A 231,279-nucleotide genomic window follows, 5' to 3' on the forward strand; every position below is an offset into this window, starting at 1 on the left:
GAGCCTAAATGCAGCATACAGAGGTGAAACTCAAATTTGTACTTTTTTCCCCCAGTAAGCCTATAAAGTCACCAATTTTATTAATAGAATCAGGCAGGAAGATAGAAAGCCAGAGACAGAATTCTTGTGGAGTTGGAGTTTGGCTCCCTATGAAAGTGCTATCCCAGACAGCTCGAATGGTGTCTTCATGGCAACTAATTGGTATGTGTAGCTCTAGAATCCCATCAGATCTTTGTTCTGGATTACCTGTGGGCTATTCAGTGACTTTTCCATCCTCTTCTATGCTCTCCTCTGTATCACAGGGGTTGGAAACCTGGGAACTACATTTCCAGGTTAATTCCACCAGTGAGAGGCACTCCTGGGAGATTTGAAAGACAGTTTAGAAGTTATAGTATTCAATGAGAAACTCATATCACTTATTCATATAACTTATTTCTGTGCTGGCAGAGGCAGACAGGAGGTCCTGTTGTGGCCCTTGGCACCAAAGTACCCTCTATGGTGGGGCTCCCTAAAACTCACCCATCACTCAGTGCTCCAGCCTGTGGTGGCCACCAGCAGAGCTTTCCTGTTGCTCCTCCAAAATCCTAATTCTGAAGAGTTGGCAGGAGCCCAAGGGGCTGCGATGGCATTCTCTGACCTTCCTCCTGCCCTTCTCACAAATTAACAAGGGTGTAAGTCCTGTTGGAAATGCCTGCTCTGGTTTCTGTCTTCCTGACCAAACAATGACCAATACAACTTCTGAGGTTAGGAGACTACAAACTAGCCAGAACATTTTTATCTGAACAAGAACCAGAAAAATGTATTTCATCCTTAACACCTGAGAGGTGATGACCATCCTGACTGCTGTGCTCATTGTTCCCTTGCTTTTCTTTATAGTTCTACCTGTGTATCTACCCCATACAATAATACTCAAACAATAATACTGCCTAGTCTTGAAATCGGAGGGCAAGCACACACCAGCCATGCCAGGAGCAGGCAGCGCTGTCCCCGCTGGGCAGAGGCTCCAGGAGGAGGTGAGTGGAGCAGTCTTCGGTCATGGTCTGACTTCCGCTTCTCTGGGAGGTGACAAGGCCCTTTCTGGGGGACTCATGAGCAAGGTCACGAGTGAGTCTTGGGAAACACTGGGCTCTCCACAGTCGGGTGCCTGGCAAGACTGAAGTGTAGACCAGGAGCTGGACATGTGGCAGAAGTCTGGTCAGTGAGAGTGGGCTGCTCTGTCCTTTCTATATCTGAGCCCACCGTGGTCTACCTCCTGCTCTCAGGGAAAAGCTGGAAACTTCTGTGAGTGACATGCGTGTCCTCAGCAGAGCCTGAGGGGAGAGACCCTCATCAGCACATGGTCCAGACAAGCCAAGTACTGATGAGAATCTGGGCCAAGTTCTCCTGGGCTTTCTGTCCTCGGGTTAAGAAGATGGCCTGATGGAAGGGGGGTCTTGGTGATGACAGTCTATGTGCCGGGTCACACTGCTGCAGTGTGGCTCAGTTGCCCTCCACAGCTGCTGCAGAGCTGCCACCTTGGGATCACCTTTCACCATCCTCCAGGGGATTCTCTCCTCATCTCTCATGTCTCTTGCTTCCTGTCTCTGTGTCTTCCTTCTTCTGAGTTTCCTTTTTTGTTTTGGTGGAGCACATACTTTTTGAGTAAAGATGCTGGGAGATAAATGTTTTGAGACCTTGCATGTCTGGAAATGACTTTATGACTCACACTTGATTGAGGGTTTAGCTAATTATAGAATTCTAGGTCAGATAAAAATGTTTCTTTCAGAATCATAAAGGTAATGCTCCCTTACCTTGTTCCCAGTATTGCAGTTGAGTCCAAAGTCACTCTGGTGTGCCTTTGTCAGTGACCTCTTTATTTCCTTCTTTTTGTTCCCTGTGTTCTGAAATATCACAACAAGGTGCCTGGGATCTCTTTTCATTTAGTGTTGATTTCAGTCAGGTTACTCATGAACTTCAAGTCTGGGATGTTTTCTTGAGTTACTGTTTTATGGATTTCTTTTTGTTTCTCTAGCCTCTCCGTTATTTGGAGGTGAAGCTGCTGGGGGGTATAGCTCAAGGGTAGAGCATTTGACTGCAGAGGTGAAGCTGCTGGAATGGCCTGTAATTTCTTATCCTTTCTATTGTTCATCTTACCTTTTTTCTCTAATTGGGAGATTTCTTCAATTTTCTCTCCCAACCTGTCTACTACCAAGATTTTTCATTTCTGCCAAATGATTTAATTTCCAAGAGCTCTTTTTTTGGCTCTGAATATATATATATATATTTTTAATACATATAATATTTTTAATTAACTAAAGCCCATAATTTATTCATATCTCCTTAATTTGTATCTAATTCCCTTTTCCTATTCAAGGACATCACATGTCTCCTTGGGCTCCTTTTGGCTGTGCCAGTTTCTCAGACTTTCCTTGTTTTCGATTACCTTGACAGTTTTGAGGACTGTTGCTGGGTATTTTGTATTGATAGAATGTCCTGGGGCTTCCCTGGTGGCGCAGTGGTTGAGAATCTGCCTGCCAATGCAGGGGACACGGGTTCGAGTCCTGGTCTGGGAAGATCCCACATGCCGCAGAGCAACTAGGTCCGTGAGCCACAACTACTGAGCCTGCACGTCTGGGAGCCTGTGCCCCGCAACAAGAGAGGCCACGACGGTGAAAGGCCTGCGCACCACGATGAAGAGTGGCCCCCGCTTGCCGCAACTAGAGAAAGCCCTCGCACAGAAATGAAGACCCAACACAGCCAAAATAAATAAACTAATGAAAAAAAAAATGTCCTACATTTGGATTTGCCTGGTGCTATTCTTGTGGTTAGACTGGCGCTCTGTGTTTTGGGGAGGAAGACCCCAGAAGTAAAATGCCATTCTCATCACTTCATATCAAGGGTACATACTATCAACATGTCTTATCACTGTTATGTCAGGTGACCCCTGACTGAGGTAGTGTTTGTCGGGTACTCTATTTTTCCCCCCTTTCCATACTGAATTTTTTGGAAGGAAGCCATCATGCCTATCCCACACTTAAAGAGTAGGGAGTTATGCTTCACCTGCGTGAGGGAAGTATCTACATAAATTATTTGGAACTCAGTACAGATTTGTCTGTTCTCCATTTTTTTGTTAAATCATTTATTTCTGTTACTGTGAAACTCATGGATATTTATTTTACACTTTGAGTCATAACCCAGTGCTATGTTACTTATTTTGTTGTTCGAATTGTTCCAGCTATGGCTATTGGGAGCTCTTTCAGTTGGCTCTTGTGACATGCCCCCTCGTTTGTGTGTGTACTTTGTAAGCACTTCCTTTCTTGCACTACAACTTGCTCTAGGCTCATCTTGTATATTCCCTTCCCCTGCCCTAGAATCAGCAATTGCTCCAAGGACCCCTGGTTTCCTTTATTTGAGAATGGCATTAGAAAACAAGACCTGGGCTCTGGCTGTGTTTTCACCTCTGGGATGTCATTGCTTCTAGGCCATCTCAGCTGAGAGAGCAAGACATAACTTGTGTGCTGAATTTTTTTAATGGTGGCTCTTGTTACAAGGATGCAATATTTTTTCATATTCTTTGAAGCCTGCAATGATTTTTTTTTTTCCTTTGGAATTTTCTTCTCTACATAGTCTCTGTTTCTTTCAAGATGCAGTTTTCTGTTTGATTGTCTTAATTTTCTTTGCCATGTGACCTTGGGCTGTCCAGTCAGATTCAAGGTAAGTGGAAAGTCCTGAGCACACAGTGGGGCTTATTTTGATGCCGAGATTCACTGCCGGTCAATCTGGAAGGGGGCTTGTGGGGGGATGGAGGTCAAGCCTTTACTTTAGGCTTCAGGGCTGGTCAGACTTCCAGGGAAGAGCTTTCCAGTCCCTTGCCTTTGAGCAAGGGTCCAATGGCTGGTGCTCTGGGAGATACCTGGAAGAGGAGGGCTGAGGGTCACCGCATTCAGCATTCAGTCATACAGTCATGGGTCAACCCCATTTTTGTACAGCCCCATGCCTTCAGCTGTGCCCCCAGCTCAGACATGCTTTTTTTTTTTTTAACATCTTTATTGGAGAATAATTGCTTTACATTGTTGTGTTAGTTGCTGCTGTATAACAAAGTGAATCAGCTATATGTATACATATATCCCCATATCCCCTCCCTCTTGTGTCTCCCTCCCACCCTCCCTATCCCACCCCTCTAGGTGGTCAGAAAGCATGAGCTGATCTCCCTGTGCTATGTGGCTGCTTCCCACTAGCTATCTGTTTTACATTTGGTAGTGTATATAAGACACCCTGTTTCTTATTACCAGAGAATAAAACCCAGACTTCTGTCTTTCCCAACTGTTTTCTGCCCTTTTGCCTGTCACATCCTCACATGAGCCTGACTGACCAGCAAAGGGTGGGAGCCGTGCAAGGGGGAGCCATCAGAGTCCTCCTGTGGGGGTTTTCAAACTTGACTTGAGACAGAGGGTCACCCCCCTTGGGTGGTGGAAGAGCAGAAGGTGACATGGGGAGAAGGAAGCTGACACAGAGGAATGGGATGGGTAGAGAGCCTGCCTCTGGCTTTCAAGGCCTCAGCCTGGCTCTCAAGCCTGCAGTACTGAAGCCAGCTCTACCCCTGCTCTCCCTCAGGTGCAACAATGCAGGAAACTCCCCCAAATTGTCCCCATTGGTTTAAGTGCAGTGTGGCTTTCTATAACACACAACTAAAACAGTCCTAACTTGAATCCTTTGGCAGATCTCTGGCCCTGGTAAGGGCTGGGGAGAAGAGAGAGGAGGGGTTAATGGACTGGGGGGAGAGCAGGCAAAGTCGAGGGAGGGGGCCAAAAGCGGCCAGCATGAGAACACTCACATACCCCGTGTGTAAGGTCAGCACCCCGCGTTTGGTACTTTGCTCCTTGAGTCCTCGCAGCACCCCCATCAGGTTGGGGTCACCACCGATGCCCACTCCCCATGGAACTGAGGCTCTCTGAGCCTAATCCCTTGCCCAGAGGAGCACAACTAAGTGGAGAGCCTGACTGGAACCCAGGTGAAGAGGCCCACATGGGGTGGGGAGGTGGGCAGTGTCTGCCAGCAGCAGCATCAAGGGCAGGGAAGGGCAGCCAGAAACGCTCTAATGAGCCTTGGCAGAAGCATGAGCAGGCCAAGGGCAGAAGTCCCCAGCCAAGAACCAAGCCAGGTTTTTCTCTCTGACTACTCCTCCCCTCTCACCCCTACATCCTACCTGTAAGACCTGACAATTCCATCTCTTGAACAGTTTTTTTTTTCCTTTACATCAAGTTTGTTTTGTATAATTTACACACATTAAAAGTCATCCTTTCTTAGGTGCACAATTCTGAGTTTTGACACATATATAGTCATATGAGGACCACCATAATTAAAATACAACAGAGTATGCCCATCACCCCAAAAAATTCACTCGTGGCCCCTGGGAGTCATTCCCCTCCCCACACTTGACCTTTGGCAACCACCGATGTGACTCTGCTTCTTCCAGAAGGTCATATAAATGGAATCATGTATAGTTTTATGTTTGGCTTCTTTCACTTACCATGTTTTTAGTACTTATCCATGCTGTGCTGTGCACTTGCCACCAGGCCAGTCCTTTCTGTGTCAGGTAATATCCTACTGCATGGATGTACCACAGTTTGTCTTTCCATTCACTGAATTATGGACACATGGGTTGTTTCTAGTTTTTAACTGTTTTGAGTAAAGCTGCTATGAACATTCATGTAAGCTCTTTGTGTGAACATGTTTTTATTTCTCTAGGGTATATATCGAGGAATGGGATTGCTGGGTGGTATGACAGGTATGTGTTTAATGTTATCTGAAACTATCAAACTGTTTCCAAAGTGGATAAACCATTTTGCTTTTCCACCAGCAGTGTATGGGAGTTCCATTTGTTCCACATCACCATCAACACTTGCTATTGTCTTTTTTCATACAGCCATCCTAGTGGGGTGTGTAGTGATAGTGGGTTGTAATTTAATTTGAATTTCCCTAAAGTCTTGAAACAGTTTTAAAATCAGATCCTTCCTTTTGACACCTGCTGCCTTGGCCCCAGACCAGACCTCATCTTCTCTTACAAGGACCTTTGCAATAGCTCCCTAATTGGTCTTGTGGTGTTAAGCCCCTCATCCCTGAAACTTCATGTGCCCTAGTGATCTTTCCAAAATAAACATCTAATCACACTGCTCACTTCCTTTCTTAATACTCCACAACAACTGCCCTTTACCTCCACAGCCAGGTCTCCACCCTGCGATGCCCCAAGGCCTAGCAGGTAAGGGATGAGTGAAGTTGCAGGCAGATGTGGGTAATAGGGAGTTGTGGAGACTGTGGTGAACTAGGGGTCTCACCTAAAGGGGCAGCTGCCACTCAGTTCCAGCTGACTACTATGCGAATGTGGGCCCCATGTTGCCAGAGCTTTAACTATTCAAGAGAAACCAACAATTGTTTCCAAGGTGAAAGCTCCCAATTTTTAAATGTTGGCAACTAAAAAACTTACAACACAAAGAAACAAACAACTCTCAAGGTTAAACATATCAGTTAGCTGAAGCCAGCCTATGGGCCTCTGGTCAGCTGTGCCAGTCCATGCACCTCAAAGCCCTCAAAACTCTCCAGTCCCCCTTCTCCATCTCCAGCAAGACTAGGTGATACATGGTTCCCTGAATATAGCATGCATGTCCTCACTTCTGAACCTCTGGGTCTGAGTGTGCTTTCTGCCTAAAGCACTGGCCCAGAACATTCCTGCTGGTTTTCCAGCCTCAGCTGGGGCTTCCTCCTGTCCAGGAGGCCTTCCTCAACTGCTCCTCTCCACCTGGCAGGCTAGATCAGCTGTCAGTGCTCATGTGTTCCCCCTTCCCCCACCCCTGCAGTTCTCACCACACTTGTGGCAGGATCTTCTCACTTGTTGGCCTCAACCGAAATCCTGTGCACTCTTCCAAGCACAGACCAGCTCCCTGGCCCCCACCCTGTCCCCTCAGCTCTGTGTTCTTAAATGTTCGTTGTACTTCATAAGCCAGAAAAAAGCAGAATCCTTCCAGAAAACTCAGCAGGAAATGCATATAGGTGTGTATGTGTGTACAGTGATTTTTGGTACTCACTTTCCATGGGGTGAGTGCTGCCAAGTCAGGGCTGGAGTGTGTGTGAGAACGGGTGTTCCTTCCTAATCTGAGGAGAAGCACCCATGAGTGCTCCACTGTAAAACCACAGCTCCGACAGTTTCCCATAATCCTTGACGGTGGCAATTTTTGCTCCCTGTTTTCTGTTGTGCACCTGGGGCAGGTGGCAGTAAGGTTGAGTGTGGGCAGGAGCCTATCAGGTGGGCCCTCCTCAATCAGGCAACACTCAGGAGTTACAATTTCAAGCAGGGATGGGCCATACTCAGTTTTAGAAAACTTGTTCTGGTAGCCAAGGTGGGGGTGGCCTAAGGGGGACGCCGTACCTGGATCCCTTCCTCTACCCTACCTCTCTTCTGAGGTCCTGGTGCCCCCAGCCTGGCCACGGGTCACAGGCTTGCCACCTTCCCCCAGTTCTGCCACCCTGCTCCATGCCCCTCAGCCCCTTAACCTCCCCCCCTGCTGCAGAGTCCTGCTCCTTCCCCCAAGTTTGGCCCCTGCCCTGGCCACCCTGTGGTCCTGGCCACCCTGTGAGGGCTGTTCCTCCTTCACAGTCCACCAGTCTCCCCATCCGCAAAGTCCAATTCCCCTCACCCCATCCACGGACCTCTGAGCTTTTCCCCACTGTGTCCAGCCTCCTTGCCTCACTTCCAGCCTTGCTCATCCAAACACAGATCCGACAACACCTCTCCCATAATTTCACACGACTCCAGACATGGTGGAACTAGATCCACAGGCTAGAGGGCTGTGGGAGATGCCTGAAAAGAAGGTCAGTGTCTATATGTCAATGCTACTCTCTCTCTTCGTCCTAGCTTACCCTTCCCCCTCCCCGTGTCCTCAAGTCCATTCTCTACGTCTTCGTGTTTAATCCTGTCCTGCCCCTAGGTTCATCAGAACCATTTTTTTTAAGTTTCCATTCACTTTGTTATACAGCAGAAACTAACACAACATTGTAAAGCAATTATACTCTAATAAAGATGTTTAAAAAATAAATAAATGCCGCGATGAAGAGTGGCCCCCGCTCGCCGCAACTACAGAAAGCCCTCACACAGAAACGAAGACCCAACACAGCCAAAAATAAATAAATTAATTAATTAAAAAAATAATAATAATAAATAAATAAATGAAGTTATCAGGATAAGAGGGGAAAAAAAGGTCAGTGTAAACAAACCCCAGGTCCTAGGGGCCCTCAGCACTGCACTCCCTTCCCTCCATTTACGACTCTGCCATTCTCCTCTGAGACATAAGCTTGAACTCTGCCCCAGGCGCACCATCCTGTCCTCTCCTGCCCTGTCGCTGATCTGCCGAGGATACTTGTCTAAACATGGCCATCTCCTCGCATCTCCGTCCCCGACTTCTGGGAGCACCCCTACAAACTCGTTCACAGTGAGCAGAGGAATCCAAGGTCCTCTCCTCTCGTCCCCACTCCCTCGCCGCCTCCGCCTCCCGGTCCTGGACGCCAAGGCCCCAGCTTCCCCTCGCCCTGGCCCTCGCCCTCACCCCGGGCTCTCCCCCAAATGGGCCGGCTCCGTCTCCCTGCAGGCCGACTCGCCGCTGCCAGTCTGCACCTGCAGCCCAGTGGCCCGGCTTTCGGTCCCGCCAGCCCGCCCTCTCCACCGTCTCCCGGCTCCGTGTTCGGCCGCCGCGCCGTGGGCCCCTGTGGGGGCAACGAGCTCAACTAGCGCGCCGAACCGTGCCTGCGTCAATAAGGCGCGGTTCCGATGTGCCGCGCTGCCGTCGAGCGCCGCTCCCCCGGCTCTGAAGGCCCTGGCTCCGCCCGCCGCCCCGCCCGAGCCGCCCGGCAGTAGTTCGCCCCCACCACCCCACGCGCGATTGGCTGTACCATCCCGGCTTACCGCGCGCTGATTGGTCGGCGCGCGGGTCGGTCAGGCCGGGCGCCGCTGCGGCGGCGGCGGCGGAGGAGAACGGAGCCAGACCGGAAGGGTTCTAAGCGCTCCGGCGCCCCTCACACCCACTGCGGCGGCGGCGGCGGCAGCGGCGACGGCGGCGGGGCGGAGCGGCGCAGAGCGGGGCGGGGCGGCCGGCCGAGCCCCGGGCAGCGGAGCCGCGAGCCGCCAGCGCGCAGCGCCGCCAGTCCGCCCGCCTGCCCTCTCCTCTTGGCGCGGCGGCGGGTAGGTGAGGTGAGCCTGGTGGGCGGGTTAGGCCCAGCGGGGACTCTCGGGCCGAGCCTCGCTGGGGAGGGACGGCGGGAGGGCCGCGCGGCCAGGATCCGCGGAGAAGGGGGGGTTGCGGGGCTGGCGGACCGGGTTCTGTGGGGCCGACCGGGGTCTGCGGGGTGCTGGTGACCCCGGCCGCAGCCCCTCGTCCCCCGGGCTGCCGCAGTCACCCCCGCCCGCCCGGCTGTCAGCACCCCAAAGCTGAGGGCCCGCTCCCTAGTCTGGCCCCGGCAGACCTACCGTAGGGTCTGTGGGCGCCCCCCCTCCCGATTGTTTGGCACACAGCAGCACACCTGCTTCGGGATGCTCAGAAGCCTGGAATTTGGTTCCTGCGACCTTAGCAAAGGCACTGACACTTGATGTTCCTCGGTTTTCCCCTCAGCAAAGTGGGAAAAATGTCTGCCCTTTGGGTCAGTGTTGTTGTCAGTCTATATGAATGTGTGTGAAAGCGCCTGGGCAGGAGCCCAGTGTACATTTGTGAAAAATTGGGCGGCATACTGCTCCTTGCTGGTTTGAGTGTGGCAGGAACCCCCTCCCCATCCGCCCAGAGCCCCCCATACTCACGCTGCTCCAGTGCCTTGTCATTGCACACTCAGTGCCCAGCAACGCCAGAGCGGGCCCTACCCAACCCACCCCGCCAACCCCCCACCACTCCCCCAACCCAGAGCACCGTTCTCCTGTCCCACCCACCTTACTTGCCTTGAACGTTTAGCCCTGTTTACCTCAGGACCTTTGCACTTGCTGTGTCCAGTGATTGGAGTTGTCTCCCGGATCTTTGCACAGCTGGCTCCTTCTGGTTCTTCTGGTCAGATGTCTCACTTTACACAATACCTTCCTTGACCACCCTCTTTCTTCCCTTAGTCATTCTTTCTCATTATGTTGTTTAATTTTCTTCCTAGTATCTGGTTTGAAACTATTCTATTGATTTGCCTGTTTATTTTCTGTCTCTCCCACTAGGATGTAGCTTTATGAAAACAGGTAGTTGTCTGATTTGTCCACTGCTTTATCCCCAGTGCTTAGAAAGCACACAGTAAGTACTCAGTAATATCAGTCGAGTGAATGAATGAATGACCCTGCCCGCCTGTTGCTTCTCCTTTATGTTTGTTTAGTGACTTCTGACTAACTTGTGAAACTAGTATGCAGATGGAAGCTTGCTTTCATTTTGTGAAACATTTTAATGTCCTTGACCCCTTTATTTGGTAACTGTCAGAACAAGCTGTGATATAAAATCTTACATTTTTATAATGTTTTTAGCTGTAACTTTCTTCCACGCATTCAGGAGACATTTACTGAATTCTACATTATCTAGGTCAGGCTTTCTGCTCGGCCCTGGGGACACAAAGGCAATAGCAACAGGGTCCCTTCCTCCAGAGAGCCCAAGAGCCCAGTAGGGAAGGCAGACATGTAGACAGTATTAGGACAGCTGGCTGTAGAGGGGGGGCTGTGCCATGAAACCTTGGAGGAGGTGATGGGTGGTGCTGGAGTTGAGCCTTGAATGATGATGAGAAGCTTGTCAGGTGGGGGAGGCAAGAAGTGGGAAAGGGCAGGGTGAAGGAAGAACTTTAGCCCAATGTGGGGTCAAAATCAGCCTGTTGGGCCAGGTGTAAGAGAGCTTGGAGTAGTGGGGACCCTGGAGAACCAGACCCAGCTCACCCAGCAATTTTTAGAAAGAAGTCAGAACTCGACATTTGTATCTACACTCTCTTGATTTTGAAATGTTGGCAGTAGCTAATTTTAAAATGTTTTAAATGCTGTGAACCAAGCAAAATACAGACCTCATTCAGCTTTGTTGCAGGATTGTCGACCGCCAGTGCAGGTTGTATAGGAAGGAAGAGTTGCAATGAGCTGGAAAGGTAGCCCAAGGCCAGAGGAGCTAGGCCCTATTTGTCCAGGTACTCTCATTTAATTGTCACTGGAGCTCTGTGATAGCAGCTATGAAGCCCATTTCTGCAGAGGAGGAAACAGAGGCTCCCAGAGTTTCAGCAGTCTTGTTTCATAACAAGCAGCTGGAAAGTGAAATTTGAACCCAGGTCTCCCCCAGATCAGCATTCTTTCCTGGGTCCCTCAGCTCTGAGTATTCTCTTTTGGCTCTTCATTTGTTCTGGAAGAACAACATCCAATTTAGATAATGTTTCCCTTCATTTAACCCTTTTTTTTCCCCTTCAAAAGGATCCTGCAGGGTTAAAAATAATACTATTTTGGCATAGTCTTCTCTGAAGAGTTTTGATTCTCCTGAGTCTCCTGAGGCGAATCCACTCCTGAGGATTTAATTTTCAGGATACCACTTTAAATAATTTGTTGACAGATTAAAATGTGTTTATTTGGCCTCTCTAAATAAATGTTAGAGGATACACCTCAATTTGTCTATTTAAAATAAAATTACTTAATTTTCTGTATAGAGAAAAGTGCCAGATGAAGCAATTAACAGCGAGTAAACCAATTTATTTCATGATGCATAAGGTAAAACAAAACCACATTTTTTTCTTAACACAATTGATTTGGCAGTAGGGCAGCTATTTCTAATCTAAATATGTAGTTATACTTGGTTAAGAAGGTGACATTTTTACATAATTTTCCTTAAGAATTAAGGAAAAATTAAATTTGTATTTGGCCTTCTGTGATTGTATGAACTAGTTTCAACATCAGTCTTTATTTTAACTGTTTATTGTGAGGAATTTCAAACATATACGGAAGTAGACAGAGTAGTATCTGGCTTTAACAATTACCAACTCATGGCCAATCTTGTTCGTCCCTAATCCCATCCATACACCTCACCCCACCTATTATTTTCAAGCAAATCCTAACTATGATGTCATTTCATCCATGAATTTTTCAGTTTATGTCTCTAAAAGATAAGGATTCTTTTAAACTTTGAAAAGCAATAATTCCTTAATATCATCAAATAACCAGTCAGCATTCAAATTTCTAGTTGTCTCACAAATTTTATAGTTTCTTTAATAGTTTCTTCATTGGAATCAGGATCCAGATAAGGTCCATACATTGTGATAAGTTGATATGTCTTTTAAATTTAATCTGTAGATCCTTTATTTCTCTTTTTCTTTTCCTTGTAGTTTATTTGTTGAAGCAATAGCTTTTCCATTATTGGGATTTTACTGATTGTACCTCTCCAATGTAATTTCTTGAAAAGTTGTAGTTGGATCTAGGCGAGGTTTGCTCGGATCCAGGGTGCCTTCCTAGGGGGGTGCACGCTTCCTCTAGAGGCAAGTAGTCCTGGTTGGCTCACACTATGATGTTAGCTGCTGTTGATGCTCAGTGCTTGGACCCATTGATTCATTAAGAGGGCATATTATTTCGGGGACAAGTTTGTATATCTTTTGCCCAGCAAGAACTCATTTTTTAGAAAGGACTGTGGATCTTTTCACATTTTATATTGGCCTTTGGATTGCCAGTTAAAGTATTGTTAAAAGGTGCCTCAAATCCTCTTTGGAAAATGTTGGGGTGTAAATTAATAGATATAAAAATAATGAGCAAGAATTGTCTCCATTTTAGCATAGGAATTCCTTACAGCTAAGGAAATTTACTAAACATTTGAAGGTGAAATTCAACAAATTTGATTTTATTTAATGTCATTTGGTTTCTTGGTTCTTTTTTTTTTTTGGATTCTATAAAGTATTCTACTCCTTTTTTCTCCCCAGCTAATTTTACCTTAGAACCTTTCTTAAGCAAGGACTACATACTCTGAAACATTTCAGGAATAGTAAAAACAGATTCTAAGGATATATGGATTACAAATGAAGCAGGTTTTTTTTCCCCTTAAAAGAGAGGCATTAATATTAACTCTCTTTATGTTAAATGGGTTCTTGCCTGTTGTGAAATTGTTATTTGAATATTTCTATAACTGAATTATTTGGCTATTAGGAGACTGAACAGTGTGAAAACCACCTGTTAGTTTCTCTTTCCATAAGCCAGTGTAGGAAAAACTTGGGGATTTGTTTTAAAAACATATTGTTTTTTTAGAACGATTTGTTTAAAAAACATATCTCCACTCCCCTACAATGATTTTAAGAGAAAGAATAATTGAGAATGATTGCTTTTAAAAAACTCCTTTTCCTTAAAAAAGAAAAAAATATATATATACACACACATAAACATACACACACATGTATTTCTACAGAACTGTAAATGATTTAATTTGTTCGACTATTTAAATATTGTATATCTAAACTGATGCTGCTACTAGTTTGATTTCAGCATATCTATGCATGAGGTTGCAACCCAGGTCGTAAATCCCTCAGCTCTGATTCTAGAATCAAATCCATTTTTCCAATTCTTAACTCTCAGAAACATAACTACTATTATATGTTGGAAAGTGGGTGTCTTCTAAAAATTTCCTGAGAAGATGGCAGAGTAGAAGGATGTGTGCTCACTCCCTCTAGCAAGAGCACTGGGATCACAACTAACTGCTGAACAGTCATCGACAGGAAGACAGTGGAACTCACCAAAAAAGATACCCCACATCCAAAGACAAAGGAGAAGCCGCAATGAGATGGTAGGAGGGGTGCAATCACAATAAAATCAAATCCCATAACTGCTGGGTGGGTGACTCACAAACTGGAGAACAATTATACCACAGAAGTCCACCCACGGGAGTGAAGGTTCTGAGCCCAGCATCAGGCTTTCCAACCTGGTGGTCTGGCAACAGGGGGAGGAATTCCCAGAGAATCAGACTTAGAAGGCTAGCGGGATTTGATTGCAGCACTTCGACCGGACTGGGGGAAACAGAGACTCCACTCTTGGAGGACACACACAAAGTAGTGTGCACATCAAGACCCAGGGAGAAGAAGCAATGACCCTATAGCAGACTGAACCAGACCTGCCTGCTAGTGTTGGAGGGTCTCCTGCAGAGGCAGTGAGCAGCTTTGGCTCACCACAGGGACAAGGACACTGGCAGCAGAAGTTCAAGCCTGTAGGCTCCAGTACTGGGTTGCCTCAGGCCAAACAACCAACAGGGAGAGAACTCAGCCCCACCCATCAAGCAGATTAAAGTTTTACTGAGCTCTGCCCACCAGAGCAACAACCAGCTCTACCCACCACCAGTCCCTCCCATCAGGAAGCTTGCACAAGCCTCTTAGATAACCTCATCCACCAGAGGGTAGACAGCAGAAGCAAGAAGAACTACAATCCTGCAGCCTGTGGAACATAAACCACATTCACAGATAGACAAAATGAAAAGGCAGAGGACTGTGTACCAGATGAAGGAACAAGGTAAAACCCCAGAAAAACAAATAAATGAAGTGGAGATAGGCAACCTTCCAGAAAAAGAAATCAGAATAATGATAGTGAAGATGATCCAGGACCTCTGAAAAAGAATGGAGGCAAAGATCAAGAAGATGCAAGAAATGTTTAACAAAGACCTAGAAGAATTAAAGAGCAAACACCTTGAAGAACAAAAAACAAGCAGAGATGAACAATACAATAACTGAAATGAAAAATACCCTAGAAGGAATCAATAGCAGAATAACTAAGGCAGTAGAATGGATCGGTGACCTGAAAGATAGAATGATGGAATTCACTGCCGCAGAACAGAATAAAGAAAAAAGAATGAAAAGAACTGAAGACAACCTAAGAGACCTCTGGGACAACATTAAACGCACCAACATTCGCATTATAGCAGTCCCAGAAGGAGAAGAGAGAGGGAAAGGACCTGAGAAAATATTTGAAGAGATTATAGTCAAAAACTTCCCAAACATGGGAAAGGAAATAGCCATCCAAGTCCAGGAAGTGCAGAGAGTCCCAGGCAGGGTAAACGCAAGGAGAAACACGCCGAGTCACATAGTAATCAAATTGACAAAAATTAAAGACAAAGAAAAATTATTAAAAGCAACAAGGAAAAAATGACAAATAACATACAAGGGAACTCCCATAAGGTTAACAGCTGATTTCTCAGCAGAAACTCGACAAGCCAGAAGGGAGTGGCATGACATATTTAAAGTGATGAAAGGAAAGAACCTACAACCAAGATTACTCTATCTGGCAAGGATCTCATTCAGATTTGATGCAGAAATCAAAAGCTTTACAGATAAGCAAAAGCTAAGAGAATTCAGCACCGCTAAAACAGCTTTACAACAAATGCTAAAGGAACTTCTCTAAGTGGGAAACACAAGATAAAAAAAGGACCTACAAAAACAAACCCAAAACGGTTAAGGAAATGGTAATAGGAGCATACATATTGATAATTACCTTAAATGTGAATGGATTAAATGCTCCAACCAAAAGACACAGGCTCGCTGAATGGATACAAAAACAAGACCCGTACATATGCAGTCTACAAGAGACCCACTTCAGACCTAAGGACATATACAGACTGAAAGTGAGGGGATGGAAAAAGATGTTCCATGCAAATGGAAATCAAAAGAAAGCTAGAGTAGCAATACTCATATCAGAGAAAATAGACTCTAAAATGAAGCATGTTATAAGAGACAAGGAAGGATGCTACATAATGATCAAGGGATCAATCCAAGAAGAAGATATAATAATTATAAATATATATACACCCAACATAGGAGCACCTCAATACATAAGGCAGATGCTAACAGCTATAAAAGAGGAAATCGACAGTAAGACAATAATAGTGGGGGCCTTTAGCACCTCACTTACACCAATGGGCAGATCATCCAGACAGAAAATTAATATGGAAACACAAGCTTTAAATGACACAATAGACCAGATAGATTTAATTGATATTTATAAGACATTCCATCTAAAACAGCAGATTACAGTTCTTCTCAAGTGCACACAGAACATTCTCCAGGATGGATCACATATTGGGTCACAAATTAAGCCTTGGTAAATAAAAAAACTGAAATCATATCAAGCATCTTTTCTGACCACAATGCTATGAGATTAGAAATAAATTACAGGGAAAAAAACGTAAAAAACACAAACACATGGAGGCTAAACAATACGTTACTGAATAACCAAGAGATCACTGAAGAAATCAAAGAGGAAATAAAAAATACCTAGAAACAAATGACAATGAAAGCACGATGATCCAAAACCTATGGGATGCAGCAAAAACAGTTCTAAGAGGGAAGTTAATAACAATACAATCCTACCTCAAGAAACAAGAAACATCTCAAACAACCTAACCTTACACCTAAAGCAATTAGAGAAAGAAGAACAAACGGAACCCAAAGTTAGTAGGAGGAAAGAAATCATAAAAATCAAAGCAGAAATAAATGAAATAGAAAGGAAGTAAACAATTGCAAAAAAATCAATGAAACTAAAAGCTGGTTCTTTGAGAGGATAAACAAAATTGATAAACCTTTAGCCAGATTCATCAAGAAAAAGAGGGAGAGGACTGAAATCAATAAAATGAGAAATGAAAAAGGAGAAATTAACAACAGACATCGCAGAAATACAAAGCATCCTAAGAGACTACTACAAGCAACTCTACGCCAATAAAATGGACAACCTGGAAGAAATGGACAAATTCTTAGAAAGGTATAACCTTCCAAGACTGAACGAGGAAGAAATAGAAAATATGAACAGACCAATCACAAGTAATGAAGTTGAAACTGTGATTAAAAATCTTCCAACAAACAAAAGTCCAGGACCAGAGGGCTTCACAGGTGAATTCTATCAAACATTTAGAGCAGAGCTAACACCCATCCTTCTCAAACTCTTCCAAAAAAATGCAGAGGAAGGAACACTCCCAAACTCATTCTATGAGGCCACCATCATCCTGATACCAAAACCAGACTAAGGTACTACAAAAAAAGAAAATTACAGACCAATATCACTGATGAATATAGATGCAAAAATCCTCAACAAAATACTAGCAAACAGAATCCAATAGCACGTTAAAAGGATCATACACCATGATCAAGTGGGATTTATCCCAGGGATGCAAGGATTCTTCAATATATGCAAATCAATCAATGTGATACACTATATTAACAAAGAATAAAAACCATATGATCATCTCAATAGATGCAGAAAAAGCTTTTGACAAATTCAACACCCATTTATGATAAAATATCTCCAGAAAGTGGGCATAGAGGGAACCTACCTCAACGTAATAAAGGCCATATGGGACAAACCCACAGCAAACATCATTCTCAATGGTGAAAAACTGAAAGCAGTTCCTCTAAGATCAGGAAAAAGACAAGGATATCCACTCTCACCACTTTTATTCAACATAGTTTTGGAAGTCCTAGCCACGGCAATCAGAGAGGAAAAAGAAATAAAAGGAATACAAATTGGAAAAGAAGTCAAACTGTCATTGTTTGCAGATGACATGATACTATATGTAGAGAATCCTAAAGATGCCACCAGAAAACTACTAGAGCTAATCAATGAATTTGGTAAAGTTGCAGGATACAAAATTGATGCACAGAAATCTCTTGCATTCCTATACACTAACAACGAAAGATCAGAAGGAAATTAAGGAAATAGTCCCATTCACCATTGCAACAAAAAGAGTAAAATACCTAGGAATAAACCTACCTAAGGATGTAAAAGACCTGTACTCAGAAAACTGTAAAACACTGATGAAAGAAATCAAAGATGACACAAACAAACAAACAACAAAAAAAGATGACACAAACAAATGGAAAGATATACCATGTTCTTGAATGGGAAAAATCAATATTGTGAAAATGACTATGCTACCCAAAGCAATCTACAGATTCAATGCAATCCCTATCAAACTACCACTGGCATTTTTCACAGAACTAGAACAAAAAATTTCACAGTTTGTATGGAAATACAAAAGACCCCAATCTTGAGAAGGAAAAATGGAGCTGGAGGAATCAGGCTCCCTGACTTCAGACTATACTACAAAGCTACAGTAATCAAGACAGTATGGTACTAGCACAAAAACGGAAATATAGATCAATGGAACAGGATAGAAAGCCCAGAGATAAACCCACGCACATATGGTCACCTTATCTTTGATTAAGGAGGCAAGAATATACAATGGAGAAAAGACAGCCTCTTCAATAAGTGGTGCTGGGAAAACTGGACAGCTACATGTAAAAGAATGAAATTAGAACACTCCCTAACACCATACACAAAAATAAACTTAAAATGGATTAAAGACCTAAATGTAAGACCGGACACTATGAAACTCTTAGAGGAAAACATAGGCAGAATACTCTTTGACTTAAATCACAGCAAGATCTTTTTTGACCAACCTCCTAGATTAATGGAAATAAAAACAAAAATAAACAAATGGGACCAAATGAAATTTAAAAGCTTTTGCACAGCAAAGGAAACTATAAACAAGACAAAAAGACAACCCTCAGAATGGGAGAAAATATTTGCAAACGAATCAACAAAAGATTAATCTCCAAAATATATAAACAGCTCATGCAGCTCAATATTAAAAAAACAACCCAATCAAAAAATTGGCAGAAGACCTAAGTAGACATCTCTCCAAAGAAGATATACAGATTGCCAACAAACACATGAAAGGGTGCTCAACATCACTAATTATTAGAGAAATGCAAATCAATACTACAATGAGGTATCACCTCACACCAGTTAGAATGGGCATCATCAGAAAATTTACAAGCAACAAATGCTGGAGAGGGTGTGGAGAAAAGGGAACCCTCTTGCACTGTTGGTGGGAACGTCAATTGATAACAGCCACTATGGAGAACAGTATGGAGGTTCCTTAACAAACTAAAAATAGAACTACCATATGACCCAGCAATCCCACTACTGGGCATATACCCAGAGAAAACCATAATTCAAAAAGACACATGCATCCCAATGTTCATTGCAGCACTATTTACAATAGCCAGGTCATTGAAGCAACCTAAATGCCCATTGACAGACGAATGGATAAAGAAGATGTGGTACATATATACAATGGAAGGAACGAAATTGGGTCATTTGTAGAGACATGGATGGAGCTAGAGACTGTCGTACAGAGTGAAGTAAGTCAGAAAGAGGAAAACAAATATATATTAACGCATATATGTGGAATGTAGAAAAATGGTACAGGTGAACCCGTTTGCAAGACAGAAATAGAGACACAGATGTAGAGAACAAATATATGGACACCAAGGGGGGTAAGCGGGGAGGGGGTGTGATGGTGGTGGGATGAACTGGGAGATTGGGATTGACATATATACACTAATATATATAAAATAGATAACTAATAAGAACCTGCTGTATAAAAAAAAAATTCAAAAATTTCCTGAAACATCATCTGCCTACCACACCCTTGAATGAAAAGTAAATTCTGTGCATTGCCTCCTGTCTATTGTGTCTTTCACTGAGGTGCTCACCAGCATTAACCATGTCATCAGCTTTTGCACTTACCAGATTTTAATTCACATTTGCAGAATGCAGACATTTGTTGGGATAAGTAGAATGGGTGTCCTAAGGCCAGCTGATGTTTTGAGACCTTGCCCTGTGCTAGGCACTGTGCTAGTTTTCCTCTGAGGTTGATTCTGCAATTATTCCTGTTCTACACATGAGTGTAATTGCTTGCCCAAGTTCACTCACCCAGATAAACGGCAGACCCACTGCCCTCTGACTCCAGAGTCCTAATCTTAACCATTGCACGAAGCTGCCTTACCACATTTACTCTCCCACTTAGTTTTGCCTTAACATATATTTCCTGGGCACTCACTGTGTACTTAGTAGAGGATTGAGAAATAGATCAGACACATTTTCTGCTCTTGAGGAGCTCACAGGGTAGAAGTAGAGATAGACTTGCAATGCAAATGAATACAGGATGTGGTGCCAAAAAAGGGACATGCCCGGCACAGTTTGAAAGGAAAGCCTATAGAGGAAAACTTGCAGGAGAAGCAGGTGCTTGCACTAGACTTTGGAGGATGAAGTTTGTCCAGGAGAGCAAAAGGGGGAGGGAAGTCATTTCAGGCAGATGGGACGGCTCAGGCAGAGACCTGAGGTATGCAGTAGCTGGGGTCTGCTGCTCCCAGGTGGTTTGATAGTGCCGAAGAGTGGGCCAGAGGCCCTGCAGAACTCCTCTGCTGTTCTAAGAATTAGAATTTTACTGTCAAGGCAGTCGGTCACTACTGAAGGAATTTAAACAGGAGAGCAGTATGATCACTGCATGTTTTCAACAAATCTCTTTTAATTCCTTATTTTGAAATAATTATGGATTCACAAGAGGTTGCAAAAATAGAGAGGTCCTGTACACTCTTCACCCAGTTTCCACCAATGGTTGTATATTTATGTAACTATAGTACAATACCAGCATCAGGCAGTTAGCATTGGTACAATGCTTGTACAGTTCTATGTCATTTTATCACATGTGGAGGTTCATATAATCACCACCATCGCCATCAAGATACAGAACTATTTCATCATCCCAAAGATCTCCCTTGTACTACCCCTTTATAACCACACCACCCGCCTTGCCCCCCACCATCCATAACCCCTGGCAATCACTAACCTGTTCTATATCTCTATAATATAGAGAATTTTCATTTCAAGAATGTTGTATAAATGGAATTATGTCCTATGGACCTTCTGAAATTGGCTTTTATCACTAAAAATTGTTACTAAAATTTCATAATACCCTTATGACCCACCCAAGTTGTAAGGTATATCAGTAGTTCGATCATTTTTATTGCTGGGTGATGGTCCATGGTATTGACATACAGCAATTTGTTTAACCACCCACCCACTGAAGGACATCTGGATTGTTTCCATTTTTGAACTATTACAAATATAGCTGCTATAAGCATTCATGTAAAGGTTTTCAAGTGGACAGATCTTTCTTTCTAATGTGGTATGTATACAGTGGTTTGGAGGTATCAGGAATGGAGGCTGGGAGAGCACTTTGGCTATTGATATGTCTGGGGAGCAATGAGGGCTTTACTCACAACACTGGGTATCGGGCATTGGGCCTGGAGATGGGGAGACTTGACGACTACAAGGGGCCAGCAGGAAGAATCCTTGCTGGAGTCACTCACGTCCCTGTGAGTGACATAATAACCAAATTCTGTATCATAGTATGTACTGTAACTTAAGAACTGATGTTCAGAAGAATGGCCCTGAGGTGCTGTGAAGTGTTTGGTTATCCAAGAAAGATTAAGTTGTTGTGCTATGCTATTTTTAATACGAATTGAAGTAGGAAAAAAGAACAATTTGATTAAAACTTTCAGCAGCAAGCATTGAAACAAAAAGGATGATTGTGAAAATCTGCTTTTAATCACAGCAGTCAGTTAATTTAAATATTGAATGTCCTGGGTATTCTGAAACATTAGTGTGATTAAAGGTTTGAGTCTATGGATCACTGAATTATCTTCATTATCAGAAGAAAGTGTCTTAGTGGGGTGAAGACAACAAGATGAGATGTGAAGATCTGCGTTATTCTGGCCTGGTCTTGACCAGCCCTTGGACAGTCACTTTACTTTCTAAGTAAAATTAGAGATATTACAGTAGTATATTGGGAAAAACATGGATATAGTAGTCAAATACACCTCAATTCAAATCCAGGCCGTGCCACTTTCCAGCTGAGAATTTGGGCAAGTTCCTTACTATCTCCAAGTTGTTTCCTCATTTGCAGGGTGAGGAGAGTACTATGCACCTCACAGGCTGTTATGCACCTCACAGGCTGTTAGGAGAACTGTGTACTCAGAGCCTGGCCCACTTGCCTTCCTGCCTCCAGTCTCATCTGCCTCAAATCCATTCTCTGTAAAGGTGTCAGAGTGACCATTTTGCAGCTTTCCATTTAAAAGTGTTTGTTTAGTTTTTAAAATGTGAAATATGTGCATAGTTTTAAAAAAAAAAGAACAAAGTTATAATGGCAAGAATGAAAGTCTCATTTCCCACTGTTTCTCTGCACTTGCTAGCATATTGTGTGTGTGTGTGCATGTGTTTGTGTATTTTCCCATACATTGGCATTTACCGTATGCACTCTTCTTTAACTTGCTTTATTTCCTTATATATCTTAGACATCTTTCCATATCAGTGCATAAAGTCCCTGCATTGTTTTTTGTTTGTTTGTTTTTTTTTTCCCCAATTGAAGTGAAAATTCGTTCACTCAAGCCCATCTAGTAACTTTCTTTTTTTTTTATTTTATTTTATTTTATTTTTTTGGCTGTGTTGGTTGTTCGTTTCTGTGCGAGGGCTTTCTCCAGTTGCGGCAAGTGGGGGCCAGTCCTCATCGCAGTGCGCGGGCCTCTCACCATCGAGGCCTCTCTTGTTGCGGAGCAGAGGCTCCAGACGCTCAGGCTCAGCAGTTGTGGCTCACGGGCCCAGTCGCTCCGCGGCACGTGGGATCTTCCCAGACCAGGGCTCGAACCCGTGTCCCCCGCATTGGCAGGCGGACTCTCAACCACTGCGCCACCAGGGAAGCCCCCCTGCATTGTTTTTAATGGCTTTATTATACTTTTGTGCCATAATTTATTCAGTCATTCCAAGGGTACTTTTTAGGTTATTTCTAGTTTTTTGCCTGTTACAAGCAGTGCTACAAACATCCTTGCACAAATATCTTTGAATATTTGTACACATGTATTTGTCAGATACATTTATAGAATTGTAGTTGCCAGGTTAGGAGTCTTGTGCATTTAAATTTTTCCTTAGGTATTACCTATTTTGCTTCCAAAAAATGTTTTACCGATTTATAGTTCTCACCATCATGTGTGAAAGTACCTGTTTCGTCACACCTAGGTTGATACTTAACTTGCACGCAGGTCTTGTCTCCTCCAGGAAGCCTTCCTTTACATCCATCTCTCATTCACACATTCCACTTGTTCTCTTGCTCTGCCCTCTAGACACTACTCTGCTGGGCTTCTCCCATGCAGCCTGTGCATACCCCTAGGACACTTCCTACGTGGTGTGATAATTATGCAGTTGGTGGTTTGAGGGAAGGGACTGTCCGATTAGTACTCCATTGACAGCCGCTACCTCATGCTTGGCACACAGGAGGCCGTCAGGAGTTTGTTAGGAGAACTCAGTAAATGGTAGCTGTCATCCCCACAAGACTCAGACTGTATGCTCTCCACTGTTCTTTCCCACTTTAAAATTTTATAACTATGTAAAGCTGTAGTTAGAGCTAATTTTTCTATTTAGAAAAATTAATCAGATTTAATATTTATAGTACCTGAATTGCTTATATTTAGAATACTAGAGGTAGGGAAAAAAATCTTTAAAGCATTTCTTACTCTAGGCTCTAAACAGGTAGGAATGTTCCTCCTGCCCAATGTTTATATATAGAGTGGGTAGATTTTACAGGCCTCCAGTCTTGGAGAAATAGAGATTTTCGATTAGAGCGTTTCATTAAACAAGCATTCATCAAAGCAGCATGGTAAGTGGGGAGAGTGTGCACATGAGCCAGATGCCTTTAGCAAAGGCCGTGCCGATTCCTAACCTCGAGGCACCCACTCACCACACTTAGGTCTGTAGGAGCAGTGTGTTCTTCTAGGAGCTTTTTCAGTGGAAAAATGGTGGGCATTGAACAATGTCGTATGAGAGGGAAGACAGGCCCTCCCTGCTTTTGAGGAGCTCCTGACCTGGCGGAGGGAGGCAGAGGCAGACCTGCAGAAGCCAAGTGAGAGTGAACACGGTAGGCACTGGGTCCCACTGCTGGGAACCGAGGTGAGGAACCAGCACCTTCTGGTGAGGGAAGTTAAGGCAGGGACTGCACATTCAGTGTGTTGGTAATGTGGTTGCATGAAGAATTCTTAACACCTCTCAATTTGTAAATTGTCTTCTGAAACCAGGTTGAGGTCCATTTTGTTGAAGTACAATCTCAAGAGAGAGTTGAATTCATTAATAGCTAAATTACATGCTTTCTTAGTTTGGTTTGGGGTTCTTTCTCTTGCTCTCATGAAGCCCATGAAGCCCATGAAGCCCAAGCTTGACAGAGGAGGTGGCTTTGACAGATTCTGTCTTAGGTGATTTTTTTTTCTGCCTAATAAGGGAAACTTATTTTAATTTTAAAATTATTTAAAATCTTGAGATGAAATTATGTTAATTATTGACCTAATGATGTAATGTACTCCCCAAATTCACAAAAGCTAACCTAATACTGTACCAGTCTGAGTACAGGTTACAACAGCTGTAGCAGAGAGAGTTCCAGAGTTGTTCAACAAGGTTGAGATTAATTTGTGCCAATCTCAATGTGGGCAGGTGGACCAGAATGGGGGCCAGCTCAGTGCCACAAGGTCATTCCAGACTCTGGCTGGTGGGTGACTCTAGCATCTTCAGCATGTGACTTCCATCTCTGGGTCTGTGACTGCTGATCCCTCAGCCAACAGCAAGGGAGAAAGATAGATTGAAAGGCAAGCAGCTTTCTGTTTTAAAAAATGATCTGGGAGTAGCATACATCACTTCTGCTCGCATCTCATTAGCTAAAGGTTGGTCATCTGGTCACACCTGGCTGCCAGGAAAGTGGCCATATGTCATCTCTAGTTGGGTAGCCATTTGTCCAGCAGGAACAGGGTGGCTTCTGTTACTAAAATGAAGGGAGGAGTGGATCCTGGAGTAGGTCAGCAGCCTGGGCCTGTCATACTGTCCCTTGGCCACTTCAGACTTAACTTGTCCAAAGCCGAACTCTCCGACTCAGCTATCTCCTGCTTACCTCCAGCTGTTTCACCTTTGTTTCTCCCCATCTCCTGCAGGGCAACAAGTCACGTACATTCTTCTTCCAAGCCATGCATTTCCTTCTTTTCCCCACCTGCCACGATCCTGCCATTTTTGTCAGGTCTGCCTGTTTTGAGTCCTACCCATTCGAATCCAACCCTTTCTCAGCTTCCCGAACGATCTCTCTGAAAAGCAAGTGTGAGCCCATGCCTCTTGTGCTTTGATGGCTCCGCAGCCCTCAGGCCCAGGCCCAGATGGCTCCGAGCGGCTTCCAGGGCCTGGGGTGATCTGGCCTTGTTTTCTCTCCAGTTTTTTCCCCCCGTGACCCAGCAGAATCAAATCTCAAATGATTTGTCATGCTTAGAAGGCACCTCCAGCTCTCTGCACATGCTACTTCTTATCCCCGCACCCTAAACCTCCATCCTTCTGGGTTTAGGGCTCTCCTTGCATCCGATCTCTTCTGAGTTTACCCGCAGTGAACGCTCTCTGTAAGCTCGAAACGCAGAAGGCAGGCATGCTGGCTGTTCTGGCAAGGGACCTGGTCCACAATGGTGCTCAAGAAATGCTTTATGAATGACCAGCATTGCTGGTGCATTACAATATGGCCAAGAAATAGACTTCTCTGAGTCTGTCTCTGATCCTTTGCATTTCTACTCCACTCGTCAAGCTGAGCAATTCACCATGTCTGAGCACAGTCAGTTTGAGTTCTGTGCTTCTACTCTGTCTCTGGCAAAACTATCCAGGGCAAATGCCACCTCCTCCATGAAGCTCTTCTTGTTTTCTGCACCCCTGCTCGTGGGTAGGACCTCTTTTGCCTTTCAGCTTTGTTTCTATTTTGCTTATGGCCCTTACCTCTTTATAAATTATATTACAATGTAGATAATAGACTCATTCCTCACACTTATCCCCCAAATAGTGAAGTAGGTGCTGCTTCAAGACCAATACCTGTTTGATCTTGATATATGTCTTCTATATTATTTATCACTTTCTTGTACAAAGGTACCCTGTAAATGTTGAGATGAATTGTCTCAGCCTCTTAAAAACTATAAATAAATTAAGAAAAGGATGCTCCTTCAGATGTCAGTAAAATAGAGCAGCATCGTGAGGGCATCATTAGCTACAGTGTTATGGGTCAGATCAGCAGAGGTATATTGAATGGTCACTCTGTCCCAGGGGCCAGGCCTTCCCTGTCCTCCTGTCCTGGGAGTACAGGGTGCCACCGTGAACAAAACAGACCTGTCCCTCCCCTCCTAGAGCTTAGGGCCCCCTTCTCACAGCAGTATGGCTTGGCCAGCTCACTAAGCCTTGGGTCACTCCAGTGTAACACAGGGCTGATAATTCCTGTGGGTCGTTGTGAGCAGTGTGTTACTTTATCTAGCGCAACGTTGGCCTCCCAGACGCAATCCCCAGCCAGTGTGCAATGGCTCTTGGTCAGAATGGCAGCTGGTACTACCAGCTGTGCCTCAGCCACTGCCCTGAGAATGGTAAAAAAGCATGAAGCAACAGTCAGTTGGAGAAACTATTCATTTGATTTAAATTCTTTGTTCAGTCTTGTTGTTAATCAATTTCCATGTTTAATGGAAGTCCTAGACATCATTGTGTTGAAACACATATCATCACTCTAAAAAACCCAGTGGGTAGATATTAAATATTAGGTGTTAGAACAAGCAGGCAGGAATTTGGGGAAGCTGTAGAATAAAATTTAAATTCTGTGTTTGTAAACAGTGTAGAATATTTACCTAAATGGTTTTACTGTTGGCTTTTTAATTTTTAAGAAATGACCAATATAAATAGCTTGCAAACTTTTGAATAAACATTATCAGACAGGAGCCAGGGAACGGAGTAAAGGTAGCTGCCTGCCGATTTCTGTTTGCTTTGTTTTCTGTATAAAATCATACAGGCTCCTGCAGTGTAGGAATCTCAGCCTACTGTCTAAACCACAAAAAGGCTGCTCTGGGGCTGCCAGTTTATACTCATACCTTGTGGATAACATAGTGTCCATGTTATTGACTGTAGCTTATGACAGAGTTCTCTGTCTATGGCTGTCTGTATTGAAGCCCACTAGTGATGTAGGGTTTGGGGAATGTAGGCCGGCTCCGGGACCACCTCACAAGGTAGGAACGCACTCACGAGCATCCACGGCACACACAGGTGTCACCAGGCCTCCAACACCCTGTTGTTCTTTAACTTACCACTTTTACAATCACTTTGGCATCGGACTTGCTTTCTGGTTCGTCACTTTAACCTGAATTTGTGGACACAGCAGAAGACTGGTCCATTTGTTTTTCTGCATGAATGAATTGTAGACATGTTCATTTTGCAGCATCTCCAGAGTGCCTCCATCTCTGGTTGAGACAGCACGGTGTAATCTGGTCCCACCGGAAGCAAGCTGATGAGAATCACATAGTGATGTAGTCTTGTCATGGCTAATAAAAATGTACAAATTCTTTTCTGCAAAGGTTGTTATTTCCTAATCCAGTCCCTTAAGATGTGGTCATGCAGGGTCTCAGAATTCCTTCCTTTCATGATAATCTTGTACCATTAAAATGTCTTTGCATTTTTTGCATGTTGCTTAAGTTCAGAACTTGGTCTAACTGAGTTTACCAACTTACAGCCACATTGTCTTATATACCAATAAATCTGAAACACTATTAAGTGAGCTATGCATGTATAATTTCAGTAAGAATGCATGTTCATTCTGTTTCTCTTTCAAGGAATCTGACGACTGTACCAGCTCTTTGGAATATCATATGACACTACATCATGAGTGACAGTAAATGTGATAGTCAGTTTTACAGTGTACAAGTGGCAGACTCAACTTTCACTGTCCTAAAACGTTACCAGCAGTTGAAACCAATTGGCTCTGGAGCCCAAGGAATTGTCTGGTAAGTATGGTCTGTTTCAGTAGTGTAGATTGAGTTTTTGTTGTAATAAAAACTTAATAGATCTAAGTCGTCAGAATTTAGAAACACTGATGATAAAAATACCCTTTTCTTTGCTATAGGTTTATAAGCTAAATTGAATCAACCTCTTGCTTTAGTTACATATAGTCAGATTGTAGGATACAAGCTCAAATTCTTAGAATACTGCGTAAATTTAAATAGGTAGCAATTTTTCTTTTTTCTTTGTTTCTTTTCTCTTTTTTTTTTTCTTTTCCATTCCCCCTGTCATTATGATATTAGAGTAATAGGTATGACAGTGAGTTGTAACAGAAATTTGGAGTTTTATTCATTTCTTCATCCTGGCCACCTTTCCCCCCTCCCCCTTTTATTCCCAATCACTCCTATTCATTTCTAGGCGCCGTCATTGCAGTGCCTTGCCCTTCATTGGCAGGATGAGGCCAGTCAGTGTCATTATCACCCCATGGATTAACCAGGAAGGGATGCCGTATGAGGGGTTGGGCTGGCCGTCTCTTCCTTGGTGTCTCACTTCAACTATGTGTCCAGCCCAGGACGTCAGAACTGTTGGTCTGACCCTGAACCTTAGTCTCTTGCTTGGTAAGACAGTCAGCTGCCGCGACATCACTGGCCAGCTAAAGGTAAAGTTTTTCACATGTTTTCTAGACTACAGTTATCAGCACTTCCCAAGCTTTTTATCCCTTAGTTTTTTGGCAAAATCTTTTCTTCTTTTTTTGGTCAGTAAAAACAAGATTGTCTTTGCATCTAAAAGGAACTGTGGTAAAGCTAAACACCCAATGATTACAGCTTGTAGGTAAAGGGGATTCAAGATAAAAGAGAACTCTTGGATGTGCTGGTAGGAGAGTTTATATTTTTATTAGAGATGTTGAGTTTAGAGAATCTGCATCAGTGGTTAGTTGTAGAGATGTGTGATCAGGGAAGTTAGTTGTTTTCTTTGGCTTAGGTAGTTAGAGGCCCTGGAAGCTGAGAGGAGATGGTAGTTCAGAGATTCCCAGAAAAACTAATGAGGGGGAAGGGGTTGTTTGGAAGGAATGCCTGGCTTGCATCTAAAATAGTGGTGATCTTAACTTCCAATTGATAACATGCTATATTGGTACTTAAATCCAGTGTGCCAGGAAAGTTTTAAAGTGAATGGATGGTTCATATTAGGATACTTTGATGTTAATAAAAAGTTCTAGACAGTAAAATATTCTTTTGATTTATAACCCATCTCTTATTTGGAACTGGATGGTAATTTGACATAGGGAATTAAGCAAGACTGATACAAGGACATTTAATGTAATAACCACATTAAGAGCTTGACTAGAAATTCATGATTAATTGTATAATGGAGAGCTTTACAAGGGTTACGCAGTTAAAATTAATGACTTCATTACAGCATGGTAAATGACAATAAAATTACATGCTACTTTAAAAAATACTGTTTTTCAGAGATTAGTTTTGATTTCCAGTTATCATATACTACTTCTCATCTTTGTTTTTTAAAGAAATGTTTAATAATGAAATTACTCATTATGGATGTATATTTTTCATTAAAAAAATTCTAGTTTTGAAATGAAAGTTCCCAAATAAACAGTTATAAGCTAAACCTCCTCTGGTAAAAGCAGTGGTAGAATTATAGGATGGAAAGTTCTGAATTTTTAAAGACTAAGAGTCCAGAAATAAACCCATACATCTGTGGCCAGTTGATTTTCAAAAAGGGTGCCAAGATTATTCAGTGGGGAAAGAACATTCTCTTCAACAAATGGTGCTGGGACAACTGGATACCCACATGCAAAAGAATGAAGTTGGACTTCTACCTCACATCATGTAAAAGGTTAACTCAAAATTGATCAATGACCTAAATATAAGAGTTAAAACCATAAAACTCTTAGAAGAAAACAAAGGGGGAAGCTTCATGACTTTGAATTCTTAGAAATGACACCAAAAGCATGAGCAACAAAACAAGAAATTGGACTTTATCAAAATTAAAAATTTTTGTGTATCAAAGAACACTATCAAGAGAGTGAAAAAACAGCCCACAAATGGGAAAATATTTGCAAATCGTGTATCTGGTAAGAGTCTAATATTCAGAATATAAAGAACTCCTACAACTTTACAGCAAACAGACAAACAACCCAATTTATTTATTTTTGGGTAAAAGCATCTTTTTTTTTTTTTTTTTAAATTGGAGTATACTTGCTTTACAATGTTGTGTTAGTTTCTGCTGTATAACAAAGTGAATCAGCTATACGTATACATATATGCCCTCCTTTTTGTATTTCCTTCTCATTTAGGTCACCACAGAGCACTGAGTAGAGTTCCCTGTGCTATACAGTAGGTTCTCATCAAACAACCCAATTAAAAAAACAAAAAACAAAAAAACAGGCAAAGGACTTGAATAGACATTTCCCCAAAGAAGATTTATGGCCAATAAACACATGAAAATATGCTCATTGTTAGTCATTTGGGAAATGCAAATCAAAACCACAATGAGGTACTACTTCATACCCACTAGGTGGCCATAATCAACAAAACGGAAAATAACAAAGGTTGGCAGGGATGTGAAATTACAATCCTCATACATTGCCAGTGAGAATGTAAAATGGTACAGCCACTTGTGGAAAACAGTTTGACGGTTCCTCAACAAGTTAAACAGAATTATTATATGACCCACTAAATATGCCTAGATATATTCCCAAAAGAATTAAAAACAGATGTTCAAAAAAGACTTGTATACAAATGTTCATAGCAGCACTATTCTCAATAGCCAAAAGGTGGAAACAGCCCAAATGTCCATCAATAAATGAATGGATACACAAGCTGTGTTATATACATACATGGAATATTATTCATAAAAAAAAATGAAGCACTGATATATGCTACAACATAGATGATCCTCAGAAACATGCTAAGTGAAAGAAGTCAAACATAAAAGGTAGTATTATTATATGAGTCCATTTATGTGAAATATCCAAAGTAGGTAAATCCATAGAGAAAGATGCAGATTGGTGGTAACAAGGAAGGGCAAGGGGGAGAGAGGAATGGGGAGCAACTTCATAATGGGTATGGAGTTTCCTTTTGGAGTGATGAAAATCTTTTGAGGTTACTTAAAGGTGGTGATTGCACAACACTGTGAATGTGCTAAATGCTACTGAATTGTTCACTTTAAAATGGTTCATTTTATGTTTATGTGAATCTCTCCTTATTAAAAATTTTTTTGAAAAAAAAATGTAAACTGAAAGGTGCCTTAACTTAAGGATATTTGTCATTTTTAATGGATATTTAACCCCTAATACTATAGTATTATATGTAATATTTTCATGTTATATTATGCATTAAAATATGTTGTCATTTTCTTGTAACTTAAGTTATATATTGGTATAATTTTAAGTGTACTTTCACTTACTCTTAGTATTTTCATTTAAATAATTTTATGACAATTTTATTAACATTTGTAGGAGCAACTTTCACCTCACATACATGTAGAGGCTAAAAGTTTAACACCATCCTAAATGTCACGTCTTGGAAACCCCGATTTCCATAGCCTGAATTTTGATTTTAAGGAAGGATCAAAAACTGGGTTTCACCCTTTTCTGCTCAAGAAAGAAGTCTTTGAACTGATTAAAATAGCTCTTAACGAGCCTCTTGCACAGCTAACAGTTTAGTTTGTGATCTTTGATGTAATGATTCACTTAACTTTGTAACCCAAGCCAGTTATTCATTACCAAATCAAAACCTTTTAGTTCGGTTAACTTTACTGATGCATGGAAAAGGGGTTAGTTAACTTGATTCAGATTATTGATACTTTTTTTTTTAGAAATGTTTGTGCAATTATGAAAATTATTCTTAGACTTCTGGGATGTTTTCTGGCTTTTAGACGAGGTGCCATCACGCGAGCTGGGCCTAGATGGTTGGAGACCTGGTTTCCATTATTACTTTACCGCTACTTTCTACCAGAGCCTGTGCTGGCTTCCTCTCAGCCGGGAAGGTGGGTGACTGCGCCTCACCTTCCTTCTAGGCTCGAGGCTTCGTGGTCCCATTGAACTGCAGCCGTGGTGGTGCAGGCAGTGGTAGTCCCAGACGGACAAGAGAGAAACTTTTCCCGTGATACTTCCCCCACATGTCTTCAGAGGATTTTTTCTTGGCGTGTAGATAGAGCAAGAAACTATGAACGGTGCCAGTCAGACTCCTTTCTTCCTCATCAGTGATGGAAGGGCTTGAGTATACCCACCATCAAGCCCTAACTTTTAGATAACTTCTTATCTCCAATGGTCCCTTCTCTGCAAATATGGCAGGTTCTTTCCCACGCCCATCACTTTTGTCCCCACTGCATCTCCTGGTTGGAGTCTCCTCCGAAAGCCTGCTCTTCTGTCCCTGTTCTGACACTATCCCTGATCTTTTTTTTAATATATAAATATATTTATTTATTTATTTTATTTATGACTGTGTTGGGTCTTCGTTTCTGTGCAAGGGCTTTCCCTAGTTGTGGCGAGCGGGGGCCACTCTTCATCGCGGTGCGCGGGCCTCTCACTGTCGCGGCCTCTCGTTGCGGAGCACGGGCTCCAGACGCGCAGGCTCAGTAGTTGTGGCTCACAGGCCTAGTTGCTCCGCGGCATGTGGGATCCTCCCAGACCAGGGCTCGAACCCGTGTCCCCTGCATTGGCAGGCAGATTCTCAACCACTGCGCCACCAGGGAAGCGCCTAACCCTCATCTTTTGAGACTTATCTGTGGAACTCCAGATAATCTCAGCTCATGCTTGGAATAGAGCCTTCCCTCTGATCGAACCAAAGAGTGTGTGATTGGTTTGACGCACACGCGTGCACGCGCGCGCACACACACACACACAGTCCAGAACTGTAAAATAATAAATTTGTGTTTTAAATCAGTAAATCTGTGGTAATTTGTTATAGCAACAATAGGAAACTAATATACATGTGTTTTTACATTTTTGAGAAGTAAAATATCATAGTAGCAATAATGCATGGTTTACAAAACTTGTTAATCATCTATTTAAACTAGAGCTTGATAAAGATATAGGGACAGGTGTGCAGGTAAACCAAAGTGCAGGTATTGATACAGGATTAAAATGAGGAGCTGGGATCCAACTAAAATATTCTGACTCCTAATTTTGAATTATTTTTACAGTTGTCTGATTTATTTGTTTCTATGTTTTAGTTCATTAAAACTGTTAATAAAATAATTAGGAAGTAAGTTTTAAAATGTTTATCATTTGAAGTATTTATAAAATTAAGTTATTAGTAGAATTAAATAATTCAAGGTTTTAAAGCTCTACAGGGAAAATGTGTGTACATTTCTTTCATATATATATATATATTCACTTTTTCTCTCTCCTTCTAAAATCTCAAGCTGTTTAACCAAAGTAGTAAGGACTATTTGTTTTACAAAACAGTTCTACAATGTGCTTAACTGTTTTTTTTTTTGCTTTTATTAAAAAAATTTTTAATTGAAATATAGTTGATTTACAAGTTAATTTTTGCTGTACAGCAAAGTGGTTCAGTTATATGTATATATGCATTCTTTTTTTTACATATTCTTTTCCATTATGGTTTATCATAGAATATTGAATATAGTTCCCTGTGCTATACAGTAGGACCTTGTCATTTATCCATTCTAACATATAATAGTTTGCATCTGCTAACCCCAAATTCCCAATCCATCCCTCTCCCACCTCTCTCCCCCTTGGCACCGCAAGTCTGTTCTCTATGTCTGTGAGTCTGTTTCTGTTTCATAAAGGTTCATTTGTGTCATATTTTAGATTCCACATATAAGTGATATCATATGGTATTTGTCTTTCTCTTTTTGACTTACTTCACTTAGTATGGTAATCTCTACTTCCATCCATGTTGCTGCAAATGGCATTATTTCGTTCTTTTTTATGGCTGAGTAGTATTCCATTGTATATATGTCCCACATCTTCTTTATCCTTTCATCTGTAGATGGACATTTACATTGTTTCCATGTCTTGGCTATTGTGAATAGTGCTGCTATGAACATAGGGGTGCATGTATCTTTTTGAATTATAGTTTTGTCTTTATATATACCCAGGAGTGGGATTGCTGGATCATATGGTAGCTCTATTTTTAGTTTTTTGAGGAACCTCCATACTGTTCTCCATAGTGGCTGCACCAGCTTACATTCCCACCAACAGTGTAGGAGGGTTCCCTTTTCTCCACACCCTCTCCAGCATTTGTTATTTGTAGACTTTTTTTTTAATATATAAATTTATTTATTTATTTATTTATTTATGGCTGTGTTGGGTCTTCATTGCTGCGTGCGGACCTTCTCTAGTTGCGGCGAGCAGGGGCTGCTCTTCGTTGTGGTGTGTGGGCTTCTCATTGCGGTGGCTTCTCTTGTTGTGGAGCACGGGCTCTAGGTGGGTGGGCTCAGTAGTTGGAGTTCGCGGGCTCTAGAGCACGGGCTCAGTAGTTGTGGCGCACGGGCTTAGTTGCTCTGCGGCATGTGGGATCTTCCCGGACCAGGGCTCGAACCCATGTCCCCTGCATTGGCAGGCAGATTCCTAACCACTGTGCCACCAGGGAAGTCCCTTGTAGACTTTTGAATGGTGTCCATTCTGACTGGTGTGAGGTGGTACCTCATTGTAGCTTTGATTTGCATTTCTCTAATAATCAGCAATGTGGAGCATCTTTTATGAAGTGTTTAAAAAAGAAGTGTAATATTAGATCTGACAATGCTTAGAAGTGACAGTTACAACCTTAACATGAAATGGTTGGTATAGCTCTTATTCCTTTTTGCTTCCTCTAGTTCTGTACAAGCATGAATGTTGGCCTGTTCTTATACTGTTTTATTTTCTATTAGTATATATAAATAAACATAATGGCCACAGCAAAATTTTTGTGATAAAGAAGATATACGCTATAAGGCATAGGAAGGCTATGATTCAGGAGAATTGAGTTCTAAGTCCAGCTCAGATCCTCATAGCAGTAGTTCTTGGGCAAATCATTGTGTCTTTATAGTTACACCTCTAAAATGTATGGTTTGGAAGTTCTAATTTAAGATGGTGGATCAGACACCTAAACAGAGAGACAGGAGAGCAGTAATCAGTGGATATGGAGCATTTAACAAGTTTCTGCAGAGGAAGTGAGAATAAGTAGATAAGACATTTGCCACAAAGAAGAGAACCTATCTATAGTAGAACTCCAAAGAGATTGTGAGTATACAGATGCCAGATACAAAAAACGAAGATGAAACGGGTGGCTAGAAGTAGGAATGTTAGTTAAAAGTGTGTCTATGAAACAATTTTGCTAGTTGGCTCCCAACATTCCCACCCCCACTCCCATGCTCAGCATTTGCCCTTAGAGAGCGAGTAAGTAAATGAAGAATTATTAGGCCAGTATCTGGGGAAGGAGAAGCCTAGTAAGAGGAGCCCAGGATTTGGGGTGTTCTTTCCCTTGAGGGCATTTGAAAATTCTGGAGTGGGCAGCTGAGAGACTGAGAGTCCTTTGGACTGCTTTGTGGGGCTATAGGAGACAGGGATTGGAGTCCAGGGCCCTCTAAAGGGGCTTAGTGAACTTCCTTTGCTTTAACTGGGTCCAATAAAGGGCTGCATCCTAGAAGTAAGGATGAACCAAAATGAAACAAGCCCTTGCAGGAACTGCCACTTAGCTTCACATCATCTCATTTGCTGAACCCAAAGTGAGGTGAGCCCAAATTGCTAGTGCCCCCAGGTACCCAGCAGAAATAAATGTAAATTCTACCTGGAGGAAGATAGCATCATACTGGATATCAAATTATTTCTAGATAGCAAACAGTTTTGCAAGTTCAAGGTGCAGCACGTAATTAGAAATAACTAGTCACACAAGGAGATTGGACAACATTCACAAAATCCAGCACAAACAACAGAGAAAAGAAACAGATCCACAGGGGTTATTGGCATTATTGGATCCAGACTTCCAAAGAGTTATGATGTTATGTTCGGGATGATAAAAGACAGTATGAAAAATTTTTGGTGGAAAATGAAAACTTAAAAAAACTAAATAGAAATTATAGAACTATAAGACATAGTTATTGAATTATGAAGTTAATAGGTGGGTTTAAAAGCATATTAGATATAACTGAAGAGAGAATCGTGATCTGAAAGATAGGTGAGGAAAAAAGTATCCAGAATGAAGCCTGGGGAGACAAAAGGGTAGAAAAATATGGAAGAGAGGATGTATTTATTTTCTATTGCCACATAACAAATTACCATAAACTTAGTGGTTTAAAGCAAAACAACAACCATTTATAATTTCATAGTTCTGTAGGTCAGAAATCTGGGTGGGCTTCCCTGGGTTCTCTGCTTGGCATTTCACAAGGCTGAAATCAAGGTGTCACTAGACTGGGCTCTTATCTGGAGGCTCTGGGGAAGAATTTGCTTTCAAGTGCATTCAGGTTCTTGGCAGAACCCAGTTCCTTGCAGCTGTAGGTCAGAGGTCTCCATTCCATTCCCTTGCTCTCTATCAGCCAGGTGCCACCCTGCTCCTAGAGGGTCCCACATTCCTTCTCACGTGACCCCCCTTCCATCTTAAAGGCAACAACATGTCTAGCCCTTCTCAGGATTCAGATCTCTCTGACTTTCCCCTCTTCCCACCAGCCAAAACAAACTCTGCTTCTAAAGGGCTCTCGTGATTGGATTAGTGCCCCCCCACCCCTTCCCTTGTGATCTCCCTTTTGTTAAACTTGGCCCTCTTGCAGGACATAGGGTCAATATTACTACAAAAAAATTAAATGCCTAGAAATTGATAGAACAAACCACTTCAGAAAACAGTTTGGCATTATCTACTAAAGTAAACTATATGTAATACCACTTTTAGCTATCTACTCGTCAGAAATGCATGCCCAGAACCATGTACAAGAATGTTTATGACCGTGTTTTTTGCTTGCAAACTGAAAACAACCAATGTATCTATCAACATTATGTCATATAATCATAACAAAGGAATATTATAGCAATGACACAGAATGAGTTATAGCTTCACACAACAACAGATGTACCTCACAAATATAATGTTGAGTGAAAGAAGTCAGACATAGACAATTTCAAAAACCAGGCAAAAATAAATGATGCAGGGGCTTGAAGATACATGTTTAGCTGGTAAAAGCAAGGAAGTGATTATAAAAGTCAGAAGTAGGGGATTTCCCTGGTAGTCCAGTGGCTAAGACTCCGCGCTCCCAATGCAGGGGGCCCAGGTTCGATCCCTGGTCAGGGAACTAGATCCCACATGCCACAACTAAAAGATCCTGCATGCTGCAATGAAGATTGAAGATCCTGCGTGCAGCAGCTAAGACCCGGCACAGCCAAATAAATAAATATATTTTTAAAAATTATAGTATAAAAAAAAAGTCAGAAGTAGTTATCGTCTTTGGGGGGCAGGAAGGATAGTGATTAGTGGGGGGAGCGCTTTGGGGTTGTTGACAAAACATGGTTCTTTGTAATAAATCATTGAGAGGAATAAAAGAAGCAAAGGAATGAATATCAGACAGGCATACGCCTTCTCATCAACAACACTCAACTTTGGAAATCATTGGAGTTCTGAGAGAAAATTGATTTCGAGCTTAGAAGACAAACTATCAATCAAGGATAAAGGAAGAGTAAGATAATTTATCTTCCATGCCCTTTTTTTCTGAGGAAATTCCTTGAGAATGTACTCCAACAAGAAAGAATACAAGAACGTGTAACACCAGAAACAGTGGAAGCCAGAGAAAAGAAATACCAGGGCGATAGCTACACATCAGGCCTTGAAACCCCAAGAAAAATGTCTTCCCCAAAAATGGAATAGATTCCAAACAATAGATAATGTGAGTAAGAAGGTAAGAAGTACTAGTGACAGGCTCTAAAGAGGTATATTTGTCTTCTCTTAATAAGAAAAAAACGTTTATTAGAAACTTGTGGTAGAAAAGTTAGAAAAAGTCATGATCTAAGAATAAAACAAATTTAAAGTGGCATGATGTTTGAGAACTTATGGAATGTTAGAAGAGAATCCATTTAACCTTAATGGAGGAAACAATCACATTCTCTTATGAGTGGCAAGGGTCATGTGATCTTTAGAAATGAAATGTAATCCTCGCTCTGAAATTAGTAATGTTTACATGTGTGCACATACATACATACACTCTGTAAGTTGATTTTCAACTTTTAGACACATCCTAAGGAAGAAACACAGAAGATTTAATTATAGAGATTGAAAGATGTGTTATTAAACTTGACCATTTAAGACAGAAATTGGAGGAAAAGAGATCAGAGAGCTGGAGGAAAAAGGAGATGAAGTGTAATATTCTCATTTTACGTAGTGGGGAGCAAGAGATTCCTTTGAAAGTTGATGCAACAAGTTTAGGCATGTTATTTAAAGTTACAAGGGTGACCAAGGGAAAAGTTAAAAATAACATGAGAACAAAAAACTAGGAGGAGTTGGGGGTTTCAACTAAGTGACTAAATCCTCAGTTTTCATAACGGGGAGTAAATAGCTAATTTCTGAAGTTGATAAATGAGGAAATAGTGATAAAAGTATATTCTTTGGAGTTGAGATATTACTAAAAGAAGTAAAGCCAGGAATAACTGAAGGTAGCTACTCCTGGAGTTGGAACTAGGAATGGGGAAGCATGAGTCCGCTCAGATATTCAGAATTGGTCCATTTGGCTCATTGGACAAAAACTTTTGAGACCAAAAAAGGTGTGTCTGTTTTTAAATTCTCAAGACTGAGAAATATATATATATATAAGTACAAATCACATGTGTATGTATTAATTAATGATTTGTTTCACAAATAGATTTATTTTTAACATTTTATAATCCATATGAATATTACATTTGAATATGGGCATATGATTTTAATTAATTTATTTATTTTCTTTATTATTTTTTTGGCTGCATCAGGTCCTAGTTGTGGCACGCAGGGTCTTCATTGAGGCGTGCGGGATCTTTCCTTGTGGCATGCGGGCTTCTCTCTACTTGTGGCCCATAGGCTCCAGAGCGCGTGGGCTCTGCAGTTTGCGGCACATGAGCTCAGTAGTTGTGGCACACAGGCTTAGTTGCCCCACAGCATGTGGGATCGTAGTTCCCCAACCAGGGATCCAACCCAAGTCCCCTGAATTGGAAGGCTGATTCTTTACCACTGGACCACCAGGGAAGTCCCTGGGCATGTGATTTTACATCTGTGTATACATGAACACATAATGTGAACTGAATTAAAGAAAAAGTAATTCCAAAGTAACATGAAACTTCTAATAATTCTTAACCAAATGCTACAGCAGACAGCCTTCAATTTAAAAAAGTTAAAATTGAATTAAGTTTGGGTTTTTTGGCAAAAAAAAATTAATAGAAGTGAATAAGTGCAAACAGTGTTATAAACTGAATAGAATAAATAAATAGAAACAGTATTTTAAATGGTGCTTAGGTTCTCAGATGGTCTTTAGCAGCTTTTAACCCCTGATAAGGAGCCAAAAGGTAACAGTGACAGCAATCATACTGTTAGTGCTAGCTTGAAACTAGTACAGAAGGTACTCAATTTTTCCTGTCTATTTTCTGGAGGAAAATCAATCATAAATTTCAGCTGGGAACTTGAGATTCTGGAAACACAGCCCCTAGAAGATTTTATTTCTTACCATAGTAGTATGAGGAGGTATTTCTAGCAGAATTTTATATATAGCAATTGCTTATGTTAGGGATTTTGTATCTTGGGGATTTACCATGAGCTGAGATTTTGGCTTCTGTTTTCTTTTTAGATTCTTACATCTGGGAAAAACACAATCAATCAAAACTTAGATTTATTATATCCGTCTCATGAGTTCAAACCATTTTCTCCACTGTGATACTCCAGAATATACTTATATTTTACTCTGTGATACCAGTGACTTTTTTTTCAACTTATTGGCATATTTAAACTGAAGATTTTGTTTCCTGAGCAGTCTTACATGCTCTGTATTAAATTACTTGGTTCTGAACATAATGATCTCAACTAATATAATGAGACGTCCATGTGCAAAGGATTGCTGAATCCCATCCTAGCTTCAGCTGCCGTGGTGGCGCCTCTGCAGAGGAGTCCGTTCGTCCTGCGCTCTCAGCCAGCTCACCTTGCTCTTAATGTGCAGAAGTACCAGAGTGGAAGCAAGCAGATTTTTCCTTATTTGTTATTCATTTAAAAAGATAATACATTGAATGTACACTCTGCATTGCTGTATATTCCAAAATCATCCTAATGGGTTGCCTATTATATTTCTTAATTATAGTGCTGCTTTTGATACAGTTCTTGGGATAAATGTTGCAGTCAAGAAACTAAGCCGTCCTTTTCAGAATCAGACTCATGCAAAGAGAGCTTATCGTGAACTTGTCCTCTTAAAATGTGTCAATCATAAAAATGTAAGTTATGTCTATGTTTCCTCTAATACTTTAATGTTGTCAATGCTGTCATAATCATCTGGGTCTTTGGAGATACAATGAGCTTAGACCTAGGGTAAACTAGTGATAAAAATACTATTTAAATGCTTATATTTTATTGACAGAATTTTTAATCAGCATTGGGGATATTGAAGTCAGCAAGAGGCACCATGGTCCATAGGAATTTAGGTCACTCAACACGGATGGGAATGTCAATTAACCTTGTGACCATTTGGTTTTCACTGTTTCCCTGTGTATAAAATGGCAACAGTATTGACCTGGCAAATTGAGAAATATCTAAATACTTTTTAGAACAACGTTGTTCTATAAGTAGCTTTTACATATTCACATTTATTCAAATAAACGTTATTAGATGATGTTATATTCAAGATAGTTGTACTTGGCATCTCTACAGAAATCAAAGCGTTGTAAATTTTAAGGAAAAACAGTATATCTCTAGAAAATGAGGTACTCAGGCACATTTTATGTTCTACTACTGATGCCTGAGCATTATTTTGAACATGATTTTGATAACCTTGCCATGTTATAAAATTATAAAATGTTAAGTCTGGCAGGGGCTTTGGAGATCCCCTCCCATGTGACCTCTTTTTGTTATGGGGTGGGGGGGATAAGTATTTAAAAGTACACTCAACTCTATATGGCTCCTTTTGTTGTAACATTTATGCTGGATTTTTCTGGGGTAGGGACATTAAACACAAAACTAAGATAGGTTCAATCTTTTGAGTCTGTGGTTTGAGTTTGTTTTTAAATTCTCCAGTGCATGCTTTATTTTACAGGTTTAAAAAAAAAGTAAAAAAGTTTTTTTCTCAGGTTACAAAAAAATATGTTTATTATTTTTTTTAATTCAAACAGTATAAACAAGAAAGAAAAATCCTTGAATCCCACCACCCACAGGTCACTATCATTAACATTTTGGTGAGCATTCTTATGCATATATGTACACACATACATAAATAAGCTCAGTTATGTTATTATGCATCCTGCTTTTTCCCTAGTGGAATGTTGCTAGATCTCATATACATTAATGAACATAGATATAAACCATTTTTTAAATGGCTACATAGTACAGATGCACAGTAATTCATTTAACCAATCACCTATTATCAGATATTTAGATTGTTTCCAGTTTTTTGCTATTATAAGCAGTGCTGCAGTGAACGTCCTTATACATTGCATCTTTGCACACTTGTCCAGGTGAATTCCTTGGCCAAGATTGCTGGGTCAAAGACTATGCACACTTTGGTTTTAATAATATATACTGACAAATTAACCTCAAGGAAGACTGTCAATTTTATACTTTTATTGAGTATCTGAGTATGTCTTTTATTTCAAAATACCCCAGAGCTATATATTGTTGATTTTTTGTTTTACCTTACCAAACTGATAGATGACAAATGATACCTTATTTTTATTTGTGAGGTTGATTTTCTTTCCATATCTCTATTAGCCATTTATTTTTATTTCTTGAGAGTTTGTTTTTCATGGCCTTTGTCCATTTTTCTCTAGGACTGTTGGTTTCTTTCTTACACATTTATAGAAGATCTTCGTATATTAAAGCTGTCAACCCTCACTTCTTTTCCATCTGACCTAATTCAGGTTGTTTTTGTCATACTGATTGTTGTTGTTGTTGTTTAACATAATCAAATCTCCTAGGTTTCCTGCCATGCTTAGAAAAGACTTTTCTACACCAGAATTGTATAAATGTTTATTCATATTTTAATGTTTCATGGTTTCATGTTTTAGATTTAAATTTTTGTTCCATTTTGAGTTTATCTTGGTGTAAAGATTGAAGTATGAATCTAGTTTTTTTTTCCCCTTGGCTAGCCAGCCACTCCAATCCTATATACCGAATAATTCATCTTTCCCTCAGTCATTTGAAATGATTGAGGACGTGTGTTTGATGCTCAAGCAGCAGAATTCATTGTTTAACCATTGGGGTGCCAGGACCAAGGCCTGTGGTGGGGTCAGTTCTTGAATCCTCCTTACGTAAAGGTAATGTAAATAGGTAATGCTATGAGGCATTTCATCTTTATCATACCAAAAATATAAGCTTAGCCTTCACATTTCAACACTTTTTAGAAATTTGCATATTGTATTTAAGTTTTCAGAGTTAACATATTGCTTTATTTAGTGTTTTTCTACTTGTAATTGCTACTTTTTTATGTTCAGAGCTAGAAAGGCATTATGTGTTAAAATTCTATAATAATAAGTTACTGGGGACACATAAACATGATTTGATTAAAAGTGCATATTATTTCCAAGATGAGAATCCTAATCATTTAGGTTTTTTCAAATGCTGTGTAATAGAATGTTTTGGTAAAAGCAATAACAATAATAATAAATACAAAGCTCTGCTGTGATTTTTTTTTGTAGTTTTAATACACTTTAATGTTAAACTTAATTTTTATAATCAAGTAGAGTCATTTGACATGCTGAGATATAATTTTCTCTTTTCAGATAATTAGTTTGTTAAATGTGTTTACACCACAAAAAACTCTAGAAGAATTTCAAGATGTGTAAGTATAATTTTTATTCAGTAATACACTGCTCATCAAAGACTGAAAATTTAGAAAAGAAAGTAACTGCTTTTTTTACTTAGGAAATATAGGTGAGAACACATTTTTAAGTAATATCCTAGCCACTTTTCTCTGTGGAAGAGAATATTAAGGAAAATGAATAATAATATTCAACTATTTGTGCCTAGATGGTTATCATTTCTACAACAGATAAAGGAGGACTGAAAATAATTCTTCAGAGCAGACAGTGCCGTTAATGCTGCTGATGTCCTTTACTGAAATATAAAATATAACATGTTTTTCTCTAGTCCCCTGAAAGCCAAGATTGTAGGGTTTGGGTGTTTATAATTATTATTTGAAATGGGTAAGTCATTAAACTTCCAAAATCTGAAATAGAATTATCTTAGTAATGATGAAATGAAATATTAATTTATTATTGAGATATAATGCACAACTTTATCCTAAATTTATTCATGTATTCATTCATTCATTCAACAAATATTTGATTGCCAGGAATTCCCTGGCAGTCCAGTGGTTAGGACGCCATGCTTTCAGCCCGCAAGCCACACGGTGAGGCCAAAAAAAAAACCAAACAAATATTTGATTGCCAACCGTGTGCTAGGCACTCTCTTGAACTTGACATACTTTAGTGACCAAAACAGCAAAAATCCCTTTCATTTTTTAAGAATTGCAGGTGGTCATATTTCTTCCTAGAGCTTGCAGGAAAGCCAGGGAAGATAGACAGTCAACATAACAAATAAGGAAATGATGTCATTCATTAGGATGTGTGGCAAATGTAGAAGAAATGGAGCTGGGTAAGGGGGATCAGAAGTGCTGGGCGTTAGGAGTCAGGTTGCAACTTTAAGTAGGGTAGTTAGGGAAGGACCTCACTGGATTGGTGACATTTGAAGAAAGCCTTCAAGGAAGTGAGGGGGTTAGTCCTACAGATATTTGGGGGAGGGTAGTATCAAGATAGAAGGAACAGGCAGTGTAAAGGAGCAGAAGGGGGAGTGTGCCTGGTGTGTTCTAAGAACAGCAAGAGCCAGTGTGGCTGGATCAGAGGAAGCAGAGGAAAGTTGAAGAGATGGGCTCAAAGAAGTGACAGGGCCAGACACTGCTGGGCCTCTAGACCATTGTAAGGATTTTCCTTTACAAGTCAGTAAGACTTTCAGCAGGAAGAGTGAGCTTATCTGACTTATGTTTTAAAAGAATAACTTCGGTTTCTGGGTCGAGAACCCACTGTTAGGGGTAGGACACAGAAGACCAGTCAGGAGGCTATTGCAGCAATTCAGGTGAGAGATTATGATGGCTGCATTTAGACCAGAGGGGTGATAGTGATGGTAAAGGCAAGAGATAGGATGCTGATGCTGTTTTGAAGGTAGAACCCCGGTGTTTGCTCCTAGAGAGGATGTGTGGTATGAGAGAAAGAGGAGCTGAGAACAACACTTCGAGTTTTGGCCTGAGCACCAGAAGGATAAAAGTGCTCTCAACTGAGATGTGGAAGGCTACAGGAAGAACAGATTTCGGGGTAGGGTAGAATCCGGAACTCAGTTTTAGTTCAAGATGTCTATTGGACACCCAAGTGGAACTGTGAAATAGGCAGTTAGATAAATGAGCCTGGAGTTCAGCAGGGGGGTCTGGGTTGAAGGTATTAATTTGGTAGTTGTCAGTCTATAGATGGTATTTAAAGTCTTGAGACCAGAGACCAGAGATCACCAAGATTGTAAGTACAGTTAGAGAAAAGAAGACCAAGTACCGAGTGCTGGCACTTCAACAGTAAGAAGCTGGGGATAGGAGAAAGGCACAGTCAGCCAGGATTGTAGGACTGGCCATTGGATTTAGCAGCACGGAAGGCCAACATGGAGCCTTGAGGACAGTTTCAGCAAAGTGGTGGGGGCAAAAGCCTGATTAACGTGGGGTTAAGGAAAAATGGGAGAAAAAACTGGAGATGATAAGTGTAGACACCTCTTTGGGGAGTTTTGCTTGCAGAGGGAGCAAAAATATAGGATGGTAGCTAGTGGGGGAAGTAAGGTCAAAAGTTTTCTTAAGATGAGAGCAGTAACAGCATGGTTTCTATGTTGGTAAGAATGATCCAATAGCAAAAATTTTTAAATATAGGAGAATTTGAATGTTTGAGATTCTATTTACTATGATATAAAAATTGTTTTGTACTTAACTTGAAAGGCATTTTGTTGTTAGTTGTTTTTATTTTTATTTTTTGAAAACTTTTACAAACTTTCATTATACATTTGCTTCTTTTCAAGATACCTTATAAATGTTTAGGGAAAACAAGTTATCTTTTTACTTTAGCCAGTGCAGTGACTAGGTGGTAAGTTATTACTATTTCATAAAAATTCTAGTTCAATAACCATAGAGGAATTTTGGATAATTTTCATGTGTACATGGCTGATCATTTATTTCCTCAGGTATTTGGTTATGGAATTAATGGATGCTAACTTATGTCAGGTTATTCATATGGAGTTGGACCATGAAAGAATGTCCTACCTTCTTTACCAGATGCTCTGTGGTATTAAACATCTACATTCAGCTGGTATAATTCATAGAGTAAGTAGTGATACCATATTGTTTTGTTTTGTTTTTTAATCACAATCATTTCGTTGTCATAATCTCCAGTTACAAAAGAACATAATATTCTTTAAAAATTTGTCAATGTTGACAATCCAAATAAACTATGGGATCATGTTACTCTTCCAAATATAGTTGAGATTAGAAGACATTTGTGGAATGCCTGGTTTGCCTGGGCCCATGTGAGCCACCCTGGATGCAGGCATGAGCCAGCTGTTTAGACTAGTACTGCAGAAGAATACTTCTTTTTTTTTTTAAGTTTTTATTTGAAAGTAACTTAAAACTTAGAGAAAAATTGCAAGAATAGGACAAAGAACCTTACTCTTTACCCAGATTTACCTGGTGTTAATAGTTTTTCCATATTTGAAATCCCATTTTTAGTGAGCAAGGAATTTGGATTTGGGGTGGGGGAAAGTTAGAGCCAAGTAGTATATGATACAGTTGCTTGAGAAGTCTTACGTGAATTATGGCCCAAGTGTTCATTGCTTACATCGTAAAATTCTACCACTCCAGCATCCCAGCCATACTGCTGGGAGCTTTTGGAAAGGCTCCAAGCAGACCTCTTGACTAGGCCAAGGCTGGAATTTGAATGATGGTGTTGCCTGTCAGGGGGTACATATTTAAAACCAGAGAGATATTCTCTAAGCTGGTTTTATGAGTTTTTGTTATTTTCTTCACTTGTACCGCTGTGTGAGCAGATTATGATAGAGTTGTGTTTTTTTGTTTGGTTTTTTGTTTGTTGTTGTTTTTTTTCTACTTTTTTTTTAAATTTAATTTAATTTATTTATTTATGGCTGTGTTGGGTCTTCGTTTCTGTGCGAGGGCTTTCTCCAGTTGCGGCGAGCGGGGGCCACTCTTCATCGCGGTGCGCGGGCCTCTCACTATCGCGGCCTCTCTTGTTGCGGAGCACAGGCTCCAGAGGCGCAGGCTCAGCAATTGTGGCTCACGGGCCTAGTCGCTGCACGGCATGTGGGATCTTCCCAGGCCAGGGCTCGAACCCGTGTCCCCTGCATTGGCAGGCAGACTCTCAACCACTGCGCCACCAGGGAAGCCCTGTTTGTTTGTTTTTTAGCAACTATAATGTTGAGTGAGACTAGAGGCAAAGATAATATAGTTTTATTGAAAACATTCTTAGCATTCCTTAAATTATTACTATACTAATTTTGTTGACAGACTGTCTTTCAATATTATGTTTCAACAGCAAGAAGTTGTATTTTCTCTGAACTGAAATCTGTGGGGGGAAGAAGATAGTGAGACAAAAACAATGAAGCCTTTTCATACAAAAAAGAATAGAGAGATTTTTGATGGTGTAGTAGTAGTAATTCTTTTGGATCTGTTGGGTGCCAGGAAAGGCTGTTTCCATCACAGCCACTGAACAGAGGCCTAACACAGTAGCAGAGCCCACCAATCCAGAGAGGCCCAAACTCTTGCCCCTTGTGAGCATGAGGCCTGAGTGAGGTCTGCAGCCTGAGGCCAGTCCTGGCCCTCCCAGTGCCTGCTGGGGGCCTGGCACAAAAATTCCTGACCAGTCTTCAGTCATTTAAAATACAGCCTTTGCTGCCACCAAGTGTTCAGTTTAAATTATATAAATACTGTTGACAAATTTGCTTTAAAAATAGTAACACTAGTCTTTTTAATTAAAAATAAAGATTTCCCAGCATAACATTCTATTTCTCTTCCTAAAACATTCACAGACCTTTATATAAATTAAGGCACTCTTAATTCCTCTTAAATATATTTTGTACTAAAGTCTTAACTGAGAATAAGTTCCCAGATTATTAGGCTTCATTATGTTAGGCCTTATTAATTTTGTAAAAGGAAACAGTTTGTCTTGCTTGTATCTCCCCTCTTGGGCCCAGACATACATGGGGAAGCAATATCCTCCCGTTTTAGGGGGCCTTGTAAGAGCTGCAGCATGCACGTGCCTTTGTTAGGTGATGGTCCATCCCTGCAGTTTAGGCCCATGCCTGCGGACCAGAAGGTCCAAGGAAGTTTTGGTTTGCCCAGCATGATTCCGCCAACCACCTCTCCATCCCATTTACCTCCCAACTGGGTCTCCCTCCCCTTGTCTTATGCCCTCCTGTTCACACATTTGTGGGTCTGCCAGACTTTGTGTCTGCTGTGAAAGTACCACGTGGTCATTGTGGGAAAGGTAGATAAGGCACCTGTTTGCACACCCACCACCCCTCCAGGTCCCAAGAGGTGATGAACCGCAGTTATCCCTTTAGCCTGTTAACGGTTTTCTGTGAACTTTTCCTGTCCTTTTTTCTGTATACTATACCATAGGCATAAATACAAACATTCGGTTTTGCTTACTAAGATGGTTTCGTTCTAAACATAAAATTTAATTACTTGAAAAATAAAACACCTGTAATCCCACCAGTTTTTACCTTGTATAATTCAAAAAATTGAATGGAAGTCCCCAGCCCTCCATTGTCACCTGGAGGAGGCCAGTGATGGCAGTTGGGTGTGTTTCCTTCCTAACTTTACACTGACACATCTTCTTACTGATGCTAATACCAGCATATCTGTCTATACTTACGTCCTTTTTAACTTACATTTTTCAAAAACAGGATCATCTTGTACATATATTGTTCTGCAACTTGCTGAATAAGTTGGTCGATCTGTTTTGTATTTTTATCAAGGATCAAATAGTTTTACAAATACTTACTAAAAAAGAGCCCCCACCTCCTCCCTCTTATTTCTCTCTCCCCAGAACAAATTCTTTCAGTTTTTTTAGCTGTTATTTTGGTGTTTATCTCCATATCTTGAAATAATATGATGAGATCTCTATTTGTTGATCTTTCTTCAGTTTGGGACATAAGGTACTGATTTAGCCCTCTTTCACCAATCGTGCCCCTCACCTGCCACCTTTCCTGTCCCCCTGTCCTCCCAGTATAGTTACAATGTAATTGGTTTGGATCAGTGTCCATAGTGTGTTTTACGTCATCGTGACCCTATAAACGCTTTTCACAGCTAAGCCTATATTTGCACCATGATTATATTTCTTTTCCTTTCAACTTTTTGTCCCTAGAGTTAACAACACTTGTCTTTTATTTGTTAGAGTTTTGGTCTTTGTTGTTTGTTTGTTTTAGGAGAGAGCAGTTTTCCACGTCCTTACTGCTAATTAAACCCTAAGGTTTCTGCCAGGTATCTAAGTCTTCTCTCACTGCATCCAAATGTCTTAGCTGTTCCATCACCTTGATCGTCTCCTGGCGCCTCAGCCCTGCTCGCATCTGGACTGGCTGCCCCCATACCTGATGCAGAGACCTTATCCTGGACCTCGCCCCAGCGTTTTCCTGGGGATTTCCTTCACCTCTCTCTGGAGTTGGAGCCCTCTTCCTGGTCCCCATCTCTCCTTTGTTTTGGTGGGACATATCCTCCAATAGCTTCCCCAGAAGTGGTGCATGGGAAGTAAAGTTTTTGAGGCCTCAGATATCTGAAACTCTTTATTCTGCCCTATCACATGATTAATAATTCTGTTGGATATAAAATTCTTAGTTACAAATCAGTTCCCCTCTAAGGTGTAAATTCAGTACCCTGTTGTAGTGTAGTGTTGTATGGCTTTTGAACTTTCTAATGCCATTCTTATTACTGATCCTTTGCAAGTGCCCTGGTTTGGGTTTTGTTTTATCTTTGGAAACATTTTTTAAAGTTTCTTTATTTCTTGTATTCTGAAATGTTAGGATGATATGCTTTGATATGGAAATTTTTTTCATTAATTGTGGTGGGCACTTGGTGGGCACTTCAGTCTGGAAGAACATGCCATAGAGTTCTGGAAAATTTTTATTATTTCTTTCAGAATGCCTTCTTTACTGTGTTCTTTATTCTGTCTTTCTCTGAAGTACCAGTTAGTTGGAGCTCTTTTTTATCTTTAAAAGTTCCTTTTTATATCATTTTGTTCTTTTTTTAATTGGAGTATGGTTGATTTACAATATTGTGTTAGTTTCAGGTGTACAGCATAGTGATTCAGTAGTTTTTCAGATTACATTCCATTGCAGGTTATTACAAGGTAATGGGTGTAATTCCCTGTGCTATACAGTATTTCCTTGTTGCTTACCTACTTTATATATGGTAGTTTGTATCTGTTAATCCCATACCCCTAATTTGTATCTGTTAATTTGTATCTGTTAATCCCATACCCCTCTTCCCTCTCCCTTTTGTTAACCACAAATTTGTTTTCTATATCTGTGAGTCTGTTTCTGTTTTGTATATATATTCATTTGTATCATTTTTTAGATTCCAAGTGATATCATATAGTATTTGTCGTTCTCTGACTTATTTCACTAAGCATAATATTCTCTAGATCCATTCATGTTGCTGCAAATGGCAGTATTTCATTCCTTTTTTTATGGCTGAGTAATATTCCATTGTGTGTGTATATACATATACACACACACATACCACATCTTCTTATTCAGTCGTCTGTTGATAGCCGCTTGAGCTGCTTCCATGTCTTGGCTATTGTAAATAGCATTTTGTTCTTCCTGCATGGAGGCACTATCATCTCTACAAGGCTAGAATTTCTTTGAAGTTTGTTTTTTGGGTTTTTTTGTTTGTTTTTAGGCACGCTGTGTGTGGCATGCGGAATCTTAGTCCCCCGACCAGGGATCAAACCCATGCCCCCTGCGTTGGGAGCGTGGAGTCTTAACCACTGGACTGCCAGGGAAGTCCCTTTAAAGTTTTCCTATTGCTGCCTGCAGTGTTTTTCTTTCCCCTGAGGTTGTGTTTTGTTTTGTTTTGTTTGTTTGTTTTAGTGCATTTGGTCTCTCGCTGTCACATGTGAGGTTTTCCTCAAATGTCTGGTGACCTTTTGTCACTGGTCCTATTTAAGACTGAAGCATTAGAAGGCCAAGTGGAAGTGCATGGGTTGGGATTGTTGAATGAGGGGTTTTTCTCTAGAGCAACACATAGCCACAGGTGTCTCTGTTTGCAGGTCTTTTCTCTGGACATCATTTAGTTTCTCTAGAAAAGGCTCCAGTCTCTTGACTGAGGGAGAGCAGTCTGGCTGCTGCTGGTATGAAAGGCTGTGTGGGGTGGGGCTGAGGTTCTCATGTGGCAAAATGCAGACCTTCACTACAGCGCCCTGTCTTCAGGCTGGGCCCCTCACCCATGCCCTTCCTGTGCCTCATACCAGCAGATCTGTTGGTATTGTGCTTGAGGCCTGAGTCTGGAAACTTGGTTTCAGTTTTTCTAGATAATAGGCCAGTAGGAGTGAAGGAGGAACCAACACCTCTGTGTGGATCTGGGAGGTCTACCTTTACCTTTCTGTGAACCTTCCCCCACCCCAGATCCCTCAGTGTCCTGCTCCCTGCCCCATCCTGCCTTCCACAGTACTTGTCATTCAATTCCTAAGCCCTTCCCAGGTGTTGTGGTCCACATTATTTCACTGTGGGCCACTCACTGAGGTTGGAATTTACTCCACTCAGCCAAGTCATTTATTCCTCTCTGCTGCCTTCCCTCCCCATAGAGCGTGTGGGGTTTTTCATTGAAGACATTAGTGTACCACGATGGCATTAGACATGCAAGAGATGCATCGGGAGAAGGCCTGTGAGGAAGAACAGAGGGAGTGAGTCAGAGGAGGTGGGGAAGCTGACAGGGGTCAGCCCAGTCTGACCCCTTGGAGTAGAGAGGGCACGAAGGAGGGTTGGGAGCTGCCCGTCAGAGGAATCTGGTGTCTCATAAGAATGGACCTCCTTCCCCATGCAGTCATTAGCCAAGAGCCACTGTGGGGTGTGTGGCCTTGTCATAAGCAGAGGGGAGAGTCAGGATACCTCAGTGGGGGGTCTGTCAGTTGCACTCCCACAGCAGAGAGCCAGGTAGGCATTTTCGTGGCTACCACCATCCACCCTTGCCCCCCTCAGCTCTGCTTCTCCACACAGGTCAGGAGCAGCCCCCTCAGGCTCCCCGTGGGCCTCCCTTCCTGAGGGGAAGGGACCAACTGTAGCCCCTTTCACTACAGTTGACCTGGGGGCCACAACAGGTACTCATTCTCTCCACTCTCCATTATTCACACCCTCAGCCATCACCTTGGCAGGTCTCTGTGCCTTCCCTGAGTGTGACCCAGACCTTCCTTCCTGAGGGGTCTAAGTCTGGTGGCTCACAATGGGCCACTGGGTCCATGGACCCACCCAAGTCATCTCCCCAGTCCTCGAGTGTGTGATTGGAACTGATAAAGTTGGCAGTTGATACTCTTAGCAGAGTGACCCCTACATTTGTTCTCTGGTCTGTGAGGTAAGAGTTATGATGGGGAAGGCCAAGTGGAAACCTGAAACTGCCCCCCTCAAGACAGTACATCAAAAACATTATTGAACTCTGGGAGGCGGGGGAGAATGGAGAAGATTAATGCTGCCATTAAAACCTAAAGAATGCGAGGATGGTGGTCCCTCATAGCTCAGTTTAATTCACTAGTCCAGCCCTTGAAGAAACTAGATGGATGCTAGACAATGTAGACCATCGAGCCTTAGCTGATCAGTAGGCCTGATTGCAGCTGCTGTGCTGGACACGGTGTCGTTGCTAGAGCAGATTAATAAGGCCTCAGGTGTGGCATGTAGCCTTTGACTGGGCAGATGCATTCTTCCATACTGATTAGAAAAGACGATCAGAAACCATTCATACTCATGTGAGATGAACAGCAATATCCTTTCACAGTTTTGCCCTAGGCCTGTATCATAATATAGCTGGAAGAGATCTGGACCAGTCTCCATTTATTACCTGGCCTCCACAACTCACCCCCTACCACCAGCTAGAGGAGGCATGATGTTGCTTTGAGTCTTTGACTTTCAGTGTCCACTTAGAACTTGTGTCTAATACTTCTCCAAATGTCTGCTGTTCCCAGGTGCAGTCACCTGAGTAAGGGGTCATAGGTACCTGTGGGGAAATCAAGGCAGTGGACGCTTGTTACAATGTGCAGGGTTCTCCCTCTTAGGACACCTCTTCAGTCAGTGGGTTCTAGACCAAGAACTGACCAGGAATAGCAACGGCCTCAACCTTCCACTCCTCTGCTCTTGCCCTTTTTTGGTTGCAGATATTTCGTGCACCCTTATTGGCTGCCCCAGGGATGCCATCCCCGCACTCTGGGTCAAGCCCCCAAATTTAGGTGTCATTTTTATTTTAAAGTGTGTTTCTTGTTTTCCTTGTTCGGGATGGTTTTCAAGATTTGAAGGGGCAGAACTGTCTTTACTCTGCCATCTTCAAACTACAAGTCCAGTTCGTTTGTGGAAAGCTGCTTCTGGTTGTGTGTGGAGACTGATGGGAGAGCAGCTGTGCATGTGGGGAGCCCTCAGGCCCCCTGAGACCTCTTTAAGCACCTTCCCATCGGCAAGCGTTGGGAGGCGGGGCTGCCTCTCCCAGTCCTGCCAGGACAACAATCCACACCTTTGACAGCTTGGTTTGCATTTTGTTATCATAGTTTTCCAGCAGATGGCAGTAAAGTGCATTGTTCCAACAAAATCAGTGCAAGAGGACAATCTTCTGACAGGTGGAGGTGGCTGGAATGGGCATGTTTTCTAATCACGCAGCAGTTCATCAGACTGGCTGGCGGCACTACTCTGATCATCCTTGTTCGTGTGGCTCTGTGTTAGTTCAGGGCCAGGTTGGATTTCAGGGGCTGCTGGTGGTAAAGTATAGACATCTCAAATTTTTTAAAAAATCAGTCTCCTAAAAAGAAAGCACTTATTGACGTCCCCACCAACAGTGTAAGGAAGGGTCTGTTTCTGCTTCTTCCTCCAGCACTGGATATTGCCATTCTTTTCCTCGTTGCCGGAAGAGAGACTAAAAATTGTTCCTCGTCATTTGGGTTTTTAATTTTCATGAAGTTGAGCATTATTTTATGTGTTAGTGATTTGTATTCTGAAATGCCTGTTCTTGCCATATTCTTTGGTTTTAAAAGGGGAACCTAGAAACAGATTGGTTTGTTTTACCTTAGCTGCATTATTGCCTTCTCACAGGAAGGGGTCACTGGTTTGAGCGTGGGGCTGATTCTTCGCTCACTTTCCTTTGTGCAGAATAGCAGCTGTGGGTGAGTTGGCAGTGCTCCCCGCAGCACATCTCCACATCGGGACATGCACAGCGGAAGTGCTCTGGGGCCAGCCAGGGACCAGTGCATCTGCATGGGCTTGGTGGGAATTTTAATTATGTTTTTAAGTGATATATATTTATGTTATATTTTACTGAATTCCGGATGTTTAGAAAGAGAGCGCTTAGCAGTAATGAAACATAATTTTAGCTGATGTAATTTTTAAGTGTTTTTCTGCTTATCCCAATAACACTTGGCAGCCGTCACTCAAGGCACACCTATGCCCGTTGGTGACACATCGATTGGAAAGTTTCAACCAGGTGCTGGGCCTGAAACGTCACTAAAAGTGACGGCCTTACTGTGTGGTGTGACTTGGCAGTTTGACGTTGTAGCTACACGTTGGAAAGCGCTTGTGAAAAGAATAGATGTGGATTGTTTAGAAGTCATAGTTTCTAGGGTGAGTTTGCAGGCTGGAGTCCAAGGCAAGAGTCAAATTCCTGTGGGCTGAGGAAGGGTCTGGGATGTGGGGGATCACCATGGAGAAAGTCCCTAGAGTTATGAAGGAAAAAACTGCAGAAGTGATAGGTTGTGTTGAGAGTGTGGTGGAGTATGATGTGTACACTCAGCAAACATTTTCTGAGAGTTTGCTCTGCCGGACTCTGGGCTGAGAGCTGAGAGCACAGAGAGGCCCTTGAGGCCTCCTCTTACAGAGCCCATGCTCGGAGGGGCAGAGGAGGGACTCTGAGGGTAGTATGTGTGGTGGGGAGTGGTAGGTCCCAGGGAAGGGTGGGAAGTTGGGGTTGGTAATCATGAGATTCTTCTTCCAAGGAAAGAAGAAGCCTTTGGAAGATTCCAGGGTCAGAGGAGTCTAGCTATGTGCTGTCCAGTATTATAGCCACTAGCCACCTGAGGCTATTAAGTACTCAGAATGTGGCTATAATTGTGAATAAACACTGGATTTCAAAGACAGTACCAAAAAAAAAGAATGTAAAATATCTCATTAATAATTTTTATATGTTGGTTACATTTTAAAATGAATACTCTGGAAATATACTGTATTGGAGTAAAGGAAAATATTTAAATTAATTTTACCTTTTCTAGTCACTTTTTTTAAGGTGGCTATTAGAAAATGTAAATTACACATGTGGATTGAGTTATATTTGTATTGGACAGCAGGGAAGAGCCAGAGTGTTGGGAACTGAAGGATGACCAGGCGTGGAGCGAGGGAGGAGAGGGTGTTGTGGAAGCTCTCAGAAGGTTTTAAGCAAAGGAGTGTCATGAAGGTTTCCACACAGGGGTAAGGGCAACCATCTGGCCTCTCTAGGCTGATTTGTATTAGTTTCAATATGAGAGTAGGATTTTCTAAAATGGTTCCAAAATCCCAGGGTTCAATTCTAACTTTCCTCCTTCTCCCAGCACTCTCACATACCTCACAAATCCTTACCAATGTGAGATTGTTTACTTAGCATGCTTTTGGTTCCTTTTATTAATTTAAACCATTTCTGCCCTAGGATTTGAAACCTAGCAACATTGTAGTAAAGTCAGACTGTACCCTTAAGATCCTTGACTTTGGCCTGGCTCGCACAGCATGCACCAACTTTATGATGACCCCCTACGTGGTAACGCGGTATTATCGGGCACCTGAAGTCATCCTGGGCATGGGCTACAAAGAGAACGGTGAGTACAGACAGAACTGGAAGAGGCCGAGATGTGTAAAAATAGTGCTATTGATCATCACTAGTTTTTTTCTCTTTCCTGTGAACTGTATGAAGTATAATGTGGAGACTGTGTTATACATAGATTATCATAGTTCACAGATGAGAAATAATTAATTTTATATTTCCATTGGCGAAAATTATCCACTTTAAAAATTCACTTTTAAAATTAATATTTTTGAACATTTATCAAAGTATAACATACTTACAGAAAAGTATGCAAATCCCGAGTGTGCAGCTCAATGAGAGCACACCCACATAACCAGCAGCACCCAAGGCCTCCCCAGCCCCCCTCTGGGTCTCAACCCCCAAAGGAAGCCATTATCCTGATTTCCAGCAACATAGATTGATTTTGCTTATTTTTGAACTTGATATAAATGGAATAATACAACATGTGCTTTTTGTGTGTAAAATTGGTATTTTTTTCACAGCAAAACTTATTCAAGCAATATCAGATCTCTTTGAAACTTAGCTTTTGAAAAATTTGTCAAAAAGAACTAAATCACATTCACGTGTTAAAAAAAAGAATCTGAAAGTTTGCCTAAGTCATCTGAAATGAGCTGTGCTTCAAGTTTATTCAGATGTTTTATAACCTGTGCTCCCATTCTGAGAGACACAGCTCTGTGGGCTTCCAGTCCTCTGTGGACATGAGAGAAAATTAGGTCCCCTGTTAGCTTCTCTCACCCCACCCCCAGCAGCAAGGGCAATAAATAGCCCTCTGCCTGGGCATCTGAGGCCTGTAATTCAGCTGGGCCCCCACAGAAGACGGCGAACAGCCAGAAGCTGGGGCACCTCTGGCCCTCACCTGGAGCCCAGACAAGCCTGTCCCTGTGAGGCCCTGCTGACTTGACAGTTTAAAAAAGGATCATTCTGGAGGTGTGGTGTTCATATTTTACAAAAGTCCCACTGACAAGCTGGGTTTGTCTTTGTTTGGGAGGGGGTTTGAGAAAGGACGTGTGTGGGGGGATCTCTGGCTGGTTTTAATCACCTGGTGTTTGGTAGTGGACATCTGGTCTGTCGGGTGCATCATGGCAGAAATGGTCCTCCATAAAGTCCTGTTCCCAGGAAGAGACTGTATCCTTCACAGGGAGAGACCCAGCACTGACCACGAAGGCTGGGGGCAGGGGTGGGCATGTGCCTGGAAACAGCTTTGTGGGGACAGGCATTTCTTGTTTCTGGGACTTTGTTTGTTTCTGAAGCTGTAAAGTGTTGGACTCTTTGGCACTAAAAGCCCAGATTGCTGCAAACTGAAGGCCAAAATAGAGGTCAGCAATATTTCATACTGTGTAAAAAAGTTCACCCGTTACTAGCAATTTATTTTCCATGTTTGTGTGTTTAGTACTCTGTTAGAATCCTTTTCCTCACCTTTGTTTTGTTCATGGCACTTCATAATTTTGTCATTTCACTTTATTTTCAGTTGATATCTGGTCAGTGGGTTGCATCATGGGAGAGCTGGTGAAAGGTTGTGTGATATTCCAAGGCACTGATCGTATCCTTCCCGGGGGACCTTCCCGGCCATGTTTTCCATAAATACCAAGGGCAGCAGGAGGTCAAAAGGAAAATGTCATAATTCTAGAGTGTATTCTAAGGGGGTCTTGATTATGTTTGTTAAATTAGTGTCACACACCAAATGGTTCAATTTTATGTTTCTTTTTTACTTGACTACCTGTAACAATTTTATTGAGGCATAGAATTAAGTTAAAACAATTTATATTAGTTCTTAATTTTATTAAAAATAGCTTATAAGAATTGTATTTACTCTTTGACAAATGTATCCTGACATTTAAATGAAAATACTGTTTAGTTAATTCAGTTAATTTAGGTATCTGGAAAGTTGTTGTCTATATTTAATAGGCCAATAATTTGTAATTTGTTTAATTTGTTTAATATACTATTTCATTAGTTACCAGGATGAATTAAAATATTTTCCTCCAAAGTAAGAACTGAAGCACACTACATAAGACCTAAATGAAAAAGATTAAAGTAAAAAGCTTGTGAGGAACAATATTTGCTAAATTTTTTTGTTTTGTTACTCTTCTGACATTTTGTAGAAAATTTTAGAAGATCCACTTAGAAGGTTATTTTGTGACACACTGGGGAAGTTTAACATACATTTAAATAAATATAAAATGTAAAAGGTTAACTTACACTGTGGTCAGCAAATCATATTAATGACATATAGCATAAAGGAGAATAGATATATGATAGTTTCAATAGCTTTCTTTTCTCATATTCCTCATATTCTTCCATCTTCAATATTTTTTGCTCTAACATGGTTCTTTGCATATACCCTTTTTCATTTGTGTTCTAACCACCTAAAATTTTCATTAGTCTTTTGATTTTGTTTTTTGTTATGAAAGTGGTCTCTGTCCGCTGGCAGATTGATGGTTATCTTTAAAAGAAATTAAGTTGTATAGTCATGTTTTATATGTATTTTATTAAAGTAATTTTAATTTTTTATAATTTTATGAGGGTGGTTTATTTGTAATATAAATTCTTCACAACACAAACCTGGAATGAAAAGATTTTATTACTATCATTTTATTTACCTTCCTTGACATTTTTCACATCACAGATTTTATGTGAAGTTAAATACAGCATTTTATTTTGTTCTAATAAATTTTCTAGCAATTTTCCATAGCCTTACCTTAGATTCAGTTGTTTCAAAATGTAAATAAGGAGATCTTTAATTTGCAAATAAATTCATTTAAAAAGGGAAAAGTTGATATACTCTAAAGATTGGTTGATTGATTGATTGATTGATGGCCATGCCACGAGGCTTGTGGGATCTTAGTTCCCCGACCAGGGATTGAACCTGGACCCACAGCAGTGAAAGCACAGAGTCCTAACCACCAGACTGCCAGGGAATGCCCTAAAGATACATAATTAGAAGTATCTACTTAACATTGTTTGTCTCAATTTTTAATTCATTTTGTGACTTTCCTTTCTTTAATTAATTACATGTTTTCTTCAGAAAGTACAGAAATGAAAAGTGTAGGAACTCTTTGGTGCACTATTAAGTAATTTAAAATTCTTAATTTACATGTTAACATCTTGCAATGTCAGTAATAATAATTTTATGTATAAGGTCACCTACTGTCATTCTCAGAACACACAGAGATTACATCATTTTCCAAAGACAATTTTGCTAACTTTTTCCAACATTAGATAGAAAAAGATTCCAGAAACCAGATTGCAGTTCTCAGAGATTTGTTTTAGATTCGTAACCTGAGGTAGAAAAGGAACTCCTGTCCCCACATGGCCTATGAGAAAGAGAAAGCTTTAGGCAGGCACCTCCCAGAGAGCAAGGGACCCCGGAGGCCAGGAAGCAGGTTCCTGAGGGAGGCTCACTGACACTGTCAAAAAGGTGAGGACTGAGAATTGAGGGATGGTCACCTGCAACTTTGATGGGTGCAGTTTTCATGAAGTGATGGGGGAAAAGCCTGATGAGAGGATGTTTAAGAGAGAATGAGAGGCTGGGAGTTAGAGATACAAGTATAGACAACTCTGTTTTGCTGCAAGTGGGAATGGTAGCTAAGCTACAGATGTTCAGCCGAAGGAAAGTGGCTGTTGCTTTAAGATGGGAGAAAAAAAATTTGTTTGATTGGTGATGGAATCCTCCAGTGGATGGTGTACCAGCAAGAAGAAAGACATGACAGGAAGCAAGAGGGCCTCCTCCTTTGTTCTTTAAAGAACATGTGTCTGTTCCCTAGGTTCTTTCACAGTGATGTCATTTTATTTTTCTAAGACATACCTCAATTAGTCACTTTTTAAAGATGCTGTTTATTTGATTCCTCTGGCTTGCGTTCTCTTGTATAATTTTTATGGTTTTATCAATAGACTCCCTTTCCACATTCATCTTGCCAGTTATCTCAAGCCCCAAGTGAAAGAGGCAAAGCTGGTATTGTCTGCATTTTACAAATAGGAAGGTGAGACCCAAGGGGGATTGACTGCCGGACACCTAGTGAGTGTCTAATACACAATGGAGTCTGAAACCCAGGTCATATACTTTGAAAGGAAATAAAACGCACTCCTTTGTATTGCAGTGATGGTCCGGGTCAGTGCCAAGTAAGACAGAATGACCTCTCAAAGCTGTCACTGCTCAATGTAAGCACAGCTACAGTGAGAAAGGACATGGTGAGGGCTCAGAAAGTCCAGAGCCTTGGCTCCTGCCCACCCCCTCATCCACCCCATCCCGCCAGGCCTGCCCCGCAGGGGTGGCTCCCAGCTGTAAATTGAGCAGTCAGATAGGTCTCTCTACTTCAGGGAGCTTTAGATCTAACATAGTTTTATTATGAGAACTGATTTCAATTTGCCTATATAATTACTACCTAATTTCATGTTTAAGCCTTTCAGTCATAGGTATTCTTCAGTTACAAGATAACTTTATTTTGATCTAGAATGGGAAGGCATACAGACTTCATCGTGTTGATTTAATAAACTGTGATCAGAGTTTATAAAGATGCAGAGTTTTTTTTAAATAGTCTTAACTTGGAGCCCAAACCTTTTTTGAATATTATTTCAGAATGCTTCTGCTGACCCAGTGAGGTGGCCTGGTTAATTACTTGTTGATAAGTATAAGTATAATTTAAGTTTTTCCTTGAATGATGCTACTTTACGTAATATGAATATAAGGCATTTCAGTTGTATTTTCCTCAAGCGACTCCTTAGATATTGATCAGTGGAATAAAGTTATTGAGCAGCTAGGAACACCATCTGCAGATTTCATGAAGAAACTTCAGCCAACTGTGAGGAATTACGTAGAAAACAGACCAAAGTATCCTGGAATCAAATTTGAAGAACTCTTTCCAGATTGGATATTTCCATCAGAATCTGAACGAGACAAAATGAAAAGTAAGGTATCTTTTTTCTTATACTGGGTGAAGCTTTCACTTTAGGTTTGCATTCTAAAACCTGTGAACATTGAGAGACAAAATAGTTGAAACCCTCAAAGTCATTTACAGGCTAGAATGAAGGCATTTCAGAAAGAAAGCTTAAAGACCTAGAAATTTTGTCCTCAATAAAGTGACGTAACTGAAGCCTGTGGTCAAAATATTTACATCAGTCTGAAAGACTCATGTTAATTACAGCAAATGGAATTCAAACAGTTTTCAGGTATAAAGAATACTTGAATAAAGATTCTAGCCCAGTTGAAGAGTCAGAAATTTTAAAAGGCTCCTTCTCCCCTTCTCCTGTGCCTATCACTAAGTGTTTTAAGGGAAAGAATAGATTTGTTTCTCTCTACATCAAGATAAACAGTGCCTCATTCAGAAAAGCCCCATCTCTTCTTTGCCTATACTATACATGTGAATTTTAATTTCTGAAGCCTAGGTGAGCCTTGTATTTAACCAAGTTATTGAACTTGTTGGATTTTTTTCTAACTACTAATCTCTAGATTTAAAAAAAGTGTATGTTGCCAACATTGTATACAGGTAGGCAAAGCAGAGGCATCTGTGAAGTGTTGTATACTGTGCAAATATGAAATCATTGTGTGGCTTAGTCTGTTTTAATTTCACTTCGATGTGGCATCAAGAAAAAACACTTGCCTATGCTTCATGCCTGCATTCTTGGCAGTGCCACCCTTAGCTTAGCTCCTGCACCCTCCCTGGACGTGGCTTCTCAGCCTTGTGCCCTGTCCTTCTCCCCTCCCAGATTCAGAGGCTGAAAGCACATTTGAAAGCCTGGTTTGTAGTGGAAGTAGCTGCTTGACTTACTGTTAAAGAAAAAGACTAATAATCTTGAAGCTATCAACAATTTCTCAAAGTTAATATATTTTTGTTCTGTCTGTGCTATCACATTTAGTTCTTTATTGTGTGATTTTCAGGCTAACACTATTGCTTTATAAATCTAATATTTGTTTTTACCCTAGCAAGTCAAGCCAGAGACTTACTATCAAAAATGTTAGTGATAGATCCTGACAAGCGAATCTCTGTAGATGAAGCTTTGCGTCACCCTTATATCACTGTTTGGTATGACCCTGCTGAAGCAGAAGCGGTAAGCATCTATTTTGAAAAGGCTTATGTGTAAAGGCAGGGCATACATTTCCTTGGACCTTCTGTCTGTTAGTCTGGAATGGCTACGTGAAGTCCTAGATTTAAAAGGACTCCTGATTACAACGAGGCCATGTAACATGGGTCACAACCCCTTTTGGGACTCTTGTTACTGGGGCTCTACTCAGAGTACCTCAGGAGTGAACATGCTTATGCTGTGGTGATATAATTATCTTCATTTATGCAGATACTGATGTGTGATCATAATATCACCTTTTTTAGGCATCCATTTGTGTACCTGGCACTGTGCCTTGGGCTTTGCTTTACATCATCTTGTTTAGGCATCCAGTCAGGCTAAGAAACTTGCTGAAAATCACAAGTTTGTTCATCCTTCCCCAGAGGTACCTGCTCGGGGAGTTCCACTTCTGAGTTTAGTGCTCATGTGCGTTTTTCTGTAGCAGCATTGGTAAGGGTGGTCTTTAGCTGGAAGTGAAATAACCACGTAGTGGCATGCTCATTATTATGTCTTGGCCTATGCATTTAACCACCATTTTAAACATTGTTTCATATGAAAAGAATTTGATTTATAAACACCTGATTTTAAGCAAATTTTTGAAGCAGTCCATTTATGAATTGGGGATTGAGTTTGGGAGTTCTAACGGGACGAAATATAAACCTGAAATGTGTTTTGCAGCTTCTGTATTTCATAGCACAGTACCTTGTCCAGGGTGGATCTCTAGAAAGCAGCCTGTGATTACTAATTTTATAATTACATTTGGGCAGATGTCTTTAGAGTGTGATTATTAAGAGGACTATAATAGCTCTATTTTTTTGGTTAATTTTTCCTCAATTATTTTGATTCTGAAACTGATGGAAAATCATACTTATAAAGAAATCTTTAATAAGCCAAGTATTTAATGAAACTACATCCATATTATAAATATTTTAGAAGTCTTACAAAGTGATTCTTTTTCTTCATGCCTCATTATTCTTTTAACTATTGACTTTACCTGTAATTTAATTTTTAGCCACCACCTCAAATTTATGATGCCCAGTTGGAAGAAAGAGAACATGCAATTGAAGAATGGAAAGGTAAAGACGGAACTTATTTTGATTGTTACTGATGACATTTCTTGCAACAGGGCAACATCACTTTTTGACAATAGCCTTTCTAAGAGGGGGCAAGAAACCCTACAGCCCATTTATCCTCTCTCTTCCCACTTCCCAGTAGAAAAAGAACTTGAAGATAACAGAATTAGAGAGGAACGTGTATGAATTGCATATTATTTGCTTCAAAAGAGAAAAATAAAGACTTTTTCACACAATCTTACATTATCAAATCTTGGTTTGTAAACTAAACTCAGTGATTGTATCACACTTACCTTGACAACATGTTGCAAATCGTTGAGTAACCCCAATTCACAGGTCCTTGTAAAGCAGACGTGGGAGACCCCACTGGGGTCATGTGAACTTCTGCTGTATTTGTAAGCCATGTAGTTATATATGTGTTTTAAAATAAGAGTTTAGGGAAAATTGCAGTTCGAAAATATGCAGATAGTTATTATTACCACTATAAGATTAACCAAACAACCCACAGCAAACTAAACCAGTAAAAAAGAGGCTGAACTAAAAATTTTTCATTAAAAAGCAGAATCAGTAGTAATTGAGAACTATGGTCAGCGCAAGTCAAACATGGTGATGTGTCCTTCCCAAGAGCCCCTCCCCGGGATATAGGGATACCAACGACCTGCATGTGCACACACCCATAGGCCTCACTAAGTGCTTGCAATATGCTAATTTTGTTTCATGAATAGCAAAATTTTAGGAAGCTGCTTAGTTAATAGGTAATTAGTTTTTCTTACAAATGAAAATTGAGGAAAACTGAGATTGAAGCCAAGAAAAAACTTAGGTAATTAGATTAATTTCTGACCAATCTGGAGGGGTTATATTTGGAGAACCACAGTAATGATGGAGGAAAACATGTGCAAAAAGATGTGAGAATATCCAGTACTTAAACTGTTCTGTTAGAGCCACTTTGCTAGTACTTTCCCTCCCTCTCTCCCCTCCTCTCTCCCTCTGTGTGTCTCTCTCATTCTCTCTCCCTCACCCCCACTTTGTAAAACCCCCATTGTGGATCCAGAGCTACTGTACATTTTTGGCTGTCTTTTTTTTTTTTTTTTTAATTTATTTTTGGCTGTGTTGGGTCTTGATTGCTGCACACAGGCTTTCTCTAGTTGTGGCGAGTGGGGGCTACTCTTTGTTGCGGTGCGCAGGCGGTGGCTTCTCTTGTGGAGCACAGGCTCTAGGCGTGTGAGCTTCCGTAGTTGTGGCATGCAGGCTCAGTAGTTGTGGCTTGCGGGCTCTAGAGCACAGGCTCAGTAGTTGTGGCACACGGCCTTAGTTGCTCTGCAGCATGTGGGATCTTCCCGGACCAGGGATCGAACCCATGTCCCCTGCATTGGCAGGCGGATTGTTAACCATTGCACCACCAGGGAAGTCCCTGGCTGTCTTAATAGCTGGGTTGAAAAGATATAATGGATCAAATTATATTTTGGTCTAGGTAAACTATATTACTTAATTGTCTATCACAATTAAAAATAGCACATCACAGTGCCCTTGGAGTGGTTCCAATTGATTTGGAAGCAGGATTTTGAGATGCAGAGAAACTGATGAAGCATTTTAACTTGCATTTCTATTTGAAGAGCTAATTTACAAAGAAGTAATGGATTGGGAAGAAAGAAGCAAGAATGGTGTTGTGAAAGATCAACCTTCAGGTTAGTGATTGCTTTAATAGTTTGATTGCATAATATTTTTCTTTCCCTATTCATTTTTTATAAGTGGCAACAGTGTGTTAAGTGCCAGCTTGACCAGCATTGGATTTGAAAACTCTTTATGTGAAATAGTCTTCTTTTTGGTTTATCCTGGTGGTGGCAACTAACATCTTACTGATGTGCCGGGCAGCGAACCAACTATATTATGAACATTCTTGTTTCATCCTTGTAACAGCTGCTGTCAGTTTCGTTAATAGATAAGGAAATTGAATTTAAAGCCTTTTCAATGTGCATGACCCTCTTTATACTGCCCCCAACCAGTTAAAAAAGAAAATTAATGTGAATCTAGATAAAATGGAATTGGGTTTTCTTTTGCGAAAATTGTTCATATAATTCTCTCATCTTTCTACGTGTTCTACTTAGTGGTAGAAGTCTGACTAACAATTAGGTAACTGTATGAGTATTAGAGACATAGTATATATGGTGTCCTGTAGGGTTCTACTTAAACAAAACTCTTCAGTTATATTTATTTTCTCACTCCACTCCCACTGGAAAGCGCATGCACACACACACACGTAAGTACATGTTGGACTGCTTTTTATTCTTGAATTTTATATTCAGCATGACAAATGTGTCACGTGTCTAGAGATTATATAATTTCAATACGAATTTAGGTGCTCGTTGTTAACTCAGCACAAATTTAAGACTTACCTCTGAGAGCCTGGATGTTTTGTTTTTGTTCAAACCAGACTAAAATATAGATAGTAGGAAATAGAATAGTTTCATTTGCCTTAACATGTCAGTTTTGGGGATTTAGAAAGCAAAAATAAAATGAACGAGAGTCCACTAATTTTTTTTTTCCTTTTTTAATTTGTATGCAATCCTTCTTTTACAAGGTATTTTTATTGCAAAAGAATTTTTCAAAGGTTGATGCTTTTTTCCTTGGACTAAGTGTTTATGATTATAATTGAAATGTCTGATGACACTTGAATCCTACTTGGGCTTAAGCCTTTTGTGATACTGATAGTTTTAGGATAAATTCAGCAATTTTCTTTTAATATCTTTTTAAAACCAGCAGGTATTTTTAAAGTAGTTAATAACATGATTATACATGAGTACATATATGATGTTTAGCCACTGGGAAGAAAGAGAATATTGCAGGGAAAGACGGAGGAATAATTGGGATTTTGAGCCTGAAGAAAGACTTCAGGAAAAGTTCAAAATGTACAGTCAACTAACTTCTTGTTTATACTAATAGTATAGGAAACTACAAAAGGACAGAGCTGAGAAATGACCTGAAGTCTCATTGCCTGGATTTGCAGCAGTGTCGTGCCTCAGATTTTATTATATTTGGTTTTCTTAGCACAGATGCAGCAGTAAGTAGCAACGCCACTCCTTCTCAGTCGTCATCTATCAATGACATTTCATCCATGTCCACTGAGCAGACGCTGGCCTCAGACACAGACAGCAGTCTGGATGCCTCAACAGGACCCCTTGAAGGTTGTCGATGATACGTTAGAAATAGCAAGCTTGTCATCAGTGAAGGAACTCTCACTTCCATGGGCCTGAAATACTTGGGAGTTGATGGAACCAAATAGAAAAACTCCATGTTCTGCATGTAAGAAACACGATGCCTTGCCCCTACTCAGTCGTACTAGGCTTGCCTTGCTTAGATTATAAAATGAAGCAGATAATGTCTAAAGAAAAAAAAGTGCAAACCACACTTTTAGAGATTTTGTTCAAGGTCATTTCAGGTGAGCAATTAGAATAGATGAATTTTTTTTTAAAGTTGTACAGTAATAGTGACAATTTCTCATCCTCAGTGACCGTTGGGACTTTTATGCATGTGACCACAAATGCTTGCTCAGACTTGCCCTCTAGCACTTTGGAAATCAGTATTTATAAAGCCAAATAATCTTCAAGGTAGTGCTGCTTCTAGAATTGTCTCTTAATCCTCTTAAGTAATTTGGTGTCTGTCCAGAAAAATAGATTTATGTGTATTAATTGGCCGCCATCATATTATCATATCTTACCTTCCTTTGGGGTATGAGTTATTTTCTTTCGTATTTCAGAAGGAATATAATTCAATCTATATAATAAATTAAAAATGTAACTTTTCTTAACTTTGTCATGTTTTGGGCTGAGAATTACCACTGCTAAGACCAGGACACTTTGTTTTCTCTAAATTGTCTTAGTCTGGGTGACTGTACATTCAGCTTTACTGCATGATAAAATTTTAAGTTTTGTTTTGTGCTGCTTAAAACGTATATACCTTTAAAATCCTATCTTCCCTATCTCTTTTTTCTTGGTCTTCTGGACTTATTAATTTAAAATGCTACCTAGAACTTCACCTTCTTTATTAGCCACCTAATACCTATGTCAATAATATGATGGCAAATAGATTCTTGAACCCATCACCTGCTGTTAGAGTAGAATTTTATGAAGTGATCACTAAAGATGATTGCAGTCACTTACTGAGTGCTTGCTTTGCTTGAGCCTGGACTGGGTCCTTTCTTACCTTCTGTCACTCAAGGTGAGATGCGTGATTTCATAAGGCAGAGTTTCCCTCTTCCAACACAGCATTCTTCCTCGAGTTTCTTTCTTCTCTGAAAGAAACCACGTAAAAATCCCCCTTTGCTCTGTTTTAGGAAGCAGACTGGTTCAGAATGCCTGTTTGTGGTTTGTTTTCCACTTTGTGGAGGCATTTCCTTTTCCTAAGGGAAATCCATGAATGTTCTGGAAAAACTCTTCTGAGGGATATGGAGGAAATATCCTGAAGGGTAATAATTAGCTATTGAACATTTTCTGATTTTAAACTGCTCACCTGAAATTGATACTTTCAGACTGATACGGAAATCATTCAAAGTTCAGTAAAATACTGAGTATTGAAGTGTCATTGCAGAAATGGAGTTACGATGGTCACATACGGCTACCTGTGCTCATAATGCTTTTCCCTTGAGCTTATTCTGTTACAAATTCATATCTTGTGTTTAGTTATTTTGGAAGCTATTGGATCAACATTGTTCACATTCTATAGAATGTGTTCTGAGGAGGAACTTTGATAAGAAAGTTTATTATAAATATTATCTAAAATATATGATTATCTCTACACCAGTTGTATCTTATTGGTCTTATCACTGGAAACTGGAACCCTTGATGAACAAAATTAATATTGAAGTAATAAATAGTTTTATATTGTGAGGTTTAGACACATTCAACTATAAGATGGAAATACTAACTTGAACTGAGGCAGAAACACCTATTACATGGCTTAGGATTGTTTTGGTTTTGGAGGCCTGATGGTATTGTGAAGCAACTTATCACTATACATACATAAACATCTTAAAATGGCCTCCTCTCTAATACACATTCTTTAAAAAGACTGTACTAAATCTATCTTTAAAGAGAAAAAGAAAGGTGAGAGTTTTAAAACTACATGATCTGTCCTAGGCGTATGTCTGTGCAGCACAGGGACGCTGAGTGTGCATCGAGGTTTCACTGGGTGACTGTACGTTCAGCCAGGCGCCATTTGTAAGTGGAGCTGTAGGTGCCGCACAGACGGGCTTTCTGCTCGCTCATTCCTCTGTGTGTTCACGGATGGAGTCTGTGACGGTGTTGACGGGTTTCCTGCCAAGACCACCTTCCATCAGAGACCAGTGAGTGCACCCAGGACAGGCCACAGGGCTGCAGACAGCCCAGCTCCATAGAAATACCTGCCCCCACTTGAGGGTCCTCCCTCCTGAGCCGAGATGTGCCTGGGCCCTGGTGCAGTGCCGATGGTTTCAAACTGCTCTCCATGGATAAATGCTGATGTTGGATAAAGAACTGAAACATTTGCTCAGTTTTTCATGTTTCCTATTTTATTTTTGTAATTTATATTGTACACAACCCTGAAGTAACTATTTTGGACACATATTTTTATAAACCAGGTAATTTATTATTAGCCTGGAATTTGGACTAGGTTCGTTTTGTTTGTTGACTTAGTTTTCTGTTAAAAAGGAAATGACTGCCTCCCCTATGTCGGGTCTTGATTTCAAGTACAGGTTCCAGAGAGCAGACAGAGCCTTGTCAGAGTAGGAGAGCATTCTCGAAACACATCCTGCTCAGTGTTGATCAGCTGTGGAAACAGGAGATGGAAACAGGGCTCTGTGTTTATCTCTGCACCATGAAACTCAGAGCCGCAGTGCTGAAAGGAGAAAACCCTTGGCAGGGCCCCTTACTGACACCCAGAGTCCATAGTTGAAACACTGAATGGGATACTGGTTTAATCCAGATTTGATGCTGTGTAAGTCATGGTAATGATGTATGATGAATTCGTCTGGTTGATTTCTAATGTAACTCCTCCGGTGTTTCACACTGGTAGTAAACACAGGTGTGACCTTTCAGATTGCATATCTCAAAAGTAACATTGCCTAATGTTTTATAATAAAATATATTATGTGTGTTTTGATTGGTGAAAATAATACAAATACATTTTAAAAGAGAAGTGTATATAGCATGTCCAATTTCTGTGGTGTGTTTTTAAGTGACAGTTGACTGTGTATTTCTACATCACCATCTCTGATTACAGATTTAACGTGAACACAGGTAGATATTGGAGTGTCGTCATTTCAATCAATATTAGCATATGTTTTTAAATTGAAAAGCAAAGCAGTTCTGTTAGATCTCTTACTGAAAATATTCTGCAGATTCCTGAATCTGAGTTTTCAAAAACATGCAGTGCAAAATTGAGTATTCGGAGTAATTGTTTTCTCACAAGGTGTGGCCAGAAGAATCCACCAATCAGTCAGTCTCTCCTTGTATTACTTCAGATCCTTAATGGCGGTTGTGTGCCTGTGGTTTTGTGCATGGATGAGCCTCTTTCATTTTGCTTCTGGTTTTGAGGCACTTTAGGATGTTTACTACTTAAAACCATAGGAATAGAAGGGCCCACTATGACTCACTCTCTTCGCTGCTTAAAAGGACTAGAATCATTCCAGATGGATGAGTATCAATCTTAATTTTAAAGGTTTCTAGAAAAGGAAAACATTTCTCTTGATAATGATCTGGGTTCCATTTCTCTATCTTACCCCCTTCCCACTTTCAGTGTAGATAGTACTAAAAATACTTTGAATTTGTTGACTTAAATGGTACATGTAGGTGGCTGGGATTTTTTTTTTTAATGGGAGGAAGGGTAGTATTTCAGAATAACTTAGTATATACTTTACTGAAGATTCTGTAGCTACTTGTGTGAATTTAAGCGTAAGCTTACCTTTGACAATAAGGCGGTTATTTGATATTTTTGGTCTTTAATCGGGAAAGCTGGTAATAAAATCCATAATAACAGTGACGGAGTGGCCAGTGACGTCTCTTTGAAGCCAAATGTGACCATGATTTAAGAGGGATGTGCCTGTCATGGCCATTGGGAACCTGTCATTCGCTGTGTCCTCAGGGCCCAGGGGTCCTTGTGAACAAGGGTGTTTGCTATGCCATTTCTGTGCTGTGGGGCTTTAGTGTTGGAAGGGAAATCCAGAATCAGTTCTCTAACCCCCTGCACAACAGTGAGGAAGCTGCAGCCCCTGACCCACATCAGGAAGGGAGCAGCAGGATTGCCCTCAGAGTGCTGTAACACTCGTGCAGATCTTACTCTTCTTATAGTCATGAACACCTTTGAGAGTCTGATGAAAACTGTGATCCTCTCCTTAGAAAAAGGCCATGAGCACAAAATTTTGCCAAACTTTCTGAGGAATCCTGAACCCTGGTGGATACCGTGTTAAGAGCCCCTTTCTAGAAGCAGCTTCTAGATGCTTCGTGGTCTTAGAGGGAAGCAGAGCCTGAAGGAGGGTCTGCTGGCCTTTTCTGCTCTTAGTGGTTCTGACACTTTTACATACAGATCTTGGGTATAAATAGGGACATTTTTACTCTGAGCCCCAGCACAAGTCAGTGTTCTTGTTCTGTGTCAAAAAGAGCATATAGAGGCTCAGTTCAGTGAAATGGATCGTTTACAGTATTCCTTCCACATGGAACTTAGGTGCAAGGTAGGAACTGTAGGCTTATAATACAGACTTCATAGAAACATAGATGTGATTAAATGCATCTCTTCATTTTAAAGAAGTAGTTCTGTGCTGAGCTTTGAAATAAACTCTTGGCTTTATTTTGTCTATGCACTTAGATTTCATAGAGAGTGGGAATGGACGAAGAGGTTCTGTAGTTCATACTGCCATTCAGGGCAGGAATCAACCTGAAGAGGTTACCCAGCCTCTGCTCAGATGGATTTAATGAAGAGAATGCTCCTCCCACTGAATTTTTTGTAGTTTTGACTGTTAGAAAGTTCTTTCTTTAACTGAACCAAAACCTGGTTCCCACAACTTCCACCCATTGGTCCCCAGGTCTTTCCTTCTGGTGAAATAGAGTGAGTCTGATCCACCTTTATGAGACAGGCTTTAATACATTAGTTGGAAAAGTAAGCTCCGAAACTTCCCTTCTCTAGCTTAAACTCAAAGTTCTCCCAACCCTCTTTCCTATGAAAAAGCCCCCAGAGCCTCACCACCTCAGTGCACCCTAAGAACATGGGCCCAGAAGTGAATGTAGTATTTCAGATACAGCCTGAGTACACGCCCTCCAAACAAGGCCCCACTCATGAACACAGTCTCAGGTGGCCTTAGCTTTAACAGCCACATCACACTCACAGCCTGTAATCCAGCAAAATTACTGGATTTTGTGATGTTGCAGTTAATCCTGATTCTGTCATTCTTCATAAGCATTCTGTCTGCCAGCTTGTGACATCCGTCAGTTTTATGAGCATGAACAGGCCTTCTGAAAATTTATCCACAAGGTGACTAATAACCTTGAGCGGCAGGACGGAGCCTTTAGGCAGACCCAGCAGTCACAGTGACAGAAGCCATGTGGCCAGCACTTTGCCAGCCTCCTCTGTAGGGTTCTCAGCCCAATGGCTTGTCATTCAGCTCATGTGGAGCGTTACCTTGCCATGAGGTCAGGAAGAAGAATCTTAATGGACACCTCAAAGAAATCATGAAGACACTTCAGCAGCTGTCTCTGATCTACTTACTTCAAGGAAAGAAATGAGTTTCGCACTGGGCACTGGTTCTCAGAGTTCATTCTTTTTTTTTTTTTTTAGAATGCAGTTTTAAATTTTATTTATTTATTTATCTATGGCTGTGTTGGGTCCTCGTCCCTGTGCGAGGGCTTTCTCTAGCTGCGGCAAGTGGGGGCCTCTCTTCATGGTGGTGCGCGGGCCTCTCACCATCGCGGCCTCTCCCGTTGCAGAGCACAGGCTCCAGACGCGCAGGCCAGTAATTGTGGCTCACGGGCCCAGCTGCTCCGCGGCATGTGGGATCTTCCCAGACCAGGGCTGGAACCCGTGTCCCCCGCATTGGCAGGCAGATTCTCAACCACTGCGCCACCAGGGAAGCCCCAGAGTTCATTCTTTTATTTTCTCTTGGGAGGAGAAGGTGGTGAGCTCCAGCTTCCCCTTCATGTCTACACCTTTGAGATTTTGTGGCCACTTAGAAATGTGACCAGTTGCTGTCTCAGTGTCCACAAGTGAGTGAGTGGGCAGGGGAGCAGGGTAGAAACAAGTGTTGGCCTTATTTTCTTTCCACGTGAATAAAGAAGTGATGTTTTGAAGTGCACGCAACTGTGATTCCACAAGGGGCCAAGCTGCCCTCCAGTAGCCTGTTGATTACAGAATTGTGTCCATCCAGCACAGCTTATCACCTTGAACATACCGTGCCTTTTTTCAGCTAATAGCAGTCAGGCTACTTTGTTTTTATTTGATTTTAATCTGGGCTAGAGTTGCATACAGAATTTCACTGATAGTTAAGTTTGTCCACCTCTCCACATTAAACTTGATTTCTTGGGTGTTTTTAAGCAGCAAATTATCATACTAAAGATGCTATTTAAAAAAATAACTATTTGACCAGAACACTCAGCTGTACGTGTTTGTTCTCAGGTATTCTCAAAGATGGCTCCCTAACGGTACTTGACAGAGGAATAGAATGCAGCAAGTGAAGGCCTGCCTCTTCCTCCCCTCACCCACCCTCCCTGCTCTCACAGGAGCTGACCCCTGGCCCCTTTCAGGAACTTCACTCCTACAGTCATCTCTGTCCTGTGTCGTCACTCTCCCCACCTCTGCTCCATCATTTCCTACCTTTATGTCACCTGTGTTAAAAAGAAAAAGCTGCTTAACCCTTGAGTTGCTCCCCTTCACAACAGAAATGAAGAGCAGTCTATACTCATTCTCTCCACCTCCTCTTGTCCCATCTGCTCCCTTTTTTAAATAAAAAAAGATATGTGTGAAAACACAATCAAGAACGAGAAACTAAACACAACATATTTCCCCATCCAGAGATGACCACTTGATACTTTATTGTATATCTTTCAGATAGTTTTCTATGGACACATACATATCTAGATGATTTTTTGTTTTGCTTTTTGCCCAAATGAGGTCACACTGTACATGCTTTTTATAACCTACATTTTTCAGTTAATGGTCTCTAGCTGTCCATGTCGGTAAGTTTTCATCTGGTTTAATACCCAGGGCCTTGGGATTTCCCTAGTGTCCCCAAAGTCCTTTTACTAGTGTGTCCTGCCAGGATCTAGTTGAAGCTCTTGCATTCCTGGTGTCTGGTTTCTGGTTGTCATGTTCTTAAGAATCTTTTAATCCTCCATGACACCAGGATTGTCAGGCAGGTTGGCCTGCAGGATGTGCACCCTCTAGCTCTGCGTGGCTGCTTCCACAGGGTTGCATTGACCGTGCTCTCCATCTCCAGTATTTCTTGGATCTGGAATGCATATCCAAAGGTTTGATAGATTCACCCACATCTTTTGGTTATAATACATTTAAGTGATAGTGTGTTCTTCATATGAACTCACACCGGAAGACATTTCATATCTTTTTGACCCACTGTCACCGATGCTAAAATTGACCTCTGGGTTCGGATGATGCCAGTCCAGTCCTCTGTCACACAGTCGTGTTTTTCTCATGACTAGAAAGTCATCCACATGGGCTTACTTTGGCAGGGGGCCCATCTACCACATATCTCGTGCAGTTAACCCCAGGTGATAATCCTTGCCATGAGCAGGAATTTCACAAGGGCTTAGTTCAGCCATCCCACTGACATCATTCGCTGTCACTCTGCTCTCAAGGAGAGCTTCCCGGATCCGCTCTGGCTGAAAGGCAGGCTCCACGTGTTGTTCCTTCCCTTCAGCAACCAGTGCTCAAGAGTAGGGTGTGGGTTCAATCCCTACCTCAAATGGTATCACAAGAAGGTTTATATTTCTGACTTTCTCTTTCTTTGGGTATTTCCAGTCATTCTTTTGGAGACTTAAATTGCTGTAACTGTGGCCAGGGAAGCTCCTTAAAGCTGATTCCTTCCAGTCCTTTCTACTGACTTCATTAAGTTTTTAACTTTTTATTTTGAAATAATTTCAGGCTGACAGAAAAGTTGCAAAAATAGTCCAAAGGATTCTTGTATACCTTTCCTCACCCCAACTCCCCAAAGGTTAACATCTTACCACATGTGCTTGAGCCTTCTCTGCATACATACAGCTATACATGCATGCATGCACATTTGCTTATATAGATGCATGTGTTACTGTATACACACATTTATGCTGGCATATAGTCACGAATTTCCCCCCACTGATTGTTTTTACATGCAACCAGATTTTTTTTTAAACAAATTATTTATTTATTTATTTATTTATTTATGGCTGCATTGGGTCTTCGTTGCTGTGCGTGGCCTTTCCCTAGTTGCGGTGAGTAGGGGCTACTCTTCATTGCGGTGCACAGGCTTCTCACTGCGGTGGCTTCTCTTGTTGCAGAGCACGGGCTGTAGGCGCGCGGGCTCAGTAGTTGTGGCTCGTGGCTCTAGAACACAGGCTCAGTAGTTGTGGCGCATGGACTTAGTGGCTTCGCAGCATGTGGGATCTTCCCGGACCAGGGCTCAAACCTGTGTGCCCTGCATTGGCAGGCGGATTCTTAACCACTGCACCACCAGGGAAGTTCCCCAGACTTTTTTAGTGTCTGTAAATTCGTGTATAATGAGTTATATGCATGTACTTTACAGACAAAGACACAAGTATACATAGACATATACATAAATAAATACTTTATTAAATGTGGATATGTTAGTAGTGTTTATAATAGGCAGCATTCGTGTGGGTAAATGTATCCACATGGCTTCAGAGAAACCTACTAAAGAGTGTGTGTGTGTGTGTAATGACTGATAGTACCATGGGGAGAAATAAATTTTAAAATGTAGTGGAAATTTGAATGCACTCCTCTCAGAAATTGACAGGTCAAGCAAGTGAAAAATTAGCAGAGATCTAGAAGACTGGAATGCCACAGTTATTAAACTTGGACTCATAGAGAATATTATACCCAATAGGCAAATTCCTTTTGATCACACATAGAATTTAAAGGAAATTGACTATATACCAGGCCACAGAGGATGCCTCAATAATTCCAAAGTTAAAAATACACAACTTTTTCTGTGATACTGCAATAAATTTCAAAATAAATTTGAAAAGATCTCATACATCTGGGAACTAAACAGTACTCTAAAAGCAATCTAGGTGAAAGAGGAAATCATAAGAAAAATTATGAAATTCCTAAAAGTGCATGACCTCAGAAAAACACTGCATGCCAAATTTGACCCAGCTAAGACTTAAATACATTTATGAAAAACAGGACAGTTTTTTTTTAATGAGTTCAATGTTCAAGTCAGGAGATTGACAAAAGAGCAACAGAGCAAGCCTAAAGACAGAAAAGGAGTAATAATAAAGATAAGGACAGGGACAAGAAACTAGAAAATAAAAATGAGAGAAAAAAATCAGCAAAACTGAAAGATTAATAAGCTAGATAAACCTCTGGAAATACGATCAAGAAATAATATGCAAGTGACAGACAAAGTGGAAAAGGGAAGTTATTATAGACATAAAAGAAAATATACAGTATTCTAATAAATGTGATAATCTACAAGAAGTAGACAAATTTCTATAGAAATATAAAGCACTGAAATTGTCTCAAGGAATGATGGTACTATGCACATCATACATACGAACTTATTTAATCTTCTGAACAGTTCCATGAGGTCAGTATCATCTCCATCTTAAAGTCGGGGAAATGGAGGCAGGAAGAAAACATAAGGTACCACAGCCAGAGAGCATGCAAAAATGGGGTCTGAGGCCAGAGGAGCGGGTGTGCTCTGGATGGCCTCCAGAAAACTTGAATGGATCAGTGGCTGTCAGAGAAAGTGAAATGGTAATCAAAGGGTACCCTCCCACCCCCAAATACTCTCCAGGAAAAATTAATCTTACAGATCACTTTTCACTAATTTTCAAGAAACAAACTAACTTATCCAAGATTTTCAAAGCCACCCAACTCAGTTTAGGAGGCTGGATTAATCTTGATTCCAAAATTGAATAAAGACAGATCAAGATTATACCCTTTTCATAGATGCTAACTGAATCCAAGATTGTATTGTTTATTCTTTATTCGTGAATGCAAGGGTGTTTATTGAAACTGTTTCAATAAATAACATATTTTTGTTTTGGTTTTAGACTCTCAGAAAACTAAATAGAAAAGAGCTTCCTTTGGGGAGTGGCAGGGCTTATTCTGGGAAGAGCAGGAGGCAGCAAATGTCAAACGCGTGAGGGTGAGCTAGCAGAGAAGTGCATGGTGTGACAGCCGTGAGGGGCCACCTCGGACCCATCAGATCAGGAAAGACTAAGGCGGTGTGGCGGTGGCAGTGAGAGGACTTGGGGCTTGTGTGTGCTGTGGGCCTGTGGAACGAGGCTGAGCCCTGCTGAGCATAGGCAGACAGCCTGGCCGAGGCTCTTCCCAAACCCACTGGTCTAGAAACAGCCCAGCAGCCTAGCTGGAGGCAGAAAGCCCCACTCCCCATGGACACACTGCCGCCTCTGCACAAAATCAAAATGCATCCTTATACAGGACTATGTCGGGACTCCTCAGCTGGACCAGGATGCTTCCCAGGGGTCCGCACTTCCAGGACCCCTCCTGTCCCCTCTTCCCCTCATGCAACTCCTTCATTTTCAACAAACGCCTGCTGAGAGGCTCCCGTGTCCCATTAATAAGACACAAATACTTAATCCAGCTGAGTTGACAACTAAGGACAAGAAGTTGCCTGGGCAAAGGAGGCTCCAATCCTTTTGGCTCCATCTCCAACAGATAGCTCAGCAGTGACTGTGATGGCCTAGAGGGGCTCCTGGCTTCCACTCTTGTCCAGCCACAGCCTGGCCTTTACCCCACACTGGAATGAGCCTGCTACAATGCAGCTGTAACCACACGTCACTGCCTCTGTGGCAGCCTCCGTGGGTCCCACTTGACCACATGGGTGTTAAACCTGGGCTCCACTGCCACATTGCTCACACACACTTTTACATGATCAAGGTTGCCAGCGTCACATTTGGGATATTTGGATGTCCTAAAACCACCTTCTGTGCTTTTTCTGCTGGTAAATTCTAAACAACTGAAGGTCGGTAAACCATTTTGATGCCGTGATGCAGATTCCTGGGCCCCACACAGACGCTCTTAGTCCAGGGTCTTGGGCATCTGTGTTGTAAATGAGCTCCCAGGGAAGGCCCATAACACATCCACTCTGCCCGGTTGTGGGCCCATCGGCGGGCAGCAGCTTGATCCTGACCTGCGTGCCTCCCACCCCGCCCCCAGGGCAGTTAATGGGAAGCATGCAGGGTTTGGGCCACCTCCCTGTTGCGCCACCTGCATAAGTTGCCTGCCTTCTCCATGCCTCTCTCGCGGAATGGTGTCCGAGTTTCCCGTTACCACTATTGCAAATTACCACAAACAGTGGCTCAAAACAATGCAGGTGTATTTTCTTACGGTTCTGTAGGTCAGAAGTCTCCCATGGGTCTCACTGAGCTTAAAGCAGGTGTCAGGCAAGGCCAGTTCCTCCTACAGGTTCTAGGGGAGAATTCGTTTCCTTGCCTTTTCCAGCCTCTAGAGGCCACCCACATTCCTCGGCTCTTGGCCCCTTGCTCCATCTTCAAAACCAGCAGAGTAGCATCTCTCTGACCCTGCTTCCATACTCACATCTTTCTCTGACTCTTCTTCTGTCTCCCTCTTCTGCCTTTAAGCACCCATTGATTATATGGGGCTCACCCTGATAATCCAAGGTAACGTCCCCATCTCAAAGTCCTAACTAAGTCACACCTGCAAAGTTCCTTTCACCGTGTAAGGTCACACATTCACTGGTTCTGGGGATTAGGACTTGGGCATCTGTGGGGGCCATTATTCTGCCCACCACAAATGGAAGGGATCACTGTGTACCCTTTTTAATCAGCATTTCTTGACGTTTGACCCATCTTCTGCCTGCATCAGCATCACCTGGGGCTCTTGTTACAAGCACAGACTGTGGGGCCACCTAGACTCCCAAACCTGAGTCTTGATGGGGGTCTTGGGGCACTGCCTCTCCTCAAGTGCTCCAGGTGATTCCTAAGCACAGTGACATTTGACAGCTTGGATAAGTGAGATCTTAAGTTGTGGCAGGTGCCAAGGGCACTTAGGATGGAAGGGGAGGTTTATGCCATCAGTCCCCTGACAAGAACCTGGTGGGCCCATCATGTCACATACATTCCCCTAAGCTTGGGAGCTGAGGACCCTCAGGAGGTGTTTTCCAGGCCTGCAGATTTAGGCTCTGCTGGACACTGCCCCCAGCACCCAATAATGCCTCCTCTGAAACTCAGTCTCTCCTTTGGGCTCCTCGTGCCACTGAACCAGTAGGCAGTGAAAGGAGTTGGCAGGGGTGGCCACCCCCAGCTATGCCGCCTAGCTGGCAGAAGTGCTGCCTGCAGGCAAGGGGACTCTGGGAGGGGTGGGAAAGGGGGGTGACCTGAGGGAATCTGAGTGTCCCACGGGGGGCCTGTGGCAGGCAATTTTTGCACTCTGAGACTCAATCTCACCTGCTTGCATTCAGCACAGGTGGGTGGATGGCACTGTGCGCGTGTTGGGGTGGCCAGCCTCAAGCTCCTGCTTTTCTGCCTCAGGAATTTTGCTTGAGATGTGGATGTACACTCAGCCTTCATGCAGGAGCAACCTGGAAGTATAGGGGACATGGACAAATTTCTCTGCCCAGCAGGAGAATGCTGAGACACTTCCTGTACAGTTCCTTAAAGGGTCTAGGCCTTTATCAGCCATGACAGTAACCAACTGAACAGTGTACCCTTTATGGGCTGTCCACCCTTCCCTATCTCACCCTCCCTCTTTTCCCCAGCTCCCTGGGATCCTCTCCTACATGAACCACCTGCACCTCATCTCAGGCTCCGCTTCCAGGGACCCCCCCCCATCTGTAATGCCAGCCTTTGTCCTCAGCCAGCCAAGCCTGGAGCTTTGTGATGGGGGACCAGACCCACACTCACCTCCCACACACATGTACCACACGTGCCACACACACTCACATATTACAAGCACACTCACTCTCTCTCTCCTCCCTGATCCCTGCCCAGACTCAGTGGATGGTCAGGGCCCTGGTCTATACACAGTCATTAAATGTGACTGTCTTAGTCCACTCAGGCTGCTGTACAAAGTACCACAGACCAGGGGGCTTATAAATAACAGAAATTTCTCTCTGACAGTTCTGCAGGCTGGAAGTCTGAGATCAGGGTACCAGCATGGTCAGGTTCTGGTGAGAGCCCTCTTTCAGGTTGCAGATGGCCACCTTCTCACTGTGTTCTCACCTGGCAGCGGGAGCAAGGGAGCTCTGTGGGGTCCCTTTTATAAGGGTGATAATCCCATTCATGAGGGCTCCACCTTCATGACCTGTTCACCTCCCAAAGGCCCCACCTCCAAATACCGTCACCTTGGGGCTTAGGATTTCAACACATGAATTGTGTTTTAATTGAGGTATAGTTGATTTACAATATTATATTAGTTTCAGGTGTACAACATAGTGATTCCAAATTTTTATAGATTATACTTCATTTAAAGTTATTATAAAGTATTGGTTATATTCCCTGTGCTGTACAATATATCCTTGCAGTTCATTTATATTATACATAGTAGATTTTTTAATTGAAGTATAGTTGATGTACAATATTATATAAGTTGCAGGTGTACAATATAGAGATTCACAATCAACATATGAATTTGAGTGGGACACGTTCAGTCCATAACGGTTACCCCCCACCAGTGGCTGGCCATGTGATGACTTTCTCCTGGAGATTTGCCCTCATAGTAAGTTTGCAGAGTTTTCACCAGAGCCAGCTCGGCTCAAGGAGCTGCTAGGAGGTGATGACTGCAGCACATGCTGTACCCTCAACACAGATCTGACCTCTGGGGGCAGCGAGAGAGGATGAGTTTTCACCAGACCCAAGAATGGATGAGTTGTGGGTTTCACTAATAAAATGCACTGGCCAGAGGCCAAAATTGTCCTCACTGTTCTCTGATTATTGGTGCCAGTGCTTGGCAGCCCGCTTGGTGTCAGGCTCGTTCCTGAGTCACCTGCTCCAGCTGGGCCAAGAGTTGGAGCAGACATGCTGCAGGGGCCCTCACAGGCTCTGGCCACTGTCTGAGTATCTACAGCAGCTGGGACCACAGGATCTCCTTCCTTCACCTATGAGGGCCTACATCAGACTGCACCCACAGGTCCAGCTGCCTCCAGATGTCCCCTAATAGCTCCCTGGCCCCACAGTCTCAGCAAATCCCCCATCCACCCTGGCCAGACCCCCGCTGCCTCTCATTTCTCATACTTTCTCCTCATCTTCCCATCACCCAGTCCCCCAGCCCCCTGCCCCTGCCCAGGGTCTGTGCTTCTCAGATGTCCCCTGCCTGCCTCCCTCCCTCATGTGCACTTCAGTGCAGCAGCTCCAGCGGTGGCCTCCTCAGTGGACAAGGACCCCAGCCCCGCCATCCCAGTGTTGGGCTGGCGGGACAAATTCAGGTGGTCCCAGAGCCGTATGTGGGTGGGAGGTGCCATCTGGACCACGGGCAACCAAGGCAGCGACTGGGGGAGCTGGGAAAGGTCTCATGGGTGTCACGACCAGTACACCTCCTGCTGGAGGGGCTGCTGACAGAGTTGAGGTGGAGCCCGCCCCTGGGCCACACGCAAAGAACAGAGTCCCAGCTCCTTACCCCCAGGAGGCCCTGACCTGGACCTGGCCCCTTCCACCTGGGCTTCTGTACTCTCCCGCACCCTCTCCTCCTCTCCAGGCACAACTGCCTCCTGTCTTCCTCACAAAAGAGGAGTGCAAGCTGGCCACAGGGTCTTTGCTCCTGCTATCCTCTCTGCCAAGGACAATGTTCCCACAGACCTTGTAGGGCTGACTCCTCCTTTGGGTCTCAGCCCAAACCCCATGTGTCCAGAGGGGCCTTTCCTGAGCCCTTCCATCTAAAGTAGCCCCGGACACACTCAAAGACCTCACCCTGTGTTGGTGACTTCATGGCACTTAGGATTCTCTGAAATGATCATTTTTATTATTCTTTTGTTTGTATGGTTAGTTTTCAGTCTCTTCTCTCTAAACTGTGGGCTCTGAGGTGGCAAGAACCCCAAGTCCAGCTCGCTGCGGTATCCTAGCACCCGGCATGGTGCAGAGCACACATAGGCCCTCAGGAAATATCCACCAGCGGTGTGCCCCAGGGCGGGGCTGGGGCAGAGTAGACTGAGATGATAGCTCTCGGGATTGCTCACCCTCTGCTCCAACACCGGACACTCCGGGGACTAGTCCCTGGGCATATTCTGGAGTGGGAAGTTAGGCTGGGGCAGCGCAGGCCAAAGGGACTTGATGGATGCAGGTAGGCAGGGGAGGGGCCCGGGAAAATGTGGTGCCTGCATGGGGCCAGACCTCTCCCAGGGTCTAGCCACGGCACCTGCAGCCAGTGTCCCCCAAGCTGGGGACAGCTCAGAGCAGAACTCGCTGCTGGCCTCGAGGCTCGGCTGAAGGAGCTGCTGGGAGGTGGTGACTGCAGCACATGCTGTACTCTCAACACATACCTGACCTCCGGGGCAGTGAGACAGGATGCAGGAGACCTCAGGAGACACGGCCTTCTTCCCTGTCACAGGCATAGCCCTGCCTCGCTCAGGCAGCTGGGACATGTGCTGTGGCCACAAGCAAGTCCACAGGTTTCAGTTCCTCCACCAAGCACTGCCCCGACTCCAAGCAGCCCCAGCCCTGCACCCAGCGTGACAACAGTGCCTCAGGGGTCCCCAAGCCTTTGCTCACAGAGAGGGGTGGGGTGGGATAGGGAGAGACTGGCCCTCCTCCTCTGAGCTACAGTCTGCCAGGGGGCCCTGAAGTGCTGCTCGGGCCTCAGCGTGTCACGGGTGAGTGGGCCAGCTCTTCTGAGTCCTCTCATGCAGCCCTCTCTCCCTAGAACCCCAGCTTGTCTCTGAGGCCTGACCTGAGGGTTTGGGGCGTGGGGTGAGAATCAGAGAAGACCCACTGGCCTCAGGACTGGCCTTAGCGCCTAAGCCCCGAGGCGAATCTGCATGCTGGGAACCTCCCCCAACCTGCCTCTGTTTCTTCCTCCCCTTCACCACAGCCTGGTCGTTGGCACTGGTTTCAGGCATGACCCTCACTGGGACCAGCCTCTGGCCCTAGCCTTGTCACAAGGCCCTGCTGCCTCCCTGCCCAGCCCAACCAACCCACCTGCCCTAATACATCTATGAGCCCCAGGCAGATGCCTGCTGTCTCCAGGCCTCAGTTTTGCCAACTGTGCAAGATACCGGCTGGACTCTGTTGTTTTCATTTGTCCAGTCTTCTGGAAACAGCCCTTGGGGCATGCTAGAGCAGAGCCCTACTCCATCCTCAGGCTTAACACAAGGGCTACTTCACCCTCAGCTCCAGGGAGGCAACACCCAGGCCTGTAACCCTCATTCTTCAGGTCTTTGGAAATAGCCAGAGCTGGCCTCCTCAGAGCCTCTGCGGCAGCTCTGGACTCTCTTGGGAATATCAGGCACGTGTGCTCTTTCTGAGGGTGTCAACCCAGGGCTGCTAGGGGCCATTCTGCCATAGAAGGTCTGGGAGATGGGAGAGGTGGATTCCTATTCATAATGTTTAAGCGTCTGCATCTAACTATTCCTGAAAGCAGAATATCTGGACTTTTAATGCTTCATGAGCCAATAAGTTATTTTTGCTAAAGCTAGTTGGGTTGGGTAACCTGCCACATCTCCTCAGGCAGGTCCTGACTAAAGCAGAAGACAGATATCCTGACCTCTACACTGGGACAAACCAGGACACTTTTAATGTCCAGGTGGAGCCAGCTGAGAAAGGTCACCGGATCTTGTTCAGGCGCCCTCCTCCATTCTAAAAGTGAAATAGCACACCGGTTATCCTCTTAGTAGCTCAGTGTCTTCACAGTGGTGACCCACCCTCCCAGTGGGCCAGTTCCCGGGACCACCTCCCCTACAGAAGCCGCTTGGGGGTTGATGAGCACTCTTCCCCACCCTTTGATGCCCACCCTGTGCCCACCAGGCACAGGGGCACAGACAAACCACAGTTCAGTAGCCATCTCAGGAGGAGAGTCCAGAGGGGCGGCCAGAGCCTAGCCTTGAGGAAAACAGGTGAACCAGATTTTAGGGTGCCAGGGGTTTTCCAGGTGAGGGAGTCGGTGGGGGTCAGTTCAGGTGCAGCGTCCAGCAGAAGCCATGCTGGGGCGGAGGGGGTTGGCATCTGATGCTTGTAGTGGGTCCCCCTCCATGGGGGTGGGAGGCGAGTCACAGCTGAGGGTTCTGAATTCAAGGCTGCACGTGTGGCCTTGACCCTGAGGCCTGCAGCAGAGGAGAGGCCTGGTGAGCAGGGACACCTCGGGTATGGGAGGCCTCAGGAGGGAGCGGGAATGGGACCGCCCGGCAGGGGCTCCCGCAGCCCCTCCCCTCGCCCTGCCCGCCCTGCGCTTCCCCATGCTGCCGCGAGGGGGCGCCACGCCGCGCTGCTACAGGGCCGGGCGCCAGCGCACGGCGGGCTGCGTCCAGGAGCCGCGCGCGCGGCAGGCAGCGGGCAGCGGCCCGGCTCCGCAGCGCCGCGGCTGGCAGCGGGCGCGGCGGGCGCTGCCCATGGGTCGGGCTCCGGGGTTGGGCGCACCGGGAGCCGGTGAGTTGGGGCACGGCCGGGCGGGACACGGGCGCTGCGGGCAGGGGCGCTGGGAGGGGCTGCGGCGGCGGCGGGGCGCGAGTGCCTGGTAGGTCGCGACGCGGAGGTGCGGGGCTGCGAGCCTGGCGGGACGGCGGGTGTCCGGGCCGCTCCCCGGGGACGCGCAAGGCTGACCCGGGGCACAGGTGCGCACGCGGGTGACAGTGCGCGTAGCCGGCCTGCTGGCCGGCCGGAAAACCACGGCGCGCGAGAGTGTGCAGCCCTCGCGGCGGGGGTGGTGGGAGGTGGGAGGGGCTGCGAGGCGCGCGGAAGTGTGCCCCAAGGGGCGCGGATGCGTGGGCAGGGGTGGCGACCGGGAGGGGACCGGCGGAGGGCACACCCCCAGCCGCCGTTGCGAGAGACCGGCTGTGCCGCGCGCGCCCCGCCACTTGATTCGGCGCGAGCAGCAAGCTTTCTCAGTTGTTCGGGTGGCAGGAAAAGCCAGCCTGGACCCAAGGCCTTCCCAACACTAGACCTCAGTTTCCCAAGCTGCGAAATGGGAACAGTAAGGCTGACCTGCCGAGTGGTTGCGAAGAAGGGAAAGGGCCTTGTCTGTGGGAGAAGAGGGTGGTGGTGTCTGTGAAGCTGGGATCGGATTGAGGAAAGGATCAATGCTGCCGCCAGAGAGCCTGCAGGGACAGTGGGGTCAGCTCCGGGTTCTGGGTGTGTCCCTCACTCAGTGACGGCAGGCAGGGCCAGGGAACCCGTAGTCCACTCCTCTCTGTGTTTAGGTGGGGAAAGGGAGGCCGGGAGGGGAAGAAGCAAGGGGAGGCTCCCGACCCTCCCCCAGGCTCAGCGTGGGGAGCGATGTTGAAAAGACAGACAAGCCAGCTTGGGGTGGTGGAGGGGCTCACCCCTGCTCCCCCGCCCCTGCCTCCTGGGCCCCTGAGGCAGGTGTTCTGCTGAGCCTCAGGAGTCAGAGAAGTGTCCTGGGAAGATTTTCCTGCAGGGCAGGTGCTGTGTCCCCATCTTAGAGTTGAAGTAACCGAGGCTTAAGAGAGGTGACACGACTTATTCAAGGTCTCAGGACCATGAAGTGGCAAAGCTAGGGTTTCAACGGTGGTAGGACTGGTTCCAAAAGCCATACTCCAGCCACTGAGTCAGGGGAGTGGCTGGAGTTGTTGGCTTACTCGCCTAGAGCATCCATTGAGCTCCTACTGTATGGTATCTGCTCCTGGCCCCAGTGAGTGCTTACAAGCAGGTGTGGGAGAAGGAAGCTGAACAAGTAATCAAAGGAAAAACCAAGGTCATGGCAGAAGATAAGTGGTAGGAAGAAAATAAAACCGGGTAATTAGGGTAGAGACTGGGGGAGGGGGGAGGGGAGCCTTATCCTGGTCAGGGAGTGTGTCTCTGAGCAGTGACCACTGGCTGTGTTGTGAACTCCCACAAAAAGATCTGAGGGTGCAAGGCCCCTGAAGCAGGCACAGGTGGTGGGTGGGAGGAGCTGGAACAGAGCCAGTTATGTGAGCTGTGGAGTTTGAATTTTCCTCTGGGTGCAGTGGGCAGACCCTGGAGGGTTAAGAGTTGTGAGTATTGAAAGGACATCCCTGAGGTGGGTGGAGAGGACTGCAGGGGGCAGGAGAGGGAGCAGGGGTTTTCAAGGATGAGCCAGGGATTTTCAAGGATGAGCCAACTGGCTGCTGGATGTGGAGTCTGCCATCCTGGCAAGGCCAGGGGCATGAGAAGGGCAGGGTCTTCGGCAGGTGGTGGAGTTGTTAGCTGTGGTGGACAAGAGAACCTGGTTTGGTCTCAAGCACTGCCCCACTTCCTGCATCCTTCTGGGTGCCAATCTCAGATCTCCCTGTGCCCGGCAGGGGAAGGAGTGCCTGCCTGCCCCGAATGTGTAGAGAAGAGATGCTGGCTGTTTGGGCTGGGTGTTCAGGTTGGTCTCTGCATCCTCTGACATGTTCCCATAAGTCTTTGAATATTATTCCAACTCTCACTTGTACTTTGACCCAGACCTAGAGTCAGCCATTTCTCAAGAAGCCTTGGTGTCTTTCAGTGGGGGTTGGGAGTGGGGCTAGAAACCAGTATCTGGGCATTAGATGTGCTCATTACTACCTTGGCGTCATTGGCTCTAGGCCTTCTCAGTGGACTGAGCCAAGAGCTCTTTTTTTAAAACTAAAAGTTAATGTCTCCATCTCCTTTCTCCCACAGTAAGAACCTGCTTCCCACAGAATATAAATATATGTAATAATTTGCTTAATCCTAGAATACACCCGGAATAGTTTCAGAATCACTACATCCAAACCACTACCAATCAAAACCTACCAGGTCAAGTTCAGGATTTCTTTGGCTGTAAAGTCATCACTATGTGAGTATGTTCTCAATTTGATATACCATTAGTTTCATCTGTTTGTGTTTGCACACAGTTTGGTGGTTTTTTTCCCTTTAGTCTTTATGATATACTTTTATTTTTTGAATATGTAAAACATTTGTTTTACATGGTCCAAAGGTCAAAACTAAAAAAAAGAAAAAGAAAAAAGAGAAAAGCTGTACTTAGAAGTCTCAGTCCCATCCCTGTCTCTTCCTTCTTGTTCCCATACCATGGGTAATCATTTGAAATCATTTCTGGTTTATTCTTCCTGGGTCTCTTTTGCAAAATAAGCCACTCATGCGTTATTACAAAAGTTAGCATGTATATCTTTTTTGTGCCTTGCTTTTTTCAGTTAAAAATATCTTTTTACCAGTTCACAGAGACTTCCCGCATTCTTTTGTAGAGCCACATAGTACTCCATTCTGAGGCTGTTCCCTACTTATTCAACTGTCTTATGGATGGGCATTTGGTTTTTTTCAGGCCTTTGCTATTAAAAATAGTGGAGTAATGGATAACCTTGCCTATAGATTGCTTGTGTTTGTGGAAGCATATTATTAATTCCAAAAAGGAAGAGTAAATAAATATTTATTTTGTTAACTATTCTCAATTCCCCTCTTCCCAAATTTTGCACTCCTACCAGCAAGGTATCACAGTGTCTATTTCCCCCACACCCTCGTGGATCTAAGAGCCAGAAAATAGTATTTCAGTGCATTTTAATTTACATTCCTATTATTATGAGTGAAATTAGACAGTTTTCATTTGTTTACGAGTCATTTGATTATCTTTTTTCTGCGAATTGCCTGTCCATATATTTTGTCCATTTCCTTTTGCATTTGGGGGGATTCTTTAACTTGGATTTAAAAATTTGTTCAAAATACATATTAGAGATATTTATTTAGTGCTTTATCTTTGTTATATTGCAACTATTTCTCCCAGGTTTTTTTTAACTTGTTTATGGTGGGTTTTGCCATTAAAAGCTTTCTATTTTTAGGTAGTTGATTTAATCATCCTTCATTTATTGCATCTAAATTTTGAATCCTAATTAGAAAGGCTTTTCTCACACTCAGTTGTAATGGAATTCACCTATGTTTTCCAATACTCGTTTGGTTTTGTACTTAGTTTACAGATCCAATTTAATCTTTTTCCAAATGTCTATCCCTCTATCCCAACACGATTTATTTAAAAGGCCATCTTTTCTGCAAGTGATCTGAAATACACCTGTATCATACTAAACATCCAAATGCAGTTGGACCTATTTCTGGGCTTTCTAGTCTGTCTCACACCTCTGTCCGTTCATATGCTGGTCTTACACGTAGGAATTACATTGTGTGTGTGTGTGTGTGTGTGTGTGTGTGTGTGTGTGTGTGTGTGTGTGAACAGCAAGGAAGACTGTATCTACAACTATTGCAACAGGGGAAAGAGATTGAACTCAATACCCATTATTGTGTTTTGATATCTGGTAGGGCTAATCCTCCTTCCACTGCTTTTAATTTCAGGGATTTCCTAGCTATTCCAACAAGTTGCTGGTAGCTCTTGTTAGGATCCTATTAAATTTATGTATAACTTCAGAATAATTGATGTTTTTATGAAGTTGAGTCATCTTATCCAAAAACAAGGAATGTCTTCCTTTGTGTTCAAGACTACTTAACCTTTTACTTGTTCAAGACCTCTTTCAGGAGCATTTTGAAGTTTTCTTCACGTCCTTTGTCAGGTTTATTCATGAGTATTTTACCTTGTTTGTTTATAAAAGTTTTTTTTCCATTATATCTTGTAACTTGTTATTGTCTACGTGTATGTTATTTTATATCTATCTACCTCATTAAATTTATTTTGTTGTTAGACTCTATTAGATAGTTCAGATATTCTGTCATCTGAAAATTGAAATACTTTTACTTCTTTACTGATTTTTATGCATCTAATTGCTTTCTCTTATCTAATTAAATTAGCTAAATACCTCTAATTCAGTATTAAATATTGGATATAATAGGCACCCTTACCTTGCTCCTGACCTTAGTAAAAAGACCTCTAATACTTCTTCCATTAAGAAAGATGCTGACTTTAGGGTAAGAATATATATATATGTACATATATATATATGGAGTATCCATTAATTTCTATTTTATTGGGTGGTTTCTTAAAGTAAGGAGTGGGTATTGATTTTTGTTGAAGACATCTGTGGAGACAATTATGATATTTCTCCTTAGCATAATTAATAAGGTGAATGATATTAATGGATTTCCTAATATCAGGTCTGGGATGAGAGTGAGACAAACAATAAGACACAAAATTTATTAATATGAATAAGCCATCTTTGCATTCATGGAATAGAAACCACTAGGGCATGATATATTTTGATATGGTTGGATTAGCTATCTATTGCTCTATGGCTGTGTAATGAATTACCGTAAATGTAGTGGCGTAAAACAACACACACATATTATCTCATAGTTTCTGTAGATTTGAAGTCCAGGCGTGGCTTAGCTGGGTTCCTGCTGGTGTTGGCCAGGACTGGGTTTTCATCCAGAGGCTTAACTAGGAATGGATTCGCTTTTCCACTCGAATGGTTGTTAGCAGACTTCAGTTCTTTGTGGTTGCAGGACTGACAGCTTAAGTGTTTGCTGGTGGTTGGAGTCTGCTCTCAGCTTCTGGAGGCCACCCACAGTTCCTGGGGACCACCTCTGGTTCTTGCCACATGGGCTTCCCCAGCATGGCGTCTTTATCAGGCCAGCAAAGAGAGTCTCTAAAGTAAATCTGCTAGACAGAGTCCTATGCAGGGGAATCAGAAGGTGATATCCCATCACTTTTGCTATATTCTGTTGGCTAGAGGAAAGTCAAAGGTTCCATCCGCACCCAAGGCATGAACCAGGAGATATAGGGATCATGGTCACCCTAGAGTCTGTCCACCACAATGGTGTTGGATTCTGTTTGCTAATCTTTCTTTTTGCTAAAGTTTCCCCAGTCATCTCTTGGTTTGATAAAGCTTAGCTTCCAATGGGTTTTTCAGCAAGGGCTCATGAGTACAATAGTCCCTGATTTCTTTCATGTTGAATATGTTTTCTATAACCCTGATATTTGAAGGATAGCTTGGCTGGTTATAGGATCCTCACCTACACTTTCTTTCCTTGAGTTTGTTAAAATGCTGCTCTGGATGATATTTCTTACATGTTGTTGACAAGAAGTCTGAAATAAACATGCTTTCCTTGCCTTGTGAGTGACTTGATCGTTTTTCTTAGAGCTCCAAAGGATTATTTTTTTCTTTACCTTTAACGTCTAATCACTTTACTAGGAAAGGTCTTGGAGTTGAGCATTTGAGATGTTTTCTCAAGAATGGGTGGGGACTTTGACTATGCAGATTCAAGTCTTCTTTCATTTCCAGAAAGTTTTCTTGGATAATAATTTTAAATGTTAAAATTTTTTTCTTCCAATAATGTCTGTATGCTAGATCTTTTTTTTTTTTTTTGCCTGTCTTCCATATATATCACTTTCTTTATGGTTCTCTTCACTGCTGTTTTGTGGTTGTTTTCATTCATTTCCTCAATGAGCATTTAAAAAATTTTCAGTCAAATCTATTCTCCCTAAGAGAGCTTCTAATTTAGTGTTCATTTCTGAGTTGATTTTGTCTTTCATTTTCTTTCCTGAGTTTGGGAAACTCCAGTTTCACGCTTACCTATTTTTTGGTCCGTATCAAATTTATACTTCAGATTTTTTTTTCATATCTGAATGTTTTCTTAAGGCAGTTCAAGTTGGGGCAGTGTTAAATTGTTCCCCTGTGAACTGATTTGTGGGGAGAATGCTTGTCATTCTTAAATGGTTGTCAACCTTAAATTGGTTTGTATGGGTATTGTCTGTTACCTTCTGTTAACTTAGAAATGTCTTTAGGTTAGCTGGGACTGGTAATAATAAAATGAATGTAGGCGAGAGTTGGGCATATGGATAACATCATGTTTCTTAGTTCAAGAATTCCCTCTTCTGTTGGTTTAGAGAAGTGCAGTATCCTTACTTGGTGTCTTTAAGGCTTTGGGATGGTTATGTGTCTTCTGTGTTTACTTTTGCTTCTGTAGGTCCTTGAATTTCCATGCTACTTCTTCCTATCTACTACCACCAAGCCTCCAAGGGCCTCTACTTCAGAGCCATGTCTCCTAGAAGCAGGACATTTCCAAGACAGCCGCCTCTGTTCCCACACACTTTGTCCCCTTTCAATTCCCCAGTATTCAGTGCCTTGATCCCCCCTGGTCTCAGACCTGCTCAGAATTTCCCCATGCAGGTGGGACTTTCTCCTTCTGGTGTTATTTTGTCTAAGGTCTTGGACCTAGCTCCCTGCTCCTCTTTCCCACGTGGTGTCTGCCTGACCCTCAATACCAGCGGGCTCTGGAGCAGGCTCTGCAAGTTGGGTCTCTTTCATACCAATTTCAGGTGGGCAGCAGCCTGTCTCCTGATCATGTTCCAGGCCTGGGTGTGGGTGGTTTTATTTGCTCTTTTGGTTCATCTTTATGGAGAGGTTTGGATTTAGCTGACTGCTGTTTTCTATGGGGACCCAGAGATTTCCCCAAACTTTTTACTTGGAAATCTTCATGAAGAATGATGTACTCTTCACCTAAATCCATCACTTGTTAATATCTTGCAGCATGTGCTTTATCTCAGTGCTCATTACTTTTGCTGAACCATTGAAGAGTTAGTTACTGGAATCATGCCCTCTGCCTAAATACATCAGCATCCCCTTAGAACAAGGATGTTCTCCTACAAAACCTCTATTCAGGTATCACACTCAAGAAACTTAACATTAACACGTTTCTCATAAACAGTCCATATTCAGCTTTCAACAGTTGCCCCAGTGATGTTTTATGGGTCTTATTTTTACATCCAGGATCCAGTCAGTGATCAGGCATTGCCCTTTTTTGTCGTGTCTGTTAGAGTCTGTTTAATCCACAATGGTTTCTCCATATTTTTTTGGTTGATGTTTCCTGTGTTGTTTTGAAGGATCTACATGAATTTTCTCCCATAACCTGGATTTATTGGACTCCCTTCTCAAAACTTGATTCAGGTTAACTGTTTTGGGTTGAAATTGCTTTAAAATTACCAACTGGGACGCGTGTCACCTTCGGCCTGTGTGTCCTGTGCCCTCCTGGAGGCCAGGGCATCTGCCAGGAGCGTGAGGGGAAGGGTTTTGGGGAGAGAGGCTAAGGAACCTGGGGCTGAAGGCTTTCGCCAGGCATCCTGTGGAAATGTTAGGCTCTGGCTTCCACTTCCCTTCCCACCCTTCAGGCATCATTCCCAGTCTCCTTCCTGTCACTGTCAATACACCCTTGGCCTTTGGGCCTGGCCCTGGGGGCCTGGCTCTACCTCAGGGGGTTCTCTTTTTCTGCAAAGGTGCCCACCATAGCCCTTTCATGCAGGGCCCCCAAAGATTCTCCAGGGAACCAGAGATAGCACAAGGCACCCAGGTCACAGAGACTGGGGTTTGAACCCGCTGCTTCCTCACTGGGTGACTGCTCTTACACTCCCAGGATCACTTTGGATTTCAAACACCAAATGGGGCCCATAATGCTGGTGCCTGGTGCAAAAGAGGAATCCACTCTGTGCTTATTCCCTTCCCTTCCTGGTGACCCAGCATGCGTCCCTCACTTTTGGTAATGATGACGAAAGGTGGCCTGACCCTCCTTTGCCCTGCAGAGCTCCGTGGGGCCGGGGCCTGTAGAAAGGAGCCCTCTCGTGTGTATCATGTCATCTCCGTGATTTCCTTAGGGTCTTACTACCCCAGGCACCGCCACCAGGGATACCCCAAACTGCCAAACCACATAAACTTAGCCAGGAAGAGTCTTATGGACTAACCTGTGAAAGGTCCATGAACTTGGGGGGGCGGGGTGGTCACCTTCGTTTTATTACTTTTGAGTAAAGCTAACACAGGCTCCAGTGTTGTCAGTTAAAGGCCTTTCAGTCCTGGCACCAGGGGTCATCCTAATTGGTGAATTCCTGCCTTATATGCAAGGGATCTCGCCAAGGACTGCAAGGAATGCAGCCTCTTGGAATCAGCTAAATATTGCCCCTGCAGAGTCATTATGTACTTGGTTAATTTGGTCAGTAAATTGTTCATTTTTTGTTTTTAAATCCAGGCAACATTCAAAAGTACATGAGTCTGGCTAAATAATAGTAATTAAATGGCCACTTCTCTCTTTGATGGTTGAAGCACCTGCACAGTGCCAGCAGCTGTGTACCTGTGACCTCACAGCAACTTCCGTCTACTTTCCTTTCCTCTGAGGAAACAGAGGCTCAGGGATGTAAGTGGACTTTGCAGGGTAATCCAGCCAGTGTGGGCCTTGGCACTTGGTCTATGCTGTTTATGGTCTGAGATGTTTACAGCCTGGGCTATTCTTAAGCAGTGTGGCCTGCCCTCTTTTCTGTCTTTATGAGGTCTCTACTCTCTGCTCAGCCACCTGTCTGTCCATCCATTTGACCACCCACATGCTAAGCAGCTGCCCAGTTTCATGCCTGAGCTGGGCTCAGCCAGGAGTGCCTCTCTGAGTGCTTACTATCTATCAGGCAGGGTGTGTCAGGTTGTTTATAAACATTCTCATGAGAATGGAAATAAGTAAAATAGAAAACTAACAGTAGAGAAAAAAACCTTTTGAAAAGGTTAATAAAATTGATAAATTCCAAGACTAAGTAGGCGAAAATACAATTTATCAATATTCTACAGACATTAAAAGGATAACAAGGGATTTTTATGAAGTACTTTATACCAATACATTTGATAAAAGGAACAAATGCCTTGAAAGATAAAACCATAATTGACACAAGAAGAAGTAGAAAATCTGAACAATTCTATTTCTGTTAAAGAAATTGAATTTATAATTTAAAACTTTCCCAGAAAGAAAATGTCACGTGGCTTTCCTAGTGAATTCTATCAAATATTTAAGAAAGAAACACTATTGCACACTCATTCAATAAGCAGATTTAATATGTGTGGTAATAAATGCTGGAGACAATGTGGATCAATAGAAACAAACCCTTCTGATCTATGTGTGGGAGTGTAAATTGGTTCGCCAGTTTGCAAAACAGCTGAGAATTATCCAGTGAGGTTTGAATATATATACTTGCAGCATATCCTGCAAAGGAGCAGTTCCATTGCTGATGTGTCCCCAAGAGAACTGTGTGTGCATGTACTCCCAGACCCCTGCTCTACGCAGCAATAACTGGAAGCAACCTATGTTCCATTGGCAGGAAAATGGAAAAATAAATTATGGAACACTCATATATGAACAGTCAGAGAGCAGACTCTTAGAAACATTGTATGGAGGTAATCTTCATCCATCATGGTAAGTGCAAAAAATCAAGTCGCTAGTACTGTACAGAATGACGCCATTTTTTTTTTGGTTTTTTTTTTGGCTGCGTTGGGTCTTCATTGCTGCGCACGGGCTTTCTCTAGTTGCAGCAAGCGGGGGCTACTGTTTGTTGTGGTGCACGGGCTTCTCAATGTGGTGGCTTCTCTTGTTGCGGAGCACGGGCTCTAGGCGCACGGGCTTCAGTAGTTGTGGCTCATGACTCTAGAGCGCAGGCCCAGTAGTTGTGGCGCACGGGCTTAGTTGCTCCGTGGCATGTGGGATCTTCCCGGACCAGGGCTCGAACCCGTGTCCCCCTGCATTGGCAGGCGGATTCTTAACCACTGCACCACCAGGGAAGTCCACACACCATTTTTTTATAAAACTTAAAAGCAATTAAATGGTACAGTATATTGTTTAGGGATACGTATTTCTGGGATAAATTTTTTTCTTGTAAGATATATACTCTTAGCAACTTGCAAATATACAATACAGTATTGTTAACTATAGTCGGCATGTACATTACATGCCCAGGACTTATTTATTTTATAACTGGAAGTTTGTCCCTTTGACCCCCTTCACCCATTTCACTCACCCCCACCCCCACCTTGGCAACCACCAATCTGTTCTCTGTATCTATGAGCTCAACTTTTTTGTTCTGTTTTGTTTTGTTTTAGATTCCACATATAAGTGAGATCATACAGTATTTGTCTGTCTCTGTCTGACTTATTTCACTTAACATAATGCCCTCAGGGTCCATCCATGTTGTCACAAATGGTAGGATTTTATTCTTTTTTATGTCTGCATAATATTCCATTGTATATATATAAATATACCACATTTTCTTTATCCATTAATCCATTGATGGACGCTTAGGTTGTTTCCATGTCTTGGCTATTGTGAATAATTCTGCAATGAACAGGAGGGGGCAGATATCTTTTTAAGTCAGTGTTTTTGTTTCCTTCGGGTGAATACCCAGAAGTGGAATTTCTGGATCATATGGTAGTTCTATTTTTAATTTTTTTAGGAACATCCATGCTGTTTTTTAAAGTGGCTGCACCAATTTACATTCCCACCAATAGTGCACAAGGGTTCCCTTTTCTCCACCTCCTCCCCAACACTTGCCACCCTAACAATTGTGAGGTGATATCTCATTGTGAATTTGATTTGCATTTCCCTGACGATTAGCGATGTTGAACATCTTTTCATATAACTATTGACCATCTGTATGTCTTCTTTAGAAGAATATCTATTCAGATATTCTGCCCATTTTTAAATCAAATTGTTTGTTTAAAAAAAAACATTGTTTTTTGCTGTTAAGTTGTATGAGTTGTTAAAAAAAGATTCCAGATAGTGGGAATGATGAAAGTAGGGTGGGTTGGGAGGATAGCACAGGAAGGGTTGACAACATTCCACCGCCCAACTGGGTGGAGAGCCTCCAGGCATCTAATTTGTTATCATGCTTCATAACTTATATGTTACAGATAATCTTTTTATGTAACAAACATTTCATAACAAAATCACTTTAAGTGAATGCTAAAATGTTGAAAGGAGTTCTCACATTTTCTTCCCAAGTTCCTCATGTTGGTCTTTACTCTGGGGACACACTTCCTACTTTGGAGACCACTAAGTTAATCAAACCACCAGATCACCGGGGTACTGCTCTGCAGCAGGCCCTGGTGCGGGGCAGCAGTGTCCCCTACCTCATGCGTGGGTGAGAGAGGGCCATAGTCAGGGTCAACTCAAGAGAGGCTTCCAGGAGGAGGCTCTACCTCAGCTGCTCTGGAAGGTCAAACAGCAGTTAGGCAAAATGTGGTGGTCAGGTAAGCAAGGAAGAAGGAGCCAGGGTCCAGGCCCCTGGCACGAGAGACCCTGGCAGCTCAGTGCCTGCTCTCTATATCTTGGCTGTGAGCAGCTTGAGGACAGGCACTGGCCCACTCTGTCACTGCCATCCTGCACAAGGCTGGAAGCACAGCTCAGGAGGGCTCTCTGGGCCTTCTGAACCAGCCACTGCCCAGTTTCCCTGCCAATCCTCAGCAGGCCCAAAACACTAGAGAGCAAGGCAGAGGAGCCAAGAGGGAGGACCCCAGGCTCCGAGGGGCAGAGCAGGTCACCCTGCACACTCACACACCTAGACACCACCTGGGCAGGCGGATTTGGGTATGTGCCTGGCTCTGATCCTCAGAGAAGGTTATCCATGATCCGGAGCCCTGGTCAGGAGGTGCGATCCACTTGTGACATATTTCCATGAGGATGGTTGAACTCTCCAGTTCCTTCACGTTTAGTGGCAGTATCCATCAGTCATGTGGGAAGGCTCCCCAGCTCAGGAGTTCTGACAACCGGCTGCTCTGACAAACCCCTTAAGAATAAAACATTGCACACTTGGTGGTTTGTGTGAACGTGTGCAAGGGGGATTGTCGAAAGGGTTAAGGAGGCTGAGACGACAGTGTGTGTGACAGCTGCTCCCCTGATGTCAATTGCAGGCCCCCAGTGGCCTATGCTTTGAGAACAGATGTTTCTGCATAAATGCAGCCAAATTCTTTTAGCACTTTGGATGAAGAAAAGGACTTTAAGTGTCTGCATGTTGCAATTCTGAAATGTTTGCCAGGGAAAATGTACTTATAATTTGCAAATAGCATGTAAGAAGAAGGAAGAAGTTAGGTTATTGCACCATACATAACCAATTTCATGAGCAGAGTCATTAACAGATGCACATTGCATATAACAAATATGGTCAGTGGCCACTCACCTTAATGAGGAATGCCCTCATTCCTTCCTATGGCCATTTTCACCCCTGGCTCAGACAGGGAGGGCAGCCCAAGGTCACATGGCATCCAGGCCCCCTGCAACTTTCAGGGGGAAAGTCACAGACTTTCCTTTTTTTTTTTTAATTTTTATTGGAGTATAGTTGATTTACAATGTTGTGTTACTTTCAGGTGTTCAGCAAAATGAATCAGTTATACATATACATGCGTCCACTCTTTTCCCATGTAGGCCATTAGAGTATTGAGTAGAGTTCCCTGTGCTATACAGTAGGTCATTATTAGTTATCTATTTTATACATAGTAGTGAGTATATGTCAGTTCCAGTCTCCGAATTTATCCCTCCCCCCCCCTTACCCCCTAGTAACCATAAGTCTGTTTTCTACATCTGTAACTCTATTTTTGTTTTGTAAATAAGTTCATTTGTACCCTTTTTTTAGATTCCACATATAAGCGATATCATATGATATTTGTCTTTCTCTGTCTGACCTACTTCAGTCAGTATGATAATCTCTAGGTCCATCCATGTTGCTGCAAATGGCATTATTTCATTCTTTTTTACAGCTGAGTAATATTCCATTGTATATATATACCACATCTTCTTTATCCATTGCTCTGTCGATGGACATTTAGGTTGCTTCCATGTCCTGGCTATTGTATAGTGCTGCAATGAACATTGGGGTTCATGTATCTTTTCAAATTATGCTTTTCTCTGGATATTTGCCCAGGACTTGGATTGCTGGGTCATATGGTAGCTCTATTTTTAGTTTTTTAAGGAACCTCCATACTATTCTCCAGAGTGGCTGCACCAATTTACATTTCCACCAACAGTGTAGGAGGGTTCCTTTTCTCCACACCCTCTCCAGCGTTTGTTGTTTGCACATTTTTTTGATGATGGTCATTCTGACCAGTGTGAGGTGACCTCAGTGTAGTTTTGATTTGCATTTCTCTAATAATTAGTGATGTTGAGCATCTTTTCATGCGCTTTTTTGGCCATCTGTATGTCTTCTTTGGAGAAATGTCTATTTAGATCTTCTGCCCATTTTTTGATTGGGTTGTTTGTTTTTTTGACATAGAGCTGCATGAGCTGTTGTATATTTTGGAGATTAATCCCCTGTCGGTTGCTTCATTTGAAAATATTTTATCGCATTCTGTGGGTTGCTTTTTCGTTTTGTTTATGGTTTCCTTTGCTGTGCAAAAGCTTTTAAGTTTAACTAGGTCCCATTTATTTATTTTTGTTTTTATTTCCATTACTCTAGGAGGTGGCTCCAAAAAGATCTTGCTGCGATTTATGTCAAAGAGTGTTCTGCCTATATTTTATTCTAAGAGTTTTATAGTATCCAGCCTTATATTTAGATGTTTAATCCATTTGGAGTTTATTATTGTGTATGGTGTTAGGGAGTGTTCTAATTTCATTCTTTTACAGGTAGCTGTCTAGTCTTCCCAGCACCACTTATTGAAGAGACTGTCTTTTCTCCATTGTATATTCTTGCCTCCTTTGTCATAGATTAGGTGACCATAGGTGTGTGGGTTTATCTCTGGACTTTCTATTCTGTTCCATTGACCTATATTTCTGTTTTTGTGCCAGTACCATACTGTTTTGATTACTGTAGCTTTGTAGTAAAAATTTTTTTTTCTTATGGAAATTCTCAAAAACTTAAACATGTAAAGAATAGGATAAACATGAACCGCATGCATTCATCTCCTGGCTCCCACACTATTAGCTCACAGCCCATCTTCCTTTATTTGTACTTCTGTCCTGTTAGGTGTTTAAAGCAAATCCAAGACACCCTATCATTTCCCCTGTCATAACTATGATATGCATCAAGGAACTGATAGGGATTTTATTTATTAGCATCATGCCATTGACACACCTAATGAAATTAATAATAATTTCTGATTATTGTCTAATAGCCAGTCTATAATCAGATGCCCCAATTAATTCAGAAATATTTTTTTATAGTTGGTTTGTTCAAATCAGGATCCTAGCAAGTTTCACACATTGGACTTGATTTTTATAACTCTTAAGTCTCTTTTATTCTATAAATAGTCCTCCCCCCCCCCACCTTTTGGTTTTTTGGGGGGTTTTTTGGTCTTCATTCCATTGATTTCTTAGAGAAAAGGGGACATTTGTCCTGTAGAGTGTCCCATGTTCTGAATTTGGTCTCCTTCTGATGTCAGTGAACTTGTTTGTCTATCCCCCATACTTCCCTAACCAAGCAGTTTGATCTAGAGCAGCACTGTCCAGTAGAAATATCATGGAGCCCTATGGGTAATTTGAAATTTTCTTGTAGCCACATTAAAAAAGGTGAAATTAAGATTAGTAACACACTTTATTTACCCAAACATATCCAAAGTATTATCATTCCAACATGTAATCAATATAAAAGTTAGCAATGATATATTTTACGTTCCTTTTTCATATGGTCTTTCAAATCAGATGTGCATTTGTGCTCATAGCACATCTCAGTTTGAATATTGTGTCATCGTAAAAAACTAATCTGTATTTCAATTTCATAAAAATTAGTTGAAACGTTGGAAAACATACTTAAATGTTTTCTAACAACTATCAAATATCACATTTTATAAACTTCTTTTTTAAACATGTGTATAACTGACATACAGTAGACCCGCATGACACATGTAAACATGTAAACACTCATGAATCCATCACCACAATCAAAATATCCATCTAGCTACTTTCACTCAGCAAAATTATTTTAAAGTATATCCATGTTGTTGTGTGTATCAACAGTTTCTTCCCTTTCATTGCTGAGCAGGATTCCTGTTGGTTGGATGTACCACAACTTGTTTATGTGGTAGACAGCATTCTAAGATGGCCCCCAGGATTCCCACTCCTTGGGGTACATGTGCTGGATAATCCCCTCCCCTCGACTGTGAGAGGGACTTGTGAATATGAGATTTTAGGCTATTAGGTTACATTATATGCCAGAAGGGATTTTGCAGATGTAATTAAGGTCACTGGCTAGTTGACTTTGAGTTAACAAAAAAGGAGATTATTCTGGGTGGGCCTGACCTAATTGGGTTCTTCTGGAAGTCAGACGGGTTTAAAGCCTCTCCTTTTGGCCATGAAGGTGCAAACTGCCATGTTGTACAGAAGGTGGGTGGCCTCTTAGAGCTGAGGGCCTCAGTCCTGCAACTGCAAGGGATTGAATTCTGCCAGCCAGCAGTGAAGTAGGAAGAGGAACCATAAGGCCTAGATGAGATGGCAGCCCTGCTGGTACCCTGATTTCAACCTGGTGAGTCCTTGAGTGGAGGACCCAACCAAAATGTTCCAGGATCATGACCCAAAGAAACTGAGAGATAATTAATTTGTTTAAGTTTTCAGTAATTGTATTCTAAGTTTATGGTATTTGTTACAAAGTAATAAATATCAAATACATGTATCCATTGCATCTGCTGATGGACATATGGGTTCTTTATGCTTTGGGACTATGATAAATAAAGCTGCTATGAACACTTACATGCAAATCTTTGTATGGATACCTGCTTTCATTTTTCTTAGATAAATACTTGGGAGTGGAATGGCTAGGTAATATGGCAAGTTCATGTTTAACTTTTAAAGAAACTGCCAAATTCTTTTCCAAAATGGTTGAACCCTATAACAATGTATGGAAGTTCCACTTGCTCGACATCCTTGCTACACTTGGTATTGTCAGTCTTTTTCATTTTATCTGTTCTAATAGTTGTAGAGAGGGATCTCATTGTGGTTTCAATTTTCATTCACCTAATGGCTAATTATTTGGACATCTTTCCTTATGCCTATTTGCCATCTGTGTATCTTCTTTGATGAAATGTCTGTTCAGATATTTTGCATATTTAAAAATCAGGTTTGTTTTCTTATTACTTTTTGAGAGTTCCTTACATATTCTGGATACAAGTTCTTTTTTTTTTTAATAAATTTTATTATTTATTTTTATTTTTGGCTGCGTTGGGTCTTCATTGCTGCGCGCAGGCTTTCTCTAGTTGCAGCAAGCGGGGGCTACTCTTTGTTGCAGAGCATGGGCTCTAGGCCTGTGGGCTTCAGTAGTTGTGGTGCACAGGCTTAGTTGCTCTGTGGCATGTGGGATCTTCCTGGACCAGGGCTCGAACCCGTGTTCCTTGCATTGGCAGGAGGATTCTTAACCACTGCGCCACCAGGGAAGCCCTGGATACAAGTTCTTTATCAGTAAGTGATTTATAAATTTTCCCCTTAGTATGTGACTGTCGTTTATTTTCACAGTGTCTTTTGAGGAACAGAGTTTTTAATTTTGACGAAGTCCACTTTATCCATTTTTTCTTTTCAATTATGTTTTGGTGCTTAAGGAATTTTTACCTAACCCAAGGTTACAAAGATTTTTCTCCCATATTTTCTTCTAGAAACTTTATAGTTATAGGTCTTACTCTTAATCTGTGGTCCATTTTGAGTTAATTTTTGCTTATGATGGGAAGAATGTATCATATCCGTTTTTTTGCATCAGATAACCAATTGTTCCAACACCATTTATTGAAGTGACCATCTTTCTTAACTGAATTGCATTTGCATTTTCTTAAAAAATCAATTAACCATAAACTTGTGGGTCTGTTTCTGGCCTCTCTATTGTATTCCAGTGATCACTTGGTCTATCTTGATTTCATCACCCCACACTCTTGATTACTATAGATTTAAAATAAGTCTTGAAGACAGGAAGTGTAAGTACTCCAACTTTGTTCTACTTTTCCAAAGTAGTTTTAGATGTTCTCATTCCCTTGCATTTTGAAATAAATTTGAGAATCAGCTTGCCAATTTCTACCATCTATAGATCAATTTGGGAGAATTGACAAGAATATTGAATTTTCTGATCTATGAACAAACATTTATTTAGATCCTTAATTTCTCTCAGAAATGTTTTATACTTTTCCAGGTACTCTTGCACATCTTTTCTCAACTTTACCCTTCAGTACTTTTTTATCTATTGTAAATCATATTTTTAAATTTCAATTTTCAATGTCTTGTTGCTGGTAAATAGAAATGCAGTTGATATTTGTATATCGATCTTGTACACAGCATCCTTGCCAAACTCATTTATTAGTTACAGTGCTTTTAAAGGAATTTCAATATAGATGATTGCATCATTTACAAATAAAAATAGTTTTATTTCTTCCTTTTCAATCTGGGTGCCTTTTATTTCTTTTTCTTACCTCATTGCACTAGTGAAACCTCCAGTACGGTGTTGAATAGCAGTAATAAGAGTGGACATCTTTGCCTTTTCCTGATCTTAGGGGGAACACATTCAGTTTTTCACTATTTGGTATGATATGAGCTGTAGGTTTCTCACAGATGCCCTTTATCAAGTTGGGAAACTTCCTTTCTATTCCTAGATCGCTGAGAGTTTTTTATCAGGAATGGATTTTGAACTTTGTCCAATACATTTTGGCATCCTTGAGATGATCATATGGTTTTTCTTTTTTAGTCTGTTAATATGGTAAATTACAAAGGTTGTGTAACCACAACCTCATCTAGTTCCAAAACATTTTTATTACTGCAAAATAAAACCCCATGCCCCTTAAGCAGTTGCTCCCAACTCTGCCCTCCCCCAGCCCCTAGCAGCCACTAATCTGTTTCTAGCTCTACAGATGTACCTATTCTGGATATTTCACATAAATGGAATCATACAGTATGTGACCTTTCGTGTCTGGCTCCTTTCACTTAACGTTTTTGAGGTTCATCCATGTTGTAGCATATATCAGTACTTCATTGCTTTTTATGGGTGAATAATATTCCATTGTATGTATATACCACAATTATTTATCCATTCATCTGTTGATGGACTTTTAGGATGTTTCCACCTTTTGGCTATTGTGAATAGTTCTGCTATGATCATTCATGTACAAGTATTTGTTTGAGTACCTGTTTTCACTTCTTTTAGGTATATAACTAGGAGTAGAACTTCTGGGTCTATGATTAACTTACTGAGGAAGCACCAAACTGTTTTCCATAGTAGCTGGCCATTTTACATCCCCACTAGCAATAAACAAGGGTTCCAGTTTCTTCATATCCTCACCAACACTCATTACTTTCCATTTTGTTGATTATGGCCATCCTTGTGGATGTGAAGTGGTATCTCACTGTGGTTTTGATTTGTATTTCCCTAATGACTAATGATGTTAACCACCTTTTCATTTGCTTTTTGGCCATTTGCAGATCTTCCTTGGGGAAATGTCTGTTCAAGTCATTTGCCTGTTTATTTTTTAAATTGGGTTGTTTGTCTTTTTGTTGTTGAATTGTAGGAGTTCTTTATATATTCAGGATACTAGACCTATATCAGACATATGATTTGCAAGTATTTTCTACCATTCTGTAATTTGTCTTTTTAGTATTCTTTATTTTATTATTATTAGTTTTTTGTCTGCATTGGGCCTTTGTTGCTGTGCGCAGACTTTCTCTAGTTGCGGCAAGCAAGGGCTACTCTTTGTTGCAGTGTGTGGGCTTCTCATCGCAGTGGCTTCTCTTGTTGTGGACCACAGGCTCTAGGCACATGGGCTTCAGTAGTTGTGGCTCGCGGGCTCTAGAGCACAGGCTCAGTAGTTGTGGCACATGGGCTTAGTTGCTCCGCGGCATGTGGGATCTTCCCAGAACAGGGATCGGACCCATGTCCCCTGCACTGGCAAGCGGATTCTTAACCACTGTACCACCAGGGAAGCCCTCATATTCTTTATAATGCCATTTGCTGCACTCAAGTTTTTAATTTTGTTTTATCCATTTGTTCTTTTGTTGCTCATACTTTTGGTGTCATATTTACAATTCCACTGCCAAACCTAATGTCATGAAACTTTCCCCTTATGTTTTCTCCTAAGAGTTGCTTACTTTTAGCTTTTATATACAGGTCTCTGATCCATTTTGAGTTAATTTTTGTATATGGTGCAAGGTAAGGGTCCAACTTCTTTTGCATTTGGATATCCAGTTAGTCCAGCACCATTTGTTGAAGAGACTGTTTTTCCCTATTGAATGATCTCAACACCCTTTTCAAAAATCAACGGGCCATACATGTATGGGTTTATTTCTGGACCCTTGATTCTGTTTCATTGATCTGTATGTCTGTCCTTATGCCAGTACTGCACTGTTTTGATTACTGTAGCTTATAGTAAGTTTTGAAATCGGGAAGTGTGAGTTCTCCAGCTTTGTTTTCGCAATTCCATATGAATTTTAAGATGGGTTTTTGATATCTGCAAAAATGGCCATTGGAATTTTGGTTGGGATTGCATTAAATATATAGATCATTTTGAGTAGTATTGCCACTTTTATGATATTAAATCTTCTAATCTATGAACATGAAATATCATTCCTTTTATTTAGGTTTTCTTTCATTTCTTTTCAACAATATTTTATAGTTTGCAGTGTACAAGTATTTCACCTTCTTGGTTAAATTTATTCTCAGATATTTTCTTCTTTTGGAGGCTATTATAAATTGTATTCCCTTACCATCACATCAAAAAGAATAAAATACCTAGGAATAAACCTACCTAAGGAGACAAAGGCCAGTACTCTGAAAACTATAAGACGTTGATGAAAGAAATAGAAGACAACACAAACAAATGGAAAGATACACCATGTTCTTGGATTGGAAGAATCAATATGGTCAAAATGACTATAATACCCAAGGCAATCTACAGATTCAATGCAACCCCTATCAAATTACCAGTGGCATTTTTCACAGAACTAGAACAAAAAAAATTTAAATCTATATGGAAACACAAAAGACCTCAAATAGCCAAAGCAATTCTGAGAAAGAAAAACGGAGCTGGAGGAATCAGATTCCTTGACTTCAGACTGTACTACAAATCTACAGTAATCAAAAGAGTATGGTACTGGCACAAAAACAGAAATATAGGTCAATGGAACAGGATAGAAAGTTCAGAGATAAACCCACGCACCTGTGGTCAATTAATCTATGACAAAGGAGGCAAGAATATACAATGGAGAAAAGACAGTCTCTTCAATAAGTGGTGCTGGGAACACTGGACAGCTACATGTAAAAGAATGAAATTAGAATATTCTCTAACACCATACACAAAAATAAAATCAAAATGGATTAGAGACCTAAATATAAGACCTGATACTATAAAACTCTTAGAGGAAAACTTAGGCAAAACACTCTTTGACATAAATCGGAGCAAGATTTTTTGGAGCCACCTCCTAGAGTAATGGAAATAAAAACAAAAATAAATAAATGGGACCTAGTTAAACTTAAAAGCTTTTGCACAGCAAAGGAAACCATAAACAAGACCAAAAGACAACCCTCAGAATGGGATAAAATATTTTCAAATGAAGCAACCGACAAGGGATTAATCTCCAAAATATACAAACAGCTCATGCAGCTCTATGTCAAAAAAACAAACAACCCAATCAAAAAATGGGCAGAAGATCTAAATAGACATTTCTCCAAAGAAGACATGCAGATGGCCAAAAAGCACATGAAAAGATGCTCAACATCACTATTATTAGAGAAATGCAAATCAAAACTGCAATGAGGTATCGCCACACACCGGTCAGAATAACCATCAAAAAAATCTGCAAACAATAAATGCTGCAGAGGGTGTGGAGAGAAGAGAACCCTCCTACACTGTCGGTGGGAATGTAAATTGGTACAACCACTATGAAGAACAGTAGGGAGATTCCTTAAAAAACTAAAAATAGAGCTACCATATGATCCAGCAATCCCACTCCTGGAGCTATATCGGAGAAAACCATAATTCGAAAAGATACATGAACCCCAGTGTTCATTGCAGCACTATACAATAACCAGGACATGGAAGCAACCTCTGTCCATTGACAGGAATGGATAAAGAAGATGTGGTACATATATACAATGGAATATTACTCAGCCATAAAAAAAGGATAAAATAATGCCATTTGCAGCAACATGGATGGACCTAGAGATTATCACACTGAGTGAAGTAAGACAGACAAAGAAAGACAAATATAGGATATCACTCATATTTGGAATCTAATTTTAAAAAATGATACAAATGAGCTTGTTTACAAAACAGAAATAGAGTTACAGATATCGAAAACAAACTTATGGATACTAAAGGGGAAATGTGGGGGGAGGGATAAATCAGGAGTTAGGGTGAACATACACACAGTACTATATATAACATAGATAACCAACAAGGACCTACTGTATAGCACAGGGAACTCCACTCAATATTCTGTGATAACCTATATGAGAAAAGAATCTAAAAAGTATATGTACATGTATAACTGAATCACTTTGCTGTACACCTGAAACAAACACAATGTTGTAAATCTACTATACTCCAAGAAAAATTTTTTTAATTTAGAAAATAAATAGGGATGTCCCTGGTGGTCCAGTGGTAAAGAATCTGCCTTCCAATGCAGAGGATGTGGGTTCGATCCCTGGTCGGGGAACTAGGTTCCCACATGCAGCGGGGCAGCTAAGCCCACATACCACAACTGCTGAGCTCACATACCTCAACGTGAGAGCCCACATGCCGCAAACTACAGAGCCCACGCACTCTGGAACCCATGCGCCACAACTACAGAGCCCACGTGCCCTGGAGCCTGCACACCACAACTAGAGAAGGGAAAACCCACACGCCACAGCTAGAGAGAAGGCCACATACTGCAATGAAGAGCCTGCGCACCGCAATGAAACATCCCGCATACCTCAACGAAGATCCCACATGCCGCAACTAAGACCTGACACAGCCAAAATAAATAAATAAATAAATAAAAATAAAAAATAAAAGAATAAAGGTAAAAAATAAATTGTTTTCTTAATTTCTTTTTCAGAGTGTTAATTGCTAATATATAGAAAAACAACTGATTTTTGTGTCTTGAGCTTGTACTTTTGCACCTTTACTGAAATTTTGTTTATTAGCTCTAGTAGTTTATTTGTGAATTCTTTGGGATTTTGTATATAGGGGATCATGTCATCTCTGAATAAAGATAGTTCTACTGTTTCCTTTTAATTTAATGCCTTTTATTTCTTTCTCTTGCCTCATTGCAGTGTCTAGCATTTCCAATACAATATTGAATACCAATGGTGAAAGCAGACATCCTTGTCTTACTCCTGATGGGAAGGCTTTTAATAACAGTTTCAATTTCTTTGATAGATATTGGGCTATTCGGGTTATCTATTTCGATTTTCATGAGATTTGGTAGTTTGTATATATTAAGAAAATTTTCCATGTTATCTATTGTCAATTGTCAATTGATTGGCATAAAGTTGTCCATGATATTTCCTTATTATCCTTTTGATATCTTTAGAACTTGTATTAATGTCACCTCTCTCATTTGTGATATTGGTAATTTGTATATTCTCTCTTTTTTCCTGATTAGTCTGACTAGAAGTTTATTAAATTTTTTTATCTTCTCAGAGAACAAGGTTTTTGGTTCATTGTTTTGCTGTATTGTTTTTCTGTTGTGTACCTCATTTATTTTCTGCTCTGAATAGTATCATTTCCTTTCTTCTGCTTACTGTGGGTTTCATTTGCTGTTCTTTTTTCTTAAGGTAGAAGCTGAGATCATCAATGTGAGTATAGATTTGAGATCTACTTTTTCCCAATATAGGCATTTACTGCTATAAAATTTGTTCTAAGTACCACTTTAGCTGCACCCCACATATTTTGATATGTTGTTTTCATTATATTCAAGTCAGAATATGTTTTAATTCCTTTATTATTTTTTCTTTCACCCATAACTTATTTAGAAGTGTATTATTTAGCTTCCAAATAATTGGGGATTTTCCAGATACCTTTGTTAATTATATCTAATTCAATTCCTTTGTGGTCAAAGAACATACTTTCTGTGACTTGAGTCCTTTTTTTTTTTTAATTTTATTTATTTATTTATTTATGGCTGTGTTGGGTCTTCGTTTCCGCGTGAGGGCTTTCTCTAGTTGCGGCATGTGGGGGCCACTCTTCATCACGGTGCGCGGGCCTCTCATTATCGCAGCCTCTCCTGTTGTGGAGCACAGGCTCCAGACGCGAGGTTCAGCAATTGTGGCTCACGGGCCTAGTTGCTCCGCGGCATGTGGGATCCTCCCAGACCAGGGCTCGAACCCGTGCCCCCTGCATTGGCAGGCAGATTCTCAACCACTGCGCCAGCATGGAAGCCCCTTGAGTCCTTTTAAATTTACTAAGACTTGTGTTATAACTAGCCTAGAATATAGTCTATCTTGAATGTGCATTTGAAATGAATGTGTATTCTGCTGTTCTTGAGTGTGCATTTGAAATGAATGTGTATTCCGCTGTTCTTGTATGTTCTTCTATAAACAGCAATCAGTTTAAGTTGCTTGGTATTGTTGTTCAAGTGTTCAATATTCTCCCTGATTTTCTGTCTACTTATTCTATTATTGAGTAGGGGGCGTTAAAATCTCAGCTACAGTTGTCGATTTTCTTCTCACAGTTCTGTTCTTTTTTTTTTAACATCTTTATTGGAGTATAATTGCTTTACAATGTTGTGTTAGTTTCTGCTGTATAACAAAGTGAATCAGCCATATGTATACATATATCCCCATATACCCTCCCTCTTGCGTCTCCCTCCCACCCTCCCTATCCCACCCCTCTAGGTGGTCACAAAGCACCAAGCTGATCCCTCTGTGCTATGTAGCTGCTTCACACTAGCTATCTATTTTACATTTTGCAGTGTATTTATGTCAGTGCTACTCTCTCACTTCATCCCAGCTTACCCTTCCCTTCCCCCCACCATGTCATCAAATCCATTCTCTACATCTGCATCTTTATTCCTGTCCTGCCCCTAGGTTCATCAGAATCATTTTTTTTTTTTTAGATTCCGTATATATGTGTTAGCATACGGTATTTGTTTTTCTCTTTCTGACTTACTTCACTCTGTATGACAAACTTTAGGTCCATCCACCTCACTACAAATAACTCAATTTCGTTTCTTTTTATGGCTGAGTATTATTCCATTGTATATATGTGCCACATCTTCTTTAGCCGTTCATCTGTCGATGGACACTTAGGTTGCTTCCATGTCCTGGCTATTGTAAATAGAGCTGCAATGAACATTGTGGTATATGACTCTTTTTGAATTATGGTTTTCTCAGGGTATAAGCCCAGTAGCAGGATTTCTGGTTCTTATGGTAGTTCTATTTTTAGTTTTTTAAGGAACCTCCCTACTGTTCTCCATAATGGCTGTATCAATTTACATTCCCACCAACAGTGCAAAAGGGTTCCCTTTTCTCCACACCCTCTCTAGCATTTATTGTTTGTAGATTTTTTGGTGATGGCCATTCTGACCGTTGTGAGATGATATCGCATTGTAGTTTTGATTTGCATTTCTCTGATGATTAATGATGTTGAGCATTCTTTCATGTGTTTGTTGGCAATCTGTATATCTTCTTTGGAGAAATGTCTATTTAGGTCTTCTGCCCACTTCTGGATTGGGTTGTTTGTTTTTTTGATATTGAGCTGCATGAGCTGCTTGTAAATTTCGGAGATTAATCCTTTGTCAGTTGCTTCATTTGCAAATATTTTCTCCCATTCTGAGGGTTGTCTTTTGGTCTTGTTTATGGTTTCCTTTGCTGTGCAAAAGCTTTTAAGTTTCATTAGGTCCCATTTATTTATTTTTCTTTTTATTTCCATTTCTCTAGTAGGTGAGTCAAAAAGGATCTTGCTGTGATTTATGTCATAGAGTGTTCTGCCTATGTTTGCCTCTAAGAGTTTGATGGTGTCTGGCCTTACATTTAGGTCTTTAATCCATTTTGAGTTTATTTTTGTGTATGGTGTTAGGGAGTGTTCTAATTTCATTCTTATAGATGTAGCTGTCCAGTTTTCCCAGCACCACTTATTGAACAGGCTGTCTTTTCTCCATTGTATATTCTTGCCTCCTTTATCAAAGATAAGGTAACCATATGTGCATGGGTTTATCTCTGGACTTTCTATCCTGTTCCATTGATCTATGTTTCTGTTTTTGTGCCAGTACCATACTGTCTTGATTACTGTAGCTTTATAGTATAGTCTGAAGTCCAGGAGCCTGATTCCTCCAGCTCCGTTTTTCTTTCTCAAGATTGCTTTGGCTATTCGGGGTCTTTTATGTTTCCATACAAATTGTGAAATTTTTTGTTCTGGCTCTGTGAACAATGCCAGTGGTAGTTTCATAGGGATTGCATTGAATCTGTGGATTGCTTTGGGTAGTAGAGTCATTTTCACAGTGTTGATTCTTCCAATCCAAGAACTTGGTATATCTCTCCATCTATTTGTATCATCTTTAATTTCTTTCATCAGTGTCTTATAATTTTCTGCATACAGGTCTTTTGTCTCCTTAGGTTTATTCCTAGGTATCTTATTCTTTTTGTTGCAGTGGTAAATGGGAGTGTTTTCTTAATTTCACTTTCAGATTTTTCATCATTAGTGTATAGGAATGCAAGAGATTTCTGTGCATTAATTTTGTATCCTGCTACTTTACCAAATTCATTGCTTAGCTCTGGTAGCTTTCTGGTAGCATCTTTAGGATTTTCTATGTATAGTATCATGTCATCTGCAAACAGTGACAGCTTTACTTCTTCTTTTCCAATTTGGATTCTTATTTCTTTTTCTTCTCTGATTGCTGTGGCTAAAACTTCCAAAACTATGTTGAGTAACAGTGGTGAGAGTGGGGAACCTTGTCTTGTTCCTGATCTTAGTGGAAATGGTTTCAGTTTTTCACCATTGAGGACAATGTTGGCTGTGGGTTTGTCATATATGGCGTTTATTATGTTGAAGAAAGTTCCCTCTATGCCTACTTTCTGGAGAGTTTTTATCATAAATGGGTGTTGAATTTTGTTGAAAGCTTTTTCTGCATCTATTGAGGTGATCTTATGGTTTTTCTCCTTCAATTTGTTAATATGGTGTATCACATTGATTGATTTGCATATATTGAAGAATCCTTGCATTCCTGGGCTAAACCCCACTCGGTCATGGTGTGTGATCCTTTTAATGTGCTGTTGGATTCTGTTTGCTAGTATTTTGTTGAGTATTTTTGCATCTATGTTCATCAGTGATGTTGGTCTGTAGTTTTCTTTTTTGTGACATGTTTGTCTGGTTTTGGTATCAAGGTGATGGTGGCCTCATGGAATGATTTTGGGAGTGTTCCTCCCTCTGCTATATTTTGGAAGAGTTTGAGAAGGATAGGTGTTAACTCTTCTCTAAATGTTTGATAGAATTCGCCTGTGAAGCCATCTGGTCCTGGGCTTTTGTTTGTTGGAAGATTTTTAATCACAGTTTCAATTTCAGTGCTTGTGATTGGTCTGTTCATATTTTCTATTTCTTCCTGGTTCAGTCTCGGAAGGTTGTGCATTTCTAGGAATTTGTCCATTTCTTCCATTTTATTGGCATATAGTTGCTTGTAGTAATCTCTCATGACCCTTTGTATTTCTGCAGTGTCAGTTGTTACTTCTCCTTTTTCATTTCTAATTCTATTGATTTGAGTCTTCTCCCTTTTTTTCTTGATGAGTCTGTCTAATGGTTTATCAATTTTGTTTATGTTCTCAAACAACAAGCTTTTAGTTTTATTGAACTTTGCTACTGTTTCCTTCATTTCTTTTTCATTTATTTCTGATCTGATCTTTATGATTTCTTTCCTTCTGCTAACTTTGGGGTGTTTTTGTTCTTCTTTCTCTAATTGCTTTAGGTGTAAGGTTAGGTTGTTTATTTGAGATGTTTCTTGTTTCTTAAGGTAGGATTGTATTGCCATAAACTTCCCTCTTAGAACTGCTTTTGCTGCATCCCATAGGTTTTGGTTCATCGTATTTTCATTGTTATTTGTTTCTCGGTATTTTTTGATTTCCTCTTTGATTTTTTCAGTGATCTCTTGGTTATTAAGTAGTGTATTGTGTAGCCTCCATGTGTTTGTACTTTTACACATTTTTTCCTGTAATTGATATCTAGTCTCATAGCGTTGTGGTCAGAAAAGATACTTGATACAATTTCAATTTTCTTAAATTTACCAAGGGTTGTTTTGTGACCCAAGATATGATCTATCCTGGAGAAAGTTCCATGAGCACTTGAGAAGAAACTGTATTCTGTTGTTTTTGGATGGAATGTCCTATAAATATCCATTAAGTCCATCTTGTTTAATGTGTCATTTAAAGCTTGTGTTTCCTTATTTATTTTCATTTTGGATGATCTGTCCATTGGTGAAAGTGGATTGTTAAAGTCCCCTGCTATTATTGTGTTACTGTCGATTTCCCCTTTTATGGCTGTTAGCGTTTGCCTTATGTATTGTGGTGCTCCTATGTTGGGTGCATAAATATTTACAATTGTTATATCTTCTTCTTGGATTGATCCCTTGATCATTATGTAGTGTCCTTCTTTGTCTCTTGTAATAGTCTTTGTTTTAAAGTCTATTTTTTCTGATATGAGAATTGCTACTCCAGGTTTCTTTTGATTTCCATTTGCATGGAATATCTTTTTCCATCCCCTCACTTTCGGTCTGTATGTGTCCCTAGGTCTGAAGTGGGTCTCTTGTAGACAGCATATATATGGGTCTTGTTTTTGTATCCATTCAGCCAGTCTATGTCTTTTGGTTGGAGCACTTAATCCATTTACATTTAAGGTAATTATCAATATGTATGTTCCTATTACCATTTTCTTAATTGTTTTGGGTTTGTTTTTGTAGGTCTTTTCCTCCTCTTGTGTTTCCTGCCTAGAGAAGTTCCTTTAGCATTTGTTGTAAAGCTGGTTTGGTGGTGCTGAATTCTCTTAGCTTTTGCTTGTCTGTAAATGTTTTAATTTCTCCGTCAAATCTGAATGAGATCCTTGCTGGGTAGAGTAATCTTGGTTGTAGGTTTTGCCCTTTCATCACTTTAAATATGTCCTGCCACTCCCTTCTGGCTTGCAGAGTTTCTGCTGAAAGATCAGCTGTTAACCTTATGGGGATTCCCTTGTATGTTATTTGTTGCTTTTCCCTTACTGCTTTTAATATTTTTTCTTTGTATTTAATTTTTGATAGTTTGATTAATATGTGTCTTGGCATGTTTCTCCTCGATTTATCCTGTATGGGACTCTCTGCACTTCCTGGACTTGATTGAATATTTCGTTTCCTATGTTAGGGAAGTTTTCAACTGTAATCCTTCAAATATTTTCTCCGCCCCTTTCTTTTTCTCTTCTTCTTCTGGGACCCCTATAATTTGAACGTTGGTGCATTTGATGTTGTCCCAGAGATCTCTGAGACTGTCCTCAATTCTTTTCATTCTTTTTCTTTATTCTGCTCTGTGGTAGTTATTTCCACTATTTTATCTTCCAGGTCACTTATTCATTCTTCTGCCTCAGTTATTCTGCTATGTTCTATCTGTTCTTGCTTCATATATTTTGAAACTCTGTTATTAGGTAAGTACGCATTTAGGATGTTTATGTCCTCTTAATAAATGGACCTCTTTGTCATTATGAAATGCCCCTCTTTATCTACTCTGTCTGAGAATAATGTAGGCACACCAACTTTCCTTCCTTTTATTCATCTTTTTACTTTGCCACTGTTTGTGTCTTATATTTAAATAGAGGGTTCTGTGTGGTTCTAGGTTTATATCTAATCTGAACATCTCTGCCTTTTCATTCGGTTGTTTAGAACATTTACATTTAATGTGATTATTGATATTTTTGGATTTATATCTACCACCTTGTTATTTACTTTTTATTTATTTCAGATGTTCTTTATCCTTTTATGTTCTTTTTCTGACTTATTTTGGGTTAATTGGGTATTTTTTAGTGATCCCATTTTATCCCCTTTGTTGATGTATTAGCTATATTCCTGTGTTATGTTATTTTAGGGCTTGATTTAGGTGTAATAATATACATTGTATTACTTTTTTGTTGTTACCTAAAGCATTAAAACACTCTTGGCAACATAAAACAACACACATGTATTATTTTAGAGTTTCCATGAGTCAGTTTCCAGGGGCAGGTTAGCTGGGTCCTTTCCTCAGAGTCTCAGAAGCCTGGGGTTGGAATCTCATCTGAGCCTTAGGATCCCCTTCCAAGCTCATGTAGATGGTGGCAGAATTCATTTCCTTGCAGCTGTTGAACTCATAGTGGCTTAGTTTCTCAAGGACATCAGGAGAGCTTCTGATGCGAGTCTCTGACTTCTAGACCTTTTTTTTAAAGAGCTCACCTGATTAGGTCAGGCTCACCCAGGAGCCTGAACTAATCTAGATTAGCTGTAAGCCAACTGATTAAGGTCCTTAATTAAATTTGCAAAATTCCCTTCACCTTTGCCGTATAACATAACCTAATCATAGGAGTACCATCCATCATATTCATGGGTCTCACCCACACTCAAGGAGAAGGGATTACACAAGACATGTACACCAGGGGCTGGGAATCTGAGGGGCCATCTTAGAATTCTTCCCGCCACATCTTTAACTTAGCACAGTCTACCTTCAAGTGATACTATACTACTTCACATATGGTACGAGGACCTGATGCCAGTGTACTTCCATTCTCTCTCAGCCTTTGTGCTGGTATTTGTTTCTTAGAGTTGTGTAACAAAGTACTACAAACTGGATTGGCTTAAAACAACAGAAATTTATTCTCTCATAGAGTAGAAGTCCAAAATCAAGGCATCAACAGGGCCATGCTTTCTCTAAAACCAATAGGAAAATCCTTCCTTGCCTCTTCCTAGCTTCTGGTGGTTTGCCAGAAATCTTTGACATTACTTGGCTTGCAGCTCCAATCTCCACCTTCATTGTCACATGATTTCCTCTCAGTGTGCCTGTGTCTTCAAATGGCCATCTTCTTTTAAGGATACAAGTCAGATTAGGGGCCCATCTGACTCTAGAATGACCTCATCTTAACTAATTAGATCTACAGTGACCCTATTTCCAAATAATGTTACATTCGGAGATACTAGGGGTTAGAAATTCAACATATCTTTTTTAGGGGGAAACAGTGAAACCCATAACAGTGCTGTTGTCATACATTATATTTCCACATATTTATAAACCCCACACTATGTTATTTTTGCTTTGAACAGTCAATTACATTTTAAAGATATTTAAATGAAAAAAAATGTCTTTGTATCTACCCATATATTTCCCTTGTTTTTGCTTCTTTTATGTAGATCTGGGGTGGGACTGAGGCTGAGCGGGCTTGGTGTATCCCCAAGCAGCGGCCTCCTGACCACCAGTGACGAGAGGGGCAGAGTGGCCCCAAGCTGGGTGTGCAGCCCACCACGGCCAAACAGGCAGGGCACATGGGGCCCCTCCTCATCTCCTGTCTCTGCATTTAGGAGTAGCCCTCTGGGTACTGCACGTCTCAGGCTTTGTCTTAACAGTGATGGTTTCGTACATGGTGATCCCTCTTCATTTTTCTTTCCAGCTGAAATTAAGGGTTAATGAGAGGAAAGGGGCCCAGGCTGGACTTCAGGGAGCTGGAAATGTGCTGTTTCTCCACCTGGGTGCTGGTTGCACAAGTGTGTTCACTTTGGGAGAACTCACCTAGCTGCACACTTCAAATGTGTGTGCATTTCAAGATGTATGCTATACTTCATTAAAAAGTTAAAACACAAACAAGTAACAATAACTAAGGCTGAAAGAGAAGCTAAGGGCCTCAGGGGCTCTGCTTGTGGGAGTGAACTTGGCGGTCCCTTGGGCAGGAGCTGGGTCCTGGGCTGCTTGATAGTGGCCAGCCTGGGGTGGGGGCTTAGCTCCTTGAGTGTATAGGCAGGGACCTAGGACTCAAAGGGAATGACATCTGTGAAAGGACTCTGCCAACTGTAAAGAGCTGTGCACGTGCCAGTGTGAACCCCCAAATGGCAGTTTGTATTCTGAGTATTTGGGTCTTGGAGCTCATCTGAAAGAGCAGTGGTGGCAGCACTGGTTTTAGAAAAGAGTTGGCCTTGCAGCTGTTGGGTGTCTGAAGGCAGCAGCCGGGCCATCCCATATGCTGGCTTCTGCTTTGAGAAACGACTTGGAGTCAATCATCCCTGCTTTTTGTTAAACTAAAATGCGCCCTGCATGCTTCTGTGTGTTAGTACCTCCTCAGACTAACGAGTGGCTGGAGAGAGAGGAATTGGCTGCCTTCCCCAGAGCTGCAGGCCCCAGCAAGCTGCCTCCTCCTGGCGTCTGCTGGGGGACCTGGAGCTACGCTCCTCCTCCATCACCTGTCTGCTCTCTCCTTGTCTTTCCTTTCTTTTTTCCCCAAAATGAAAACTCTCTGATGCCTCTTTGTAAGAGCAATACAAGCCATTGAAGGGGAAAATGTCAGAAATGCAGAAAGTGGTAAAGGAGAAACCAAAACCACTCACTAGCCTATTAAAGTACAAGATAATCCCTCTCATCATTGACTGTGCTGGACTTTTTCTCTGGGTGCATGGAGGTATATTTTTCTTTCGCAAAGCTTCGCTCATTCTAAGCATAGCCTGAATTATAACTGGCTTTTCTCACTCCTTAGCTGGCAGACACTCTCAGCATCTCTTGTGCTCCTCTGACTGCTGCATGGTTTTCTGTTGAAGCGAGGGACCACGCTTCGCTTAACCAGTGCCTGTTGCTGGATGCTGCACATTCTTAGCAGTGTGGTGAGGGTCCTTGCCCTTGGCAGGTGCTATTGATCGTTGCACTCTCCCTGGTTAGGGTCTCAGAGTAATTGCTAAGGCCGAAGGTGAAGATCCACGCTAGCTTCTGCCTTCATGCCACCCATCAGTTGCTCTGGAGCGGGTCCTCAAAACCTTGGGGCGTCCCCTCATGCTCTCCTCTGCTCTCTGTGTGGTTGGCCCACTGATCAGCCCTTCCTTCCTCCACTGTTCCACTCTGGGCTTCCCCCCACCCCTCCCACCTCTTCTCCCTACAGTCTCCCTCATCTCAGTCAAGTCACCCAGATGGCCAAGTGCCAATCTGAGTAGCTGAGTGTCCTTTTCCATCAGCCACCCCCTTGCCATCCAAACATCAGCATGGCCCGTGGGTGTCAACTTCCCAATCTGTCCAGAATGCAGCCACTTCTCCCCACCCTCTGATTCCAGCTCATCCCACAATCATGCCCATTCTTCACCCAGCAGAGACCCACCAGGGCCATCCCACAGCACTTGACCAAACCTACCTCTTCCCCATCCCGTGCCCCATGGTGAGGATTCTCGTCAGCCGCTGTAGCCACAGCGGCCTCGCTCTTCTTGGCTTGCTCCCTCCTCTGGGCCTTGGCACTTGCTGCCCCCCTACACAGCCCTTCCCCAACTCCCAGGATGTCCTTCCCATATCTGGTCCTTCCTGCCGTTGAGTTCCAGGCCAGATGTCACCTTGGCACATCAGCCTGTGAGCTGGGGTCGTGAGGTCCCTTTTACAGAAGAGAATGTGAGAGGGAAAGTGACCTCCCTAGGAACTCACAGCTAAGGACCAAACCCACATCTGCCCTGGTCAGCCTATGTGTAAAGCCAATGCACTTCCCACAGCCCACAGTGGTGGTGTACTCCAAAAACATGCCTGTCTCGAGAGCCTGGGGCATTAAGGTTCTTTCTATTGCATGTGCAGAAACTCAGCTCAAGCAGACGTAAGCACAAAAAGAGAATGTATTTGCATCTGTAAATAAAAAGCCCAGGGGTAGACGTCAGGCATGGCTAGATCTAGGACATGGTCTCAGGCTCTCTGCCTGTTGGCTCTGCTTTCTCCACATGGGCTTCTTTTATAAGAAGGGTCTCAGCAACCTTGCACTTACCTCCTGTCCTTTACTTTCCCTAAGCAGAAGACAGAGTCTCTGCTCCAACAGTTCAAATAAATGTCCCAAGAACATTTATCTGTCTGGTGGCCCACCCAAGTGACATGTCTACCCATGAATCTATCCCAAAGTCTGGAGGTAGAATGCACTGAGTGGCCGGGCCTGAATCGCATGCCCATCCCAAAGCACTGTAGGCCAAGCTAGTTCCTACCCCAAGTAGCCACTAGGGCCACGTGCCTTTAATACCACAGGCAAGAGAGAGAGGACAGAATGGGTTCTGTTGCCAGAAGGAGGAATAGATGCTGGGTAGGCAGAAGCCACAGAGGCCCGTGACCTTGGACAGCTACAGCAGGGCCAAGTCTTGGTGTGGACCAGGAGGCAAGCCGGGGTCTTTCTCTTGCTGACTGCGCCCTAGCCTCACTTGGTCCACGTACTGCTGCAGCCTGGCCAGAGGGATCGTGCAGACACTCATCTGAGGGCCTTTGCTGGGGCTGCTGGAACTGAGAAGAGGCTAAAAATGGAGCCAATTAACAGGCTGCTTCCTTAGGGAAACTGCTAGGTGAGCAGAGCCTAAGCACCCAGTGAGTTCACCTTGAAATAAGTTACTAAGGCAGGCCAGCCCCTGCACCGGGTAGGAGGTGGGCCCGGAGAGGGAAGGGATCAGGGCTGCTGAGCCAGGGGTATTATGTGCAGACAGCCCCAAAGACATCCTTTCCTAGGAGGGATGTTTCTGGAAGTAGCTCCAGTTGCTCTATGGCCCTTAGGCTAGCATCCCCCTCACTGCCCCTTACCTGGCCACTCCTTCTCTCGCTGAGGGTCTCACCCCGCACAACTCGGTCCCCCACATGCTGGCAAAGTCACCGTCCCTGGAAGCCCCTCTTCTCTGTAGCCCCCTCCTCCAGGAGCAGGTTGGGGCCAGGAGGATACTCACGTGGGACTGGCCTCTGCCAGGCCCTGACAGCTGCCATCACCAGAACAGTGTTTTCATAGTGTCTGTGTCTTTTTTTGAAGAAAAGTATTAGTCCCAGAAAGCCACGGCCCCCGTCCCCGGAGCAGCAGGGCCCATCTGCACAAGCAGTGATTCCTCCCTGCCACATCCTGGCAAGTCCTGGAGGTGTGATAGGTGGTGCCTGGGCTGGCCTGGTGACCCGTACAGAACCTGGAAGTCATTGTCCTGATGACAGGATTGACAGCCACCTAGGACAGGTCTTTGCAAGATTAAAGCAGCGCTCAGCATGGCTGGACCATTCACTGCCCTCCCAGGCCCTCCAGGGACTGGAGACCACAGCGAAAGTGTGCTGAGGGGAGGGCGTGGCCTCTGCCTCAAGGGCCACCTGCCGCTGGAGGGTGTAGCCAGCTGAGGCCCAAAGACATGGGTCCCTGTGGGTCTCAGGCATGTCAAGGAGGCAGCTTCGTTCGCCTAAGAGACCCCAAGATTTTAGAGGTCCTAAAATCCACCTCACCCGACAGCCATTGTCCTCAGGGGCCAGCAATGCTGGCTCTTCAGGCTGGGCTGAGGATTGACTACAACAACATTTGTTCACTATTCAGTCACTGTTATGTGTTGACATGTTTATTTTAATGCATTTTAAAAAGCACACAGCCAGCACATTAGACCTATGAGTCCATAGATATTATTGGTAAGAATGATGCTAATTTTAAAATGTGAATTGATGTGAAGAACATGATTAAGTGAATAGCTGTGCAGAGAGTAGTCAGACCCGGAAATATCATGAAAGTGATCCTGGAGTGTGTCGTTCAATGAACGCTGAAATGGAGGGTTTCGTGTCCTGAAGGTCCTGAGCCCAAGCCAGGCTCTTGGAGGGACCCAGGGGGCTGCACAGGGCAGGTGTGCGTGGGGGGGGGGCCCCACCCTTATCACCCTGCTGGTACCTGGCATATCGGTGTCCCTATAGCCCTGTGAAGACTTCTCCTACTGGTGGGTGTCCTCACTTGTCCAGCACTCCCTCTTGGGGATTCCATGCACTGACACATGTGGCCCAGGGCCCAGCATGGAGGAAGTCGGGTGAGCTGGGTTCTTGGTCACATGCCGTGCTGTGGCCTGGCTCCCCCAGCTCCCCACACTGCAGCGGCAAGTCACTCAACCAGGGTCACCTCATGTGGAACAGGGAGGATGAGAGCAACGGCGTGGTGGGGGACAGAGACTGAACGAGGAGTCCACGCAGAGGCTGAGCAGTGAGTCCGGGCTCCTGCTGTCGCTGTGATCCCTCTTACTGCTTCCACCATCACTACTGCTACTACTAGAAGGACTGGTGAATCTGTCGGAGGGAAAACTGGCTGTCCCCTTTCTGCCAGGGCATTGTTGGACTTTCTTAATATTCATGTGTTTATTTTCAAGGATGTGTGTGTTAACCGTCTTTGGGCTGTGAGTTTGGCACGTGGCGGCTGGTTCACACCTGTATCCTCCTGTCCGCAAGTGAGGCGGTGCACTGTATCCACTTTATTAGGAAGCTCTGAGGGGGATGGGACTTGCCCGAGGGCTCCCAGATGGATGGTGGTCTGTGGGTCCCCACATCTGGGACTCCTCTAGGTGAAGGATCTGGCTGGTTGAGCATCTGCATTTTCCAGGAGCAACTCCAGTGACTTCCAGCCTCCCCCAGATGCTGAGGGCAGGGACAGATGTCCAGTGCCCACATCTGACCAAGATGGCCCTACCCCCAGTGTGGGAGGTCTCAGCCTCAGAGGCAGAGGCTCACTGCCTTCTGCAAAGGTGGTCATGGCCAAGTGGCCTCTTACACAGGACTCAAGTTCTAACACCATTACCTCCTTTACTGTCTTTTAGGACAGTGGCTGGGGAGGCACTGATCTGCCTGGGCCCCCGGGGTTGACCATGCACACTGGGGCAGCCTCTAGTGCCTGTGATCCGAGTAGCCCACCATCCAGCCTGGGCCTTTTCCCACACGAGCTGCCTGGGGTCTCTGTGTGGAGACCCTCCCAAGTCAGAATCAGTCCCGGATGTGGGCTACCCCGGACCCATTTCAGAAGTCCATAAAAGCCCAATATCAATTTGCATCCCTGGAAGGGGTGGGGGCCATCTTGGTCCCCCCCCCCCACCTCAATCCATCTGGGTGACCTAGCACAGGTCAGGCCCTCTCTCTGAGCCTCAGTTTCCCCTTCTGTGACAACCACAGGGCCCCTTCTGTGTCCCCTGCAGGTGACAGTCAAACTGCTTTTCAGCAAGCCTGGAGGGAACCAGATTCACAGTTGTGTTTGTGCACATGCTGCACGGCGTTGGCCGTGGACAAGGGCCCCAGTGGTCCAGAGGCTACAGCCCAGGATGGGGAGTGACTCAGAATGCCAAACGGCGCCCCCAGCTACGGGGCTCAGACACACACATACATCCTCCCAGCCTCTCTGACAAGGGCCTTTTCTCTGTCTACTCGACATTCCTGAGAGAAGCCAGAGAAAAACAGTATGTTTCTTTGTTTTAGTATAACACCGATGACTTCATCTTCCCTTGTCTTCCCAGAAAAGACAATGACGAATTTGTTAAAGTTCAGCTGTGAGAGCCTCCTCTTATAGCAAGAATGAGAAGTATTTAGAAGCAGCTTCTCGCTTCTCGGAGTTATTTTCAGATAAGTGGCCCTGCTGGGTGTCACTCAGGCCCTACTTCTCCAGTTCCTACCGTCCGTGGGGGGAGGGGAAGAGGTGGGAAGGCCGCAGTGCCCTCCTAGTCATTCAGCTGCCCGACTCTCTGGGACCATCCCACAGATTTTAACTCCTTCCTCCAGATTTCCAAATTCAGGGGGAAATGAAATGATTTCTCTGTTCATTAAGATTTTCCAGACCCTTAACAGACATCTCTAGCTAGAAGGAAACAGCCCCAGGGAGCGATGTCCATGTGGCTTCCACAAGTACAGTCAGTGTGAGGGTCTGGTCTCCAGTGTGCCCCAGGACAGCAGGACCCCTGCCCCAGGGTCCCCTGAGGTGCCCAAACCCCAGGCGACCACAGAGGATTTAATCAGGCCAGGCAGAGCAGGGGCAGGCGGCTGATGGGGACAGTGAGGTGGTGGCATCCCCGGGTAGAGGGACAGGTGCCAGGCGGGAACACAGGCCTGATGTGACTGGCTCTTCTGAGCTCTTGAGCGAAGGCAGAAATGCTGATTCTTATGAAAGCCCTTGTGTAAATAAGGTCAGCAAATTCACCGTTTAAAAGGGCAGGACACCTGGGCCTCTGCTTGTCAACCTCAGGTGACTCACCTGGAGTGACCATTGAGCATGCACTTGGCCGGTGCCCACCAAGACCAGTACCGGGGACAGAGGGGTGAACTGCACCCTCCCTAGCCATGAACAAGTAGGTGAGAGAGCCAGACAGGGAACACAAGCCCTGCCCAGGGACAAATGTGCCCAGAGGACTGTGCGAAGGGCATGGGAGCCCAGAAAGGGAGCTCTGGCCACCAGCGGAGGGGATTGAGTCAGGATCCCTGGAGGAAAGGACAGCGGGTTGAACTTCAGTCTCTGCCATCCAAGAAGAGGGTACAGCAAGTGCAAAGGCCTGGAGGCAGGAAGGGTCCAGAGAGGTGGGAATGGAATGTTGGTGGGCAGGTGGGAGGGCTATAGGGTGAGAGGCCACACTTGTGGGGAGGAGATCCAAGTGGGCTTCAGCTCCACGGTGGGGCCTGGCAGGGATTCTAGAGAAAGGAGGAGGTGGGCCCAGTTCTTTTCAGGCTGGGGCAGGAAGGCCCTGGCTGGGCTTGGCGGGAGGGTCTGAGAGGAGCCAGTGGGCAGCAGCATCTGGGAGTTGTGCACACCCCAGACCGTCCTGACTGCTGGGGATCCCTGCACCTCCATGCCCCCACTTCCTTAGCCACCTCGTGATTCCTGGGGCCTGACCAGGATGGCATAAGGTGCACTTGGCCAGGCCCTGAGGTCTGAGAGAGGCCAGGATAACACAAGTGGCAGTGGAGGGCCGGGCAGCCTGGGCCAGGGGCAGTTCCTGCCTGAAGGAGGCAGGGGAGCAGGCTGGGGTGGCCTCCCGGCCATCTGAGCACAATAGGATCCTGAGTGCCCCTTGTCAGAGAGTGGGCAGGACCACACCGATAGAGCACTGACTCTGCTCCTGACCCCAGTAGACCCACCTCAGGGTGGCTATTATCATCCCACTTTATAGATGTGGAAACTGAGGCTTATACAGGTGAAGGGACTGTCCCAGTGCCAGACGGTGAGGAAGACCCCACCACCACCACCGCGTAGCCCACAGGTCACGTCCCCAAGCCTCCCAGGCTTGCCTCCCCAGACACTCTGAAACGAATCCCAGAAGCCACAGGGATAAAAAAAACAAAGCCTTTATTTTTGCCAACCATTTCCCATCCTTGAAAACGCCTGAGAGGTGTTTGTCAGGGGGTGCGGGTGACTCATGCAGACACTTGGAGATGCGATTAGCTATTTTTGCCTCAAACTCCAAGGAGACATGGGCAGCGTCCCTGCAGGTGCTCAGGCAGCCGGAGCTGACCCACAGCGGGGAGTCAAGGCAGTGGATGCCGAGCACAGTGGACTAGACATTCCAAATGTTTTCAGCGTTAACAAAGACAAACCCCTCAGCCCCGAAGGCTGGCTCTGGGTTTGCTGGGGTGTTGTCATCTCCAGGGTTATGTTGGGTTCCAGGGCCATGCAGGGTGGGGACCGTGGTCCTTGTTGATGTCCCCTTTCTTCCAGTCTTCAGTGTCTGAACATGAGGCTCCCCCTGCCCTGCCACCTCCAGGTGAGCAGGCCCCAGGGCCCATGACCTCCTAGATGGCTCACACCTTCCAGAGTCACCTGAGGCCTGCCTTTGGAGCTCAGCTGTGGAAGCTGAAAGTCCCAGGCTCTTGCAACTCAGAAGCCACAAAACCTGAGCTGAGAATGGTTTTCCTTCCCTGTAGCCCACCGGGTACTCCCTCCCCAAGGAGGTTAAAGAGGTGAGGATCCCACTCCTGGGCTGGAGGAGGGCCCCAGGATGCCTAGGATGGGGGCCATGGCCTGTGTCTCAAGGTGTGGCCCCTGCACCTGGAACCAGGACCGTGGCCTTCTGACCCGGGCTGTCGCCAACTCTCTGGGACTCAAGGGCCCCAATTTGGAGCGGCTCTACAGTGCTTATGAGAGCCAGTGCTTATGAGTGCTTATGTCCAGGCTCTCGCTGGACAGGGGCCACAGAGGGGTGATCCTGACCCCACCCATTGGAGGGAGACACACACATCACAGCCTGAGGTGAGGCAGGGAGCCAAGATCAGGGGGCCCAGCCTCGGGGCAGCTCCCACAGCTACCACCATGTTCAGGACTCAGCTCTGATGATGCGGGGAGCAAGAGAGGGACATGACCTAGCTGCCAGTGCAGCCCCTTTGGCTGCAGCACAGAGAGGGGCTCAGCTGAGGGCTGGGGCCACAGGAGCCATCAGGAGGTTCAACAGGAGAGAAACCTGGGGACAGCTGACTCTGGTTAGTCACAGGAGGGTGGTGAGCCTGCCTGGGGTGGTGGCCTCCAAGGGGACGAGGTGGCTGGGCCTGGGCAGGGCAGGCAGGGCTGTGCCTCTCAGCTGGTGGGTAGGGGTAGCTAAAAGAATCTCAGCTGAGGAACAGTTAGCGCTTTCATTCCTGGGTCCTTGATTCACACATCTCAGTGACAAATGTGTTTTTCACACAGTCTGATATTCATTGTCTTTGGTAAATAAGGCACTTGTTTTCCCCTCACAAAACAAGCCACACTCTTCCCCGGCAGCTGTCGCCTGGCTGGCCAGCCCCATGAAGAAGCATGGTCACCACTGTCAGCCTCAGCCCCTGGCCAGGCACCACTAAGCACTTTCTCTGCCCTCCTCTGTCTGGTGTTGCATCCAGTCACCGCCTAGTGACTGTTGTTCGTTTGTTCATTCATTCATTCATTCAGCAAGTGCTTGCTGAGCCCTGTTCCAGATGTTGGGGGTGCAGCCATGAGTAGGACTAACAAAGCTGTGCCCCCAAGGAGCTCACGGTCCCATGGGGAGAACAGGAGACAAATAAGACACAAAATAGCTTCATGCCACAGGAATATGAAATGAGGTCCAGGGTGGAGCATGACTGGGCAGTGAACGCCATGTGGACCTGCAGTCAGGGAAGGCTCTGATGGGGGATGAGAGGGAGGCATCCGGGAGGAAGGGTGTTCCCAGTGGGGAACAGCGAGCACAGAGCCCTGAGGCAAGAATGAGTGCAGTGTGTGCAAGGGGAGAATTTAGGACGAGGTTGGAGTGGTGGGCTTGGAGCCCAGTCGGGGGGACCTCATGGGCCATGAGAAGGACTTTAGAGGAGGGCCCAGCCATGTCATGGGATGTAGCCGGGGATGGTTCTGACCAAGTTCCAGTGCTGTCCTGGGCGCAGTTGCTCACAACCTCTCCATGCTTATGTGGGCTTACCATCCCCATTGTTCATGGGGGGAAACTCAGGCTCAGGGAGGAGTCCACACACACCCTTGCAGCTTACGCCCACCTGCCACCCGCTCCCCCTGTCCCAGCCTACCAGCCCTTCCCAAGTCTGTCTCTATAACCCCAGCTGCTCAGAGGACCCTTTCTTTACTCTGTTCCTCTAGTGGCCGCCTCCAAATGCATTTGGCCCCAGCCCCCTATCTACTGCATTTTTGAAGGCTTCTTCCAGGAGGGGACACTGCAGCTGGACCTTCAAGAGGAACAGAAGACGGGTCCTCTAAAATGGAGGAAACAGTTGAAAACCTGACTCAGTGGTGGGAGTGTGGATGCATGTTTGGGGCACAGCAGGCAGGCAGATACTGGTGTAGTCTTGCTTACTATTTTTTATAAAATCAACTCATTTATTAAAATGAAAATATTCTGTAATGAAATTTTACATTCCTATCTAAATCACCAGTATCACTTCCCATCAATTGAAAGTGACCATAAAATTAATGTAATGAAAACAAACATTATTGATTTTTAAAAAGAATAAAACTACAAAATGTAGTATAAGCACCAGCTTTCAGGTTCTAGGATAGTATAAGCATACTCCATTCTATCTCTCCCACTGCAGCTTAAAATCTAACAGTACACATGGAGCAGCTAGAGGACTTTGAAAACTGAATAATAGCAGGCAGATTGGGGAAGAAAATCAGAATTTGAAGTACCACCTAACTGGCAGTGAGTTTACCATTTTTCCTTCACTGGTGTTCACTAGCCTGAACTCAGGGCAGCCTGAAACCTAAAAGGGACATCAACACTGACACAGAGAGCTTCAGGAGACACCCACTGGTTCTGGCTCAAGGAGCAAGTGAGAGGCCTCTTATTTCTGAGAGAGCAGGAAAATCAATTTAAAAAATCTTTCCTGTGCTCTTTTATACTCCAGCTCACAAGCAATCCCACAAGACCATTTCTTAGATCCCGCAAGAACCTAAAACTCTGAGGAAGGGGAACCTTTCTCTCTGAGCAGAGGAGTTGTTGCCCCACTGAAGGCAGGGTGAACTTGCCACTTTTCTATCTCTCTCTGTCCTCCTACCACTTAGCCATGGATGCAGGCATAGTCATAGGAAGTGCATAGCAGAACGGGGTAAGTAAAGCCCTAGCTTTCTGCCTTGAAGACCAAAAAAAGGGAGCCCCAGGACACTGGAAAATACCATAGATTGTAGAAAGGGAGGAGGTCACGAAAGCAACCTCATAAAGTTGTTTATGAACTCCTGGGCTCATACCCAAGCTGCACATGTGGGGATCTGACCCTAAAGAGCACATCATAGGCTTTGATAACCAAAGTACAAAACAGGCTATTGCCCGCATCTCAGATTAGCCACTGCATGACATACAGATTTGAACATCAACTCAATGGCTTTGAAAATAAAACTAACATTAAAACCGCAACCCCATCAGAACAAGCCCAAATTTTGGAACAAGCCCAACTGGATCAATTGCCTGCTAAAACAGAAACATGAATATTCTCCATGGGATTTTTAAAAGAACCAAAATTTGTAAACATAGTATTCAAAATGTCTAGAACACCATCCAAAATTACTTGAGATGTGAAGAACTAGGAAAATCTCAACTCACATGGGAAAAGACAATGAATAGATGCCAATGCTAAGATGAAACTTAGCAAATTCAAATTATCTGACAAAGACTTTAAAGCAGCCATTATAAAAATGCTCCAACAAGTAAGGGCAAACACTCTTGAAACAAATGGAAAGATAGAAAATCTCAGCAAAGAAATAAGAGATATAAAGAACCAAATGGAAATCTTAGAACTGAAAAATGCAATAACCCAAATCTAGAAACTCACTGGAAGGGCTCAGTAACAGAATGGAAATGAGAGAGAATGATCAGTGATACTGAAGGTAGTTCAATAGAAATTATCCAGTCTGAACAACAGAGAGAAATTGAAAGAAAAATTAACAGAGCTTCAGGCATCTATGGAGTAATAATAGCAAAAAGTCTAACAGTTATGTCACTGGAGTTCCAAAAGGGCAGGAGAAAAAGTGTAATGCAGAAAAAGTATTTGAAGAAATAATGGCTGAAAACTTCTCAATTTAATCAAAGATATAAATCCACATATTCAAGAACCCCAAAACAAGGTGAATCCCAAACAGAATAAAACACAAAGAAATTCATGCCCAGACACATCATAATCAAACCACTGAAAACTAAACACAAAGAAAAAAATCTTAAAAGCAGCCAAGAGAAATGATGCTTTACTTAGAAGGGAAGAGTGAGTCAAATGACTGTGGACTTCTCATTAGAAACCATAGAGGTCAAATAATTGGAACAGCATTTTTTAACATGCTGAAAGAAAAGAACTGTCAACCCACAATTCTAGATGCATTGAAAAGATCCTTCAGGAATGAAGATGTTATAAGAAACACTCAGCTGAAAAGAAACTAAGAATTTATTGCCAACAGACCTGCTCTTTTGTATTGCTAAAGGAAGTTGCTCTGGTAGAAGGGAAATGATACCAGAAGGACACTTATAACATCAGGAATGAAGGAATAGTAACAGAAATGATAAATATCTGTATAAATACAACAGACTATTCTCCCTTTGAATTTTTAAAGTATGTTTGGTGGTTGAAAACAAAGATGATAACATTGTCAGATGTTGTTTTCCGTGTATGTAGATGTAACATATAAGATGCTTACAATATAGAGGAGAGAGGATAAAGCACCCTAGTGGTGGCTAAGTTTTCTATATTTCACTTGAAGTGGTGAAAAAATATTGATTCTAAATAGACTATGAAAAGTACCTACAAGCATACCTCATTTTATTGCACTTTGTAGTTACTGCATTTTTCACAAATTGAAGGCTTGTGGCAACTCTGTGTCAAGCAATTTTTCCAACAGCATTTGCTCACTTTGTGTCTCTGCAATGTATTTTGTTAATTCTCACAATATTCCAAACTATTTCATTATTACTATAATTGTTAGGGTGGTCTGTGATCAATGATCTTTGATGTTACTACTGTAATTGTTTTGAGGCACCACGAACAGCACCCATAACGACAACAAATTTAATCAACACATGTGTGTTCCAACTGCTCCACCAACAGGCCATTCCCCTGTCTCTCTCACTCTCCTCTGGCCTCCCTATTCCCTGAAACACAACAATATTGAAATTAGGCCAATTACAACCTTACGAGGGCCTCTAAGTGTTCAATAAAAGGAAGAATCACATGCTTCTCACTTTAAATCAAAAGCTAGAAATGATTACACTTAGTGAGGAAGGTATGTCAAAAGCCAAGATAGGCCGAAATCTAGATCTCTTGTGCCAAACAGGCAAGTAGTGAATGCAAAGGGAAAGTTCCTGAAAGAAACGAAAAGTGCTACTCCAGTGAACACACAAATGATACAAAAGTGAAACAGCCTTATTGCTAATATGGAGAAAGTTTTCATATTCTGGAGAGAAGATCAAACCAGCCACAACATTCCCTTAAGCCAAAGCCTAATCCAGAGAAAGGCCCTAACTCTCTTCAATTATGTGAAGGCTGAGAGAGGTGAGGAAGCTGCAGAAGAAAAGTTTGAAGCTAGCAGAGGTTGGTTTATGAGGTTTAAGGAAAGACGCCGTCTCCCTAACATAAAAGTGCAAGGTAAAGCAGCAAGTGCTGAAGAAGAAGGTCCAGCAAGCTATCCAGGAGATCTAGCTAAGATAATGAATAAAGGTGGCTACACTAAGCAACAGATTTTTAATATAGGTTTATATTGGAAGAAGATGCCATCTAGGACTTTAATAGCTGGAGAGGACAAGTCAGTGCCTGTCTTCAAAGCTTCAAAGAGTAGGAGAAATCTCTCATTAGGGGCTAACGCTAACTTTAAGATAAAGCCAGTGTTCATTTACCACTCCTCAAATCCTTGGGCCCTTAAGAATTATGCAAAATCTACTACAGAAAAGCAGATGCAGAACCACAGATACGGAGTGCTGACTGTAAAGTTAAATGTGGATTTTTGAGTGCATGGAAGGTCAGCACCGCTAACCCCTGCATTGTTCCAGGGTCAACTGTATAGTGACATAGATAGGTTCAAAGAAAAAGAATGGGAAAGGATATACCATGAAAATACTAATCAAAAGAAACCTAGAGTAGCAATATTAATAACAGAATGAGCTCCAGAAAATCACCAAAGATAAAGAGGGATGTTACATGATGATAAGAGGGTCGTTTGCAAAGTGTACATAACAGTCCTAAATGTGTATGCTTCTAACAGCAGAGCACCAAAATACATGAAGCAAAACTGACAGAACTGAAAGGCAAAATAGACAAATCCATAAATATAGTTAGGGACTTCAACACTTCTCTCTCACTAATCATGAGAACTAGTAGACAGAAATCAGCAAGGATACAGAACCAAACAACGCCATCAACCAACTGGATCTAATTGACATTTATACAACACTTTACCCAACAACAGCAGAATACACATTCTTCTCAAATGCACATGGAGTATTTACCAAGATAAACTATGTCGGATCATAAAACACACCTTAACAAATATAAAAACATTGCATTAATACAAAGTATGTCTTCTGACCATAAAGGAATTAGATTGGAAATCAAATATAGAACAATAACAGAAAAATCTCCAAACACTTAGAAATAAAACAACACGTTTCTAAATAATTCGTAGGTAAGAGGGGAAGTCTCAAGGGAAATTAGAAAATATTTTTAGCTGAATGAGAATGAAAATACAGCATATCAAAATTTGTGGGATATGCCTCAAACAGTACTTTAAAAAGAAATTGATAGCATTAAATTCTCACATTAGAAGGGAAGAAAAGTCTTAAATAATAATTAAAACTTTCACCTTAAGAAACTAGAAAAAGAAGAGCAAGATAGACCCAAAGCAGACAGAAGGAAGGAAATAATAAAGATAAATGTAGAAATCAATGACATTAAAAACACACTGTGCTCATGGGTTGGAACACTCAACATAGTAAAGTTACCAGTTCTCCCCAAATTAATCTACAGATTTGCTACAGTTCCAGTCAAAATCTCAGCAGGGTTTTTTGTAGATATAGACAAGGTCATTCTAAAATGTATATGGAAAGGCAAAGGAACCAGAATAGTTTAAAACACCAAAATATTAGTAAAATCATAAATCTATTTATGACAATGCATGCCTGTAAAAAGTTCCTTAATGAGATAAGGGGAGCTGATCATCAAATGTCACTAATGAAATGCTGTTTGGCTTTGAGTTGCTCAGGGTGACACAGAGGAGATCTAAGTCCAGAGGACAGTTCTGTTTTCGGCTCTGAGAATCTGAGACACCCACCTGGGTCTGCTCTGCATGGTGGCATGTGGACTGTGGTCCCTCCATCCACCACCCAGGACTGGGAATCCTCCAGGCTGGCAGCCAGAGCTTGGACCTATAGTGCGAGTGTCCCCTCTCCAGTCCTCAGTTTCTCCATCTCCTGGTCCAGCTGGATTCTCGCCCGGCACTTTGAGACTCAGGGATGAATTTCCAGCCTCTGCGTGGGACATCTGTGGCCCAGGAAGATGGAGGGATCAGGTGTCTAGAGGCACGCAAACATCATCCTGATTTTCAGAAAGAAGGCAGGACCTGTGGGCAGGAAGCTGTTGACTTTGAACAGTCCTCTTGCCCCTGTGCAGACCAGAGCTAGACAAGGTCAGGTACCTTCCCACCCCAGTCCCCTTAGTTCAGTGAGGAAATGAGGCCCAGAGAAGGGAAGCATTCTGTCCCAGGCTATACCACAGGTCAGTGGCCAGATAGGACCAGACTCTAATAGCCATCTATCTGCTCACTCACTTCTTCGTTTAAATGTGTTTTGGGGTAACTACCATGTGCCTAGGCACAGTCCAGGCACTGGGGATGCTGCAGTGGACGTGAGAGACCATGTTCCAGGGCTCTTGATCTTGTGGGGAAACAGAGGAGAAATAAGTAAACAAACAGACATGAGAATTTCAGTAGGTATCAAAGACTGTGAGAAAATAGCCCTGGTGATGCAATGTCTAGGGGCCTCCAAAGGAGGTCTGCATGATGTGATCTGAGATGATCCGGTGCGTGTTTCTCCTTTACTCTCACACTCACGACACCCCCAGCACCAGCTGGGTGTCCTACAATTCAAATTTGTTTCCTAAACACTCTTCTCAAGAAGCTACTGGAGGATGAGCTCCATCGAAATGAAAGAATAAACCAGAAAAGAAGACATGAGCTACAGAAAGCAGGAGACCCAACACAGAAGAAATGACAAGGGAATCATCCTTTGGAGGATGGTGAAAATGATTCCAGGATAGCAGCTCTGCACCACATGTGGAGGGCAACTGAGCCACACTGCATCAGGGAAACCCAAGAGACAAACTGTCATCATTAAGACCCCCCTTCCATCAGGCCATCTTCTTAACCCGAGGACAGAAAGCCCAGGAGAACTTGGCCCAGATTCTCATCAGTACTTGGCTTGTCTGGACCATGTGCTGATGAGGGTCTCTCCCCTCAGGCTCTGCTGAGGACACGCATGTCACTCACAGAAGTTTCCAGCTTTTCCCTGAGAGTGGGAGGTAGACCACGATGGGCTCAAATATAGAAAGGACAGAGCAGCCCACTCTCGCTGACCGGACTTCTGCTGCATGTCCAGCGCCTGGTCTACACCTCAGTCTTGCCAGGCACCCGACTGTGGAGAGCCCAGTGTTTCCCAAGACTCACTCGTGACCTTGCTCATGAGTCCCCCAGAAAGGGCCTTGTCACCTCCCAGAGAAGCGGAAGTCAGACCAAGACCCAAGACTGCTCCACTCACCTCCTCCCGGAGCCTCTGCCCAGCGGGGACAGCGCTGCCTGCTCCTGGCATGGCTGGTGTGTGCTTGCCCTCCGATTTCAAGACTAGGCAGTATTATTGTTTGAGTATTATTGTATGGGGTAGATACACAGGTAGACCTATAAAGAAAAGCAAGGGAACAATGAGCACAAAAGTCAGAATGGTTATTGCCTAGAGGTTAGGGAGTAAGGAGTGGATTCATCAGGGAAAGTATGTAAGGGATTTTAAGGTACTGGTAATTCTCTTTTTCTTAGCCTGGGTAGCAGTTCACAGATGTTCATTCATATTGTTTTAATAATAATAAAAATAATTCTTATTTAAATTATAGATGTGTTCATAGAATCTTTTGTGTTTAGTTTTTTTTTAAGTGAAGAGAGGAAAAAGTATCAAGGGAACATCTCTCTGTGGTGGTCTCCAAGCAAGGCCCCATATGTACTCTGATTGGATAACCTGGGTCCCTCACTCAGGGGTGAGAGGAGGGGATGCTTCATTTTCATTTGCCAGGACCCAGTTTACCACCCGCCCCAAGCCCACCTAATCAGGGTTCCAGCCAGTGGGGAGAAGTGGTTCCTGGAAGTAAGGAAGCATGGCGGTTGGAAGGGTAAAACAAAACCCCTTCACTGTGGTTTGGGGGAGCAACTGGGCAGTATAGTTTGATTCCCTTGTAAGGACTGGCGTCTTTCAGCCCAGTCTTGCTCCTTCTAGAAGTGTGTCCTCAGGAAACAATCAAGGATGTGGAGTAAGGGACTGACTGGATGGATTATGGGGTGAGAGAGAGACCAATTTTCCCTCTTTGAAGAGCTCTATTTTACTTACTGACCTGTGGTGGGTCTTGGTGCTGTCAACCTGCACTTAACAGATTGCCTGCAAGCTGGGCCCTAGGATCTCAGAAACCCGAGCTTCCCAAGATATGGAAGCAGCAGGCTCTGTCAGCAGGAGCTGAGGGCCATATGGAGCACAAAAATAACCCATGCCAGTCCTCCCCTCACAGCCAAGTCTGTTGGATGGCCTCCCAAAGGCAAGGCCAGGCTGCGCATGTGCCACCTCTGCGCTCAGGTCTGAGGGAGACCCTAGCAACCCCACAGTATCCCTTCAGACAGTAGGAAACAGGGAGGAGCCCTTCATGGGACCCAAACTGGAATGAGATGAGTGTCTCAGCTCCAGGCTTTGTTAGGGAGGGAGGGGAGGAGGACCACAGAGTTTTTTGGGCCCTGAACAAATGCTGCCACTGCTCAGAGCAGCCAAGCATGAGATGGCATGGTTCAGGCCCCTACCCTTGGACCCTTTCCTCCTCTGAGGTTCCAGTGAGGGTGGGGGAAGGGCTTGGCCATGGGCTGAAACCTCTTCTTCAGCTGAGTCCATTAGGGGCTGCTCAGGGGGCTTCCTGCCTCCTGGAGGCTGGGCCATGTTGGGATTCCCAGTAATCAGGCTGCCCTCCTCAAGCTCTCAGCCCCTGAGCCCAGCTCCCCTGCTGAATCTCTGGGCCATGTCTGTCTTCCATTCAGCATTTACCAGTTTCCTTCCCAGGGCCAAGGGTAGGAGCTGGGCCTGGAGTCTGTGATCTGGGTAATAGTCAACAGCTAGTAACCTTGTCCACTCCACTTTACCATATAGGACCCAGGTTTGCTCATCTATGAAGTGGGCAATCATTCCCATATGGTCGTTTTAAGGATTAAGTGACATGTGAGAACAAAAGACCCATGAAACATGACACAGAATCTGTTTCTTCTTGAAATGAAACCCCTGGGGGTCAGAACCTGTCTAGGTCAGATGGGGCAAGTACTTCATCCAGGACCCTTGGAAACAGCCCCAAGTTTAGCGCCCCTTCCCCTAAGGGCACAGAGACTGTCCCCATTCCTGCAGAAGCAGTCCCAATCAAAGGTGCCCATTCAACTCTCTCAGTCATGCCTTGGGCCAGCTGAGGCTCCAGATGCCCTACCTGGGGAGCAGGTCTTGCCTGGACCCTGTGAGAAAAGTTTGGAATTTAGGCCTCTTCTCAGAGCTTCTGGTGGCCCTGCACAGATAGAAGTAAAACTGAAACATGGTCTCTGAAGAGGCCATCTAGACAGGCAGCTCTTTCTCATGGCAGGGGAAGGAGGATGCCTGGGTCTTGCAGGACACACACAGATTCAGGAACTGTGTGTGGCCCCAAACCCTCCCAAAAAGCTGCAAGGGGACTAGGAGCATCATCGTAGAAGGGCTCTCATCTCTGTCCCTGATGGAGAGATGGAACAATATAAGATGTTTATTCCCACTAGAATTGTTTTTGCAGGAGTTTTGTCCAGTACACTATGACAAGAAAAAGGAGTGAGGTTTAACCACCAGAAAGGAAGAAATGAAATTACTATTAATTGTAGACATGATTGGTTTCTGGAAAACCCAAGACTATCAGAATTAATGAGATATAAAAATCCATATACAAAACCCCATAGCAGGGACTTACCTGGTGGCACAGTGGTTAGGTATCCACCTGCCAATGCAGGGGACACGAGTTTGAGCCCTGGCCCAGGAAGATTCCACATGCCGCAGAGCAACTAAGCCCATGCACAACAACTACTGAGCCTGCTCTCTAGAGCCTGCGAGTCACAACTACTGAGCCCACGTGCCACTACTACTGAAGCCCACAGGCCTAGAGCCCGTGCTCCGCAACAAGAGAAGCCACCACAATGAGAAGCCTGTGCACCACAACAAAGAGTAGCCCCCACTCACCACAACTAGAGAAAGCCTGTGTGCATCAACAAAGACCCAACACAGCCAAAAATAATCAATAAATAAATTAAATAAATTTATAAAACAAAAAAACTAAACAAACAAACAAAAAAAACCGAAAAGCAATACCCAGTTAAAGATATAATTGGGGGGCATCAGGGAAGATAGTGGCATAGGAAGTACCAGGATTCCATCTCCACCTAGATGACAGTTGAACTGGCAGAATCTGTCTAATGTAATTATTTCAGCACTCTGGAGTCTATTTAAAGGCTTGCAGCTCCCAGAGGAAGGCTTAAGCAGTAAATCTCAGTTAATTTTGGTCAATTTCAGGTCTGAGCATGGTAGCAGCATCCTCCACCCTTCAGCCTCATGGCAGGCAGCAATGCACATATTCCTGGAGCAGCTTGAACACAGTTGATGGGAGCCAAGGTGGGCAATAATGCCCTTGTTCTCCAAATATCAGGGATCTGGGTTCTTATACCTATTGCTTCTGATCATGGAGGCGCAGATACAGAAGCAGGCCGCCATAGTTGCAATTCCTGCTGGCTGAACAGGCTTTAGGGGATTTAAAGGGCCAGAGCCTGGTTCCCCCTCCCTTCTTTTTTCTCTTTTTCCCCTTTTGAGAGCCAAACATTTAAGGATTAGAACTTTCAAAAACAACCACATATAGGGGAGAATTTCTAAAGTTACTGAACATGCCTATGGAAAGGTGCAGGCTCATAAAAGACCCAAAAAGATCTTAATTTTACATGTTAGTCTGATCCCAGCACAAAGGCACCCTGAAGAAATTTTTTTTAAAAATCCTGAGGAAATCTGATTTCCAGATTTTAGTTACTACTTTATAAGAGTCAAACGTCCAATGTTCAACAACAACAAAATATCATAAGGCATACAAAGAAACAGGAAAGTATGGACTATTGAAAGGAGAAAAAAATCAACATAAACCATCCCTGAGAAAGACCAGATGATGGACTTATTAGACAAAGATTAGGTGACCAGTTGAGAAAACTATGCATGAACAAAATAGAAATATCAATAAAGAGATGGAAAACATAAAAAAGAACAAAAAAGGAATTTTGGAGCAGAAAAGTACAATACCTGAAATGAAAAATTCACTAGATATATTCCAAAGCAGATTTGAGCAGATAGAAGAAAGAATCAGTGAACTTAAAGCTAGGATGATTGAAATTATTGAGTCTTAAGAACAAAAAGAAAAAATACTGAAGAAAAGTGAACAGAGCCTAAGGAACCTGTGGGACACTAATAAGAAAACAAACATACATGTTGTGAGACTCCCAGAAGGAGAGGAGACAGAGAAAGGAGCAGAGAGATTGTTTGAAGAAATGATGGTTGAAAACTTCCCAAATTTGATGAAAACCATGAATATAAACATTCAAGAATCTCAACAAACTCCACGTAAAATAAACTCAAAGAGAACCATGATGAAACACATTGTAGTCAAATATCAAAAGATAAAGACAAAAAGAATATGGAAAGCAGCAAGAGAGAAGCAAATTATCACATACAAGAGAACCTCAATAAGATTATCGGCATTTTTCTCATCAGAAACCTTTGAGACCGGAAGGCAATGGGTTGATACAGTCAAAGTTCTGACAGTAAAAACATTGCCAACCAAGAATTCAATATACAGCAAAACTATCCTTCAAAAATGAGGGAGAAATTAAGATATTCTGAGATAAACAAAAGCTGAATGGTTTCATTATACCAGAGCAAGAAATACTCAATGGAGTCCTTCAAGTTGAAACAAAAAGACACTAATCAGTAACTCAAAGCCATATGAAGAAATAAAGATCTCTAGTAAAGATATATACATGGGCAAGTATAAAAGTTAGTATTATTATAACTTTGGTTTGTAACTCCACTTTTTGTTTTCTACATGATTTAAGAGACTAATGGATTTTTAAAAAAAAAATTATTAGCCTATGACACTAACTGCATAAAGATGTGGTTTTGTGACATCAGTAACTGAAACAGTGTAGGGACAGAATGGTATAGGGACAGAGTTTTCGTATGCTATTAAAGTTAAGCTAGTATAAATTCAAATTAGAGTGTTATAACTTTAGGATGGTGAATGTAATCCCCATGGTAACCACAAAGAAAATAACTATGGAATATACACAAAAGGAAACTGGAAAATAATTTAAAGGTTTCACAATAAAAAATTAACTAAATACAAAAGAAGACAGTAATACAGGAAATGAGGGATAAAAAGCTACAAGGCATATAGAAAAAATAGCAAAATGGCAGAAGTAAATTCCCCTTAACAGTTATTATTTTAAATCTAAATGGATTAAACTCTCCAGTCAAAAAGAGATTGGCAGAATAGATTTTAAAAAATGATCGAACTACGTGCTGTCTACAAGAGATTCATTTTAGATTCAAAGACATAAATATGTTAAAAGTGAAAGGATGGAAAAAGATATTCCACTAACCAAAAGAGAGTGGGGTGGCTATACTAATAGGAGAAAATAAACTTTAAATTTAAAAAGGTTACAAGAGATAAGGAAGGACATCATATATTAATAAAAGATTCATTACAGCAAGATATAGCAATTATAAACATTTATATAACTTTAAAACAGACCATCAAAATATATGAAGAAAAAAAATTACAAGAATTAAAGAAGAGATAGTTCTACAGTAACAGTTGGAGACTTTAATACCCCACTCTCAATAATGGATAAAACAATCAGACAAAAGATAAGTAAAGAAATACAGGATTTGAAAAACACAATGAGCCAACTAGATATATGAGACATATACAAAACACTCTATGCAACAACAATAGATTACACGTTCTTCTCAAGTGCACAGGGGACATTTTCCAGGATAGACCATATAATGGGTCACAAATCAAGTCTCAGTATATTAAAAAAGATATCTATCATACAAAGTATCTTCTCCAACCACAACAAGGATGAGTTAGAGGTCAACAATAAAAGGAAAACTAGAAAATTCACAAATTTGTGGAAACTAAACAATGCACTCTTAACCAATGGTTCAAAGAAAAAATCATAAAGGAAATTAGAAAATCCTTAGAGACAAATGAAAATGGAAACACAACATACTAAAACTTATGGGTTGCAGTGAGAACAACGTTAAGAGAGAAGTTTATAGCTATAAACACTTACATTAAAAAAGAAGAAAGAGAGCTTCCCTGGTGGCGCAGTGGTTAAGAATCTGCCTGCCAATGCAGGGGACACGGGTTCGAACCCTGGTCCGGGAAGATCCCACATGCTGCAGAGCAACTAAGCCCATGTGCCACAACTGCTGAGCCTGTGCTCTAGAGCCCGCGAGCCACAACTACTGAGCCCATGTGCCACAACTACTGAAGCCCTCATGCCTAGATCCCATGCTCTGCAATAAGAGAAGCCACTGCAAGGAGAAGCCCATGCACCACAATGAAGAGTAGCCCCCACTAGCCACAACTAGAGAAAGCCTGCATGCAGCAATGAAGACCCAATTCAGCCAAAAATAAATAAATAAATAAATAAATACATTTATTTAAAAAAAAAGAAGAAAGATCTCAAATCAACAAGGAACTAGAAAAAGAAGAACAACCTAAACCCAAATCTAGCAGAATGGAGGAACTGATGAAGATTAGAGAAGAGATAAATAAAATATAGAATAGAAAAAAAATTACAGAAAATGAATGAAACCTAAAGTTGGTACTTCAAAAAGATTAACAGAATTGACAAACTTTTAACTAGATTGACAAAAAAAAGAGAATTACTAAAGTTAGAAATGAAAGTGGGAACATTACTTCCAATTCTACAGAAGGATTATAAGAAAATACTATGAACAGTTGTATGAGAACAAATTAGATAACCTCGATGAAATGTACAATTCCTAGAAACACAAAACCTACCAAGATTGAATCACAAAGAAATAGAAAATCTAAATAGACCTATAACTAGTAAGGAGATTGAATCAGTAATCAAAATCTTCCTGACAAAGAAAAGCCCTGGAGCTGATAGCTTCACTGGTGAATTTCTACCAAACATTTAAAGAAGAATTAACACCAATCCTTCTCACACTTTTCTCAAAAAGTAAAGAGAGAACACTTCCTAACTTATTGTATGAGGCCAGCATTGCCCTGATATGAAAGCCAGACAAAGACACTGCAAGAAAAGAAAACTATAGACCAATACTCCTCATGAACATCGATGCAAAGATCCTCTACAAAATACTAGAAAACTGAATTCAGCAGCATATTAGAAGGAGCAAGTGGGATTTATTCTTAGAATTCAAAGATGACTCAACCTATGAAAATCAATTAATGTAACACATCACATTAACAAAAAGAAGGAAAAAATCGTCTGATCATTTCAATTGACGCAGAAAAAGAATTTGAAAAAATTCAGTACCCTTTAATGATAAAAACACTCAACAAACTAGGAATAGAAGGAAACTACCTCAACATAATAAAAGCCATACATGAAAAACCCACAGCTAACATTATACTCACTGGTGAAAGACTGAAAGCTTTCCCTCTAAAATCAGGGACAAGACAAGGATGCCTGTTTTTGCCACTTCTATTCAACATAGTGCAAAAAGCTCTAGCCAGAGCAAGAAAAAGAAATAAAATGCAACCAAATTAGTAAAGAAGTAAAATTAGCTGTTTGCAAACAAATGACCTTATATATAGAAAACCCTAAAGATTACATACAAAAAAAAAAAAACTGTTACTACTAATTAACAAATTCAGCAAAGTAGCAGGCTACAAAATCAACACCAAAAAAATTAGTTGTGTATCTATATACTAACAATGAACAATCCAAAATGGAAATTAAGAAAACAACTCCAGGGGCTTCCCTGGTGGTGCAGTGGTTGAGAATCTGCCTGCTAATGCAGGAGACACGGGTTCGAGCCCTGGTCTGGGAAGATCCCACATGCCGCGGAGCAACTGAGCCCGTGAGCCACAATTACTGAGCCTGCGCGTCTGGAGCCTGTGCTCCGCAACAAGAGAGGCCACGATAGTGAGAGGCCCGCGCACCGCGATGAAGAGTGGCCCCCACTTGCCGCAGCTGGAGAAAGCCCTCGCACAGAAACGAAGACCCAACACAGCCAAAAATAAATAAATAAATAAATAAAATTAAAAAAAAAAAAAGAAAACAACTCCATCTACAATAGCATCAAAAAGAATAAACTTAGAAACTTACACTTAGGAATCAATTTAGCCCAGGAGGCAAAACACTTATACCCTGAAAACTACAAAACATTAGTGAAAGAAATGAGAGAAGACACCAATAAATGGAGGCAACCTGTGTCATGGATTGGAAGACTTAATATTGTTAAGATGTTAACACTATCCAAAGCAATCTACAGATTTAATGCAATCTCTATCAAAATTACAATTGGGTTTTTGGTCAAGGTAGAAAACTCCATCTAAAGTTTATATGGAATCTCAAGGGACCCTGAATAGCCAAAACAATCTTGAAATAGAAAAACAAAGTTGTAGGATTTGCATTGCACTTCCTGATTCAAATTTTACTACAGAGCTACAGTAATCAAAACAGTGTGGTATTACCATAAAGACAAACATATAGACCAATGGAATAGAATAGAAAGCCCAGAAATAAATGCCAGTGTATAGAATCAAATTATTTTTGACAAGCATGCCAAGACCATTCAGTGGGGAAAGAAAAATCCTTTCCCAAATGGTGCTGGGAAAACTGGATATCCACATGTCAAATAATGAAGTTGGACACTTTCCTAACACCATATACAAAAATTAATGCAAAATGGATCAAAGACCTAAACATAAGAGCTGAAACTATAAAACTCTTTGAAGAAAACATTGGAAAAAAACTTTATGACATTGCATTTGTCAATGATTTCTTATATATGACACCAAAGGCACAGGCAACAAAAGAAAAAAATAGATGAATTGGACTTCACCCAAATGAAAAACTTTGGTGCATCAAAAGACACTATCATCAGAGTAAAAAGGCAACCCACATAATAGAAGAAAATATTTACAAATCACAAAGCTAAGAGGGATTAATATCTGAAATACATGAAGAACTCCTAAAACTCAACAACAATAAAAACAGCTCAATACAAAAATGGGCCAAGGACTTGAACAGACATTTCTCCAAAGAAGATGTATATGAATGGCCAATAAGCACATGAAAAGATGCTCAACATCACTGATCATTAGGGAAATACAAATCAAAACCACAATGAGATACCACTTCATACCCTAATGGTGACTACTATCAAAAATAAAGAAAATCAGTATTAGCATGGATGTGGAGAAATTGGAACCCTTTTACATTGCTGGTAGGAATGTAAAATGGACAACTGCTGTGGAAAGCAGTGTGACAAAGGTGGAAGCAACCCAAATGTCCACTGATGGATGAATGGATAAAGAAAATGTAGTATAAATATACAGTGAAATACAGTATAAATATCCAGCCTTAAAAAGAAAGGAAATTCTGACACATACTACAACATGAATGAACCTTGAAGACCTTATGCTAAGTGAAATAAGCCAGTCTCAAAAGGACAAATACTGCTGTGCAGTGTTGGTGGTATAGTGGTGAACATAGCTGCCTTCCAAAAGGACAAATACTATATGATTCCACTTATACAGGTACCTAGAATTGTCAGATTCTTAAAGAAGAAAATAGAATGGTGATGACCAGGGGCTGAAGGGAAGGGATAATGGGGAGTTATTGCTTACTGGGCATGGAGTTTTATTTGGAGAAGATGGAAAATTTCTGGAGATGGATAGTGGTGATGATTGAGCAACTAAATGGTTAATGCCACTGAAGTGTACACTTAAAAATGGTTAATATGATAAATTTTATGTTAAGCAGATATTACAACAATTTTTGAGAAAGATATAATGGGGGGGGAAGAAATGATGGGATGCAAATATGTAAATGTGTAAACGTATGCTACATAGGAAGGGAAAGGCAGAAGTGGCTCTGATTTAAAGCTGTGGCCAACTACATCCTTCAAGAGTCAATTGGCAGGGATAACCCCCAGCAGCTATTGATAGCTGGTTTCAGAAGCTCCAGCTACAAGGCAGGAGGAGCAGGGTAGAGGGCCATCAGGCCACAGCCAGCTTGGAAACCCTGGTGAAGCACAGGAGTGCTGTTCGGAATTTTGGCACAGAGCTCCATTAGCAGTTGGAATTGCTGCTCATGTTGTGTTCTAAGCCCTTGCAGGTGGTGAGCACCCGTGGGGAGGACTGGCCTTGGTGGTCCTTTCTTCTCCATGGCAGGTATTGTGCTGAGTGCTCTGTGCACTTAATCTCACCGGTTCCTCTTCATAAACTGAAGAGGAGGGATTCTTTTCCCTGTTCTCAGTGCACAAAGGCACTTTTCAGGGCCATTTTCTAGGAGTGTCCTTTCCCTCTGTCCCCTCGGCCAGGCCTGGCCCAGTGCCCACCCAGGAAAGAAGGCTGGAGAGAACATCTCCTCTCCAGTCCCCAAGACATGTTGCACTGACCAGCCACACACATTCCTTCCATAGGGTCTTTGGATTTCCATTTTTGGCAGCTTTTTATGCCAATCACCAGCCCTCTGGGCTGGGCCAGCAGAATGAGGGTTGTAGACTGGCCACCCAGGAGCCAGAGATGTCATTTCTAAATGTGCTTTCATCACACAGTATGGTCCCCACTGTGGCTTTTTTTAAAAAACAAATCTAATTAAAATCAAAATACAAAACAAAAATGTCAGGAATTCTGGCCTCTCTTAAACCTGGAAGGTCTGAGCACGTGGTCAGCCCTCGGGGAGCCCAGCGGAGCTGTGTTTTCTCGTGCCCACAGCTCTGGCCACTCTCTACCAGCCTCACCTGCAGGGTGGCTTGCTGGGGGTCCTCTCCCTGCATCTGCCAGTCTTCCTGCAGATCAGATCCATGCAATGCAGGCTCGCTGCCCACCCCCCATAACTGTCATGGGAGTCCCAGGACCTCCACATGCGGGGCCTGGAGACTTCAACACGAGGATCCATCTATACGCCTGAGGGGCAGGGACTGGGCAGGGGAATAGGAGACATGGGCAGAGAAACTGAGGCAGGAGCGCAAGCCTAGGTTGGGGGGAAACTGTGACTCAGAAGCCAACCCTGCCCCTCCCAGGCCTGGCCTGCAGCAGGTCAGGCCTGCTTAGGTCAGGTCCCCTCCCAACCCAGGTGCATTTTCCAGGGCAGTGGCATCTGATTGGCCCAGGCTGGGCTGGTGCCGCCCCTTGGCCAAGTGAGGGTGGGCCTCCCTGTTAGTCCCACCAGGACTGTTAGTATTCATCAGAGGGTGTGGTTATTCCCCAAAGCAAAACTCCTCTGTTTGTAGCCAGAAGGAAAGGAGATGGAGGCCAAGAAAGCAGACCCAGCCAATGGAGGTGCCAAGAGGGGTGGATTTGATTCTGGAGCTCAGGTCTGGGCTGGGAAGGAGATGTGGCACCTGGGAGAGGAGGTCCTCTGTGCACCTGGGCCCACAGGCCAAAGTTAATACCTGGAAGGGATGGCCTGTTCTCGTAGGGGCCACTGTGACCCTGGGCCAACCAGCATGGGCTTTTTCTCTCCTCGTGTTTTGGGCACTGCTGGTCACACCTCAAGTGTCTGACCGAGTCCCTCTGACACTGTGGCCTGGGGATACCAGCATCAGTGCCCAGGTGGGCTGATGGTCAGGAACAGGGCCTGGGGTTCAGACACACCTGTGCTCAAGTCCCAGCTTTTCCATATACTCAGCATGAGCGCTGGGTACCTTCCTTTCCCACTCTGAGCCTCAGTTTCTTCATCTGTAAGATGGGAGGCCTAAGGGATGAGATGGGGCGTCAGGCAGGGAAGATTGGCCTTCCCAGGTCAGGACCCCAGGCTTCTCCCCAGCCTCCCTCCCACAGACTCTAATACTTGAATGCCTAGTGTGTTGGCCACACCTCACGATCCCTTTTTGCACTGTTCAGTTTCAGGCTTCACTGCCTCTCACCTGCACCACTGAGTCACTTGAATGCCACCTATCTTGACCGAGCACCCACTGTGCGTGTGCGTCAGGGGGCCGGGCCCTAGAGTACAGCAGTGGGCGAGCCAGCCTCCTCCTGGAGAGAACACAATGCCAGGAGACCAAGGCCAGTGTGAAGTCTGGGGGATTGGGGAGGCCCAGGGGTCCCAGGGGTCAGGAGGCATGCCAGGCAAGCAGGTGCAGCGTGTTCGAAGGTGTGATGTGTGGCTAGTCCTGGGGTAAAGGGGCCCTCACCAGGACACATCAGAAAGTGGACTTTGCATTCAAACCATGGCTGGGCCTCTGTTGGTTGCGTCCCCTCAGGGGGTCATGGGGTGAGCATGCCCGCAATCCCACCACCCGCCATAGCGCTGGGATGTGTTCAGGTGTTCCAGGGGCCTTTCGTCTTCTCAGCTATGTTTGATGACTGAGCTCGACCTTCATTCAGCTTGAATGGATAGCACCAAGACAATAACAACATACATCGGGGCAAAGGGGGCATGCACATCAATGAAGCATTTTTTCAGTGTCCCACTGTAATTTTATTCATTGGAATAATATTGCTTGTATCGTGTCATATGTGCAGTTTTCTCTCCTGCCATTTTCACTTCGTTACATCATAACCATTTCTATGTTATCACTGAGTCCTCATAACTGTCATTTCAACGGCAACAGAAACTCCACTAATGGGTATGTGACAGTGTCCTGTCCGTTCTCCTTCTGTTCATCATCTGTGGCGTTCTGCATTTTGTTCACTGCTTATAATTAACACCAAACCAAACTCCTTTCCAAAACTTTTCCTCTTTAGATTATTTTCTTGGGATAAATTTCCAAGGATTTGATTAAGGTGAAAGAACACTCTCAAACATAAGGCTCTTTGCACATCGAGTCAAATCTTGTCCTATTCAAAGGGGCTGTGATGGTGTATAGCCCTGCCCAGCAGTGTTTAAAGGGCTGTTCCAACATGCCAGACAGCACTGGTTGTTTTGTTGTCTTGTTCATTTAGTGGGTATAAAGCAGACACCTACTGGAGTCATACCATGCACTTGTCTATCCACACACACACACACACACACACGCACACACGGAGTCCCAGGCCCCCAGGCAAAGCAAAGAGAGATAACTTGAAACAGCTCTTTAGATGGGGCACAGACAGAGCAGCCCGCCAGCCCGCTCGGGACCTCTATGCCGGCCCTGTACTCCCAGCTGCTGCTCATGTACACCATGCAGGCTGTGTGCTTAGAAGCACACATTGGGGAACTACTGGTGATTTCAAGGATTCTCAAGGGAAATTGTGACAATAAACTATTTTCCCAGCATCATTGGCTTCTTTTAAAATTGTGGTGAAATACACATAACATGAAATTTACTATCTTAACCATTTTTAAGTGTGCAGTTCAATTGCATTAAATACATTCACATTGTTGTGCAACCACCACCAGCATCCATCTCCAGAATTATTTTTAGCTTGCAGAACTGAAGCTCTCTGTGAATAAAAGTAACTCCCCATGCTCCTCCTCCCCTGGGAGCCACCTTCTACTGTCTGTCTCTATGAACTTGACTACTCTAGGAGCTGCATGTAAGAGGAATCATACAGATTTGTCCTTTTGTGTCTGGCTTATTTCACTCAGCATTAGAGTCCTCAAGTTTCACTCGCGTGGTAGCACGTGTCAGAATGTCCTTCCTTTTTAAGGCTGAATAATAGCCCATCGTATGTATACATCACATTTTGTTATCCATTCATCTGTTGATGGACAGTTGAGGTGGCTTTTTAAAATTACCCCGATAGCTAGTGGGAAGCAGCCGCATAGCACAGGGAGATCAGCTCCGTGCTTTGTGACCACATAGAGGGGTGTGATAGGGAGGGTGGGAGGGAGACGCAAGAGGGAGGAGATATGGGGATATATGGATATGTATAGCTGATTCACTTTGTTATAAAGCAGAAACTAACACACCATTGTAAAGCAATTATGCTGCAATAAAGATGTTAAAAAAAAATTAGCACTGGACATCCAAACAATGGATTACTGTGGGACAGTTAAAAAATAAAAGGCATGAGCATGCTCTGTCCTGCCATGGGAAGATTTCCAAAATGTACTGTTAGTGAAAAGAGCACAGGAGACTGTGTGCAATACACTACTTTTTGTGTAATAAAGAAAGAAACGAGGGAATATATATATTTATATTTTCTTGTCCTTGTATACAGAAGGACAGAAAAATAGGTAAGAAATTAATAAAAGCAGTTACTATGGGAGAGGGTGAATGGGGGCCACTTCTGCAGCCCGTCTGTGTTCCCAGCAGGCTGGAGCCCCTGCTCAAGGGAGGAGGATGACACCTTCGGGGAGGGGCGGGAGGAATGTCAGGGCAGTACCGTGGCTCTGACCGCACCCACCCTATCTCAAAGTCATACCCAGATGCAGGAAGTCATCATCCCCTCTCCCCTTGCCCGGGCACACCTTTCAGAGCCTCAGTGGTCCAGTCTCTCTGCATGCCCCAACCCCTTGCCAGCTCTGAGAGGTCCTGTCCGTCTGCAGCCACTCCATGCATGCACGCATGAATGACCGTCAGCAACAGCAGGAGACACCAGAGACTGCAGCAGGGGGACAAGACCATCCATCCACTGATACTCAGGCCAGGGCCCAGCTGGCAACACGATGGGTGCTTGGAGGTGGGAGGGCAACATTGGCCACCCATCTGCTCTCTGGGCATCCCTGTGAGTCATAATGGTTCTGGCCCCCAGCTCCAACGCAACCCCTGACCTCCAGTGTAAACTTGCTGCTTCAGAACAGAGCTGGGTCCAAGCCCTCCCCCCTTCCTCGTGTGTCCGGCCCCCCCCACCCGGCCCCCAGTACCAGGCCAAACCTGAGGTGCTCTAGATGCTTCCCAGCTCATCTCTTGAAGTTGTGGCATCCTGGCTTCCCCAGAAAGGCCCCTCTGCAGCCCCTCTCACATTGTCTGACAGACCACCCTGAGCTACAGAGAGGTTTCCAGAATCACCTCCACCTCCACTACTGGCTCATCTTTCAGAAAACTGGGATCTGGGACAGGCTACAGGGAGGAGGTGCCAGGCGTCTGGCAGGAGAGAGCGGACCTTGCTGGCCTCGAGAGCGTTCTGTCTAGTGGAACTGGGCTCCGGTTCTGGGCTCTGGGTGTGGGGCAGAGGCAGCGCCCACCCCAGAGTTAACCACCATTCCCTGCAGGGCAGGCCCCGTGCGCCCTCATGTGCAGCAGCTTTCCCACTGGGATGGACAGGAGACAATTCTGTGAAATTTTACAGTTTCATCAACTGAAAATTGAACACTTACAACTTTGCTGGAAAGGTGAAATAAAGCTGCGGCTGTCGCTAGGGCTGGGACTGTCCAGGCCGCTGTCCAGACTGGTTCCCGCACCCTCCCTACACCGTAACCCAGTCCCTGCACGCCCTGGGGACGGCCCTCTGCGGGGCTGCTTCTGATCCCCAACATCAGCTTGGACTCTCCAAGTCCCTCTGTCTTTACTTTCAGGGCCAGGTCACCAGGGGGCAGGAGAAGTCAGAAACAGGCTGGGGCCAGGCTCTGCCATGGGGGCAGCAGGGGTGAGGTGAGAGGGGCAGTGGGGAGGCTGCTTCCTGGAAGGCCCCTGTGGTGAGCCTGCAGGACTCCACAGTTAACGCTGCGGGGGCTACTCGAACATCATGTGGGAGATGGTTAAACAGTCACAGGCTTGGCCAGGACTCGTTGCCACGAGTGCCCCAAAGGCTTCGTTCAGGAAGACTGGCCAACAGGCATATGTGCAGAGCCCGAGGGAGGAAGCACTGTCCAGTGCACACTCGTGGACGGGTGCCTGCTGCAGGCCAGGACCTTGACTCAGGGCTGGGTCAGAAGACATGTGTGCTCTGGCCCCACCTGGAGGAGGTCTGGCTGGAGACCTTTCTCTGTACCAGGCACCAGCAGCACCCCAAGCACTCCACAGTGCCAACAGGGAGAATCTGCTGATGCCCACCGGAAGCCAGACCCAGCCTTGAGGGGTTGCTGCAGGGAAACAGGGAAGGTCCCACCTAGGGGGAGTCACTTCAGCCACGTGCAGAGGGATGGAGGATTGAAGATGGTGGGAGAGCCTTCCTGCAGTGGGGGAATAGCTGGACAGGTCAGCGGGTCCTAATCACAAAGAGCCTGGAAGGCCAGGCTATAGAGGACAGTCATTTGGCTGCACCTGAGAGAAACTCAAACAGACTCACGTAATGGAACAGTCCACAGAGCAGCTTCGGGCACAGCACGATCCAGGGCCTCACCCACTGAACTCAGGAATGAGCTCACTTTCCTGGCTCCTTGAGGGACGAGATGGTCCCAACAGTGCCATTCCACTGCTCAGGGACCCAGGGGAAAGAGCTTTCAAGGGCCACAGAAGTTCTAGGATTGCATCTGAGCCCTCTAGCTTGGATCAGGTCCACCCCTGATTCATTCCTGTGGCCAGCGGCAGGGCAAATACATTGATTGTCTAAGCCTGGTCAAAAACAACCTTCACTGCGAGTAGGAGTGGATACGGGAAACAGTCAGCCCCTAAACGCCTAGGACTGGTAATGGAAAAGAGATGATTCCTGGGGATGCAGTGGCTATGGGGTGGGGGGCATCCCTCCCTGGCAGCCCTCCCAGGAGGTGATCACTGGGCACAGGTGGGCACAGAAGAGCCTATGGGAGGCAGGGCCTGCCCAGCCAGGATCCCGGGGGACCAGCAGGTCCAAATGCCCCTTGCCATTGCAGGTAGGCATGCCCCGGACACTGAGCACCTCCGACATGGTCACTCCAGGCAGCCTCGGCCCACCCCCTCCTGAGCCCACGGATGGTGAGCAGGCCGGGCAGCCCCTCCTGGATGGAGCTCCATCCTCAGCCTCCCTGGACGCCCTGATCGAGCAACTGGTGCCCAAAGCTGACTACTACCCTGAGGTGGGTGACCCACCCAGTGGGGAGGAGGGGTAGCAGACTGGGCTGTCTTCCACCAGGCATGTGGGAGACAGCAGAGCTGGGGCTGGCTGGGCCTGGGGGTGGAGTAGGCTGGGAGGCACGTCCTTCCATGCCCTTGTGAGCACATGCTGCCTTTCTCCCGTATCCCCCCCAGAAAGCCTACATCTTTACCTTCCTGCTGAGCTCCCGCCTCTTCATCGAGCCCCGGGAGCTCCTGGCCCGGGTCTGCCACTTGTGCATCGAGCAGCAGCAGCTGGACAAGCCAGTGCTGGACAAGGTGAGAGGCAGGGCAGGGCCGGGGACCCCCGAGTGTACTGGCTCTCCCCTGACATGCACTTGTGAATCAACATCTTGGAGAGGCAGCGATTGCTCCCGTTCTCCTGACAAGGAGCCCACAGGGGTTTCTGACTTGTCTGAAGCCCAGAGCCAGAAGGGACAGAGTCAGAACCTTTAACCCCGGTGCTGTTTTCCAATGCCCTAGGGGAGCCCTTGAGCTCACACAGCCCGGACCTGGGCCCCCAGAGTCCCATGAGTAGATCCCCATCTGTGGCCTGGGATGGCCCTGCAGTGCCTGCTGGTCTCCCTGCCCCCAGCACCCTCTGTTCCACCCTGTCTTCTTCTGCGGGTCCACTGTTGGCTCAGCCTTCCCTCGGTTCCCCGTATCCTTTCCTCTGTCCCTCGCCATATCCCATGGGCTGCAACTGTCCATTTATACATGTATCAGTAGGGTTCCACTGTCCAGTGATAGAAACCCAGTTTCAACTGGCCTAAGGCAAAGGGACTTTACTGGCTCATGTAACTGCAAAGTCTCAAGCTACCACTGGCTTCAGGGGCTCAAACACCATTAAAACGTGGTCTTTCTCCCTAAGACCCCTTGCTTTGTTTTCCTCTGGGCCAGCCTCACTCTTGCTCAGGCAGGTTCTCTGCACGGTGACTGGTGGCTTCCGCGGCTCCAGGGTCATGGTCTACCCTTCCCAATCCTGTGGAAAGAGGATCCCGATAAATAAAAGCCCCGATCTCATTGGCTTAGCTTAGGCCACACGCCCCTCTGTGAGCCAATCACGGTGCATGATGGGGGTGTGCCATGCCCTGATTGGCCAGCACTGATCTGGGACCACTCTTGGAGCCCTGGGTCAGGATCAGCTGAGAAGGATGGAGAGGGGGACCCCACAGGAAAACTGAGATGCTGTCACCACAGAAAGGGAGATGGGATGACTGGCAGTTACAAACAAGAGATGACCCCCATTCCAAACGTGTATCTGTCCCCCTCTGCTCTGCTGTGGTCAGCCCCCATTCCCATGTCCCGTCTCTGTCTCCTGGCGCAAAGAAGGCACGAGACCCACCCCGCCTCGGCCATTGCTGCTGCCCCTCGGACAGCCCAGACGCACAGTGAGTGGCTGAGACAGTGGCTGCTGTGACCCCCACCTCCCAAGCAACCCTCACCAAATGCAGACGACCCTCGGCTTGCCTTACAGGCCCAGGTCCGGAAGTTTGGCCCCAAACTGCTCCAGTTGTTGGCCGAGTGGACAGAGACGTTCCCGCGGGACTTCCAGGAGGAGTCGACCATCAGTCACCTGAAGGACGTGGTGGGCCGTATCGCCCCCTGTGACGAGGTGGGCAAGCCAAGCGGGATTCTCTTCACCTTGTCTACACCCTCACACTCCAGATCTGAGCCTGTTCCTGGTCTGGCCTCAGGGTCCTCATCTCCCCACCAGCACACTGCAGCCCCTCTAAAATCAGCCCCTTTCTGCCCCATCAGAGAATCAGGCACTGCAGAGCTGGCAGGGAGAGCAGGCCTCTGGTTCCAGGCCTGGTCTCTTGACCTTTCTCCTGTCCTGCTCTCATCAGTGGCATCAGATGGCAAGTGAAGGGCTCTTGTGGCTGCGTGGTCGGGCCATTGGTCAATGACCCATTAGGATGGCCTGGCAGAACCCTCTTCCCCAGTAGCTTGGAAGGCAGCCAGTGTACTGGCATCTGGTGCCTCTGCGCCCCACACCCTACCCTGCTCTCCCAGCTGCATTACTCTGGGGAAGGCACTTAAAGGTGAAAGAGGAACAAAACTCCCTACTCCTTACCTCCCAGGATTAGGGTGAGAACACTGAGGGGGAGTGCACGTAGCTTGCCTTGGGAGGAGACTGAATGTGGCAAGCTGAGAGCTAGTGACATGCCCCACAGTGGGTCTGAACACAGAGCCAGCCAGAGCAAAGGAGAACTGCCAAGGCAGGCTGGGCACCAGGAAACTGTAAAGTCCAAGGCCTAACTGAGGCTCAGAAAGGGATGCCCTGCCCTGAGGTCATCTCACACAGCCAGCAAGTTAGTTGTTCTGAGAGCTCGGTGACATGAGGGTCATCTCTTCCTCCTCCTTTGCATCCCCTGATCCATCTGGGGATCATAACACTTGGCTTAGGTTGCAGCAGAAAGGAGGCTCAGGGAAGGCTCAATGACTGGGTGGATCAGGAGGATGAAGCGGGAAGGGGAGATGCTGACTGACTGGCTTGGTACATAGTTGGCTACGTTGATGGATGAGTCGAGGGGGAAAGAAAGATGTTTGGGCAGTTGGGTAGGCAGGGAGATTTATGGGGTAAGTGGATGTGGAGAGATTGATGGAAAGAAGTGGAGGAGAAAGGTAGAAATGATAGCTAGATGAGTGGGTAGATGGATGACTAGATGGATGGGAGGGTGAGTGAATGGGTAGGTGGATGGGTATGTGTGGGTATGGATGGGTGGGTGAGAACATGGATGGGAAGGTGGGTGGGTGGATGGATGGATGGATGGTGGATGGATGGATGGATGGGTGGGTGGATGGATGGATGGTGGGTATATGTATGAAGGGATGGATGGTGGATTGATGGTGGATGGATGGTGGATGGATGTATGAATGGATGGATGAGGGCAAATGTTAGAATGGAGGGAGGAAGGATAGATAAGTGAGTTGATGGATCTGTGGGTGGGTGACTGTATAAAAGGGGAGGTGAGCAATAACAGATGGGTGGGAAATAGATGGTTGCAGGGACAGTAGATGGATGGATGGATGGATGGAGCAGAGGGTATGTAGTGGGATGAGAGCCCAGTCCTCTGCTTTATCTCCCTCCCGCCCCCCCCCAACAGTAGGCCTTCAAGCAGGTGAGGTCTAAGCCATTGACAAGATGGATTATCTGCCCTTATCAGGCCTGCCTCTGCCATTGGCAGAGCAATTTCAGAGGCAGACCCTGCCATTCTGGCCACGGTGGCGTGGGATGGGTGTAAGTCCTGGGCTTGTTTCCTTGAGAAGCAGTGCCTCCTCACTGAGCCCTCAAGAATCTGTCAGGACTGTGCCAGGAAATCTTTTCCAACTACCCAGTGGATGAAAATAAGATACAACCAAGAACTATGAATGGGCTACTGAAAGCAGTCATCCACCAGGTGTGGATTTTCAAAGCAGAAATAACTCATTCAGGGCATTTCTCATTCCTTCCCTTGGAATCCAATTAGGTGTGCTGAGTGGTGTGAACTGGACCTGGGATTCCCTAGTCCCCATGTACCCACCGAGGCTCAGGCCAGGGGTGCCCCATGTGTCTTTGTGATCCCCAAGTTGCCGTACCCCACCGGGCCCACAGGACTCAGAACATGAGGTCTGGGTCAGACCTTCTGAGCCCAGATCCCAGCTCAGAAACCACAGCTGTGTGACTTTGGGCAAGGTGCTTCCCCTCTCTGAACTTCAGTTTCTTCATCAGTCAAACGGAGACGATAACTGCTCCCACCCACACAGGTCTGCGGCAAAGGCCCTGAAGTCACGTGTGCTCGTATTTCAGCACTCGGTAAATGTGAGCTATGATGAGGAACAAATTCTTTCCAAAATTCAGGCACATGGGGATTATTTTCAACTTTTTTGAAACTTTTGTTATGGAACATTTCAAACATAGACAAACATAGATAATAGTAACCATGAACTCCTGTGTGCTCACAGCCTAGCTTCAACAGTTATCAACATTTTGCCAAACTTGTTTCTTCTATCCCCTCACACACTTCCCCTCCCTCCAAATTATGTTTTTAAATCATAAGCATTATATCTTTCGCTCCAAAAACATTTCAGAATCATCTTGTAAAAGATTTCTTACACAGAGATAGGATCAAATGATATAAAGTGTTGTGCATAATACAGTGAGATGAGCCCAAGTGTTTTCAGAACTGCGTGTCTTTGGGCAAGTTACTTAACCTCTCTGGACCTTAAATTAATTTCTGTAAGAGGGAAGATGATAAGCCCTCCCTCAAAGGGCTGTGAGGAGAACAATGTTGCTTGGGAACGTGGAGGAGGTGGTACAGGGCCAGGAAGGAGTGGGGCGTCCCCATCCAAGTGGCTGTGGAAGGTGACACCTTTCTCTTCCTTCCTGCCCCCCTGCCACTTCCTGGAAGCCTCATGTCCTCACTGTGCTCCCCACCACCTCTCAGTAACCGGGAACAAGGGGCTGGAGCGGCTCTGGGAAGGCCATTCTCTATGACTGTCGGTTCTGTGCTGCTCCGTCCACCCTCGGCTCCCGTCCTGGTAGGTTGCGCTCAGCAGTTACAGCTCAGGAAGGCCAATGCCGAGGCTGAGGGAGACTGGGGGATCGCAGGAAGGCCTAGAGGGTCACAGCCCCGGTGGGGGAGACAGGACAGGAGGACAGCAGTGCCTTGGCCACACCCACTGGGCTGGCCAGAGGAGGCTGACTGTACGGGCAGCCCTCCCTCCTCGCTCTGGCCTTGCATTCCCACTCAAATGGCTGAGCTCCCGCCAAGGGCACAGGTGGTGGCCAGCTGACTCAGAGAACGAGCTGGCAGTGGGTGCAGAACTCCTTCCTGTGCAGGTGGGCTAAGCCCGTTGGACATTGGCCGTGGGCTGGCTCAGGTGGGAGCTTTCAGGAACTTCAGAGAACAAGGGCCCGTACTTGTCTGGATGGAAATGGATCCTCATCATGAAATGCTCGGTCCAAGAGAACTTGGAGGCACCTGGAGACCCATGGCCACCACCCAGGCCACCCTTGGACGGCGACCTCTACACTCACACCCGGCTCCGTGCATGCAGCAGGCGGCTCTGTGAGAATGACAGAGAAAACAGCCCAGCCCCCATCCTCCCAGCTCACGGGCGAGCCACTGGGGGGGAGCTGAGCCATGCTGGGTGCACCCTGGCGCTCCGCATGTGGGCTCCTGACAAGGAACACACTGGCGTTCTCAGCGGCAGGTCCCTGGGCCTGCCCGGATTCACTGAGATCTCCCAGACTGTGTCCACAAGGTGTAGAAATCAGTGAGAGAATGAGGGGAGGTCAAAGAGAAGGTCAAATACCTTCCCCACATTCAGAGGGGGAACAGAAGATTCAGGAAAAAACCAACAGATAAGCTTGAGGTTAACACTATTGGAAAATTTTTAAATGAATTAGCACGCAAGCAATGGCAATTGTTTGGAGTGAATATTGGTTCAATAGAAACAAGTCCTGCTAAATTGTCTGCATATTTTTTAAAAATAGGGCCAGTGCCTGGTTCTATCAAACTGTAGCCACAGACGCACTGCATCCTTGACTTCAGTAGGGCTCTGAAGTCTGCCTTGGAGAGGCCGACTGACTAGAAGCAGGTGAAGGCCAGTTTTATCTAATCAGCAAATATGTGTGGGCCCCTCCTGTTCATGCTGGGGACCAGCAAAGAGTGACCCAGTGTTGCCTTCATGGAGCTGGTACTCCAGTGAGAGGCTTGGACAAGGGCTGTGAAGGAAGGGCACAGAGCTCGGAGGGAGAAGGCTGTACAGGTCCTGCCTGGGTCATGGGGCAGGAGGAACAAGGGGTCAAAGGGATGGGGGAGTGGTCTGTGTCTGGAGCACAGAAAAGAGGAGCAAGGGCTACACGGAGGCCATTAAGCATGGCCAGAGCTGACCTCAGGGCCTCCAAGCCGTGTCAGGCTCTTTGTCTTTGCAAAAGCAGGGAGGCAATTTAGGGAAGGAGGGTGCAGTGGTCAAATGTGCATTTTGAACAGAACACTCTTGCTACAGGGTGGAATGGAGAGAGGCTGGCATGAATGCATGGGGTCCACTGAGGAGGCCACTGCAGCCACCAGGGAAACGACTATGGCCTGGACCACATACACTGTGGTGGAAGACAAGCATGGAAATGGAAGAAAGCAAAATCAAGAGGGTTGGTGATGGCCTGGAGGGCCTGAGGGAGAAGGTGGTTTGAGGATGGCTCCACGTTCAGGTGCCTGATGCCACTGCTCCGTTCACCGGACAGGGATGCAGGTGGAAGAGGCAGCCCTGGGGAGGAGAGCATGACTTCTTGCATGCATCAGGTCCAGGTGGCCCCTCGCCCACATGGCTCTGGAGATCAGAGGAGAAGGTTGTCCGCACACGAATACTGAACGACACTCTGCACATGAACCAGAAAACCCAGGAATGAAGTACAGAGGATGGTGAAGAGAGGAATAGACAGAGGCAGGAGGAACCCAGCATGCAATCACAGTGCAGACAGCCAAGCCTGCAAACAGCCCAAGGCAGGAGAAAGTGGGGAGCTGAGGCAGATGCTGCCCGAGAAACAGCCCCTGGCTTTCATGACAGGAGGTCCTTGGTGCCAGTGAGAGTTAGTCTGGCGACAGGAGGGGAGCCAGATGGGGTGGTGGAGGGTTGAGTGGGAAATGCGGGATCTCAACAGCCAATGTAGCCACCCCTGGGCTGGGTAGCAGAGAGAGGTGGGGGGCTGGTGGAGGTGTCGGGGATCACCGGTGACTGTGTCACCGGGGCTGGCTCTGGCTGGACCTAACTCACTATCTTCCTGGCACTCAGATGAAGACCTGGGAGGCCGCATGTGTGCTGACCACACTTTTGGATACAGCAAAGCTGATACGGGTTGTTCCTTCCACTGGCGACAAAGGGAAGAGTTGGACCTCAGTTTACCCACACACTGCCCAGCTAACCCATGGGTGCCTTCTGGGTCTGCCCCCCCACAGCTCTGGGAGTTAGGGTTCGTGTTAGGGTTTGGGTTCGGGTTTGGGTTTCCTGTGTCCTGAGGGCTCTACCACAGCTGCCCTGGCCACTCCACAGAGAAGCACTTTCATAAGGGGCTGGGATGCCACCTCCGTCACCAGAGCTCTGGGCACCAGCAATGCTGGACCTCAGTGCTCCTCTGAGCCCCATCAGAGACTTGAGGAAACACTGAGGTCCCCCAGGCAAGCCCTACGCCCTACGCCCCACCTGAAAAAATGCCTCTGGGTTTGTGTGCATGAAGGATGTGCACTTTTTCTATCTGAAATTACCTGGCAGTACTGACTACCCACAACCTTCTTCTGAGGCCTCTGGGACCAGGCCCTGCTGGGAACCTGTCTGCCTGACACCTTGCTGTTGCCAGGAGTCCAGGCCCCGGATGCCCACTGCCACTCCCAGGCCAGCTCCTGGCTCGAGGGGGTTGAATCCACCTCTGGGGGATCCATTTGCTGACCAGTTGGGGGCCTGTTCTGTTGGCTACTGACCAAACCTTTGGGAATGTGTGGACATCTTGCTCAGTAAACCCAGCTAGTCTGATGCACCTCCCTTGGAAAGAGGGGTCTCTGAGGGGCAATAATCAGTTTCCCCGTAGGGTGGGTGGGTGGTCCCTGCACCAAGCCCAGAGCATCTGAGCTGCATGGTGAGGGGCTCTGTCGGTACAGTAAATGGTTATCAAGTGTCCACTGCATGCCCAGAGCTGTGACGCAGAGAGGTTAACGCGGACTTCCCCGCCCCTGCCGAGCTGTCATTCTGCAGGGGAGTAAACAACCCCAATCATCTCCTGCAGTGGTCCCATAAGGAAGTCACACAGGGTGAGCTGGAGACAGAGTGCCAGGGGCAGAGGATGGACAGCAAGGCTGGTCAGGGAAAGCCTCTCTAAGCTAGGCCTGGGAGACAGGAGGGGACCCCCATTGAAGCCAAGCAAAAGACTAGCGCCCAGGGCAGGGCCCATTCCACATCTCCCTCCTCTCTCCCTCCACTCCCTGGCAGTCCCCACCCCACGCTGCCCCCTCTCCCCAGACAGCTGGTGGGGGGCTTGCACACAACCACCCTCCCTAATGTGTGCTCTTCTCGGCTCCCACTGGTGATCCTGCAGCCTTCTCCCCAGCCAGCCTTGACTGTAGGCCCCAAACCCAGCCTGCCCTGGCTTGGGTCCTGTTTCAGGGTGGGGGAGGTGCAGGCACACCTAGGAGCAGCCCATCCCTGACAGCTGGGGAGCCTGCCTGCCTCAGATATTAGATATGCGGAGACAGGTTTCCAGGCCTGAGCACCCTCTCTCTACCCACCTCCAGGCATACCGAAGGAGGATGCATCAGCTCCTGCAGGCTCTGCACCAGAAGCTGGCGGCTCTGGGCCAGGGGCCGGAAAGCCTGCTGGGCACTGACAAGCCCGTCTCCTACAGGAACAAGCCTCCAGCCTCTATCCACAGGGAGCTCCTCAACATCTGCAGTGACCCCTACACACTGGCTCAGCAGCTGACCCACGTGGAGCTGGTGAGCAGGCCCACACCGCCCTCCACTCAGACCCAGAGCCTGGAACGCTGAAAATAGCCGGCCATCCCCCCACCCCACATCTTGTCCCCCACCTGGTCTCAGCCTAACCCAGGGCCTGAGCCCATCACATCAGGGCCACCCAGGCATCTCCAGAGCACCCTGACTCTGGAGCAGTCTCTCACCACACCTGGGGCGAGGAACAGGAAGGCTGGAGGTACCAGCCCTGCCCAACTTTGACCTCTGGCCTGCCTGAGAGTCCAGGCCTGGGACAGAGGAACTAGGTTCAGATCCTGGCTCTGACACCATCTGATGTGTGATCCTCCCACATCTAGGGCCTTCCCCACCCGGGCCTCGGTTTTCCCCATCCAGGACTCACACAGTCACATGGTACCCACCCCAGCTTTCCAGAGAAGCGCAGACAGGCCTTCCTGTGTGTGAAAGGGATGCCCTGGCCTAACCTCCAGTATATTGGGTTCCTTGTAGATGCAGAGGCCAAAGGGGCCTGCCCAGAGAGAAGGGAAGCTGGGGAGAAGGGTTCTTTTCTTTTAAACCTCCATCATTTATGGCGTCCTTACTGCTTTCCAGGCATTATATTCAAGATTTACATGCACCATCTCATCTTCCCACCACCTTGCCAGATAGGTGCTATTATTATTCTCTTTTCACAGATGAGGAAGCTAAAGCCCAGAGTGTTTAAGTGACTTGCCAGAAGTCACACAGCAGAAGGGACAGAGCCAGGATTCAATTCTGACCCAGACCCCATGCTCTTAGCCACCAGGCCTACCCTGGAGGGAGCAGGTCATTTCAATTACCCGATTTCGAACCTGGTTTCCTAGGTATCACACCCCACAAGCACTCCCTATGGAGACATTGACCCCTGCCCCCATGAAATACAGCAGCCCCTGAGCATGGGAAAGGAGGGGCTGCCCCCTTCAAGATGGTGCTGGGCTCTGTGACAACCCAGAACAGGGCTGTAGAGGCCCGGTGAGAAGGGCAGGTGTGCCCATGCCAGGCCCCCAGGGAGCATCCCTTCCCCATACATTTCCCCTTTTCCCGACTCCTTTTCTGTCTCTGGTGCAGGAACGGCTACGACACATTGGACCTGAGGAGTTTGTCCAGGCTTTTGTGAACAAGGACCCTCTGGCCAGCACAAAGGTAGAAGGCCCTTGGACGGACTGTCCCAGCAATGACCCCTACTCACCGGTCCCTCTGGGGATCCCCGGAGCATCAGATGAGCCAACTTCAGAGGGACCAAGGGCAGATGGGCTTGGAGGGGTCGTGCCCACTCCACCCATGCCCCTAGCCCAAGGCCATCACACCCCAGCAGCCCTGAGTCCCAGGGAAGCCTGGGAGGGCGGGATGAGCCTGGCCGGGTCACCCACCCAGCGAGGGCGGAGTGGCGGTCGAGGAGCAGAAGCCCTGGGTGGGTTAGAGGGTAGAGGTTCGCACGGGGCCCGCTCCAAGACCCCATGTGCCCTCCCGGTGCTTTGCGGTGGGCGCCGATGCCCTCTAGCGTCCACTCGGGGGAACGCGGGCTGGTGCAAGCTGCCCAAGGAAGTTAAGGGCATGCTCTTCCCTCTGAAGGTGGAATTTCAGAGCCTGCCCCTCTCTCCCAGAGCCCAACCAGCAGTTAGCCTGGTGCTTATCAAGGAGTTAAATCCGAACCAGAACTGGAAATATCCTGTCTTCTGCCCTGGCACCTAATAAAAGAAGAGCAAACTAAATATGCAATTGCATTTCACCTCTCGGATAAGCGAAGATTAAACATTATGGGTGTGTATGTGCAGGGAAAGGGACCATCTCATACACGGCTGGTAAGGGGTGAAATTGGCACAGCCACTTTGGAGAGCAGCATGGCAATAGCATCAACACTTGAAATATACACTCCAGATCCCAACTTTCCACACCTAACAATTTACCCTGCCGATATACACACACATGTACACAAAGATGTATGCACAAAGATATTGTGGATAACTTTCTGTGCTTTATGACCAAAGGCTGGAAGCAAACTACCTTACCATCCACAGGGACTCGATTAAACATTATAATACATCCATACATAGAATGCTATGCAACTATTAGAGTAAGAGCGACTGTAAGAATGGAATAATCACCAAAGGTCCATTGTTGAGAGAAGAAAGTAGAGTGAAGAGCAGTGGCAAAGAGTATGTGACCATCTGTGTAACAACAACAGATAGGAGGGTACATGATACATATATCCTTGCACATGCATGTGGACAATCTCTAGGAATACTGGTTACTCTGGGGAGCCCAGCATGGAGCTGGGAGCAAGAGTGGGAAGGAGACTTTGCTACTCTTAGTGAGTTGTTTGTTGTTCTGTTTTGTTTTGTTTGGGGTTTTGGCCATTTCCAAGTATTATTTTTTATTGTGAAATACATCAAGATTGCCCGTGACATTTCTTTACCCACTCTACTGTAGATGAACATTTTTGTGTTATTTCCAGACTCTTGGCTATTGTAGATATTGCTGCTATGAACATTCTTACACATTTCTAATGTACGTGGGTACATTTTTTCTAGGGCATCAGTTCTCAAATGTTTTGGTCTCAAGATGCCTTTTTTACTCTTAAAAATTATGGAGGACCCCAAAGAACTTTTGATTATGTACTAATAATATCTACCGGTATTTATTCTATTAGCCATTAAAGCCAATAACTTTTTAAAATATTTATTTATTCAAAAATCATAACTCATTATATGTTAATGAAGGTTTTATGAAAAATAACTCTATTTTCCAAAATAAAAAAATTAACGAGAAGAGTGATATTGTTTTACAGTATTTTTACAAATCTCTTTAATGACTGACAATAGAAGGCAGTTGAATTCTCTTAATCTACTTCTGCATTCAATCTCTTGACCTAACATTATTTTCATTGAAAATCCATCCTCACACAAATATGTAGTTGGAAAGAGAGGAGTATATTACAGCCTTTTCAGATAATTGTGAATATTCTTCTTTGATAGTACACTAAAACTCAACAAGGGGTAATTTTTTAAGATCAGCTGCAATTTGCAATTTGGAATCTGAAAATAAACCCTATCACTTTAAAATTCATTGGTCCATCTTGCATCTTGAATGGATCTTTTTGCCCATGCAGGATTTTGTGACATATATTGTCCATTTGGAAAATATGGATTCACTGAATCAAGCAGACCTTCTGAATGTTGGCATGCTTCATTATATGATATTTTAAAATGATATTCATTATATATATTCACTACTGATATCACCCAAAAAGTTCTTAAGTATTGGGAAGCTGTCAAGCTCCAGAGGCAGATACATGTTTTATAAGTTCCCAATTTTCTCTTGAAAACTTGAATTTTATCCTTGGCAATGAATACTATCAGTTGTTTTCCTTGAAGTTACAGGCTCATTTTGTTGATTTTCAAGGAAATATCAGCCAAATACTGAAGTCCGAGTAACCATAATGGGTCAGTCCTTCTTTCAGGTAAAAATGGTGCTCCATGAGTAAAGTTCAGCTCACAAGTCAATCACACCAGTGTTTTTCCGCAAGACCACCATCAAAACTCTGTGTGCAGCAGAAGTGCCTATGTCTACAGTCCTCCCTTCATATCTGTAGGTTCTGCAACTGCAGATTCCACCAGCCTCAGGTCAAAAATACTAGAAAAAATTAAAATTCCAGAAAGTTCTAAACAGCAAAACTTGAATTTGCTGCTCACCCAAGCAGCTATTTACATAGTATTTACATTGTATTAGGTATTATAAGTAATCTAGAGATGATTTAAAGTATACAGGAGGATGTGCATGGGTTTATGCAAATACTACGCCATTTTACATACGGAACTTGAGCATCCTCTGATTTTGGTATCTGAGGGGGGTGGTGGAACCACTCCCCCAAGGATACCGAGGGACAACTGCACTCCCATTTTGTCACATAGAATATGAAAAAGACATGTACTCAAGGGTTGAGATTTAATAAAACTGAAAAGTTTTGTGTCCTCAAGGACATTCTTAGTCTCACTCACTTTTTTTCTTTTACTGTGAGTGTGTGGTAGTGAAGAACACAATGGCCACTGGTGTCATTTGGTGCCTCTGTCTCGATTCAGGCTAAGGTGGCAGCAATTTACCCATCATTCTATTATGCATTGGTACAAACGTCAACACGGTGAAAAGGCAATAATCTATGAATATGAAATTAGGTTTGCCCTTGTGGACCCCCTGAAACGGTCTCAGGGACCCCCAGGAGTCCACGGACAACACTTTGAGATGTTGCTCTAATACATACCTATGAAGGGAATCATTGTGTCCGTCACGGGGTGGGCATATGATCAACCTTACCAGGCGATGCCAGGTGAGGCTGTATCCATTTCCGCTGCCAGCAGGGAGTTATTCTTGCTCCACAACCTCACTGCCGCTTGAAATTGTCAGGCTTTTTAATTTTTGTCAAACTGTTAAATAGAGCATCTTTTCATGTGTTTCGGACATTCTTGTTTTCTCGTCTATGAAATGCCTGTCCCTGATTTTTGTTCGGTTTTCTATTGGTGGTTTGTCTTTTTCTTAAGGATTTTTAAGAGTTTTGTGTGAGTTGTTTTTTTTTTTAATTTTTTTATTTATTATTTATTTTTGGCTGTGTTGGGTCTTCGTTTCTGTGCAAGGGCTTTCTCTAGCTGCGGCAAGCAGGGGCCACTCTTCATCGCAATGCGCGGGCCTCTCACTATCGCGGCCTCTCTTGTTGCGGAGCACAGGCTCCAGATGCGCAGGCTCAGTAGTTGTGGCTCACGGGCATAGTTCCTCCGCGGCATGTGGGATCTTCCCAGACCAGGGCTCGAACCCGCGTCCCCTGCATTGGCAGGCAGACTCTCAACCACTGCGCCACCAGGGAAGCCCTGTGTGAGTTTTTAAAATGTGTACTAGTTAATTATCCCTTGTCAGTTAGATGTACTGCAAATTTTCTTCTCCTAGTTGGTTGCTTTGCTTTTCGTTCTCATTACTGTGTCTTTTAACGAACAAGTATTCTTAATTTCCTCCTTATAAGGAATTTACCCTTCTGGATTATTTTTGCCTCCATATTTTGAAGCTATGCTATTAGGTGCAGACAAATTTAGATTCATGACATATTCTCAATAAATCAAAACTTTTATCCTTATGCAGTTACCCTTTAAACTCTCCTAATGCTTCTTGCCTTGGAGTCTTTTTTTGCCTTAAAGTCTATTTTGCCTAATATTAATATAGCTATGTGATGATAAATATCACATAAATATCATGTGTATTTTTCAATTTTTTTACTTATATCCTTGGGTTTGGGGTGTATCTCTTGAAAATAGCAGGAGGCTGGATTTTTTTTAAATTACAGTGACTGGTCTATATCAGGGTAATTACTGCTCTAGATGGATTTGTTTTTACTGTCTTCTGTTGTACCCTGTCTTCTTTACCTCTTGTGCTTCTTTTTCCTTCTTTCTTTACTTCTTTTGGATTCTTTGAAATTGTAGTACACTTATACAGTGGAATAGTCTACATCAATTTTTAAAATTAAGTTTCCAAAGAATATTTTATAGCACATGAAAGGGTTCATGTGGGAAGATGTGGGACTATATATAGAATATAGAGATAGAGATAGAAACATACATACATACATACACACATACGTACATAAATACATATGGTTGGTCCTCATTATTCACCATCATTATATCCTATAGTCGTTGTGAACACTGAATTAGCAAATACTGAGCCATTACTCCTGGGGAAAATATAGGGTTAGGTTCCTTGCAAGCCTTTCATCACAACATTTTCGTCAACCAGTCAATATATAGCCTTGATTTATGTGTGTTTCTGTTTAATGAGACCTTATTTAATATATATTGTTGATTCAATAACATTGAACAGTGCCAACAGCACTGTGACTCACGTCTGAACAAAGTTTATCTAACACATATTTTTTTCCTTAGGACACATCACAGCCTTCATGTGTTTAGGAACACAAGACAGCACAGCAGCGCTGTGCTTGGGACCACTTTAAACAGTGAAATCACCAAGAAAAAGCACAACAATGCAAAAAAAAAAAAAAGACACTAAATAGACTACAAAAAGGACACTTGTTTATAGTATGGGAGCTGAAACCAGAAGTCAGGGCATCAGCTCAACCTCAGCTGGGAACGCACAGGTGCATTGGGTGACTCAAATGTTTTGCCACTCTGCACATGTCCACAAATGACCAAGAAGTGACATGAGTGTTATTTGGGGGGTTACAAATGAAATTTTAGGAAGTAGACAGATTCGCAAACACAAAATCTGTGAATAATGAGGATTAATTGTGTGTGGGGGTATATGATATACATATATCATATTAAGTTACGTCTTTAAGTGTGTAGAAAAAAAGACTAGAAGGATACATGTCAAATCATGTATTTGTGGATGGTTTTGAGGTATCTGTGGATGGTTTTGAGGTTTCGACATTTCCCAGATTGTCTATAATGATCACGGCTGACTTCAAAAAGTTATTCGTGTTCAAAAAGTTATTGACAAAAAGCCTGAGCATGGTCCTTGTGTCTTTCCTAGCCTTGTTTCAGTGACAAGACTAACAACCTGGAAGCTTACGTGAAATGGTTCAACAGATTGTGCTACCTCGTGGCCACTGAGATCTGCATGGTGCGTAGGAAGCCAGGGCCTGACCTGGCATGGCCAAAGGCGGCCAGGGCTTGAAAGGAGGCTTCCTGGGAGGGAACCAGAAGAGCATCATGAGCCTGTCTCCAAGCCCAGGGCCAGGCTGGTCACTCACTGGGACACCGGGTGTCACCCAGCTTGCCTGCAGTGATATCTCCCCTCTGGGTAGAGCCTGGCACACCCCCGTCTTAGCTGCCAGGCCAGTGATGCGGTGGATCCTGGCGTGCCGATGGATCCTGCCTGGCGTGGATCCACCTGCCAGTCACAGAGGGTGTCAGAGAGATGCTTGCAGAGGGAGAGGGGGGCGGGCTCTGCTTCTTCCACCTGTGCCTGGGGCGGACTGGCCTGGCCTGCAGCCGAATTCCATTTGGCTCACTCAGGACTTAGAGGTAGAAATAATCTAACCTTTAAGAAGTGGGAGATTGCACGTTAAAGTCCAGGTCTCTGGCAGCTGGACATGCTCGCCACCGGGTCTCAGCCCCGCCAAGCCAGACCCTGCCCACCCTCCTCCCTTCCTTATGGCAGTGGAACCGTCTTCCAAACCCATTTTCCCACTGTCAGGTGAAGCCCAGGGCCCCCCGTCTCAGGGGAAGATTGGAGGCAACATATGTGCCAGGGTGGGCTCTCTGGAAGCAGACGCTGAGACAGAGCTTGGGGCGTAAGGTGTTTATGAGGGGTCTGCGACCGAGAAAGGAGAAGAGGCTCAGAAGGAGAAGCTCATCTGTGATACCTCAGCCTGAGACAGCGCTTCCTGTCAGAGTGCCCACATCCACCCTAGTAGTTGGCCCTGATCCCCCACCTTGCTCGGTCACCATCCCCATCCCCGTGTGGGCTGTCCCATGAAAGACAGGGCAGGACCTCAGGCGGGCAGCTCTCCGAAGGGGTTTTTGGGTGCACAGCTCCTCAGGCACCACAACAGGCTTCTTGGCAGCAGTAAGGACCACTTCTGCACTTATGGGAGGAGGGCAGTCTACGTGGAAAGAACACTGTAGGGTTCCGTGGGCCTTGCCTGCTTCTGACACCGCATCGCTGGCCTGGCAGCTAAGGCGGGGGTTTGTCTGAGTGAAGCCTGGACAGAGCCCGCCCCAGAGTCAGGCAGCACTTCAGCCTGGGAGAGGACACAGTTTGGTTCTGACCCATCAGAGAGGTCAAAGTCTCACGCACTCAACTCGAGCTGGGGTTGAAATCACAGTCAGTCGACAGAAAGCAGTGGTGGGGCTGCTAGGGGACAGGGCCTCGGGGTCACCGTGTGGCCCCCGCACCCCGTGTGAAGTGAAGAAGTTTGGTGCTGGGAAGAGAGGTGAGGGAGCCGTGTTTTCTGCTTCTAGGTGTAGGGGTGCTGGAGCTAGGCCTGAGAGAGCAGGAGGACATGAGGGGCCCCCAGCACCTCCCATGCTGCAGGTGGCTCTTGTGTGGCCACAGGAGTCCCGCCAGCCCCCATCCGGCCCTCCATGGCAATGGGCTCTGTGCTAGCTCTGCCCGGGGTGCACTGAGAGCCTCAGCCCCTGGGCTGCAAATTGCCTTGGCATCAAGCATCTCAGCTGTGAAATGGGCTTAAAGAAGGTTAATGAGGGACAGGACAGGTAAGCAGGGTGTCTGGTCAGGGTAGGGTGCGGACACCTCATCACTGAGGCTCATATGCCCTGTCCCCAGCCGGCCAAGAAGAAACAGAGGGCCCAGGTGATTGAGTTCTTCATCGACGTAGCCCGTGAGTGCTTCAACATCGGCAACTTCAACTCCCTAATGGCCATCATCTGTGAGTGGGCCGGCCAGGCCTGGGGCCCCCGGTGCAAGTGCTCCCAGAGAGGGTGGAGTGGGCACGCCCAGGCGGGTGGGGTGCAAGCCACCTGAGCAGGGGGTGGGTGCAGGCTGGGCCCATGTTCCCCCCACCCCACCCCAAAGGTCCTGGGGAGGTGTCCCTTTTGAGGCAAGCCCAGCCCTTTCAGGGTGCTTGATGAGAGCTTGGCAGTGTGTCCCCAGAACCAGGGAAAGCAAGGGCCCAAAGCAGGCCCCTGGTCACAGTGTAGGGCCAGTGTGGTGGGGACTGGGACAGGGGCCCTGCACATACAGAAGCCGGGCCTACCTGGACACGGTGTCCATTAGCACCCACCCACTCTCCATCTGGCAGGCCGAGGCTCCACAAACATCAGCCCTGGTCAGGGTGCAGCCTGAGGGGCTAGGCCAGCTGGGGGCCTCACAGAGGAACTGTGCAGCTCAGAACAGCCCTCCCCCCCTGGCCCTGCCCCCAGCTCAGCCTTCCCTCTTTCAGCTGGCATGAACATGAGCCCTGTCTCAAGGCTGAAGAAGACCTGGGCCAAAGTGAAGACAGCCAAGTTTTTCATCCTCGAGGTAAGCAAGGCTGCTGGGCTGCTGAGTGCCACCAGCCATCCCCAGGACACAGTTGCCCAAATGCCTCCCTATCTCCTTCCAGCACCAGATGGACCCAACAGGGAATTTCTGCAACTACAGAACAGCCCTACGCGGGGCAGCCCACCGCTCCCTGACCGCCCACAGCAGCCGGGAGAAGGTAGGTCAGAGGCTTGCCCAGCCCTTAGAGCTCCTCCCTGCTCCAGACCACCTAGGCCCAGGTGGGGTGGTGACTTGAAGGTCACCTGGTCCAATCCCCTGCCCTTCTATAGCATCTACAATAGAGAGTCATGTCACCTTGCTCGCATGCCTCCAATATAGGGAACTCACCACCTCCTCAAACAGATCAACCCACCCCCAAGCAGCTCTAACTGGTAGCAAGTGCTGCCTTGTGGGGTTGTGTCAGCCACCTGGGGCTGTCCTCTCCAGAGGGCCACACAGAGTAAGGCCATTCCCTCTTCCAGCCACCAGTCCTTCAGAGCCCCAGGCCCCGCCTCCCTCTCTCCTCCTGAGTCAGCAGCCCCAGGCCTGCCATGCTGTGGTCTCCAGTTCCCTCCCCTCTTGGGTCCCTTTGTTCTCTGAACAGCTCCATTTGTCAGGGTCCCTCTGTTTCAGATCAAATTGTGGTTCCAGGTACATAGGGTCTTACACCTCCTTATTCTAAAGGCAATACCTTCATTGATGTGGACTCAGATCACATTTATGTTTTTGGAAATGACTAAACCAAGCTTCTTGCCACAGAACTGCATTTTCACAGATCTTGTTCTTATACATTTGCATTTGGAGGACATTTGCTCGTCCTGATCAATTTTGTTTCTCCTCCAAATTCTCCTAGTGGCCTCTGATACAAGAAACCATCCCAGGCCCTGGGATTGCCATGATCCTCTGGCTTAAAACCTGTCACCAGCTTGATGATTAGAGTCGTTTATCTCCATGGGGAGAAAACAGCAAGACTTGCTGTGCCTTTTCAGTCTGGTCTCTTGCAGGAACATTGGTGGAATCAGGGCCCCGCCATAGTTTGTGGAAGTTGCTTCCAGCTTGAGAATAATAGAACCAGGTGCTGTTCTTGAAATTCGAAGTCACTCTGTGATTGTATTGGATGCACATGTGGTCAGGTTTGGGGAGCAGGCTGAGATATGCACACTTGTGCAATCCACCAGGCCTTCCCAGCCTCCTCCCCGCAGAGCACAGATTGTGCGCAGACCCAGGCCACGCTGTTGGCCATGTCCTGTCCAGCTGGCCCTTCCTGTTCAGGCTGTCAGCACTTCAGCAATGCTGGGTCCCGGGGAGCCTGGTGCAGGGGGTGTAGCACTCAGCAAGGCATGTCCTCAAGTCCCGGGGCAGGTGAGCCTGTCCCCCGGGAGCCAGGAAGCTGGAAAACCACAGCAGCAGGGGCTTCACTGAGCACCCACCACACGAGAGCCGCTTGACCATCATTTCCCAATTTAATTCTGACAACTATTTCACGGGGTAGACTTCAGCATTGCCACTTTCTGCATTAGAAGACTAAGTCTCAGAGAGGAGCCCTCACCTGCCCAGTCACTCAGCAAGTAGGCGGCAGAGCCAGGAATCAGACTCTAAGTCTCCCAGTCTTTTCTACCTTCCATCCTCGGGGCACAGGTACCATGTGGCAGTCACAGGGGTACTGGCTTATGGCCCAGGAGTTGGACTGTGGGTGGGGGTGCCTAGAGGAGGCTGCAGCCTTTGGACTGAGGTGTCAGTCACAGCACTGGTGCTCTGCACTGTTTTCCTTCTACCCTGAGGGCAGAGTGAACAGACTGGGACTTTGTGCTCCTGCTCTCTGCACCCCTTCTAGCTCTGGGGTGCTGGGACGCTGTGCATTTAGGTCTGGGGCTATAGGTGGGAGACCTACAGAGCTGTGCACTTAGTTTCACTGCATTTTCCTCTAACTTCCAGGGAGTTATGGACCATGGGCTAGACACACAGAAGCTCCTTCATGAATGGATGGAAGGCTGGAGGACAGATGGACAGATGGATGGATGGATGGAAGAATGGATGGAAGGAAGGATAGATAGATGGACGGAAGGGTGCAAGGAAGGGAGGAAGAAAAGATAGAAGAATGGAAAGCTGGAGGTTGGAAGGAAGAAAAGAGGGAGGGAGGGTGGGAGGGAAGGAAAGAGGGAGGAAATGAAGTAGGGAAGGAGGGAAAGAAGCTTGGAGATGCTCTTGCAGTCTCCCAGTGCCCGCAGCTGAAACTTTGAGGCCAGGAGGTCACTTTGTGTTTTCTTCCTGCCTATGGCTGAATCCTGCCTGCCCCTCCCGCTCCCCTAGTCTCTGTGACAAAGCACCCTCCACACAGGCTTCTCTGGGTTCCCTCCAGGTTGAGCTGGGTTCTGATGGAATTGCTCAGGTCCAGAAAACAAGGGCCCAGGTTTACAGTCATGTGGACAGACAGAAGTGGTGAAAAATTCACACACATGGGAAATGCTGCCACCCAAAGGACCATTTCAATGGCCCTGCCACCAGGAAACCTGCACCAGGCCCCTAAGGAGCCGTCTCTGTCCCCAGAGTCCCACGGCCCTTAATCCCCACCCCTGCCCATCTCAGTGGGTCTCCCAATTCCAACTCAATTCCGCCATCATGCACAAGAACTGGACCAGGGACTCAGCACCAGTGTGGGTGGTGGGAGATGGATGGAGACCACCCTCCCTCCTGGCACAGTGAGGAAGAAGACAGGACAGGGCCTCTGGGGCAGAGTCCTAATCCTGCATCCTCTACTTACTGTTGTGTGAGCTTCTATGAGTTACTTAACCTGTCTGAGTCTCAGCTTCCTCATCTGTGAGGTGGGGTCATAAAAGCCCTATTTCACAGGACAGTGATGAGGATGGAACACGATCTCATGTGAAGCATTCAGCACAGTGAAGCACTCAGGCCCACCACCAATGCCCCGGTGACAAGGGCGTAAGTGGAGACTCTTTGGGAGCACAGAAAGGGACTAAAGCCAGCGTGGGGGAAGCCAAGATGAGGCTTCCTTGTTTTGTAGGTTGTTCCCTTGACTGTCTCCCACTATACTGGGATCAGGAATGAATGTGTGTGACACACTCTCACTGTCCCCCAAGCCCCAGCACCTAGCATAGAGAAGACATGAGCAAATGTTTCTGGAAGTGACATAAATCTAGGGTGACCAGTTCATCCCAGTTTGCCTAGGACTGCCCCAGGTTTAGTACCACAAGTCCTGCATCCCAGGAAACCCCTCAATTGTGGACAAACCCTGCTAAACCTGGCTCTGGTCCTGGCCCTGGTGATCACTAGCTGAATGACCTTGTGCCAGGCCCTGCCACTCTATGGACCTTGGTTTCCCCATCTGCCCTACCCAGCTGAGCCATCCATGCTTCTATGCTGTGCCGAGTGGTCAGTGCCCAGGTCCTCGCATCAAAGCCCTTGTCAGCTTGGATGGGGAATGACCTAGGCAGTCCCTGAGCCAGAAGTGTCAGGGCCTGGTGCCCGGTCCTAAGGGTGATAAGCTGGAAGCTGGCCCTAGATGGCCTGGCCACATGTGCCCAGCTCTGGAGCCTAAGGGCAGAGCAGATGTGTTAGTTTCCTGGGCTGACATAACAAAGCACATAAACTAGGTAGCTTAGAACAGCAGAAATGTATTCTCTCACAGTTCTGGAGGCCAGAGGCCAAAATCAAGGTTGGAAGGGCCATGCTCCCTCCAAAGGCTCTAGGGGAGGATTCTTCTCTGCCTCTTCCAGCTTCCGATGGCCATAAGCACTCCTTGGCTCGTGGCCTCATCACTCCCATCTCTCTCTCCGTTGTCACATGACTACCTTCCCAGTGTGTGTCCAAATTTCCCTCTTTTTATAAAAATACCAGCCCACCTAATCCAGTGTGACCTCATCTCCATTTGATTCCATCCATAGCAAAGACCCTATCTCCAAATAAGTTCCCATTCATAGGTGCTGGGGGGTTTAGGACATGAACATAATTTTTTTTTTCTTTCTATTTTTGGCTGCATTGGGTCTTCGTTGCTGCACACGGGCTTCCTCTAGTTGTGGCGAGTGGGGGATACTCTTCGTTGTGGTGCATGGGCTTCTCGTTGCAGTGGCTTCTCTTGTTGTGGAGCACGGGCTCTAGGCCCACGGTAGTTGTAGCAGTTGGCTTCAGTAGTTGTAGCAGTTGGCTTCAGTAGGCTTCAGCAGTTGTGGCTTGCAGGCTCTAGAGCACAGGCTCAGTAGTTTTGGCACACGGGCTTAGTTGCTCTGCGTCATGTGGGATCTTCCCGGACCAGGGATCGAACCTGTGTCCCCTGCATTGGCAGGCGGATTCTTAACCACTGCACCACCAGGGAAGTCCTTGAACATAACTTTTTGAGGGGCACAGTTCAACCCACAACACAAGGTAGACCCAGCTGGTTCCCTAATAGTAGTCTGAGCTGTCACCAGTTGGACTCCTTTCTCTAGGGGTTAGCAGGTATGGAACAAGGAGGGAGAAACAAGACATCTGACAGTGAAACACAGAGACCCCATCCTTCTCCGGCTGAGCGCATAAGCCTGTCCCTTCAGGAACCAGAGTAGGGATGCTTTCAGCCTTACCATAGTGCAGCAGGATCAGATCTTTAGCATCAAGAAAGACATAGAATGGCAAATTGTTAAATGTATATTTTTAAAAGAGGCCACAGAATTTCACAGCAGATAATTCACATTCCATTAGCATATTTTTTGATTCCTAAAACCAAAACTTTAAAAAAAATTTTTTTTCTATTTCAGTATATTTATTCTTTTCTAAAATTTTTATTTTATATTTAACAGTGTGCTCAGCACACGCCATTCCTCCTGGGGCACATGAGTCAGGAGACTTAAGTCTGTGGACCCCTGGACTCTGGGGAGAAGCTCCCACTGGCCTTTCCCAACAGACGATGGGAGAAACGTTCAAAGGCCACTGAAACTATGCATCTTTCACCCAGCCCCAATAGGAGGGGGAATGGCATTGTATACAGTAGGAGCTCAATCAGCACTGCACTGGGGTCTGATGGGACCTGGGAAGAAACAGTCTGGCCCCAGTTTGTGCCTCCTTTCTTTGTGGTTTCCACATTGCTCCCCATGGTACACACTAAGTAGCCTATGGCCCATGAAGCCCTGAGGCTGGCCAGCCTTGCCCAGGTGGGAAGTCTCTCCCACCTTCTGCATCCTGGTGTTGTATCTGAGGTCCCTGGGGCAGGTGGCTGCTGGCAACGCTGCCTCTCTCCTATGCAGCCACTGTGGGGAGGCCAGCTGAGGGCTGATCTGCACCCTCTCCCTTCCAGATCGTCATCCCCTTCTTCAGCCTGCTCATCAAAGACATCTACTTCCTAAACGAAGGCTGTGCCAACCGCCTCCCCAATGGACACGTCAACTTTGAGGTAGGGTCCAGGGGCCTTGGAGGGCCTGCCACCTAGTTAAGCAGGCTGATAAAAGCTCCCAGAGCAGGAGTTCTGGCCCTGAATGGTTGAATTAAAGGAGGACTCTGAGGCAGAGTGCAGCAGTTTGCAGCCAACATCAGAGTGGGATTATTGGGGTCTCCCCACATCTTCCATAGGAAGAGACTGAGGCTCATGAAGGCATTGACCCCCACTCTGTGCAGGCCTCGTGTCTAGCACAAGTGAAGTGGCATCATTTTCAGTCCTTAAGGAGCACCAGGCTGGCGAGAAAGACAGCCCTGCAGACCCACAGTGACAACTGACGCGGTGCTGTGACAGGAGCTGCACAGGGGCACAGTTCACGGTCAGAAGAGGCCTCCCAAAGGAGGAGCCCTTAGCAACAGGAGGAAGTGTCAGGCAGAGTGGGAAGAAGGAGAGAAAGACTTCCTCTCCCTCTGCAGACACTCATCACTGTCAGCTCAAGTGTTCCCTCCTCCAGGAAGTTCCCCTTGACCTCACAGGAGGAGAGAGGCTGCTTCTATAGCGGGCTACTATCCCTCAGTCACAGCACCCAAGTCCCCAAGCTCTTTAGAAGCAAGGCCAGGCTGAGCCACTCCATGTCTCGACCCCACATACAGGCTTACCCAGCATGTACGTCTTGAAGTGGCTGGTGGGCTAGGCATAGGGAGGGGGAGGAATGGGGCCCAGGAGCCCCAAGGGCACAGGACAGTGACAGCAGATGGTCACTGAGTCAGACAGAGCATGCCATGAGCAGTGGTACCCCCCAATCCACAGGAAAGAAGGGGCTCTTCTCCTGCGAAAGGGCCAGCCCTACCCTAGTGCTTGCCCCACTCAGCATCCACCTCCAAGGAGCAGCAGTCCTGGGCCAGCCGCTCGCTCTGTTCAAGTCTCAGTCTCTCCCTCTGTGAAACAGGGTTGCCACCATGACCACACAGAGTGGCTAGGAGGAGTGGACATGCCGCATGGCCCGCCAAAGGCTCTGCACGTGTCTCCTGCTGACAGGGCCCACAGTGAACGCCTGGGCCCTTTGGCCTGGAGCTGCCTCTGCTGTGGGGCCTCACATGGACACCCCAGCAGACCTTCACATGCTGCCCACAGGCCTGGTTACCCCTAGGGGCCGGCATAGCTGGAGGAAACCCAGTCCAGCAGGTTGCCTGGGCTCTGCATCCCAGGGGGCAGTCCAGGCTGGAGGCGATATGGAAGAGGCTGGGCTTGGGAGAGACTGCAGGGGCCAAGGGGGCCTGCGAGCTCACTCTCCAGGTGATCCCAACGCACAATCTGTCTCTTGCCTTTCTTGAATTGGTCCTCAGAATCAAGGCCTGGGCGGAAGGATGGGCGGGCGAGCAGTGAGGGGCAAGAAGGCAGGGTGTTCATGTGGCCCCAGGCCCCGGGGCATGAGCAGTGGGGACTGGGGGCAGACACCAAGGCTGATCAAAGAATGCCACAGAGTGAGGTTCTCACCCAGTCACAGCTTTGTATTTAAAATCCTGCTTTAAGTTAGCAGTTTTTAAAATCTTAAATAAATGTACTTAAATTTTACTTAATTAAAATTCTACTTAAATGAATTAAATTTTACTTAAATACATTTATTTAAATGTATTTGCCTCATTCTCTACATAAACAAACTTGCTGTAAGTAGGGATATATTGCTTGCCATTAGTTGAGATAACCACAAAAATAAACAGAATGAAACTAAAGTAATAGTCACCTTTAACTAAATGCATGCCTGCTGATGGCATAGCCCAAGGCTGCTCTCTCCCCATGACAAGGGGGACAGGTGAACCCTAGGTGCTGGGCGTGGCAAATTCTTCAGAGAGAGTGAAGAGATGTGACAAACGTCCAGATTTCCTGATGGGTGATTCCGTCACTTTTCTGCCCCATGTCCCACCTTGCCCACCCTAGAGGCAGGCCTCACTGGGGATGACGAGAGACACCAGGCCAGGGCCGGCCCCACTGTCACAGGTGACCTCCAGGCACTCAGGGTGCATCGTTTTGTGTCTCTGTGTCCCTGGCAGAAATTTCTGGAGCTGGCCAAGCAAGTAGGAGAGTTCATCACATGGAAACAAGTGGAGTGTCCCTTCGAGCAAGACCCCAGCATCACCCACTACCTGCACACTGCTCCCATCTTCAGCGAGGATGGTAAGGTGGCCCCATGGCCTCCCTGACCCCCAGCCACAGAACTCGTGGGTGGTCTCTTGGTCACATCACCATTCAGGGCCCCTGCTCTGAGCAGGGATGCACCACATGTGTGCTAGTTCTGCGAGGAAGCAGGGAAGTCTGCATCCCCCAACTGAATAGTTGCTACCCCCAGAGCACAGGACAGGGTCTGAGGAGCTGCAGGTTGGGCCCCAAGGCCAGGCTTCCCCCAGGCACAGTTTGGATGCCGTTGGACATTGTAAATCTGAACGATGTCTGACCCTAATTTCCTCAACAGGAAAGTGGGCATGATGATAAAAACAGCCCTTCCAGGACTCATATGGGGGTGGCAAAGCACTAGGCTGACCGTGGGTCTTTCCACAACTGGTGTGTGCATGCGCATGTTTGCGTGTGTGAGTGTGTACCTGTGTATGTGTGTGTGTTCATGTGTAATACACACCAGCATGAAATGAGGCACCCTTTCTCCAGAGCACTGTTGATGTCTGTCCCCTTAAATAGTCAGTATTTCCATCCGATCATTTGTCAGACACAACAGATTTGCTTATGAATTTGCTAAATGAGCATACTCCTGGAGCTCCCTCCTCCAGAAGAGAAAGTGCTGGAGAAGCAAACAGTCATCTGGCTGAGTTGATGGGCCCTGTGGGGAGCAGAGTGGCCCCATGGTTAGCTGCTCTCTGGATGCAGGATGCCCTGGTACCACCCTGGGAGAACGCTGCTCAGCACACAGGAGGCCCGGCTCCTTGTCATGGCAGGCATTTTACACAGGGACCCACACCCATGCTCAGGAAAACATTTTCTGCCAAAAATAAAAAACTAGGGGGAAGGACTTTTTAGTGACTTGCATCTGAATCGTTAATACTTTCAATTTTGCCGTTTTATTTTTTATATTTTGGAGCCAGTAATTTTGGGGGGGCTCATCCATATCTAGAGTCTCCCCTACCCCACATACATGAGAAGCTCAGCAGCCTGATGGATAAACCAGCCGGGCTGCTCCCACCCCAGAAGCTGTGTTACCCTGGGCAGCTTTCTCACCCTCTCTAAGCCTCACCTACTGCATCTATAAAGGGTAGGTAATGAGGTAATGTGAGAAACTACTTCCCAGGGCCATGGTGAGAATTAATTGACGGGACACAAGCAAAGCCCACAGGACTGCACTCAATCAATACTAGTGGTATTAGTTTCTTATTGGTGCTGTGGCAAATCACCACAAATTTGGTGCCTCAGAACAACATAAATTGATCCTCTTATGATTATAGAAGTTAGCAAGTCTGAAATCAGTTCCACTGGGCTAAAATAGAGGTGTTGGCAGAGCTGGTTATTTCTGGAGGCTCTGGTGGGAGAATCCATTTCCTGGCCTTTTATGACTTCTACTGGCTGCCTGAATTCCTTGGCTTGTGGCCCCTTCTTCCATCTTCAAAGTACATTACTCCAGCCTCTGCTTCCACCATCATATTGCCTTCTGTAGTCGTCTCCCCCTTTCTCTCTTATAAGGACACCTGTGATTGCATTTAGGGCCCACCCAGATAATCTCCTCATCTCCAGATCCTTAACTAAATCACATCTGCGAAGTCCCAAAAGGGCATATTCAGGGGATTAGGACCTAAATATCTCTGGGACCCATTATTCAACCTACTACACTAGTTATTATGATGACTGTTGTCATTACCCAGTGGAACTTGGGCAATAAAATGTGTCAAAGGCACATTAGGAGAGAGGTGGGGAGAGTCTAGAGGAAGGAAGGGCAGAGGTGGGGTGGGGGCATTTCATTCACTCCTTCAGTCAACAATACTTCTAGAGAGTCTGCTGTGTGCCAGTCAGACAGACTGCTATGAACTTGCAAATAAAATCCCGGCCCTTCTGGAATACCCTTAGAGAGAAGCACCTTTGCTTTTGACCCTCTCTTCTTCCTATCCTTCCCTCTACCCCCTCCCAAAGAGCTGAGAAATTCAAGAGAAGGGACCTAAGATGTATTGGGCCCCAACTGGGATGGTAAAAGCCTCTGACAAAAGCCTGGCCCTGCCCTCAGCTCCATCAGACCTCCCCTGACAGGGCATGCTGGCAATCCAGTCAGTCTCAGGCTCCCTGAAACAAGTGAAAATATAGAAAATCTCAGCAGAGAAACAGGAGATATAAGGAAGAACCAAATGGAAATTTTAGAACTGAAAAGTGCAATAACTAAAATAAAAAACTGAACAGATGGGTTCAACAGCATAATGTAGAGGACAGAGGAAAGAATCAGTGAGCTGGAAGATAAAACAATAGAAATTATACAATCTTAACAACAGAGAAAAAAATAGACTGTACCAGAGCCCCAGGGACCAGTGGGACTATAACCAAAGATCTAACACTCATGTCATCAGAGTCTGGGAAGGAGAGGACAAATTGGGTATGGTTGAAAAGTACTTGAAGAAGTAATGCCTGGAAATTCCCCAAATGTGGAAAAGACATAAACCTACAGATTCAAGGAGCTGAGTGAATCCCAAACAGGATAAACCCAAAGAAACCCATACCAAGACTCATCATAGTCAAACTTCTGGCAACTAAAGAAAAAGAAACAAATCTTGTAAACACTGAGAGAGAAATGATACTTTACCTATAGGAGAAAAACAATTCAAATGACATCAGGTTCCCCATCAGAAACCATAGCCAGAGGCAGTGGCACATTTTTCAAGTGCTGAAAGAAAACAACTGCCAACCCATAATTCTATATCCAGTGAAAATATCCTTTAGGAATTTACCGTAGATAAGTCAAAATGGAATTCTAAAAACTGTTCAGGTAACCCACAGAAAGAGAAGAAAAACAAAACACAGAACAAATAGAAAATAATAAATAAGTAAATAAATAAATAGGCAGACTTAAGCTCTAACATATCAATACTTATATTGAATGTAAGTGGTCCAAATACACCAAGTAAAAGACAGAGACTGGCAGAGTAAATTAAAAATGTGACCCAACTATATGCTGCCTACATGAAACTCATTTCAAATATAATGATGTAGACAGGTTAAAAAATAAAAGGATGGGGACACATTAATCAAAAGAAAGCAGAAATGGCAATAATAATATCAGATAAAGTATACTTCAGAGGAAAGAAAATTTCCAGAGGCAGAGAGGGACATTATGTAATGACAAAATTGTCAGTCTCCCAAGAAGATATAGCAATCCTAAATGTGTATCTACCAAACAACAGAGTTGCAATATTTATGAAGCAAAACCCAATAGAACTGAAAGGAGAAATAAATAGATCCACAATTATAGTTGAGAGATTTCAACACCCTCTCTTAACAATTAATATAACAACTAGACAGGAAATCAGCAAAGACATAGCAGAACTCACCAATACCATCAAACAACAGGATCTAATAGACATTTATAGAACATTCCATACAACTACAGCAGAATACACATTTTTTTCATTTGCCCACAGAACATATACCAAGATAGACCGTATCCTAAGTGCAACAAATTAAAGTAATTGAAATCATACAGCATGTGTTCTCTGATCACAGTGGAATCAAGCTAGAAATCAATAACATAAGATAACAGGAAAATCTCCAAACACTTATAATCTAAACAACACAATTCTAAATAATCCATGAGTTAAGAAGTCTCAAGGAAATTTTTTTAAAAATTGAACTAAATGAAAATGCTATCAAAATTTGTAGGGTGCAGCTAAAGCAGGGCTGAGAGGGAATTTTACAACATGTAATGCATACATTAGAAAAAAAGGAAACACCTCAAATCAATCATCTAAGTTCCCACCCCCAGAACCTAGAAAAAGAGGAGCGAAATAAACCAGAAGTCAGCAGAAGGAAGGAAATAAGAGCACAAGAGAGCAGAAATCAATGAAACAGAAAACAGAACAATTTTTAAAAGTTAATTGAAGAGCTGGTTCTTTGAAAAGCACAATAAAATTTCCATCCTCTAGCAAAGAACTTCTTGACAAAGAAAAAGAGAGAGAAGACAGAAACTACTAGTATCAGGAATGAAACAGGGTATCACTACAGACTCTGCCAACATCAAAAGACTTGTAAGAAAATACTATGAACAACTCTATGCATGTAAATTTGACAATTTAGATGAAATGGACCAATTCTTCAAAAAACACAAACTGCCACAACTCAACATAAAATAGATAATTTGAATAGCCCTATAGCTATTAGGGAAATTGAATTTTTCATTTAAAAACATCCCAAAATGAAATGTCTGAGCCCGGATAGTTACACTAGAGAATTCTACCAAATATTTAATGAAGTAACACCAACTCTGCACGATCTCCTTCAGAAAAAAAGAAGAGGAGGGAACTTCCCAGTTTATTTTATGAAGCTAGTATTATCATGATATCAAAACTGGACAAAGACAGTACAGATAATACACTCTACCCAGATAATCCCTCATGAATATAGATGCAAAAAATCCTTAAGAAAATATTAACTAGTATAATTCAGCAAAATATAAAGATAATCATATATCATGACTGAGTGGCCTTATTCCAGAAATGCAAGGCTATTCAATATTTGAAAATCAGCCAATATAATCTACCATATTAACAGGTCAAAGAACAAAAAAATACTAGATTGTGTCAATCAGTGGAGAAAAAGCATTTGACAAATTTCAACACCCGTGCATGGTAAAAACTCCCAGAAAAATAAGAATAGAAGGGAATTTACCAACTTGATAAATTGCATCTACAAAAACCCTTCAGCTAACATCATATTTAATGGTGAAAGATGGAATGCTTTCCCACTAAGATTGGTAACAACTCAAGGATGTCTACTCTCACCACTCTTATTCAACATTGGTGGAAGACCTAGTCAGTGCAATAAGGCAAGAAAAGGAATAAAAGACATACATATCAGAAAAGAATTAACACTGCCCCTATTTGCAGATGTAAAAAATCCCAAGGGATCCATAAAAACTCCTAGAACAAAATGAGTTCAGCAAGCATCACAGAATACAAAATAAACAAGCAAAAATCATTTTATTTCCATGTACTCACAATGAATATGAGTTCACTGAAATTAAAAATACAATACCATTTACAATCAATCAAAAAAGAAATGCTTAGGTATAAATCTAACACAACATGTATAGAATTTGTATGCTAAAAACTACACAATGCTGATGAAAGAAATCAAAGATCTAAATAAATGGAGAGACATGACATTCATAAATTGGAAGACTCCAACATAGCAAAGATATCAGTTCTCCTTTCCAAATTTCAGGACAGATTTAATGCAATTCCTATCAAAATTCCAGGAAGATTTTTTATAGATACAGACAAAATTATTCTAAAGTTTATATGAAAATGCAAAGGAACTAAAATAGCTGAAACAAGTTTGAAAAAGAAGAATGAAACAGGAGGAATCACTCTACCCAATATTAAGGCCAATATAGCTTGAATAGCTACAGTATTCAAGACAGTATGGTGTTTGCAGGACAGACACATAGATCAATATAACAGAATAGAGGACCCCTAAAGAGACCCACACAAATATGTCCAGTGATTCTTGACAAAGGTGCAAAAGCAATTCAGTGGAGGAAAGATAGTCTTTGCAACAAATGGTGCAGGTGCATTTGGACATCCATAGGGCAAAAAATGAACTTCAACCTAAGTCTCACACTTTATACAAAAATAAACTCAAAATAGATCACAGGCTTGAATGTAAAATGTAAAACTATAAAACTTTTAGAAAAAAAGAAGCAAGAGAAAATCTTCAGGATGTAGAACCAGACAAAGAGTTTCTTATAAAATTAAGTATGCAACTACTATGTGACTCAGCAATTACAGTCTTGGGCATATATTTATTCCAGAGAAATGAATTTACATGTTTGCACAAAAACTCATACACCAATGTTTACAGAAGCTTAATTTGTCACAGCCAAACACTGGAAACAATACAGATGTCCTTCAGTGGGTGAATGGTTAAACAAAGTATGGTATGGAATACTATTCAGCAACAAAATGCAATGAACCACACTGACACACACTACAGCATGGATGAATCTCTTGAGAATTACAGTGTGAAAAGAATCAATCCCAAAAGGTTACATACTGTGTGATTCCATTTATATCACATTCTTGAAATGACAAAATATAGACACAGGGAACAGATTAGTAGTGGCCAGGGGTTAAGAGAGGTGTGGGGATGGGAGGGAAGTGTGTGTGGCTATAAAAGGGTAGCATGAGGGATCTTTGTGGTGATGGAATGTTCTATATCTTGACTGTGTCGGCGCCAATATCCTGGTGATGATCCTGTCCTATAGTCTGGCAAGTGGTTACCATTGGGGGAAACTGGGTAAAAGATACACAGATCTCCCTGTATTATTTCTTACAATTGCTTGTGAATCTACAGTTACCTCCCAACAACAATTTAATTTAAAAACAAAAAGCAGGTGAGACTCTGGGTGTAGAAGAGGTTATTGTCATGGCTCATAAATGCATAATATCACTTCATTTTCTGACTAGGTCTTTATTTGGCTTCTTATGAAAGTGAGAGCCCAGAGAACCAAACAGAAAAAGAGAGGTGGAAATCTCTAAGGTGAGTCTCTGTGCCAAGACAAGTGTGGGAGGCAGGTGGAGGGAGCGGGTGGGGCGCTTGGGGCCAAGACAGAGTGGAGGGACTTCATCTACACCCGGTTGTCAGCCTCCTGGGAGCCCCTCCGTGGGGAGGGGCAGGTCAGACCAGGGTCTTAGCGGTGGGGAAGGAACTTAAGTGCTGGGGTAGGGAGAAGAGGCTGGAACCCCGACCCCTCACGACTGGAGGCTGCCCCATGGGCAGCTGAGATGTGTGCCCCAGGGCCTGGAACACCAGTCCATACTCTTATGCCAGAAAGTGAGACACACACCACCTCCTGCTTGTTCGGCCTGTTAGCACAGCCGAGCGGAGGTTGGAAATGATAGGCAGCAGCGGGCTCTAAGGACTGAGCCAAGAGGATTGCACACGCCCCTCTGGGGTGGGGGGCTGGACGAGAGTATAACCACGGGCCGGGCCAGCGGGCTCTCACCACCCTCGCTCGGCATGTTTAAATCTGCAGGTCTTCTATTCTGGGGAAGACGTGAAAAGCACTGAGCTGGAGGAGGATGGGGAGGAGGAGGAGGAGAGGAAGCCAGCAGAAGCCTTCTGCCGCCCTGCCCCAGCCAGCCCAGTGGGAGGAGGAGGCACTGGTGCCTCGCTGCTTTGCAAACCGTGACCCTGTGGCCTGGTGCCCATCACAGTGACCACACAGCACAGGAGACCTTTCTCCACCTTTTGTGGAACCTCAGCCCTGGAAGGGCCCAGAGCCTCCAAACACAGGGGTGGCACGTGCCTCAGGGGCCCTGCCTTCAGGACAGTGGTGCTCACATTGTTGGTCAGTCTGTCTGTCCTCGGCGATGACCCAAGGGGTTGGGTGACTGCAGTGTCACTCTCGGTGGGTGACTCGTGCCATGGAGACAGACACCCAGTCCATCTCCAGGTGGCCTGGGAGCCTCTGTCTCTCCAGCGAGCATCACCATGACGTGAGAAGGGCCAGAGCCCACCAGTGGCCCCTGCCATTCTACTGATGGACCTGACCCTGCCCCTTGAGATGGGCTGGCTTCTGCAGCCCCGTGCACCCCTTTTTTGCATCCTGCTGGTATCGGGATAGCTTTCTGGTGACCGCTATGATGCTGGTCAGCAGGACAAATTTGAGTCATGGACTTGACAGTGTGTACAGTACATTGTAAATTTTAGAGTTGGTATAAACACATTGGTATACCCTGCGTATCCACATTCACTTCATGTCTCTCACCCGCGGGCTTCTGCCAGGATGCAGGGCAGTTTCCCAGCTCAGGCCCAGGAATGCTGTGACCACAGGTCAGGAGGGGGACTTGGTGGCTATTTCCACTCCATAGACCCCATGTCCTGCTAAAAGGAGCTGGTGTGCAGTAGATGCTAGGTAAGCTCCGGTGAATGGGTACCGACAGCCTTGTGTGAGGCCAGATGTCTCTCTTGTTTGGGCAAGGAGTGATGAATCCAGGGAGGACCCTCAGCCCACCATGAAGCTCCTCCCCTGGGGCTCTCACCCAGCCCTTCACACACTGAGCCAAGTTTCTGGGCCAGGAAGTGGAGGGGCTGTGGAGCTGCTGAGCCCCTACCTGGCAAGTGACCAGGTCACCCAGCCAAGAAGTCAGGGAGTGTGATGTACACCCCCATTCCTGGCCAGGGCCTGAGGGCAGAGTGATGTGTTGAAGGTGCACTGATGCATCCTGGCCAGCTCCTGACCATGTCAGGACTCTCAGAGTCTAGGACCCCTTCAGCTAGGACCTGACACCGCTGTCCTGGCAGTGTGGCCTTGGGTCCCACCTGAGGGACAGGTAGAGACAGAGCAACCAGCACCCCAGGTGCCTCCCCCAACTTGAGGAATTCTGCCTGATGAACCCAGGACCTCAGCAAGGCCCCAGAAGGGCCCTGCAGCCTGACAGAGGCATGGGAACACTGCACGTTAGGGTTGAATGGGATCTGCTCTGCACCAGACCAGCCCACCCCTTTTCATCTGAGACCCTAGAGAGGGTGAGTAGTGGAGTGGGTAGCAGAGCAGGAACTGGGCTTCAGCCAAGCCCAGGCTCCCACCCTGCCTCACACCATATCTAGCTCCCCAAAGGGGTGGGGGTGGGGTCCTGGTGCCAAACCCAAGTCCTGGGGGGTTCCAGGAGCTGACTAGAAGCACCTCCTGATCCCCTCGTCCCTACCCAACACACTCCCTTGGTGTCTGGGGCAACATTAGACAAGACCCCTACAAACATCAGCAGGGACTGTCCCTGCGCCCTGGTCACACTGAGCGCTGCCTGTCAGGAGCAGGGGCAAGTGGCACAGAAGGGGTTAGTGGCCTTGGAGACATGGGATGGCCGGTCCAGGGCTGATGCCCATGGAGCTCTGGGAGGCCTGCCCGGGGAGGAGGAGGTTATATTCTTTGCCAGCCACAGGGAGACAGGACACTCTGGAGGGGGTTCCCAGTCTACGCATGGGCCCCGACCTTGCCGGTCACCTGGCTCCAGCTCCCTACTCCTGAGCAACTCAGTGCAGGGACCTACGAGGAAACCCCAGAATGCTGAGCTTCAGGTGAGGTCAAGGGGCTGGGGGCAGCTGGCCACAGTGTCCCCCCTGCCTCATGCAATCCCTCACCCAGGCCCAGGATCCCAGCTCTCTCTTCAAGGCCAGATCCCAAATTCCTCAGCTCAGCCATACCCCTCGCAGTCCTCTCCATCTCATACTGGGAGATTGCAGCAGCCTCCCCCAGGCTGTGGGGAACATGAAGAAAGGATGTTGGAGAAGCAGTACAGGGCCCGCAGCTGAAACTCTGGAGGTTAGGTGAGAGGCAGGTCAAGCATGTCACTGCTGATAGAGGCCCACCCCCAAGGCCTGAGGCTATTTCCTATTTCCTAGTTCTGTGGCCTCGCAATTGCTCTTCCCACTGCCTGGCATGCTGTTCCTGAGCTTGTTGATCTAGTCGGAGCTGCAACCTCAGCTGTAAGTTTCCCCTTCTGGGGAGGGGTTCCTGACATGCAGCGCCCTCACCCACATCTGCTCCCTCTAGCCTGCAAGCCCCTCAGTGGCCCAGTGCAGAATAGGTGTCAGGTGAGGATGGTGGTGTGAGGCCTGGGCTCATCCCCAGCTGGGAGAGGGTCCAGGGAAGGAGGGAAGGAGGCAGCCCATGGCCAGCCCCACAGAGATCACAGGGCCAAGGGGACTCAAGCTGAGTGCATTTGTGCCTTAGATTCATCCCAGGGGCCCTGCTCCCCGCCTCGCTGAGCACCCACTTGGTACCAAGCCCCAGGTGCCCAGGCCAGGAGGAGGGCCTTCTCTCAGTAACTCCGCAGGTGGGGATCTTGGTGCCCTTTCTCCAGGTGCAGCCTCGGAGCCCAGAGAGGGATGGTGCCCTGCTCACAGTCATTTGGATGGTTCCTTAGTCACATCCAGGACTCCAGGCCCTTCCCTGTAGAGGCCCTTTTGTCCTCCTGCCATCCTGGCCTCAGTCCCTATGGCCAGGTCAGATGGCCCACGGGGGATGCAGCAGTTGGAGCCTATTCCTGGGGGGCAGGTGTCAGCCACACAGGTGGTGCCCAAGAGTGATGCCCGTGAGGCCAAGTTTGGTGCCAGGTGACACAGATCCCTGCCACACAGCAGGTTTGGGGCCGCCCAGCTGAGCCACACAGCAGGCACTTGGGCCTCAGGGCTCCGGGGCGACCAGCAGCCCCACTGTGCACAGGAGGTCAGGGAAGGGCCATGGCTATAGTCTCTCTTTTGTTGTCTAGCACTTTTTCTCTGAGCCCTCCAGGGAAGGAACAGGGGTGTTAGGACAGGAAGATGTCCCTGTCTGGGGTTTGTCTCAGAGACCCCTGGGCCTGGCTGGGGTCTCAATTCATCTCATATGGGCGATCTGTGGGTCCTCTGAAGCCCCTGCCCCCTACATTGCTTCCCCACCCACCCTAGTTTCTTGGGGCGGGTGTCTCCATTGTGGCCAGTGACCAGTGACTTATCGCAGGAACTCAGCCACATCCAGGCTTCTGTGGAGGCCTGTCTATCCACCTGACAGCCCTCCAGGGCAGGACCCCAGACAACCCCAGGGTGGTTCTCAAAGGTGTGTCCAAAGTTCTCCCAGAACACCACAGACCCTAACAACTCAGAGACAGACAGCCACCAGTGTGGCCCCTCATCCTTCAGATGCCGCAGGCAGGTATCAGGCCTCAGGGCACTGCATCCCCCACGCTGCAGGGCTCACATGAGGTTCCCAAGGAAGGGGCACCCCACCCACAGCACGCCCAAGCAGTGCCCTCCCCAGTCTCTAACTCTTGACCACTGATACACCCCATCCATGAGTCAAGGGAGCAGGGAGCCAGATAACTCAGTCAAGAGCCACAGTCGGGGTGTGCCTCATCTGGAAGCTCCATTTCACCCCAAAACTGAAATGCTTCCATCATGGGTGCTAAGCCCTAGACCTGGCACTTTATATACAGCCTGACACATCCCACGAGATAGGTGCTATCACCATCCCCCTTGCCAAGTGACAAAACGGAGGCTCAGAAAGGCAAAGCCATTGCCCAAGGACACCCAGCTTGCAGGGACAGAGCCTGGGCCTACCAGGGTCCATTGTCCACCTAGGCTCTGCTGCTCAGGGTGCTGAGGAGCCAAGGCGAGCTCCAAATGGCCTCTGGGTCTTCCTACAAGCACAGACACAATGACACACATCTTTCCTCCGCTCGTGCCCCTTCCTCTTTGGAGGGTTGCTGAGCCCCCTCGTGGCCCCTGGTGTTTCAGGTGTGTCATCTACTGTCTCATGTATGCTCAAGACAACCTCCCCGCTCCCCTATTGCACACACCCCTCTGTGGGCTCTGCTGGGCACAGCTGTGCCTCTTCCCCAGCAGCAGAAGACAGCAGGCCTCACCCCACGCTCCCCATCATGCTACCCTTTGCCACCGGCATCCATGCTGTAAGGTTCACATCCCAATACACAGCGTCTTCAGTGAAAATAGCTCCATTTTTCACTCTCAGGACTCAGATGGGAGCCCTAGATCCCTGGGCCAGGGAACAGATCCAGAGAGATCTTAAAACACACACACCAGATGCTTCTTAGCACAACCAGGCCCTTGCCCTCAGGCTGAGCAGAGAGCCTGACACTGCCTTAGATATCTAATGCTGGGCCTCCAGGCAAGACCAGAAGGGTAGGAAAATTAACTGGGGATGAACAGACCTGAGGCATAAGCTAGAACCCCCACCAATAGACCTCCACCAAGTGGGCAAGGTGGGGAAAAGATCAGCAGAGAGACGGGGGAGACAGGAATCCAGTGTGTCGTGGGCAGAGAGCAACGGCAGGAAAGACTCGCAGAGGCCAGATGGTGAAATACACCCCCCTCACCTGGGGAAGACCAAGGAGCTTGGAGTTTACCCTGGAGCTCTGGGTTGGGGCAGGAGGGACACTAAAGTATTTTGGGAGGTGATGTAATTGTTAATTTTATGTGTCAACCTGACTGGGCCACAGGGTACCCAGATATTTAGTCAAACATTATTCTGGGTGTGTCTGTGAGGGTGTTTCTGGATGAAATTAACATTTGAATCAGTGGACTCAGTAAATCAGATTGTCCTTCTCAATGTGAGGGGACCTCACCCAATCAGTTGGAGGCCTGAAAAGAAGAAAAGGTGAAGTAACGGAGAATTCACTCGCTCTCTGCCTATTTTCCACCTGGGACACGGTTCTTCTGCATTTGGACTGGAATTTACACCATTGGCTGTCCTGACTCTCCACTTTGCATACGGCAGATCTTGGGACTCTCAGCCTCCATAATTACATGAGCCAATACCTTATCATCTATCTATCATCTATCCATCATCTATACCTATCTATCTATCTATCTATCTATCTATCTACCTATCTACCTACCTACCATCTATCTATCTCTCCTATTGGTTTCTCTGGAGAACCCAGACTAATATAAGAGGTAACATGGTCAGTTTTAGAAAGATTTCTTTGATACCTTTTAACTCAATAATTCTACTTTTGTAATTTATCCTAAGGAAAAAAATTTGATTAGCACAGTATTTGCATAATAGGGAAGTAACTAATGGTTACATTATTCCTGTTCCTGTGACAGCAGGTGGATTCTGCTCCCCAGCCCAGCCCAGAACCTAGAGAGCTCCCACCTGCTGAAGAGGCATGCCTAAACTCCTTCTTGGAGCCCAAGTGGGAGACTGGTGCATTCTCCTGGCCTCTGCATGCACACTGGATGGGCTGACAGTGAGGAGCTAAGTCAGCAATAAGATTAGTGCAGCATAGCAATGCAGAAAGCTCTTCAGCCAATTTACTTACTCTTACTGCTTTTGTGGACAGTTACATCTCATTTACTTCAATAATTATTTGCCTTTTTGCATTAAAACATAAATAAAATACATCAGGGTAGAGCACAGTTTGGTTTAAACTAAGATCTCTTAACACTAACATATACAACCTCTCCGTCTAGGTCTGTCTTTATAGTTAATCACTGGATCTCACACACGCAGGCACTTAGCAAGGAGACCCTGCTAGGAGGCGCTAACAGGATGCAGGCGAGAGAAGAAGGTAGCCTGGGCCAGAGTGTAACAGTGGAGGTAGCAAAACATGACCAGGTTTGGGATATAGTTTGAAGGTAAAACCTTCAAAGTATTTGCTGATGGAGTATAAGTCGAATGTGAGAGAAAGGGAAAGGTCAAGACTGACTCCAAGGTTTTGGGGCCTTAGCAAATAGAGGAATGGCACTGCCATTTACTGAGCTGTGGGAGACTGGGAGAGGAGTAGGATTAAAGGGGAAAATCAGGAATTTGATGTGGAGCATGGTCAGTTTGAGATGTTCATTAGGCAGCCCAGTGAAGGTGTTGGGTACGAATTGGAATGACATGACTCTGGGGTTCTGAGGGCAGATCTGGCCTGGGTATATAAATCTGGGGGGCTTCCCTGTGCAGGCTGCTTTACAGCCAGGGGCACAGATAAAGCACCTAGAGAGCAGGGCACAGAGAGAAGATAACTGAGCCCTGGGGCATTCGAATGTTTAGAGGTTGGGGAAATAAAGCAGATCCACCAAAGGACATTGAGAAGGAGTTTCTAGAAGTTAAGAGGAAAACCAAAGAAGAGACAAAAGCTGATAAAGAAAGATTCAAGAAGGAAGGGATGATCAGCTGTGTCCAGTGCTACTGAAAATTCAAATAAGACAAGAACCAAGAGCTGACCTTCACACTGGGCGGCAGAGAGGTAAACAGCAACCTCAAAGGGAGGAGTTCTGGGGAAATTGGGGGGGGGGCGGGAATGTATGACCGAAGACGATTCAAAAGAAAATGGAAAGATTGACTATCCAATAGAAAAATGGGCAGGAGATAAAAAACAGTTTCGTAGAAGAAGAAATGCAAATGACTCAAATGTGTGAAGAGATGCTCATGGATGGCAGAAATGTTCAACCTCACTCAAAAGAGGACCACATTGGTATGCTGTTTTCACCTCTTAGATTGACAGAATAATAATTGCAAAAGTGTGTGGGCAACGATGGGGAAACAGACACTCCCACATTGCTCTTTGGAGTGTAATTGATACAGTCCTATGGAAGTGAATTTGGCAATTTTCACCAGAGTTGCAAATATGTGTATGCTGTGACATAGTTATTCCATCTCTTGCAATTTATCTTACCATCATGCTTGTACACCTCCAAATGAATAAGCCTGCAGACAGCTATTCATCACAGCACTGTTTGACAGAAAAAGATTGGAAACAGCCAAGTGTCAATAAATAGGAAACTTGTTAAATCAATCACTGCACAGCCCTACCACAGAATACCGTGCAGCTGTAATGAGGATGCTCTTTACGTACTGATATAAAAAGGTACCCACTCTATGATACAGGTATAAAAAAGCATGTATAGTATGGTAGCATTTGTGTAAAAACGGATGGGAAGAAATATATATTTATATTTGCTTATATTACATTAAAAGTCTGTAAAATATTTTAAACGTTTTAAAATACACAAAAATCTAATAATAGTTAACTTTTGGGAGGTGTGGACTGGGTGGATAGAAAAAGACTTTCTGCTTCTGAACTATGCAATGTATTACCTATCCAAAAATTAAATTGATTAATTAAAATTTCACACACAGAGAGAACGTATATTTGAGAATCTGAAGAGTGAAGACTTCCAGCTTCTAGCTGTGGGAGATTTCTATGCACGTGGGATTACTGGACAGGATCTATACATTCTTAATTTCACAGAATATTGCAATATTGCTTTCCAGAATATTTGCCAGTCTATATCCCCACCATCAAGATTCAGGGGGCCCCCCAAATCCTTGCCAACACTTAACATCATCAGGATATGTTCCTGCTGCAAGATACGTGTGCCAAATAAGGAAATAAGAAAGGTGATGAGCACCAGCAATCATAGGCTACAACACAAGGAGAGAACAAGGGAAGACCTGGGGAGACAGGGCAGACTGGAGCAAGTAGGGCAGGAACTCCTGGAAAAGCCTGCTCTGAGGGATGGCTGGAAGGTGTGACCATCCTAACCATTACCCCAGAGTGCTCTTGGGGAATGGAAAAAGGAAGGGAAGGGGAGAAAAGGGAAAGCTGACCTTTGTTATAAACCCTTTAACACTATAGATTATTTTCAAGCAGTACTCTGATTTTTTAAATTAATTTTAAAAATAATTTCTAAAGCCATATTATAAAATTCCATTCGAGGATTATACCCAAAAAATTACAGTAAATCACTGTGGGAGGTAGAATGAGGCTCCCAAACCTGAGAGGGCTTGTGTACCCAGAGTAATGAGCAGGGAAATGGGGAAGTGCAGGGACAGCAAAAGATGGATTTATCTCTCAAAGGTTATCTCCTTCCAAAGTAATATGATTCCAAACACTTGGGGCTACCAGAGGAGGAAACACCTGGGAACAGGGGACAGGGAGGGCAGGGCCAGAAAAGTTTCTCAGGGCAGTGATGATGAAGAGTCTCTTTCAAGCATCAGGAGCAGAAATCTCAAAGAGCAGGTGGGAGGAGTTCCACTTCTAGAATGGTCGTGTAAGGAGCTCCAGGGACCCACTCCCCAGTAAAACAAGCATAGGTGGTGAAAATGATTTTTTTTAAGTTTCTGTAAATTGTCTTAAGAGCAGAGAGTAAATGAAGAAAAATTTATTTAAGAAAATCTACTGAAACTCAGTAAGAACAGTGAAAGTTTATGGTGTTTGTACCGTGGCCCACTTCCTCACTCTTCACTCTCAGCTCAGCATGATAGATGCTCCACTCCAGGCAGGTGCAGCCAAGAACATAGGGCTCCCTCTCCCCCCAGATTCCAGTCAAGGGCTACCACATCTCCCCAAGAGGAACACACTGCCAGTATTTCTCATCCCCGCACCCCAGTTACACGTTGTAAAGGTTAAACCCTGAGTTAGTACAGCTGAGAGGTCAGAGGCTCCCTTCCTCCACCAGCTCCCATTCATAGAGTGGAAATTCTATCCCAGGTGCTTTAGTCAGAGAATATTGGAGCCCTGATTACCCTCACCCCAGCTCACTTGTAAGGTGAAGGTTCCACGCTGGGAGAGGCAAGCCAAGGAGACCAGATGCTACAGCCCCCACACAGTGCTCTGCCCATAAAGCAAAGATATCACTCTGAGAAAGTGGGTCACTGTCCCCATTACCCATGATGGAGCAGTGGCTCAGAGACTTTGCCCAGGGAGAGGCAGGCCATAAGAACAGAGAACTCCCAAGCTTTACCCAGAGGAAATTACTTTATTTGAAACATAATGTAGCAAATTTCAAGCCTAAGGGCACTCTCAAAAACAATAGAAATTTCGGTAGTAAGCAATTAGTAGGAGACTAGTAGCTTCATGAGAACTATAAGCTAAACCATAAAACAGCTAGGTTACCAGAAAGAACCATGGAAAAAGGCAGCGATGAAGAACCCAACTGGGGTCAGAACAAAACTCAAAAATTGACCTTTAAAACTACCCCTAAAAAGGGGGCTTGCATTTAATTGGATCAGACTGTGGAACAGTATATGTCCCAGGACATTGTCAAAAGCAATAGAAAAATCATCCAAGAATTAGTGGAGCTTAACAGATGGGTGTGATACCAACAAAGACAGACAGATAACAGAGAGATGAGGGGAAGAGACAGTCAAAAAGAACCCTGCCAGAGCCACTGTCATCTCAGGGTGACTGTGCACATGCCCAAGACTGCACCCTCTGAGGAGCAACATCAAAGGCTTCACACTGCCAGCAAAATAGATTTATTTCACTAGAACAGTCCACCTAAGTCACCAAACAAATAAACAAGCAAACAACAACAACTAGGCTGGGGGTGGGGTGTGGAGATGAAGACCAGTATCCAGATTTGCTAACATATATTTTCTAAAATTTCTGGTTTCCAAAAAAAGTTACAAGATGTGAAAAGAAACAGGAACATCTGCCCATGCATAAGGGAAAAAAAAGCAGACAACACAAACTACCTATGAGAGGACCAAGATGTCAGATGTAACAGAAAAAAACTTCAAAGCAGCCATTGTAAATATGTTCAAAGAACTAAAGGAAACTGTGCTTAAAGAAATAAAGGTTGATATGATGACAATGTCTCATCAAACAGAGAATATAAATAAAGAGATATAAAATTATAAAGAGGAAGAAAATGGAAATCTGGGGTTGAAAGCATAATAACTGAAGTGAAAAAATTACTAAAAGGGCTCAGTAGTATATTTGAACTGGCAGAAGAAAGAAATAGCAAACTGGAAGATATATTGATTCAGATTTTACAACTTGAAGATCAAAGAGAAAAAAAGAATGAAAAAAAGTAAACAGAGCTTCAAAGAAATGTGAGATTCTATTAATCTCACCAACATATGCATAATGGGAAGAATAGAAGGAGAGGAAAGAGAGAAAGGAACAGAAAAAATTGTTTGAAAAATAATAGCTAAAAATTTGTCAAATTTGATGAAAATTATTAATCTATACATCTAAGAAGCTCAGCAAACTCCAACTAGGATAAACTCAAAGACATCTACATACAGACACATCACAGTAAAAATGCTAAAAGACAAAGAGAAAAAAGTTTGAAAATCTTTGAAGCAGCAAAAAAAAAACAGTCCATCATGTACAAGAGAACATCATCAGAAACAATGGTAGGCAGTGAGATGATGCATTCAAAGTGCTGAAAGAAAAAAAATGTGTCAACCAAGAATCTTATACCCAGCATAACTATCTTTCAAAGAGTAGGCTGAGCTCTGGGAAGAGTCTTGTGACTAAATGGCAGGTACAAGAGTGGGGAACGGAAAGCAAAGTAGGTGGCTAATGCACAAAGAGGTGTTTGACTTTTACCCTTTAAGTCCTTGAGATCCAAGGGTCACAGTCCCTGACAGGGTCACATTCCTTTCCAGAAATATGGTCCTATGGTCAGTGTGCTAGGTGAAAAAAAGGGTATAGCTGAGGACAAGGAGGTCAGCAAGGAACTGAGAAAGAGGATAAGAAGTGAAGGAAAGAAACATGGTTGGGTGGATGGCTGGATGGAGGAATGATTGGATGGAGCAGAAGTGATGGTAACAGACAGTGCTAAGGAAGTGGATTGACAGAACTTGGGGACTGACTGATTGTGAGGTGGCAGTGTGGGAGTAGGATGCTGATGACCAGAGCTGGAAGGAAATAATAAAGGTCAGAGCAGAAATAAAGAAAATAGAAACAAGAAAAAAACAGTAGAAAAGATCAATGAAACCAAAAGCTGATTTTTTGGAAAATATAAAATTGATAAGCCTTTAGTCTGGCTCATTAAGAAAAAAAGAGAGAGAACCAAATAAACAAAATAGGAAATAAAAGAGGAGAAATCACAATCAATAATACATAGATACAATCATAAAAGAATACTATGAACAGTTATATGCCAACAAATTGGCAACTTAGAAGAAATGGAAAAATTTCTAGAAACATACAGTTTTCCAAAACTGAATCAGGAAGAAATAGATAACCTGAACAGACCAATTACTAGTATAGAAATCAAATCAGTAATCAAAAAGCTCCCAGCAAACAAAAGGCCAGGATCAGATGTCTTCACAGGGGAATTCTCCCAAACATATGAAGAAGAGTTAATACCAATCCTTCTCAAACTATTCCAAAAAATTTAAGAGGAGGAAACACTCTCAAATTCGTTCTACAAGGCTACCATTGCCCTGATACCAAATCCAGACAGACACTACAAAAAATAAAATAAAATTACAAGCCAATATCTCTGATGAATGTAGATACAAAAATCCTCAACAAAATATCAGCAAACTGAATTCAACAATATAGAAAAAGGATCATACACCATGATCAAGTGGGATTTATTCCAGGGATGCAAGGATGGTTCAATATCTGCAAGTCAATGTGATACACCACATTAACAAACAAAGGATAAAATCACATGATCATCTCAATAGATGCAGAAAAAAAGCATTTGACAAAATTCTATATCCATTTATGATAAAAACTCTAAAAAGTTGGTATAAAGGGAACACATCTCAACATAATAAAAGCCATTTATGGGCTTCCCTGGTGGCGCAGTGGTTGAGAGTCTGCCTGCCAATGCAGGGGACACGGGTTCGAGCCCTGGTCTGGGAAGATCCCACATGCCGTGGAACAGCTGGGCCCGTGAGCCACAACTACTGAGCCTGTGCGTCTGGAGCCTGTGCTCCGCAACAAGAGAGGCTGCAACAGTGAGAGGCCTGCGCACCGCAATGAAGAGTGGCCCCTGCTTGCCACAACTAGAGAAAGCCCTCGCACAGAAACGAAGACCCAACACAGCCAAAAATAAATTAATTAATTAATTAATTTTAAAAAAAAAGAGTGCCTCGTGAATAAGGCAAGTCAGAGAAACCTAAGGAAACTGAGCAGAGGTCACTCACTAGTGAGGTGATAAATTCTGTGACTATCAGGGCCTAGTCACAAGCAATCATTATTGAATTACCTGGTAATAACAACCGGGGGAGAACAAAATACACAGTCTAAGCACAATGCAAATGCAAATTACTAGTTTCCTGGAGAGACGATCAAAGAAAACTTAGGTTTAAAAAAATAAATAAATAAAGGCCATTTATGACAAACCCACAGCTAACATCATACTCAGTAGTGAAAAGTGAAATCTTTTCCTCTAAATTCAGGAACAGAAAAAGGATGCCCACTTTCACCACTTCTATTTAACATTATATTAGAAGTCCTAGCCACAGCAATCAAATAAGTAAAAGAAATAAAAGGCATCCAAATTGGAAGGAAAGTAGTAAAACTGTCACTATTTGCAGATGACATGATACTGTATACAGAAAACTCTAAAATCTCCACCAAAAAGCTATTAGAACTAATAAATGAATTCAGTAATGTTGCAAGGTACAAGATTTATATACAGAAATCGATTGCTTTTCTAGACACGAAAAACAAACTATCAGAAAGAGAAAGCAAGAAAACAATCCCGTTTATAACCACACCAAAAAGAATAAAATACCTAGGAATAAACTTAACCAAGGAGGTGAAAGATCCATACTCTGAGAACTATAATATATTGATGAAGGAAATTGAAGATGTTTCAAATAAACAGAAAGATACCCCATGTTCATGGATTGGAAGAAGTAATATTGTTAAAATGTCCATACTACCCAAAGCAATCTACAGATTTAATGCAATCCCTATGAAAATACTCATGACCTTTTTCACAGAACTAGAACAAATAAGCCTAAAATTTGTATGGAACCACAAAAGAGAAAAAAAAAAAAAAAGAATGGCCAAAGCAATCGGGAAAAAAAGAACAAAGCTGGAGGTATGAGGCTCCTTGACTTCAGACTATATTCCAAAGCTACAGTAATCAAAATAGCATGTTACTGGCACAGAAACAGACATGTAGATCAATGGAACAGAATAGAGAAATTTAATCTATGACAAAGGAGGCAAAAATATACAATAAGGAAAAGAATCTCTTCAATAAGTGGTTCTGGGAAAATCAACAAGGGGACCTAATTAAACTGAAAAGTTTTTGTACAGCATAGGTAACCATCTACAAAACAAAAAGACAACCTACTGAATGGGAGAAAATATTTGTAAATGGTATGTCTGATAAGGGGTTAATATCCAAAATATATAAAGAGCTCATACAACTCAATATCATATCAAAAAACAAACAACCTGATTGCAAAATGGGCAGAAGATCTGAATAGACATTTCTCCAAAGAAGACATACAGATGACCAACAGGCACATGAAAAGATGTTCCACATCGCTAATCATCAGAGAAATGCAAATCAAAACCGCAATGAGATATTACCTCATACCTGTCAGAATGGCTGTCATCAAAAAGACAACAAATAATAAATGTTGGCAAGGATGTGGAGAAAAGGGAACCCAAGTACACAGGTGGTGGAAATGTAAATTTGTATAGCCTCTGTGGAAAACAGTATGGAGGTTCCTCAAAAAACTAAAAATAGAGCTACCATATGATCCAGCAATTCCACTCCTGGGTATACATCCAAGGAAAATGAAACCACAAATTCAAAAAGATAAATGCACCCCAATATTGCAGAATTATTTACAGTAGCCAAGGTATGGAAGCAACCTAAGTGTCCATCAACAGGTGAATAGATAAAGAAGATGTGTTATATACATACAAGGAAGATGTGTTATATACATACAAGGAATACTACTCAGCCATAAAAAAGAATGAAAATTTGCCACTTGCAAAAACATAGATGGACCTGGAGGGTATTATGCTTAGTGAAATAAGTCAGACAGAGAAGACAAGTACTGTATGTTTTCACTTATTATGTGGAATCAAAATATAAAATGAATGAATATAACAAAACAGAAACAGACTCACAGATACAGAGAACAAACTAGTGGTTACCAATGGAAAGAGGAGTGAGGGGAGGGTCAAGATAGGAGAAGGGGACTAAGAGATACAAACTACTATGTATATAATAAATAAGATATAAGGATGTAATGTACATCACAGACACTATAGCCACTCTTTTATAATAACTTTAAATGGAGAATAATCTATAAAAATATTGAATCACTATGTTGTACACTTGAAACTAATATAATATTGTAAATCAACTGTACTTCAATTAAGAAAAATAAATACAAAAAAGAAAGAAAAACAAAACTCTCTAAGAATCAGGAAAAAAACAAGTTAAAACCAAGATGAGGGCTTCCCTGGTGGCACAGTGGTTGAGAATCTGCCTGCTAATGCAGGGGACATGGGTTCGAGCCCTGGTCTGGGAAGATCCCAAATGCCATGGAGCAACTAGGCCCGTGAGCCACAACTGCTGAGCCTGCATGTCTGGAGCCTGTGCTCCACAACAAGAGAGGCCACGATAGTGAGAGGCCCGTGCACCGCGATGAAGAGTGGTCCCCACTTGCCGCAGCTAGAGGAAGCCCTTGCACAGAAACGAAGACCCAACACAGCCCAAAAAATAATTAATTAATTAATTAATTAATTAAAAAAAAAACAGATGAAATACCACTTTTATGCCCAAATATCAAAATTTAGGAAGGTAGGGACTTCCCTGGTGGCACAGTGGTTAAGAATCCAGCCGCCAATGCAGGGGACACGAGTTTGAGCCCTGGTCCAGGAAGATCCCACATGCTGCAGAGCAACTAAGCCCACGAGCCACAACTACTGAGTTCGCATGCAACAACTACTGAAGCCCATGTGCCTAGAGCCCGTGCTCCACAACAAGAGAAGCCACTGCAATGAGAAGCCCGTGTGCCGCAACGAAGAGTAGCCCCCGCTCGCCGCAACTAGAGAAAGCCAGTGCACAGCAGTGAAGACCCAACGCAGCCAAAAAAAAAAGTTAGGAAAGTAGATAATATCAAATATTGATAAGGATGTGAGCGGATGAGGCCTCTCATTTGCTGATGAGGAAGTTTATGTGTGCTGGCCATGCTGGCAAATGCTTTAACAGTATTTTGAATAATTGTGTGCATATTTCCTATAAACAAATGATCCCACTTCTTGGTATAATTCTCCTCTCTCCCTAAAATGATTGCTCAGGGATGTAGAAGATAAATCAATCAGATTCCAGACAAGAGAAATTAAAATCATGCTAAATGGGAGTATTTAATACAGGGACCTGATATAAAAACTTAAATGGATTTTTAAAAATATTTATTTATTTACTTGATTGTGCCAGGTCATAGTTGTGGCTTGTGGGCTCCTTAGTTGCAGCAAGCGGTCTCCTCAGTTGCGGCTGAAGGGCTCCTTAGTTGCGGCTCGACGGCTCCTTAGTTGTGGCACATAGGCTCCTTAGTTGTGGCATGTGAACTCTTAGTTGCAGCGTGCGTGTGAGATCTAGTTGCCCGACCAGGGATCGAACCCAGGCCCCCCACATTGGGAGCATGGAGTCTTATCTACTGCACCACTAGGGAAGTCCCTAAATGGATTTTTTTTTAATGCAATGATAGCTCCAAAGGAGAAGTGGGTTTTAAATTTTAGTAAGTATCGACCAATTACTTTCCAAAAAGGTTGTGTCAATACCCAGTCCTTTCAGTCATGAGGGAAAGAAACGGTCAAAGAGAGCCCTGCTAAAGCCACTGTCATCCCAGGACACCCAAGACACCCCAGGAAGGGCATGAGAGTGCCCTTCTGTGATGCTGTGGCCAGCACCAGGGGCTTTTACTCTCTAATTTTTGCCAAGTTTCCAATAAAACTTTATTTAAAAAACCAAAAACAAAAACATGTGGCCAGTATATAGGCAATAGTTTCCTGATTTAAATTTTTTTACTACTGCATTAAAATATTTATCTTGTTTACTGAGTTTTTTGGCTCTCCTTTGGTTAAATTCTGCACCTGGGTTGCAGCCCTGTTGAGTTGTCTGCTTGGAGTCTCACAAAGGCCAAAGCTGGAGCCAGTGCTGCATGGGGCCAACAGGGAGAGGCCCTTCTTCTGGCACCCCCAACCCGGCTCAGGCATGCATCTGTAGAGCAGGCAGTCCCAGCCAACATGTCCCCAAAGCCATGCTGGGCCTCCTGCACCTCCAATGCCAGGTATCAGATGCCTAACTGGACGGTAAAATTCCTCTGCCAACCTCCCCGCATCAGTTGCTCACAGATCTGCGTCGATTTCTTCTTCACAATGCCCTGGGATCTATTCCCTCCTCTCCATCAAGCAGCCCTCCCTGGGGACTGGCCTCAGTCCCTCTCACCTTGGGTTCTGAAGGGCATCAGGGGAGCCGTGGCCTCACAGCTTGAGAGCTTGCCCTAAATTCAAAGTTGACTGTATACCCCCTGCTCACAAACAATCCTTTTCTTCAGCCAGACGTGAGCTTCCTGAGAGCCTGCTCTGTGTGTTGGAGATGGAGCGCCCATGGTACTCACACCCTGAGGGGACTAGGGCAAAGGAGGCACTTTCCTCCATGCAAAATGTAAAATAGTGCCCCAAAATTCAACCATCAAGATTAATAACATTTTAATACAATATTTAAAAATATCAAAACTAAAGCAAAAAATCCATGGTGACCAAAAGATCAACATTTTAAATAGAGACAGGATTTGATTTTCCCTTTTGCCTCAGGCTCCAGCACTTTGACGGATCCTATCTTTGATTTTTTAAAATATTGCATAAAAATAGTATTTATGCTGATGACTGAGGTTTGGGGCATGCTTCTTATATTTTGGTTACCCTAACCCTGGCCCTGGTAGATACAGTCAATAAATAGTAGGCCCAGTAATAATTTCAGAAAGTGATAAGAGCTCTAAGTGATAAGAACTCTAACGTGACAAGAACTTTCATTTTCAAGAGAGATGAAAATAGACATTCACACAAGAACATGTACGAGAATGTTCATAGCAGCATTATTCATAACAGCCAAAGAGTGAAAACAACCCAAATGTCCATCAACTGATGAATGGATGAACAAAATGTGGTCAGTTCATGCAATGGAATATTATTCAGCCATAAAAAAGATTAAGGTATTGATATACGCTACAACATGAGTGAACCTTGAAAATAATGTCCTAAGTGAAAAAAGTCAAACATGAAAGGCCACAGATTGTATGATTCCATTTATGTGAAATGCCCAAAATAGGCAAATCCATAGAGAAAGTAGATTAGTGGTTGCAGGGTTGGGGGGAGGGAGATGACGAGAGAATGCTAATGAGCATGGGGTTTCCTTTTGGAGTAATGGGTGTTATGGAATTGGAATTGGACAGTGATGGCGGTTGCACAATCTTGTGAATATACTCAAAAGCACTGACTGTATACTTTTAAATGGTGAGTTTTATGTTACATGAAATTTTATATTATGTTAATTATATCTCAAGTTAAAGAAAAATTCAATAAAGCCGGATGACAAATAAAGACTGAGAGGTAGGATATTAGGGAGTCAGGGAAGTCCTCTCTGAGGTGAGGACACTTAATGGGACCTGAGTAACAAGAAGGAGCCAACTGTGTGTTGAGGAGGAAGAAGTTTCCCGACAAAGGCACCAGCCCACGCCAAGGCCCTGAGGTGGAAACAACTTGTAGTGTAGTCCTTCATTCATTCGTTCCACAAGTAGTTATTCAGCACCCACTGTGTGTTAGACACTGCTCTCTGAGGATACAGCTGGGAACAAAACATCCTATAATGTGATGTCAGAATGTGGAAGCAGCTGTGGACTAGGAAGAAAAATTGTTTGGAAGGGAGAGAGTTTGGGGTGGGAAAGACTACATTATACAGGGCGATCAGAGGAAGTCTTACTGAGAAAGTGACATTTGAGCAAAGGGGCAAGTGCAATGGTGGAGAATGACAGCAGAGAGGTGGAGGCCTCCAGGGCCTGAGGCCATGAGATGGCCAAGGACTGGACTATGAATGTATGGGAAGTCGGAGGGTGTGAGCAGACAAGTGGCATGGCTGGACTCGTTTTCAAAATATCAAGCTTGCTCTGCCTGCCTTAGATTCCATGCTCCCACTGCCCACATCAGCAAAGCTAGACAGCAAACTTTATTTAGCAGGTGGGATTGCTTTTTAAAGGAACTCATATGTCACATAAGTCCCAAATATGACACTGACTGGAGCTAAACAGCTCTGGATGTCTGGATTCCTCAGGGCTCCATGATGAACTTTAGCCAGGGTTCTCAAATCCAGAAGTTTTAAAGGAACTATTGCTGTGGCACTTGTGGCAGATGCAGGGTCCTGAGCACTACCCACAGGGCTCAGGCTCAGGGATCCAAAGTGGGCCCAGGAGTCCCACTGGTAACGTGTGTCCCCAGGTGATGCTGACACAGGTGGTCCACAATCCCCATGTTGAGAGAACAGTGGCCTGGGCACCACAGAGCATGGTGTCAAAGACACTAGCCAGGCAGAGGCACAGTCGGAGGCCCACATCCTGGCCCAGACCCCTTGGTCCAGGCCTGCGTGGTGGCTGCAATTTAGTTACTTGGAAGCAAACATTTAGAACTGGAGATTGTATATACCAACCTGGGTCTCAGGCTTCTCTTGAGAAGCTGCTGCACCTCTGCCAGCTCTGGGCCACAGCAATTCCGTACCATCCCAATGGCCTTCTCGTCTCTTCCTGTGGCTTGCCTGGGCTGTAGTCAGTTGTGTTTAGGACCCTGAGGAGGTTGTGAGGCTGGCATCCATTCAAATGAAATCTATCCACAGCTCTCTGTCATCTGGTCTGGGCTTAATTTCCCATTCACTTGAAAATGACACTATTCTTCTTTTCTTTTTTTACACCCAAAAGAGAAGGTTCCAAAACCTGTCAGGTATGCCTGGTGGCCCTTCCTCATAGGTGGGTTCTGAGTGATGGAGTCGGGATTGGTCAAGCTGGGGGAGTAAGTCAGGTTGGCTCCCAGGCAAGGCATATGTCTCCTCTGTCCCCGGAATGGAACTCACCTACAAATCTCAGAGGAGCAGCTGAGCAGTGAAGGAGGCATTGAGGGCACTCTGGTTAGGGACCAGGGAGAAGGGCAGAGGTTCCAATCCAGACCTCCAAGAGGACAGAGGACTTGTTGTGGGCTGTAGCCCGAGTGTGGGCCTAGGGGAACTGCCTCTTCCTCTGTGACTGGCCAGCAGATGCTGTGGAAGCCCGTCCCATGCCGAGCATGGTGTAGGTGCTGAGACAGGCAAGGACATTGAGCAGCGGCCTCTAACCCTAGCTGGAGAGACAGGCATGCATGACAAAATTAATTGAACCTTTTGCCCTGGCCACTGGGAAGCTCACTGGGGCTTGGAGAAGTAGTGAGAGCATAGCATTGCTCATGCAGACACTCAAGAGGAGGTATTTACAGTGGGCCCTCTGAAGAGAAAAAGGCCAGAAGGAGGCACAGGCACTGTAAGCATATTCATGCCAGGGTGACTGCATGAGGCTGAATAATGGCTCCCAAAGATGTCCAGTCCTAATCCCGGGAACCTGTGACTGTTACCTTGCATGGCAAAAGGGACTGCAGATGTGATTAAGGATCTTGAGATGGGAGATTATCCTGAATTATCCAAGTGGGCCCTAAATGAAATCACAAGTATACTTATAAGTGTACTTACAGAAGGAGACTTGACTGCAGAAGAAGGTGATGTGATGGTGGAAGCAGAGATTGGAGAGATGAGCTTTGAGGACGGAGGAAGGGCCCATAAGCCCAAGAATACAGGTGACCACTAGAAACTGAAAAAGTCTGGGAAATGGATTCTCCCCTGAAAGCTCCAGAAGGAACCAACCCTCTCGCCACCTTCACTTTAGCCCAGTGAGACTGATTTAGGACTTCTGACCTCTAGAACTGTGAGAGGATAGAAGTGTGTGATTTTAAGCCGCCAAGTTTGTGGTGATATTTACCACAGCACCAGGAAGGGAATACAGTGACTCTCTCCCAAGGAGAGGGGTCCAATTCCATGAGCAAGAAGAATGTGTGGAGCAGCTTCCGTGGTCTGCAGACGATGCTAGTGGTCATTGGGTGAGTGTATTTGACTCTAGAGCCCCAGAGAAAAATATTACCACAGCTTTGCTGGTGTGGGACCTGAAACGAATAGTCCCAGGCTCTCCCAACCCCCGCACCCCTGCCATCACCAGGAAAGCAAAGCTCACTCCCTCGGTGTCAGCTCCTGAGGACCCACCTGGGGGTCACATCTCCAATACACCCCAGCCTGCCCTACCTGGGGATGCTGACTCAAGGCCTTTGGCAAGAAAATGTCCTAAACCTCTTGGCCAGGGCAGGTGTTGGGGAGGCTTTGCCAAGGAGGTGACATTTGTGCGAGCCTTGCCCGAGTAACAGTTCAGAAGGGAGAAAGCAGGGTGGGAGGGGCTGTGGGCCCAGGGACCCCATGCACAGAACTGACAGGCCTAGCTCCCCATCTCTCCATGGGGCTGATTATGAACAGTGGTGCCTGCAAACAACAGAAGCGGACTCTTTCTGACTCAGCAGAAAAGGGATTTATTGGAAGCGTACCAGGCAGCTGACAAGGTCAAGAGGAAGGTGGGAGGACCAGGCTTGGGCAGGAACCAAGGAGCCAAGGACAGCTGAGACAGGAATTGATGGGGAACCATCCACTCTGGGGCCTCAAAGCCATGCCTCTGAACTCTGCGACATACAGTGGCATCGTGCCCCAGGACACTCCTCGGCACTGCTGTCCCACGAAGGGCCTCTGCTGACCTCAGGCTCCAGGAGGGTAACCACCAGGCTGCATGCCCATACTCTGGCTCCTGGGGACACGAAGGCAAATCTGCTCCCTCAGCTTCCTTTGATCCCAGGAACCAGAGCCTGGGGCATCTGTGAAACCACTGCAGGTAAAGGAGAAGTTGGTCCTGCACTGTCGGACCCGCTGGACTCAGGGCTGTGTGCTCCCTCACTGCTGTGCTCTCTGCCAGGAGAAGCCTGGGCTCAGAGGGAATCCCTCCTTCCCTCCCTTCCTTCCTCCCTCCCTCCCTCCCTCTCTTCCTTCTTCCTTTCCTTTTTTCTTTTCTTTCCTCCATGGTACAAATTGAATATTTGTGCCTCTCCAAATGCACATGTTGAAGCCCACGTGAATAGGATTACTGCCCTTATAAAAGTAGCTCAAGAAAGCTCCCTTGCCCCTTTCACCATATGAGGTTACAGCAAAAAGATATCTAGGAAGCAGGCTCTCACAAGGCACTCAATCTGCTGGCACCTTGATCTTGGACTTCCAGGACCAAGAAATGTGAGAAATAAATTTGTTATTTATAAGCTACTCAGTCTATGGTATTTTTGTTACAGCAGCCCACATGGCCTGAGGCACTCCAAAATCAAATAATTTTCCCTAATCACTTTAATAATAACTTATTATATTACTATTATTAATTTAAATTTAATAATACTTTAAAACATAAAGGAAAAGTAAATATAAACAGAAGTCCATTTTCCAGTGATAACCCCTGTTAACTTTTTAATAAATATATTTCCAGAAATGGTTAAAATTTGTCTTTACATATCTGCCTCCACATAAATAAGTTTATGTGTATGCATTCATGTAATTAGGATTACGTTTCCGGTGTGATTTTTCAACTTTCTTTTTTGCTTGGCCTTTCCCCTTCTCCTTCCCCCTCCACCCAATCTCCATGCTCCAGAGGTAGCCTAATATGCACACTTCCATATTTTATATAATTTTCATCACAAGGGGTTTGGGTCATTTTTAAAATGGGGTTCTATTATAGATGCTTTCCTGCATCTTGCTTTTCTCACCCACCAATACTCCTGGAAATCCCTCCCAATCCACAGAAAAGCTTTAATTCATTATTTTTAATGGCTTTATAATATCCCACTATATAGATGCACCATTATTGATTCAGCCATTCTCTTTTTTTTAATGCATCTTTATTGGAGTATAATTGCTTCACAATGCTATGTTAGTTTCTGTTGTACAACAAAGTGAATCAGCCATATACATACATATATCCCCATATCCCTTCCCTCTTGAGCCTCCCTCCCACCCTCCCTATCCCACCCCTCTGGTCATTGCAAAGCACCGAGCTGGTCTCCATGTGCTATGCTGCTGCTTCCCACTAGCTATCTATTTTACATTTGGTAGTGTATATATGTCGATGCTACTCTCACTTCGCCCCAGCTTCCCCCTCCCCTCTCCGTGACCTCAAGTCCATTCTCTATGTCTACGTCTTTATTCCTTCCCTGCCACTAGGTTCATCAGTAGCTTTTTTTTTTTTTTAGATTCCATATATATGCATTAGCATACGGTATTTGTTTTTCTCTTTCTGACTTACTTCACTCTGTATGACGGACTCTAGGTCCATCCACCTCACTACAAATAACTCAATTTCGTTTCTTTTTATGGCTGAGCAATATTCCATTGTATATATGTGCCACATCTTCTTTATCCATTCATTTGTCAGTGGACATTTAGGTTGCCTCCATGTCCTGGTTATTGTAAACAGTGCAGCAATGAACATTGTGGTACGTCTCTTTTTGAATTATGGTTTTCTCAGGGTATATGCCCAGTAGTGGGATTGCTGGGTCATATGGTAGTTCTATTTTTAGTTTTTAAAGGAAGCTCCATACTGTTCTCCATAGTGGTTGTATCAGTTTACATTCCCACCAACAGTGCAGGAGGGTTCCCTTTTCACCACACCCTTTCCAGCATTTATTGTTTCTAGATTTTTTGATAACGGCCATTCGGACCGGTGTGAGGTGATACCTCATTGTAGTTTTGATTTGCATTTCTCTAATAATTAGTGATGTTGAGCATCTTTTCAGTGCCTCTTGGCCATCTGTATGTCTTCTTTGGTGAAATGTTTATTTAGGTCTTCTGACCATTTTTTTAATTGGTTTTTTTGATATTGAGCTCCACGAGCTGTTTGTATATTTTGGAGATTTATCCTTTGTCCGTTGTTTCATTTGCAAATATTTTCTCCAATTCTCAGTGTTGTCTTTTTGTCTTGTTTATGGTTTCCTTTGCTGTACAAAAGCTTTGAAGTTTAATTAGGTCTCATTTATTTTTGTTTTTATTTTCGTTATTCTAGGAGGTGGATCTTGCTGTGGTTTATGTCAAAGAGTGTTTTTCCTATGTTTTCTTCTAAGAGTTTTATAGTGGTCTTACATTTATGTCTTTAATCCATTTGGAGTTTATTTTTGTGTATGGTCTTAGGGAGTGTTCTAATTTCATTCTTTAACATGTAGCTGTCCACTTCTCCCAGCACCACTTATTGAAGAGGCTGTCTTTTCTCCATTGTATGTTCTTGCCTTCTTTGTCATAAATTAGGTGACTATATATGCGTCGGTTTATCTCTGGGCTTTCTATCCTGTACCATTGAGCTATATTTCTGTTTTTGTGCCAGTACCATACTGTCTTGGTTACTGTAGCTTTATAGTATAGTTTGAAGTCAGGGAGCCTGATTCCTCCAGCTCAGTTTTTCCTTCTCTAGATTGCTTTGGCTATTCGAGGTCTTTTGTGTTTCCATACGAATTGTAAAATTTTTTTATTTAATTCTGTGAAGAATGGCATTGGTAGTTTGAAAGGGATTGCACTGAATCTGTAGATTGCTTTGGGTAGTATAGTCATTTTCACAGTATTGATTCTTCCAATCCAAAAACATGGTATATTTCTCCAACTGTTTATGTCATCTTTGATTTCTTTCATCAGTGTCTTATAGTTTCCTGCATACAGGTGTTTTGCCTCCTTAGGTAGATTTATTCGTAGGTATTTTATTCTTTTTGTTGAGATGGTAAATGGGAGTGTTTCCTTAATTTCTCTTTCTGATTTTTCGTTGTTAGTGTATAGGAATGCCAGGGATTTCTGTGCATTAATTTTGCATCCTACAAAGTTACCAAATTCATTGATTAGTTCTAGTAGTTTTCTGGTGGCATCTTTAGGATTTTCTATGTACAGTATCATGTCATCTGCAAACAGTGACAGTTTTACTTCGTCTTTTCCAATTTGCATTCCTTTTATTTCTTTTTCTTCTCTGGTTGCCGTGGCTAGGACTTCCAAAACTATGTTGAATAAGATTGGCGAGAGTGGACATCCTTGTCTTGTTCCTGATCTTAGTGGAAATGCTTTCAGTTTTTCACCATTGAGTATGATGTTTGCTGTGGGTTTGTCATATACGGCCTTTATTATGTTGAGGTAGGTTCCCTCTATGCCCATTTTCTGGAGAATTTTTATCATAAATGGGTATTGAATTTTGTCAAAAGCTTTTTCTGCATCTATTGAGATGATCATATGGTTTTTATTTCTTAATTTGTTAATATGGTGTATCACATTGATTGATTTGCATATATTGAAGATTCCTTGCAACCCTGGGATAAATCCCACTTGATCATGGTGTATGATCCTTTTAATATGTTGTTGGATTCTGTTTGCTAGCATTTTGTTGAGGATTTTTGCATCTATGTTCATCAGTGATATTGGTCTATAATTTTCTTTTTGTGTGATATCTTTTTCTGGTTTTGGTATCAGGGTGATGGTGGCTTTGTAGAATGAATTTGGGAGTGTTCCTCCCTCTGCAATTTTTTGGAAGAGTTTGAGAAGGATGTTTGATAGAATTCGCCTGTGAAGCCATCTGGTCCTGGACTTTTGTTTGTTGGAAGATTTTTAATTACAGTTTCAATTTCATTACTTGTGAGAGGTCTGTTTATATTTTCTAATTCTTCCTGATTCAGTCTTAAATTGTACTTTTCCGAGAATTTGTCCATTTCTTCATGGTTGTGCATTTTACTGGCATATAGTCATTTGTAGTAGTCTCTTATGATCCTTTGTATTTCTGTGGTGTCAGTTGTGATTTCTCCTTTTTCATTTTCTAATTTTATTGGTTTGTGTCCTCTCCCTTTTTTTCTTGATGAGGCTGGCTCAGGGTTTATCAATTTTGTTTATTTTCTCAAAGAACCAGATTTTAGTTTCATTGATCTTTGCTGTTGTTTTCTTCATTACAATTTCATTTATTTCTGCTCTGATCTTTATGACTTCTTTCCTTCTACTGACTTTGGGTTTTCTTTGTTCTTCTTTCTCTAGTGGTTTTAGGTGTAGGGTTAGATTGTTTATTTGAGATTTTTCTTGTTTCTTGAGGTGAGGTTGAATTGCTATAAACTTCCCTCTTAGAAATGCTTTTGCTGCATCCAAAAGGTTTTGGGTTGTCATGTTTTTGTTGTCATTTGTTTCTGTGTATTTTTTCATTTCTTCTTTGATTTCTTCAGTGATCTCTTGGTTGTTTAGTAGCGCACTGTTTAGCCTCCATGTATTTGTGTTTTTTACAGTTTTTTTCCTGTAATTGATTTCCAATCTCATAGCATTGTGGTCAGAAAAGGTACCTGATACAATTTCAATTTTCTTAAATTTTCCAAGGCTTGATTTGTGACCCAAGATGTGATCTATCCTGGAGACTGTTCTGTGTGCTCTTGAAAAGAAAGTGTATTGTGCCACTTTCGGGTGGAATGTTCTACAAATATCAATTAAATCTATCTGGTCTATTGTGTAATTTAAAGCTTGTGTCATGGACATTGGTGTAAGTGGGGTGTTAAAGTCCCCTACTATTACTGTGTTACTGTTGATTTCCTCTTTTATGGCTGTTAACATTTGCCTTATGTATTGAGGTGCTCCTATGTTGGGTGCATAGATATTTATAATTGTTTTATCTTCTTGGATTGATCCTTTGATCATTATGTAGTGTCCTTCCTTGTCTCTTGTAACATTCTTTATTTTAAAATCTATTTTATCTGATACAAGTATTACTACTCCAGCTTTCTTTTAATTTCTATTTGCATGGAATATCTTTTTCCATCCCTTCACTTTCAGTCTGTATGTGTCCCTAGGTCTGAAGTGGGTCTCTTGTAGACAGCGTATATAAAGGTCTTGTTTTTGTATCCATTCAGCCAGTCTGTGTCTTTTGGTTGCAGCATTTAATCCATTTACCTTCTAGGTGATTATCAGTATGTATGTTCCTATTACCATTTTCTTAATTGTTTTGGGTTTGTTTTGTGGGTCTTTTTCTTCTCTTGTGTTTCCTGCCTAGAGAAGTACCTTTAGCGTTTGTTGTAAAGCTGGTTTGGTGGTGCTGAATTCTCTTAGCTTTTGCTTGTCTGAAAGGCTTTTGATTTTTCCATTGAATCTGAATGAGATCCTTGCTGGGTAGAATAATCTTGGTTGTACGTTTTTCTCTTTCATCACTTTAAGTATGTCCTGCCACTCCCTTCTGGCCTGCAGAGTTTCTGCTGAAAAATCAGCTGATAAACTTATGGGGATTCCTTTGTATGTTATTTTTTGTTTTTCCCTTGCTGCTTTTAACCTTTTTTCTTTGAATTTAAATTTTGTTAATTTGATTAATATGTGTCTTGGTGTGTTTCTCCTAGGGTTTATCCTGTATGGGACTCTCTGCGCTTCCTGGACTTGGTGACTATTTCCTTTCCCATGTTAAGGAAGTTATCTACTACAATCCTTCAAATATTTTCTCAGACCCTTTCTTTTTCTCTTCTTCTTCTGGGACCGCTATAATTTGAATGCTGGTGCATTTAGTGTTGTCCCAGAGGTCTCTGAGATTGTCTTCAATTCTTTTCATTCTTTTTTCTTTATTCTGCTCCTCAGCAGTTATTTCCACCATTCTGTCTTCCAGCTCACCTATTCGTTCTTCTGTCTCAGTTATTCTACTATTGATTCCTTCTAGTGTATTTTTCATTTCAGTTATTGTGTTGTTCACCTCTCTGTTTGTTGTTTAGTTCTTCTAGATCTTGTTCTAGATCTCCTAGATCTTTCTTGTATTTTCTCAATCCGTGCCTCCATTCTATTTCCAAGATTCTGGATCATCTTTACTATCATTACTCTGAATTCTTTTTCAGGTAGATTGCCTATTTCCTCTTCATTTATTTGGTCTTGTAGATTTTTACCTTGCTTCTTCACCTGTGACATATTTTTTTGCCATCTCATTTTCTTTTTCTTTTTCTTGATGGTTTGGATTGTGTTTCTGTCTTACTGGTTGTTTGGACTGAGGCTTCCAACACTGGAGTCTGTAGGCTGTTGGGTATTCTGTAGGCTGTTGGGTAGAGCAGGGTCTTGGTGCCGAGATGAGGACCTCCGGGAGACCTCACTCCTATGAATATATATATGAATATTCACTGGGGTCTGAGGTTCTCTGTTAGTCCAGTGGTTTGGACTCGGAGCTCCCACTGCAGGAGCTTCAGCCCAACCCCCGGCGGTTCACTTGGGGGTTCCTTCCATCTCCTTGGACATTGAGGTCCCCCACCAGCATCCAGCAGGTGCCCTAGTTGTGGGGAGACGCGAACTCTGTGTCTTCCCAGGCTGCCATCTTGACTCCACCTCTCCAGCCATTCTCTTATTGATGAGCATTCATTTTCCTTTTGGATATTTTGGCCCCAAAACAGTCAATGCTGTAATAGCCATACTTATACACAGTAATTACATACCACTGATTTTATTCCTATGAGATAAATTTCCAGGAGTGAGATTGCTGGGTTGAATACTCTATCTTTCAAATTTTAATTGATGTTGTCAGATTTCTCTCAACCAGCCATGTGTGAGAATAAATTGTTCCCCATATTCTTACCAACAAAGGAAGATTTAGCTCTTTTCAATTTTTAGACATTTCGTTTGGGACACACACATACATTAAATGGCACCATAACATAGAGGCTGTTTTAAAACTAGCTATTTTCCATTTAACTTTATGTCATGGACAGATTTCCATATCATTATGGAAATTTTGTACCTCTTAGCATCCCTGATCCTTCTTTTGGTAACTCCACTTCCTTTTGGGATGTGAAATCTGCCCCATTGTATCCACTTTCAGTGGAACTTTAAATGAGAGTCTTTCCTCTCAGGCCAAGGAGAGAAATTGTGAACCAAACTGGACCAGACAGACTCTCTCAAAAGGAAGACGCACAGCAGTTCCTACTCCATAACAATTCTGAATTCCAGTTTGGAATTTGTTGCCAATTCCTTGACTTGGGTTCTTCTCCCTGGGAATGAGTCTCCATGAGAATCATTGGGTTTGCCTTCTGAGTCATTCTTTTTTTTAAAAAAAAAAAAAAACCCTGTGTTTTCACTTGCTTCCTACTCACAGAAAGTTGGGGGGTCCAAAGGCCTCAATGAATCTTTACTGTCTTGTAATTCCTTTTAAAATGTTGTACACTTACTGTGTATCCAATTGTAAGCCACTCCATTGGATAAAAGCCACATCTTCATTTCTTTCCAGACTAAGCCTTTTTCATAGCTTGGGCTAAGAATCAGGGTGCTATGGGACAAGGCCCTCAGGATTCTTGGAAGCCTGCTTATCTAGTTGAAAGAGTCTGGGAGATACACTCTTAAAATTCTTAGAGACCCACTTGTTTTGCAGGGATTCTTAGGAATCCTACTGAGCACACCGTTAAATCTTTCTTAGTGTGTCAGATCTTTGTCCTAACTTTGAGAATCTTTTGCTGGTAAAGACTAGGGATGAAAATTTTTATTTTTCAAACCTATGTAGTCCTGGCTTTTAACTATTTTATCTAAGATCTGCTTCAAAATAGAACTGCAAATTTTTTACTTCATTTCTTCTCATATTTTCTTACAGGCAGTCAGAAAAGGGCAGTTGGCCTTTTCTAAAATCTCCCCAGAATTCTCCCCAACCAGGTTCACAGGTTCAGTAAGTACAGTTTCTATTTTCCACAATACCACAGGCGACAGTGTTGCCAAACTACATGACAAGGGTCCCAGTCTCCTTTTCTCCCGCCTCCAAATAGCATTCTCCTCACTGTCCTTCAGGTGTTCATCAACAGTCTCCTCAAGGCCCCTTAAATGCCCACCCACCAACCAGTCCCTATGCCAATGCCCCATGTTTCAGGTTTCCATTAAGACAGCACCCCACTGCCAAGTACTGAAATATGTCCCAGTTAGCTATTGCTGCATAAGAAATTACCCCAAAACTTAGTGGCTTCCACAATCATTTTATCTCACAGTTTTGTTGGTCATAAATTCAAGGAGGGTTTAGCTGCAGATTCTTCTGCTCCATATAACATCAACTGAGGTCATTTGGTGATATTTAACTAACAGATAGGTTGGTCCAAGAGAATCTCACTGTAAAGGAAAAACCCAGATTTTCCCATCCTATGTAGAGAAAAACCCCATTCTTCCTTACTATGACTTTCTTCCCTATGAGTCTCCTTTATTAACTCACACAGAGCGTTTTACTTCTGACACATCTGGTCACAACAAGCAATTCTCTGTGACACCAGCTGTGTGTCCTAAAATTTAACTCAATTCTAACACTATCTACCTGGAGATAGCTACTGTCAGGTCCCACAGGGTAAGGGTCCAGTCCCGTAAGACAGACCCCCCCAACTTCAGATGCCAGTCATAAAACCAGGTTGTCACCTTTGTTTCTGACCAACCAGTTACAGATCAGAGTTTCCAACAACCCCCTCCTTGGGTTCAATTAATTTGCTAGAGCTCACAGAACTCAGGGAAACACTTACTTACATTTACCAGTTTATTAAAGGGTATGACTTTTGTACAGATAAACAGTCAGATGAAGAGATACATAGGGTAAGGTCTGAGAGGGTCCCAAGTGCAGGAGTTTCTGTCCCCATGGAGTTGGGGTGCATCACCTTCCCAGTGTGTATGTATTCACCAACCTAGAAGCTCTCCAAACCTCTTACTACTGGGATTTTATGAAGGCTTCCTCACATAGGCATGATCAATTACTAAAGCTGTTTCTAGCCCTTCTCCCTTCTCTGGAGAATGGGATGGGGAATTGGGGCTGAAAGTTTCAAGCTTCTCATCATAACTTGGTCTTGCTGGTGACCAGCCCCATCCAGGAGCCATCCAGGAGCTCACTCACAGTTACCTCAATAGAACAAAAGATGATCCTAGTGCTTTTATCACTTAGAAATTCACAAGGGTTGGGACTTCCCTGGTAGCGTGGTGGTTAAGAATCTGCCTGCCAATGCAGGGACATGGGTTCGAGCCCTGGCCCGGGAAGATTCCACACGCCACGGAGCAACTAAGCCTGTGTGCTACAACTACTGAGCCTGCACTCTAGAGCCTGCAAGCCACAACTACTGAAGCCTGCGCACTGCAACAAAGAGTAGTTCCCACTCGCTGCAACTAGAGAAAGCTCACATGCAGCAACGAAGACCCAACGCAGCCAAAAATAAATAAATAAATAAATATTTAAGAAAAGAGAGAGAGACTCACAAGGGTTTTAGGAGCCCTGTGTCAGGGACGGGATCAAAAACAAATATTAGAATAAGAGATGTTTCCTAATGTTTTAATCACTTAGGAAATTACAAGGGTACCAGGAGCTCTGTGCCAAGAACTGGGGGCAGAGACCAATATATATTTTCTGTAATCTCACACTCACTGGTATGACTAGTACACTGGGGGACAACCATAAGGTTGAGCTCAGTGGAGACTATCAACTGGAGCATCTATGGTTGTTTTGTATGTATGATTAGCTTAGGATGCCTCACAGCATGGAAGCCTCAGGGTAATCAGGTTTCTTACATGGTCACCAGATTGCTCCAGAATTGGCATTCCAATAGGATAAATGGAAAGTGCATGATTTCTTATGATTTAGCCTGAAAAGTCCAAGAACATTACTTCCACTGCATTCTATAGTTTAAGTGGGTTCTAAGCCCAGCCTAGATACAAGGAGAATAAAGGAATAGATTTTACCTCTTGATGGGAAAATTGCCTTAGCATTCAGGGTGGGAAGTAGTTGATGATGAATATCATGGAGACAAGTTATTACAAATAGAACATATCCAAATTGAAGCACAGAGATTTTTTTAAAAATAAAAGAAAATACAGAAAACAGTGTTAGAGACATGTGGATCACATGAGTGAGAGAGAAAACATGAAAATTGGGGTCCCATAAAGTGAGGAGAGAGAAATGGAGAAGAAGCAATATTTGAGGAGAGAATGGCTGAGAATTTTCCAAAATTAATTAAAGACTTCAAAGCACAGATTCAAGTAACACTGCAAACCCCAGAAAGATAAGTACAAAGAAAACCACACTAAAGCACATTATAGTAAGAATGCTGAAAACCAAAGGAAAAAAAGAGGAAATCTTAACAGCACCTAAATAGGTATTCTGAAGCCACTTCCAATGCAGGGCAGGGGGGCAGTTGCCCACACATACAACCAAGTAATTATTGTACACCAGCGGAGTATCCAAGAATTCAATTCAATTCAACTCAGTTCTGACACTATATACCAGGAGATAGCATCAGATTCCACAGGTTAAGAGTTCAATCCTACAAGACTGCCCGCAACCAACATTTCAGATGCCAGTCACAAGCCAAGGTGCTTCTGACCACCAGCTATAGATTGGAGATTCTCATGACCCGCTCCTTGGACTTCAGACACCAGTCGCAAGGCAATTGTTTTTTTAGACATAATGCTGTCACACAACACACAACAGTAACATAACTTTTTATTTATTTTATTTATTTATTTATTTATTTATTTATCTTTGGCTGCGTTGGGTCTTCTTTGCTGTGTGCAGGCTTTCTCTAGCTGCAGCGAGCAGGGGCTACTCTTCGTACTCTTCGAGGGCTTCTCATTGTGGTGGCTTCTTCATCCTCAATAAGGGGATGGTATACCTTAGGAGCAAAATCTAAGAAGGCACTCATCTAAGGGTTGGGTAGAATTGTGTTGTCTTACTGCTGAATTGAGTTATTTATCATTATATGCTATGGCTTGAATATTTGTATTCCCTCAATTCCCTCAAAATTCATATGTTGAAATCCTAATACCCAAAGATGATGGTATTAAGAGGTGGGGCCTTTGAGAGGTATGTAGGTCAGGAGGGTAGAGCCCTCATGCATAGGATTAGTGCCTTACTAAAAAAAAAAAAAAGGCTCCAAAAGGATCCCTTGCCCCTTCCATTATGTGGGGACATAGTGAGAAGGTACCAATTATGAACCAGGAAGAGGGGTGTCACCAGAAGGACACGCAGCCGTGTTGAGGAGCACAGGCTCTAGGCACGTGGGTTTCAGTAGTTGTGGCTCACGGGCTCTAGAGCACAGGCTCAGTAGTTGTGGCACACAGGCTTAGTTGCTCCACGGCATGTGGGATCTTCCCAGACCAGGGCTCAGACCCGTGTCCCCTGCATTGGCAGGCGGATTCTTAACCACTGCGCCATCAGGGAAGCCCTAACATAACTTTCATATGCACTAGGAAACCAAAAAAATTTGTGTGACTCACTTTATTGCAATATTCACTTTATTGCAATATTCACCTTACTGGGGCGGTCTGGAACCAAACCTGCAATACCTCCATGGTATGCCTGTACATTACCTTCAAAGAAGCAAAAATAAGATCAATGGCAGACTTCTCATCAGAAATGGAGCAAACCAGAATGCAATGAAACATCTTTAAAATACTGAAACAAAATAATTACTAGAATTTTATAGCCAAAGAAAATGTCCTTCAAAAATGGAGAGATATAAGGACTTTTCAAGCATTAAAAAACCAAGAGCAATTCATTCTTAGCAAACTTATTATAAAACCTAAAAACTCAATAAAGTTCCTAAGACAGAAGAAAAGTAATCCCAGAGAGAATTACAGAATTGAAAAAAGAAATGAAAAGCACAGAAAGGGTAAATATATGGGTTAAAATAAATGAATACAAAACAATAAAAGTAATATCATGTGGGAGTTAAAATACATGTAGAAATAAACACATACCAACAGTAATGCAAAACTCAGGAGGAATCTATGGAATTTAACTGTTTTGAGCATCTAACATTAATAGGGAAAAGGTAAAGGGAATAATTTGTATTAAGAAATGGTAAAAAGTAATAATTTGTAGTAATTTGTTACATTCTTTTTTTTTAACATCTTTATTGGAGTAGAGTATAATTGCTTTACAATGGTGTGTTAGTTTCTGCTTTATAACAAAGTGAATCAGCTATACATATACATATATCTCCATATCTCCTCCCTCTTGCGTCTCCCTCCCAATCCCACCCCTCTAGGTGGTCACAAAGCACCAGCTGATCTTCCTGTGCTATGTAGCTGCTTCCCACTAGCTATCTATTTTACATTTGGTAGTGTATATATGTCCATGCCACTCTCTCACTTCGTCCCAGCTTACCCTTCCCCCTCCCTGTGTCCTCAAGCCCATTCTCTACATCTGCGTCTTTATTCCTGTCCTGCACCTTAGGTTCTTCAGAACCGTTTTGTTTTTTTTTTTAGATTCCATATATATGTGTTAGCATAACAAGAATGTTTGTTGCACTCTTTAGGTTAACTACGAAAAGACTAATATAAGAAGTATAGTTAACTATAAAATGAAATAATGCAGAAGATCTGATTAGCCCAAAGAAGTCAATAGAGAACAGAAAAAGGAAAATTGGTCAAAGAGAAAAGATTAATAAGATAGTAGATATCAACACAATTATACATTAAATAAGAACAAGCTAAATATTGCAAGTAAAAGATCACAATTGCCGGACCAGATTTTTAAAAATCAACAATACACTACTTAAAAGAAATAAACCTTAAATATAAGGACACCAAAAGGTTGGAATTTAAATGATGGGAAAAGATATATTAGGCAAATATTAACCAAAAGAAATTTGGTCTAGCTATACAAGTGTCAGATACAGGAGAATTAGAGGCAAGAAGAATTAGTAAAGGTAAAAAGAGACATCATATAATGTCTTGGTCCATTCAGGTAGCTATAACAAAATATCATAGACTAGGTAGCTTGTAAACAGCAGAAATTTATTGCTTACAGTTCTGGAGGCTGGGAAGTCCTAGATCAAGGTACCAGTGTGGTCTCCTTCTGGTGACACCCCTCTTCCTGGTTCATAGTTGGTACCTTCTCACTATGTCCCCACATAGTGGAAGGGGCAAGGGATCCTTTTTTTTTTTTTTAATTTATTTATTTATTTATTTTTGGCTGTGTTGGGTCTTCGTTTCTGTGCGAGGGCTTTCTCTAGTTGTGGCAAGTGGGGGCCACTCTTCATCGCGGTGCGTGGGCCTCTCACTATCGCGGCCTCTCTTTTTGCGGAGCACAGGCTCCAGACGTGCAGGCTCAGTAGTTGTGGCTCACGGGCCTAGTTGCTCCACGGCATATGGGATCTTCCCAGACCAGGGCCCGAACCCATGTCCCCTGCTTTGGCAGGCAGATTCTCAACCACTGCACCACCAGGGAAGCCCAGCAAGGGATCCTTTTGGAGCCTTTTTTTTTTTTTTTTTGGTAAGGCACTAATCCTACACATGAGGGCTCTACCCTCCTGACCTACATACCTCTCAAAGGCCCCACCTCTTAATACCATCATCTTTGGGTATTAGGATTTCAACATATGAATTTTGAGGGAATTGAGGGAATACAAACATTCAAGCCATAGCATATAATGATAAATAACTCAATTCAGCAGTAAGACAACACAATTCTAAATCTGTATGGACTCAACAACATAGCTTCAAATACATAAAACAAAATTTAAAAGAACTGAAAAGAGAAATCCAAAGTTGTAGAGGGAGACTTTAACATACCTCTCTCAACAGTTAACAAATACATATATAAACTTGCAAGAAAGTAAGAGAAGTCACCCTTACCCAACCCTTAGATGAGTGCCTTCTTAGGTTTTGCTCCTAAGGTATACCATCCCCTTATTACTTGGCCAAATAAAGAGTTCTTAGAAATAGAAAAGAATAAAACCAAACAACATAATAGAAAGATAGGCAAAAAATGAACAAATAATTCATACACACACACACACACACACACACACACACACAGACAGAAAGAAATGAGAGGTCCTTAAATATATGAAACAGTGCATGTTCTCACCAGTAACAGAAGAATTGTCAATTAAAATTACACCAGCTTATTTTTTTCACCCATAACATTGACAACACACTCTTGACAACTTGTCAAGTTTGTGGGAAAATGGGTCTGCTCAGGCTGCCATAACAAAATACCATAGACTGGGTGGGTTAAGTAATAGAATTCATTTTCTCACAGTTCTAGAAGCTGAGAAGTCCAAGATCAAGGTGCCAGTTGATTTAGTTCCTGGTGGGAGCTCTGTTCTTGGCTTGTTGGCACATACCTGCCATCTGGCTATGTGCTCACATGACCTCTTCTTTGTGCACATGTGGAAAGACAGAGAGAAAGCAAGCTCTCTGGTGTCCCTTCTTAAAAGGGCGCTATGGGACTTCCCTTGTGGTGCAGTGGTTAGGAATCTGCCTGCCAAAGCAGGGGACACGGGTTCGAGCCCTGGTCCAGGAAGAGCCCATATGCCGTGGAGCAACTAAGCCCGTGTGCCACAACAACTGAGCTTGTGCTCTAGAGCCCACAAGCCACAACTACTGAGCCCGTGTGCCACAACTACTGAAGCCTGTGCTCCTAGAACCCATGTTCTGCAACAAGAGAAGCCACCGCAATGAGAAGCCCGTGCACCACAATGAAGAGTAGCTCCCACTCGACACAACTAGAGAAAGCTCACACGCAGCAGTGAAGACCCAATGCAGCCAAAAATAAATTTATTTTTAATAAATAAATAAATTTAAAAAAGGGTGCTAATCACATCAGACCAGGGCCCCACCCTCAAGACTTTATCTAACCCTAATTACCACTCCAAAGCCCCATCTCCAAATACCATCACATTCAAGGGGACACAAACATTCGGTCCATTATAGCATCCCATGAAGGGCAATTTGGTAATGGCTATCAAAATTACATTACATTTATCCTTTGACCCAGCTATCCTGCTACCAACCAATATAGCCGTTGTTATGGATTGAATTGTATGTCCCTGCCCCCAGATTCACATGTTGAAATCCTATCCCCAAGTAACTCAGAATGTGACTATATTTGGAGATAGGACCTTTAAAGAAACAGTTAAGGTAAAATGAGGTCATATTGGTGGACTCTAATTCAATATGACTGGTGTCCATATAAGAAGATTAGATTAGGACACAGACACACATGGAGGGAAGACCACATGAAAATATATGAAGGCCATGTACAAGGCAAGGAGAGAGGCCTCAGAATTAAATCAACATTGCTGGCACCTTGATCTTGGATTTCTAGCCTCCAGAATTGTGAGAAGATAAATTCCTGTTGTTTAAGCCACCACATCTGTGGTGTTTGTTATGGCAGCCCTAGCAAACTAATACGGTAGCACACATGCAAAATTCCTTACTTTACTCATTATTTACGACAGGAAAGATTGGTAACACTCTAAGTGTTCACCTAGAGGGTGCCCGCAGTTAACAGATGGTGCTGATTAAAATTACTGTGGGCCACCTAAGTGACAGAATGCTGGGGAGCTGTGTAAAAAATGGCAGAAACTGTGTACTAAAAAAGACCTGATGTTAAGTTTATAAAAAATAAATTGCAGAGCAGTACAGTACATATATTTAATATTTAATATATTTAATGGGTAAATATATTCATTTTACCCATGTGGAGAGAGGGGATAAGATATACGAGCCTTTATTTGTATTTGCATAAAGAAATATGAAAAATGGAAGTTTACACAGAAACCAATAAAAGTGCTTATCTGTTTGGTGGGGAGGATTGCTTGATCTCTGAAACATTTGACTATATCCCAGTGATAGTATCCCATGTGAATGTATTACATGTGAATATATCCCACATGAATGTCCCATTCTGATAGTCATTAGTGCTGTTCACTGATCCTTCTGGTTTTCCTTCTCCTAGACCCATGATCAGACTGCACTTCTGCATCCCCTGGAAGTTAGATGCAGTCATGTGACTTGCTTTCGTCAATGAAGTGTGTGCAGAAGTGACAGGTGCTATGCATTTCCTCTCGCTCCAGAGATCAGTAGTGTCCAAGCAGTGAGCTCTCTGCCAGCCAAAGTCCTTGAGTAAGAAGTCCATGCAGTGAAGCTCCCAACAACTCAGGATGAACATGGAGCCCAAACAAGTTTGGAAAGTCAATGGAACTTTGGCATTGTTTGTTACCACAGAACAACCTAGCCCATCCTGACTGACACACTTACCTGTTCAAGAATAAAATAAAATTGGAATTAAAAATAAAAACACATGTATCAGTCTGAATCCAGTCAGGAGAGAGAAGTCACTGAGTAATTTGAACAGAAAAATTTAATACAACAAATTATTAACCACAAGAGGGGGTTGGAATAACAAGGGGTTGGTTGGTAAGAAGTAAAGAGAACTATAAAGAATAAGAGAGCATTATAAAGAAGAACTTCATGCTAAAAATAAAAATGACAACGTGATAAATGTGGCAGTTTCCTAAAAAATAGAAAATTTTAAAACTGACAAGAAATTGAAAACTTTGAATAGGCCTGTAATCTTAAAGTAGTCAAGCAGCTCTGCATTCTGTTTTATTAAGGAAAAGGGCCTATGTTTCCTCACAGGCTACATCTGCCAGGACTCTTTTGGTGGTGAATAATAGGGATCCAACACAAACTGGTCCCAGCTAAATTCCAGAGTCCTTGGCTCAAGAAACTCAAAAGTCCAGCTCAGCTATGCCTTGAGGCCCACCTGCACCTGCGATACTATCAAAAGCGTGTTCTTTCCTCTTGTCCTGGTTCCCCTCTTGGGAAGACCCTCCCCAAGTGGGTGGGCAACACAACCCCTCTCCCAACTGTAGCTCACAGCTGACCCTCCATGAGTTTGGCAACCCTCCTCCCCATAAATTCCAGCAAGGATCTTGGAACACCACCCCCTTGCAGACCAGCCAGAAGCACATGTCCACACTGGGCTCTTCGCTGACCTGTCAGCAGGTCTGCATCGTGGCTTTCAGGCCCCTGGGACTTCTGCCCTCATGGGCCCCTTCCTCCATAAAACATATTTTATAATCTATTTCACAATTGCATTGGTATGAAAATGAATATAATCTTAGACCCCTAAAAGATCATGTTTTTTCTTCTCATTTTAAGAGAAATGGAAACACTGCTGTGAGCCCCTGGAGGCATTGTGGGCCCCGGACACTGTGCTTTCTGTGCCTAAAGGACAAATCAACCTTGCTTGGGGGTGACTTTCTTGGCCAAGCTGGGACAACCAACTCCTCTTGAACCTAAGGAGGCGGGGCTCACCCAGAAGCACGTGAGCCAAGAGTGGAGTGAGGGTTCCAGAAAGAAAACTCAAGGGTCTTTGATCAAAGAAGGTAGTTAATGTAAAGAGGTTCCATGCAAGCAAATCACAGATGACCCCAGGCCAGGCACAGCTGAGGAGCTTGCACCCCCCTCTCAGATCCACACTTCCTGTGCCAGATCTGAACCTGAGCTGGGGTGGGAGTGAGGGAAATGGGAGTAGGCAGTGAAGGTATGGAGAAAAAGGTATATTGAGCTCTGACCTTAAGGGGTTCACAAGAAGGACCTGTTTCCCTGGAGATCGATCTGTTTGAGAGCTGTATGGCTGTTAGCCTAACTGATGCCATCTTGGGCCCTTACAGTTCCTCCTGTCCTTTCTCTGACCCTACCCAGGACTGTACTGTAAAGTAAGTCACCTCTTTGTCATCAAGGGTTTTTTAGTTAATAGATATCGCTTAATAATCATTGGGACCAAGTGGCCTCTATGTCCCCAGACAACAATGAAAAGCTTCACTGACATATTCCCAGTACCCATGAGACTAGTTACACATTCACACATTTTGACTTAGGAATGTATGCCCTATTTCCAAGCACCTTGTGCCAGTGGCCCCTTGATGGTGTGGCATGCAGCTATAAACACTCCTGGATCGTTGTCCCTCAATCCCACCCTGTGAGTAAATTACCCTATAATCAAGTGCTCCATGGATTATATGGAGCTACCTGCCTTGTTTTTTGGTCTCCAGATGCCTTCTCAGTTCAGTGGGCACTTTCCATTCCTTCCGTCCTCCAACAAGAATAAAATCCAACATCCTACTAGAAATGCTGGCTGGTCAACAGACCTGGGGCTGAATTCATTCATTTGTTCTTCAGTCAACTTTCATTGAGTGTTGAAACCACTGGTCTAAATGGAAAGCACAAATAGGGCCTGCAGGGCACACAGCAATGACATGGGTGGGGAAGGGAACACACCATATTTTAGTATGTTTAGTGCTTCCTTGAACTTTTAACTAGCGGTCTTAACTATAGTCACCAGGCTGTACATAGATCCCCAGAACTTACTCGTCTTATAACTGGAAGTTTGTACCCTTTGACTAACATGTCCCCATTTACTCCACCCTCACCCCCCGGCAACCGCGAATCTACTCTCTGTTTCTATGAGTTCAGCTTTTTTAGATTCCATATATACAGGCAAACCTCAGAGACATTGCAGGTTCAGTTCTAGACTATCACAATAAGGCAAATATCACAATAAAGCAAGTTACACGCATTTTTTTTGTTTCCCAGTGCATATAAAAGTTATGTTTATACTATACTGTAGTCTATTAATTGTGAAATAGCATTATGTCTATAAAAAAAGTACATACCTTAATTTAAAATGCTTTATTGCTAAAAATGCTAACCATCATCTAAGCCTTCAGCAAGTGGTAGTAGCAACATCACAGATCACTATAATAATGAAAAAGTAAAATATTGCAAGAATTACCAAATGTGACACAGAGATGGCACTGATAGACTTGCCTGATGCAGGGTTGCCACAAACCTTTAATTTGTAAAAAATGCAGTATCCACAAAGTACAATAAAGGGAAGCACAATAAAACAAGGTAAGCCTGTAGGTGAGATCACATGATTTTCCTCTTTGTCTGACATTTCATTTAGCATAATGCCTTCAAGTCCATCCATGTTGTTGAAGAAGGCAAGATTTCCTTCTTTTTATGGTTGAATAATATTCCATTTTTGCTCTTGAGTTGTATGAGTTCCTTATATATTTTGGATATTAACCCTTTATCAGATATATGATTTGCCAATATTTTCTTCCATCCTGTAGGCTGTCTGTTCATTTGTTGATTGTTTCTTTTGCTGTGCAGAGCTTTTTATTTTGATGTAGACCCACTTGTTTATTTGTGCTTTTATTACTTGCATTTTCTGTGTCATATCCAAAAAATTATTGCCAAGACCAATGTCAAGAAGGCTTTTTCCCTATGTTTTCTTCTAGAAGTTTTACAGTTTCAGGTCTTATGTTTAGGTCTTGAATCATTTCGAGTTAATTTTTGTAAGTGGTGTAGGACAGAGGTCCAATTTCATTCTTTTGCCTATGAATATCCAGTTTGCTCAACACCATTTATTGAAGAGACTATCTTTTCCCCATTGAATATTCTCCTTTGTCATATATTAATTGACCATATATGAGACATTTTGTTTCTCGGTTCTTGATTCTGTTCCATTGGTCTATGTGTCTGTTTTTATGCCAGTATCATACTGCTTTGATTACTACACTTTTGTAATATAGTTTGAAATCAAGAAATGTGATGCCTCCAGCTTTGCTCTTCTTTCTCAGGATTGCTTTGGCTATTCAACCTCTTTTGTGATTCCATACAAATTTAAAGATTGCTTTTACTTTCGCTGTGAAAAATACCGTTGGAATTTTGGTAGAGATTGCTTTAATCTATAGATGGCTTTGGGTAGTATGGATATTTTAATAATACTAGTTCTTCCAATGCATGAAGACGGCACTCAAGGTTTATTCTTATCTTTAGTTTTCATTAGCTTGATTATAATGTGTTTTCCTTTGAGTGTGGTTTTCTTTGAGTTTAGCCTCGAGATTTGCTGAGCTTCTTGAATCTGGAAATGTTTGCCTTTCATCAAATTTGGGGATTTTTCAGCCATTATTTCTTCAATTTTTTTTCTGTACTAATCACTTTCTCCTCTCTTTCTGAGACTCCAATAACACGAGTCATAAACCTTTTGATATTGTTCCATGATCTGTGAGCTCTTCATTTTTTTCACATTTTGTTTCTTTGTATTTTTCAAATTGAATAATTTCTAGTGCTCTACCATCAAGTCAACTATTTCCTCTGTCATCTCCATTATGCTATATATCCCACCCAGGGAATTTTTAATTCAAATACGGGGGAGGGGGGTGTTCTTGTTCTAAAATTTCCATTTCATTGTTTCTATTTCTATGCTGAGAATATTTATCTTTCCTTTTTTTAAAGAGTGTTACTTTTACCTACCTCCTGAAGCATAGTTATAATATCTGCTTCAACATTTGGGTTATCTGGGGGTTGGCATATTTGTAGATTGTCTTTTCCCTTTAGAATTAGTCACATTTTCCTCATCGTTGGTACTTCAAGTAATTTTAGATTGTACCCTGGACATTTTGAGTATCATGTTGTGAGGTTCTAGGTACTGTTAAAATCCTCTGGAGAATGATTTTTTCGTTGTGATGCTTTTAGCAATCAATCGATCCTGGTTAGGTTCAGACTATAAGTTCTGTCTTATCTTCTGTGGGTAGTAGATCCAATATCACCTTAGTTTTCAAAGGCTTTGTTTGGCAGGAATGTAAAGTGGCACAGCTACAAAAATATTTTGGCAGTTCCTTATAAACTAAACATGCACTTAACATATGACCCAGCAATTTCCCTCTTGGGCACTTATCTCAGAGAAATGAAAACTTATGTTCACAAAAAACCTGTATACAAATGTTCATAGCGATAGTGGCTTTATTTATAATAGCCCCAAGCTGGAAACAACCCAAATGTCCTTCATCAGGTGAATGGTCAAATGAACTCTGGTATAACCATACAAAGGAATATTGCTCAACGATAAAAAGAAACAGACTATTGATACATATCACAACTTGGCTTGATCTCATAGGAATTGTTAGTGGAAAAAGCCAGTCTTAGAAGGTTACATACTGTATGATTTCATTTATATGACATTCTCAAAATGACAAAACTATATAAATGGATACCAGGTTAGTGGTTGCCAGAAGACAGGGATGGGGGTGGGTACAACTATAAAGGGGCAACAGGAGGGGGTCTATTTGTGGGGATGGAGCAATGCTGTGTCTTGATTGTGGTGGTGGTTACACAAATCCATACATGGGATAAAACTGCATAGAACTACACACACACACACACAAGTGCATGTAAAAGCTGGTGAAATCTGAATAAGGTCTGTATCTATTAATAGTATTACACCAATGTCAACTTCCTGGTTTTGATATTACATGTGTAAGTTATATAAGATGTCTCCACTGGGGCAGGTGGGTGAAGGGTACACAGGATTTTTAACCTCCTATGAATCTATAATTATTTCAAAATAAAATGCTTTTTAAAAGACTTTGCCACTTTGCTTTGCGTCTGCTCTGTGCAGGTTGGAGGTGAGCCTGGGATTTATATCTGCTCATCCACAGAATTCGGGATCCCTCCTCCAGCTATCTCCTCTCTGGGAATTGCCCCACACTCTCTGGCTCATATGAGTTTCCTATTGGAACTTTAGGTATCCACACTGTTGGTACAGTATTGCAGGTTTGCAACTAAGGCTGTCCTCAGGGCAAGGACAGGGTAGAAAAAAGAAAGGAAAAATAAAATGAGCCGAAGGATTTTACCACACATACTTCATCTTGCAGAGGCTCCTTTCCTAGTCCTCTGGCTAGAGAGATGGTTTCTCTGCACAGTTCTATACTGGGACTGACTTCAATTCAAAACTGGGAGATGGGGGCTTCCCTGGTGGCGCAGTGGTTGGGAATCCACCTGCCAATGCAGGGGACCACAGGTTCAAGCCCTGGTCTGGGAAGATCCCACATGCCATGGAGCAACTAAGCCTGTGAGCCACAACTACTGAGCCCGCGTGCTGCAACTACTGAAGCCCATGTGCCTAGAGCCCGTGCTCCGCAATGAGAAGCCACCGCAATGAGAAGCCCACGCACTCCAGTGAAGAGTATCCCCACTCGCCGCAAATAGAGAAAGACTTTGTGCAGCAGCGAAGACCCAAGACAGCCAAAAATAAATAAATTAAATAAATAAATTTATTTTTTTTAAAAACTGGGAGATGAGAGAAGAAAAGAATCTGGGAATCTTGTGTCCATTATGGGTTATTCTTCAAGTTTTGGCTCTTCTCTCCAATCTGCCTGTCATTGCTAACATGTTTACTTGTTTACTTTGTCCAGAGTTTTTAGTTGTAATCAATGAGATAGATAGAATTTAGTGGTCTTATTTCATCTTGGCTAGCATCAGAACCCTTAAATGTAATGTTTAATCTTTCCAGTTACCATGTGAGATCAATATTAATTCTCCTATTTTAAAGATAAATAACTTGAGGCTTAATGAGGTATAGTCTCCTGCCCAAACCCATATAGCCAATGCTAAGGTGAAAATATATATACAATTAAAATTAGCTCATGAAACAGGCTGTTGAGTGGAGTCAGAAAGCAGGAGGGGGCAAAAAAGAAACACTATGTTATAACAGAGTGGTGGGGAGATCAATGGTGAAAAGGGACAGGAAGAGGAGAGAGTAGGGAAGGCGAGGAGGTCTCTTCCTGATGGGTCAGGGCTGTATCAGGCAACAGCTGCTCTGCATTGAGGGTACTTACCCAGAACTCACCCCCTTTACACGCACCTCCATGGATTTCTTGTGAGCAAACAGGCCAGTCTAAGCAATGATGTAATCCTATTCCCTTTTCCAGTCAGGGCCCAGGCTTAACCCAATCAGCCTTGGCATTTCCTTGTTGACCCCATTTGTCCAGGGGCACCTGGGCAGGTCACCACAATTGGCTGAAGATAAGGTTTTTATTCTACAGACGAGAGAAGGCTTTCTCTCTTCCCACCCAACAGGAACAAGGAAATATGTTGTTCTACTTACTGCTGGCATCCATCTGCAGCTGTGAGAAAAGACAGGCTTGGACAAAGCCCATGCAAGATAGCCTGCCTGGAACCTCCTTTTCCGCTAGATTTCCTTCTCAAGTGAGTCAATTTAGGTCAGTGTTTCTGTTACTTGCAGCCTGAAACGTCCAAATGGACCCCTCCCAGCCTGAGCCACTCTTAGACATGTTCTAGGACCCACCTGACCCCAAGTTGGTGCTGGAGAACCTTCTGACTCTGAGCCCAGGACAAGAGCAAGCCTGCCTCTGGTCACAGGTTGGGACTCCAAGTGCATCTGTTATTGTCCCTACCTAGATCTAAGTCCCATATGCTTGTGAGTGCATCCTTGGGAAACCACTGTTATTTTTTTCCACACCAATAACTAATTCCTCAACTCTCCAGACACCAGTCAATTCTGACAACAACTGGGTGTCCTATAATCTAGTTCAATTCTGACACTAACTACTTGGAGTTAACATCAGACTCCACAGGTTAAGGGCTCAGTCCCACAAGACTGTCCCCACTTCAGATGCCAGTTGCAAGTATCAGATCCCCAGGTAATCCTCACTTCTGTCCAGCTTGGCTACAAAACCAGGTGTACCCCCCCCACACACACACACATGTTCCATATTTGATACAATGACTCATAGGATTCAGTAAAATACTAATTATTACCAGTTCATTATAAAGGACACAACTCATGGGCTTCCCTGGTGGCACAGTGGTTAAGAATCCACCTGCCAATGCAGGGGACACGGGTTTGAGCCCTGGTCCGGGAAGATCCCACATGCTGCAGAGCAACTAAGCCTGTGTGCCACAACTACTGAGCCTGTGCTCTAGAGCCCGTGAGCCATAACTACTGAGCCCACATGCTACAACTACTGAAGCCCATGCGCCTAGAGCCCATGCTCCGCCACAAGAGAAGCCACCACAATGAGAAGCCCACGCACCGCACCAAAGAGTAGTCCCACTCACCGCAACTAGAGAAAGCCCACGTGCAGCAACGAAGACCCAATGCAGCCAAAAATAATAAATAAAATAAATAAATGAAAGGATACAACTCAGGAACAGCCAAATGGAAGAAATGGGGACAAGATATGGGGAGGGAGGGTGTGTGGAGTTTCCATGCCCTCTCTGAGCATGCCACCCTTCCAGCACCTCAATGTGTTCACCAACCTGAGAACTCTCCAAACTCTGTTGTTTAGTAGTTTTATGGAGCTTCCAATACATAGGCATGATTGATGAAATGGTTGGCCATTGGTGATTAACTCAATCTCCTCACTGGAGACTGGGGGGTGGGGCTAAGTGTTCCAACCCTCTAATCATGCCTTGGTCTTTCTGGTAACGAGCCCCTATGCCTGAAGCTATCTAGGGGCTCCCAGCCACCTCACCTCCTTAGCATACACGAGACACTCTATCACTCTGTAGATGCCATGGTTTTAGGGGCTGCATGACAGGAACCAGGGGCAAATACCAAATACTTATTTTTTACTGTACCACAGGCTCCATTCTCAGTCTATGGGGTTGTGTCGAAGGGACTCCATGTCTGCCTCCAGGAGTGCCCATGTGGTAAGGTTTGGCATTTATCCACTTGGTCACAACAGCTGTCTCAGTGGTGAACTCATGGCATAAGACAAACCAATGAGACTCAGAATATAGAATGGAAAATCTGTTGAGAAAGAAAAGAATTTTCTGTCCTGTTATGCCCTCTGGGATTCTGAAAAAACACAATGTACCCCCTGGACCTGCTGGAGGTCATCTTGTACCCATATGGGGAGAGCCCACCTGAGAATGAACGAAGGCAACCAAAAAGAGAGCAAGGCTGAGAGTGGGTCAGAGGAAGCCCAGCTCTGATGATATCATTTGACCTCTTAGATTCACTTGTGCCTGAGCTTAGACCATGCCCAGACTTTTCGTAAGTGACCAAATAAAATTTCCTCAATAATGAGCTGGATTTCTGGTATCTGCAACTAAAATGGCCCCAATTTACATACCACCCCATGCCTACAGGGCCACCAGGCTGTTGTGGGGTCCGCCCCAACTGCCCTCTTCACTCATACCCCCAAATCCTCACTCCTTCTTCATTCTTAGAGTTGGGTCCCCTCAGTCAGGAGGCCTAATTTAAGAGTCTTCTAAAATGAGCGAGACAGGCAAGATTTGTCTTCAGGATGCCAAGACATCCAGAGGCCAGGCATAGAGTTTTTCTGCGCTCCCACTTTCTCTATATATCAGGGAGGGCTGCTTTCAGATACAAATAATGGGAAATCTTCCACACAGTGATTTAAAAAAGAAGCACAAAAGAATACAGAAGGGCCCAGGCTCCATCACCCTCCCTTCTCCACCACCCTTAGTGTGTGGTTTCCATCCTCATGATTCCATGTGGGCAGCAGAAAGGGTAAGATGTGGCAGCAGCAGACCTTCCCTCCCAAGACACTAGCCAGAAATGCATCTTGGTTGGAATGTGCCCTGAGGGAGGGGATCTTTATTAGCTTATGTATTCCAAGTTCTTAGAACCGCTGCTCAGTCAAAATGAGCTTAATGAAGGAGTGAATAGATGGATGGATGGATGGATGGATGCCCATACAGGAAAACTGAGTTTTTACCTCCTATAGCCTCTACAGTGGAGTCAGGCAAGAGAGGAGGGGCTGGAATGGCCACTGAGTGATACCTCACAGCACCTGCCACCCATTCCCCAAGTTGGCATGCGGTCTCCTGGCTCTCCCCATGGCCCTTCATCCTCCACAGGTAGGATCTATTTTCATACATCTGAGCAGGTCTGGATACCCCCACCCCAAACTTTCTTAGGAGATTCTCACCCACCAGGGGGCATATGCTTCACTGGGAGATGTGTTCTCCACCTGTTGGTAACGTCTCCTAGGGCAAAAATGATTGGCAGGAAGGAGATACAATTGTGACTCCAGCCTGGGTAACAAGCTGCTCCCCCCTGCCTTCAGTAACAACATTAAAACCAAACTGGCACAGTTTTTGAGTTAGGACTTATAGGAATATTGCCTGCATTCATACCCGATGTGCTGCAATAATGTGAGATCTATCTTCAGCAAAGATGCACACAGTCAATAGACCAAATTTATGTCTATTTTTGCTCCAAGGTCTGGGGATAGAATCATTCAATGTATGGAGAGTATTAGGCCTGTGAAGGAGAATTTGACTGAGGGTCACTGGGAGCCACCGTCCCCCCCAATTCTGCCAGCCCAACACTGCACAATCTCCCTACCCTTGGCTCCACAATCCCACTACTTCTAATAGGTTCTAATAGGTTCCTCAGTGGTCTCTTTTTTTTTTTTTTAAGAATTTCACTTTATTTATTTATTTTTTGGCTGTGTTGGGTCTTCGTTTCTGTGCGAGGGCTTTCTCTAGTTGCGGCAAGCGGGGGCCACTCTTCATTGCGGTGCGCAGGCCTCTCACTATCGCGGCCTCTCGTTGCAGAGCACAGGCTCCAGACGCGCAAGATCAGTAGTTGTGGCTCACGGGCCCAGTCGCTCCGCGGCACGTGGGATCCTCCCAGACCAGGGCTTGAACCCGTGTCCCTGCATTGGCAGGCAGGTTCTTAACCACTGCGCCACCAGGCAAGCCCCCTCAGTGGTCTCTTGATGGGTCAACAGAGAGAGCTTTTTTATAATTGCAAAAGGAACACAACATTTTGAAAATAGAAAAAAAAAAATGTAAAGTAAAAACGATTACCTTCTTGGCCTTGTTCACACATGTGGACTTATTTTACAGAGTGACAACCAGAGATTTAATTTGTATTCTGTGTCTGCACTCAACAGTACATCATAAGCATTCTTCACATTGCTACAACTTGTTCAATAGATTAATAGCTGCATAATCATCCTCAAATTTGTTGTACCATAATTTGCTTAACAAATAAATGAGCTTACTTCCAACGTTTTACCCATATAGCTAATGCTGCAATAAACATCTTTGTGCACATAGTTTTATTTTTTGTGTGTTGCACGTTGGTTTAAAAGCAGCATGAAGGCTGGTGTCAGCTCTAGACTGGCAGTTTGCTTTGCACTAATCCACCCGAATCCCCAGGTCAGAGAAAAGCTGCTGGGACTCTAATATTAGTCTTGGAGCTGATCACAAATAAATGGAAGCAGCACGGCCTCCCAGCTGGATGACAGGTCTGAAGAGAAAGATTCGAAACCCCACTTCTACTTCTGGAAGAAACCAGCGGCATTCACCTGGCAGGAAGTAGGATCAAGCAGCCTGTGTGATTTTCCTGCAGCAGACAGAGCTGCCCTTGTCTCCTGTGCCATTGGGCTATGTCAGCTCTGGGGGCTATTTCTCCTCCATTGATGTTCCCTTGGCAGGCTGACAGTCTAGGTGCCCTGAGTTTCTAGGATCGAGGTGTAGGCACCTGACTCAAACTAGACCAGTCAGATGCTTTCTTCCTGAAGGGATGCAACGCTGACTTAGCCCAACAGCTGTGCCCTGATGAAGCCACCCCTCTGTTCCCACTGCCCAGACTCCCAGAGTCGGCTGGGTGTTGTCCTTTCTGAGACTGGCCCTGCTGCCTTGCCTTCACCAGACAGCTTTCCAAGAGTCTCCTTCTGTACACATCTCTCCAGCCTGTGAACAGAGGGCCCTTCCAGATACAGCCAGGCCCCCTGGCAAGGGGCCCTAGGGATCCGAGGGACCACCACCCCAGGTCAGCCTGAGGACCAGCAGTCAGACATGAGGGCTGGCCTGCCCAGGCTACCTCAGCCCAGCCGGTGTCTCCTCTCTCAGTCATTCGTCACTCTGACCAAATAAATCTTGACAAAGGACGAGGTGATGTCTTCAATCCTGCTAAAAGGTTCCCAGCCCAGCAGCCTGTGCCCACTCAGCATCAGCCCCAGGCCCCACCCAAATTCCTGGAGCAGCCTCTGGCTCCCTGGCCTGGGCCAAGTACCAGGAAATCCAGGCATCTTCTGAATCCTGAGCCTGGCACCAACCTGCAGGAGTGAAATGAGTGAGGGTCCTGGAGCTGGCCAAGACTGGTCTCCACCCCAGGGACGACACCACATTAGCTGGGACAAGTTCACTGGGCAAAAATCTCACTTCTCTGAGCTTCAGTCTCCTCATCTGCAGAATGGGCATACAATCCCTATGTTTTGAGAGTCCTCAGGAGAATTAAATTCTGGACCCAGGACCTTTACAGGTTCCAGACCTGAGCCATTTTGTCTCTCATCACTCCTCTGTCGACAGGGATTTTCATAGCATCACCTGATCCGACGCCAGGCCCACTCTCATGCAGGTGGCCTATGAGCCCTGGGTTCAGAGGACCGCCAGTGTGGCAGGCCCTCACTCCCCACGTCCCGCCATTACTTCCCTGACGCCACCCCACCAGGAAAGGGAGGGAAGGCTGCCACTTCCTTCTTCTAGTGGCCCTTTTGGAGGTGAGAAGACCCTGGGTCACTTCCATTCTTTGAGGTTCTTGGTATATTAAAAATGAGGAAAGTTACACTAACTGTGGTATAACTTAAGTGTCCACACAAAATGTGTGAAACAATAGTATTCATATTATTGACAAGACAATGGCAGAAAATGCAGTATATTTTTTGGTGAACTCCAAGTAGTGTATCTGGGGTAGGACACAAGCTCACATTTGCAGGACGGCCATCTACTTCTTATAATCTGCTGGAGCTGGGCCTGTGACCTCAAAGTCTGAATTTCTAGAAAAAGACATAACCAAACCCAATGCAGAAACTTCATTTGATCCCATTCAAAGAAAACATGGGGGCCAGGGGGGATTTTTAGACGTTTAGGAACCTTTGAATAGGGTAAGATATGGATTATTTTACATAATTACTATTCATTGTTTTGATCGTGGTAATATAGAAGAACAGCCCAAAGGGTCATAAAATGGTTCAGGAAAACAATTTTAAAATAAAAGCGATAGGTAAAGCAACCAAATGCTAACACTGGTTGAACCCAAGTGATGAGGTACAGGGCTTCACTGTGCCATCCTCCAACTTTTTCTTATACTTGAAGTTTTTAGTTAAGAAAGATTAAGAGTTTTGGATTACCAGTACAAATGTATTTTACATTTTTCTAAATAAAATGCTGTTACCTTGTGCCCCTGCTTGCAGTGGGGCTCCCGGTGCCTGAGTGTACAGGACATTGACCAGCCTGAGGGTCTATCCGTTCGGGACGGTCTGTTCTGGGTAATGGCTGTGGGAGGGCAGCACTGCAGTCCTCACCCAGGCAGCCACTCAAACCCTTCACAAGTCCCTGTGCCTCCAGTAGCAAGTCAGAGGGAAATGGGGTGACTGCATCAGCTATAGCTTCCAGGCACCCATCATCTGATTTGTAGCTCTCAGGACTATAGAGGGAGAGGTCATTAGGATCACTTCAGGGAGGGAAACTGACCTCAGAGGGAACATGAGCTTGCAGAGGTCACACAGTTGACATGTAGCCAAGCAGGGATTTGAACCAGTGGCATTCTGGTAAACCACTCACAATAGTCGAAAGGTTGAAGCAATCCAAGTGTCCATTGACAGACTGATAAACAAAGTATGGTATATACATACAATGGAGTATTATTCATCCTTAAAAAGGAAAGATTCAGACACATGCTACAACATGACTGAGCCTGAAGGACATTATGCTAAGTGAAATAAGCTAGTGACAGAAGGACAAATACTGTATGATTCCACTTATATGAGTGGAATAGTAAAATTGGTAGAAACAGAAAATAGAATGGTGGTCCCAGGGGCTGGGAGGAGGGAAAAGTTATTGTTTAATGGGTACAGAGTATCAGTTTTACAAGATGAGAAGAGACTGGAGGCGGATGGTGATGATGGTTGCATAATAATGTCAGTGTATTTGATATCACTGAACTGTGCACTTAAAATGGTTATGATGATAAATTTTATGTTAGGTGTTATTTCACCACAATTTTTTTAAAAGGTAGCTTTGTATCACTACTTATAAGTGAAAAACCTCTTGCCCTAATGGAAAGGTCTCCATAAAATTAAAGACAATTACACTCCAAATGCAGGTTGTTGTTAACATTGCTCTAGATGCTGGTGACTGCTGAAGCTGTGCGCGAAGACCTCATCCCACTTTGTTTGAAGGGGGATTGTGTTAAAAGCACTTTAGATCCAACTTTCTCCTTGACAAATTCAGAAGGGCCAAAAGAGAGCTTGAAAGGGACCTGCTTTCTCCCCAGCTGACTTAACAGGGTGGTCTCTGTGGGTCTCTATAATTGTTTTTCACGCCAGGGGGCAAGAGCACCCCACACTTTGAAAGACCCTTGTAAGGACAAGGTCGTAGGGGGGCATGAGCTTTTCAAGCAGGGGCAGGCCACAGCACAGTAAGTAATAGGAGCAGAGTAAGAAGACTCCTACCACAAAGAGCCCTACCATGTAGGCCCGAAGAGGCCCAGGGCTGTTTGGAAAGGGAATTCCTAGGTCTCAGGTGCCTGAGCAGAGGTACCTTGGTTCCAAGGACTCCTTGCCCTGTGAGAGGGGTCCAGCTGTGAGAGGGCCAGAGCAGAGCCCTCTTTCAGTACAGGGCCTAGGATGGTGGCATGGTTACTTCCTGTATGCAAGTAAATAAAACGCAGTGTCAGGGCAGGACATGGACTAGACAAACAAAGGTAGTGGGGATGGAAGGGAAGGAATTGGAGGGAGAATTTGTTAACAATGTTGATAAGAAGGCACCAGTGGGCTTCCCTGGTGGTGCAGTGGTTGAGAATCCGCCTGCCAATGCAGGGGACACGGGTTCGAGCCCTGGTCTGGGAAGATCCCACATGCCGCGGAGCAACTGGGCCAGTGAGCCACAACTACTGAGCCTGCGCGTCTGGAGCCTGTGCTCGGCAACAAGAGAGGCCGCGATAGTGAGAGGCCCATGCACCGCGATGAAGAGTGGCCCCCACTCGCCGCAACTAGAGAAAGCCCTCGCACAGAAACGAAGACCCAACACAGCCAAAAATTAATTAATTAATTAATTAATTTTTTTAAAAAAAGAAGGCATCAGTGGACATCTGATGTGTTGGCCTGCACTACATCCATACCTTTTCCCTGGAAACTGCGCCTCAGCTTTCCTTCGGGAAGCAGCCTCTCTCTGGGATTCTCAGTACAGTTGGTTGAGCAAGGATGACTTCCACCCCCTTTCCACTAGAGGACGCAGGAGATCCAGGCCTGGCTAGTGAGAAGATGCCACCCTTCCTCCCCGCTTCATGGCAATGATGGGTATGCTGCCCAATATCATATAAGCTCCTGAATTCTGCTACACCCAAATCTAGACTCACTCTTCCCATTTATGCTTTGGAAGGGTGCACAGCTTAACTGACACGGGGTGTGTGTGTGTGTGTGTGTGTCTGTATAGGGTAGTGTGTGTGCTGGGGGGTTCGGGGTGGGGGGAAAGTCTCACCACAGTCTCCGCCTTGTCCAAGGGCCTCTGGAGGTTTCATCTAGTCTGTAGAGGTCCTTCCTAATAACTCAGATGTCCTTAAAGATCCGGGTCTAGTGAGACCCTGTACTCTTATTTGCACAGAACCATC

The 231,279-nt window shown here is 44.1% G+C and overlaps 2 protein-coding genes across 17 annotated transcripts; both read left to right on the forward strand.

The window, feature by feature from the left end:
• The first annotated feature begins 8,965 nt into the window (after positions 1-8,965).
• On the forward strand, positions 8,966-69,024 carry MAPK9 (mitogen-activated protein kinase 9). 8 transcript variants are annotated; one of them, XM_057541320.1, is made up of 13 exons: positions 8,966-9,208; positions 27,502-27,672; positions 39,932-40,061; positions 40,953-41,015; positions 42,558-42,616; positions 45,043-45,181; positions 54,731-54,896; positions 55,937-56,008; positions 59,606-59,788; positions 60,804-60,928; positions 61,953-62,016; positions 63,627-63,698; positions 65,064-69,024. In XM_057541320.1, exons 2-13 carry the CDS (start codon positions 27,551-27,553, stop codon positions 65,204-65,206), a joined length of 1,338 nt encoding a protein of 445 aa, XP_057397303.1. In that variant the 5' UTR covers positions 8,966-9,208; positions 27,502-27,550; the 3' UTR covers positions 65,207-69,024. The 8 variants fall into 8 exon arrangements, with proteins under 8 accessions (XP_057397303.1, XP_057397304.1, XP_057397307.1 ...); XM_057541321.1 differs by lacking the exon at positions 55,937-56,008 and adding an exon at positions 56,352-56,423 and having other exon boundaries at positions 8,967-9,217; XM_057541324.1 differs by lacking the exon at positions 55,937-56,008 and adding an exon at positions 56,352-56,423 and having other exon boundaries at positions 8,967-9,208; positions 65,059-65,210.
• Positions 69,025-70,917: 1,893 nt separating this feature from the next.
• Positions 70,918-216,043, forward strand: RASGEF1C (RasGEF domain family member 1C). 9 transcript variants are annotated; one of them, XM_057541474.1, is made up of 16 exons: positions 70,918-73,454; positions 85,015-85,116; positions 92,338-92,432; positions 146,468-146,650; positions 146,823-146,945; positions 148,144-148,281; positions 154,937-155,137; positions 156,218-156,292; positions 161,681-161,770; positions 163,439-163,541; positions 164,055-164,134; positions 164,217-164,312; positions 169,419-169,514; positions 171,548-171,671; positions 178,160-178,232; positions 215,764-216,043. In XM_057541474.1, the coding sequence occupies exons 3-16, from the start codon at positions 92,430-92,432 to the stop codon at positions 215,816-215,818; spliced, it is 1,440 nt and encodes a 479-aa protein (XP_057397457.1). In that variant the 5' UTR covers positions 70,918-73,454; positions 85,015-85,116; positions 92,338-92,429; the 3' UTR covers positions 215,819-216,043. The 9 variants fall into 9 exon arrangements, with proteins under 9 accessions (XP_057397457.1, XP_057397459.1, XP_057397461.1 ...); XM_057541476.1 differs by lacking the exon at positions 92,338-92,432 and adding an exon at positions 105,715-105,735; XM_057541475.1 differs by lacking the exon at positions 92,338-92,432 and having other exon boundaries at positions 70,919-73,454.
• The last annotated feature ends 15,236 nt before the right edge of the window (positions 216,044-231,279 follow it).

Source organism: Balaenoptera acutorostrata, chromosome 2, assembly GCF_949987535.1.
Source record: "Balaenoptera acutorostrata chromosome 2, mBalAcu1.1, whole genome shotgun sequence".
Classification (NCBI taxonomy): Eukaryota; Metazoa; Chordata; class Mammalia; order Artiodactyla; family Balaenopteridae; genus Balaenoptera; species Balaenoptera acutorostrata.

Excerpts from the sequence above, each read along its gene's own strand:
- RASGEF1C (XM_057541471.1), top strand. The coding sequence starts at position 73,406 with ATGGCTGCATTGGGTCTTCGTTGCTGTGCGTGGCCTTTCCCTAGTTGC. Across the intron at positions 161,771-163,438 it reads TGGCCACTGAGATCTGCATG|CCGGCCAAGAAGAAACAGAG; the intron begins GTGCGTAGGAAG and ends CCCTGTCCCCAG. Across the intron at positions 178,233-215,763 it reads GAGAGGTGGAAATCTCTAAG|ACCCATGATCAGACTGCACT; the intron begins GTGAGTCTCTGT and ends TCCTTCTCCTAG.
- MAPK9 (XM_057541320.1), top strand. The coding sequence starts at position 27,551 with ATGAGTGACAGTAAATGTGATAGTCAGTTTTACAGTGTACAAGTGGCA. Across the intron at positions 56,009-59,605 it reads CCTGTTCCCAGGAAGAGACT|ATATTGATCAGTGGAATAAA; the intron begins GTATCCTTCACA and ends GCGACTCCTTAG. Across the intron at positions 63,699-65,063 it reads TGTGAAAGATCAACCTTCAG|ATGCAGCAGTAAGTAGCAAC; the intron begins GTTAGTGATTGC and ends TTCTTAGCACAG.